The 276,184-nt window shown below is 34.5% G+C and overlaps 6 protein-coding genes across 10 annotated transcripts; 1 reads left to right on the top strand and 5 right to left on the bottom strand.

The window, feature by feature from the left end:
* The first annotated feature begins 2,390 nt into the window (after positions 1–2,390).
* On the top strand, positions 2,391–25,345 carry LOC120348708 (28S ribosomal protein S24, mitochondrial-like). 3 transcript variants are annotated; one of them, XM_039442599.1, is made up of 4 exons: positions 4,179–4,344; positions 6,331–6,505; positions 13,150–13,450; positions 24,647–25,345. In XM_039442599.1, exons 1-3 carry the CDS (start codon positions 4,288–4,290, stop codon positions 13,437–13,439), a joined length of 522 nt encoding a protein of 173 aa, XP_039298533.1. In that variant the 5' UTR covers positions 4,179–4,287; the 3' UTR covers positions 13,440–13,450; positions 24,647–25,345. The 3 variants fall into 3 exon arrangements, with proteins under 3 accessions (XP_039298542.1, XP_039298533.1, XP_039298522.1); XM_039442608.1 differs by lacking the exons at positions 4,179–4,344; positions 24,647–25,345 and adding an exon at positions 2,391–2,511 and having other exon boundaries at positions 13,150–13,497; XM_039442588.1 differs by lacking the exon at positions 24,647–25,345 and having other exon boundaries at positions 13,150–13,497.
* On the bottom strand, positions 14,397–24,639 carry LOC111051014 (transmembrane protein 135). The gene is made up of 9 exons (XM_022337420.2): positions 24,028–24,639; positions 22,511–22,641; positions 21,124–21,247; positions 18,874–19,016; positions 17,173–17,269; positions 16,554–16,715; positions 15,764–15,904; positions 15,166–15,329; positions 14,397–14,603 (listed from the first exon to the last, which is right to left on the bottom strand). Exons 1-9 carry the CDS (start codon positions 24,184–24,186, stop codon positions 14,528–14,530), a joined length of 1,197 nt encoding a protein of 398 aa, XP_022193112.1. The 5' UTR covers positions 24,187–24,639; the 3' UTR covers positions 14,397–14,527.
* A 627-nt stretch (positions 25,346–25,972) lies between the features above and the next one.
* Positions 25,973–30,927, bottom strand: LOC111051015. The gene is made up of 6 exons (XM_022337421.2): positions 30,772–30,927; positions 29,328–29,418; positions 28,566–28,733; positions 27,933–28,073; positions 26,904–27,067; positions 25,973–26,136 (listed from the first exon to the last, which is right to left on the bottom strand). Exons 1-6 carry the CDS (start codon positions 30,840–30,842, stop codon positions 26,073–26,075), a joined length of 699 nt encoding a protein of 232 aa, XP_022193113.2. The 5' UTR covers positions 30,843–30,927; the 3' UTR covers positions 25,973–26,072.
* Positions 30,928–32,669: 1,742 nt separating this feature from the next.
* LOC120353895 (transmembrane protein 135-like) lies at positions 32,670–35,990 on the bottom strand. The gene is made up of 4 exons (XM_039439392.1): positions 35,756–35,990; positions 34,836–34,966; positions 34,264–34,387; positions 32,670–32,990 (listed from the first exon to the last, which is right to left on the bottom strand). Exons 1-4 carry the CDS (start codon positions 35,909–35,911, stop codon positions 32,670–32,672), a joined length of 732 nt encoding a protein of 243 aa, XP_039295326.1. The 5' UTR covers positions 35,912–35,990.
* Positions 35,991–36,835: 845 nt separating this feature from the next.
* On the bottom strand, positions 36,836–66,806 carry LOC111051017 (heat shock protein 70 B2). Of its 2 annotated transcripts, none has more exons than XM_039442567.1 (7): positions 66,045–66,806; positions 57,252–57,491; positions 55,120–55,393; positions 46,752–47,119; positions 43,570–43,839; positions 42,493–42,762; positions 36,836–38,459 (listed from the first exon to the last, which is right to left on the bottom strand). In XM_039442567.1, exons 1-7 carry the CDS (start codon positions 66,219–66,221, stop codon positions 38,163–38,165), a joined length of 1,896 nt encoding a protein of 631 aa, XP_039298501.1. In that variant the 5' UTR covers positions 66,222–66,806; the 3' UTR covers positions 36,836–38,162. The 2 variants fall into 2 exon arrangements, with proteins under 2 accessions (XP_039298501.1, XP_022193118.2); XM_022337426.2 differs by lacking the exons at positions 42,493–42,762; positions 43,570–43,839 and adding exons at positions 44,435–44,704; positions 45,514–45,783 and having other exon boundaries at positions 66,045–66,612.
* A 3,203-nt stretch (positions 66,807–70,009) lies between these two features.
* LOC111051019 (zinc finger and BTB domain-containing protein 49) lies at positions 70,010–171,924 on the bottom strand. Of its 2 annotated transcripts, XM_039442555.1 has the most exons (10): positions 171,509–171,924; positions 143,936–143,996; positions 127,421–127,576; positions 121,015–121,246; positions 119,148–119,650; positions 105,000–105,089; positions 87,062–87,315; positions 84,749–85,066; positions 83,222–83,542; positions 70,010–81,902 (listed from the first exon to the last, which is right to left on the bottom strand). In XM_039442555.1, the coding sequence occupies exons 3-10, from the start codon at positions 127,559–127,561 to the stop codon at positions 81,557–81,559; spliced, it is 2,205 nt and encodes a 734-aa protein (XP_039298489.1). In that variant the 5' UTR covers positions 127,562–127,576; positions 143,936–143,996; positions 171,509–171,924; the 3' UTR covers positions 70,010–81,556. The 2 variants fall into 2 exon arrangements, with proteins under 2 accessions (XP_039298489.1, XP_039298494.1); XM_039442560.1 differs by lacking the exons at positions 143,936–143,996; positions 171,509–171,924 and adding an exon at positions 139,864–142,752 and having other exon boundaries at positions 80,669–81,902.
* Between the last annotated feature and the right edge of the window lie 104,260 nt (positions 171,925–276,184).

The following is a 276,184-nucleotide window of genomic DNA, read 5'->3' as shown; positions in this document are numbered from 1 at the left end:
GACAATTAGAAATACCCGGTCAATCACTTTTTATGCTGTCAATCACTTTTTATGCTGGTCCATAGGGTTTTTTACCCCTACCACCCATAAACACATTATATTTTGATGAAACTTTAACAGTAATGTGTTAATATGTGTATATCATCCTGTATGCCGAATTTGAAACGAATCGGACAATTAGAAATACCCGGTCAATCACTTTTTATGCTGGTCAATAGGGTTTTTTACCCCTAACCACCCCTAAACATTATATATTTTGATGAAACTTCAACAGTATGTTTGATGTGTATATCATCCTGTATGCCAAATTTGAAACGATCGGACATTAGAATACCCGTCATCACTTTTTATGCTGGTCAATAGGGTTTTTTACCCCTACCCCCTAAACATCATCATGTTTTAATGAAACTCAACAGTATGTTAATATGTGTATATCATCCTGTATGCCAATTTGAAACGAATCGGACAATTAGAAATACCCGGTCAATCACTTTTTATGCTGATCACTAGGGTTTTTTACCCCTACCACCCCTAAACTCATTATATTTTGATGAAACTTTAACAGTATGTTTTAATTGTGTATATCATCCTGTATGCCGAATTTGAAACGAATCGGACAATTAGAATACCCGGTCAATCACTTTTTATGCTGGTCATAGGTTTTTTACCCCTAACCCCCCTAACATTTATATTTTGATGAAACTTCAACAGTATGTTTGACATGTGTATATCATCCTGTATGCCAAATTTGAAACGAATCGGACAATTAGAAATACCCGGTCAATTCACTTTTTATGCTGGTCAATAGGTTTTTTACCCCTAACCACCCCTAAACATTATTATATTTGATGAAACTTCAACAGTATTTGTGACATGTGTATATCATCCTTATGCCAAATTGAAACGAATCGGACAATTAGAAATACCCGTTCATCACTTTTTAATGCTGGTCAATAGGGTTTTTTACCCCTACCACCCCTAAACATCATTAGGTTTTAATGAAACTTCAACAGTATGTTTAATATTGTATATCATCCTGTATGCCAATTTGAAACGAATCGGACAATTAGAAATACCCGGTCAATCACTTTTTATGCTGGTCAATCACTTTTTATGCTGGTCAATAGGGTTTTTTACTCCTACCACCCCTAAACATCATTATATTTTGATGAAACTTTACAGTATGTTAATATGTGTATATCATCCTGTATGCCAAATTTGAAACGAATCGGACAGTTAGAAATACCGGTCAATCACTTTTTATGCTGGTCAATAGGTTTTTTACCCCTAACCACCCCTAAACATTATTATATTTTGATGAAACTTTAACACTATGTTTAATATGTGTATATCATCCTGTATGCCAAATTTGAAACGAATCGGACAATTAGAAATACCCGGTCAATCACATTTTATGCTGGTCAATAGGGTTTTTTATCATCTGTATGCCGAATTTGAAACGAATCGGACAATTAGAAATACCCGGTCAATCACTTTTATGCTGGTCTCAAGGTTTTTTACCCCTAACACCCCTAAACTATTATATTTTGATGAAACTTCAACAGTATGTTTGACATGTGTAATCATTCTGTATGCCAAATTTGAAACGAATCGGACATTAGAATACCGGTCAATCACTTTTTATGCTGGTCAATAGGGTTTTTACCCCTAACCACCCCTAAACATCATTATATTTTGATGAAACTTCAACAGTATGTTTGAATGTGTATATCATTCTGTATGCCAAATTTGAAACAATCGGACAATTAGAAATACCCGGTCAATCACTTTTTATGCTGGTCAAGGTTTTAGACTTACCCTTAATCAAGGCAGACAAACGGCAACGCTGTTTTCCTATCTTTATCCACTGACATTATAACGTGGACCTTACTATATATTCCCCACAAAGTAGAAGAATTCTCTGTGCTCTTTCTCTCTGTGTCTACAGTGTCATGTCGCGGAATAAGCATTCAAAGTGTATGCTTACAAAGGTAGTGCTTCTTTCCTCTGTGGTCATGTTCAAGTTCTTACCTTAGACTAGTTATAGAGTAGACACGCCACATTTCTATTCTTACTGAAAGTAGATGGAGCCAACATCTACTGCCATATCGTCATATCGTGACGTCAACATCGGATAGAAAAACTTTTTTATAGAGTTTGTTTACATTGTTTTTCATAGCAGATTATGTCCCTTTTCATGAATAATAATCTACTTTCATCTGGAATAGATAAAATCTGCTATGGAAAACATTGTAACAAACTAAAGAAAAATTCCTATCGATGATGACGTCGCAATGTGGCAGTAGATGTTGGCTTCAGAGTCTAGACTCCCAGCGTGTCTATTCTATAATGGTCTAAGGTTCTCTCTCGCTCTACCCACTTCTTAGTTCTACGTCTCATGTTTTAGGTTATATTTTCCTCTGAAATAACTTACCTGATTTTGAAATATTATCACAATGTCTTATTGCTGGTTTTTCAACAGGCGCTGAATTAATGCCTTCTATTAGGAATGTGAGTTATTTTATAGAATTGATATTAGCAGCTAGGCTTTTTCTAGAGCTAAAGTCCAGGTCTAATGCCATCATATTTGTTATCAAACTTCTGATTGGAATTAATTGTTATTTAATCACAAAAATTAAACGGCGGCCACTCATCATAAATTTGAAAAAAAATAGTTTTACTAACCTCACTTGTTTAAGACTTTTCACACACCTCTAATTTCGCACACCTCTTTTTCACACACTTCTGGACCTAGAATTACGCCGGTTAGGGATCAGGTTGAGATGATGATTATCAGTGCCAGTTGCACAAAAGCAGGTTCAATTTTAGAAAAGGCGTTCTTGAAAAGACGGCTTCTTTGATTGGTTCTCGTGGAATTTATTACGATTAAAATTTAACCGGCTTTTGTGCAGGCGGGCTTAGTTTTAAAGGTAAAAGGATAGGTAAAGGGGTTAGGTTTTTGGTTGGGATTGCAATATGCTGGAAAGGGTTGGAGTCAGGTTGAGGTATGTTTATTTATTAATGGTTCAAAGGTAAAAGGGTAGGTTAGGAGGTTAGGTTTTTGCTTTTAAATGGCAATAATGTGCTGGAAGGGTTAGGATCAGGTCAGTACATCGATTAGTACTTTATCGACCTATCTATAGTCTAAAACAAAATCGCTGACGCGGTATACGGTAAAAGTTAAATGCATGCAAAATTGTGCTGCTTTTAACTTCATTATTTAGAAGAAACTTCAACAGTATGTTTAATATGTGTATATCATCTGTATGCCGAATTTGAAACGAATCGGACAATTAGAAATACCCGGTCAATCACTTTTTATGCTGGTCTCAAGGTTTTTTACCCCTAACACCCCTAAACTATTATATTTTGATGAAACTTCAACAGTATGTTTGACATGTGTAATCATTCTGTATGCCAAATTTGAAACGAATCGGACATTAGAATACCGGTCAATCACTTTTTATGCTGGTCAATAGGGTTTTTACCCCTAACCACCCCTAAACATCATTATATTTTGATGAAACTTCAACAGTATGTTTGAATGTGTATATCATTCTGTATGCCAAATTTGAAACAATCGGACAATTAGAAATACCCGGTCAATCACTTTTTATGCTGGTCAAGGTTTTAGACTTACCCTTAATCAAGGCAGACAAACGGCAACGCTGTTTTCCTATCTTTATCCACTGACATTATAACGTGGACCTTACTATATATTCCCCACAAAGTAGAAGGAATTCTCTGTGCTCTTTCTTCTCTGTGTCTACAGTGTCATGTCGCGGAATAAGCATTCAAAGTGTATGCTTACAAAGGTAGTGCTTCTTTCCTCTGTGGTCATGTTCAAGTTCTTACCTTAGACTAGTTATAGAGTAGACACGCCACATTCTATATTCTTACTGAAAGTAGATGGAGCCAACATCTACTGCCATATCGTCATATCGTGACGTCAACATCGGATAGAAAACTTTTTTATAGAGTTTGTTTACATTGTTTTTCATAGCAGATTATGTCCATTTTCATGAATAATAATCTACTTTCATCTGGAATAGATAAAATCTGCTATGGAAAACATTGTAACAAACTAAAGAAAAATTTCCTATCCGATGATGACGTCGCAATGTGGCAGTAGATGTTGGCTTCAGAGTCTAGACTCCCAGCGTGTCTATTCTATAACTGGTCTAAGGTTCTCTCTCGCTCACTACCCACTTCTTAGTTCTTACGTCTCATGTTTTTAGGTTATATTTTCCTCTGAAATAACTTACCTGATTTTGAAATATTATCACAATGTCTCTTATTGCTGGTTTTTCAACAGGCGCTGAATTAATGCCTTCTATTAGGAATGTGAGTTATTTTTATAGAATTGATATTAGCAGCTAGGCTTTTTCTAGAGCTAAAGTCCAGGTCTAATGCCATCATATTGTTATCAAACTTCTGATTGGAATTAATTATGTTATTTAATCACAAAAATTAAACGGCGGCCACTCATCATAAATTTGAAAAAAAATAGTTTTACTAACCTCACTTTGTTTAAGACTTTTCACACACCTCTAATTTCGCACACCTCTTTTTCACACACTTCTGGACCTAGAATTACGCCGGTTAGGGATCAGGTTGAGATGATGATTATCAGTGCCAGTTGCACAAAAGCAGGTTCAATTTTAGAAAAGGCGTTCTTGAAAAGACGGCTTCTTTGATTGGTTCTCGTGGAATTTATTACGATTAAAATTTAACCGGCTTTTGTGCAAGCGGGCCTTAGTGTTTTAAAGGTAAAGGGGTTAGGTTTTTTGGTTGGGATTGCAATATGCTGGAAAGGGTTGGAGTCCAGGTTGAGGTATGTTTATTTATTAATGTTTCAAAGGTAAAAGGGTAGGTTAGGAGGTTAGGTTTTTGCTTTTAAATGGCAATAATGTGCTGGAAGGGGTTAGGGATCAGGTCAGTACATCGATTAGTACTTTATCGACCTATCTATAGTCTAAAACAACATCGCTGACGCGGTATACGGTTAAAAGTTAAATGCATGCAAAATTGTGCTGCTTTTAACTTCATTTATTTAGAAGAGAATAGTAATCGTCGTTTAATTTTTTTGATCAAAATATCATACGGTACTAAAACGATCCGAATTAAAATTTTATGACAGGTGTAGTGGCACTGGACCTAGAGTTACGCCATTTCTAGCTTTAGATGTTATTCTATTGGAAATCACATTTTTCTTGTTGAAATTTTATTTTAATAAAGTGGATTTCACATCAAAAAAGTGGTTTTCAATACGCTACCGTACTGAAAAAGTTCTACAACATCAATCAATAGCCTACATAAATGTTATTTCTTATAATTATATACATATTTGAGGCCACCAGGATACACAGCATTGAATATAGATATTTTTTATTTCTTATGTATGGAAATATTAGAGTTAAAGTACTCTCGAGGAAAGTTTTCGTATTTTTCGACCGAATTTTACAATATTTCACAAGACCGATTTTGGCTGATGATTTTTTTTAAATACTTGAGTCGTTGCTAAGGACTGGGTTCTCCAGATAAGCAATGTCAAAAAACTTTTGTCACATACATTTAGGAAAACTGCAAAGATATTCATGTTGTGAAGGTGCAAGATCTGCAGAAAAGAGACTGCTCCCTTACTCCCCCGAGTAGAGTAGGTAGTCTTCCAATAAGTTTGTTTTCCACAATTGCGTAGAACCTGGAGTTTGGTTTGTTTGTATCTCCTGGGAAGACTGTTGAAAAAAAATTATAGCCTGTGTTGGGAAGCTGTTGGAAGTTTCAGCCAGTCTTCTGCGAGGTATCTCCTATGAGGCAGCATGTCTGGTATTGTAGGCCTATGCATGTATATCACCTCTTCTGTGAAAAACCTCCCCCATTGTTTGAAAAACCCGTGCACCTCTGATGTCTTCATATATTGAGGAGTTATTTCTGAGTAGCTGATCTACAGGAATGTGTCTTGTGAAATGGTTTCAAACTTGTCAAGTAGGCTACCCGTGCACTACTTTCTAAAACATAGGATTAGGAGTATCTTCTGATATTGTCAACTTGAGGGATTGTGTTGAGGTTGCTCACATGGTAGGGCCAACTCTTATTATTTTATTATTTCCGTTGAGTTTCAAATTATCCAACTTTTTAAACATGCTTCTGTTTTTTTCCTCATTTACTAACTCTTTATATATGTAGTAACTGAACTATTATTCTACTTATCATCTGCCTTGAATAATTCCAGGTTGACCTGGCTATTTTATAATTATCATATTTGTCGTTGGCATAATTATGTTCTAGTCAACTGAATAAAATCTATTTCTATTTTTTTACTCGATACAGGTTATACAATCAGCAACACTTCTTCACAGAGGCATTCACACAACTTCGGTGGTACATAGGATTCAAGCTGGTAGATATAAACGGACTCCGAGAAGAGAAAAACCATTGACTTACGAAATGGCTTGGCCTCCACAAGCAATTGGTCATTTCAAATCATGGAACTCATGGAATACAAGTAGGCCTAATCTCTTTATTTCTATTTTATGATGTGCATATATTATGGATTTGTATTATATTTGAGTTTATGCTCAAGTTCAAAGGTAGGCCTCTAATCAGTAAGTGTTATCACATTTAAATGGTGGTTTTCATTAATATTACATGATTCAACAGAGATATTGACTCATTCTAAAATATTCTCCATTGAATCTTCCATCTGTAATAACAATAATTCAAAAAATACAGAAAAATAGGGACTTAGTGAAATTGAGAGTATTTTGTTGGACTTTCAATTATTGGATATCAGGTCTCTGATCTCATAGTATTCTATAAGATTAGAGTCACCCATATATACCCTATCTTTATAGCCTTAGACATTCTTCTTTATACATACTTCATTACACTTACACTTGTGGGATCGATAGCGACATAACATAATAAACATTGAAAACGCTAACACCCGGTTGCACCGTAAAAGTTTGTTAAGTTTTAATCCCGATTAAATGCCACTAGCAGCAATCAGAGAAGTCTTCTTCTCAGAAAAACCTTCTATGATTGGTTCTCGTAGAGTTTAATCATGATTAACATTTAACAGGTTTTTGTGCAACTGGGCCTTATAGATTAAGATAGCACTTTGGATTTAAACCTCACGTTAATTCGCAATCAATTTACTCATTTGGATGCCTTGCTCTTAAACCCAACAACAAGTAAGCAGATGAAATTTGAGAAAAATCATTGCTAAAGAATTAATGTACATCTTGATTAATAAGACTTGGCATTCAAAATTACCCAGATCCAACTGCTTTACCCCAGCAGACCTAAAAACTCTGACACCAGACCTGTGCCAGCCAGGTCACTCGATATTATTACTATTATACCCCAGCATGCAACATGTTGAAGTCTTATTAAGCTGAACTGTAGCCTATCTCTTGAGGTGCACCCTTTGAATTTTAAACTGTTCTCGATAACTAGTATTTTGGCTATGATCATCAGTTAAAGTTGAGAAAATAAGAGTTTTAAAATTGAATTAAAATTTTTACTTTCCTTGCCCTATTACCATAGGTAAGGAAAGTATTGCTTTCCGAAAAATTAAGTACCTCAATTTCTATACGTTTCAAGGTCCCCTGAATCCAAAAACGTGGGGTTTGGGCGAAAATGTTGTCAAAAACAAGTTTTTTTGCGATTTTCTCAACTGCCACAAGTCCCACATTATCTGTAAAAATTCCATGAGCTCCGCCCCATCTATTCAAAGTTTGATTCTAGATTCTCAACTATCAAGCTTCAGATACAATTTAAACAAAACAAATTCAAGTGGAAAAGATTGAACATGAAAATCTCTATAATTAATGTTTAGTAACACTTTCACCTTAAATTGAAAATAAGCTCGAAATTCGAGAAAATGTGATTATTCAATTATTGCAAACTGTTGGCAATACTATTGATTCTATTATATCATTCACTAAGAAGAGATAGCAGACCTTGTGTGTTTCCAGTGTTATTGTCCTGTCACCAGCTGGTTCAGATCTTTGAATAGTGGACTTGAGATGCGCGTGAACACTAGCGTTAGGTGATTAGTTTTCTTAACTGCAAGGAAAGTTGTGTGAGTGTGCCATACCAGATTTTTGATTTAAGCAGGGAACCCACTATGCCGTCACCGTCAGGCGCCGTCCGGCACCGACCGTCACCGTCAGTCGCCGCCTTCACCGTCATTTTTCCGGCGATAACCCACTTGCCTGTCTGGTTAGCTCCATCAGAAACCGGAGCTAACCAGAAGAAATGCATCAGTTGCGATGGAGAGTTCATTAAATGAGGAATTGCTAGTAATAGCCGCTGCATGTACTGACTTTTAAGACAACTGCTAACTTTTCCCGATTCCCTGGAATCAAGACCTTTAATTTGAGCCCTTTCCCATCATCGTGTGATTGTCAAACGTCCAAAACTTTGATTTCATATTTCGCTTACAGAATAATATTTGTAAATAACTTACCTGACATGTTATCAAACTTTTCTGAGATTTCCTGCCAAGCATTATCTTTCTTCCTGTTGTCGTGATAACTATTATCACTAGTATTATACAGGAAGGGATACTCCCTAATAGCCTCTATCAACATTTCGTCCGTACTCATCGCTCACAGAACAAAGGCGCACTACAACAAAACACTGGCGATGTGACTTCACTGATATAGTGAAGTCCACGCTATAATGGCAGTGGAAAAGGATAGGAGAACAGAGTTGCTGATTCTCTGCCTTGCCAGATTATATATTACTTGCCAGATTATTCAATAAACTTTCTTCTGTTATTAAAAGTCCTGTTGTTTCGAATGGTCTGAGTACTGCACATAGACTACCATCTCGGGGAAAAGAGCAAATCAAGCCGATTGTCTTCAAATTCGTTCGAAGACAAGACAAAGAAAACTGGCTGGCCGATTTCAAACAAGCTGCTAGTGAAGATAATGGAGGTGTGGGGATTTCTACGAAGACGCTGTGTCGGTCTCTTGCTGAAGGTCGTGTGTGCGCTTATCAGCATCTCACCCCCACCACAATGGAACTGTTCAGAGAACGAAAAAACTTGCGACCCAGAAAGGATATCGGTTTGTTTGGATAAGAGATGGTAAGATTCTTGTAAGAAAGGAGGAAGGTGAGAAGCCTATACAAGTGAAAAATGAGATGGACCTCAAGAAAATCTAGGTTTAAAACAAAAACGGGTTTTTTCTATTCAGCTAATATTTCTATTTAATTTTCAATGGAAATTTGCGATTTAGTAGAGGATCTTGATCTTATAGACAGATGTGAAACAATTAATTTAAAAAATTTAAACGAGATAGCAACGTTTTTTCATTCAATATCGTTAAAAGTTTTTCATTTGAACATAAGAAGTATTAATAAGAACTTCGATGAATTGTGTTTATTTTTATCTAGTGTTGATGCGCAATATGATTTAATAGTTCTCACTGAGACGTGGCTATCACAAGCTGATGGTAGAGTAGTAAAATCCACTGAAAGTGAACAAATGGCTGAAGAGTTTAATAAATTTTTTCATTGATGTTGGACAGAAAATTTCGAATAGGGTCAAAGAGACATGTTCAAATTCAAATCATATCCAGTATAAGGTCGATAGATCATTTTGTAGGTCGTTTTTCTTTTATCCAGCTACGGCCTGTGAGGTGAGAAATAACATATTGGGGCTTAAAAAAGGTACTGCTCCGGGAGTAGATGGAATCTATTCAAAATGTCTGATAGAAAATTCTTCAGCAATATGTGACCCGTTGAAGCATATTATAAATCTTTGCTTCCAACAGGGGTATTTTCCAGATGAAATGAAAATAGCTACAGTTATTCCTCTCTATAAGGGTGGTAGTAGGACTGAACTTGGTAACTATCGTCCTATCTCCCTACTCTCAAGTATATCCAAAGTAATTGAAAAGTGTGTAAAATCGAGGCTGGTATCCTATTTGGAAAAACACAACATTTTATTCAGTAATCAATATGGATTTCGAAAAGGTATGAGTACATCCGATGCAATTTTTAGAGTAACAAGAGAATTTTGAGCAAATTAGATAATGGGGACAAATGCTTAGGAATATTTCTGGATTTACAAAAAGCATTTGACACAGTTGACCATAGAATTCTAATGGATAAAATGGAAGCAATAGGAATAAGAGGTATTGCATTGTCATTCTTTGAGTCATATTTAAATTGTAGAAGACAAAAAGTTAGGCTTGATAAAAAGACAAGTGGACTATTAAATGTGAATATTGGAGTTCCACAAGGAACAGTGCTTGGGCCAGTTTTGTTCTTAATATACATAAATGATTTATTAAATATAAATCTAGGGAATTGTTCCTTGTACTCTTTTGCGGATGACACAGTTGCTATAGTTTGGGGGGAAACTGGCCAATCACCTTCCAGAGAGCTAATAAATGCTTTGATGTTATCAAGTCCTGGTTAAAGAATAGTCTCCTACATTTGAATATTCAAAAAACTAGATTTCTTCCCTTTTCATTGTCGTCCTCTGGATTGCCTCCAGATAATACTGACTGTAAACTAGTATCACATAATATAAATTGTGCCAGTCCATACAACAGCTGTGGATGTCCTACATTAGAGAAAGAAAATGAAATAAAATATTTAGGTGTAGTATTGGATGTACATTTACGGTGGAGCTCGCTCATTTCATACATCTGTTCAAAACTTAGAAAATTAATTTATAAATTCGTTCAATTAAGGAATGTCCTTCCTATCTATCAATTAAGAATGGTATTCTTGGCACTGATACAGTCAATTATCTGCTATGGTATTGTATCCTGGGGAAGTTGTGGGAGTTCAATTTTGCAACCTCTCATAATCATTTATAAAAGAATAATAAAAATATGTTTAAAGAGACCCATAAGATATCCAACCGAAGTATTGTATAGAGAATTTAGCGTTTTTAGTGTTGATACCCTATTTGAAATAAATCTTTTGAAGTTTGTGTATTTAAGGCGTTCAGAGTTTCCAGTTATGGATGAACATGTATATTCCACTCGTCGAAATCTTGCTAATAAATTAAAAGAACCCTTCACAAGAAGTAGAGTGGCCTCCTTACATGCTTTTGCTAAGGGACCACGACTTTTCAATAAACTGCAATCAGATATATCAGATGCACCCAGTTACAATTTGTTTAAGAATAGACTTAATCGCTTCTATGAAGAAAAACGTTTAATAGAGGTGTAATATTATTTACATTTTTTTGCTGTCTTCATTCAAATGTAATTTATTGTTAAAGATTCGTAATCCCATCTTGTGAAAAGCACACTGATTATTGTATAAAATTTACTTTATTGTTTGATACCTCAAAATTGTTATTGTATTATAATTAAGTTGACTCAACTAGAGAGCGAGACATCCCTCATCGCAGGTTTAGCCTAAAGAGGGATGCACTGTGTTTTTTTCTGTTACATGCTTGATATTATTATCTATGTTCAATTATTATGCTTAAGGTATGTATTTGTATTACCAATTGTAATGTTCAACCATTATGTTTAATGTATGTATTTGTATTACCAATTATTGTAAAAATGCAGTGAAATAAACAAATTATTATTATTATTATTATTATTATATTTCTACATTGTTAAATAACGATCTGGTAGCTTTGCGGAGCTAGAAAAGTATAGCGCTATCTGCTTTGTCAAATGATAGACAAGGATAGCAAGTCCAATGTTGATCAAATACTGACATTATAACGTGGACCGCACTGTAGTTGAATGTCGACTGGAAAAATGATAAAAAAACGGACCGGCTATCCGGCAAGATTGCCCCAAACAGCAATTGTGACTGACGGACACGGTCGTGGCCGGTGACGGACGGGTATAGTGGGTTGCCGTTCGTTTAAAACGATGCAAAGCAATGTTTCCGGTACGCAACGGTGTGACGGTCGGTGCCGGACGGCGCCTGACGGTGACGGCATAGTGGGTTCCCTGCTTTAGGCTTCATAAGACAGAAGAAGTAAGTGACTGACAATCTATCAGAAAGGAGATGCAATGTGCGTGATAGAGAAGGTCAAGGCAAGTTCTGGTTGCCATAGAAGACCAATTATTTTTCAATCTTATGTAGAGTTAGACGAGAAATCCATGAAACTAGTTAGATGTTTGTAATTTAAGATAATCATAGCAGAGAAGGCCCATCGGACATTTTTATTCCCTTAAACTAGGGTTAATACCCATCGTATACTGTAGCATTAGAAGTTGATTGGAGGACCATGATGGCATTATCCGAATTCTGCATCAAATATACATAATTGGGAAAGAAGTCAGAGTAGACAGTAGATAACCGTGTGAATATGTTGACTCAGAGAGGCGAGACAGATGCATCGAATTCGTTTCAGAAATCGTTCATGTTTGAGTCCAGAGACTTTATATCCATCAAAACTATCTGCCATACTACTCGTCTAATCGCATGAGAATAAGAATTGAAGTTTTACAGTAGAAGATATTAGTTTATAATTTTATTTATGGTATTTGTGTTGCATAAATAAACATATCATAGTACACATTTTGAATTCTAGTTCATTTCAATATCTACCAATATGATATTGTTCAATTTCATATGGTTTGCTTTGTCTTCATCTAAATAATGTTAAATTAGCTCAAGTTGCATATTAGTTGCATATAGACTTTGCAAATTCATATGAGTAAAATTTTTCAATATGATTCTCAATCTTCTATCCTTTTTCTCTTTTATTTTACTTCTCACTTCTCATCCACCCCTAATTTTATTCTTCAGTTTTACCATATCTCTAAATTTTGATTTATTTTGTTCATCTACTGTTACTTTCCCTTCTATCTTCCATCCATCATCTCTTCTATCTGCTGCTTCCTCCTGATTCTATTGTTTGTCTTTATCTACCACTTTTCTTTTTCTTCCACTTGCTGGATACGTCTTTATCATCTCCTTTTTTCCACTTCAAACGCCAATATTCTTCATTTTCAGTTTTTTACTTTTTATTATCATTCGTTATATTTTTTCTTCTCCGATTTCATAAAGTATTTTCAATCGTATTCTCATTGCTATTCACGTTTTCCTTTTCTTTCCTCTTTTAACGACTATCTACTACATTCTCTTCTGCACCTTCTCTCTCTTCTGTTTCTTGTCGTTTGTTGATTTATATTTTTGTGGTTGCAGCCAACCTGATGGGCGGCCTGCGAGCGTCAGAAACAGCCATTGAGGACGAATTCATGAGACGATTCATGACTGGCACCTGGCACAATCTGTTTGTTTCGGAAATCATCATCAAAAGACAGCATAACATGATCAGGATTGCGGGAATACTGCGAAGAGCGATATCGGCTCAGAAAATGTACTTCTTGATTGGTTACACAGAAGAACTTCTATCCTATTGGCTGCAGTGTCCAATTAAACTGGAATTACAAACTGTGGAGGACAAAAAATCCGTCATCTTCAAATATGTTTAGTGACCGTACCTGTAAGTAGTCTGTTAATCTATTAAAAATATTGCTTAGTTTTAATGAATCGAGTTTTCTTTATTAAGGTACCAAACGAGTTTCTGGTTTTGAAAGTTATGTGGCAAATATCTATATTAAATGAGAACTACACTATATTGTCAAAACCACTGATCTATTGAAACAGTTTGATATTCTTACTGGTTTGTAGACTAAACTCTAGTTTCCTAGAGATTGATAATGGTTAACAACCGAAACTAGTGTCTCAAATCGTTTTTTTATCAGTGGTTTTGACATTGTCAAGTCGTTTCCATTTAGTATACCTGTTAAGATCTAGTTGATAGATTGCAAGTGAGCTGATTCCATTTCGGTTGAAGGAATAGTTAGTGTTCATGCACATATCAATCATTTCATTTCATTTTTATCATCCATTGACCGCCTATGGAAGGGGTATGTGGATTTTTCAATAGAGTTCTTGATTTATTTTATACATGTATTATGTAAAAGTTCACCTCCCCGCACGTAGTCCTTTACTGTACCTTTTAGTGAACAGTAATAGAGAACTGCAGTAGTTCTTAATCGTACAGCAGCAGAACTGTATCAGTCCTCAAACACTAATTCCATATGACTATCAATTCATTCATGCAAAATTTGACTCAAACTTATGATAATTACTAGAAAACAATTCCTCCTAATTATAGAAGAAACTGCTGTCAAATGGACTTTGAAGACCAGTACACCCAGATCTTTTACGGCATCTAGTACCCTTGCTTTAACATAGTATATTATTCTAAGTTTAAGTAATTCAAAAGTCAGTACTTCGAAGGATTCTTGTTCGATAAGGAAATAACCCAAGGAGTAGTCGCAGTAACTGGAATATCTTGTGCTTCCTTAGCAGAATGTCCGGTGTGTTTCTCAATTGAATTATGTTAGAGACAGGGAAGGAATCATTATTGAATAATTCAAAAGAAAAAATGTATAATATATATTTATCACATAATAATATACCGTTTTAATATGTAATCGTTTGTCGTTTGCAATGTACTTAACACTCGAAATAATGTTTCCAATATCCACACAGTTATATGACTCAGCTCCCTTCATAAGGATGCCAATTTTTTCAGCTCTTGGCTTTTTGCGATGTAGTCCCATAGTCTCTTATTGATCTCTGTGGACCTGGAAAATCAATAATCGAAGAGTTATTTATATAATTTATGTCGATATAAAATTTTAATTGTACGAAATCAAATATTTCATTATAAATTTATGTTTATCGATCAATGTCAATCAATAGAACTCCGGTGAGAAGAGTATTAAGAAAGGTGACGGCAGCGGCACAATTTTAACCACGGCGTAAAAATTCCCCGCACCAATGTGCGCAAAGCTTAATCTTCTTTCAATGCCAAATTCCATTAGCAGAGTCTCTAATGAGACGTCAGATCATAAGATCAAAGATCATATTATTATTAGAACTGAAATAATTTATTTGTAGAATTGAGTAGCGACTTGTTAATTGGGCCTAGTATAAACTTCAATCAAATAGGAGATTGGATAGGAATTCTTCATTCATTATAATAAGTACTGTGTTATTTGGTTTTCATGTAACTACATTAACAATATTATAATAAACAAATAAAAAATCGTACAGGTTCACACAGTACTAAAATATTGAATATCAATATTACATCGCAATAATAATTTCGATAAATCAATATTACAATAATTCAATATTACTTACTTTCCATAAGAAAATGAATGCATCAAGTTGACAAACTGCTTTGGTGTACAATTCGGAATTACCATTTGACTGTGGAACAGAATGCCAGAAGCAATTATGTAAGCCACCTCTGAAAAAGGCCATTTTGGAAGAAGTCCTTTATCTTTGAAATGATACTCGGATAACTGTAAACCAATCACGATACAATTTGAATAGCCATTATTGAAAAAAACGGTGGTCTTTATAAACTTCTGAAGAATTAATGAATAAATGGAAGAAGCGATTTGTCAAACTTATTCTACAATGATTATGAATTCCAATATACATAGATTTTGCGAAATGAAAATCCCTTTTAGAATTTATTAATTTCATTTGCGCACTATTATCATTGTAATAAAACTATTTAAGATATTATTATTTATATTTTTGTCGTTTTGGTGCATTCAAATAATAACATTAACAGTAATAGCAATAACATTTGCTGCTTTTATTACTGCAGTAAAGTATCTTTTAGTACACTGTACACATTTTTGAAGTATTTTATTTTTTAAATTTGAAAGCATTTTTCAAAAACTATGATTTATTTTATTAAAATTGATTTTTTCATTATTTTGCTCACCGTTAACAAGTTACAAATAGCTATAAGAATAACTGTCAGATCTGGACGGATGATGTAAGCTAATCCAGCTAATAGTCCACTGGGAATAGCATGTAGGGGCGAGTCTTCCTTTCTGTATCTACATAGAAAACAGCTTGTCATCTGAAATGAATAGATCAGTTTCAATTCGATTAATTACATTACAACACTCTGCTTTTTCGGTTCCCTTTTAAAAGTGGTAGAAGATTGTTATGATATTCTAAGAAGAGAAAGAAAAATGAAAAACAAGCAGTATGAATTACTGAATAAGTCATTATTTTCCAAGAAAATAGTGATTGATGTTGTATAATTTGTATAAAGAATCTCACATTGCAATACGATAAGCGTATTTAATGATATTCTTTAAATTATAGTTAGTAATAAATGCCAATAAAACTCAATAAATCCGATTAATCGATTTCATAGACTTGAACCAAGGCAAATAATAAATTTAAATCTTCTTAAAAATCTGCATATCTTTGAAATTCTAATATTTTGAAAATAGATGAAGAGCGTGAGTTTTGGATTAGTTGTATATTAATGATTACTTTTTGCTCTGAAAGGGCGAGCTACTGATTTCCCTTGAAAGTTGCTAGGATTTTTACAGTACAATAGCTGTCATATATAACATTTGAAAACATAAACGTCTTGAGAATTCAATCTGGTCCTTTGATGGAAAATAATTCTCTACTGTATTAAGGTAATTAGAAAACGAATATATTACTTCATACAGTACTACAATCATTACTGGTAATTTGTGGAGTAGACTTGCCTTATAAGTCATAACGTACAATCCAGTGAAGACACCTAGTTTCAGAGTTTTCAAATTGAAAGGATTTAGTAATGATGGCTCTTTGAGAATTTTTCGAAATTTCGGTACAGTGGCTCTGAGCCATTGAACTAGTACTCCAAATCCGAAGTATTTTGCGGTATTCTGGAACAATAATAACATTTTCATTCATCATACTTTGATTCAGATTGTAAGTTATCATTAAACATGGCTGGTACTAAATATACAAATAATCTTCATTGCTTGCCGATTTGGTTTCTGTAACTATTTTCTTCTCTTCTTTAGAAAATAAACTACAATTCTTCAACAAATTTAATTTTAAATTGGACTGGTACTCAATAACCTTTAGATTGGCCTTTTAGTAGTTTTTGGCATTAGCTAACCTTCGAAAATTTACATGATGGCAAATTTTTTATAAAATTCTAATAGGTCTGAATGAAAATAGGCTATTAGTAACGTGATACAATGTTATCTTCGCTGAAAAGTGAATTTATCAATAACAAGATATTACTGTAGTAGATTTTTTGCAATACTCAATCGATAGTAACATATATAATCCAAGAAAGAATATACATTATATCAAGTCTTTCCATTAACTCACATTGATTATATCATCCCAGCAACTCCCACGATGAGGACAATAATGGCGTTTATCATCAGTAATTTTACTTTTTCCGAACGATGGTGGTAAGAAAAACCTGTTGAATCAATAATCATTTGTTTTAGGCTGGGGTTAGACCAAACGGGCAAATGCTTGGACAATGATTTATAAAAATCTGGTTAAAGCCAGTTTAAAAGATCTAAAGCAATGAGAACTATCATTGGATTCATATACCTTTTGAGACATAATTGATTAAATTTGAAAATCGACTTTGTGAAAATATTTGAGTACTGAAAATTTTGTGAATTAAAGAACTACAAGACTCAACCTATTTCGGACTATGTGTTACGTTATCGAAATTTGGAAGAGGAATAGCACAAGGTTACCTTATTTTTCCTCTACCTATCATGTACTTATTGATACATGAATAAAGAATAATATTATTGCTCATGCTTCTCATATCTCGGGTTGTTTCTATGTGTTTTATGCTCCAGGATTTGTGCTGTAGATCTATTCTTGTTTGGTCCAACCTACCCTTGATGAGATGAGAAGATTACCGTAAGCTGGGGTGAAAAGGGACATTTTTCTTTTCATGACGCAAATGTTTCTTTTTCATAGTTTTTTTGTGGAAGGAATGAACCTGTCATCTAAAAATTTCCCTTCAACCTTTTCAATACATACTTTGGATCTGGTAGCCTATTATATTGAAATTTAACTTGCACCCAGTTTCCTCAACAACATTGAGTTCTTTCTTAGATTTTGCGTCATTCTTTTCCACAATGCCTCCTGCCTCAGTCTCTGAATCCTCCTCGTCATTGACTCCACATTGTAATAAATACTCATTATTTTAGTGTTTCTTATATTATTGAGCAAGTTAATTCTGAAAACGACTATGAAACCGGCAAATACTAGTTTTAGGCAGTGTTTTATTCACCCCACTTCGACATCAGTATTGTTGAAATTGAAAAAAAATCCAGTATACATTAAATTCCAGTCAAGGGTTGAAAAATCAGTAGAATTCATAGTAAAATAATCCCAGTTGGTAACTACAAGACCAACTACCACTTCAAATATCCATACAAAACTTAAGTTATATGTTCCACTTACAATAAGTAACAAGAAGCAGGACTACCAACAGTATGAAAATCAAGTTGAACACGTGTTTTTTACTTTCATGTGTTCAGAAAAATCTCTTCCATCAAAGTAAATTGAGTAGAACTATGTAGATTTAATAAATTAGAAGTTATTGTTAAATTTAAAATTTTTCCAGTTTTCGTCCCCTCTTACCCCTGCGTCCCTATTCTCATCGTTCTACGATAATTTAAATTCTATGACCCTAAAATCACAGACAATGATTTATTGTACATGAAATGCATTACTTGGTAAAGGTACACACCAAACAAATTTATTTGTGAGCTGATAAATTTATAATCAAAGTCAACAACCGAAAACAGTGCTGTTCAAGCCTGCATCAAGGGATCACTGAGCGTCTTGAATAAAAACATAATAAAATTTGGAAGTCAGTAGGCCTAAAAAATGAAGCTCTGGTTAGTGGGGATCGACTTTATCCAAGAGGGCTCATCAACTTGTTACGCTTTAGAAGTCATGCTTCATAAATAAGAAACCTGGAAATAGATGAAACTGTAGTGTAAAAATACTCAATTTTCGGGTAACTATGTGACAAACATAATATCAACTTACCAAAGATTCGATTTTTGATGTTTGACAATTCTCAATAGATAAAGCAGAGCCGCACTGCAGATCATGAACACAAATGTTTCAAAGCCTGTCGTTCGGTGGATGTAGTTAAACTCTTCCAAGTAACGGACAAACACTTCAAACATCTGTGAAAAAATTTATTGTTCAACAATATTGAAAAATAAAATTTTCTTTCTTGAAAGATTTGAACAAGATAGTATCAAACACTAGTGAAATAATAAATGGGGTTTCGACTGGATTGAACTACTCATTAATCGAATTACTGTATGCTTAATTATTGGTGTTTTTTCAATTATTTTAAATTATTATAAAAATATTGAAAATTAATCATTAAATATGAGTGATATTTCAGAAATTTCCACTCAGAAGAAATGAGTATAACAATCGGTGTGGCAGAGTTGAATCAAGTAAATGGTTGGACCAGTATTATTATGCTTAGAGAAAAAACTTCTCCCTATAGCCTACTTTGAATGAGATGTGCTGGTATTTTAAAATAAATTTTAGATCATTCCAATAGTATAAAACATCACCAATCAATAATTATGTTTTCTTCTTCAATGTTCAAAAATTCAAAATTATCAAAAAAATTTATGAAAATTGTCAAGAAAGTTTTTGAATTTGATGTCTACTGCAGAACATACATTTGAGAAAATTATATTTATGTACGGTTTTGATACCGTTCTAATAGAAACAGTTGATAAGAACATTGGTTGTCTTAACAAGTAATTTGTATGCCATACATTATTATCATAGAAGCACTTTGAAGGCTATCGTTAAAGTAATTCTTTTTATAATAAAGTTATAGTGTTGAAAGGAGAAAGTCACACTGCTGAGCAAATAAATCACGATCCTGCCGCTTTAAAAAGGTTTTATATTATTTTTGATAAAATATATGAGAAGATATATTGCAGTAGATATTGCTTGAAAAATCTTCAAAAGTAATTAATAAATACAGTACGATGTATTAATACCAGTAGGATGTATTAGATACCCTAATATGATGGATATACCAGTAGAAATTCAATTTTGTAATAGAAATTTCCAACTAATTTTTAAATGAATCAAGTTCTGTAACGCCGCCACCAAAAAATGCTACTTATTCTCCCTTCTGTGTCGTACTGATTGTTATCAACTGATTTTTTTTCATAAAGGACGGCAGAATACAATTACGCACAGATCAGATTTATCAGATTGAAACAGTTCCCACATACATATTCAACTAGTTCTTCGATTACTAATTGTATGGGAAAGCATCTATAGAAAATAGTACGGGTTCACATTGTAGGCATATTCCAAGTGATTGTAATGTAAAATGTTAACACATGTAGGTCTCATTAATAATTCTCATAAGATATAAAAACATAGGATAATTTGAGATATTCAGGGAAGGAAGGCTATATGAAGTTATGAACTCTGTTATAATATGGATTCATACTTGAGTATTGACTGGAAAATGGAAAACAATTCGAAAAATCCAGTTGAATAAAGACGGGTGATTTGTAAGAGTGTGATGGAACAAAAATAAATCATGAATATCTATAATTATTTTTATCGCCTTTCCAATGTTACTCCAGCTCTTACCGTACTTAACAATAATAATTACGTTCATACTGCTCATATCGATTTTCTAAATTGTCAGCTTTATCTGATAACTGGGAAAAACTTGTACCGAGGGATTTTAAAATGTCTAAGAAATGATAAAAAGTTGACATTTTTAATTATTTTCTTGGCGTTTCAAGTTCTATAAAAATGAACAGGATAAAAATGATCAAATAGATCAATCTGATTTTCAGATTCAGCTAAGTGTTACAAATGATGTTTCTTTCAAGAGGTAATGGAGATTATTCCGAAATCATTGCTTTTTTCTTTATTGCTTGATTTTAGTTCGGTAACTTGTATTAGACAAGGAAATGAATTATGACAAAATATATAATACGGTAAAAAATATTCAATTTCTCTTTTTAGTTTTCATTAGCCAGGAATTACTGCTATAGATAAAGAGTTGAGCGAGACTACTATTACTATATGACTACTGTATGGGTTCAGTATGTGACTGTGACTATGATGGCCTACTGGCATCATTACATAAATGTTGGTAACTGGTGTTTGAAAAAATAAATTTCATATCAAATGTAAGGGAACGTCAATCAGAAGTAGGGATGGGGAATTAAGATATAGGTATTCAACTTGGGCATGATGTTTATAAAGATGATGATGATGATGATGACTTACCAAGTACAGAAACGAAGTAACTGTCACACCTCTCTTTTTCGGATTTTCCAAAAATATACTAACAGCACTCAAAGCACTAGTAAGGCCAGGAAAAATGTAATAGTGGAATCTACCCATTGCATTCCTGTAAGATCAAAAGCTAGTACATATATTACATGAAATGAAACTATGATTTTTTTCTGAAAAAGCATAGGTATTTACAAACAATGGAGAAATGTATAAAATTATTGTATAATAATCCTTCTTACCTAAAAACAAGTAGGTCTATTTATTTATGCCAGAAAATAGTGTGCGATACTTTTCAGAATAAATGACATAATGATGAATAATAAGAGTTGAGAAATACTTTATGAAAAATGCCAAATTCATACTGTATAAATACTGATAATACTGGAATTGAACAATATGCATGATGAAAAATACTGGAAATTGATATTTCAATCATTTTGACTGATTTAGTTGAACTTGTAACTTAGCATAAAATCAATGTTTTTCCTATAGTAGCTATATTTTACCATATAAACTTTCTTCAAGGTGAGAATATTTGTTGAATTACTGAATAACACGAGAATGAGATGAATATAAGTTATATGAGAAAATGTATGCCTATACTAGCAGCCTACTTGAACAAACTAACAGTAGCCCACTAGAGGAGAAAGGCTGCATAAATCGTACCATTCACAGACCATCAAGTGACTGAAGTGATTTATTTCCAGAATTTAATATTCTACGAAACCCAAAAAGTCTAAAATATTTGTTGATCGACAAATGGCAAGCTAACATATTATCTTATAGCAAAAATTCCACTTTTTTAAATATGCCTATTTTAATAAATATTATTGAATTTTGTCAATATTTAAATTTTTTTCTATTTAATATGAAAATATAAAATATTTGCCACTTTTTAAACCAAGTTTTTAAAATTGACAATAATGTTATAGATATTTATAGGTACTGTATTTGAACTGGCCTTGGCTTAGGTGTTGATGATATATCCCGCGATCCATACAGATACAGGTGCCCGAGATGAAAGCTTGTTGATCTATCTACTCTTCATTGTTCCTTTTAAAATTATTTCAAACCTATATGATAGTATTGAGAGTAATAAAAGTCCAATGATTAGAGTTCTAAATCACCAGCTGCTCTTTAAAACAAGGAATCAGTCACAAAAACATGGAGATCAACTAAACGCTGTTTAGTATCCACCAATGCACTTAGAATACAAGGTATTCGAGATACCTTGGTATCCACTCTATTTAAGAACTGTTAAGATTTTAGTAACTCTCCTCTATATGGAAAAATTTTACAAAGATTTAGATGCTATAAGAATGTTTTTCATCATGAAAAGTTGAACTAGGTAATGTTAATTTTAGAAAAATCGTCTTACCTAAAGAAACAGTTTGATGCAACAAACGTAATAACAAATACTGAACCAAACAAAGTGGATTGCAATAATTGCAAAGATTGTTGCTTGATATCATCCAATCTTAACTTATTTCCTTTCACAAGAAGTTGGAGCTGCAATAGACATTCGAAAATTAATAGAGGATAATATAATATTATATAGATAGATATACAGTAGGTACATTATAGAGCTCACAATTGATGGTACTAAAAACAACACTCATTCTCTGGAATTTTTGGAATAATATATTTACTTTTTATTTTAAAGTCTAACGTTAATTTATTATTTGTAAAATTTACACAAAAGTAAATTTTCTGTATTTCGTCGAGATTAATAAGCTTAGCTTATACTGTATTAGCGTCGAGTAGCTTATGCTACCGTAATAACTTATTCTAGTTATGAATATGCTACCTATGAATTATAATAATTATTAATTATTAACTATGCTACCGACTGAATTCTAATTAAGATTGTAGGTCTATTCCGAAACGGGGCGGGGCGTAGCCGCAGTAAAACGACTAACGATTTTTAAATTAAATTTCGAGAAACTAGAAAATTGAACACAAAATATAATGGAGAATTATTTAGGAATGATTTATTCGTCAAGGAAATACGTTTCCAGTTATAGAAATGAAAAAATAAAGATTGTCATGAAAACTGCGACTTCGCCCCGTTTCGGAAAGCCAATTTTCTGACTCCAACTGTTTAAAGTCTACAACTTAGCTTAATCCCGAGCTCGGAAACCGGCCCTTAATCAATTTTCGGTACCTTGAAATCAATTTATTAATTTCCTGTTCATATGTTAATAAAAAAAATTATTGGAGTTGAAAAGTTATTTGAGTGTTTACATAATTTACTTAGTAAAGCTCTAGCTATTCCAGTATGAAAAAAGTGCTTAACGCTACAAGATTATGAATTCATTGGAAGCTTTAGACAATTGGTCATAAATTTACATAATTGAATGATTGATAATGGGAACTTCTGGAACTTCAATATTTTAAATCTCCCAGCAAATGAATTACTTTAAAAATACAGTTATTAAAGTATTCTATTCCAAAACTGTCATATTTTGAAAATGAAAAAATTGTTTATTAATATTTTTGAATTTAGGCCATTCATGGGAACAAATCATTCAAAATTGCCTTGTATTGCTTCATTTAATATATTTTATAAAAGTGGATATTAACTGAGAGAAAGAAATAATGTTGAAAATAGTATGAAGTATCTTCTCAAGGAATGTGAAGAAATGCTTTTTTTAGTAATGTACACGCGTTGACATACTCAATCAATTGGATATAAATAATTATTTTTCCATGAACATTTTTATTTTTTCTTCTATTGAGACCTATATTTGTATTTAATTTATCACGGGTGATTTCCACAGCTCTGAATGAAATGATAAATGGAATTAAGAAATGTGAGGGTATTGAAGTAATTAAAAAATAGAATAACATGTATTTAAGAATACGGAACATCAGTATAATTATAAGCACACTTACTATGTATATGATGAGATAGAATTTTCCTGTTCCCTTGATGGAATAAAATATATGCTGGAAAGATGATTTGTAACAGTTCGAAGTCCAAGGATGCATCATTTGTTCACAGTCAACACCTTTGACAGCATCATAGAAAATTTGTTTACTAATCACACTCATTATAACTAAAAACAACACTTAGTAGGATAAAACTTTTATTTGAAACTAAAAACTAGTATATCATTTAAACTACCACTTGACGCCAGCCTGAGAAAGTGTTGAATTTTAATGAGAATAGGAGTAAGTAACTGTTCAGTAGTTCAATACAGACTGGCTAAAATAACGGATGTGATTTCAATTGGTATTCAAGTTCAAGGTGAAATAAAAAGTCTTTAAGGTGTCTTCTAAGGTCTCCAATTACTGGGTAGGCCAAAGAAGGTTTTAATACAATTATAAATTATGTTACACCCTTGAGAAGGGACCTCATAGTGAAACACGACTGCATTACAACCAAACATGATTATTATATTTGTTCAAATAGAATCCAGACTGTAGACAATAACTTTTTGTTACACTTGAATGAAAATTTCAAAGAGTTACTAATTAGCGATGAATAACATTTTTTCTTTCTTATTGTGAGGCTCATCGTCGACGTATTGGAACGAGATTGTGCGATACTCTATTATTTTCAATCTCACACGGTGGAAAGAGAAGAAAAATTGTAATTAGCGAACATGTTTTATCATGTTGTGTTCTCATTGCTAGAACAATATGAAACTCATGGCCACAGGTGATTCCATATCAATGAAACAGTTGATCTCGGATACCCTTACTAACAGCATCTATTCATATTTTTTATTGTTATTTTCAACAAATAAAGAAATTATTGCGTCCCATGTTCCTCTCCTATTTTCCTATATATGGTTCCTATAGTTCTCGTATATGGAAAACTCTCAATATCTGTTTCAAAAAATAAAAAAGTTTCATTCTCGATTAATTAATTGATGTTTTTTTAGAAATTTTGATTTTCATAGAACAAACATAAAAAATAGTATGTTTGATTTTTTCGGTTAAAAAATTTCCATTTTCTTCAATATTTCGACTTTTGATTTGATTGTTTTAGATTTAATTCGTTTTAGATGTTCATTTCAACAATTCTTGAATTTAAAAATATATATTTTCTAGCGTAAATTGATTGATTCAATGTGAAACAAAATCTTGCTTCATTCGGACTTTATTGATCATATAAATTAGAGTAGAAACAAACAGTTTTGGGCTTAAGCCTGTTGTATCTAAATTTGTATGATTGTAGATTATTGAATAAATGCATCGCTCTACTCAACTCATGCTTAGGCAGTTTGTACAATGACCTTACTCATGCCAAATCAATAAAAATCTATGAAGAACATGCTAATTTGATTGATCTTTCAGGTTACCATTCGTTTATCTAGCATACATAGGAACTATTACCTATTTAATTTTTCACTCTCCCTCATTTGAATCATTCTGTGTTTTCTTTTGATTGTTGAGGTAGACTTATTCAAATATTTATGAGAATATAATTTGAATTGGATGAAACACTTGCATAAATTAGGGCTTTATCTGATGACTGGTGAAGCGTGTATCAATTTCATTCTTCTCTGATAAGGGATTCGTTGAAAGATCTTATTCAACTTTTGGCTCGGCACCCAACACCTTTCTCTTAATCTTTTATTAAAAAAAAAATTGATCCTTTTATTAATTAAATCATGATAAAGTCTAGAAAAGGACTATAAAAGATATTTAAAATTTACTAAAATTATAGGAGAAAATGGATTATGAAAACTGAGTATTGTTATCCTCTTACTAAATCATTACATTTTTTGACTATGCTTAGATACTATGTAATATATTCAAAAATGACATTCCTCATTAATATATATAATATAACGAGTTTATAGGGGTATTCTCAAGTAAGAGAATAGAGGACTCTTATTGACTATTTATTGTATCTCATAATAATAATAATGTTTGAGAAGAGACAATTATCGAAATAAGAGTTGGATAGTGTACTAAACAATAATAAACTACGGTGACAAAAACCGAACTATGTCAATGTTCTTCTTGAAAGCGGAGTAGATATCGTCAGCTCTGAAACAGAAAAATATAGATAAGAATTTCTGTGTGAGTAGGAAGGAATCGATAATAATGGAAACTGAACAATTGAACACTGCCGGTACCGTCATTGAAAAGCTATTTGAATCCAATCGAATAAACGTGCTCCAATTTTAATATAACTTGAACAATATAACTAGTATATATAACTACATGATAAAAGTTTCATCCACGTATTCTTTCAGAAAAAAATTGATATGGTACCTATATTATTTGCTAATATTTCTACCATAAAATGTTCAATGATTTCTTCCACACGTAATTCTCTCAGGAAAAATAATATGGTATAATTATACTAATTTCTACATAAAAATGTATTTGCCGTGCTGCCTATATAGCATTTGGAACCTAAGTTATATTTTGTGTAAGTTGAAACTGATATCTTGATATAGATTTGTATAATTTTAAATTGGACAGGGAAGATTCAAATCATTCAGGCCGATGAACAAAGAGAATTTCTCTGGCTCCTTTCTTTATTTTACATCACTTATGTCCCACTATACTCTTACATTACATCGTTATATGTATTATGCTAGTTGGTAACAATATGCCAATTTGGATTAGCGTTTTTCATATTATCAAAAACTAGGACAAGATCATTTTTGAAAATATGCCTTCAAGGAATAATGAATTAGGTAGCAGTTTTGTGAGCTGTTCAGGTTTCTAGATTGATAATGGTGTCTATAACCACCAAATCTAGTGTCAATTACAGTTACTATAATATATGTTACAAATATGTTCACCTGGTTCCAGTCATAGTGCTCATGAGCCGAATAGCTTGCTTCGGACAAATTTGAGGATGCATTGTTCTTATGTGGAATAGGAGGCCGCTGCACAACATGAAAGACAACTCTTCCCATGGATAATTGGGTATGACGCCAATAAATGTCAGGTATTGCGATGTTACCTATGGAAAATACAAAAATAAGTAGCCTACTTTGGGGAATAGCCTACTACTCGCAAAAACACTTTTTTCTTGTTTATTTCGTATAGAAATAATCAAATCTGTTTGACACACTCTTTCCAAAACCTTTCAAGTTCATAAGCATAAATTTTATAAATTTGAATCATTATTGCTCAACCCAACATATTCTATTATGCTTCTGTATTAAAAGTTATACTCTTCCACTCTATCTATCCTCTAAAGAGAAAAGAGAGAATGAATAGAGAGAAAACCTAAGACTTCAGAAAAAAATAAGCCAAATCTGCACAATAAAATGTTAATATTGTCCAGCATATTCGATAAATATGCTCTGGTATGAAAATATTCTTTTGTACTTAACTTACTGAATATCCAATTTAAAAAATGATGTTACTGTCATTATATAAAATGATATATTTAGCATAATAATGCAGGATATACATTATATCACATAACAATCTTTAGTAATGATGATTGTGAAAATAAATGGTACCGTACAGTAAAAAGGAGGCAATTTTATCATGCTACTATTCAAATACCATTTGCCGATATATTTTACAAACTTTTAAAATTATGTGTAAAGTTTGCTCTGGTTGGAGATCTCGGTTGAAGGTTGTCGAACTGTCATTCATTTATCTCATCTGAGATTAAAAAATTGTTTAAGACTATCTGTTTGGAACTTGATAATTAGTGAAGAATGGTTTGCAAGACAGTATAGGGTCTTTGGACCCAGGCAAAGGCCTAGGACCATATATATTTTAAATTAGCAAAAAAATTATGTGAAACATTCATGAAAGGACGAAATTGAAAATCAACAAATGGAAATGGAATGATTTGAGAGGTGATTCACCTTTAAAAGGTTTGCCAGCGCGATAAGAACAATAGGTAGATTTGGTTGTACAGCGTAGAAACTTCCTGCTAGAAACCCTGCAGGAATAGCGTAGAGTGGTGAGTCCTTCCCCAGCCATTGGCACAACCAACAGTTTATTAGCTGTAAACCAAAACAATGTATCAGAGGTTGGAGTACCAACACTTCGACTTCCTAGGTTGTTGATAAAGGCAGCGAATCAATCAATATGGATAAAAATGAACGGTAAATAGTTTTATGGATTAAAAGCACAGGTTTTAATTACATAAACATGAAATTCATTGACAGATCATTTTCAATAGATAAAAGCGATTCATTCTGAACATAGAAGTATGATCTGATTATATGCACATCACTCTGTAATGCACCCATATGAATTTATTGCCAAATAGAGTTATTATTTTTACAAATAAAAACAATAATCATCAAAATACAATGAGTTTTGGCGAGACTGGCATATCTAATAAGACATCAAAACATAGGTCCACCACTCACATGTATTCCTTCAGAAACCTTGTGATATAACTACAGTTCTCAGCACATTCCGTCAAGTAGCATTCACCTCATCGAATGAAATATTGTCATAGAATATCCTTAGTTTATGTGAGTAGGTACCTTATAAGACAGTGCATATCCTCCGGTGAATATACCCAGTAGATACGTCTCCAAAGACAGGAAACAGCTGAACAGATTGGTCGGGTGAAGAATGAGATGTCTTGGCTCTTTGATAATATTCCGAACCATCTGAAGTGTGAAGCCCAAGCCAAAGTATTTGAGACTACTCTGGGGAATACAAGAAAATTATTAGAAGCAATTCTAGGCTATATTAAAATTATAAGATATAGAAAACGCAAATTTGTGAGACTCTATAAAATTATGAAATACTAAAGACGAGTACCAATGATTACAACAGCAAAATTTCAAGTAACTGACCATTGCCTTCAATACTTTTCAATTGAATTTATTCCAATTGCTTAGGTATATGATAGATATCATAGTGTTATTTTTCCTTGATAGACTATAAAACAATGATATTAGAAGTAGCTCTTGTCAGTACATCGGTAATCTATTGATCTGCATACATATTAGAATAATGTGACGAATATTATATCTACCTATATATTAAACATATTAATATTCGAACCCTGTAGCTTTTCGATGATAGAAAATATAAATTCACTAGTGGAAAGACTCCTTTCTTTGGAAAAACTCTGTCAAAGAAGGGCGCTTTTTCTAATTATCAGAAATACTTGAAATTTACGACATTCATTGTGATTGGCAGTCTTTTATTAAAAAGCATCCCAAGTTGCATAAGCCACTCACAAGTTGAGAACTGACAGCACTATTATAATGTATGTTCGCATAATTGATACTAACCAAAATAATGTAGCTCCTACATTCTCCTTCGTGGGGACATGGGTTTGAGTCAGTTGCGGGTTGAAGTTTGACTTTTGGAGGTGTGAAGAACCTGTATTGTTAGAAACAATAAAATAAAAAAGTATATTCCATTAAAGATTAATTCACTGGATAGTGTTTTTCAGTTTAGTGGAATTTAAAAACGTTCTACCTCCACAAAATGTAATTAATAAGAGGATATGTTTCTATAGGCTCAAATAAGGAGCTGTAGGACTTTTATAACAGGGGTTGGGTCAACCCCCCCCCCCTCCCAGCCGGGTTGATAGAATTGGATAGAAAACTCGGAATTCGCTGACTCGCCATATGAATCAATACCATTATGACCAGAGCAGTTTTGATTCATACGGCAGTTTAACATTGAGTCAGTGAATTCCGAGTTAGCCAATTCCAAAGACCTTGAAGAGATATAGACCCACAATGCCTATGCCTTTCCAATGATAGCTCTTACTTGAAATTGAAGGCCGCCATTGGGGTATTTAGCACGAGATATTATATCTATATATTTGTAATATTATAGATTACAAAGGCATTCGTATGTAATAATCTTATAGGTTGCCCCCTCAATGGCCGATTTCAATTCCAAGCACGACGCTAGCGCTGCATATGAGTCTATGCCTCTTTAAGGTCTTTGGCCAATTCTATCAACACCCCCAGCTCATGGACGCACCCACTCCCATCTCCCATAAGTTATAACAAATCAGATTCATCCCCCCCCCCCCATTTGAATTAGAAACCCATAAAATGTCATCGATACTGATTTGATTATTTTTGAATAATTAATATAATAATATTATATAACTATTAACTATATTTTTAATTATTTTTTATTTGGCCCCCCAAAAAATTAAGGAGTTGAAAAAACACTCCTCTATCTCTTTTTTCAGAAATTATAGTATTATAGTGTAGTACTATATAGACTACTACTACTACTATAGTAGTCTATATAGTATTCACTGATCATCAGCTTCACACTTGTGTAGAGCTACCATATTCTCTTGAATTGTTTATTTTTCCTTAAAGAAATTAGAAAAGTTATTTTTTTGGTAACGACACCTATCATTGGCTAATTTATATTATAAATCTATAATTTATTTACCACAAAGGTAACTCAAAAAATAAAATTCTTGAATCACATTTGATTAGGGTATGATTAACGATCCTGCAAACAAAATTGATGTTTCTCCTCTCTGGTTGGTGCTTCTCAAATTTTATACTAAACAATTGGTTGATGGTTTAGTAAATGTTTAATGGTTTAACAACCATTAAAAATAAAATAACAATTTTTGATGGGAGATCGAACAAGACTCTTTTGCAATTACTATTTGAAATGTATAAGTATGCAAAATATGATGGTTGTTTCTCTGTTTTTTCATCAATGAATTGCAAATATGAATGAGTTGCTGACCACATCAATGTACGGAGGTTGTGGTGATGTCCGGCTCTCAACACATACAGCAGACACGAACTGCATGCCATAAATCCCAAGGTTTCTGTGAGAGATGAGTTGGTAACAACACCAATCCTCTGTAGATATTTGTAGATTGCTTCTAAAGCCTGAAATTACAAAATATGAACGACTTGTTTAAGAATTATGGCTTACAATTTATTGTATAATTTATGTGCAATTTTATATCGAGATAATTCCATGAATAGTGAGTAACGACATAGACACAGAGCTATGACATAAATTTTCAATAATTATTATTGGTGCTTATCATCAACCCAACATAATATCATAATGTAAAGAGATTCTAAAATATTTTTTAAATCGTGTAAAGATTGAAACTAGCTCTTACAATATCAACTTTCTTCAGCAATATGAGTGTGTGAGCTTCCATTTTCCAAGCTTGTAATCGAAAGAGAGACTTTATTGCACTCATAATAATGATCTAATATAATTTAAAACTATTGCGAGAGTTTTCTAAATATCTCATAAAGCTCAAAATAGCATATAAATGACTTTCATAAAAAATAAAATGAAAATGAATTCATCAGTAACTTCATGTAAATGCAATCATGCAATAATACTACAATATAATAACTTTTTGTGTAGTTGAGAAGTTGATATTGTGGTAATTATTCATATTGAATGAAAAAGACTAAGAAATTGTCAAAAATTGTCTGTGAAGTTCGAGTTACTCTTGTATATTCGTGGACCTTAATTTCTAAATTATTCATATTAATAATATCTCTAATATCCTCTGTCATTTTATCCTGCCTGGCAAAATCGGTATTGAAATCTCCTACTACTATAACATTTGTGAAACGAGCGGTTGTAATTTCCAAAAGTGTATGGAGCAGCTCACAAAATTTTTGCCAGTCTCCATTTGGTGACCTATAGATACCTAACACTGCTACTTGAAATTGAAGGCCGCCATTGGGGTATTTAGCACGAGATATTATATCTATATATTTGTAATATTATAGATTACAAAGGCATTCGTATGTAATAATCTTATAGGTTGCTCCCCCCCAATGGCCGATTTCAATTCCAAGTACAACACTAGCGCTGCATGTGAGTCTATGCCACTTTAAGGTATTTGGCCAATTCTATCAATACCCCCAGCCCATGGACGCACCCACTCCCATCTCCCATAAGTTATAAAAAATCAGATTCATCCCCCCCCCCATTTGAATTAGAAACCCATAAAATGTCATCGATACTGATTTGATTATTTTTGAATAATTAATATAATAATATTATATAACTATTAACTATATTTTTAATTATTTTTTATTTGGCCCCCCAAAAAATTAAGAAGTTGAAAAAACACTCCTCTATCTCTTTTTTCAGAAATTATAGTAGTCTATATAGTGTAGTACTATATAGACTACTACTGTAGTCTATATAGTGTAGTACTATATAGACTACTACTACTACTATAGTAGTCTATATAGTATTCACTGATCATCAGCTTCACACTTGTGTATATAGTAGTATATATAGTGTAGTACTATATAGTGTAGACTACTTCTACTATAGTGTTATATAGTATTCACTGATCATCAGCTTCACACTTGTGTAGAGCTACCATATTCTCTTGAATTGTTTATTTTTCCTTAAAGAAATTAGAAAAGTTATGTTTTTTGGTAACGACACCTATCATTGGCTAATTTATATTATACATCTATAATTTATTTACCACAAAGGTAACTCAAAAAATAAAATTCTTGAATCACATTTGATTAGTACCACATATGCATACACGTGGATAGGGTATGATTAACGATCCTGCAAACAAAATTGATGTTTTTCCTCTCTGGTTGGTGCTTCTCAAATTTTATACTAAACAATTGGTTGATTTAGTAAATATTTAATGGTTTAACAACCATTAAAAAAGAAATAACAATTTTTGATGGGAGATCGAACAAGACTCTTTTGCAATTACTATTTGAAATGTATAAGTATGCAAAATATGATGTTTGTTTCTCTGTTTTTTCATCAATGAATTGCAAATATGAATGAGTTGCTGACCACATCAATGTACGGAGGTTGTGGTGATGTCCGGCTCTCAACACATACAGCAGACACGAACTGCATGCCATAAATCCCAAGGTTTCTGTGAGAGATGAGTTGGTAACAACACCAATCCTCTGTAGATATTTGTAGATTGCTTCTAAAGCCTGAAATTACAAAATATGAACGACCTGTTATAGAATGGCTTATAATTTATGTGAAATTTTATATTGAGATATTCCATGAATAGTGAACTGACAACTGACATAGTAACTGAATAGTAACTGACATAGGCACAGAGTTATGACATAAATTTTCAATAATTGTTATTGGTGCTTATCATCAACCAACATAATATCATAATGTAACGAGATTCTAAACTATTTTTTAAATCGTGTAAAGATTGAAACTAGCTCTTACAATATCAACTTTCTTCAGCAATATGAGTATGTGAGCTTCAATTTTCCAAGCTTGTAATCGAAAGAGAGACTTTATTGCACTCATAATAATGATCTAATATAATTTAAATCTATTGTGAGAGTTTTGTAATAATTATCTCATAAAGCTCAAAATTAGTTCAAAATAGCAGCATATGCATTACTTACATAAAAATAAAATAAAAATGGATTCATCAGTAACTTCATGTAAATGCAATCATGCAATAATACTACAATATAATAACTTTTTGTGTAGTTGAGAAGTTGATATTGTGGTAATTATTCATATTGAATGAAAAAGACTAAGAAATTGTCAAAAAACCACTGATTTCAGTGGTAAATCAGTGTTTTTTTGACAATTTCTTAGTCTTTTTCATTCAACAATATAATAACCATGCATAATATTGAAGATTTTTAATAAAATTCGGATATTTGATACCTTTATACAATATAACAATTGAAATATGAATCGCAAATTATTTTTCGATTTAATGATCACAGTATATTGAAGGCACTTCAATCAAATAAAATTTATTTCCTCCAAAAATACAACAAAAATATCAGCATTTAAAAATGATACATTATTAATTTTAAACTTAATTTCATAAACTATATTAAAATAAAACAAACCCTGAAATCAATACCACTTGATAATATAGAACTTAAAACAATGCTAGTTTTATGAATTAATAATAAGTTACTGTAATAATAATGAGAAAGGGAAAAGCTTACATAGGCAACATATTGCCTGTGCGTAAGCTAGAGTTGAGACTTTTTTAGGAAAATTTAAAAAGGAAATGAAGTTTTTAAATATTAATTGGAGGAAAAGCTAAAAATAAATAAATTAAATACTTAGAAACAAAAACAATGTAAACATTGTAAACTATATATTTATAGTACTTGAAGTGTTGTGGAAATATTTTTATTATTACCCTGTCATTAGAAAGCACAGTCAAATACAGAAATGAATTACATTAATAATTATTGAGTTTAAATTGATTACCAAGTACTGAAATGTTGTTGTTGAGAATCCCCTTCTAGAAGAATCCACCAGGAAAATTGCTATTCCTCCCAGAGAAGCTGGCAACAGGGCCAATGTGTAGTAGTTGAATCTCTGGAGACTGTTCCTGACCTCAAAAATAGTTTATTAGAGAAAATCAGTTGAAAATTGAATTTTCCATCATTTTTATGAATGTAATGAAGATGAAGTAGATGAGAGATAGTGAAGATACCAATGAGTAGGAAAAGAAAATCAATTATTAAATCATTATAAATATAGTCTATTATAAAATGAACTATTATAAAATCAATATTTTGTAAAAATGAGAATAACATACACTATTCATCAGAATAAGTACTAAAACAGTTTTACATTTACATGACCAACGATAAAAGCTCTGAGACGATTAAAATGTTATCTTTTGTGAAATAAAATACAATTATCTGTCTGAAGTAGCCAAATTCCTGGTCCAACAGTAGGTACCGTACCGTAGCCTACATTATGGTTTGTAATGACTATGACTTGGAATATGATTTTGTTATTCACATGAAATAATAATAAAAAACTGAACTCACCTGAAGAAGCACATGGAGGTTACAAAGGTGGATCCCATGCATGCACCAAATAGTGATTCACGGAAATAATGTAACAGTGTTTCTCTGATTTGTTCTATTGTGAGTTTTTTCCTCTTCATTAGATATTGAGCCTGTAATCATACTCACATATAAACCATTATCCTCACTCAAGTGAACATATAATACTGTAATAAGCTAGCCTACTATATAAAAACAAGGTATATCACAGATATGATGAGATATATAATTACAGATTTACAGCTATGTTGCAGTATAAGGATTGATAAGTGAGTCCTATACTTTTTGGGATAATATCCATCAGTCTTGATAAAATAGACTTAATTGATACAGTTTCGAAATTGAAAAACAGTTTGGAATTTTAATGGAACTCAAACTCAATAAAAATATATTCGTATAATCTTGTTCATTTCTGTATTGAATTGCTGCGAACTTGACTAAATTAAACTGAAACTTAATATGAATACGGTAACTTAGGTACTATATTGGGATTATCTTGTTCATTTCGACCAGGGAAAACACCTCAAAGATAATCAATAGGAAGTGAAACCTATCGTTTGGAAACATCACTTTCCTAGATTTTCTAAAATAAAGCAAATGTTGATTGACTGTGCAGTGTGTGCCACACCACTTTTGCTTTAGCAAAGCTCTATTCTAAATTTTATAGTGATGACAGGCTGTCGTTTGTAAGTCAAGTCCATTGAAATGCATTCTAATTATCTTAATTTATTGGGTGAACTTTTTCAGTTTCTTATTGACATAAGATTGATAATAATCATAAACGTCCACCAAAAATTTAATCTCATTCATATAAAATTTCAACTTCAAGTAAGCTATTCAATATAAAGTGATCGAATAAAAAATCATCAATTCCACTTCACATTACGCAATTTTGAACTTACCACATAAATGATAAGAAGGAATTTCGCCGATCCCTTGAAAGAAGACCACCACATATAAAGAAATCCATTTCCACAATGATCACTCCACGGATGCGCTATTTTTGAGCAATCAACATGAGAAATTTTACCAAAAAGTGGCTTACTGACTGATGCCATGACTGTTTTAAAAGACTTCTATCATAGTGACATTGTATGATACCGTATTAGAGATACGGATATTCTCGACTTTCCTGAACGTATAAACGTCTCTGGCATATCATTAGCCTTTGCTCCCGTTCTGAATTTAATTAGCCAGCTATTCCCTCTCCTAATTAGGTAAGCTAACACAGTGTGCTCATTGTAAGTGTATTACCGTATTGCAGTAGGTACTACTTGTCTCCCATATACTGTAATTCTGTCAATAAAGTAACAACAAATTAAAATTTCAATACTTTTGGTGAGAGCCGGCCGATGTTTAGATATTGCCTGTGTATTGACATCTACACAATTTCAATACCAGAATAATATTTATGAAGAAAATAACTATTATTCCCACTCTCCTTTATTGGCTCATCATTATATAGACGTGTCATATTCCTAGACTTGTTAATTGTAGCGAGTTTTGAAAACAGCGTCTTAATGCCGTCACTTGCATCCCATATGCTATTTTTTCCTGTTAGTCCAATCTCCTATCTGATTTCTGTCTATCATTTCAGAATATACCTGCTTGGTCCAAAATTCGGGTGGTCTACCTCTTTTCCTCCGACCTGCTGGGTTCCAATTTTGTACTCTCTTTGGCTATCTCTCATTTGTCATCCGTTGTGAATGCCCTATAACCATACAAGGCGCTTTTTTCTATCAGTTCTAATTTGTAATTTCTATGAGTTTTTTAATTGTAATTGTCCAAATAGATCACCGTTTCACAGTACCATAGCTACATTATGAAAAATATAGTAAACTATAATAACATTTAAAAAATTGATTAATTTTGAAAAAAATGCAGTGAATAAATTGGGTCCAGGTCGCCCAGAGCGCAACTCAGACAGTAGGTAGGCCGAGACCCGGGAAGCTTTTGTGGATATGGAAAAAAGAGAGACAAAATTCATTCTCACCCATGTAATTAAACCTCTTACACAATCACAATCATATTTTTAAATATATAGCACTGTAATAGAAGAAATAATATAATTTTTCAACTTCTGTCGTTTACATTTTCAAAAAAATAACAATATGTATTTAATTTTTGTAAGTGAAAATTCCATAATATCTTAATAATGTATAATAATTGTTTCTCAAATTCACATCACATATTATTTCAAACCAGTTTCACTTTAATTGATTGAAAATTCCCAACAGCCATGACATGACTGAGAATAACGTATCAAATCACTTATGGGAATTGACAAATCTGGATTGTTATGTAAATCATATAACAATTCATAGGATAGAGATGTCATTCTTTTGACTGTTCATTAATAAAATTTCAAATTTAAACTACAATGGAATTTTAGCTGTTCCCGTAGTAATATCATTTTTCTCTGTCCTGAAATTTTCTAAAATGAATCAATATACTTTTAAGCTTTTAGTGATTTCATTAACATAGTTATCTTATTTTTTCACCCAATTAAAAGTTTCAAGTTTGGAGAATTAATTATATTTTTGAACTAAAAAGTTAACCCGAATTGTGTGAAGTGGCCACTTATCCAGTATTCTGTAGCAATTCTAATTCCAGATGAATTCAATGATATTCATCCAGGCTTGATACTGATTATCGTAGTTCATAGACACCTTATATTAGTTGAAAATGCATACAAAATTATTCAATAATAATTTGATATTATTATAATAATATTATTTAACATTATAAATTATTGAATATAGATAAGTGGATATTCACCTTTCTTTTTAGGGCAACTAATTTTATTGAAACACAATAAAAAAATATTAGCAAGTATTCTTTATTTTATTTTAATGTGCTAAAAAGAAATAAAAGGTACTTTATAATAATATTTCAACTGTGTTTATATAGATCGTTTTTGTTCATTAAGCCCTCTATAACTCAATCATATCTAACCATCTGTGGCATAAAAATTCATTCACAACAAAATATAATGAAGCCATGAAATAGGTGTTTTGAATAAATGCAGCCTATCCAAATCAGTATCAAATTGTTAAGTAAAACAAATCAATTCAAATTCAATCCGAATTTATTGGATACAAAATCAGCATCTATTTAAATCACCTACTTCATGTAATGAATATTGAATAAATCAACATGAATGTTGCCAGTCTGGCCTGATGTCCTTCAATTAATAATTCACAAAATATTCAATTGTTATTTCATTTTTGTTGAAGCACAATTCCCTGTGATAAAAATGTGTCTAGGGGAATGTCTGTATAGCGTCTCTGACTCGTAGCAGATTGACGTTTAGTCGACTTCCTCGACAGTGGGTCCCTTGGCATTGGCGCCTGCGCCGCCGCCGGCACCCTGATGGATCTTGGTCATGATCGGCGTGCACTCCTTCTGCAGCTCCTTCAGCTTGTCCTCGAACTCGTCCTTCTCGGCCTGCGTGTTTGTCTCGAGCCAGGCGAGCACCGCCGCACACTTGTCCTGCACTTGCTTCTTCTCTGCCTCGCTCAGCTTGGCGCCCGCGTCCTCCGCCGCCTGCTTCACGCTGAACGCGTAGCCCTCCAGCTGGTTCCTTGCCGCCACGCGTTCTCTCAACTGCAAAACAAGCGACAAAAGTTTCAATTTGATCAATCAATGAGTATGTAGCATCTATTTGTAATAAGTATGGAGTATATAACAAACGTGGAACCTTCTAACAATTGTAATGTATTAAAATCGGATGGGTAAACAAAATCCCTATTTGAAAGAATTTTATAGGTCTGAAGTGGAATAATAGTCTAGCATCGCCAAATGCGATAACGTTTTAGAAGATTAGATAATATCAGGTATCACGGCTAAAATTAGAACAGCCGAATATAAATAGAAAGTTATTTGCTACTTATATAATATTATATAAAGTATTGAAAATTTGAGGTTAGGCGTAAAATATCTATTGATCGGCGACATAATGATCGATCAAGTCGCATAACGTAAAATCTAGCCAGACACCTTGGCAGAAATTTATTGTAACTAAATGGTATGCAACTAGAGGAATTAAAAAAGCACATTGCTAATTGTTATAAAGTGAGAAACAACTTATAAACCTTATAAAAATACACTGCATGTAATAAATGTACTTAAACCCCCAAATAAAAATAAATTAGAGTATTAAGGAAGTAGGAGGTTCATAGGCGCATGTATACTGTAGTGGATTTGCATGAACCAATCAAATTGTAGTAATTGATGGGCGGCAATAGTGAGCCGATTCAAATGTATTTATAAATATTTCTATAAATGATAAGATTTTGTAAATTTTTACTGTTCAGTTCATGTATTGGATATGGCCTGAGAGAGTATAAAATATTAGACCTAGGATACAAGTAATAATTTAATAGATTGGCACGAACTATTTGAACCTTTAAATGGCATAGTAGCAAATTATTTAAATTTATGTAAATTTGCAAGTCGGAAATGAAAATTGTGGAAAGAAAAGTAGAACCTGCCCCACTTGCCTGCCAGACACTACCATGGAATTTCACCAAACTTTGTAGAGCACAAGACTCTTTATTATATTGTACCGTTTAAAGACTTAAAGTTTGAATCTAATTATCATATAAGACTTTGTGATGCTGCATTAAAGCAAAAGTCATTTAAATATTTATTTAATCCCTTGGAGGAGACGACTTCAGCCACCAACAATCCAGGACTACCAGGAATTTTGGATCACCGCCAGCAACTTATGAAAATTCAGCACGTGAGTGATAAATAATCGAAATAAAATTAGGGTGCCCTCAGTGCTTCGAGTGAAATAAAAATAAAAGCTAGCTCGTCGGAAAGGTTTTAAATATTAAGAAATTAATACAAAAAAACTTGCGCAAGTCTTAAGAGGGTATAAGAAATACTTTATTGAATAGGAATGAGTCAATTTATATATCCAAAAGTACACCAATTAAAGGAATATTAAATTCTAAGCTTGTAATACTAACGTTCACTCAATCATTGATTTTATATTATAATTTGTAATAATATAATGTAGCTCTGGTTCATTGGATAAATTGATTTATCTATTTCCATCAGGTGCCGAATCTTACACCCTGAGAAATATATATATTTATTATTGAGAAATTTACTGGAAATTATAGAAATTAATATATTTATAATTATTGATTTGTCAATTCATCATTCTCTGATTTATGAAATAATATATAAAGTGAGATTACCTAAATCGACAAGCAACAGCAAGTCGATACCAAAGCTGCATGCAAATAAATGCATATTATCAATGAATTGAAAAGCACAACATGGTAAAGTTTCGTGCTATTGAGCTGAAGAATAGTGTACTGATCTGTGATATTTTATCTTGATATATTTATTCTTGTTTTTATTGTATATTTTGTTGCTCTATATATTTTCTATATTGATCTGACTTTAAAATTATTCGTTCAATATATGTATCAATTTTTTTACGGTGTACCATTCATTTTACTCCCCAATACCATAGAGTACAAATCTCATATATATATTTGTTAATTATCAGTATTAAATTATTGCAAGAGCTCCTGAATGAGCATATTAAGATTTTAGCGAAATTGTATCCCAGAAAACCACGACCAGATTTTATAGAATTTAATTCTCATGCTCTACCGATTGCAGCCAAGCAGAGGCAAAGCGTTATTCATTAAAAAATAGCGTCAGAAATATAACAAAATATTACAATTTAAAGCTATACGTTTATTCTTGATCAATTATATTATCTATGGATGAGTAAACCGTGTATCAATTTGGATATGATATTATAGATGATAACGAGGAAATATCAAATTAATAATAAAATTACCATTATTCAACTTCACTCAGTCAACTATCAATCAGTCGAGAGATAATAGTACCATATTCATTATTGATTACTAGCAGGTAACCCATGCTCCGCAAGGGTCTAATTAAAACTTGACCTACTGAAATCTTGAAGAATCTAAAATAGGCCTATAACCATCCTCGGTATATTAAAAATCTATATGCAAATTTTCAAGATAATCAGTCGAATAGTTCAGACGTGATAGTGCATCATCATTCATGTATTTCCTATCTGGTATGTGTATAAGCCAATTCTTCACATTACTATATAATAGATAACTGAAGAAGACATAATACTTGAAAACCTAACAGTATCATATTGATTTTTTCAATACATCAATTTTAGTATTGATTAGATCCTATTCAATTTGAATAAGGCAGCCTTTTGTTTCCCCAATTCCAAAACAAAATACCTTCAATATTTGTTTCACTCCGAATTTGTGTCTGATCGTACATTATAATTGAAGAATATAAATTATTACTAATTTTATTGTGATCTATTCATGTTTTTCTTATGAATTCCAATGATACAGCGTGAAACCTGTGCCTATTTCATTTGTACTGGTTGCAAAATTTCACATTAAATAATTATGCGATGAAATCCAAGTTCAATCATAATGAAAACAACTTCCTTCAAAAAATAATTTGAAATAATACGTTTCGAGGGAAAAAATCAAGAACAAAAAAATTGGAAGAATCGGGATTCGATTCGATCCGAGAAACATTCGCTCCAAAGTCGAGTACTCTACCGCTAAACCAAGACTCCGCTCAAAATTAAATGTCTTAACAACGTTATAACCTCCTTATAAACAAACAAATTTTACAACAATGGAACAATGTATGCCGTATGAAACTTCATGTCTGAAATTTGGGCTTCGAGGTGCACGAGATTGATATTTTTAGAATCTATGTGCAAAATTTGGACATCTAAATCATTCCCGTTTTTCCGGTATGCAATCCACAAATTGACATGTTTTGATGCGAATAAACACAACCCTACTCTCTCTTATTATATAGATGGAGGTTGTATGGACTGGCAAGGTTGAAATAACAAATAAAAATAGAAGCTTCAAGTTGTAGGCTATGAGAGATTGATATAGGCTATTTATTAATCATAACTTATTCCGATACACTTGGATCATTATGAAATATATTGATGGGATATTAATGGTATTGGTGTTGATTTGGAGTTGTTCTCTGCCGTGATAAGCAGAGAAGAGAGTTTCTTTAAAGTTATCATTGAGAACCTAAATATGTTTGATTAGTGCAAACAAATATAAGATTCTATTCCGATCCTCTTTGGTGCAGGACTTTACTATGGAGATAACTCCCAGTTGATGAGATGACAATTGTTTGTCATGTGGAACCTCGTTTAATAGTGAGGTGTCTTAACAAAACCATACAACCCTTTCTATGCAAAGTCAAATGCACGTTAAGGGAAAATGAAAGAAAAGTATTTTAGTGGTAGGTTTATTATCGGAGGTGTTCCTTAACCCTACATCTCACCCTCATCTGAACAAACCCTTCATTAGCACTAATACAGACAAGCATGTTGTGCCTAATAATTTTACGATCCACTAAAAAATCGACTGTTAGAATTAATAAAATCCATTAATGCCAATTCTTAAATAATTGTGTAGTTTGTTAACTATCGTTCAATCTATATGTTGAAAATTGAAAGTTGTTTTTCTCCTAAAGTGACCTGCGCTCTATTCGATAAGGCAATACAAAAAGGTAGTTTTGTTTGGATGGGCTTATCTTCCAATATAGGAATCCAATATTTCTATTTTCTCACCTTGTCATCTTCTGCCTTGTATTTATCGGCTTCCTTGAGCATTCTGTCGATTTCCTCCTTGGACAGTCGACCCTTGTCGTTTTGGATGGTGATTTTCTCGGATTTGCCGGTGCTGCTGTCCTTGGCCGACACGTTGAGGATGCCGTTGGCGTCGAGGTCGAATGTGACTTCTATCTTGGGGATGCCGCGTGGCGCCGGCGGAATGCCTGTCAGGTTGAATGTGCCCAGCAGGTTGTTGTCTTTGGTCATCGCCCGTTCGCCCTCGAACACCTAAGCACAAATCCACCAATATTCAACTCTGTATTTCACCGTGATTCTACAAAGTTGAATGAAAGTATTTAAAGTTATCATGAAGTATAATATGATTACAAAAAATTAATATGAAGAATACTACCTGTTCTCTCCCTAGATTCAGAAAATGTTGCAGGTCAGACAACCGTTTTCTGAACTCAACACAAAATAAAGAAAAATAGCCCCTTAAGCCAGTTACACAAACATCGATTTTGGACGTTCGGTTTTTTGTCGTCCATATGAATTCTACAAGATTTAACGGAACTTGACAAATATCATCATCCGTTTAATCTGATGTAATTTATAGGGACGGCAAAAAATCGTACGTCCAAAAATCGATGTGTGTGTTACTGGCTTTACACAGTGCCGTTTTACATTAAAAGTCTGCGAGAGTAGAATATCTATAATTTTTCATCATCATGATCACGAAGTTATAGTACTATAGTGGAGGCGAGTTACAATCAGTGTATTTATTATTAGGTAAAATGAAATTGAAAAAAAATAATGCGGTTTCAAAAAAATATGTATGAATGGTCACTGAAACCTTGGGTTTCATTTTTTTGTAAATATAATACTGTGGTTAGATGTTTTAAAAACTTTAACTGAACCTGATAATAATCACCTACAAATAAGCTATTCAAGCATATTTTTCGAACCTGAATAGTAACAGCCGACTGGTTGTCGGAGTGATTAGATGTTTTATCATACTGTGATTATTTTTTTTTAATGTTATCTAAACCTGATTATAATCATCTACAAAAAATTATTGAAGCATATTTTTCGAACCTGAATAGTGACAGCCGACTGGTTGTCGGAGTAGGTGGTGAAGGTCTGCTGCTGCTTGCAGGGAATCCTGGAGTTGCGCTCGACCAGCTTGGTCATGACGCCACCGGCCGTCTCTATGCCGAGCGAGAGTGGAGCGACGTCAACCAAGAGCACATCCTGGATGGCTGAGCTAGTATCACCGCTCAAAATGGCCGCCTGCACCGCCGCGCCGTAAGCCACCGCCTCGTCCGGGTTGATCGACAGGTTCAGCGCCTTGCCGCAGAAAAAGTCCTGCAATATCAACATAACAATATATCTTGATTGAATAACCTGGAGCTTTCAATTTATATCAATCTCTGAATTAAATAGGTAGTGATTCAGCGCCTTGCCGCAGAAGAAGCACTGCAACTCCTTTATATCTTAACATTGATTATTTATTGTTGAATTGATTTATTTGTTGTGAGAAATCCATATTATCTGAATCTGAAAGGGTCCACCATACATGTCGAGGTTGGCCTCCAGTCTGATCTCAAGTTTTTTGTCTCATGTTTTTATTTAGCACAATCATTATCTTAATTATATAATTTTTAATTGTTTATTTTGTAACATGATTGTAGTCTTATTATTTTATTTATATTGAATAAAGGCATTTTCTATCTATCTATCTATCTATCTATCTATCTATCTATCTAATAAAATCCATTAATGCCAATTCTTAAATAATTGTGTAGTTTGTTAACTATTGTTCAATATATATGTTGAAAATTGAAAGTTGTTTTTCTCCTAAAGTGACCTGCGCTCTATTCGATAAGGCAATACAAAAAGGTAGTTTTGTTTGGATGGGATTATATTCCAATATAGGAATCCAATATTTCTATTTTCTCACCTTGTCATCTTCTGCCTTGTATTTATCGGCTTCCTTGAGCATTCTGTCGATTTCCTCCTTGGACAGTCGACCCTTGTCGTTTTGGATGGTGATTTTCTCGGATTTGCCGGTGCTGCTGTCCTTGGCCGACACGTTGAGGATGCCGTTGGCGTCGAGGTCGAATGTGACTTCTATCTTGGGGATGCCGCGTGGCGCCGGCGGAATGCCTGTCAGGTTGAATGTGCCCAGCAGGTTGTTGTCTTTGGTCATCGCCCGTTCGCCCTCGAACACCTAAGCACAAATCCACCAATATTCAACTCTGTATTTCACCGTGATTCTACAAAGTTGAATGAAAGTATTTAAAATTATCATGAAGTATAATATGATTACAAAAAATTAATATGAAGAATACTACCTGTTCTCTCCCTAGATTCAGAAAATGTTGCAGGTCAGACAACCGTTTTCTGAACTCAACACAAAATAAAGAAAAATAGCCCCTTAAGCCAGTTACACAAACATCGATTTTGGACGTTCGGATTTTTGTCGTCCATATGAATTCTACAAGATTTAACGGAACTTGACAAATATCATCATCCGTTTAATCTGATGTAATTTATAGGGACGGCAAAAAATCGTACGTCCAAAAATCGATGTGTGTGTTACTGGCTTTACACAGTGCCGTTTTACATTAAAAGTCTGCGAGAGTAGAATATCTATAATTTTTCATCATCATGATCACGAAGTTATAGTACTATAGTGGAGGCGAGTTACAATCAGTGTATTTATTATTAGGTAAAATGAAATTGAAAAAAATAATGCGGTTTCAAAAAAATATGTATGAATGGTCACTGAAACCTTGGGTTTCATTTTTTTGTAAATATAATACTGTGGTTAGATGTTTTAAAAACTTTAACTGAACCTGATAATAATCACCTACGAATAAGCTATTCAAGCATATCTCTCGAACCTGAATAGTGACAGCCGACTGGTTGTCGGTGTGATTAGATGTTTTATCATACTGTGATTAGATGTTTTAAAAACGTTATCTAAACCTGATAATAATCACCTACAAATAAGCTATTCAAGCATATTTCTCGAACCTGAATAGTGACAGCCGACTGGTTGTCGGAGTAGGTGGTGAAGGTCTGCTGCTGCTTGCAGGGAATCCTGGAGTTGCGCTCGACCAGCTTGGTCATGACGCCACCGGCCGTCTCTATGCCGAGCGAGAGTGGAGCGACGTCAACCAAGAGCACATCCTGGATGGCCGAGCTGGTGTCGCCGCTCAAAATGGCCGCCTGCACTGCCGCGCCGTAAGCCACCGCCTCGTCTGGGTTGATCGACAGGTTCAGCGCCTTGCCGCAGAAAAAGTCCTGCAATATCAACATAACAATATATCTTGATTGAATAACCTGGAGCTTTCAATTTATATCAATCTCTGAATTAAATAGGTAGTGATTCAGCGCCTTGCCGCAGAAGAAGCACTGCAACTCCTTTATATCTTAACATTGATTATTTATTGTTGAATTGATTTATTTGTTGTGAGAAATCCATATTATCTGAATCTGAAAGGGTCCACCATACACGTCGAGGTTGGCCTCCAGTCTGATCTCAAGTCGGATATCTGACGTGTGGACCAAACAAACTATGAGGCAGACGCAGAAAATTAGCCCAAAATAAACTATATAGTTCCATATTTTCGGTTCTAGATTAGGTTCCAGTCTGATTGGAGGCCAGAAATATGAAATGATGTGATAGTATTTATGTGCTATTTCTATGCTGGTCTCATGGCATGGTCCACACACAAAAGATTGGCCTTCAGTCCAGCTGTCAGATCAGACTAGAGGCCGAACTCTATGTATGGAGGACCCTCTGAGATACAGATTATGTGGATTTCTCACAAATAAACCAATTTGACAATAAATTTATTAGTTTAATGTTGAGAGAAATGATTTTAATGCTTCTTCGGGTTCCAGAAAACTTTTTCATTGTGTTTTTAAATACTTTTATACATTTCACTATTCCATCTATCACAGGCTTGATCAAATTAATGAATATCAGACTGAACCCCAGAACGACTAGAACGGCTCAAGGCCAAAAATATGTAACTAGATAGGCTACATACTTTTACACTTCGATTTTTGGACGTACTATTTTTGCCGTCCTTATGAATCTATTAAATTGAACAGATGATGTCAAATAGATTATGTTTGTCAAGTTTCGTCCAATCTAATAGAATTCATAAGTACGGTAAAAATCGATGAATGTGTAACTGGCTTATTTTTCTTAACGGGGCTATTTTTCTTTATTATGTGTTGAGTTGTGAAAACGTTTGTCTGACCTGCAACATCTTCTGAATCTTGGGTATGCGCGTCGACCCGCCAACGAGCACGACATCATGAATGGCGCCTTTGTCGAGTTTGGCGTCGGTGAGCGCGCGTTCGACGGGCGCCAGCGTCGACCGGAACATGTCCATGCACATCTCCTCGAATCGTGCGCGGGTGATCTTCGCATAGAAGTCGATTCCGTCGTGCAGCGCGTCTATCTCCAGGCTGGCTTCAGTACTCGACGAAAGAGTGCGCTTCGCTCGCTCGCACGCTGTGCGCAGTCGGCGCAGTGCTCGCACGTTTCTCGTCAGGTCCTTCTTGTTCTTGCGCTGGAACTCGTCGGCGAAATGCTTCACCAGCCTGTTGTCGAAGTCTTCGCCTCCTGTAATAAAAAAATACACATATAGTTATCAATAGTTGACTGACAGAGTATGAAACATTGACAATAACTTTCTAATCAGATTACATTGATAACATCAGCAATAAGTTGATTTGGTATGATAAGTATTCTCCAAAAATACATTGTTTGAATTGTTCTTATCTCTGTACCAGAATCTATACATCTTAGCAGTATTTTTTCCACATCCATTTCTTCACAAAATTTTCTTTCCATCTCTCAGGAATATTGAGGAGATCAATGTTTTCAGTTCTCATGTTCTTATTGAGTTAGTATAGTTCTTTAGTACAATATTAAAAAAACCTCCGCCTTGGAGGGATAAGCGGAGCCAAGGGATGGCGGGAGATGAAGAACCAGTTCAGCCAATTAAATAAATAAATAAAAATAAAATAAATAAATGTTTATTTCCCCAAAAAAAACTAAAACTACAACATCAATTACACAAAATATTAGATAAATTACAATATTACATACAATAGTTAGTTACAAAAATTCTTATAATGTGTCCTCTACTTGTTTAGTTTTTTCTGTGTGGAAATTGACCTACTCCACTATGGCGTACCATGTTCTAGAGTAGGTATTGTTGTTTTTTTGTGCGTATTATTAATTAGTTAGTGTTTAGTAAGTCATTAGGTGGTTAGTTGTTGTTTGAAATAATGTTTTCTATGTTCTGTCTTCCTTTGCTCATCAACCAATTGTGTACTATTGTTTTGAACTTTCTAGGATGATTAATCTGTTTAAAGTTTGCAGGAAGTAGATTATATAATTTTGGTGCTAAATGATTGAAATGTCTCTGGTATAGTGCCTTCCTTGCAACACTAGTGATGAGAAGATTCCTGTATCTGGTGTTGTGGTTGTGGTTTCTGGTTTGAAATGTTGTTGGGTTCTTGTGTAATCTGCATAGTATCTCCTTGGAGTAAAGCTGTCTTGGATCCATCACGTCAAACTCATTGAATAGCTGGTCTGATGAATAGCGTGGAGGCTTCTGGTTGATGACCCTCATGATCAGCTTCTGTACCCTGAGGAGCGGTTCGATGTGCAAGAAGCTTGCACCTCCCCATCCCACAATCCCATACAGCATGAGGGACTGAGCTAGAGAGAAGTAGATAACTCTTAGACATCCCTTGTCGACCAGTGTCCTCAGAATCCTGAATCTGCAGATAGTCTTCCTCAGTCTCCCGCATAATTCATTGAGATGATGATCCCAGCGCAGAAAAGAGTCCATTGTAACTCCCAGGTATTTCTGTGACTGTTTCCTGCGAACTGTATATGAAGTGTTATTCCGTTGATTCTTGATTACTATCTCATCTCCTGTTGGCTGTCCATGTTGAGTCGCCGAAAAGGTCAGAAAGAAGGTTTTCTCGTGGTTCAATGTTAGCAGATTTTCACTCAACCAGCGAGACACCCTCTGAAGTCCAGTCTCGGCTTCTCTCCAGGTCATCTCCCAGGTCGGTTCAGAGAACAGTAGAACAGTATCATCTGCAAAGGTGGTGATTGATCCATTATTTCCATGTTGCATAATGGGTTTATGTAGAGAAGAAAAAGAATTGGTCCTAGTACTGTTCCTTGTGGCACTCCAAACTTTACAGTCAGCTTGTTGCTTATACATCCATTGACTCTGACACATTGTGTTCGGTTTGATAGGTAGCTCTTGAAAAGATTCCATGCGACTCCTCTTATTCCATAGTTATCAAGCCTTGAAAGAAGAATGTCATGTGACACCGTATCAAAAGCCTTCTTTAAATCTAAGAATACTGCCAATGGTTTCTCTTCAGTGTTTATTTTATCGGCAATCTGAGTGGTCACATAGTGGATAGCATCATTTGTACTGCGACTAGATCTAAAACCATATTGGTTTGGCGATAGAAGATTATTTTTTTCAAGAAAGCTGATCAGTCTTGTTTTGATACTCTTTTCAAAAATTTTTGATAATGTACTTAGTAATGATATGCGTCTGTAGCAATTCATATCTTTCTTATCTCCTGTTTTGAAGATTGGACAAATGACAGCTTCCTTAAGACACTGTGGAAAAACACCTTCCTCAAAAATTCTGTTTGCAATATGTGTTAAAGGCTTGGCAAGTATCGTATTATTCTGTTTGAAAAAATCTGGTTTTAAATTATCGAGTCCAGGTGCACTATTATCTTTAAGACTATTAATGATTTTTATCATTTCGTCCTCACTGACAGGTGTAAAGAATAATGACCGGCAGACTATCTGATCAGCTGCCGCATGCTCATCTGCGCCATTACAATCGCTATTTAGAATGTCCTGGGCCAGTTTTGATCCAATACTAATAAAAAATTCATTGAAAGAATTTGCCATATCTTTATCATCATCTCCCAATTTCAATTCTCTCCCTTCCAAGCTGATTTGGTGGATTTGTGTTCTTGGCCGTTGCACTTCGGTTATTTCTCTTATTACTTCCCATGTTTGCTTGGAGTTGCTGGAAGTTTCAAATCGCCTTGAAAAGTATTGTTTCTTAGCATTTTCTATTACAGTTGTTAGTAGATTTCTGTACCTTCTATAATACTCTCTAAGCTGTAGATTCGCTGTATTATTCTTGCTTTGTCTGTGTAATTTATCTCTCTTCCTTATTGATGTAATTAATCCATTTGTAATCCAAGGCTTAATTTTTCTTTTTGTGTGCGATACTCTATTAATAACTTTACATTCTTCTGTGTATTTCTTCAGTATTTCTATCATTTTCTTCAAAGCACTATCAGCGCATTCCTGCAGGTACACGGAATTCCAGGTCTCATTTGTTAGTGCTAATGAAAGTTTATTATAATCAATACTTTCATAGTAGGGTTTTCTTCTGTTGTGATTGTGTTCCACCACATCATATTTAATTCCCAGAATAGTTATAAAATGATCTGTAATAGAATTTTGGAAAACTATTGGTATTATATCTTTTTTAAAGTTTATCAGAATATGATCTATACATGAAGCGCTATTATTTCCAATACGAGTTGCCTGCTTTATACAATGTAGGAATCCATATTCACTGAGTAGATTATCATAGTCTTCCAGTTGCCTGTGCTGATTTGGTTCTTTTGTGTTGATGTTCAAATCTCCTAGAACGATGTGAAAATACTTTCCATTATCATTCAAAATCTGCCTCAGATCAATGAGAAATTCTGTTAAGTCCAAGTGTGATGGAGATCTATATAACGCTGTTATAACAAAAGTATCTTTCCCAATTTTTAAATGCATAATCAAACAGTTGGCTTGCCTAACTGCAATTTCTTTTATTTCGACAAAATAGTCGGATTTGACATAAATTATTACTCCATCATTCTGTAGGATATTGTTTTCTGTTTTGTAGCAGGTATAATTATTAATTGATTTCAAGGAAACACCACCAGCAATCCAGCATTCCGTTAAGACTATCACGTCGAAATCCACGTTCAGGTCTTCCAGTTGAATAAGAAATTCTTCAAAATTTTTATTGTAGCTTCTGATGTTGAAATTGATGATTTTCAAGTTGAAAGGTTGGATTGTATTGTTGACATCTTGTGAATTTGGAATCGAAAAGTCCTCAATGTCTAATAAATCCAAATCCTCCATCAAATCAGCCATTTTTGTTTTTGTGTTTATAATTATTTGTGTGCCAATTGTAGATATCCTTGTCCTCAACTGATTGTATTTTTTGAGTTAATGACAGCATGAGATCTTGCTCCCCAACTGTTAAATATCTGAATGAGTTGGTATGCCTACTAAGTGCTACTATTATGTGCTGGATGCTATTGTAAATCTTGAGTGGTTTAGTATTCTTCCTCACCAGGATAACATCTCTAAACGTTAAACCCTGAGCTTCATGTATAGTTAGTATTGTTAATGAGCCAGCGGGAGCCTTGTTTTTAACAGCTTCCAGTACCATTTGTTTTTCTGATTGCGTGAATGTGAGGATTAAAGTTTGTGGTTGTAGGTTGTGAGGTTCTCCGTTAGTTATTGTTGGTTCAATTGATCGAATAATTTTATTTGTAGTGCAGATATCATTATAGTAGTTAGACAACAGACAGCACACATCCATTGGACACCTGTTGGTTACTGATTGGTAAGAATCCGGATCCGCGAAAACAGAAATATTTTTCCAGACTGCTGGTAAACCACTTCTCTCGATGTGAGATATTTGTTTTGAGTCTCCAACCAGTACTATCTCGTCTGCGCCTGTCAGCTCAGAGACGAATCCCACGAAGCCGGCGTGCATAAGGACAGCTTCATCGATGAATACGCGCTTATATTTTTTGTGGCAGCCATTAATTAGAAACGACGTCACGGTTCTGTAATTTGAATTGATGATTGAGTTGAATTCATTTCCGTGTTTCTCCTGTATAGTTGATCTTATTCCTTTGATTGCGGCTCTTGTTTGAGTTAGTATGAGGTCTTCCATTGGTCGATGTTTATCAACAATTAGATGTGTTTTTCCGCTCCCTGGAACTCCATCAATCCATCTGATTCTTGGTATCTTGCATCGAGATATATCAATTTTCGAAACAGCATCCAACAGTTCCTCATTAAGCATCACTTGAGTGTCTCGACTAACCATAATATATTTTTCATTGGTTCTAAATCTGCGAGAACTGTTGTCAAATGATATGTAAGCTCCGCCTCCCTCCATACTGAATCCCATTCTATATTTTGAAGTAGTTGGTAGAAGGAACATTTTTAATTCATTATCGTAAACATTCATACTCCTCAATTCAATTTCTCTGAAGACCGACGATGAAGCATGAAGATTTTCGGTTCGAAGTGTTGAAAGAGCTTCTTTGAAAATATCTGCGTTTATTTTATCATATTGCTGTAAAAGATTTTTCAATTCAATCATGCAATTTAGAAAGTTATGGTGCTTGCTATCTTCTGGTAGATAACCTCTTGGGCATACTTTTTCTTCTGGCCGATCTGGTTCTGGAATATTGAGAAAATTCATGCTGTTAGTGCCCCTATGATAAAATATATATTTCAAATGATTAGTTGATAAGATAAAACTGAGTAAATCAATTGAGGATAAATCTGCTAGCTGGCTGAATTCATCTATGCCTACGACAAGTGGATAATTCATTGATGCCCATTCATTTATTTCCAATAGCACTTTTTTTTTTTTAAATTAAATTGATGGATAGAGTCATAGGAAGAAGCGAGTTTGCCAAGTTGTAAAATAAGTTCATTCAATGCAGAGATTTCAGAAAGGTAACATCATGAGGTGTTGAACACTCACCAAAGACTGCAGAACTCTGTCCGCTTCAACACGGCAATATCGTGTTTGGGATAATATAATTTGTATGCTTCTTATGATGATAACTTTTCTATATATTATATTAGGAAAATATAAAAAATAACAAGATCAGTAAGTGAAAACAACGTGATAATAATACTTGCATAGACAGTAACAATGTTCTGTAACTTCCGATTATTACGTAGATATGGGAGTCTCAGTTCATGAGAAAGAAAAATGAATGGTCGTTAGTATTAGTGACTGGTTTAAAAAAAAAATATTCAAAAGTGAAGTGAACCAAGTCACTCAAAATAAGATAGTAATAACATGAAAAGCAATAGCATGAAACTAATATATTATTAGAGAATCAATAGACCTATGGCACAACGATACTCTCAACATGAGATCAACTTCAGCGCTGGAAATAAGTTGATATCTGTCAGTCTATATTGGAGAAAATACAATCTATTTCTGTATCGAATTATCTATCAACAAATCTGAAAATTTATCGAATCCATACAATAATTAAATTTGTTAGAGTGATGGATTGGATGAACGAAGCTCTTGGAGGAGTTGGAGGGATAGCATGTTTTGCTGGAGAGCGTACTAAGATCGAGTATCGTAATTTTTTCAGAAGTAGGCAGTGATTTTCACGATTCTCAAGCTTTTCCGATACTGACTTGGAAATAAATTTTCGAATTAAATTATCTACTATAGGCCTAATTTCATTCAACATGACTAAAACCCTAAGTATTTGGGCATTAGTGAATGCGTATGAAATCAAGAATATTTTGCCATTTCTAATGATTTCTTCCTGGGCCAAAATAAATTGAATATGATAAACCGATCAAGCAAAAGATAAATCGCATAAAAGCGTTGGATAGAAAAGTTTTGAAAACGTTAGAAGCAATGTCTTACAACGTTTTCGATGTATTCATTTAACAATCACATCCCACTATGATAGATTACATACCGTACGTATTTAAGCGTTACTTCGTACAAGTACCTGTATATTAGTTTCATTTGATATTGGGAATAAAATTTGAATATTGTAAATCCTAATAAAAATCCAATTGAAATTCCTTCCGTCAAGGGTGAGCTTGTAGAATCCTCTTCAGTTAATATTAGTCGTTAAACTTCAATTGTTATAATCCCTTTTACCGATACAAATACACTAGGATTTGGATTTGAATTTCCTTGAAATGTGTAATTTCTCATTTCAAAAACCATTCCTTTGAATTAGATCATATTGCTTTAAACCAGTTCCATCTTTTGGCAAGTGATGATCTCGTAACTTTAAAACACATTTGAAGTGTTAATGTCCTATTAATGTCAGCCACTCTGGTAGATACAATAATATATACTTACTACTGCCATCTTGTTATAAATTGGCATACGTTGGTGTTTTCTCTCAAACTTTTAATTTTAATCCTTCAGACCCAAAAATAGATCACACATATGAATCTATTCACGCAAAATTGTTGCATTATCTCTGGTCTTCTCTTGACAGCTCAAAGTATAACAATATCATCAACAGAATTGACATCTCAACCGAATTCAACACCATCAATATCACCAGAATGAGTGAATGGATAATTATGTTATATCTCTTGTCAAACTGAGCTTATCCTGAGAAAAGTGTATTTCTGAATCTCTATTCCACTCTATTATGCCAACTCATATTTATAAATGGAGGTGATAAAGAAATAGGTAGAAGCCATACACATATATATATAGGCTACTGAAGAGTGTGATTTTAGAGATTCATAAATATATAAAATGTTTTGTGGTTCGTAAGATGAAAATTTCACATTTATTGCTCATATAACATAAGACTTTTTATATAACATAAGAGCAAAAAAATTGTACAGAATTACAATCTTCATTGATATAAGTGAAGACGGAAATATATGTGTGGTGCGGAAACCGAGGAATGTAGGTAGTATTTAGGCAGAGTGGATCTCAAGAGATCATAGCAGATGGAAAGGCCGACCACATGCAAGATGAACCTATCCGGAGAGTGGGTCATACATGGGGCACTACACGGTACATAGTATATAGCATGTCTATGTCTATAACTTATACTTTTTACTATACTTAGTCTATTTACTATTCTATTCACTATATTTACTATTCTTGACACGGTACCTACCGCTAGAGGACGCGTTGGAGTAAAATAGTAATAAAACTATGATAATGCCAATTCTAATTTAGACTGCCTAAAGTAGACTAATTATACCAATAGAATTAATACTTTTTAACACAAAATTTTAAAACAATGAAATGAAAACTGTTAACCTCGTTGCCCACATATACATCTAGTTAAGAAATGATTTTATTCGAAAATAAACGTCGATAAAACTTTACCAAGGAGAAAAGATAGCACAAGAAGATATCCCTTGATACAGGGCGTTTATATTCCAATTTCCAATATTAACTCGAGCCGATAGTCCTATTAAAGTAGGTAGTTTTGTTTTCGTGAAGCAGGTAGACTCTCATACTGTTCCGTTCATACACTCTCACCCGGACAAAACTGTAAAAATAGACAGCAGTGAACAGTAATTGACTCAAGTTAACAAGAAAGCATAAACGACCAATACCGTGGAATATCTACTTATGCTATATCTTTACTATGGTTTTACTCATTCACCATATTACTACTTATCTACTGTACTTAGTTGTAGTCAGTTTACTTAGTTTCCTCTACAATAATTGATTAATTTATTCTTTCGTGCTATTATTTGTAACTATGAGCAGCAGAACTAACCAAGATGTGTGTCTCCAGCCGTGGACTTGACCTGGAAGAGGGATCCCTCGTCAATGGCCAGGATGGAGACATCAAAGGTGCCGCCACCCAGGTCGAAGATGAGCACATTCTTCTCTCCCTTGAGGTTCTTGTCGAGTCCGTAGGCGAGTGCAGCGGCGGTGGGTTCGTTGATGATTCGCAGCACGTTCAGGCCGGCAATGGCTCCCGCGTCTTTCGTCGCCTGCCGCTGTGAGTCGTTGAAGTAGGCCGGCACTGTGATCACTGCATCTTTCACCTACACCCAACAAACAATCATTCATTCATCAACCAATCGTATACAAATAGATTAGACTCTTCTTATCAATAAATTATTGAGAGAAACAGGAGAACTAAGACTATTTTTTTAATTTCCCGAAACTTGTCTATTATTTCTCGAATAACATAACCCGGAATGAGATCAAAGTCATTATTCACATTCGAACAAAATTCCTTGTTCATAGGACGTTTACACTGGAAATTCAGTATCCAAACTATAAACAGAAAAATATAAAGTTTATATGTTTGAAAATATAAATATGAGTTTCTGTTTGGCTTGAAAATGTGCAATATCAGCACGAAACGGACGTCGCCACATCAAAGAATGCGAGTGCTTTTTCACTTAAAAGTTTTATGAAATACGATAGTAATAATCATAGTGGAAACAAGATGGATAACCAACAACGAGAAAAATATAGAAAGTGATTATTGGTAGTTGGTAGAGAACTGAGTACGGTAGATCAGAAAGAAGAATCAGTAATAGAAATATACTATACCTATACAGAGTGTTCTGAAAAAGGTGCCCATACGCAAGCTTGAAAAAATAATCCTTAATTACATACAAAACGCATGAAAAATAGACGAAATCTGTTAAGCTCTTTATTTTTCATGCGTTTTGTATGTAATTGAGGATTATTTTTTCAAGTTTGCGTTTGTCTATTGTAGACTTATTTTACATCTTTCGCTTCGAAATTAAATTTTCTACAAGTTCTGTATATTTTGTGTTAATTGTACATTTATCATAGTAAAATCTGCTTCAAACCTTGAAGAAACTTGTTTTTCAGGTCCAAGTTTCGCGTATTTCGTCACATACCTTAAAAATTACTGTAGCTACAGGTCTGGAAACGGTTTTATTCAATTTCTCAGTTAATTTTACATAAATTACGCCAAATTTTACATCTTAATTATCAGCCAACAAATACCCGCAGGGCTCCGTTTCAGCAGGGGCACAGAAATTCAAACGAAATCTTCCACCCTGTATAACTTTGTAACCAAGCATTTTCGTACCTATGTTAATTAGAACTTTTTACTTCTTTTGATGTGAGGAATTGAACAGTAGCATTATGAGTCGGAACAATCTAAAAGATTATTCATTTCTTGAAAGAGAGCCTTGAAGAGCACTTTGGTTGTACTCTCAAGTTCTGTGATTGTTTTTGTTTCGCATGGAAAGAAGCTAACCAGTGCTCCTTTACTCCATTCTTAATTGAAATGTGATGTGAGAGTTTCTACTTTGTTAGATCACAAGAATAAGGAACACATATGACACAAAAATAAATTTTATCAAGAAGGTTCCCCACTCAACGGTAAATCCGATTCTCAGCCTCAAGGAAAATCTCAACGTTTGGAGGAAAACTCTGTGGAGACTTTCCCATCCACATAGTGCGATTTTCCTGAAGACGGACTACTCAAGTACTATCATTGCTCTCCATTGAGAAAACCCTGGTTATCTTGGTGGCTCCTAACGCTGCCAATTATTTACTGTTTTAACTGTGGTTCAAGGTTTCATCCGATTCACGAGATTAAATAAGGAAATATCAATTTATGAATAGGGAAGAAGCATCCATTCATATAATTTGTCTATCTTTATATTCCATCCATTTACTCAATTATGTAATAATGAGGGAAATGGATGGGAGTTTCCATTGCAAAACATGATATTTCAACCAGATATCATAATATCCATCTGTGATATTCAGGGTTATTATCAAATTCACGAGGTTGAACATAGATATTCATCCAATAATAGGAGATGCTATATTCTTTTTCATGGTATTTTAACCTTTCACCATTCATTTCCTTCCTTTATACTGGAATGCTCATAATAAATATAGGCTGACCTTTGTGCCGAGGTAGGTCTCTGATATCTCCTTCATCTTGGTGAGCACCATGGAGCTGATCTCCTCCGGCGCGAACGTCTTCTGCTCACCCTTGTACTCGACGCGGATCTTGGGCTTGCCCGAGTGGTCGACGACGGCAAACGGCCAGTGCTTCATGTCGTCCTGGATCTTCGGGTCGTCGAACTTACGGCCGATCAGCCGCTTCGCGTCGAACACTGTGTTCTTCGGGTTCATAGCCACCTGTAAATCACACCACAACAATGCAATCAGAAACATTCAAATCAAGTTTCATTCAATGACAATATTTACATAATCCAACGTTTCAAAAATCCTATTAAAATACTGAATCTGGCAACGAGAAGATTGGAGAGTCTGGAGAAGAATCTGACAAGGAGAGACTGGTATATGATGTGGCTGTTAAAGAGGATTTTGAGAGTTTTATGGATGAACCATGTGACTAAAAGGCAGAAGAGTCCATATAGGATCGTGACTAATATGCGAGGAGTCTAGTTTACTGAAAAACTTGAAAAGAAAGTGAAAAGAAGTGTGAAGTTGTAGAGGAAGTGTCAAGGGAATTGCTGAATATTATAAAAGCGAGGGAAATTAGAGGTTTAAATTAAAGCGGTCGTCACACCAACGTCTGGTAGTGGTAGCGAGCTCGCTCCCGCGGAGGTAGTTTTTCTGGAAGCAGTTCACACCAAAAAACGTCCGCCAGTGGTAGTTTGGTTTTGTTCTTGTTTTGATGAGGCTGGTTCTCTAGAAGTGGGGGAAGGCCGGCAACCAGAGCGCTACCGATGGCGAAGTTCTGGAGCTTTCCATGTTATTAGATTGGCCACGTCAGACCGAGCTCACTACCGCTAGCGGTACTCCCACTAGGAGACGTTTCAAAAGTTCGCCTGGCTCGCGAAGTGAAACTACCGCCGAGGTACTACCTCCGCGGTAGCGAGCTCGGTGTGACCTGCACAACTTAATAACATGGAAGGCGAGTTTTTGACGTGACAACGTCTTATAAATTGGTTTGCCGGGTGACACTTCAAGAAACTGCGTTACGTTCCCACGTTATGCGCTCACAATGAGAGCGAGTGAGAGCGTTCGTTTCGGTTCACGGTCGTCTGGAAAGAGCACGAATAGGAGCAGTGGCGAGCAACGCAACAGCAGCCCGAAGACATACACCTGGAGAAAGAGTGAAACGGAGCAATCTCCTGCGAATGCGCCACTACTTAGTGAATAGGTTATGTGAATAAGTATAAGTGAATAGGTATAAGTGTAAGTATAATAGGTATAAGTGAATAGGTTATGTTGTAGTAATCACAATGTTGTGGTAGTTTTCAATCACAAAAGTAGTATAAATCGTTTCTCAGCCAATAATAATTTGTTTAACTTGAAAAAATGAGCGCGACTTGCTATGTAAAAAATTGAATCGAGCACAGTTAGCCCGCCTAAGAGCGAGAGAGACAGAGTGATTTTGTTGAGGATGTGTGAAGGTAAAAATAAAATGTTGTTAATATGAAATTCAGTGCGAGATTCTTTGTATAAATTAATGTTTTAAATATAATTCTTTGTATAAATAAATGTTTTAAATTGTTACTATTATTTCATCCTTCTTCCAACTATAGGAATGAATATTCACTTTAAAATTATTTTACCACTCAAAGTCGTTGTCACGTAAAACTTTCGCCTGTATACCAACTTTACAGGCAACTATGCAATTTTTTGACTTCGCTACCGCCGCGGACGCGAGCTCGGTGGGACCTGCCCTTAAGATGTGGCTCTTTAGGAAATTTTTAGAGTTTCATGGAAAGATCATGTGAGGGACAGGTACCGAAAATCTTAACAAAAAGTGTGAAGGGAAGCTGTAAAGAAATTTTCGATAGAACTGCTGAATATATCATAAAAGCGAGAGAAATTAGAGGTGTTAAAGATGTGGCTGTTTAGGAAATTCTCAGAGTTCATGGATGGATCATGTGAATGATAGGCACGGTACTGAAATAATTCTGGAAAGAAAGTGTGAAGGGAAGCTGTAAAGAAACTGTCAAGGGAACTGCTGAATATCATAGAAGCGAGGAAGATTGGATGCGTATAAGATGTGGCTGTATAGAAGGATTTAGAGAGTTTCATGAATGGACTTTCATGTGACCAATAGGTACTGGAAATCTTGAAAGGAAGAGTATGAAGGAAAGCTGTGAAGGAAGAGTGTCAAGGAAACTTCTGAATATCACAAAAGCGAGTAAGATTGGAGGATTATAAGATGTGGCTGTAAAGGAGTATTTTGAGAGTTTCACGGGTGGATCATGTGACTAATAGGTAGGCCTACTGAATTTCCCGAAAGAATGTATGAAGATAAGCGGGAAAGAAAGTGTCAATGGAACTGCTGAATATCATAAAAGCGAGGAAGTTGCAGTAAACCAGTTGCTGAGAAACTTTGTCTCAAAACTTTGAGAGCCTGGTTCTTCATGAATACCGTGGACTTATTCCGTGCAATTGTGGATAAGTGAAGCTAGCCACCATAATGGTAGCCAATGTCTGGAGGTGGACAGACGCATCATGAAGAAGAAGATCTGACAAAGAACATAATCAGTATCATTATTTGAGGAAAACAAAAGAACAATCTGGAGTATTTTATGGCTATCATGTAATTTAATCACACTCGCACTTTCGATTACCGACACACAAGCAAAAAGGACATGTGAGCATTAAAAAAAATGTAGACCGCAAATTCAAACTTCATGAGCGGTTATTAATAATGAACTCTGTGTATAGAGGTATATTGCAAGCACATCCCCTTTTTCATATCTTTATTGACTGGACTAATAGGCCTACACTATGCAATTTACACTATTCTGTACTGTAGTTGTTGAGTGAATTTAATTTATATGTCTTAAAATTGAAGTAGTGGCTACACCTTTCATTTTCCGCATATTATAAAACACAAAAAGTATAATGGTCGACCGACAAACGTGGCATCGCGACACATATTTCTACTGTATACCGTACAGTGAGGGCGACATCATTCCAATTCAACAATTTGATATTGAAATTTAAATTTGATTCGAGACTTATGTACGTAAAAAGAAATTGATTGAATTTTCTCATCCATGACCGTTTTGTTTTTGATTAACATGAAGTTAACATTCTTGATATTTCTACTAATTTTATTCTTCTGTTGTTTTTTTTTTTTTTGCTTTGCAGTGGGGGTTTAGGGCTCGGCAACACAGAAAACGATCTGCGATCAAAGATATAAGCTATGTTCTAAGATGTAGCTATGGATACTTATGTATTTATATTTGCAGATAGCAGATCGCTCTCCAAGTAACCGGGCCCTCATAGTACAAATCTAGAAAAAGCGACTGAATCCTAGTATAATATTTTAAAACTATTTATTATATTAGCAGTATACATATATTTTCTGAATAGGGAGAGGGCAAATTTTCCTAAATTCAAGGGGAGGTACTTCCACGGGCTTGGGGGGAGGGGCAACCCAGAAATAAGACTTCATCAAATAATCATTCGAAATTTTTAAGCACCCAGAACTGGCAACCAGGGTTCCAAAGTCATAATTTTTTCTTGTTTTTTGTAAATGGATAATGGAAGAGATCAGTTCAGAAATGATCCTCCCGTTGCAGTAATCACCGTCATTAAATGGAATGAGAATCAGTCTAAAGCTGTGTGCTGTTAGAAGCAAAATGAGAAATCATGGAATTTCATAATCCAATGTTATATTTGATATGAGAGAATAAGATCAATTTATTTTATTGAAAACTTTAAGGGACTAGTTCTCTGTAGGTACTGATGATGATGATAGTTATTCAACTGTAATATTTTACTAGTTTGAATACTAAATTTTGTGAAATTAAGAGTTTCCAGCCCAATTGTACACTAAAGCAAAGAAGTTTACAACAGTCGTACGGTTTCTCTGGAGTGTTTCATTCTGAATGTTATTTTTGGTTCATTTCGATACAGAATTGCTTGTTACGTTGGAAACGGCCACTCGAATAATCACTGAATCCTGGATATTTTTAAACACTCTGAAAACTGAAGCATAGTCAAAAGAAAGAGGCGAAAACATCACATACACCACCCACTAGCAGCTAGCAGCTTTCTAGAGCAGACAAATATTTCAGTTGAGTTGACAGTGTATTTTCTAAACAGAAACCAGTGAAGATAACCTCCGAAATAAATTAAAACTGTAAATTACCCTTCCATCCATTTCATAGATAAATAACATGACGTTGCAAGCGAGTAAATAAAAAAATTGGGTTGCAAGATACAAGTTGATCATACCATTCAATAATAGTAATCTTATCTTGAATCAGCTATTATCAAAGTTACTAGACTGTCTACTAACGTTGAGCTATTATGGTTTCTGAATGCATTTTTAAAGCATATAATATATGAAGTAGCCAACCCACTATACAACAATAATCATTGCCCCAAATTAAATCTATGATATAATAAAGGTAAGAATTGGCTAATACACGTACGGGATGGGAAATTCAAGAATGAAGCATCATCACATCTGAACTACTGGACTGATAAACTTGAAATTTTGCATATTATATAGATTCTTATTTTACCGAGGATGATATAGGTTTCTTTTAAATATGGTACTTCAAGATTCCAGTAGGTCGAGTTTTCAGTTAGTCATGTTTTCAATTAGACTCTTGCGGAACACGGGTTACATCCTAGTTTTTGATAAACTTATCAGGGTTTCTCTTCATTTAATTTCACAATAAAATATTTTTCATCGTAAGGAAGATACTAACTCTATCAAATTTTCAAGGTTTAAACACATCGAACAATAAAGTTTAATGATTTCACTTTTCCCCCACTGAAAACCTAAAATAATGCTTGCCTACAAGCAATGCCAGCTAAGGAAAAAGTCAGTTGTGAAGTGGAGGCCAGAGTCGATCATAATTTCTACGATTGACAGTTGAAGGTATCATAGTACACTAGAGTAAAGTGTAGTAAGCGTATTGTATACAGTATTTAAAAGCTATTATAGTGGGCCTATAGTATAGACCCACCTATAGATATGTATAGTATGTACACTATGGCACATAAAGTGATAAATGAATCAGAAACTTGGCTGAGAGTATAGAGATGCTGGCAGTTCAACCAACTCCAATTAAGGCAGTAACACAGGACTCTGTCCAAGTAGAGTCATCAGCTAGAAACAACTCAGACGTCTGGATTGCTGTACTGCTTAAACCAAGGATTTCCCCTCCTCCTATTGGTTGATACCATCGCGATCGCCAAACATTACAATACTTCTCCAGCATGCTTCTCCACCTGATCACATTTTCCACTCAATACAGATTTTTGTTTATGCTTGCTTTCTCTCTCTGTGTCTCTCTCTCTCTCTCTCTCTCTCTCTCTCTCTGTCTCTCTCTCTCTCTCTCTGTGTCTCTCTCTCTGTCTCTTTCTCTCTCTGTGGATTGTGTGATAGCCCTAATAGAGACATTCATTCAATCAATCTTAATCTCTCTCTCTCTCTCTCTCTCTTTGTTTTTCATAAAGGCAGCGAATGAATCAATTTCTTTTTATTTCTTCGAGTCTCTCCAAAATATTCAATTTTCACAAGTGTCATTGTGAATATTGAAGAGATATGATAATCCAATAGAAAAGATATGCCTCCTCTAGTTGATGATAATTATTATAAAAATATCGCCAATAAAAAATGTCTCAAAATTTGTATGATACAGTAGCCTACTGTAGTACGATTAAACTTTGTTTGAGTTCAGTGCACGTTTGTTTACGTCCAGATTCAATTGAGATAGATTGATTTTAATTATTATTTTGATTTGTTTAGTACCAGATCTGTTTTTCACATAATTTCACTACGTTCACAGATTGTAGTGAGAATAATTACATATAGGTTCACATTAGACTTATATTTAAACTCCATCATTAACTCTCAGTGGTTGCTGGAAGAGTTATCGCAGTAGATTTTTTGTTTAAGACCCGTTTTTTGAAAGCATCCTAGCTGTCTGACTGTAAAAGTAATATATTTATACACTATGAAACTCAATTTTCTTTGTAATTCAACACTGAAAAATGATTTATTGTTCTTTTCTCTTACAACAATTCATACCTATTTTTATCGCTTCTTCATATTTTATAAGTATCGTTCATTTATGTCCTATGATTGCTTGTGTGACAAAACAACAAATCAGGATTTGATTTGAAAAATTTAATTCGATGATAAAGTCCGACTCCCTTTGATGAAGGCCACGCTATTTTCAATGCTCTTGACCAAGTAAGTCAGTAATGATAGTTTACGTACTGGTTACGCCCATTTAGTAGCGAGAAATAAATGATAATATTATTGCACCTGTACGCCATTATTTTCGCGATTGTAGGTGTATAACGACCTTCCGACCTTAAATTTCGAATCATCTTTTGTAGCTATTTGAAACTTCGAGCTGGTGCCAACAATCTCTAATGTTGAAATTCATGATTATTTTGTAAGTTCCATCACGAATCAAATCTGGATGAGTAATTCATTATATGTTCCATCTTTTGTCAACATGAATATGGCTATTCATAAAGAGGCAATACTTGAGTCTTGGAGCCATTTTCCTTCCTTGAACAATATTTATTCTATTTTTACTCCTTCACTTATCACTTAATAATATAAATTTTAATATTGATCATGGGCATCAATTCAAAAGTAGATGCGAAGAGAATAATAATTCAGGGAAGACATGTACATAGAACTATCCAATTAGTAGGCCTATAGAGCTACTATATCACATTATGATTTTACTGTTCCAATAAATAACAAAATGAAGTTAAAGAGCAATTGCCAGAAGTTGCGCGATCAAGAAATGAAATAAGCAATTGACAGAAGAGTTGCGCAACTTATCCCAATTTTCGACGTGTAGCATACAATACCCACAAACTATAAGGACATGGGGACAATGATCTCTGACAATTAAGGTGTCTCAGTCAGTTAGTGTGTGATTGTTGAGAGGGGGGGTGTCCTGACTGGCTGACGAGTCCTTGCCTTTATGGAGGCTGTGTCTGTCTATTTTTGGACAGCTTCTGGAAATCATTTACATATCAGCACGGCACTCGAATGCACGTTTCAGAGTATACACCCACGAAAATTACTCACTATATGCTTTCGCTCGCCCTCTCTCTCTTTTTCGCTCATTGACGCACACGCACTCTCCATTGATACTCACATTATAGTTATAAGATATAGTTAGTTATAGTTATATATAGTTATAAGAAAGCATACGAAAGACTTGATAGAGAGTAGTGATCTCTTGATGGACTGAAAAAATATTTCACGGATGACTCATAGATTCATGTTTCATGAAAGAGGAGATTCATCTCAATTCATATATAGTAAGCTACGTAACTATCATGCATTCACAATCATCTATTATAATGGGGATTCTACTGATTGAAGAAACCAATTCTGAAATCAATGATCGTTTTTGGGTGAATATTGGTAATAAACCTAAATTATTGTGTAAAAAGTTTATAGAGCTGATCTAATTCATGAAATTAATGAATCACGGAGAAATTTATAAAAACTCGCCCTAATTCAAATTCCACTCCCTGTTGAGAATGTTTGATGATTGATTCTCGAATGTTGACTACGTTGTGGAGTTTCTGTTTTTTGGGTTTTTTTATAGCCCCAGTATTAAATGTTATTAGTTCGGTTTGAGGTGGTACTTGTATTTGTATTCCAGTTGTAGTTGGTATTTGATCACTGAAAGTAGTCATATCCATGGAGAAACATCTTGTATGACACACATCTGGACAAACAAATCATTATAAGGTGTTAGCAAAGCTGTATTTATCAGTTCAAACAACTTGATGTTCCGAATACGGCAACAATTGTCAATTTGAAATCAGCACATTAATTTGTCATCCATGCGATGACTCTGTCTTATTGAATTGAGACATAACTTCTACCTTCAAAGAAAAAAGACCCCATATACAGCGGGGAACAAGTTCTCGAAGAGAATGGACATGGATTTAAAAGTCTATTGACAGAAAAAAAGGGATGTGTTGAAGTGCTGTGTTATTGCACGCCGTTCGAAGATACTCATCAGATTGCGAAAGAGAGGAATGAAAGAAGGGAAGATATGAAGAGAAAGAAAGAGGGAAGGAAAGATAAAATGAGAAGAGTACAGAAAGTCAAAAAAGAGATAAAAGGTGATGTGGGATGTAGGACTTCAAAGGAAAAAAGATTCATGGTTTTTATTTGTTGTTCCAGACTTCATAGTTCATTGATGCAACTGACTAAACATCTATTTTGAACTGCAATGTCATTTACGAGCTTCAAATTCAATGAAAAATTTTAAAATGAAAATCATCAACATAATATTATTTTATTGTTTTAATGAATAGTATTACGATATCTAGTAAATTTTGTTATACTAAATACCAAAATTAACCAAAAGGTTTAAAAGCCCGTCAATGGTGGTATTAAAAAAGTAAACGTACATTTTTTGATTGACGTTGAATATATTATATTCTGTTTCAAATAGCCCCAAATAGAAGTAATAAACTATTTTATAACTCAAAACTTCATTTTGATAAAACTTTTTTTTGTGGCGTTATCATATATATATATCACCCGGCTTTTGTATTCATCAACACCGTGGGAATATTTCTTTTTAGAAATTTACAATGAAATACACTTTAATACATAATACACAATACACATAATACACTGTGGATCATAAAATTGTTCTGCATTGAAGGAAAATAACTTTTTTCTCGAAAATGTAAGGATATCATATAAAAAATAATATTATAGAAAATCTCAATTACCTGACTTTTTGCCGCATCGCCGATAAGGCGTTCAGTATCAGTGAAGGCAACATAGGAGGGAGTGGTGCGATTTCCCTGGTCATTGGCGATAATTTCCACTTTTCCATGTTGCCAGACTCCAACACAGGAGTAGGTCGTGCCCAGGTCGATTCCAATCGCTGGTTGTGGTTTACCCATGGTTGCCGTTTACTCTATAAATAGGCCGAATAAAATTGTACACAGTTGATAATCACTGAGTTTTATCCAGGAAGTTGATGATAAAGTTAGAAATCTAGTGAAAGAATAATAATATAAGGATAAGAGAATGGCAGAGTGAGGTGAGGATTTAGAGTGATAATTTAAAGATAATTGTGAATATAAACAGATAAAGGGGTTGTAGGTGAGAAATATTTACAGTAATTCTAAGAAGAATGAAAAAATTTGAAGGATAATGTGAAGAGAAGAGTAAGGACCTAGAGAATAATGTTGAAGTGAACCACTGATGAATACTGGCACGATTTCGAGGTTGGTTGGAAAATAAGTGAATCAAGTAGTTTGAAACTACTCCCTCTCTCGAAATCACTTTCCTCTCTCACTCTCTCACTTCTCTCTCTAAGACAGTAGTCCCCCCTCTCACACAACATTTCCCAGTGTATTTCCAAAACGATGCACTACACGTCATCAACGCGGCGGGTGCTCTCTTTTGAAAACGTTTTTTAAAACACAACGTCGACAGCACCTTCGCCCACCCGTTCGCCTATTCCTAACCGTCCGATTCATCTACTGCTTACATTCTGCTTCCCAACTAATCTATCTAGCGTAGTTCATGCTCAAACCCACACACACACTCAATTCCGTCAACAAGATTTTGGAACCAAATTTGAGTTCCTATCTAATTTTTTCATAAAGAACTGGTACACTGTAGTGTAACTTACAAAATTAGATGTGTATTAATATGTATATATCAGATGTATAAATTAATGTAACTTGGAAAATTCAGAAATAATTAAAAATGAAATAACGATAGAAGTATGGAGTGTGAATTCAAACGATTATTTGAATAATAATTATGATCATAATTATTATAGCTTTTGAAGAAAATGAGCTTTAATCCATTAATAATGAACAAACTTAGCGCAAAATATATATTACTTTGGGGCAACACAAATATCTATTATCTATGATAATCAAACGTGTCAAATCTTGTATCTTGATCTGACTGCTAAGAAATTTTGAAACATGTACTATATTTTTTTATCAAGAACTAATCGTAGACATATTACTTCATTTTTATTTTCTTAAAATCAAGTAATTCAAACTTAAAATGTATGAATTCAGGGCTACTTTCTTGTAGCGAATAAAATAGAATTATAGTACCCTTTAAAATCAATAAAATGATAAAACAAGAATAAAAATTGTAACGTAACCAATATATATTACAACAATATATATATAACGTAACTAGTTACCGTACGTTAAAATTTTTATTCTTGTTTTATTATTTTATTGATTTTAAAGGGTAATCTAATTCTGTTTTATAAATATTCTCAACTTATATCTAGAACTACTGTAATCTTTTCAAATTGAATAAAATAATTAATTATCATTTAATGCTTTTAAAAAGTCCGACAAAAGCTTGAAACTCTCATAGAGCTCGGGCCGCACTTATCATTCAGTGTTTCGATCCTACTTATGTCCGATATTAATTTCTGTTGAATGGAGAAGTGGTGGTGAGACAGACATTCATGTATGTCATTCACCATTCCAGGCCGTTGTAATCAGTGATCATATTATGTGCTCGGATCGAAGTGGGATCGGAAAGCTGCATGATAAGCATGATATTTCATCGAATTATACAGTCGTTGAAAATTTTAGTTTTGGAAAGTATGCATCGTGAGCGAAGAAAAACCTTGCTGTGATTAATCATTTTTAAGACTTCCGCAACTAGCACATTACGAGTATTATTTTGGGAATATTGGAAACATGATGATGGGTGCAAAAACATAAAATTCCCAATAGTAGGCTACTTACGTGAATACCTATCATCAAACTAGATTTGTGGATTAATAATTAGTTCAGGATACTCGTGAGAGAGGTCAGAAGTTTATTTCTTATGAGAATCATATTTTTTTATTCTATCTTTTTGCACATCATGATTTTATAAAAAAGTAAAATATGAAATGATAAGATAAGGGGGGAAATGTTATACAGTAGCTGAGATACAATAACACTTTGAAGCTGACACTTTAAGCTTTAAAGCTTAAAGCTGCGTTTACACCAAATTTATTGACAAAATGTTTATTTCTCCGTCGTTATAGATTCTATTAGATTGAACATAACTTATCATATATATGATGAACGTATTTGTTTGTCAAGTTCCGTTCAATCTAATAGCATCTATAGGACGGAAAAATAAACATTTTGTTAATAACTTTGGTGTAAACGCAGCCTTTTTGTATAGAACTAACTAATTGGTAAATAAAAAGAGTGATAACCAATTACTTACCAATCAAAAGTATTGGAACTAAAACAAATATTTAGAAGTTAAAACGTAACACTTAAATCAAGTTAACTTAATAAAATACCGTAAAATTGAAATGGCGTAAATGGTTTACTTATTGTGAAGTTTCAGAGCAGCTGACAAAAATAAATATATGATGAATTTTGAGAGGATTCTCCCCTCACAAAAATGTTGATTTAATTTTCATCACATATTTTATATTCATAGAACGAATTAGTGATGAGGAGAGGTTAATTAAATTACAAGGACCTCAATAATCCTAAAAGCTGATCTGACTACTCAGCTTAGTATAGAAAAATGTTTAAAAATATATTAAGCAAATCCTAATTTAATCCTACCTACATTTAATCTTTCACACTCATCATAAATTATTGTACATATTTTATGTACTCTTATAGGCGTCAGGCTCCCACAAAATATGAGGCGTATAATGAACGTGTAATGAGGCGGTTTCATAAGGAGTTTTCACAATGGCGTATAATAAAGCTCTCACAGAATATGAGGTGAAAGGCGTATCGCATGTACGTGGCGCGGACTTCTGTCATTTATGTAATGAGTGAACAAATTCTGCGTCACGTCCATGTCATAGGCCTACACCACCCCTGTGTAAATTAGGCATAAGGGAGCTGCCACATTATGAGCAATCCGAGATCCCTTATAATTATCTACATCAATATCTTGCATACTATATTTTTTAAATATATATAACCTCCTAGTAAATTGTGATTGCAAAACGCTGTCTGTGTCACTGGACCCCTAACTTGAAAGATGATTCAGTTATAAACTTAGTTCATAAGAAAGTGAAGTTTTTCAAGCAATGATCTTGAGATAAAAGTCTACCGTTTTTATAAATTAAAAAAAATGTGCAAGATCAAAGTATTACTTTATCGAATTATAATAACTGAGAGACAACCTTTCATTTCTGCTGAAAAATACTTCTTTATAAACTTACAAGGTGGAGTTTTTGGACGAATCAAAATTCTCAAACTGGACTTCCACCTAGATGTCTTTTTTATAGTAGTATAATTTTATTTAAAGACTTTACACATACAGTACCACCAGAGTCGATCACAATAATATTGTAAATCTGCTCCTCTCCTCCTCACATGAAGTGTTTTTTTTTCAATTGAATGTTTTGATAACACTATAGCATGTACGAGATTGCCCCACATTAAGGGTCATATTTATACAACAAAATATTCAAAACCAAAACTATTTTCCATATCACGTTAAGCTGCATGGATTCCGCAGACATCAGTGACAGTGAACAGTGAACAGTGAACATATAATTCCAACAAGTTCTAATTGGACTATTCCCACTCAGTCCGGCAAAGTAGATTACTTGAAAACTATACCATTCGAACTTAATTATTATTGGAATTATATTTCAACTGTTCACTTTGACTTTTTTGTGCTAATCTAGCTTTATTTCTGATTCTAAGGATGGGGAGAGTAATCAAAACAATTTATTTCTTATCTTGTAATCAAATCACATTGGAACAAACAGTACATCAAATTTATTTCGATAATTTACTTTATAACACATATTGTTTTAACATAACTGTTTAGCCATAAAATCAACAACCTGCTGAATTAAGTTTTTCTATGCTTTGATCAGAAAGAACATGATAACAAAACAAAATACGAACTCAGTTTGATAGAATAATTAATATTGTAGCAACTGTCAATCCAGAGCATAACAAGCTGTGTATTTTCTGTCGAACAATCTTCACTATCTGGTATTGGGATCAATGATTGTTTAATAGAATAACTATTATAAATCGGAATAAAAGGAAAGAGACTCACTATCATTAATAGTAGACTTTAGGAGATTTCGCAATGTTCTATTATTGGAGTATCAAGTATATTTTTCAATACTTTTACATTTTTTCTTCTAATTTTGTTTTTAAATCCAGAAAAATCCTCGTGGAATATAATCGCGTAAAATCAACTTGTGGGATTTGTTGAAGATTTGGATCATTACTTTGTTGAATGCGTTTGGATTGCCAGATGTGCTTCAATTTTCATTTGAATGTATAGCTGTACAGATAATCAATATAAAAATAAATAATACATTTCAAATAAATAACTTTGCTACACTAAACAGTAAATAAGATCTTTGCTACATAAGATAAAGATAGTATTATCGTAATTGTAAAAATATTTTATAAGTTGAATAAATTATGTTATTAAAATGAGGTAGTAGAAACAATGAAAACAAGTTGTTTTACATGAAATTTTGTCGAGTCATTGAATGCGTACACTACCTTGGAGATCAATACCAATGTGAGCACAAACTATGGATTATAGGCTATGGTTTGTGTGCTTATTTTTTATAATCTATTATTGCATTTCCACTGTCAATGAGCGTTGAGATGAACGTCTCTTGTTCTCAGGATCGTGAGAGAAGACATGCAGGCTCTTATCTTACTCCAAGAATTATAATTTTTTTGGACTTAGAAATCTTTTCGTGAATATTTTTCCAATTTCCCATTTTATCGCTTCTGGCTACTCTATTCCGATTCCTAACCAGGCTAGTCTAACAATTCAGATCCAGCCTAAATTATTTAGGATAATTATATTCATTCTTAGACTCGAATTGATTTCTATCATCTCCGTTGGAGAAAATTTCAGCAATGTTAATAGCTCCTCAGATCTAAACTTGTGTGAGAGAGAAGTAAGTATAGTAGATGAATTAAGATTATACCTTTCATCATTCATCACACTCTCACATCACAAAATTGGATCTTGAAGAAGTCTATAAGCACGCCCTAGAAATTCACAATCAATCTTCAAAATCGTTGGAGGATAATTTGACTCAAAATTTCAACATTGGATCCTACTTCTGTAGAGTGTACACATTCAAAACTCAGCGAATTTTATTGCCTTCTTGACGCGACGTGTTACTTTATGCTTATCACACACTAGCCTAAAGTGCGACGTTTGCGCACTCAATCATTCTTTCTCTCGCTCGTCTCACTAAAATCTGGATTGTAAAAAATTGTTTTATCGCTAAACCTCCTTCCCCTACACAAGGCCAGGTAAATCACATCGTAGCTCATTTATTTCAGCAGAACAAAGTTGCAGGATATAGGGTATTTTGGTCTGCGAAATCGACTAACCCTGCAAAATTTGTCCCAGAGTCGGAAAAACAGATTGCAATAATAGAAATATTCTTCCATAATGACATAGATGATAATTTATGCATGATAAATGCATCATGCATGAAGGTAATCCGCAAAAATGTAATAGATTTTGATCAGTAAATGAACATCTAAGGTAAAGCAGACTACGTTACTGCATTTGCGATTTATTTATTAATTTATAATCAATTCAAAAGGAATGTGAAATAGAAAGAGTTCTAAAATGTTGTGCTACATTGTAAACTACCGAGGTATCCGTGTATTAAAAAACAAATATTAGACCAATAATTCTAATTTTATGAAACTGGAAACATAAGGATCAGGCAAGTTATCGGTTTTTTTTAAACATATACATTCCAACCTTGTTAAAGGTTAACATTTGTTGACCAATTATATAATAAAAAGACCAATTTAAAAGACTGAGAAATCGAAGTAAAAGTTCCTACTTGAATTAATTCCAATCATCTTTTTAACATATTTTATAGATAGGAAAATGCTATTTCTAAACATCTTATTTTGTGTTTAGCACATCCAAATATATAAAATTAATTACGGTACCTCACCTGTGGCTAGGCTATCAGTATGCACAGGTAAGTTGATGAAAGCTTAAGAAACTTTTCGGTCATATTTGCGCTGATTACAAAAACATTTGATGGCTTTTAACAATTTGAAAAAAACTATTTTATATTTCATTTCTATTCACATTTTATTTGTTTATTTAATAATTTATCTGCAAGAAAATAAAAAGGTGATCAAATTTGAAAATTTACGCTACTTATTATGCTTATGTATTTATTGAGATCCTCTATTGAGAGCTCTATTTGGAACATACTCTACATTATCCGCCTTTGAAGTGGGTTCTATTATGTGTTTCTTTATAAAAAATGTTATAGATGGTTCAGTCGGGAGAAAAAGTTCAACTACTCTTATGCGGCTGCATTTTCAGAAGTTTTATAGTGTTTGACCCAAGGAGGATACACATTTTTTATGGACTGACTTATTTTATTATAGAAGAATATTGCTATTAATGAATCTGTGGTCGGAAGCTGACCGACCTATCGACCAACATTTTGAAAGACTTATCGGTCGAACTGCCACACCGCGTGCCATCGATCACTCACTCTCTCTCTGTCTATCATCACGGTTTGTTGTATTTCTATCACTTATCCTATCGGCTCGGCTCAGCGTTTGACATGTCCGACTGTCAGCCTCGGCTGGATTATTATTAGAACAGCTTCAGCTTAATTCATTTATTAATCCTAAGTTATTGTTAATAGTAATAAAACTTTAAAACAGTTAATCGATCTATAACCTAGAACAAATTTGTTACCATTAAGCTAAACATGTCAATTCTCAATTACCGTATATTCAAATATCATTAATAATAAAATGGAGTTTCATTGAATATTTTTATCACTATTAAGATACACAGATATTAAAAGTTTCAACTGACATTTAAATTCAAATCTGATACTAACATCGATTATAATTATTAAATATTTATATTTAACATATTTATATCACAACAAATCGCAAGACAATGTGCACACTGTAGAGGATATTGTTACATTATTTTCAATAAGTTCATTGTCGATCAGAGTTGTAATCAATGATCATAATATCGATTGAAACAGAGACACAGAAACAATCGGAGCTCTCTATAGATGTGGTACAGTAGTTATAGATGATTCATTGCACAATCATTACCGTATTACAAGAATAGAAATTGCTATAACAATTAATGTCGCCATTACATTTAAATATTGCAAAAGGTTTGTAAGGTAGCGTGTTTTAAGAGACATATAGACCACTTAGAATATCAAGAGTTTTGTTAAAAATTACCCTTACTAAAAATTTCCACACATGCTCCATGAACTTTTCTTACATAACATATTCAATAGGAAACCAGAAAAAATTATTCTGCTTCCTGTTTTTGAACTTTCCTTATTGAAAAACATTTATTTATAACTTTTCCATCTACTGAGCGCACTCTCAACAGCCAACAAATTCCAATTGTGTTAATCATATTATTTATTATCAAGTATTGCACAAGTTCCAACGATAACAAGTATGAATGTATATTCAAGAGGACATTTTTTCGTTGTTATAAGAATTTTAATATTTTTAACCTTGAAAATAAATAAAATAAGAGACTTAAAAAATAAACAAATGTGATACAGTAGCCTACTTGACCGCAATGAAAATAATAAATTTTTATCAGACATCTAAAGTCATAATTATTTCATCTTCTCAAAAACCATCTACTCCCAATTGAAATTCAGTATTACTCAGTAAAGGATCAGGCAACAAGCTTGAATGAAAAGATTTCATGATCAATTCACCGGTAATATGCTTAATATAGAATCATTTACAAGTAACATATATAAATAAGATAGTGATGTTCGAAAAATCCTCTCAATATAAGGAAATAATATGTGTGATGTGAGGAGGCATCTTCAAATGAAAGTGCCATCTGGAAGAAGTAAAATAATAATTGAAAGGAATAAGAATAATCTTGGAATTTCCATGGAAACTTGTGGGTATAACAGGACTTTCTAATAGATAGGTCTATCTATATGATTATATATTATTGATTTGTGAATTAAAAAGATGACAGGATTGATTAATCAAATTTCAAGTTGCATCGCGATCGATGAAAAAAAATTTCTACCCTTTTCAAAATATTCTCATTATTAAATACAACAATAATTCTCATACAAATATGAATGAAAAACTATCTTAATTCAATTAGATGACTCTTATTTAAACCGAATTGAGATATATTATTTTTGGAACAGCTTTGGATTTCACCAAAGAGGAGGGTTATCCTCAACGTACGGTATTCGTTAGGTTTGAGGCTTATTGACGATAAAGTTCATAAGATTTTATAATTTAAATTGGTAGATCATACTGAATTGAAAAAAACTGATATGGCACTCATCAATTGGAAGTTCACCATTGAAAAAAGGCATGTGAACATAGAGTGGGAGAAGATTATTGGAAAGTCGTGTCCCAATCGATGATATTTCACAGTGCTCGATAATAGTGATTGGGTATATTCCAGTATTCACAATGCCTACAGAGGCACCATACTTGGTACAGCAAGACGTATAACAAGTTTGAAGAAGTGATATAGTACTTCCACATACACAGTGGAATACTAAAGCAAGCATAAAAAACAGAGATAAGTGATCAGTGATATTATCTTTGGACTGCAAGACTACTGACCTTTCCCTTTTGCTTTGACTGTGCATGAGTTTCAAATGACTACATGAAAATGAAACCTGTTAATGAATAGTGAAACATGAGTGAGAATAAGAGGAAGGAGTAAGAGGAACTCTCTGAAATTTTACAAATAAAAAATAATAACGTATTCCTACTTGTGAGGATCTTCAAGTACCAAACTCATAATATTCTTTCGAATTTATAATATTTATATTAAAAACTCATTTTTTCAAGCTTGAATCGCCAGTCCAAAAAAAGTTTTAAACTGAAAACTATTTTTCAGCTAGAATTGTTTCAAATAGAGCCTTGATGAATTATTATTAAGTAACTGTTCAAAACTATATAATTATCTCAATGTATCAATCGAGTCTTTCCATACAACAAAATAGGAGATGTACCACAACTCTACTTACATAAAAAACATTATTTTAATCCATAAAGATTCCTACATCACATAGCCTGATAAACAATTGTAACAAGTAGCTTACTACTTTACAGTATTTAAAAAAAGAACTTTAAGTTCCCTGTAATTATATAGCACCAATAGAACAGATGTGAATTATATACTTTCTTTACATAAACTGATTAAACAATAGGCTATATAAAAATTATCATGACGTACATATCTGCAAATTTTCTTATTATTATTTAGATGGTTATTAATCAAGGTATAGAAATAGAATATAAAAAATTCGTGAACTGAAACTTTGATTAGAAGAGCCAGCAAATTCAGTGGACATTCAATCCCAATATTATTACTTAGAGAAGAAGTGAGAAAAAGAATAGTGAGCATGAAGTTTATTCAAATGATCGAATCCCTCCAATACATGTTTTTACTGTATCGATTAGGATTTTGGAGATCAATAATAATAATAATAATAATAATTGATAATTATCATTGATAGGATAAATAATGTTTGTATCACTATGTCCATTTCTATCAGTCTTCAATTGCTTTCATTTTTCTGAATGTAGTAGACATTCCCAACACCATTGCTCAATATGATTAAGTCAGGGATCATCTTTTGAATATTCTTCATGAGTTTGTTCTTTTTTTTGTTTGTTAAAATATGGCAACATTAGTATATTATATGGCATTTATAAATTTACTTTATCACAAATGTTTTTAATCTATGTATATATATAACTATTAATTTATTTATAATTATTTTATACACATATGTATAAATATAGTATTTACAGCTTTATTTTTACAAATATTAGTGCTAGTGCAGTCATTGTAAACCCCTTCTCAAATGAATTTCTGCTTTCCATAACAAATATCACATATTATTTCTGAGTAGAACAACTCTACGTCGTATCACTCCCAATTACATAATTGATATCAAGGAAGCACTTGTCTAATGTCTAAGGTGCAGTGACTTTCACCACACCTCATTTCTAACACAATAATGTCCTATCACCGACGACGCATCCTATCCTAGCCTTACAAAAATATCACCCATTTCGATTTTCTCTACCTATCTCTAACTTATGGTCTCTCGAAAAACAAATCCATAAAAACGGAACCTTTTATTAAGCTATTGTTGAAGAGTGATTAGAAGTTATCAAAAATAAATTGTAAATACTCATAATATTTTGAAATAATCATTGAATCAACTAAGAGTTTTACAATATTGGTTCACTTTTTAGTTACATTAAACCCTTCCAATCTTTTTAGAAGCTTAGTGCATGAAAAATCGAGAAATATCATTACTACTTGAGGTATTAGAATAATGTAGATGTAAGAAAGTAGAACATATCACAGAAAAATATAGATGTCTTAGAAATCTATACAATTTAAGTCAACTCTGATTCAAAGTGTACAAAACATCAGAGTTTCAAGATACATATTATGCAATAGTATGCTTCTAATGATAGGAAATAATGGATATTCTATTATTTTATTGAGAAGTTAGGATGAAAATTTGTGTATACTAGCAAGCTAATGTTGCTTAAAAAATGTGCAGAAATAAATAACATAATAAATTAGCTATCTAACCCTAACGTGACCATAAAATCTCATACTTAATTGTCAAGCTTTCATCACAATCTAATCTTTATCACATTCGTTTTGTTCCTATGTGGATTATCCATACAAATTGAGTTCACAAGTTCTGTTTACATATAGATTCCCTCCAACAAGTACTTACTACATATTGATGCACTGACTGATGTAACATTTATTATTGTTTTTTAAGTTTCTGCTATTTCGAGGAGAGTATTATAGACATCAATATATTTAACACTCATAAAATCAAATGAAGATCAAACAAAAAAGTTTGTTTGGTAACTGTTCTTACATTCCTATTAAATACATTTGATCACATTACATTCCCATTCTAAGACTTTCTTGTCAGTACAAAATTTATATTCTATTCAATTAATCAATTGCATAATGTTGTTTGGACAAAAAAAGTTACTCTCCGAATTATATAGAAATAATTATCACAATGAGTGGGTAGTGAACATTATATAGTTTTTCATATTATTCATTAAGATCTAATTTATTTTATTAGTAAAAAAAAAACAAAAGTAGGCAATATGAAATCCATCAATCACAAATCTTAAAAAGATAAGAAATAATTTAAGACTACATTTCTTAACTTACTTTTGATGGAAATGAATTAAATCTGGATCAAAGTTCTTGTTACTACTTGGAAGTAACAAGTTTCTTGTTCTTGTTGCTTAAGATTACTCGGATGAGACCGTTCTTGCTTTTATTCAACAAAGAGTAAAAAAATCTTATTTATATTGCTAGAAAAATCTAATTCAATCGTCCAGGTAGCATATTTACCGTATTAACTATTAATAGAATTTAATTGATTATTATTCACTCAATTATTCTTTTAATGTCGAAAAAGGAAATAAATTGATTTTTAAGATTCACTATGCAATCATAAACAATCTTCGAATGATTGATGAAGTATATTAAAGGATAGAATTGTCGAGAATAGTAACAATTTTTCTGTCCATACAAGAAGCAATTGTATCATAAAAATCGCTACCGTACTAAATGGCGTATTATCGAATTTCAACCCAAAAATCACTTGTATTCCAAAATCAATTAATAATTGCATTCATATATATTCAAATACATTTTTTACAAAGAGTGTTCAATGTAAGAGGTAGGATTTTACCAAGTTGTACCACAATCAGTGTGGTTATGGCAGTAATAGGCAGTTGGTTCTACAGAAAAACCATTAGAATATTGATTAATATCAGAGCTGCCTCTGGTACGATAAATTAATAATATAATGAAAATATACTTCTTTGAATTCAGTGTCCTCATCAATAGATTATATTTCAAGAGAACTGGAATCAGACACAGGTACCTAATTCAATAAAAATGTATTCCATCCACAACGGCAATTTCGATGAAATAGAAAAGAAGATTATTATATTATTGATGAAATTACTAATTTTGTAAAGAGAAATACCAATATAGTAGTTGGGATGCCAACAATTCACTCAAATCATTTTACGATCAAAATTAACCCTGACTTTATAATATAAGAGTATTTTGAGGTATTCCTGAACAGCTCAATAATTACTGAGTTGTTATTACTAATGAGCTATTTGTAAAATCATATTTTCAATGGAATTCATTGCTGAATTCTATTCATGGATTCTCATATTCCTGGATTCAGTGACGTATTATAAAAAATGGAGGTATATCGAGTAAGTTATATTTATTTAAGTAGGCTATATAAATGAGGTGATATTGCAATGACCGTTCACTTGCTTCCAATCATCATCAACAATAATATATCATCGGAGATTAATAGTGAGGAATATTTTGACTTTTGGTAGTTATTAAATTCATCAGAGACTACCTAGATGACAAATATTCATAAACAAATACAAAATTCACTTCTTATTTTGGATAGATGATTTTACATCTGAAAATACAGTAAACAGTTGAGTTGAAAATTATAAGAAACAGATTGGTCATTGCACAATGCTATTCAATGTGCATCTTGCATAAATAAAGAATGCAACTTTCATTAGAGAAGTTAATTCTCATTTAGAATCGATTCATTATTGAAAGATCGATCTTCCATAATTAATAGACGCGTGAGTTGATTCTCGTCTTTCAACTACTCAATGGCTATTCATTCAGGAACATCATATATATTTGGCAAGAGAAATCAGTACAATAATTGAAAGCAAGTGAAAGTCTTTCTAAAATACATTTTCTATTGTTCATTAATAGTTTCAAAGCGTTTTAAAACAATTTTTGTACGGAGATTTCATTATCACATGTGATAAATCATTATCCTTGAATGTATGTATACAAAAATAAGAGCCTAAGTTTAGTCTGAAAGAGGTAATATTGTTATAATATAGTAACACCTAGATTTGTATGAATGTTTCGTTTAATTTGCACTTTGAATAAGTTTAATTTTGTAAACATTTTGCTTTGCATAGCTAAATACTGGACAGAAATTGGAAAAAATAGTATCTAATTTCTAAAGTTTTGTTTGTCAATCAATGAGGTTACTCTTGCATACTGTTTAGTATGACTTTTGTACTATTGAATTTACTTAGTTCACATTATTCGTCATTCAATAATAAGAAAATTTTTGAGTGGCATCAATTCTTCACAATAAATTATTGGTTGAGCCATGCGCTACTAGCCACTGATTTTGTGAACAAACTTTATAACTAATAACAAGAGGTAGAGCTGAATTTGTGTTAAACAGAGGTAGATATCAACGTTGCTTATCTTTAAAACTATTGTTGGAATCAAACAGCGCCGTTTTTCTATGAGGAGGAGTTCCAACTCACTGAAGATCTCACCACCCACAGATCACAATAATCCGAGTATTAAACTTATCCACCTTCCTTAAAAATTAGTTGAGAGTAATATTTTCGATCGCAATGTAATTGAGGTGACCGTTCAAGATGTAATACGCCACAAAGCTCTTCTTTAAAAAATCCTTTCTTGTCATAAAAATTAAAACGTTGTTCTCATTTACATCAAAAAATGATGAGCTAAACGTTCAGAGAGCAGTTTTCACCCTGAACAGACTTCTCGTTTCAAAAATTGCAGTTGAGCCATTTACTAAATAAATAACATGTTTCAATTTATTTAATACTCCTATCATATCACAATGCAATTAATTCTCGTACCAAAACCTTTTACTTAATACATATAAAAATGCAAAACATTCTATTACAGCACTGATTTGTTATTGAAAATCAGTACGTTTGAGTCCAAATACTATTATATACCACACTTTTCATGCATTTTTTATTATTTCGAATGAGGAGTTAGAACTCGACAGTTCCTTTTCTAAAATATGCTTCACGATAACATTACTTGTTCATCAATTTGATCCTCAATTTATTTATTCGTTTCTTCGCTAAATAATACACCTAAATTAGTAATAATTTATTAAAAAACACATCACCTTAACTATCGCAGTTATTAAGAAATTGGTTCATCTATAATGCTCCCATCAATATAATACGAATCAGTTAAACTCAGTTCAATCATTCAAGTTCTCGATTGATTGGTTGATTTCTCAAGCCGACGTTCTGTCATGGAGTATTTCAAAGTTCTACTTGATGAATCACAGTTAATAATGGAGCAGCACTTTCTTTAGTGACGGTATATGTTTTAATATATTTGTCTATCCATGTCAACCACAGATATTCAGTTCCCATCCTATAGAATTCAGCTAATCGATCCTATCATTTATAGGATAAAATTATACTCATTTTATAATGTGTTGTTATTAGAAATATAATTTTTTTCCAATTTTTAATGTTGTATATCTTCTCCACAATTACTCATTGCCCACTTATTTCACTCTTATCTTATTGAATAGAATGAACATGTTTATATAGTTCATTCATCTTAATTCCAACAAGAGACTAAATACCTCTATGCTTTGTTCAAACAGATTTACACTGGGTGTGAAAGTTAACTACATAAATTTTCGGAAAAGAGAATATTTAATATTTATTGGAAGCTGAGGTTCATTCCTTGGATTTATCAAATTTCCTTTCCTGTTAATGGAAAAACAGTACCGTACATTATTGACAAATAGTTTTCCCAGAAATGTTTCTTGAGTTACTTCTTATTTGAAGTTTTCAGAGTAATATTTCATCAATATTATTGTTGATCGTTTCCCAATTATTTTTTCAAATTGAAAAGGTTATAATTCAATCAATCAATGAATGAACAGAGGATACGTTACAATGGTTAGAAGATTCCAAACGGACTTTCACCTAAAACTGCTTTGATCCCAAAAGTGAATAATTGTCACCTGATCTTGATATTGACATGAAGAAGATACACAAAACATTCACCCAGAACTGTTCCAAATACAATTAAAACCTCAACCCCACATTGCAACTACTTCAACTGTCAACTACCGCATCATATCAATAGTACCTACAATGAAAACCCCACATTGCTTCAACTGTCAACTAATCTATAACATCAATAGTACAATGAAAGCCCCACATTGTAAATCATTCAATTGTCAACACTGTCGAAAGTATTCGAATAATTTGATGGGAGCACCACAAACGATTACATTAGACGACGACGACGGGAGTGAATTAGCTATCTAGACGTTAAGTAACGGTTAAGAATGGGAGGGAGGGAGATTGGCTAGCGGAGAGCGCAGTTAACGTTGGTGGTGCGCGTGCGAATGCGAGTTGTGTATGTGGGTGGTGAGATGCTTGGACAGATAGTCGGCGCGCGCGAAGCATTTGCCGCACATCTCGCAGTGGTAGGGCCGTTCGCCGGTGTGGATGCGCAGGTGACGCGTCAGGTCGCTCTTGCCGCCGAACGCGCGGCCACAGAACAGACAGCCGAACGGCCGTTCGCCGGTGTGCTTGCGAACGTGCAGCTTCAGGTTCTCCTTGGAGCGCACCACTTTGCCGCAGAACGGGCACGGGAACGAGCGCCGCTCCGGCTGCCGGTGACGCAGGTCCGACTCCACGCCCAGCCGCAGCAGGTTGATCAGCGACCTGTTCACAATAATATGCTCTTAGAAAAATGTCTCCTCTTTGTAAAATAAAAACGCGACAAATGATTTATTTTGCCTGCATACACTCTATAATATCTTTTGGTATAAGTCTTTATGGATCTACTTCAAATCAGAACATGGATTCAATTCTCAAAGCACAAAAACAAGCTATAAGAATAATTTTACACCTAGACCCCATAGCATCAGTTGAAGAACATTTCGCTCACTTAAATATAATGACAGTTTACAGCCTTTACATCTTTGAGACAATTATGTGTGTGAAAGAAAATCTTGGAAATATTTTGACGTTAGGACATAATCATAGGTACAGCACTAGAAACAGAGATAAACTTTTACATTTGCAAAGCCATAGGACTTGAGTTCTACAAGAAGAAACCCACATACATAGGAGCCAAGTTCTATAACAAGCTACCGACGCGAATCCAACAAGAATCCCAATAAATTCAAATTGGAATTAAAGAGATATTTAACTGAAAGAGCTCTTTATAATATAGAAGAATATCTGAATGAATGAGATCAGCTCCTATGAGTTGAATTGTATTGTTGTATTCTGTGGATGTTTTATTTGTTTTGTATTTTATTTGAAATTGTATCTAATCAAAGATATATATTTTTGTCACTATTCATCGTATACATTGTACAAATTTATGAATAAAGAAATTATGAAATGAAAATGAAATGCATTAGATAGGTACAGTATTCAATAATAATATATTTATTTCCACTAAACAAGAAAAACCTAAAAACTTGAGAACAGTTTGAAAGTAGTCTGAATATGAGTCATAAAATGACCTTGACCTTTTTGTCAATCATTTGATGGTACATAGAGCTCCACTTTCAAATCAGTACCATTTACATGGAATATGTCAGTAGTTACAAGGCTTACACCGCAAGTTATCAACGATATTACCTAGACCATTCATTCTTTCTTATCCATTCCGAATGGTCTACATAGTACATGCCTTATTAGAATTCAATTAATCCAAGTCCTGAATGAAATTATCTACAGAAGTGAGCCTACTCTAAGGTCAACCCCAAAACTTTATTTTGCATTAAAAAAATCAGTTGTGTGGACTTAGTGAGTTGAACACTAACCCCACAATATGGTGGCTCTTCATGGAGTTGTCTGTGAGACTCCATATGTAGCCCATTTAAAAAATGAACTAATTAATGAAAAAATTAATAAATAATGAAATGTAAATTACAGTTATATCTAAAGTTTTTTCAACTATAATTTTTTGAGATTGTATGAATAAGTTGATGGTTTTCAAAGTGGTTAGCAAAAAATAGTAGGTTGACCTCTCTGATCCATCCATATTCTCCATGGACAGAGCGAGCGAGTCGACGGTGTCATCCTGATCGGGTGGAGGCGGTGCGTAAGGGGACTGTCCCTCGCCACCCCGCCCTGCCCCCGTGGCCGTCTCGTTGGATGAGCTGCTGGTGACCTCGTCTGAGCGACTGCTGCCTCCGGCTGCCGCCCCCGACGCCTCCCTGCCGCTGCCTCCACGGCCTCCCGTTGTCATGCTGTAGTCGGAGGCCACTGCCGCCCCTCCAGCTCCCGCCCCCGCCGCCGCCGGTCTGTGGAACGGGTTGTGTAATCGTTCCAGCGCATGATTCAACCTGCAACCGGTTCAATTAAATTAGTGATAACATAACTGATTGGCTATCATGTTGTAGAAAGTTCGAATCAGAATGAAATAGAAATGACAGTTTCCCCACTTTTTCGCTATAGTGAGGTCCACGTTATAATGGCATTATTTGATTAGATTAACATTGGTGTAGCTATCCTTATATATATAATTTGACAAAGCAAATATAGCGCTATCCTTTCTAGCTTTGCAACGCTCCCAGATCGTTTTTTAATGTAGAATATAATAATATGACAAAATATTCAATCTCAAATATGAAAATTTATTAATCAGCCATTGAGAAATATTTCTTCTTGGCAAATAAAATAAAATTTTTGATTATTTTCAACAAGAATGAACAGTTGATATTACATCAGATAAACCGGTATCAGCTATCCTCTATATTAGAAGGCAGTGGCAACGCAAAGAATCGGCAACGCTGTTTTCTCATCTTTCTACACTACCATAATAACGTGGACCTTACTATAGAAACTTTTCTTATTAAGTAGGAAAATAAATACATCAGCCTTAATAACACAATTCTTGTGTTCTCTTTATGTTATAAGACTATGATAAGTTCGTTGCATTCTTGCTATTCAGCTTATACTTATAGCTTTCAGGATGTTCGTGACTAAATTTACGCCAGGATAATGCAATAAACAAATATAATCCGAATCAAATAAATTAGGCTTGAAGTAGCCTACTTATAATAATTTCCACCACCTTCTCCACCAACAGAAACTATTAGTTTCTATGTTCATGAGCTGAGTATGTCTTCATCCTCGGAGTGAGTAATCCAATATGGCGAATAGAAAGTGATGTGGTCGTAGATCAGAAGGAATCTGTTGACATAGGAAATACCACTGTATTAGGGCCAAGCCACTTTTTCACTGGCGGCGGACGAGTCAGTAGCAGGCTAGGAAGCACTCTGATTGGCTAATTGTCAGCTGATTAGGTTGGCGTTCTGGAATCAGCTGACGATAATCTGCCAATCAGGGAGCTTCCTGCCCTGCTAACTTGTCTGCCGCCAGTGCAAAATCGCCTGAAAAAACGCTCAATGTGACTTGACCCTTAGGAAATACCATGATTACCATCTTTCCCTCCTTCGCAAACCTAGTTCACTAAATGACTTTGTGCTATTGAACTTACTTCTCTAACACAGTTATTTATTCATCTCAAAACAGAGATATGTGGTTACCTGTGCTTCTTGAATGACTTGAGGTAGCGGAACTGCATTCCGCACACGTCACAGGTGAACAGTTTGTCGGCGGGCAGCCGCGCGCGGTGGTTCTGTTCGCGGTGCTTGAGATAGGATGAGCGGTAGCGGTAGCTCTGGCCGCACTGGTCGCAGCGGAAGGGCTTCTCGTCGCCGCCGGCCGTCGAGCCTGATTCGGAGGTGGACGCGGGACTGCCCAGCGCGGGAAGCACGCCTCGCGGGATTTGACCCGCGTGCTGCAGTGCTGTGTGTTGTTCTAGCAGCCACGGCGATGGGAAACCCGCCAGGCAGATTGGACATCTGCGTCAATCACAAAAAGTAGACGTTATAATTCCATCAATCAATTACAAATAATTTCTATAACCCTTATTATACATTTTTGAGTAAATAATTTTATTCATTTATTCATATACAAATACAAACCAGGTAAAAACAACAGGCATACGCCCGAAACTGCTCTAAACCTTAATTTGGAATACAGCAGAGTCTAGAGATTTTCATTCTTTTAGTAGCCCCATCAAAATAACACTTTATTGAATTGATCAATGTTTTGAAATATTATTAATGTCAAACTATATTAGGAAAACTATTTTATGTTTATTATTGCTTGATTGCTTGTTTGTATATTGATGAAAATAAAATTTTTTATTACTGTTATTGTGTTTTGTGTGTGTTTGTGAAACTATTATTATTTTTTACGTCTATAATATTAACGTTCTCTAGATTTCCTGAGAATGGAAAGAGATCGCCTAAATAGAAAACTATCAAAATTTTTGTTTTCATTGAACTCCATGTAGATTTTAAGAATGGAAATGATGGTTCTAAGTACAAAAGGTTATAATATTGACGAAGATGTTATGATGAAGATGTTTTCAATATGCGTGTAGGTACCTTCTTCCAATTTGAGAACATTATACATTATACTCTCTTATCAATACAGCTTATACTTTACAATGGAAATATGTATGTATTTTATGAGCTCAAAATTTTGTACTCCAATTACAATCTGAACTCCAATGATTACCACACTGCACTATAAAACAGAAGATAATACAAAATATTCAGGTGTTTTTAGAGTCAAATTTTCAGAATGAGACATATATTTTCACATAAAATTTATCAGAGAAGAATATCATACTTTTTTTTAAAATTCATAAGGAGTTTTGGACTCTTGTATTACATAAAAACTGTATGTACCGTTACTAATTTGCTTTATAATCCATAAGGTGGAACCACTTGAAGAGACTGTTGTAATTTTCATTTTAGAACCTTTCAAATAATAAAAAAAAAAATTCTATACATATTTCAACTTATTTTCTATTCATTTATTTATGCAACATAATATTCATAGAGAATATAATATTAAAAAACAATGAAAAAATTATCAAGTAAGTTACACTTTTTTTATTGCAACACTAGGTACTAGTTTCAACTCTTCAAGAGTCATTCTTAAGTAAATAGAATTGAATTTGGTTGCGTTGCAATAAAATAAAGAGTAATAGATAATATTTTCATTGTGTTCTAATAATCAGTAGCCCTAGAAAGAAGAGTGAATATTCATCAATATTGGATTTTTAATTTTTATATTATATGCCTACAGTTTCTTTCTTGAATAATATTATAATGTTATCAATATTTCACATAAAATATTCATAAATTCATGGATCCAATGCCATATAACAGAACGTTAATTATATTGCATCATTTGTGTAACTTTTTCAACTTCTTTTTATCACACTTTTTTATGTATTTAAACACGACATTTTAAGTAAATAGTTAAAAACTTTTACTTACTGACTGAAGTACTTTCGATCATTTTCAACAGTCATTCTTAAGTAAATAGAATTGAATCTGGTTGCGTTGCAATAAAATAAAGAATAGCCTACTTGATAATTTTTTCATTGTGTTCTAATAAAGATCTGTTGAAATAGGATCTATCGAAAAAGATCGCTGGACGATCGAAAGTACTTCAGTCAGTAAGTAAAAGTTTTTGATTATTTACTTAATAATTGACTGCATGACGTGTTTAAATACATAAAAAAGTGTGTTAATACATAGCAGCTCAGAATGGATCAAGAAACCATCACCTCCCTTTCATCACTTACGACATGTTTTGACGCATAATGCCATTTTCAATTTTTACATAAATACGAGAAGCCCTTACCAAAATAGTGAGTACTGCATTATTTGTGTTTGTGTCCTGGCTACATAGCTAACGTGAAGAGAAGAGACTTCTCGTTATCAGTATGACGTTCTCGTACAGTTTCAACATTGAAATAGTGTGAATCGACTTACCTTAGAGTGCCAGGCTCACTATCGCCGGCAGCGCCAGCGGACGGCAGTAGGTGTTCGATGAGCATGCCCTGGTGTTGCAGCAGACCGAATAGCGAGACAGGGTGGCCGGAGGGAGAGTCACCGCCCCCGGGGGGCAGCAGCGCCCCCCAAGGGGCCCCAAACGGGGTTGACGAGCGACTGCTGCTGCCGCTCAGCTGGTCGAACGGCATACAGCGAGAGTGAGGTGCATACACGCCTTCCACCAAGCACACCTCCTACCACAAACAAATCACAACTGAATCATACAAACCAAAATTAATTAAGTTTTTCTCCAGTAAGCAATAGATCACTTTATACTATAGTACTTCTGTGAACAGTAGACCTCGCGCAGTTATAAACCACAGCCTCCTCTTATACTGTCCATCAGAGTAAATTCTGTCTGTATGTCGTGTCGGCAAAATATCGGTGTGAAAAAAACGGCTTATTGCTGTTGGGGTTGGTGTATCAAAAATGCTAACATCAAAAGGTAATCTCCTTCAAGACATACTGGCAACAGGACAGCCCGAGATCAAAGCAGAGAAAGGTCGAGAGACAATACTATGTTATTTTAGTTATTATTGCATGCAATCAATAGTTCATTTAATAGTGCATAAAAATTGCATTCAATGAGACATGCAATTAATAGTCCACACAGCAGCTGGTTTTTCATCAAGTTACATTGAGATATTGAATTGCATGTGTCATGGCATGCAATTTATAATCCACTCGACAGCCAATTTATGATGAATAGTTCTATAGTCTGATTTTTACTCTAATATTGGCATATGAAGGAGGCTCCTTTTCCTTTTATATTATCCTTGAAATTCAAAATTTCCAAAAACCTTGTATATACGTCGACGCGCAATTTAAAAAGGAACAACCCTGTCAAATTTCATGGAAATCTATTGCTGCGTTTCGCCGTAAATGCGCAACATATAAACATTTAAACAGTCATATAAACATAAAGAGAAATGAAAAACCGTCGACTTGAATCTTAGACCTCACTTCGCTCGATCAAAAAACATAACAAGGTACAGTACTGGTTTTTCTCTAACATTAAACATTTAAGTAGCCCTATTAAAATACTTCATTAGGTCACTAAATAAATATGTAATAAATGCAAAAAGTGAAGGTGATGATTACTTCATTAAATCACACAGTAAATGATCAATGTGTGGTTTTAGCCATTCATTTCCTCTTGGAACACTGTATCGAAATCATGTATCACAAGACCACCTTCTCATTAAAAAAATGAATCTGGATTCATATGAGGGACACGATGTTTAAGCGATACAGTAATTTTTCATTTCAAATGGGATCCCCAATGAAACCTAATGTCGAATTATTCTTGTAAGATAAATATTTAGCTGTTTCCATATTTTCACCAACTCTGTATAATTAAAAGCTGCGGGTCTCAAAGGTTACAATACCGTACAACAGTTCATGAGCCACTTCTCCAACCTAGGAAGTCACTAGTCTATTGAAGGCATACATATAGCCTACCTCCAAACATTCAAAACACAAAAAAGAGATATTGTTTTCGTTAAACAGGTGGTATAGGTTACAGTTACTATATCTCTGATATAGTTATAATATTTATTGTCTTTTTTCTTTAGGGCTATTTTTAATATGAATAAAAATACTATTAGTTCTGTGAACAGTAGACCTCGCGCTCAGTAAGTTACAGTGACCTGTCATGTTTTCTTAAAAATTAAGAAATAATTTAAAATGTCTAGAAAAAATCCTAAATAAACATAGGGCTTTCTATCCTATCGTACCGTGACGTGTCGTCCCGGAATGTGAGTGTGAGCGCTGTTATAAGGTCTGGCTGCCGTCGACATGCCAATCAAATCAACACATCAGAGAGCATTCTGTGTTGTCGTGTTGGCGAAAAATCGGTGTGTTGAAATTAACAAAATAAACTACCATAATGCTGATTTCCTACAAACTTCATTTCTCACTTTTCATGATTTTAGAAATCAATTTCTTTTCAATAATTGACCAGTGAGGAGTGAGGTCTAAGATTCAAGTCGACGGTTTGGCATTTCTCTTAATGTTTAAATGTTTATAAGTTATGCATTTACGGCGAAACGCGGTAATAGATTTCCATGAAAATTGACAGGTATGTTCCTTTTTAAATTGCGCGTCGACGTATATACAAGGTTTTCGGAAATTTTGCATTTCAAGGATAGTATAAAAGGAAGAAGGAGCCTCCTTCATATGCCAATATTAGAGTAAAAATCAGACTATAGATAGAATTATTCATCATAAATCAGCTGTTGAGTGAACTATAAATCGCATGTCATGACGCATGCAATTCAATATCTCAATGTAACTTGGTAAAAAATCAGCAGCTGTGTAGACTATATAAATTGAATGCCTCATTGAATGCAATTCTTATGCACTATCAAATAGGATGCAAAGAACTTATAACCGCTTGTCTGGGCGCCTAGATGTCTTCTGGTTTTCTCGCGCTAAATTCCGGAAAATGTTATATGATAACTAGTAGTTCTGTGAACCTCACTCAGTATTTTCATCCACAAGTACCTGATTGAAACTATAGACCTTATGGAAATACAGCAATAGACTGGCTTCTCCACACATCTGTGTAATCACTTGTCAGCTGATTTATGATGAATAATTCTATAGTCTGATTTTTACTCTAATAATGGCGTATGAAGGAGGCTCCTTTTTCCTTTTATATTATCCTTGAAATGCAAAATTTCCAAAAACCTTGTATATACGTCGACGCGCAATTAAAAAGGAACATACCTGTCAAATTTCATGAAAATCTATTACCGCGTTTCGCCGTAAATGCGCAACATATATAAACATTTAAAAATTTAAAAACTGAAACATTTAAAAATTTAAAAACTAAAACATTTAAAAACTAAAACATTTAAAAATTTAAATACTAAAACATTTAAAAATTTATATGCAGAGTGAGTCATATGTATGGGAACCCTTCAATGAGTTGAAGACTGTTGTAGATATACTGTAGCTTTCAGGATAAGTTATTGGCATTAGTGTAGGCTATATTGTTCATGACAAATTGAACAACAGTTTTATAATTACATGTTACTGTTGATTGGTCGATTTGGAAATTAGCATTGCTTAGGTAAGGATTTCACTAGTAGCTTACATATTACACTTGGGAGTTGTTCCAGTATTAAATCATATGTATACAGTACCCTGATGCATCATCTCTAGAAGTGAGAATCGATTCTTCTGAAATTATTGAGACATTTTCTATAATTCCATTCCAAGTGAATCTCCATTTATTATGTGAATTATAATTTAAAAATTCGTATTGCAATACATTTAAACTTTCAAGGAGGCCTGCAGTCTCAGTCTTGATGAGCATTTGAGGTACTCTATCTCTCTCTCTCTCTCACACTATATAGTTCATATTCATGGAGTTTCCAGTTCATAAAGTTTTTCTTGAGTAACCTCAAACCCAGGTTTTTTATCTTTAAACATTCTGGTACTCACACTCATCCCTTCGACTCACTGTCAATAAAAAAATATTCTTTCAATATACCGTATGTTACTAAAATGTGAAAAATTTTATGATGAATTGCTTTTTATCCATCATATTGCAATAAATATAATAGAAGGATTTCAGCCCCTGAAAACCCACACACAGCTCTAGAGTATTCGAGAGTTTCATCAATCTGACGACAGATTTCCATTGACAAAAGAAATTGTACCTTTGTAATGCTCAATGTGTACACAAATGCTAATATCCCATGACTGTGTTTATGCAGAAAATGCAATGCGAGTACAACATACTTTGCTCTCAACTAAGCTTTGCACACCAACTGAAGTTGTAGACAGATTCTATACAGTGATTTAAAACCTCTGGTAGAATATTTTTTAACAAATTCATTTCAGTTTAGATGATAATTAGGAGACTCACCCTGAGCTCATGGACGCACCCCAATTACAAACATACCCCCCCATAAATTATAAGGAATAAACCAAAAAAAGGTTGTCAGTAGTAATTTCAAACACTTCTCACTCTCAACTTTTTCTGATACCCCAGAGCATCACAAGTCATAGAATAGAGAAAAATCTATATGCTGAAAAACACACTCTTCTTCCCAAAATGGTTTGTTAGTTTATACTGTACTGGTAAACAGTATAGTATTTTTAGTTTTATTAATCGAATGTTTGAATCGTGAACACATAATAAATTAGTCAAGTGAGGATGAAACTTCTTAAAACTTAACTCCTTACAATCCAAAACTTTATATGTTTTTTTTTTTGGTTTTCAAGATATTAACTGTAGGTACCTAATTCAAGCAAATATTATGCCACACTTGTACTAATCAACAAACTATATTGATGACTTCAAGTATTAAGCTTAGATCAGATTATAATTATCGTTTTTGATGGAATTTCGAACATCAAGTCAATAATTGAAAAATGCTTTTTTGATTACTATTGAATTCCTCAACATATTTTCACCAAGTAGGTACTATGAAGATGAAAGGATAAAAAAATAAAGAGGAAACGAAATGACGCTCGTAGAATATAATATTCTATTGTCTAAGAATAACACAGGTTATAAAAGAGGCGACTCAATTGACTTTTGAAGCATTTTATTTTCCAAAAAATTGCTTTACAACTATGATATGCATTTTTCATATAGTAGTAATATAACTTGAAAAAGCATTAAAACTGGCTGAGGGAAATTCAAAGAGTCTTTCTATTAATGCGAAAATAACTTTTATCACTGTACAAAATATGGAGGATAACTTCTATAAATTTTCTCTTTCAAAGAGTGGTATCACATATCTAGTTTTAATCAATTGGAAATCAACATACACAGACAAATCACTTGCATGGTAGAAAGCATACAAATAATAATTTCTAGAATACATATAACAAACCTAAAGTTTTTAAAACTATTCAATTTGGGCAAACAAAACAAGTGCGGATGGAACATTAATACTAAATTCAATTGATTTTTAGATGATCACATCAAAGAATTCTAGCTGAAGGAACATCATGATTGTGCCCCCATTACAGCCGATTGGGAGTTCACGAAAACTATAATAAACCATCATGAACTAAAACACTGTCTTGGACAGGGATTTCAGGAACTTGATTCACTATTAGAAATATTACGTTCATTTGTGAACATAGCTGTACTGGGTTAGGCTATTTCTATAGTAGATGGCAACAAAATGTGTTAATTTATATAATTATCAGTTTATAATATTTTAAAAATCAGTAATGAATAATTTATTACAAAATCTCTGACAACATACCGCTAATTATTGATTATGTTGGGGAGTAACCTACTAAACATGTCTCAACAAGCATGTATATATTTCATTTTGATAATCAGTAGATTTTCAAACCAAAATATTTTCTAATGGAAATCTTACGTAGGTAACCACTAGAATCTGGTTTGGTTCAAATATATTTTTAGGACTAAAAACGTTGTAACATACCCTTCAGTTGATTGTGCTTTTAAAAAGATTATAATACATCTATATAAAAATTATTGTTCTATTGTAGAAAAACCAACTTTGGTGTTATTTTGATTTGTCGAATTACCAGTTCACCATAGAAATGAAGTGAATCTGGCAATGGGCACTCCTTTATTGCGATAATTACTAGAATCAAACTCCCTTAACTCTTACATTACAATCTCAGAATACGTTGCAAAAGTTACACCGTATTTGTGTAGCCTATAAACAATTACACATAATTACCGAATGGATTGAACTGCTTCAAATGAACCACTATCCTGAGTGTAACATGGAATGCTAGTAATGATATGCCAAACCAATAGAAGGTGCCTGATTGATACCAATAATTGAAAATGCGATAAATTGGAGGGCAGATATTAGAATTTATTCAATCTTTTTGGAGTTATTTAAATATAGTATGATTGTTTTATCAGTATGATTTTTCAGCTTCCCAAGATAAAATATACCCCCTGGTCGACACCGATTTTGATTTTTCCATTCAATGGACAAATATTATTTTCCAATACACTGGATGATCAGTCTTTTCAAAAATCCCATCTTTTGATTGTCCGTATTCTCCGGCCATAATAATTTCATTTCCGAAACATATCTTCAACAAAGAGTCTGTCATAAAATTCTCAAGACACATACTAATGATTTTTAATTTTGGTTTGTCTCATGAATTCTCAGCGCTATAGTAGGCTATATTATACTATAAACATTTTTTAATTATCTTATTTTTCTTGTATCTTTCTACTAAATCAAACAAGATAAAGTATACTATATATGAGAAGTGAACAGTTTGCGATTCCCAACAAATTGGAATATTGGAATTTGATTGGTTCAATATGATTTTATGAATGAAACAACGTAATTGATGTTATAGGTGCACTTGCTGTCCTTGTACCGGGGTACAGCGGTCTGTCTCCTTCATTCATCACAAACTCTTTGCTCTCTGAAGATGATTTTTTATGGGGTATGAAACCAATGAAAGTTATGTTCGTCTAAGATGGTATTCACATCAACCATCTTGAGATCAATTGAATATTAAGAAACTAAACAGTTGATGAATTTTCAAATAATTTATAATGTGAAATACGTGCCTTCACAATTTTATACAATAGGCCTAACAATACAATTGTAGTTCACCACCATAATTAAATCGACCAATTAGTTTATCATCTGTAAATTAGAATCATCAACATCACAGGCTATCACAGACTTACTGCATACATTGCTACTATTTTAACAATATAACATCAACAATATTATAACAATCCAGAGCTTTTTAAACCTGCCATGGTTCCAAACCCATCCATATATTTATTATAATTCTCCTTACCATTGCATCACACTTGGTTTACAAAAATACAAAATCTCACTTGTCAGCTTCAAATTTACTGTTTATATGGAACAAATAAAAGAAGGCAAACCACAGCCGAACTACGCTTATCACTAACAAGAATCAATCAATCAATCTAACTTTATCAGTGAACTCGAATAAAGTGAGTGCAGTGCATACCACTTATTCACGCCTCTATTCACCAACTCAATGCATCTTACATATTAGTATTGGAATTTAATATATTTATTATTCAAGGTAGTAGGTATTGCTGTGCATTTTTAATTGAACAGTTCACTCACTGTTTTCAATGTGTATACAAAATTTGATCTGAATAGTGCTTTGCGATTTTGGTGGAAGAACAAAAGTGTACGGTACAAAATAATTATTATACCCAAGTACTCTGCAGAATTTATGTTATAAACAGCAGGATATCTGATATAATATAAATCAGATTACTCAAGAATCAAATCTCGAGAGGTGTTTCAGAGATTAAAATTATGCACATTCTGAGCATATTTCAAAACTGCGATAATTAATACTTTTTCATCGTATTTTTAATTAATTGACAGAGAATCATCTAATTTCTCGAACAATTTATAACCTACTTCAGACAATTTTTAAAATAGAATTTCATAAATATTTTTTATTCTTGAAAGTAATTTCAATAGGATAGTTCTAAAGTTTTTATCAGAGATTTCAAAAAAAGGAAAGTGGAAAAATACATTATTTGAAACGGGCTTTACTTTTTGTAGTTCTGGTATAAATCTTGAAAAGGAAAAAAAACAAAAATCTGATAGTTGTATACTAATTAAATTGTTGGATAATAGTTTGAAAATTGGATTAAACATGACAAATTTATGCCTGAGACATTAAAAAAAACTTTTTAAATAAAGGGAGTAGAAGTGATTTCTTCATTGCAATGAAAAGATCCTGAGGATAAAAAGTGTCAGAAGAGCCGAAGAATCTTGAAGAGAATTTTAGAATGAGATTGGTTGAAGTGTTTTAGTGAAATAATGCACGGACCAAATAATAAGAAAAATACCAAATTTGATGAACAAAAAGTCACAGAATAGTTTTGGTGAGACTGTGTGAAATTATTCAGCTTAGAATTCATGAATAGAACATGCTGAAACAATCCATTTAAAATATTGAAAGATTTTTTCTCACACAAGAAATACATTATTAACTTTTAAATGGATTATTTCTCGTTACTGATGTGATAAGAGGGTATTTTAATCACAGGAAAATCATTTATAAAAATTGCTAATTTTTTTCACCAGTAGCCTGATGAAATTTCAAAAGCATAACCTTGCATCATTAAAATCACATAGCACATTCAGATCGTATAATGAATATTGTATAATAATCTTATCAGATTTGGACCCTTCTGTCAGTACTCAAGAATTTTATCTGTACATACATTATTGCATAAAATCTAGCCATGTTCTGAAAAATATAACTGGTATTAATCAATATAAATATGAGAGGCATGACAACAGACACATTATAATCATCTTTAGATAATTTATCGATGATGTCAATGTCAGGAACAAGCGGATAGAGAATCTCAACTTTCATTTGCTTAATCACAACCTTTCCATCAATCACCTTATCAATTCAATCACAATCTCAATCACGTAAATCACATCTTTTATAATCGATAGATTGCTCACCGAACTTACAATCTGATATCTTACAAAACAATCGTCAATAAATAATTAATTTACATATTTACATAGATACACTCTTTCAAAATAGACGAAACTCATTTGAAAATTATTTTTTCGAGTTAGTAGTGATCATTAATCATAACTATTGATGTAACAAAACGTTTGCGATAAAATTTCCATAGCTGATGAACAACACTGTTTTCCTTGTGCACCCGAGATCTCTGAGTTTTCAGGAATAGAATATAGACTACTCTTCGAAATACACCTATTTCCAGTTTGCTGGACTATTTCGCAGAAAAAACATTTGTCATAAGTTTATAATAAAGTAAAAATCTAATTTTCTAAGAATGATAATTTTTGATAAGTTTTAGAACTTTGATCCTCAATGTAATGTCTCATTTGGTTATTACCATCTGAAATGAGTAGGTAATCACTTTACTGTACCTATTAAGGAACAGTATTATAAAAAAAATGAATGAATTGAAAAACTTTATTACAAATTACTAGTCACGGTATAAGTTATCACACTCAAAATCAACTTTTATATTGAACTAATAATATAAACTCAACTTATCACAAATAAATGGAAAGATGTTACTAACATGTCTGCAATTTCCATCAATACAGTTCAGAATAGAAATTGCCAAGCTGACAAAGTACTAACAGTGTTGATCATACTATTTTCGAGATATGTAAGATTATAGCTTCTGAGAAATAAGAAAATTATGAATTATCTTATTCGGAGAATGGATTGTGCTTTCATAGTAAAAAATATTATTTTTTGTGCTTGACACAATTTAAATTCATGTAGAAAGGGGATAATGTGTGAATAATCAATTAGATTCTGTTATTTAGGTAGAACCGATATGTGCCCAACATAAGAAAAAACTGGGTAACTTCATTTCAGTCTTTAAACTACATTTTTCAGAACATTATTCCGACCTCATCTCCAAACACATCCTCCATAAGGCTATGGATTTAAATTTGCTCATTAATTTAAACCTAGCAATCACGGAAAACTGGATTAATATATTTGATAAGCTACCGCAATCTAGAAAGTAAAGGAGTAAAATGTTTCCACAATATAAATATAGTAACAACTAAGAAAGTTTTATTTGTATTTTTATTAGTAGTAATTCGTTTGCTGAAGTAATTTCTAATCTATAGCATTCTGCTATTTTTTCAATAACCTTTTTCAGGTTCAAAGTTATTTACTAAAATATCTGCCATGACATGGAAGCTATAAACCATGCATGTTCTGTAACTTACTTATCTAACTATGTCGTAAATTAGTAATCAAATTTCTGAGTGACACATTGTTCAAGAATTACTATTCTAGGATTTTCTAATGTACCATATTCATTATAATGGTGATGCTTGATTTAGTTTCACGAAATGGAAACTTTAGAATTTTTCTTTATATAATTATGCAATAACTTTAAATTCCTAGAGATTTTAAGTTCTTTTCGAGAACTAGGTACTAAATTGGATGTGCATGAGAATTGATTTCTCTGTTAAGTTAAAATACGTTTCCTGTAATAAGGTAGGTAATATCTTGCTTTACTGAGAAGATTGTGAATTTTTGCATGATAATAAAATAGATTATTGTTTCTATTGAGAAAGAAATACTATAAACTTCAAGCTGTACTGAAATGATTTCAATCACTGAATGTACATAGATATAGTGGGAAATTTTCATTCATGACGAAAAATATTTTATGAATTATTAATTTCGATATTTGCCGCTACGCTATTGGAAAAAAATGAACTAAGCTTACTCAGATTTTTATAAATTCGTTCAACAATATAAATACCGTACGGGAACATTTAACAATAATAGTATCATCTCCACACGAATAGAGGTGAGTAACAATATAATTCACATTGAACGTTTTATGTAATTGATAAAAAAATACATTAATTTTATGTTGTTAAATTGTGTCATGATGCATAATTATTTTATATTTTCAGTGATTTCATGAATTAAAATAATACTTTGACCTAACACTATTCTATTTCACTAACCATAATGAACTGTTCGTTGGTAACTCTTTTTGAACTATTTTGACTACACCACCGTCTAATAGACTAAATTAAACTGTAGTGTTGTCAAAAAAGTTCAAGAAGAATTTGACATAACTGTTCTTGAACATTATCTCATCACAGCTTGAAGTTTCAGTTTCCATACAAGGGGGAATAGTTAAATTTTGCTATAAACTAATTACAATATTCCACGAGGGAACCGAATTTCTCATGGTGAAAGAAACGATTTATGAGATGATTGAATTCCATTATAAAAGATTTTAAAAAAAATTCAATTCACTCTTACAAAAAAATGATAACAGCCTCTGGTATCTCAAACCATATCAAGACAAGTGTTGAAAGTAGTTTCAAGTCTATTTTTGAAATATATATTATAGTACCCTTTTTTAAATTAATAAAATAATAGGTAGTTTTTTAGAAAAAATATTTTTAAAACCTGAAGATGGTGTGGATCACTGAAGCTAGTTGTTATAATTTGTATTTCTAATCTATTATTTTATTAATTTCAAAAAAGGTAGCCTACTATAATAATCTATTTCATAAATAAAAATTAGTAGCCTGTTTTCATACATTTCAAGAAGATAGTTTCAAGTCTTACATGATCAAGAATCAACTGAAAAATTAAGTTTATTGTTTTCCAATAATATGAGTTAACTTATTTTAAATCATCAGTCAGATAATATTTGAAAACTGAACTTGAAGAAAGAAAGCTACTATGAGAGCAAAATAATTCTGCTGTTAAATGATATGCACTGGGAAACATTTTCGAACCTATCTGGAATATGAGTTTGAGTATGATGGGCTCAATCGGTCAGTAAGATTTTGGTAGAATTCAGTCAAACTAGTGTAAGCTAATTCAATAGCAATAGGTATCATCCTAGAACTGATTAGTCAATTATTAATTTAAAATTTATATTCTAAACTAACGATTGTGATCATTGCTACCTATCTTTCGTGACATCTTAAGTTATATTGTGGAATTATTACAAAAAGTTCCCTAACTTAACATACATCATCATTTCACATTTTCTGCAATATTTATTTATTACAGTTTTATAAAACCATATTACTCTGGTAAAAGTATCTTTTACATTTTATCAGCCTATTTATCAACTATATACATTTTCTATACATTAAATTTAACGTGATCTATATACAAGTTATTCATAATAATTGTTTATAAACTATGTAATAATTCTCTAAACTCCATTAAACATTAAATAATTTCCTAGTAATTTTCATCTAATGTGTAAATATATCACTTTAAGCACTTTTATGACAGATTTCCTCTCTGTATTCAACTCTTTATAAAGTTAATACTTTGAAAGAGTTAATGGAAGTGAAATAATATAAGATTCTCATTGGTGAAAAGTCCTTCTTTTTAGTCAATCTTGAGTAACTACTATCTTTAGAACATTCTGAGCAACGAATTTCACAATGAATGAATCGACTACGTGTTCTGAAGCTCATGATTATTATTATTATTCTATAAATAGATACATATTTAAGCGATCACCTATTTTATAATAGTCACATTGATAGAGACTTATTCAGAACGTTTTTGAAACGTATCATGATCTAAATAAATTCAATAACTATTGTTACACATCATCTTTTTGATTAATAAGTGAAATACATAATTTAATTTTACGTACATGAATTTTGCATCTATTTGATGAGAGTTATTAATTTTTGGTATACAAATTTAAAGTTAAGCTACTGAATCAGAGTATTTTCATTGTTTATTATGCTTTGAAAAATTATATTCAAACAAACATGAAATTCATGAATTTATTCGAAAAAAATATTGATATTTTGTTCAGTTTTCTCGCATTTACAAGGGAGTACTGGCTAATGGAAAACTTGTACAACTGAAAAGCTGTAGATCAGCAATCTGTTTCCTTGAAGGGTGAACAATAAAACTTTTCAAGGTTAGGCTAATAGATAAACTAGATTCCTCTAAAACTAATAATTTTATTTGCCAACAATTCACATACATCATGACTCATCGATTCAACAACGTTTAAAAATATAAATATCACACTTTCAATCACAAAATATTAAATCAAAAATTATTTTGCCCTCAAGCTAGGCAAATCTAGTAACGTATGCAACTATTGATCATAGACTAGAAAAAAATAGTTAAAAAAATAATTTTTAATGATACATTCTCCAAGAAAACGGAGCATCAAATTAAATGTTTAAATATTTATAACAGATAATTTATAATTATCTCATCAACTAGAACAAAAGCATAGCTTAATTTTTCAGCACCAGAAAAATCATCATTTTTTCAAGCGAATCTTATAATTTATTGAACTAATATTAAAAGTCTGTGCGATGTGTAACAATGCACGATAATATCATATTCATACGAATCACAAAGTAATTGGTATTTCGAGAGAATTCATGTGATGTTTCTATAAATAAGGATTTGATACATTTCAAAGTAGTTCTTCTTGCATCTTCATGAAAACAATATTCCTTCCCATCACTTAGTTAAACTGACCAACAGCCAGAATAATATCCAACATTGGAAAGCATAATTCAAAGTTTTCGTCATTCTGGCGGTAACAAAATCCCAGTATGTACATGCTGAACCGATGAAATTTATGGAAACTTTTTTTAGTTATATCGGACATATTTTCAATAGTTTTAAAAATTTATTGCTCTTTTAAATTTGGTTCTCTTTGATAATTTTTTCACCACGACGTTCTTGCAAGACCTTCAAGTTTCACTCTAGATGATTGAACAGTTTTCTCAGTCAGTTTCTGCTTTAAACCTCCAACTGTAAATTTCAATATCAAGGCACTGTGTTTTTGTTGCTCTTATAGAGAGATTCTCATAAGAGATCATCAGTAACAACTTTTCAATAACTGAAATGAGTCTGATAGAGAATTTTTGTTTCAATCAAACATTAGATTCGGCTCTTCGATTTGATTCTCTTTATTAGGAGTTATAATCGAAAGAATTTATCAATTTGAAGATCAATGCAGAACATTAGAATGTATTTAGTGAATCTTTTGAACCACATGCAGGATTCAACATTCAACATACACCTATTGAATAGGTGATATAATATTGTAAAGTGTTTTTAATTGCAATGACTTTTCTGGCCTAGGTTGTCAGATAGCATCCTCAAGGAACATGTAGTGCACTTCAAATTCTTGAATGATCTTGAGTATTATACTTGAAAGAAGCCTATCTTGATCCTTCCATTTGTCTCCGTCAGGGTTGCCCGTTCCCCAGGCCCAATGACACATCCTACCAAATCAATTTACCCCCGTTCAACCTTTCCATGAAAACCCCCACCCATCCGTTATAGGGCCCCCTGTCTTTGTCCATTCTTAGCAATTGAATACCCTTCTACATCAACTTCAGCAACTATGATATAATTTGGTAATAGTTCTCTCATATTAATTTATCATTGTTATTCAAGGGAGAACGACAGATACTATTTTATTTTGGGAGAAACATTTTTGGGCAAAAGACTTACTTCTTATTTTCATGAATTGAACTCGATGTAAGTTTGAAATGACTCATAAAATGTCAAACCCAAAAATCAGAATGTAATGGAAATGGACGAATCTTCAAAAATCTTAAGTAATATTCAACCATCAGGAACAGAAGAATAATATTATGTCAAAATTTGATTTGATTAATTTTATCAATAATTATTAGGCTATTTACGGAGTCTATATATCATTTTGTAACTAATCTACACGGTAGGTACGGGTTTCAATAATGTATTTATATGGGAAAAGCTCAGTCCTCTTATACATAAAGCTTTATCAAGTTTATTGAAACTTTTAAAAATTATGTGGCAACCCTGACTTTGAAGACTCGTAATCAGAAAGGTCATTTCGGATATCATTTGCAGATTTGATGAAATTTGGAGTTCACAATCAACTCTCTCAATCATTTCTTCGATTCAGCATACAAACACACACTAACGAACTCTAGAAGTAGTTATAGTAGTAATAGTGGTGCTGATAGTAGTCGATTACAGCTAGTTGTGAAGAAGACTTGAGTAGATCAGCAGTCTGCAGTTGTTGTCAGATGAACGAGTGAAGAGGAGGCCTGGAGTGAGAGCGAGGGGGGAGAGCCGAACTGCCGAGGAAGGGGGGTAGCTGTTAAGGCGAGGGGGGCCGTGGCAGGTAGAGGGGGGTGCTGCGGTCGCCATCAGTGGTGGACAGATCGCAGGGCAGGCTCAAGTCAGGCGGACCGCCTCGACGTTCGTCCTCGGGGGATGGTGAAGATAGGAATTTCCTTACGTACTTAGGATAGTGAGTTTTCTCGTGTGCTTTCAAAATCGTCGACCGGGAAAACGTTTTTCCACACAATTGGCAACGGAAAGGCCGCTCGCCCGTGTGCACGCGGCAGTGATCCTTCATGTGATGCCGAAGTTTGAACGCTTTGCCACAAAACTCGCACTTGAAGGGCCGATCGCCCGTGTGGGCCGGAAGGTGTCCAATCAGCGATCCGACGTCAGGGAACGACTTGCCGCAGAACTTACACAAGGCGGCCGCGCTGGGGTCGCCCCCTGTGTCCTGTATCATGTGATCGGCACCTGGGGGCGGCACCTGAGGCGGCAGCTGTGGTGGTGCCGCCCCCACCCCCAGGTGCCCCAAGGCGTGCACCTGCGATTGCAACTGAGCCTGCACCTGTTCCCTGTACTTGAGCGTCTCGAGACTGTGCGACAGAATATGCCTGGTCAGCTTGCTCTGGTGCGGAAACACGGCGCCGCAGTACATACACGAGTACATGCATCCTCCCTCCAACACACTCTCCCTCTCCTGCAAACCAAACAAAATTACGTCACCAACTTCTTGACTTGAAACCATCTACTGACAGATCGTCTGTTCGTTTGTTCGAACGTCTATCTCTCAACAAAACCATCATTACCAAAATCATCATAATCAACTAAACAAATCAGTTACTCGAATCATCATTGTCATTATCAAACAAAAAATTTACATTATTATAATCATTATTATATTTTCGATAGAAAACTAAATTTTAATGTAATAAAATTCGCACAAGAAGTTGACGCTCATTTTGTTTGGCTGCAGATTAAGGAAGAGGAGTTAGTGTGTGTTTTGCAATAGAAGACAATTAGAACTAACAAATACTTAAATACCTGGCGCACAATGTAGAGCCACTGACACTCAAAAATAAACTATCGTTCCACAGAGAAAAATATAGATAAATAAAATATATATAGAGAGCGAAACATTTAAATGAAAAATAGTAGTAATAATCGACTAGACGAGAACAAAGTAGTTGTCATCATCATAATCATAATCAACAACACCAAACCCGATCGATCAAAGAAAGAATGACCCATGCGCGCGCATGGAACACATCTGAGATCCAATGTTGCCCGCCCCTGATCCGTTTAGTATTGTGATTATTTTTGTTTTATTTTATTAATAGAATAATTATTTAAACATCAAGAGTAGAGGGAGATATATAAATATTGTTTAATGAGAAAAAAACGCACAATCAAAATTGGCCAAAAAATGAAGGTCAACTTCTCGACAGCAAGACAATATAAAAATGTAATACAGTTGAAAACATACATGCAATAATAGACAAATACAATATAGCTAGTGGAGCAGGGAATGGTGCTGGCTATTTGGTGAATGAAGCTGTCTTTGGGTTATCGATAACAACACTATTCAGTATTTAAAAGGACCGTTTTCTTTTACTAAGGATTCCTAGCAAGAGCAAAAGCTCCAGAACTCATCCACTGTTTCTATTCTTGAACGTAAAAGTTGATAGTGTGGTGTTTAATAACAAATTTGATTTATTCGAAACCGGCTTTGATGAAATCGATTGGAAATCTGTATCAAACTAGGGATTCCCGGATAAAAATCTGACATGAATACTGGAAATCAATACTACTAAAAGTATTTTCCTATCATAAAAAATATTATAAGAAATGTGTAACTCAATTCTCAGACAATCCTCATTTATTCACAAACAAAAAATACAAAGCTTCGTTATCTGAAGAATGAGCTTTTTGAAGGGTGGATGTAGTATGAACTGATTTCTTTCAATAATATTGCCAATTTCAACAGAGATTCAGTTGAAGTCTGAATGTTCAGATCAGAGCTTCATCTACAATTTTGATAAGATAATGAAATCAGTTCGTCCTTAACCGAACTGAACTGCTGAGCTCGCTAAATATAGCTGAGTTCATACATGACTTGATATTAATCTATAGTATGATAAGTCAAACTACGACTATTTTAAAAAATGAAGCTTGATTCATATTAATGTGGAAGAGAAAGAGTATATTCTAGGTAATAACAATTACGAGTCACATTTCATAATATAAGACTGGTCCATACCTCTTTGTATTCATTTTAGAGATTTTGTCTAGTTATTCACTACGCAATTTTTCATAATTTTTAGCTCTACTATATCTTTCATTGAGTTATACGTTGAATTCAAAGTTAGAGATTTGGTTATCTTGTTAGTTATCAAACCTGCGAAATTTGAACCTACAATGGCTTAAGTGTTCCTGAACAACGACATGTAGATGAATGGGAAGCATGCAACTAAAAATAATTGAGAATGTTAAAAATAATAATGATAACAGTAAACACACAAGATTAGAACAAGCAAGACATGCATTGATTTGGAGTCCACCAAAACATTACCTTCAACATTCAAACACACATAGCCTACAAGCACACCTAGAAAACGTCATCTAGTGACGCAAAATTCGATTCACTACTACTCCATTTATAGATATATCATTGATCATTCTCGGTTACAAATAACTAGACTTCTTCAAAAAAACGATAAATATCACAAGTTAATTTTAACCAATTCAAGAAAATCCATTCAGACAGAGCCCTTAGGAAATCAACTGACCAACTCAATTTCATCTATTGAATATTGGATAGAGTCGTGAAAAGTAATGGAGGGATTCTATTTGAACGCTGTGGAATTCTCCAGGATGTTTGGTTCCAGATATTCAAATAAATATTATACATTGTACTATTAGTTTTGAAGTACTCCCATGCGTGCTATTCAGTTTTCGAATTGCTCTACTGTTGAGTATTATGTTCCAAATGTGGAGTATTTCAAGTATGTTTCGCATGTGAGAAATATGATTTTCAATGATCCTAACAATATTGAGGATCAATGTGAGGTATTTCAAGTACTATCTAACTTTCATCAAACTACTTTATCCTCTTATTCAATTTACATTGAGATTTTCATCGTTAACTCTTTCAAGGTTTACAGCCACGGCGAATAGTGACGATTGATATGAACACCATTGGAAGGAGCCTAGGTATACTATTCAACTAGTGAAGAATCATGCATTCGACAGTTAGAGAAATGGAAAATGTAATTGTACTGACTGGATCGTGAGGGTGCCTGTAGTCTGATGAACTCTCCCCGGTCGTGCTTTTGTCGTCGTTCCTATCCCAGTCCACTTCTTTTTTGAGCGACTAGAACAGAAAACATACATGACATTGTGACATTGTGGAAAAACACAGACGAAATCAACTTCGACAATAATGAGTGACATAACAGCATGAGAGTGATTTATGTGTGAGAGTCACACATCAGTGATAATGAAAATGTAGAAAAGAAATTGGTCTATCACTTTTAAGAGTTAAATGATTGGAACACTGGAAACTATCATTGCACTAACGATTTCCTAGATTAGGTATATATATATTCATATCAGATTATATATTCAGATTTTCATATCTGATGAATACAGTAGTAAGGGTATGAAAATATACATAATTTGATGGTTGAATACAGTGGAGATGAATTAATTAAAGTTAAAGATTATATACGTAAAATAAAGACAGGACTGCCAATTCGTAGTTATTATTACATTGTCTTTTCTTTACTTTCCTTGCCCTATTACCATAGGTAAGGAAAGTATTGCTTTCCAAAAAAAATCAAGGTACCGTAATTTCAAGTTTTCTATACGTTTCAAGGTCCCCCGAGTCCAAAAACATGATTTTTGGGTGTTGGTCTGTGTGTGTCTGTGTGTGTGTATGTCTGTGAACACGATAACTACATTCCTAATTAACCGATTGACTTGAAATTTTAAACTTAAGGTCCTTATACCATGAGGATCCGACAACAAGAAATTCAATTCAAAATGGCGGAAAATGACTAAAAACCATGTTTTTCACGGTTTTCTCGAAAACGGCTCTAACGATTTTTTCAAATTTATACCCAGGATAGCTATTAATAAACTCTATCAACTGACATATAAGTCTCATCTCTGAGAAAATTGTAGGAGCTCCGTAATATTATTGAGAAAAATGGCGGATAATTACTAAAAAACCATGTTTTTCACGATTTTCTCAAAAATGACTTGACCGATTTTTTTCAAATTCATATCCTGTATAGTTATTTATCAGCTCTATTAACTGGCATGGGTCTCCTTTCTGGGAAACTAATGGGGGGTCCACCCCATCCTTGAGAAATGGACTTTGTAACCTCCTTCTCGTGCATGAGGTAGGTAGGTAGAGCAGTTCATAAAAAAAAGAACACAGTCGAGATATTTAATCTGTAGAACAGCTGTTTTGACGACTTTTAAGAAATATCGAATTTCACAATTTACACAAAGGATAAAGTACTCTGAAAACAATTATATTTACACATATACATGTCTGATCGTAGTTTCAAATATGTTGCTGCCAATCGTCATTATGTTATTCCCCTAAATTATTATTCTTCTTTAAGAATGGGGCTTACAGTTCAATGAGCAAGGAAAGTTGTGTGAGTGCGCCACACCCGATTTTTCTTTAGGGTAACTTTCAATATAAATCTGAAAATCAATTGGAAATGGCATTAGTAGCCGAAACATGTTGTGCAAAATAATTTAAAAGAATATTCAGATTTGTAACTTATTTATTATTACATGTATGTACTTTAATCCTCCAGCGAAAGCTACAGTTATTCAAAAATGCTGATGAGTCATAGTGACATGAGAATTTCACATTAATAATGGGCACATCAACTTATTTTCAAGACATTTTTATTTTGAAAAGCTGAATACTTTGATGCTTTCTACAGCTTATCCTGTTCATCCTAGAGTTTGGGCAGCTCTGTTGATATCAAAGGGTCAAATTCTGTTTCTAGGATGAAACTAAATTCTTTAGTTTTTAGGATGATTGTAGAATTTCTCACAAATATATAAAGCTTTGACATTTTTTATGTATCCTTCCTCTTTTCCCCCTTCTTCTTCCCTCAACTTCCTATTCACCTCATTCTCATTTATTTTTTCTCCCGCTTCTCGTTCCCTTCCCCCTGTCCTCCCCGTACTTCCTTTAGCGTCTTGTAAAAAATTTGTGCTTTGTGGTCACAGACCTCAATTTAGTGACGTTCATCGAGAATGCCGGTGAGGGGAGGGGGAGTAGAGTATTGATTGCTTTGCTGCCTATGTAACCTACATTCAGTATAGAAGAGGCCTGCAGCAATTCTAGCACAAAGTAGGGTGACCCTGCCCACAGAAATCCTAGTTTAGCCCAAACTAGCTTCCAGCATGCGAACACTTTGTAACGACTTTTATTCTATTCCATGTAATGAGTACTGATTTCCAAAATTTCAACAATACTCCACAATCCAATTAATCGATTGATAGCAAACATACCCGAAAACAACTTCAAGGCGGTTTCTTGAAATACAGAGTTCAATGGTTATATATAATCCTCCCCCATTGAAAAATAATTATGATCAAGATTATGTCTCACCCATGAATATGTATTCTCATGATTTTCAGATATTTCTCTCCAGTATGAAGTGATTATTTTTCGCAACTTATTCCATCCACATTATCCATTTCACAGGTCTGCTCCAATTTAGAAATGAAATAACCCTTTAATTGTCACTCAAAACAATCACTGCAGCAACAGTGAGCCACAGCTGTTCATTTGATTTTAAAAATGTAATTTTTATTGTATTACTTTAATTTCACTATTCTCTTCAAAATTGAGTCGTCCTGATGATATTAGTAAATCACCTTGCATAGATTTTCTTCAAAAATATGTAGTTCTTGTGATATTCAAATTGAATTGAAGCGATTTCCAACATGAATCAGAGCTACCTCAACAATGATAATAACAGAATCAACTCGCTTATTTGCCCATGAATTCATTCATCCTGGAAGCGATTTGTGCAGCCAATGCTTCTAATTGAATAATGATGAGTTAATTTCAATTTTCATCAATCGCCCTATAATTAGCATACCGTTGAATATTCATTGTTTCGACCTCTAACACGATTCGAAGCGCAAAACTGCACGACTTTGTGGCATCCAAAAACAGTTCGAGAGCAAAATATTAATGCTATGCACTTTGAAATAAAACCCTTTTCGCCAATTAACGGTTCATTGGTCACGATTCAGCTCTGATAGAAACGATCAAGTTTTTTTTCATTTTATGTTTCAAAGAATAGCCAGTTTTATAATTTTATTCCACACAGACTTTTAGCATTCATCTCTATTCCACATTGTTTATGGCAACTGCATTGCTGTATTTTCATACAATTCTAGCACATCCTTGTATCATTTGAAAACTGACTTGAATTTGATTTAAATATCATCAGAATGGAATATGAAATTAATGTAATTTAGTGATAGTGTCAAAAAATCACTTCATATCAAAAGCTTTTACATGGAAAGAAGAGATTGTTTCCGTTTCAATAACATGCTTCTTGATTCCAATGATACCATAATTATATGATTAGGAAACAGCTAAGAGACTACAATTAGGTAGCCTATTATAATAATATATATAAATAAACTCTGGCGTATAATAGTAGTTGTAGACAGAAATTCGTTTATGGAATGATTTATAACTGTTACTGAGAATTGAATAATATGCAGGATCAAATTTTCATTCTCCAATGATTAAGATGATTTATACTGGGTTTACTAAAAGTTTCTGTTTCTTTTCTTATAGTCTTTCAGTAGGCTCCATCCCACAAAAAGGGAAAAATTATTCAAATGTATTGTATGTTATCAGTTATCCATTTTTTGTACAATTTGAATACAACGTGGTGAGTCTTGTTGCATTTGGAAAAACGTGTTTTTAATAGTCGAATGAAGTATAATGAATCCGTTTTCTTTAAGTCGTCGTCCACCCTCCTTTCTATGTATAAAGAATTTCAAAATTGACAGTGAAAACTAGGGAAATTTTAGAATATTTAGGTGGATAGTTGAGTTTATTCATTGAATATAGTCGCTGAATACAAGAGATGTTGAGTTCAACTCATGATGTGAATGAAAAAGTCAACTAGACCGATCGGAAAACTGGATAAGAAACAGAATAAAAAGAAGAAGGAATTTTGTGAGCAAGTGTGACGTGATGAAGATGTTGTTGCAGCAAATGACACGACAGTTTCGGTAGAGAACAGAAATTCGGAAACGCTTTTTCGGAATTCGCTTTTGTCTGACGGCAACGCGCAGATTTTGCGGTGTCTTTCCAGCGTCTGGTGGACAATTCGTTACACTCTCTCACTTTTCTTCCTTTGTCACTCTCTCTCACTCTCTGTCTTCATTCATCTTTCTTTCTCTATTTCTCTTCCAGTCTCTTCCTTGCATCTCTGTCTTCGAGTGGAAATTCCTGTGAAAACGGCTGAATGATCGTCGAGGTCAATCAGGAAAAACACTGGAAATCTATTAGAACAAAACTGCCGTAGCGTTGGATGAATCCAGATATAACTGGATGAATTGCTTACTTCGAAAACAGGAGGATTAGAAATTTGTGTTGATTGAGGTAGGGATGAACATAAATAACTACATGCAACTATTTGGACATTTTTTTTGACAAGACTATTAATTAATTGAGAAGTTAAATTTACCGGAATAGGTTAATTAATAAACCTAATCCCTGAAGTGAAGAAGTTGGATTAAATTTCCTTGTGGTGATAGATAGCACTATGTATGACAATCTGGCTTCTTGCAAAGATTTCATTTTATTTTTGAACATCTGAATTCTGGATCACACCACTCGTTTTCACATGCATTACAACTTCATATACATACAAAGATGGCACAGTTAATAGACCAAGCTTTTTAAATAAAGGCCTACAAGAGTCTAACCTATTCACTTTCTCTATACATCTGAGTGCCTTCTTTTGAATCTTAAACACCCTGTCCATATTTTGTTGAGATGAATTACCCCATACTAAAATAGCATACCTAATATGAGATAGTATAAGTCCATGGTAAGCAGTTAACAGTAGTTTTTTATCATTCAGCCTAGCAAGCTGCCGCAGGACAAATACCCCAGATGATATCTTATTACATATCCTCTCAATGTAAGGATGCCATGTTAATTTCCTGTCCAATAAAATTCCCAAGAATGCTACTTTCTCTTCTTGGTCTAATTCATTTTCCTCTACAAACACATTTATTTCTCTATCCTCTACTGAATTATATTTACTTTTGAATTGTAGGAATTGACATTTCTTACTATTTATTGTTAATTGCCTTTGCTTCAAGAATTGGACAATTGACTGTACTCCAGTAAAAGCATTTATTTCTAGACTATCTAATAAATAATTGTTAAAGATAAGCGATGTGTCATCAGCAAACAACAGAGCTCTGTGATCTTTTAACTCTTTTGGTAATTGGTTCACATACAACAGAAACAGTAAGGGACCCAGAATTGAGCCTTGAGGTACTCCAGCCTGGACCTCCAGTTTTTGAGATTTAATTTTTACTATTTCATTCCCATCCACCTTGGTAAGCTCAACACACTGGTTTCTACCTATGAGATATGATTCAAACCATTTTAGTTCTATACCATTCACACCTACAGTTTTTAGTATTTCCAATAATATTCTATGGTTCACACAATCAAAAGCTTTGGATAAATCAAGAAATATTGCGGCTGCCTTCTCACCTGAATCTATTATATCTATTAGTCTTTCAACAAGGGATACTATTGCAGTCTTAGTAGATTTCCCTTTCTGGAACCCATGCTGTTCATCACATATGAAATTAATTTCTTCCAGGTGCATCAATAACCTATTTAAAATACTCTTTCAAAAATTTTACTTATTACATTTAGAATACTAATGGGTCTATAATTTTCAACTCTTTCAGAATCACCGCTCTTGAAAATAGGCAAAATTTTTCCTTGTTTCAGATCATCAGGGAAAATACCCTGCTCTAGTGAAGTATTAAGGAGATGCAATAAAGGGTCCAGTAATTCATTTTCACATTCTTTTAAAATTTTGCTTGAGACCCCATCCAATCGATTATCCTAGGGACATTAGTAACTGTATCTTTTTGAGCTGCTCTCCTATTTCTATTAATTACCTCCCAAACAGCAGAGTTAAAATTGGTACTAATTGTTAATATTTCAGCTGTTTTCTTACACTTAGCTTTCCTCACTTCTTTTGCATAGTTTTTCTTTAGACATTTGTATTTGACCTCACTCGGAACATCCCTCACTATTTAAATTCCTCATAAGCTTCCCTAACAATATTTCTTTGAGTAAGAATATCTTCAGTTATCCATTCATCTACTTTGTTTAATTTACTTTTTACTTTGACTTTTTTTATCGGACAGCATACACTAATGTGAAATCTTAGAGTATCAATGAATTGCTTATATTTGTAATTTAGGTTACAACTTTTATAAACACTACTCCAATTTTCTTGAAGCAGTTCCTGCTTCAAACAATTTATATTTCCTAGCTCATATTGCTGAATTTCTTTCACAAAAGTTTTTTTTTCTTTTCTTATAGTCTTTCAGTAGGCTCCATCCCACAAAAGGGGAAAAATTATTCAAATGTATTGTATGTTATCAGTTATCCATTTTTTGTACAATTTGAATACAACGTGGTGATTCTTGTTGCATTTGGAAAAACGTGTTTTTAATAGTCGAATGAAGTATAATGAGTCCGTTTTCTTTAAGTCGTCGTCCACCCTCCTTTCTATGTATAAAGAATTTCAAAATTGACAGTGAAAACTCGGGAAATTTTAGAATATTTAGGTGGATAGTTGAGTTTATTCATTGAATATAGTCGCTGAATACAAGAGATGTTGAGTTCAACTCATGATGTGAATGAAAAAGTCAACTAGACCGATCGGAAAACTGGATAAGAAACAGAATAAAAAGAAGAAGGAATTTTGTGAGCAAGTGTGACGTGATGAAGATGTTGTTGCAGCAAATGACACGACAGTTTCGGTAGAGAACAGAAATTCGGAAACGCTTTTTCGGAATTCGCTTTTGTCTGACGGCAACGCGCAGATTTTGCGGTGTCTTTCCAGCGTCTGGTGGACAATTCGTTACACTCTCTCACTTTTCTTCCTTTGTCACTCTCTCTCACTCTCTGTCTTCATTTATCTTTCTTTCTCTATTTCTCTTCCAGTCTCTTCCTTGCATCTCTGTCTTCGAGTGGAAATTCCTGTGAAAACGGCTGAATGATCGTCGAGGTCAATCAGGAAAAAGACTGGAAATCTATTAGAACAAAACTGCCGTAGCGTTGGATGAATCCAGATATAACTGGATGAATTGCTTACTTCGAAAACAGGAGGATTAGAAATTTGTGTTGATTGTGGTAGGGATGAACATAAATAACTACATGCAACTATATGGACATTTTTTTTGACAAGACTATTAATTATTTGAGAAGTTAAATTTACCGGAATAGGTTGATTAATAAACCTAATCCCTGAAGTGAAGAAGTTGGATTAAATTTCCTTGTGGTGATAGATAGCACTATGTATGACAATCTGGCTTCTTGCAAAGATTTCATTTTATTTTTGAATTAATTGGAATGTTCAGAGAAGTCGATTCTATTTGATAAATTAATTTTTAATTAAATCATGTGGAAATATTGACAATCTCCACATTTTCATACGTCTCACTTCTCCAATTACACTAGTAAAAGTGGAACTTTCAAAATGTTGGAAAAAGAGAATTCTGCTGTCATATCCAATTCTCTTCTTGAGAGTCGATTGGTTAGAAATGTTCAATATTATTGTTGTGGAGATATTGAATTGGCTTAGAAAGGTTATGTGGACTGGATTAAAGAGTGGAAAAATCATTTAAGGATATTGAGAATGTCCCGTTGAGTTATTGTTTCAGAATACAGCTAGATGTTGTTGATGTCTCAACAAAATATTCGAGAAATATTTCTGTAAGCACTTCACCAAAATGAATTTGCAAAAACTTAATTTTCTTTTTGAGAGTCTAGATTATACAATTTCAATAAACATGCTTTTCTATTTTAGTAAGCTGGTCGAATAATTCATCGTCAAATTTCAATGAATGCACTTAACACTTTAGGACAGTACCGTTTAAATTAGACAAAACTACCTACCTAACACACATGGGCCTATTCCAAAGTTCTAAGGGGATTGAATTTATTTAATGGAAAACCGATAACATTCACAATTAACATAGCTCGTGAAGATTAACATATCGTAAAAATTAGAGAAAACATATTCACTCAACATTTTATATAAATATAGAGGTTCTCCAAGCTGAGTTTACTTCCGGGTAAAATTGCAGGCATTGCAATTGATTGTTTTTTGATCAAATACTCCAAGACTGCAATGAATCGCAATGATACAGAGATTTGATCACGAAAGTGAGTCTATTTCAAGAATGTCCTTGAAAATATATTCGGATATAAGAGGGCTGATATACCATCGGATCAATTCACTAGCCTAGCCACAGGACACATTCATGATAGACTGGTTACAACATTCGAAAGTAAAATGCACAACAAAACAAAGCCAAATAATGGAGTAGACACAGAATCGTTATAATAGAAGGACATCGAAACGGACTTGGCACGTGTTGTGTTAATAGTGGATAAAAAAACGATAGTTTTAGAGTGAGTGCGGCAAATTTAGTGCTTTGGGTAATTCCAAAGCTTTTTTCTTTCATTTGTCTCTCGTTACACTTACGAGTGAGAGAACAGGGAGGGGGGACTGAGGGGGAGGAGAGGGAGGAGGGGTATAACACAAAACAATCATTTTCCTCTCACGACACGTGTGGACAAGTTGAGCGGAAAAATAGAAAGGCGAATGAGTGTGCAAGTAAAGTGTCGGACGAATGAGAATGCTAGGCTTTGTTGGCTCAGTTCCAAGTCACACCGCTTGAAGCTTGGAGGGCGCAGGATCGGCAACCTGTGTAGCACACTTACAATGCAGTAGCTAGCTCCTTTGCTTCAGTATTTGGATAAGCTCTCGAATCTATAGAAACTTCTCAAGTTTATAAGCAAATAATACTATACTGATAATGCATTGAATTTAAAATTTATTATTCAAGTAATTATTAAAATTGATTTATTTATTATTCATATTATTGGAGTCTACCGTACAAGAGAAATATAACAGGATGGAAACGCTAAATGAGGCATTAGCTATTCGATTGTTCAAGGCTAGGAACTGGAGCACAAATTCTTCTCTGTCAAATTATAAATGAATAGGACATTCGAGGAACAACCTTAGTTCAAAATTTTATATTTTTCAGTAGAGGGGAATTAAGTTTGAGGACTTGTGTTGCTTTAATATGGAATGCGTTCTCAAAGAGCCCTAAACTGGCAAAGGAAGCTCTGGTTTATGTTATTTCTGTTGGTAATCGATGTGATAATTAGAGCCAGACCATAAAAGGCGTTTTTTCAAGCATTTTTTTAGGCGCCAAATCAATCGGAGAGCTTCATACCGACTCTAAAAACACCGTCTGAAAACGCCTGAAAAGACGCTTGATATGATCTGGCCCTTATTTATATAGAATTACTCATATAAATTGCACTTTGCACACTGCTTTATTCACATTAAATTCGCCATATTACTATAAATCTATTATCTCTATAAATTATTACCATAATATACCATTGAATATGCCATACACTTCATCCACAGCCAATCTAATTTTAATTGTTTTAAAAGTATTACTAAAGAGGATATAATAGATATGGATGAAGTGTGTGGCATATTCAATGGTATAATTATGGTAATAATTTATAGAGATAATAGATTTATAGTGATATGGCGAATTTAATGTGAATAAAGCAGTGTGCAAAGTGACAATGTAGGCGTTTGATTCCATACCACACAAAATACTATTGCAAAAATTATATAATTTTGGAGTTAGGGGCATAGCAAACGATCTGTTTGCGAGTTATCTAACGGATCGCTCTCAATATTTGACAATTGATGGTAGAACAAGTTTGAAACATCTTCCTGCATCTGGTCTTCCTCAAGGCACAGTCCTTTCACCATTGCTCTTTTTGATTTATTATGTTAATGACCTTTTGAAGCTGAAAATACTTAACTGCAGAGTAATTTCATTTGCTGATGACACGGCTCTTGTTTTTTATGGCGTATCATGGGGTGATGTATAAAACAATGCAAATGAGGGCTTGAGAATTGTAAAATCATGGTTTGATAGACATGTACTCACCATGAACCTCAAGAAGACTAAATTTATGACTTTTTCTCCTACTGAAATAGGTCGACCAGTACAAACCTTTTCTTTACAAATGCATTCTTACGCTTTGTTAAATAATCAGGATTGTGATTGCCCTTGTATTGAAAAGATGAAATCCTTAAAATATTTGGGTATAATGATGGATGATCTTATAAAATGGGATACTCATATGGAATATATGTGCAGACGGCTTAAATATCTAATTTATGAGTTTTATAAACTATATCAAATAGCTGAAAAAGATTTATTATGCTTATGTGGAATCACTTCTCCAATATGGAATTGAGATATCTGCTTATGATATCCATATGAACAAACTATTCACATTACAGAAACACCTTATCAGAGTTGCATTATGCAGGCCATGATTGTACCCAAGTAGACTTCTTTCTCAAGAATTCCAGGTGCTTACAGTGAAGCAAACATTTGTTAAAAGAATCATATTATTCATTAATAAGAATAGTGATACATTCAACTTAAGGAATAATCCATAATATCGGGGCATCGAGCTTTGCTCGTTATTTATTTACTGACTTTTGATAAACCGAACACAATAAATATTCTTTAAAATGATTGGGGAAGTACTAACAGGCACAGCCCAAAACTGTTTCTTTCCCGAATTTTGATTTATACACTATAAATAGTCCAGAAAGTAGGTTATGTTCCATACACTTGAATTCAGGTTTAGTTTTCTGTTCAAACATTTGAAAACAAAAAAATTATAATTTAGATTATATAATACAAACCAAATTGAATGACAAAATAACACTAATCACTTAAAATTGTCAAATAACGAACAACTTTGAAAATTATGATTATACTCTAGTTTAGGAGGATTATCATGTCATGTCAACAAATCAGATTATGTTGATCAAGTCGATTAAAATTGTCTAACTAGATAAAATTTCTCGCTGATTGATTATGATTACACAGCTGAAAAAATAATTTTGTCTTTCTCCCACACAGGCACACGCATCTTCTGTTATCGAGAGATGACGAAATTATCATCTGTTTTCCAAGGATGAATTATCCTTTTAATGTCGTTCAGTGAGTTTTCCAAAGAATCAGACCTAGTGCATTCGAATTTTTATATCATAAACCAACTATGTTCCAAATTCCGTGAAAATCGTTAGAGCCGTTTCCGAGATTCCTTGAACATAAATAACCAGATATAAAAATAGCCAGATATAAAAATAACCAGATATAAAAATAACCAGATATAAATATACTGAAATTGCTCACTTAATATCCTATTATATTAAGCGAGAAATTTCTGTATTTATATATCTGGTTATTTTTATATCTGGCTATTTCTATACCTGGTTATTTATGTTTTACGGATCTCGAAAGCGGGTCTAACGATTTTCACGAAATTTGGAACATAGTAGGTTTATGATATAAAGATTCGATTGCTCTAGGTCTCATCCTTGGAAAAACTCGCTGAACGACATTAAAAGGATAATTCATCCTTGGCTGAAACAGCTGTGGATAGTAAAAAAGTGAGTATGTGAAAAATCAAAATATCGCATCCCCGAAATTCATAAGATGACGTATAGCCAGCTGTGAAATATAAACACGATTATTTTAGAGAATTGTGTCCTGTTTATCGATAAATGAAAAATATCGGGGACCGAGCTTCGCTCTGGAGTACAAAAGCATAAAAACTTTATTACGAAAGAAGAAATTATGATAAAAAATTATACACAGTAAATTGAGACTAATTCCCAGAGGAATGCAAAAATTTCTCTCACAAAGGCCCAGTTGTACAAAAGCCGGTTAAATTTCAATCCTGATTAGCTTCACGTGAACCAAATCAGAGAAGACCATTTCAAAAAAGATGGATCTACTGGAATTAATCAGGATTGAAAATAACCCGGCTTTCACAAAAGTTCAACAGCTGTCATAATTTTGACACAGTCCCACACACATGAAGTCGCTCACTTACTTCCATCACCAACAGACGACGAAATAATTATTATCAGTTGCTTTTCCAAGGATGAATAATAATTATCCATTTAATGTCCTTCAACGAGTTTTCCCAGGGATGGGACCTAGTGCAATCGAATCTTTATATTATAAACCTACTATGTTCTGAATCTCGTGAGAATCGTTAGAGCTGTTTTCGAGATCCGGTGAAATACAAACATATAAACATCCAAATATCTTAAAATCTAAACATCCAAACATCTAAACATATAAACAGAAGTTGCTCGTTTAATAGTATAGGATAACGAGCGAAGCTCGGTGCCCCGATATTAATAGGTTAATTTGCGTCCCTCCAATCCATTACAATTTGATATTGACTTTACCAGCTTAAGTGTATGAAGACGTCAGTTTGAATATCAGTGTTACTTGTTTATAAATAAAGTCCCAACTGAATTCATTATTAATAGAATTACAAAATCCATAATGAATCTTATACTGGATTGGATTAGGATAAATGTTTATTTTAAAATATCTATATCCATTATGTAGTGTTTCATTCTTGTGTTATAAATTTAAAAAATCTGGTGTGGTACACTCACACAACTTACCCTGCTCATTGAACTATAAGCCTCATTCTTAAACGAGAATGATTTAGGGGAATAACATAATGACGATTGCCGTCAACATTGAAACTACGATCAGACTTCTGTACATGTGTATATATAATTGTTTTAAGAGTACTTTTCCCTTTGTGTAAATATTGTGAAATTCGATATTTTTTAAAAGTCGTCAAAACAGCTGTTCTATAGATGTAATATCTCGACTATGTGTGTTCTTTTTATGAACTGCTCTACCTACTTACCTCATGCACGAGAAGGAGGCTACAAAGTCCATTTCTCAAGGATGGGGGACCCCCATTAGTTTCCCAGAAAGGAGACTCATTCCAGTAAATAGAGCCGATAAATAACTATACAGGGTATGAATTTGAAAAAAATCGGTCAAGTCATTTTTGAGAAAATCGTGAAAAGCATGGTTTTTTAGTGATTATCCGCTATTTTTCTCAATAATATTAGGAAGCTCCTGAAATTTTCCTAGAAATGAGACTCATGTCAGTTGATAGGACTTACGAATAGCTATCCATGGTATGAATTTGAAGAAAATCGTTAGAGCCGTTTTCGAGAAAACCGTGAAAAACATGGTTTTTTAGTGATTATCTGCATTTTTCTCAATAATATTACGGAGCTCCTGAAATTTTCCCAAAAATGAGACTCATGTCAGTTGATAGGGCTTATAAATAGCTATCCATGGTATGGATTTGAAGAAAATCGTTAGAGCCGTTTTCGAGAAAACCGTGAAAAACATGGTTTTTTAGTGATTATCCGCCATTTTTCTCAATAATATTACGGAGCTCCTGCAATTTTCCCAGAAATGAGACTCATGTCAGTTGATAGGGCTTATAAATAGCTATCCCTGGTATGAATTTGAGGAAAATCTTTAGAGCCGTTTTCGAGAAAACCGTGAAAACATGGTTTTTTAGTGATTATCCGCCATTTTTTCCGCCATCTTGAATTAAATTTTATTGAATCCCTCATTGTCGGATCCGTATGGTATGGACCTTAAGTTTAAAATTTCAAGTCAATCGGTTAATTAGGAATGGAGTTATCGTGTTCACAGACATACACACAACACACACACACACACACACACACACACACACACCCAAAAATGATGTTTTTGGACTCAGGGGACCTTGAAACGTATAGAAAACTTGAAATTAGGGTACCTCATTTTTTTTTGGAAAGCGATACTTTCCTTACCTATGGTAATAGGACAAGGAAAGTAAAAAATATTTGTCATGGCTTCCTTGTTTTGGTCCTTTTGAGTTTGTCATTTGCTTCTAATTTTGTTACTTTGTCCTATCGTTTGTAAGTATTGCGATGCGACCTAGTTTTCGAAATTTTATTTATTCTAGTGGTTTAAATAAGCTCTTTTTCTTCCTATTGACATGTTTGCTGTACCTAGTTGTTCGAAATCACTGCCGGCGCACAAGTTTTCTTTGCCGGTAGTTCCATTTTGTAAGTTAGAATATTTTATTTTATCAATCTGTATTATTTATGGCAAATAAATGAATTTGAATTGAGTCGGTCGTACTCACAAGGGGCACTTGCTGAACGGGCGGCATTCCAGACGGGCCGGCGAGCGGCGAGTGTGGGGGCAGTGGAGGCAGAGGGGCGGAGCGGTAGGTCATGTCACTGGGGCCGCTGCTCTGCATGGACGAGCGGCTGTCATCATCGTCGCAGCGCGGCTCAGGTGAGCGACTCTGGTCGGGCGTCATGGTCTCGTCCATTGTGTTGTTGTCCATGTCGGCGGCGGTTACGTTGAGCTGCGGCGAAGGCGGTTGTCGTGGGGGCGGTGGCGATTCCGAGTCGGCGGGCGGTGGCCGCTTCAGTGACAGTGCGGTCACGGCTGGAGGCGGTTGCGGTGGAGCGGTAGCGGTCGCGGAGGCAGTAGTGCTGCTCGGAGGCGGTGACGGTGACATCTGTTGCGGGGGAGGTCGTACGTCGTCGGCGGCGGAAATCGTCGTTCGCGTGTCGGCACCTCCGCCACCGCCACCGCTACGTTCGTCGCGTGAGCGTGCGTCTGTTGAGTCGTCTGCATCTGTGAAAAGAATGCAAATAATTTTTCATCTTACATGCTGGATTGTACGAGTTCCTATATTGTGAGTTCTAAATGGTTCTCCGATGGGGAAGCCCATATAAGATTCACACTCAATATTATTATAATTTTTATTGTAATGGATATTCTAAACTTAAAAAAATCATTAACGAAGGTTCATAAAAGCTCCCGCTAAGATAAGCTTGAGACGTTTTCGTCTCGCGGGAGCCATATTATTCCAAATCTCTAGGAAAATCGTGTATTCTTCTGTGTTATGGTTGTGATCTGTTGAACATCTGGTGAATCGCTTCCATTTGAGTTCAATTCATTTCATGAACTGAATACCACATCAAACTTAGAACTCACTCTTGTTTTATCTTGTGTTTTGAACTAAAAAATTAATTGATGAAAACTGTGGTTGAAACTGATTCTTGATGATTTTTTTACGATTTTTCATTAAATGTAATGAATTACCTAGTATTTGAATTGGAGGGAACACAACTCGTCTACAAGGACAAATAGCGTCATTCAAGGTGTTTTCAAAAGCTTGATAATAATTGATAATAATAAGCTTGATAATAATTGTTGAATATGGCTACATTGACTCCACAGAGTTCGATCGTACTGGAGTGCAGACACTTTCAGAAGACAATCACAATCATGCCATCGCTAAAAAAATGCTTTCGATATCAAACAGTTTAGTTGGTTCGAGAAATACATCTTTTATCCACTGAATAGGGAAATTTGAGGATAGAAACATTTCATCTATCAAAAATTTAACTTGCAATCCATTATTAGATGAATATTTAACATTATTCAAGTGATGATCGTTTAAAAAAGAAGTCGGATCGTATTGGTTTTGCGATAGATACAAGATTTACTCTTCTTTTGAATAGGAGTTAATCACTTGTCTTTTGTATTGACTGGTAAATGAGTGATATAGTATTTAATATTTTAATATTGTCTGATACAATAATAAGTGCATATTATTGATCTGAGATGTATAATTTATAAATTAAACCCAGCTTGATGAGTAACAGTGTAATGATTATTTATTCAAGATCAATTATTATAATGATAATTAATCAAGATCAATTCAACGCAGGTTTGTGATAACAGAATTGAATTCTGAAATATAATGTTCCTCCCAATCCCTCAATAGAATGAATAGAATAAATTTGAGGATAAATATTATAGCCTAATGTTATCTCCAGATGGGTTGAATGGTAGAGAGGATTTCAATGAAGGTTACGAGTGAATTTTTACCAATTGAATGAATTAATAAATATGAGTTTTTCTCAAATGGTTTAGATTACGAATATAATTTCGCCCCGAATGAAAAGAAGATTTGGTATCTTGTAACTGACCAGCTGATCTAAGATGCGTCATCTCGGCGAGTCCTTTGACCTTGAGACTTTCAGCGGTTTTGAGGAGGGCTGACAGTTGGCAGTACTCGATGTTGACCTCGCCTCTGTACATGAACTCGACGAGGGTGCGCAGCTCGGCGAAGCACACGTCCTTCAGGATCACGATCGGGTGGCGGTTCGGATGGTCTACGAACAGCGACCGGAAGTACGACGAACACGCCGACAGCACTACCTGAGACAGGCAAACACACAACAAACGTCAAATCATAATCATTAATTTAGCTGGACGATGAGTGCGGTTTATAGGCTCGAAATTGTCTGGTTTGTTTGAAGTTTTTACTATTATAGTCCAGTCAACGAAGATTTACAGAATAATTATTATTAAACGAAAATCACAACTAATTCCATCTAGATTTTTACCCTGTTGTCAATATTTGCAGTAGCATAAGTCTTCAGGGTGATTTACAGCATTTAATTGGGATTTTCGTTTAATAATAATTATTCATTAATTAGCATGTGAACGAATGCAACTTCCAATTTATTTCCATCTGAAGATTCATAGAGGTGAAAGTTTGGAAGACAATTTTTGACCCCGCAGTTATGTTAAGGTTAGTAGGCCTAAACATAGTGAGGAGATACATATCAGAAAGTTCCCCCACTGTGCTAAGGGGGTGGGGTGGTTCAAAGGAACCATTTTTTTGGTTTCTCGCATGTAACTCGAAAACTATGCATATTACGGAAATGACTATTCTATACAAGATGGAAGCTTACACAGATCATTTTAAAACTATTCTGGGAATTTAATATGATGCGGTGGAACACAATCACAACAGGAGAAAACCCTACTATGAAAGTATTGATTATAATAAACTTTCATTGGCACTAACGAATGAGACCTGGAATTCCGTGTACCTGCAGGAATGCAGAGAGTGCTTTGGAAAGAATGATAGAAATACTGAAGAAATACACAGAAGAATGTAAAGTTATTAATAGAGTATCGCACACAAAATCAAAATTAAGCCTTCGATTACAAATGGATTAATTACATCAATAAGAGAGAGAGATAAATTACACAGACAAAGCAAGAATAATACAGCGAATCAACAGCTTAGAGAGTATAATAGAAGGTACAGAAATCTACTAACAACTGTGATAGAAAATGCTAACAATACTTTTCAACGCGATTTGAAACTTCCAGCAACTCTAAGCAAACATGGGAAGTAATAAGAGAAATAACTGAAGTGCAACGGTCAACAACACAAATCCACCAAATCAACTTGGAAGGGAGAGAATTGAAATTGGGAGATGATGGTAAAGATATGGCAAATTCTTTCAATGAATTTTTTATTAGTATTGGATCAAAACTGGCCCAGTACATTCTAAATAGCGATTGTAATGGCGCAGATGAGCATGCGGCAGCTGATCAGATAGTCTGCCGGTCATTATTCTTTACACCTGTCAGTGAGGACGAAATGATAAAAACCATAAATAGTCTTAGAGCTAATAGTGCAAATGGACTCGATAACTTAAAACCAGATTTTTTCAAACAGAATAATACTATAATTGCCAAGCCTTTAACACATATTGCAAACATAATTTTTGAGGAAGGTGTTTTTCCACAGTGTCTTCAGTGTCTTAAGGAAGCTGTCATTTATCCAATCTTCAAAACAGGAGATAAGAAAGAAATGGATTGCTACAAACCCATATCATTACTCAGTACATTATTAAAATTTTTTGAAAAGTGTATCAAAAAAGACTGATCAGCTTTCTTGAAAAAAAAAAAAATCTTCTATCGCCAAACTAATATGGTTTTAGATCTAGTCGCAGTACAAATGATGCTATCCACCATGTGACCACTCAGATTGCGGATGAAATAAACACTGAAGAGAAACCATTAGCAGTATTCTTAGATTTAAAGAAGGCTTTTGATACGGTGTCGCATTCTTCTTTCAAGGCTTGAGAATAAGAGGAGTCGCACGGAATCTGTTCAAGAGCTACCTATCAAACCGAACACAATGTGTTAGAGTCAATAGATGCATAAGCAACAAGCTGACTGTAAAGTTTGGAGTGCCAGAAGGAACAGTACTAGGACCAATTCTTTTTCTTCTCTACATAAATCCATTATGCAACATGGAAATTAATGGATCAATCACCACTTTTGCAGGTGACACTGTTCTACTGTTCTCTGAATCGACCTGGGAGATGACCTGGAGAGAAGCTGAGACTGGACTTCAGAGGGTGTCTCGCTGGTTGAGTGAAAGTCTGCTAACATTGAACCATGAGAAAACCTTCTTTCTGACCTTTTCGGCGACTCAACATGGACAGCCAACAGGAGATGAGATAGTAATCAAGAATCAACAGAATAACACTTCATACACAGTTCATAAGAAACAGTCACAGAAAAACCTGGGAATTACAATGGACTCTTTTCTGCGCTGGGATCATCATATCAATGAATTATGTGGGAGACTGAGAAAGACCATCTACAGATTCAGGATTCTGAGGACACTGGTCGACAAGGGATGTCTAAGAGTTATCTACTTCTCTCTAGCACAGTCCCTCATGCTGTATGGGATTGTAGGATGGGGAGGTACAAGCTTCTTGCACATCGAACCGCTCCTCAGGGTACAGAAGCTGATCATGAGGGTCATCAACCAGGAGCCTTCACGCTATTCATCGGACCAGCTAGTCAATGAGTTTGATGTGATGGATCCAAGACAGCTTTACTCCAAGGAGATACTATGCAGATTACACAAGAACCCAAAAACATTTCAAACCAGAAACCACAACCACAACACCAGATACAGGAATCTTCTCATCACCAGTGTTGTAAGGAAGGCATTATACCAGAGACATTTCAATCATTTAGCACCAACATTATATAATCTACTTCCTGCAAACTTTAAACAGATTAATCATCCTAGAAAGTTCAAAACACAATTGGTTGATGAGCAAAGGAAGACAGAACATAGAAAACATTATTTCAAACAACAACTAACCACCTAATGACTCACTAAACACTAACTAATCAATAATACGCACAAAAAAAACCTACTCTAAAACATGGTACGCCATAGTGGAGTAGGTCAATTTCCACACAGAAAAAACTAAACAAGTAGAGGACACATTATAAGAATTTTTCGTAACTAACTATTGTATGTAATTTTGTAATTTATCTAATATTTTGTGTAATTGATGTTATAGTTTTGGAAAATAAAAATTTTATTTATTCATAGTTTCATACAATATTAAATTTGTAAATGTGTCCATATATTTTCTAGTTTTCGAGATATCCGCTCTTGAAGGTGTGTCATTGTTAAATAAACACGTTCGCTTCAAAATTTCTGCTATTTTTGCTTGTATAATTCTGAAAAAAATCTATGGAAAAAATCCATGCTGATTATGAGCTTATAGAACATTAATTTATTTTCAATTTAATGTATAATTTCACAAGTTTACAAATTTCCCCATGACTGTCGCGGGTCGCAGCAGCTACTTGTGCTAACGGGATGAGGGTGGTTCAAAAGTTGCATTTTTGCTTACAAAAGTTGCTAAATTGTCTTCCAAACTTTTCCTTCTGTAGGTACCCTTTTCTTAAAATTCATTACCTGGACTTTTATGATGTTTCTCATTTTGTCAATCTGAGATAATTATATAATTACAGTTTTCAACTTGAAATATTGTTCGTTTTTCTAGTTGACTGAGCATAGTGAGGCCTATGTTTGAACTCGACCGGAATCGCTTTTGTTTGTATGTATGTGAAGCATTCTCGGCCAAACCCATTAATCGATTTTCAGGATATTTGTGAATTGTGATGATAGTTCGTTTCGAAGTTTCACGTCGTCATATGTGTAATTGTTTCTTTAAAACCTTGTGCTTCTCATAAAAATGGCCAATCTTTGAGCCTGACTTGGGAGAACCTCCACTCAATTGTTCCGGATCGCAACTAACGAAGTCATCATAGCCAATATGATCGCCAACGTTCAAAACTGACAGGCACCCTAAGAAGAAGATCCTTCGATAAAAGTTTGTACCAAAAACGTAATTTAAAGGAAATAATACAGGGCTTAACGATTTTAGCAGTGCATATTCTGGGGACTAACATGTGTGGCAATCAAGAAACTAATTGATAAATCGATTAGAGATTGAGAGTTCTTAGCCAAATAGGGTTTTGTTACCTAGCACCCCTCTACTAGCATCTCTATAGACTATGAAAATTCAAACTTATTCAATACCCTTCAGCGAACCAACCAACCAACCAACTTTTTAATTTTGAATTCTGAAATGTTCTAACAATTCTTGATATTGTTCTAATATTCTTGAAATTAATTCTAGCCTATTGCCATTCATTTATTTGGATACAAAGGATGAATTATTAAAATGATTGGGGAAGGACAAACAGGCACAGCCCAAAACAGTTCCTTCTCCAAATTTTTGATTAATATACTATTCCAAAAATATGTTTTCATTCACTTGTGAATTTGGGTCCAATTTTAAAGCTAAACCCTAACCCCTAACCAAAACCTCCAAGTGAGTTCTCCCTAACCCTAGCCATATCAATATCTCGTCCCCGTTTGTATTTCTGCCGATTAGGTACTATTGTATTGAATATTCCGTATTTATAGACTTCAGGATATGCAATTAATGCATTATAGCTTATTCAATCTATCAGCTTTATGCGCTACACCCTGAGCGTGGTTATCGGTCACTTATTCATTTAATAAGTACAAGTTCCTAGAATCAGAAGGTTACGTCCGATGAGCGATCTCCCATGAGCGATTTTGGGGTTTAGCAGTTCACTGGGCGATCCATGGTTCAGAATAACAATAAGGATAGGCAGACGCTATGACTAGGAGGACTTGGGAAATTTACATTTCCAGCAAGTTCTATCAATCATCTGCATTTCAAGTGAAAGATTAACACTAATGCAAATAGATAAGTATAAAGTATCTCACAGATATCAAGAAGATTCAAGATCAACTTCACATCTGTAGCATTCTACATCTAGAACAATCATAAATTTCAAGTTTATGCCAATCTACAATCGTTATAGTTAGTATATAAAAGCGAAATGGCTCCCACATTTTATTCACATAACAGATTCCATCAACAGAGCTCAATATCTACACTTAAACTTTAGGCGCTTAAATCCCAAAAATCAATAATTAGAGAAAAAATTTCCTGAGATTTTTTCATTTTGACGATTGGCGGCTACACATTTAAAACTATTTGATCAAACTTTTGTACATACTATATTGTTTCCAGAAAGATTTTCTTATGTGTAAATTGTGAAATTTGATGATTTTTAAAAAGTCGTCAAAACAGCTGTTCTACAGGTGAATAATATCTTGAATATGTGTTCTTTTGAATAAACTGCTCTACCTACCTACCTCATGCACGAAAAGGAGGTTACATAGTCAATTTCTCAAGGATGGGGTGGACCCCCTGTTAGTTTCCCAGGAAGGAGATTCATGCCAGTTGATAGAGCTGATAAATAACTTTACAGGGTGTGAATTTTAAAAAATCGGTTTTAAAAAATCGAAAAAGTCATTTTCGAGAAAATCGTGATAGAAATTCAACAAAATCCATTTTTCTCAAGAATATTACTGAGCTCCAGCAATTTTCCCAGAGATGAGACTTATGTTAGTTGATAGAGTTTATTAATAGCTTTAGGGTATAAATTATCCAGGATATATTATTATATTATTATCCAGGGTATAAATTTGAAGAAAATCGTTAGAACCGTTTTCGAGAAAACCATGAAAAAGATGTTCTTTAGTCATTTTCCGCCATTTTAAATGTAATTTTATTGAATTTCTTCATGTCGGATCCTCATGGTATAAGGGCCTTAAGTTTAAAATTCCAAGTCAATCGGTTAATTAGGAATAAAGTTATCGTGTTCACAGACATACACACCACACACACATAGACACATACACACAAACTGGTCTAAGTATTGTCGTCTTGTCGAACGATTTATGCTCACCCAATTTATTTCATAAAAGTTTTCATATTTTTTTTATTCTCTTGTAAGTTATAACAAACTATGTACACACACACACACACACACACACACACACACACACACACACACACACACACACACACACACACACACACACACACAACACCCAAAAATCATGTTCTTGGAATCAGGGGACCTTGAAACGTATAGTAAACTATAAATCAGGGTACCTTAATTTTTTTCGGAAAGCAATACTTTCCTTACCCATGGTGATAGGACAAGGAAAGTAAAAAACGGGATCAATATAGAAATATAAAAGAACGCAATGTTTTGGTTGTTTTTCTGAATGAAATCCACATTCAAATCAGAATTCTAGCGATTGATGGATTGATTATTGACAAAATGAGATAGTGAATGAATGAGTGGCTGAATTAGGCCTACCTTGTGGGCGCGTATGGAAAGCCCTTCCGAGCAGGCCAAAGTGACGTCGACCAAACTCTCGTCCTGCAGCAGCTGACTGAACACACCTAACAGATTGCTTTGATGATTGTTCCACCTCAGGCAGTAATGCTCACTTCCCATGTCTGTGATCCTGCCCTGTCAACACACAACACCACACACTCACATCACTCACTTTGCTGCTATGCTATGCTATTCTCACGCTTATCTTGATATACGAGTAGATTAACGAAATTGCATTTGTACGGTAATCAATTACAACTTCGAACATACTGTATTCCAATAATGGGAGATAATTTTAAATACACTGTATTTACAAAAATATTGATGGATCAAAACATTCAAGTTAGAGTTGTCTGTTATAGGAATGAAATGGATGGATACCAAAAAAATGAGATACCATAGAAATTGACATGAGTTCTATCCGTTCGTAATGACATAGTGAAAGATCAAGGAATTGCATAATATCCTAAACCATCCATGATGTAGCATATATTGTCCATGACTGAACATGGTTCAATTATTATGGTTTTGTCCTTGATTTTGAGATTTGATTAATTGTTTTGTCCTTGATTGATCACATTATCACCTGGCAATCCATGTTTCTGTTTCTCGAGAAAAAATAGAAAGAAGGACTGCAGAATCCAGTTTGGAATCTTATTCGATTGCAAAGCTGCAATCACGTTTCAGACAACCAAGGTTTTTCTAGACAATCTAGAATAAGATGGATGAGTTAGTCACAAGGATGTGAAAGCCGGGCGAAGAAAAATAATTCGAATTATTGAAAAAAATGTTATTTTGTTTATAGTGATATGATCCACAGGCTTATAGTGATAGGCTTTGTTTACAGGCTTTGTTTACAGTTATACAGGCTTTGTTTATAGTGATAGGATCCACGTGATTGATGGAATGGATGGAAGACGATATTGTGAAAGTGAAGATTTTATTCATATTTAGTGATGTTCATGCACCTAAACCCTACTGATATTCAAATGTGAAAGATTCATAGATTTAATGTACAGATTTATTTATTCTTTTAACCTTCCAGAGCTCATACATTTTGTTTTCTGGCAAGGCTGTTTAAATGAGAAATTATAGTGTTACTAAACGATGTTATCTTATTAATAATAATAATCAGTTTTATATAATATTTTTTATTAAAATTTCATATTAGAAATTCTCAAATTTTTGATCATTAAAAATTAGTTATTAGTATTAGTGAATAGTTGGTCGATTAGCAAAAAGGTATATATTTTACAAAACAATGATTAAGCATAAGTCAATTCAGTTGAATGAAGCAGTGAATAATTTATATTATCAAAATACATTTACATTCCAAATATGATATATTATGATTGATTTTCTCACTTGAATCATGTAAAATACCAGTAATAAGTTTTTTTTTTAATTTTCATAAATCTTTATTTACTATCATTGATTTAATGCTGATTTTTAAATTATGTTGGCAATAGAATATATGTTGTGATGGACAAAGCATTGATACAAAGAAAGGATCCTACTCAATTATTTTAAACTGGTACCGGTATTTCAAAACTCCTTCCATTTTATTCGTTATATATCACAGTGAATAGAAAAAAATGATTTGAATATGACAAGTATAGTGGATTGAAAAATAATTACAACAGATTAAACAATTTGACAGGACATAAAGAAGAATGTTTTTCTGTGAGAGCTTTTTTAGTTGAGAGTGACATAATTTGTTTAAATATTTTTTATCATTGACAGTACAAATGGGATGAACTCTATTCAAAGATAAAAAAGACAACCTCTCAACAAATTATCAATAATTCAAGAAATTGATTTAAATAATATACGAGTTTGTCACTAAGAGAAAAATAGGGATTCAAGTATCACTAATTTTCCTGTATGACTATAGACGAAATATGTATTAAATACTTGAGAAACTAGATTATGGGAGATTTCAAAAACAAACGAAGAAAGTTATAAGCTCTCGAGTAAAAGATCCAACTGTAAACGCCTAGATTATTTATTCTGCAAATAGGTTTCTATCGCTGCGGAAAAATACGCAAAAGTGTGAGCTACAACGCCGGTTTTCGTAAGGTGTGGGAAGGTTCGCGAAATAAGGGGCCTCATTCTAAAAATAAACCAGTCAGTCCCAATTTCGGAGGCGCACCACGCAATTCTGCTGCCAGAGTTTTTGAAATGGTCCGCGAATAATAGACCAGTTTGCGATAACTTTGCATTCACAGGCATTTCTTTTGAGCCTCGAAGAATTGGCATTAGGAATAATGCGAGTTATTCGTGTTTGGTTGAAGCTCTTATAACATGATGAATACCATAACACAGTAAACAATAATTTACTCGTCATTATTCAGAACTCAGATATGAGTGTATCAGAATACACATGAGTAGTGTACGAAACACTTGCTTTGTTATTCAGCTTGTTCACCCCAATGAAACGGTAAGTAGCCTATATCGAACGTTTTTCTTCAACGGTGCTATATGAATTTTGGGGATTGAACTCTGATACGAAATGTTCGGAACCGTTGCTTAATAACCAATAGCAATATTGTAAACTATGCAGAACATTGAACACCAACTTGCAATAACTGAAGAATGAGCTTGTGGTTCGTCAGCCTTAGAACTGGGAGTTGACTAAAAAAAGTACTATTATCCAAAAAAAGTTCAATCCACTTGCTAACATTGACTTTTGAAACTCAGACGAGCGTCTAAGAGTTGATATGAGTGTACTGACTGGATTATGTAGTTCTGGAAGTGTTACATTGATCATTTCAATGTTTTGTTCTCCAGTCAAGTTCAGATCTTTTCATAAAAGGTTGGGTGGATAATAAATAGAATTCGTAAACAGTTGTTGGAGTCCAATTAATTTTCTGACCTCTTTACTTCCTAAGTCAACAATTATTCATCGGTTTCTTGATTATATCGTTAACGTCTCTTCATTCTTATTATGCGCTATTTTATGATTTCACCAAATGAGAGCAACTAGCAACATCTTTGAAGGATCTGTGAAGGGTGAATCTTACAACTTGATCGCTTTTGAAGAAGAGTTTCTTTCAAATCTATCAATCGAGAGGAAATACAATTGAACAAAGCGATGAAGCATAATGAAATTGCCAACATAAAAAACGAATCTGCCCACCTGAACAGTTGAAACAAATCAGTTATATCCTGGAGAATCGTTCTTATCCGGTGATAGAATAGAGCTATTTTGTAACTGTTTGGAACTGCAATGTTACAGTCAATTAATGTTATCATTTATAAATTCCTTACCTCTTTGCTTCGATCCAATACGAGTACAAAGAGCAGCAATTTTGAAGTTGAATCTATTCTTATGGGATTCAGTTAGTAATTCAGGATAATAGAGCAAACATATTCATTTAAAGACATATTGTATCAGAGGTAATTAGATATATACTTGAATTTTTGAACTATTAAGTTCAATTTTACTATTAAATTTTATATAAAAAATTTGATCTATTTTAGAATCTCAGTCACTGTACTTTTTATAAATAGCACAAGTCAATACAAGAACATTTAAATTGAATTTGGATCTCATTAGGATTAGAATAGAAATCATCTATGATACATAACGGCCTTCTTTGGCATTTTGAAAATATTGATAAAGCCCAGTTTTCATTAGTAGAGTTAGTGGTAGAGTTCCCTGGGCAAGTACATCTTGTGAAAACTCCCAATGAAAACGTTCATGGTAGAGTAGAGTCATGGTAGAGTACTAGTTTTTAGTAGAGTAGAGTGGGATAGTACTCTACCACTAGCCTTCCCGTCTCGAGCTAGTAGAGTAGAGTTCCGTATCACATTTTAAGGTTAGTTCTGTTCACTGGACAACACACTTTACCTACTATTCTCAATTGTAGTGAAAACAGTTACTCGACCAAGTAAGTAGAGTAGAGTTAGCTTGGAAGAGTTAGTATGCCAGTTACTCGACCACTAACTCTACTAGTGAAAAGCAGGCTTAACGGTAAATTATACAACTTTTTGAAGACTGATGTGATGACAGACTGAATTTTTTTAGACTGTGCATAATATCCAAACATCAAAATACTATTAATGGATTTCAGTATTGTATTAGCGATGGTATGTAAATATATATCAGCTATATAAAAAATTGAGATAAAACGAATTGTCGAATAAACCCCGTATGTTATATCATCAAAATCTAGTTATACATAATATTAAATGACATTCTATTGGAAATAGAACTACACATTCCCATAATCTATAACATAAACACAATTTCCGCAATCTATGCAGTTCATTATTCTGTCAATCGCATACATTTTTTTAGATTTTCATCTCAACCTGCATGAATTTATTTATCTCTCTCAAGAAATACTATATTGCTATTATTCATGAAATTGCAATTCATTAGTGTTCTAGAGTTTCCCAAGAACGATTAAATTATACAGCAAAAGGAACATAACTCGAAAAACAACCAAATTTTTCATTACTTCTCAATTTAAAACACTTTTCTTCATCACTATAAGATAATAATTCATCACTTCAGTTCAGACATGCTCACTTCTTTTGATAAACTCAACACCACATTCAGAAATAATAGTTAACTGAGCCCACACACCTGGAAAAGTAAAAGTTGACATTAGCTGGGTCACTTCGACACAGAACTGACCCATCTCTGTCGATTTGCCATGGCAGAAAAAGCCTTATTGACGTTGAACTTGCGTTTGGCGCGTTTTAAGCAATCTATACACAATCATACTGCGATGCCAATATAATCAGTAACCTTGGCAATAATGGATTTTAACTCACATATAATTACTAGTATAGATATACAGTGCTAACTATTTAAAGTAGTCAACAGTAGATGTAATTGATTTTGGGGATTCTCTGTGCTTCACTAATAATCGCTGACTACAGTAAGAGCTGAATAATAGTATTAGACGTATTTTTCAAACTTTCCACTCCCTTCTTTTATTTCTTGTCTTTCTCCTATCAAATTCTCAAATTTTCTTCCATTCTACATTCAATCAAAACATGCGATTCCTGCATTCTATGATTTTATTCTTCAAATCACACATTTCTCTTTCTCCTCTTTCTTCCTTCTCATAATTCTATTTTTTTCTCTTCCAATAACTCTACGATTTATCTCTTCTTCAATTCTCCCTCCATTATCCCGTCTCACATCCACTTTCCACCGATCATTTCCTCATTCTCACATCTATTTTTCTCATTGTCTCATTTTTCCAGCTAACTTCCTTTGTATCTCCTTATATCCTCTTCATCTCCTCTCTCCTTTATCATCATCTTCCTCTCACTTCCCAAATACCTACCTCAACCTGCCAAAATTCCTCTGACTGACTCTCTTTCACCCCTGTACTTGCTTCTCTTTCTTCTACTCCTTTAACTTTTCACTCTCTTCCTCTAGTCCATCCACGTCTGCTTCATTTATTTAATTTATCTTGTTACTCCACTCTCTCACCCCCTTTATGTTTCATCCTCTATTTCCCTCTTTCTTCTCTTCCACAAATTTGTCTCTCATTTTTCCTTTATTTCCACGGATTTCTTGTTCTTTATGTAAGCTTTACTTTTCCTTCTCACTCTCAACTCTCTCTTGCGATTTACAAAACTTATTAGTATTTATTACTTATTACACTCTCTCTCACTCTCTGTCGTTCTCTCTCACTGCCTCCCAGTCACTTTCTTCCTTTCTCTCCCTCACTCTCTTCATTTCTCTCCCTGAATACTATTCGAACACGGGCGCGATCAAGATTCACACGGAAGCTTTTAAAAATTCGGCCCAGTTGCCAAAATTCGGCTGGCTCGCTATACGCCTACGGGCGACAGGCCTACAGGTGCGTCAACCGCTAAAGACGTCAGGCTTTGGCTCAGGCACTGACCACTGACGTTTGTCGCTGTTTTAGTTCAACATCCAATCCAACCTCAACACTAGCGAAACTCAAAACGGCCACTTGGCGCGGACGCAACATAACTGTAACAACGCTAAAACATCTTTAACATTCTCAAAACATATGGAATCATGATTTTTTTATTGGAAAATTTTAATGAACATTAATTCTAGCAACTTAGTTCTGATTGAACGTAGAAATTCATGATTTCAAATCCAAAACTGTGAAGTTATAGAATTATTCATTCAAATCCAAACTGGTTACCTTTTCAGCAAATTATCTAGTAATCACGTTGGTCGGATGACCCCGTGAAACCAAATCTGTTAATATATATCAGGGCACTTCTAGCTGGTTCATAACCCACCTAATGGCTTGATACAAAGACAGGATTCAGGATTTTTTCATCAGGACTCTCCATGTAGCTTTACTCATAGCTTCACAATTGATGCTTTATGATATTTACAATATTTTCAAATAAATTTGGTAAAAACCATAAATTTTCGTTATTATTGATATTTCATGAAATAAGCTATGATAGGCTAAAGTCTGATTTTATTCTATAAGATATAAGTTATAACTTCATCAACTACTGCGATTGTACGAGTTGGATATTTTCGGATTAGTAAAGATAATGTTCAACGTTATAATTGATGAAAATAATGAATTCATAACATGATAATCTTATAAATTTTCTTCTGCAATTCAACTATTGGAATGGTTGAATATCGTGAATATTCGACTATTGAACAGAAGGAATCAGATATTTGAAGTGAGTTCTATTGATAAGTCCAAAATTTTAAAAATACTTTCAACGCATATAGTGATCATAATCTCATCAATTGCTTATAGCTTGGAAATCCTAATGGAAACAGAATGGTTGGGGAAAACTGGAAGAGGTTGTAGAAAATCAAAATGATTGAAGCCACCTACTCAACTTAAGGTAATTTAATTTTTTTTAGAGCATCTTCCCGAGATAAATGATTAATCATTTGAAAGCTTTATTTCATAGGCTACGAAATCAATTGTTATTGTTAGTACTGTAGTTTATTTTTTCAAATCTCATAATTGAGATATATGTATGCAATGTATATCATTATAATACTATACCTTTGCTCCTATACTCGCTTCCAACATTTATCAAAACATATTTTTGTAGATGTTTTACAAATACGGTTTATATATTTCAGTTTATGCTCTTAACTGTAAACTAGCATTATCATTTCATGAAGCTACTATCTTCTTCAGTAGGCCGTCTACTTTTTGTTGCACATAGTCGATAACATAAATCTAGCAAAAACTACAAACAACAATGTTGCATCAGTAATTTTCTGAGGCACATCCAACAATTACTACAGCCAATAACCAATAATAAATGAGCCGTCATTAAAATTTTAACAAGCGTGTTTTTTGCGAGTGGCAACAGAGTACATAGGGTAATTGTGTAATTGTATTTTTTTAAATTGTTTTCTTATCGCATCGGGCCTTCGTTGGGCGTCTAATTACGGATAAAAAGAATCCCAGTTACGGAGAGTCAGAGCATCGCTCGTCAAGACTCAAGTAATTATAGTTTAGTTTTAGTGCTTTCAGGTGAGGCTCAAGACGTTATTGCTGTTTCGGAATAGTAAACAACGTTCATTTCAGTTACTTGAGTATCCCAAACGATCGTGAATGAGAACATGCACAGATATGAATTTGTTGAGAATGCAATTTTCACATGTACAATGAACCTTACATAGCGAAGAAATTAGTTTTCAGTAATCCAGCAGGTGATTGATGCTTTATTCTTAGCAAATTTCAAGATTTCTGAAATAGTTTGAAACTTCTATGCGAACGTTGAAGTTTACATGGATCATGCGTGGGTAATAAGACAATGGACTCGACGTTTTCGTTCTTGACAACCGAAAACCGCTCATCCTCACGTGAGACTCAAGTATCCTATGTAATATGATTGATGACCTACAGTGGAAGATTATCTACAAATGCGAGACTACACGAAGAATATCTATGTCAATCCGTGATCAGTTAAATTTGAGTAGGAATGATCAGTTTATCCCAAATGGTTGGAGCTGCCCAGAGTGAGAGTTCAAAGAAAGAGAGTAAATATTCATTCAAGAAAGTGTATGATTTTTATAATGGTTTCAGCCGTAATCTCTGAGAATTGGAGTGGGTGATATTGCGGTTATTGGTTTGCTATATTGAATAATCTGGCTTGATATTCACACGTTCACTTATAGAAAATCCATTCACGAATCTGGTTCAGGAGTCTTGGTTATCACGAAGCCAAACATTCTTCTAGTATATTGAACAGTGGTGTAGAGGTGCGGGAAAAAAGTTTTTCACAGTTTACACAGTAAACAAATTGAAAATTTATCGATGAGTAGACCTACTCATCATGTCATATTAATTTATTGTTATAAGCTATATCATAAAACAATACATGAGCAGCACTAACCACAAAAAAATACGAACCTCTTTATGATTTGACAAATATATTATTGGAAGTCTCATACTGGAACATTTGCCACTACACCACTGCAATAATAATCAACTTTTTGTACTGCTAGTTCTCGACAATAAATTGATTGTGAGTCTCTTCATTCAAATCAAACCATAATATAAGTTCATTTCGTATCCTGGTGTAAAAGAAAGAAAAATATTGAAGCAAAGGTGTTAAATTGGATAGGATAACGTTAGTCATGTCAAAAGTACGTATTATTAGAGTTCGACGACTCTTCGCTGACCCTGCTCTGCTGCCACGGCTAGGACGAGGCACATTGCCAACTATTCGCAACTTATAACTTCACTTGCCGAATTCCTACACCACTCTTTTTTCCAACACAAAACTAGTCGTTCAATGTCCCAAACATGCATTAATCACGGTTTCCGATAAAATGCAGTTAGCTATGATAAGAACTTAAAATCTGATTGGAAACAAACCACAAGCTGTTAACGTCACAGAATTGTGTTCATCATCGTACTGAATGGGATATGGAAACTAATCACTTACTGCTATTGCAATCAAACTAAAGAAAGCTTCTGTGCTATCTACCAATTCCATTGGAATCCACCTCCAAATTACATTATACCAGGAGATTCACTGGCATTATTGAACTGAATACTTTAGGGTTGAAAGGAACGGTCACATTTTGAACTAAGCATGTGGACGTCGTAATAGAATATTACACTAATTCCCACTCCTGCATCTTGCAATGTGATTATGATGAATTATTTAGATGTTTTACAAATAGAATACAATCCTGGAGGATACGTGAAGTATAATTCAAGAATCACACACATTAAATATACTTCTTTTATTGGAATTAATCATTCCCCGAAAGATTACTGATTCTCTAATAATAATAATATTGGAAATATAATAGAATATAATCGATAACATAAAAATCGCTAATACTCTTTTGATTGATTGCATTGGATGACAAACCCAATTGGAAATTCCGTATTTATTGGTGAGAAAGATTTTTTAGCTGTCATAAATTGTTATTTCGATCTGTAGCTAAACTAATGCACAATATTTTTCAACGATATTTTGTTGACTATGTGACAGAAATTTCATTGAATAACTAAACCTGATAGAAGTGACAAGTGTTTGTAGGCTATTCATGAGCCATAAAAATGTTATCAATTTAAATGGACTTTTTAAAAAATATCGAAAATTGTGAAATTGCTTTTGAGAATTGTTAGTAACAATCAATTTCCTTAATAGTAACAGCTCCATAATAATTACAAAGCTTGGTAATTCCAAGAATAATGAATGACTACGGAACTTAGGAAATATCTTTTCTACGCGTGTCATGCATTAGTGTATGAGCTGCTTGTAATTATTCAATTATTCATCGCTCACATTCAATAATTTATCTTATCTTCAAAATGATTTTGCAATTCCGAAGTAGAAGTTTTTGAAAATTACCACTATTTAAAAAATGTTCATCAAACAATCAGGTTGCCTTGATATATTTCATAATAATCTTAAACAAATAACACTTGGAGCTCATCAACTCGATAAATTTGGACCAAGATAGAAAAAGATCAAACCATAAGCAATGCCTATGCAGTTTCTTAAAAGTTATCACATATTACAGTATGTAAATGTATTGTTCTTAATATAGTAAGAGAATATTAATATCAGGCTTATAGATACTCTATCACAGAACTGGTAGAACTGGAACCAGTCGTGGGTCTAATCATCAATCAAATTTGCAAGACTACTGGAGAGATGAATTATTGACAAAAGGGATAAGAATTAATTCTAGAATAAGTACGAAGCTGTCTTTCCAAACATGAAAATTTATCATGCTTATGAGCAGCAAACCCTTCTTCCATCCAGAATAGTAATTTACTTATTTATGTACTTTCTTGGAGACTTACGTGAATCCAATGCAAGATTTATGTCTCGTAGAGGTTGGAAGTGAATATGGATAAGTCAAATCCAGTTGAAAAACATAACGGGAGATGAAAGCCATTTTAAATAAGAAGCTTGAAAGGAATCGATTCTTATTCTTAGGCTTACCCTTGTATTAAACTCTTATATAATGATATTTATCGATTTCTCATGTTCATTATAAGAATGTTTAAGTTGTTATTAGCTTGCGGAAGTTCGGCTACCGCTACTCCAAGCTCGAGCTTGCTCTTTTGGAGAATTAGTTCCATTTATTCGTTTTGGGACTGGGTGGGCATCAGAATAAATATTACGATTAGAAAATATTAATACTATCAGAAAATATTAATAGCATCAGAAAATATTAATAGAAGCATACATCGCATTATATAAATTAAAAAAAAAAACATTTTGCCTGGATTTTACCCTTTTTCAATCGAGCTGTTTCCAGAATATTTAAAATAATACAAAATCACGACGTTCCACCATGAAAGTCAAAAACAATACTACGGAACACAAAGTCATCACGGAGCACACACTACAATAATTGCTATTGAGAGCATTCTTCTTAGAATCAAAACGTTTATTTCCAGGAAAATAAATGGTGAAGCCAACCAAAAACCAATCAATCCTCTCTGATAAGTTGTTTTTCTCAACACGATTCATTCTGCAATATATGTCGTCAGTTGGATTTATTTATTGGCGTATAAGTAGAACACAGCAATGATCGATTGAGGTTGGCTATTTTTTACTAAATCCACTTGCACGCCGAATGGTCGCTGACTTCCAACTTATCCGCAACGACCAATAGGCACGCACATTGTGGGTCCGCCCTTTGCGCGACCGCAAGCGCACCTTTCACTCTTTTTACTTCTATACATTTTTCCACTCTCAGAGTCGACTCTCTCCTTCTACTACTTCATCCTGGTTCATCCCTATTTCACCCCTCATCCATCAATACTTGCCTGCCACAATATAGTAAAGGCATCGTATTCAGGCCTTCTCAATCACTTTTACATTCACTGCTTTTTATCTCTCTCTTACCTTAACCCTTTCGCCTTCCTTCATCCTTCATTTTTCCTTCCTTTGCTTCAACAGTTCGGTAGCATGAAGAACGCGGAATGTCGTGACCACGTCAATAATATCCCCTCAAAAATAACCCCTCAGGGTTTTGACTCCCTAAGGGGTCAAAATAACCCCTTAAATCAATCTTATTCCTTACAAAAACTCTTATTATATTATAGAAAATGTCGATGCAGAAGTAAAAAGCGGTTTAAACCAAAGAGGCTGAATTGAAAAGTTAAAGTGTTTAAAAGTGTTACGTTTACAATCAATTCCTGTTGGATACCATTTTTGGGACTGTACTAAGAATAATTATTACTAATATTGATGAATAATAATGAACTTGAAGTGGAGATAGAATAATTGCAATGGATTGTTAGGCTACATGTTCAAATTCATTTTGAATATTTTGGAATCTGTTTTTGTACCGAGGTTTTATATTTATGATAAAATTTCAATTGACTTGTTTTCTTGTTCAAATAGTAAGTTCCATGCTGTCGACATCAGTTTTTCGTTTTTTCTGTATAATATTACCATAGTATGTCCTATTGTTAATAACCTATAATTTGCTATATAACCAACTTTTGTATAGAGAAAACATCCGAAACATCTAAAACATTAAATCAGTATTGCAATGACCTGAATACTCATTATTTGAGTAAATGATCTACAATTCCATTATAAACAAGGGTTTATTCAAAACATAATATGGAAATGAATAATTTATTATTATTGATGAAAAATCACCCATCTTAATCAATATTGATAATCATTGATAGTAAAAGTGGAGCTATAATCAAGTTGTAGATGAAACAAAGTACAATATTATATTAGAGGTAATGTAAAATGAAAGAATTAACGTTTGCTATGATCCAATGATGCTCAGAATCAGTCAGTCTTATCAAAGCATTGTCTAGCCATACCCAAGTTCTATCTAGTCTCTGTGAGAGGGCTACTAGAGAAATTGCTGTAAGGTACATCAGTAGTACACGAAGTATTTCTATAGTTCTTGGAATACCTGAAATGGTTTCCATAAATAGAAATTATACATTATAAATGAAGAACAGAAGGGACATACCTAGTCTGCACTTTCACGTATCACGGTTATTACTACAACGCCGAGTGTCAAAAAAGAAGATTGTCACCTTCCAAAAAAGCGAGCACCTGAACAGTGAAGAAGCGACGCAACTCTGTCCACGACCTAATCCATTCACAGCACTGCAATGTAGATGAGATGCACAAGAGAGAAAAATGCATACAGGCGTAATCTATATGTTTGCGAGAGAATGGTTCATTTCAGACAGAATCCGAGAGAGGAAAGAAGCATGACAAATCCCAATTAAAAAAGCACGCTTGTTGGGTACTAAAAGATGGCACACAAAAAGAGATAGAGTGTAAGAGAGAGACGATAAAAGTGAGCGAAAGAATGACATGGACCAGAGAAAAGCCAAGTTTAGCAATAATTAAGAGTACTGTGAGGCAAAACATCTGCGAATAATATTCACTTGATGACATACATTTATTTTTACAAATACCAACAAATGATCGCACCAATGTTTAAAACAGTAAAAAAGATTAAATAGTCAAGGAACGAGGTATTGGGAGATTAGACAGTGATAGAAATGGAGAACGACAACGCGAACAAGTGGATAAAAAAGAAAGTGGACGTTGAAGAATAATAACAATCTAAACATGCTGAAAGCCTACACGTGTATTATTGCATGTGTGATATAAATTGTAATGTCATGCTAAATGAACGTGCGATACGTTTTTCGTGATTTTAGTGTAAACTTGTAGCCCAGCACTGAACTGTTTGAAGTGTTGGACGTGACATTTTTGATTTCATGTGATTCTTCTCACTTAGCTACTCAATTCCAATGATGTATGTGGAAAAGGTTTCCACCTTTTATTATGAACTATTCTTATTTCAGATCCCCCATTCCCAAATACTCTCTGGATTTGACAGTTAGAGAAGTGAGCACATTCTTGCACAATAACTGAGAATCTTATTACGTATTATATTCTTTCATTCAAACTTGGAATAGGAATTTGGGTTGAGCAGGTTGTTGTTCTGAAATATTTTCCCCTCTTATCATATTATCATGATTTTTTAACTGAATTCACTTTGAACTGTTGAGCTATACTGAAGAGAAGATCAACAGATGGTACTCATATACACGAATGAAACTAGAAGGATCTTTAATACCTTCAATTTCGAACTGATTCAGTTTGGGACATTATCATGTGTACACCCACACACACTCACATAAACACACAAGCGCACTCGTGATAAATAATTGACAAGGGCAGTGCAGGGCGAACATGAACGCCAAAACGGAAACAGTGAAATTGAGGCAGTTTCCGCGACAAAAAGTAAAAAAAGAAAAAAGGCGCAAAACGTGAGTGGCGGCCGCTCAGAGCAGGGCGTAGTCCCCTTGCCCCCTTCGGGGGGCCCCATCGCATTGTTGCCGATCGATCCATCGATCATGATCACGATGATGATGATGATAAATAATGAGTGCGCACTTCTTTCATGCTCCGCTGATCAACTAGTATCGACTTTGGGGCCTTGGGATGCTTTTTAATCCAATGAGATCGCCCGATCAAAGGATCAAATCATACGCTACAATAGAGATTAGTGGATACTGGGATGGATAGTAGAATCATTATATAGCAAAAATTGCAACTAAGAATATTGTTCGAAGCTGGGTATTTGGTACATATGTATTATTTAATCAAGTTGGACCAAGTGCCGGACCACATTAAGCGTTTTTCAACCCAATCAGCAAATCGGAGAGCTCTCTGCCCTGCCAACTTGGTTGAATGCATTTCGGGCTATAAAACAAATTATAGATATCATTGCGATTTTTATAGATTGTCAGAATGTTAGCAGCCTATTTGCCTACCATTTATTTGCCATACAATAAATACATATTCAAAACAAATAAAAGAAAATACATAATTTTATAATCACTATTTGCTACGACATATTCTTCAGAGATATAGCGACTGTCTATCAAGTTAGCGATACCTGCAAATTTTTAACAAGCACTATATTCGTATCCCTACAATAGTAAATTTACGCCATTTGATGCCGTTTCCAAACTGTCAATTATTCTACTCTGAATAGGATGTATTTGCAATGTTAAAATGTTATTTTTTAAACGCGAAAAAGAAAGAAGACGCAGTCATTTATAGAGGATGGTATATACAGAAGGAGGAGAAGGATTTGTGACCGAGCATTGCTATCTGAAGTTGTCAACTTTGTCTGGAAATATCTAATCGGTGGCATGACGTCATCAAGCAATACGCTCAGTGCGTTTTGGAAATAAACACTTGCAAGCCGCCAACACAAGAAAAAAGCCGCCTCCTTCATCCGCGAAAAGGTGCACCTACTCCTTACGGTACTCAACGCACACCACTTTTCTTCTTCTTTTTCTTCTCCTTCTTCCTCTTCTTCTCCTTCTTCTTCCTCTTCCTCTCCTTCATTCTACTTGTTGAGGTAGAAGCAAGTGGTCTTCGAATACGCCAACCTGCATAACGTCACTACTAATAAAAACCTAATAGGCTGCATTGGAAAGCTGTGTTTGATTTAAAGGATCAATACAATCCGTACTATTTCTGGGAGTGAGTCAGAATAGTTCATTTAAGTATTTGCACCGACAACTAGGAGAATGTTCGAAACACTGAATGTACTGAATATACTTTGTAAATTACAAAAGAATAATATTCAATTTGAATATTCATAACATTAGTTGCATTAATGTTGTATTCTAATCTTCTACTCAATGTTAGAGTTGGTGTTCATTTCGTCATGTACATTTCAGAATTCACACATCAGCTTCGAAATCACAAAGATTATAATTTCAAGTTGACAGTAATAACAAAATTGCCCATTTTTCTTCGTTTGTAATGTTTTTTGGAAATAAATTTCATTTCATTTCAAATCAAATTTGTATTTTTTACCATACTATAAATACAAATTTGGAATTAAAATGTAAACTTGATTTGCGTAATATATAACCTGATACGGTACCTAATATAAATATTAATATCGGGGACCGAGCTTCGCTCTGGAGTACAAAAGCATAAAACATTTATTACTAAAGAAGAAATTATAATAAAATTCATACATAAATGTTCTATCTAGTCACAGTAAATTGAGATTAATTCCCAGAGGAATACAAAAATTTCCCTCACAAAGGCCCAGTTGCACAAAAGCCGGTTGAATTTTAATCCTGATTTACTTCACGTGAACCAAATCAGAGAAGACCATTTCAAAAAGATGAATCTACTGGAATTAATCAGGATTGAGAATAACCCGGCTTTTTTGCAACCGGCACTAATACCTGATTGAATGATTACAAAAGTTCAACAGCTGAGTCATAATTTTGACACAGTCCCACACAGATGAACTCGCTCACTCACTTCCATCACCAATAGACGACGAAATAATTATTATCAGCTGTTTTCCCAAGGATGAATAATAATTATCCTTTTAATGTACTTCAGCGAGTTTTCTCAGGAATGAGACCTACTGCAATCGAATCTTTATATTATAAGCCTACTATGTTCTGAATTTCGTGAGAATCGTTAGAGTTGTTTTCGAGATCCGGTGAAATACAAACATATAAACATCTTAACATCCAAACATCTAAACAGAAGTTGCTCGTTTAATAGTATAGGATTATCATGAATGTAATGTTTATCAATCATGCATGTATGTAATAAAATGTATTAATACATCATTTATCCTTAACAACTGATTCTGAATTAAAAAATTCTGATCATTCAGTTAATTGACAGAGATATTATGTTTCATTGTTGATTTATCTACAGACTGGAAAAGCTTTTGAAACGAGAAATTGAAATGATTTAAGCTATAATAGTCATAGCTGAAGTCAAAGTAGGATTTTATCTAATTTTTTTCATCTTTAGTGTTCAACTTTATAATTTTTTATCATCACAGTTATCTTGTTATTCTCAAAACCTAAAATAAAAAATTCAATGAAATTTCATGAAATATGAAATGTGAAATGTTGAAATATGAAATGTGAACTTCGACAGCGAGAATATGGATTATGAATATGCTTGAAAGTATTCCAGAGAAAGAAAAATGGATAAATAAAAATGATATTGCTTTGAGGTACTCACAATAACTGCGATGAAATTTAAAGTCTTGTTTCATTCTTTATGCAGTAATCATGGCGCGGATCTGAAACAGTGAACAAAGAAATTATTGGCAACAATTCAACAAAGCTTATCTGTAATAGGCTGATGATATTTTTCACATAGGTCTCAATAATTTAGGAGAGTGAATGAGAGGAAGACTGATCCAGCAGAGTTACATGCAGTAAGGAATCAGTCAAGCTTCAATATTGCATCAGTCAATCAAACTTATCAAACAAACAAGTTAGGAATCAGATGAGGTTTCTAATAGAGTGAATCTAGACTAATGACTAAATTCTAAAATTGTCCAGGGTACTTCAGATACACAACAATTGAAAAATGAGCCTTGAATAAGCGGAATACCGGAATATATTCTCCAGATGGACAATTGCGGAATAACATGCTTAGTACGCAATGGATTCCTCAACTAGTATAAAGTTGAGTATTTTTCCATAATCAATTCCTATTTGAATCATTAAATATCCCTCTTGTCCTTGTTCTTATTCATTCAATACGATTAAAAGAAAAATATTTTAAATAATAAATATCATTTAGATCAATGATAACTATCGATGATAATTATCATGGGAGCCACAAGAGATGATTTCTATTGGTGAAGCGCTCAAATTCCTCCCCATCTTCAGAACAAGAATGTAAGAAAAGTACAGGGATGAATGGTGTTTGTAAAGGAAGGAATGAGGAGGAGCAGCAGCACAATGAACCGAGGCGTTGGCACAAAATCGCCTTCAAACTGCTGCCTAATTGGATAATCTGTCTGCTAGCAGATCATGCAAGAGTTGCACTGCCCTCTGCCTCTTCCACCAGTGCTATTCAAAAGGCTTCAGAGCGCTTATTGGGATGCGAAACTGCGCAGAATAGAGCATCAAACATGGAACAACACTTATTTTGCGTGCCAATGACGTATGAAGACTCGATTTTTGAATTGCTTAGAACTCGCTAAATAAACGCATTCAAAAACAGAAACTCTTGAAAATCTTAAATTTCGGATGAGACACTAGCAAGTCATGAGCTGAATACGTGTACCAAAAAAATAACATTTTTTGTGTGCGAATTTAGGGTAATCCAAGAGCTGGTAATCCCTAAAACTAGGTTGATCAGATATCCGGATTTCAACCGAACAGTACGGATTTGGAACATATGTCCTGGAAATTTTATGCCGCCTGATGAGGTCTTCCTGGACAGCTGAAAGATGATGAATCTCTGTCAATTGCCTTCTCTACATCAAAGCGAATTCTGTTTTGACATGCTAAGAATTTCACGACCACATAAAAATTAGTATCCCTTTTGAAGAAAGTCAGTTCATCTTGAAAGAATAAATCAAGGAAGATCCACGAACAGGATCTGTCCCTGGATCCAGCATATTGTAGTCAAATGTTAGAGAATTGAAGCAAGTACTTGAGAAGCTCTGAATAATATATTATACTGTGGTTGTCTATTATTGATATGTAATGTAATTTGAATTCGTAGGGTTGTATACTAGAGAGGTTTGATTCTGATGAATTCATCATGATTTTTCAATCCCATAACCATAATTTTTAATATAGAAAAATTGATGTGAGCTTGATGACATTTCCATGCATAAAACTAGCTGAAAAAGCATATTTCAGAGCTTGATTTTCCAAAATTTTCACGGACCCCCCGTTTCACTGAGTTGGGAAATCCATACTATCATAAAGAAATGGCATAAAAAAATATGATAGCCCCATCTAAAACTCAAATTTAAAATATTGTTTACATTTTTCTCGTGACTCCTTGTGATTCAACAAATGTTTCCCACTGTGATTTTTAATTTCAAGTCGTTATTCAAAGTTCAAAGACTTTGGTTGGATTCGGGCTGGGAACCGTCAAACATAGTTAATGGCTTTTGTCGAAATTCAATCAAAATACAATATTTGTTCTATTTTTCTGTTCAAAAAGTGCAAATATCTTATGTAACTGATATGTCGTATTTTGTGTGTGGATTAATTATAACTAGAATAACTGATCTCATGAATAATTATATTCCTATTCACACCTTTCTTCAAAAAGACTACTAGATTAAACTTATCTACAGAATATCTCCTTGAACCTTTAAAAAAATCTTTTCAATTATTGTTCTATGTATGAAACATATAATGATGCTGAACGGCTACTATTTATGCCCTACACAAATTGTTACACGTGCATTAATGCATTGGAATTTGCAGCCAGTAATTGTACAAAAAGTACAGTGATGATTGCATTCTGATGCACTTAATACGGCAAAAAATGAATGAAGAAAAATCAAGACTTGTAATGAATCACGGGAGAAGTTTCCCACTATAATTAGTATTCAAATCCTGAATGACAGCAGCTAGTATGAGTCCATTATAATAATGCAGGTATTCTGATTGGCATCAGATAGTAGGCAAAGGCATTCATCAAGAATTACACAAACCACTACATTCGACAACAAAGTTGACAGTAGAGACTCCGCAGTCCCCATACAGGGCTTAGGTTTCTAGTTTATAGTGGCATAGTTTTATAGTTTCCTGAGGCAGAGTTTCTAGTAGGCTTCAGCTCTGATTTGAACTGATTTTCGACCAAGCGATTCTCAGTTCTAAAACAGTTTAATTCAAATCAAAGACTAGCTTCTTCTGCTACTAAAGGCATTCTTTCAGGGCACAGTAGAAGCATATAGTAAAGATACCGTTTAATGTAGTAATCATTTGTTACTTGTAGTAATCATTTGTTACTTATAGTAATCATTTGTTTCTGATAGAAGATAGCACAGCAGAAGTATGTGAAATATTATGAATTTTTTGGAATTCGATTCAAGCTTTGCTCAGAGAGATGATATCATGTGTTGTTTTCATGGGTCGAAAGTGTGATATGTGGAATGGTGTATATTGTAAGAATGGTATTGATGTCGTAGATCGTTTTGATAATTTTGATTATTGATATTTACTTTAAGTATTTAGTTTAAAGCTTTCTAGTTTTCGAAATTCAAGTTTGTTAAGAGAGACTATGAACTTTCTATAGCAGTCTGAACTGCGTAAACATATTAAATTGTGGTACTGTATATTTAATTTGTGGTAGGGACAAACATCAAAATTATGTTGTCCAAAAGTGCTCTGAAGCAAAATATTGAAATCAAATTGCTTTGAAGATCATGGCTCATGCTCTACTTTGCACAAAATGAAACCAACAATAAAGGTGTAAAAATAACTGCGTTATTGACAATTGTTATTTGAAATTTTCTCGACGGCAGTATTTTTTCGGCCATAATAGCATTATTTACAAAACTAAATGGTGGAGAAATCAATACTTTCTCAAATTATTATGGTCGACTTGATGAGTTACGAATAATATGGCGGATGACATTTAAAGCATTTCAGCATCTGCAACACGCTTAATGTAGGAAAAGCGGCGAAAATTACCTTTGCAAAAAGCACGAACCCAGAGATTAGGACGGTTTTATACGAAACACGTGCTTAAATCTTATCGGCAGAAGAAAGCCTGTACTGCACGGATATCTCACATACGAGTACAGTATTACGTGTTATGCCAGCTGAATGACACGTAGCCTATATGGATGGTAACGGCCTACCTTGAATTTGTCAAGGTCACACAACATTATCATCATCGTCATCATCAAACTCAGTGGAAAGTAGAAAAGAATAGATATAAAATAAAATCGGAACTGTAATGAATAAAAAAACTTGAAAATGTAATGATTTATGGTAAGTTTTTTGGAAAATTGTTTGAGATTAATAAAGGGCTCAGTAGTGAAACATACAACTTTACCATTATCACATCATCATTACATTAAATTCCAGCTACTTAATAACTCATAACCATGATAATCAGAACAATGCAATATTTTCCAGACAGTTAATAGAATACTCATTGATAGACTACTTGATTCAGAGCAATAACATCTCTGATTATTAAGACTGTGTTTAAACATCTCTCAATAAGACTCTGATTCAGGAAATATACATCAATACTCCAGAGCAGATTTAAAATCGGTTATTGCTTGGTAGTATTTCATTGAAACTTTTTGACAAGAACAGCGACATAAAGTTAAACCCCAAAAATATAATTTTCTAATTCCGTCAACCGATTGGTTATTTTCAGTGCTGATGAGAAAATGAAAATGCTCGCTAGCCTAGAAATAGAGAAGGATGAAAATAGTTTGCTATTTTTTCTCAATATCCAATCGCCTTGCTCCGAGGCTTCAACTCTTTAAAAGTCTGTTGATTCTTTACCATTCATTGCAACCCAATATCCAATTAGTATTCATAATGATGAATAATCAATCAAGAAGGAATATTTTCAAACAACACTTTATATTTACAATACCTTCCATGAATTTGCAGGATGAGAAAGTTGAAATGGAAGAGCCGTCAATTTTAATGAAGAATTTTGAGAAGTAATTCTAGTTTGAGACTTTCGGTGAACTCATAATAGAGCATTGATGAATTCGAATCTCCCAGCGGCTTCAATTTCCACTACCTACAAGTAATTGTTATAATGTCCATAGTTTTCCATGATCTTGATCTAGTACACAGAGATGCTACGTTTTCCATTTGGAATTCTGTAACCTCTGAGTGCTGAAATTGAGAATCTGTGTTGTTTGATATCCATATCGAATGTGGACGACTTGGTACTGTCAAAACCACTAATTCGTTGGAACGATTTGATATACTAGTTTCCGTTGTTATATCATGATCAATCTCTTTACTAGTAAGGAGTTAGTGCTGAACGTAGTTCAATAGTTAACTCTTTACAATAAAATGATAATGCTGTGACATTCAGTAAACTTTTCACTAAAGATTACTGTTGTGAGGTCCACGTTTTAATGGCAGAGAAGAAAGATAGAAGAACAGCGTCGCCGATACTTTGCCTTGCCACTGCCTTCTACAGAGGAAAGCTGATACCGGTATATCTGATGTAATATTAACCGTTCATTATTGTTTGAAGTAGTGTAATCAATTATATTTCATTCAAGTAAATATATTTTTCAATGATTGAATATTCTATTAATTGAATATATTTTTCATTGTTAGAAACGATCTGGCAACATTGCGGAGCTGGAGAAGGACAGCGCTACCTGCCTCTGTCGAATGTTAGGCAAGTGTAGCAAAACCATTGTTAATCGAATGATGCCATTATAACGTGGACCTCACCATAGAGATCAAATCAATTTCATTCGAAATTCAGTATTTATCTCTTATCATAATATAAATATCGGGGCACCCAGCTTCGCTCGTTATTTATTTATTGACGTTTTTATAAACCGAACACAATTCTTTAAATGATTGGGGAAGTACTAACAGGTACAGCACAAAACTGTTTTTTCCCGAATTTTGATTTATACACTATAAATAGTCCAGAAAGTAGGTTATGTTCCATACACTTGAATTCAGGTTCAATTATCTGTTCAAACATTTGAAAACAAAAATTTATAATTTAGATTATATACAAACCAAATTGAATGACAAAATAACACTCACTAATCACTTGAAATTGTCAAATAATGATCAACTTTGAAAATTATGATATACTCTAGTTTAGGAGGATTATCATGTCATGTCAACAAATCAGATTATGTTGATCAAATCGATTAAAAATTGTCTACCTAGATAAAATTTCTCGCTGATTGATTATGATTACACAGCTGGAAATAATTCTGTCTCTCTCCCACGCATCTTCTGTTATCGAAAGACGACGAAATTATCATCTGTTTTCCAAGGATGAATTATCCTTTTAATGTCGTTCAGTGAGTTTTCCAAAGAATGAGACCTAGTGCAATCGAATCTTTATATCATAAACCTACTATGTTCCAAATTTCGTGAAAATCGTTAGAGCAGTTTTCGAGATCCGTAAAACATAAATAACCAGATATAAAAATAGCCAGATATAAAAATAGCCAGATATAAACAGAAATTGCTCTCGCTTAATATAATAGGATTACCAAATGCTGATTTAGTGGAATAATACAAAGATTATGGATCAGTACTTATAACTAATAACAAAAACAAAACAGTCCTACAAACGCTAATAAACTTAGATAGTGAATGAGAATCTATGAAACATATTACTTTGATAGAAATTCAAACCAAATAAAAAATAAATTGAAAACAATCCAATTTCGAGCAAGATAGTACACAATTTAAACTGCCAAAAACCAAATTCAATGAACTTTATCGTTTATCAAACACTCTAACTACCAATAAATTATTAGATAATTTTCAAAAGTATAAGCAGATATGACTCAATTGATAAAAAGGTTTACACAAGATACACTATTAATCCCATTTTTAGCAATTGATAAAAATGTATCGTTGCTAAACGTAGGCCTATCATCACCCGACCAAAGTAATAAGTCAAAGTTCGACTTAATACAATCAAATTCCTGAGGAGCAAATTTAACAAGTGAGTGATAGAGGCCTCCCATTGATAATAATGTCACTCGTGTCAGAAAAAATCAAATTCCAAACTGTATTCATGCAATCAATAAATAGTGTAGGCTTTGATTCAAAAATATGATCTGCTGTATCATTATTTTGGCAGTCCAATAAATTGCAAGTACCTTGGCCAATATTTTGTATCTTGCGAATAAGTTGATAGAGTTTTTCAATCAATGCTACGGCCAAGTAGGCCTATAGCATGGTCATGCAAATGATTGGAAACGAGATTTCATGAATAAGTAGTAATCTTTCATGCAGATAAATCCCCCCACAACTCAGTTTGGATATTTTCATATTACATATATTTTTCGGTACCAACATTTTCTCTATGCACTCACTTCCATATTGAAATTATTCAGAATGGAGGAACTCTGTGCCTGATTCAGTCAGGAGTCAGTGGCACATTTCTGTACCACCGATGAGCTGAGTATTTATTCTTGATTGATTTATTTGTGTATTTTGATTGTATTGATTGATTTATCTGTCTATTTTGATTGTATTGATTGATTTATTCATATATTTTGAGTGAACACGTTAACTGAAGGTCCCATTTTTTCTATAAAGTCACTTCTTCGTTCCTTGAAAGTCTACTTTATTGTTTGAAATTTCACTTGTAGTTTTGATTGAAACAAATTTCAGAATTTTGTTTGAAGATTTTTTTTCTTCAATCTGTACGAGTGCGAACGTCATACGTTGTAATTGATATTGGGATTTTCTGCAATAACTCTAGAAATAACAATTAAAACTTATATAGAAATACAACAGGTTGCTGTCAACCAGTCAAATTTACGATAAGGTACTAGACTTCTTTATGGCAGATCTCATGTTTCTCCTCTTGTAAATTATTCAAGTACCACACCACTGCCTTCTTATTCAGTTTCCATCAACATCCTTTCCAAAATAATAAGACAGTACAGTGAATTCAAAACAAATCTAATTCTTTATTTACCATAATACCATTCAAGATACAATTTTCAAAAACAAAAATTTTGAACATGAGAGCCATGAGTGAAAGAAAATGAAGATGGAGAAGATGGATGCTATTTGCTGGAGATGATGTTCACTTTACATCTATCTTTGAGTATCTCTCAAAGCAGCGAGCTGACAGTTGAAATCGTATTTTGTTGTATCTTGCATACAAAAGTATTGAAACAGCCTCAAAAAATATAGGTCTTCTATCAGCTGCTCCAATGCAATAGTAAAGTAAGTACCTATCATTACTTGTTTTGAGTAAAGTAGTACTGATTAAAAAGCAGAGTCGGTTACCCATCCAACGGTAGTACTCAGCGCTCGTCACTGATCTGATAGTGAAATAACAACTTTTTATTAATTCAATCAAAAATTCTTTTGAAATTGAGTGACTTCCATTCCAGAATTCGAAGACCTTAAAACTTTTTGAATCAATTTACCCGTTGGTAGTTCATGCATCATTCATTTCCTGCGATTAGAACACCGTTCTAGTCTGGGAGGAGTTCAGATAAGTTCGATAAAGGAGGAGGAGTTCGATAAAGATTTGGGTTTTGTTGGCGGAAACCGGAGCAATGCAAGCAAAGGGCAACGGAAAGAACATTGTGACCCGGATAGCAACCAAATGAATTCCCATTTGTCCTTGGCATGGTCGTAGACCCAGCAGACAGGAACGCCGCACTTCTCAGCTGTTACGTAGCCAAGCAATATTGTTAACAGGAAGCTCCGTTTGCAACAGCTCATTTGAAAACGTATCATTATCAACTTATTCTGCTGAATAACTTCCAGTAAATACAGTAAAATTCACATTATTATTAGTAGTGGGCCCAGGTACACGGTGCATAGGTTCTATTATCAAAGAGATCTGAGCAATCGTAGGAAATTTCTAATTGGGAAGTTGGATTTATCTGATAAATATTATTTGACGAATGGAGGAAATTTTCAGAATATTGAAATTTATAAATAAATAAGTTCAAATTGTTTTGTTTCACTTGGTAATTTTTGTAGCTCTGATATTCCTAAGGGTTTACAAATATTGTCAAATCTGGCACGATTCCTTTACATTGTTGTTTATCATTACATTCTTCATAATAAAATAGAGGATTTTCCCCAAGTTTCATGTGTATCTATATACGATACATTTTCGCTAGATGAGATTCCAATCAATTTATGAGAAAACAGTTGTTTCGTGAGAAGTACAGGCTAATTTTGATCCAATCGGGTTTGGAATTGTCAATAGACAAATCTGATTGGTCGATGCTTGGCGTAATTTACAAAACTGACCAATCGCAGGTCGCGTCTGTCAATCAGCAGTTCATGACGTAGGCTTCAACCTACATTATACTTATATAGGTGAAACCATTCTATGTGTCCTATGCCGCAGAGAATATACAATGCGGATACATAGTAGATGAGCCAAATTTTCAAACACGCAATCCAATCCCTCCAGCGATGGATTTCGTTGCACGCACAGGAAAACTGCAAAACCCCTGACAGATATTCAGCATTTCGCGCATGGAAGACCTGCTTTGAAAAATTCCCAAAAAATATTATTGCTTTAAGAACTCGACACTCCCAGATTCCGCACAAGTGGGAAAATGATATGAAATTCTACTATTGGGCTACAATAAATTATTTTTGAATTATAGGATTAGTTAGAATGAATAAGCTGGATTGTTCGAGTATTGTGATGTTAAAAAAGACACTCATAGATTCCTGAAATGTGAAGAAGACTACTTACAGTACAGGATGGTTTCTTTAAATTCAATCATATGGATTGGGTAGCAGCAGTAGAATGAAGAGGATGCAGAAGCTACTAAGATTAATATTTTATTCTAGATCGTGAAATAAGTATTTACAAGAATTCACCTATAAAGAAACTCAACGACCAATCCTAATAGAAGCTGCATAATCAAACTATTCAAAAACGTCAACTCCAGATGTCCCTTCATGAAGCTGACATGGACACTTAACAAATGCGTAGAAACGAATTTGATCTGATAATTGGCGTACCGAACACGAAATAGTACTAGAAAATGAGTTGTTTGCCAAGCAATTTTGTGTATAGGATGCGCAAATCACCCCCAACCAAACACGGTTCGTCTTGAAAAGAATCTTTGTAGGTCACGATTTTCCACCACAGTACCCCTCCCCTCGCCGCATCTAGTCGGTCAATCAGGGCGATCTTCAATCCCCGCACCATCCAACTCCCAACTACCCTTGCGTAAGGGTGTTCCACTATTTATGGTGGAAATAGCCTTCCGCCTACGGAGCTACCTCAACTCAACCCAAGCAACTGTGCTGGGTCATTTTCTTGCTCTATTTTATTACGCTTTCTCTCTCTCTCTCTCTCTCTCTCTCTCTCTCTCTCTCTCTCTCTACTCCTCACTATTTCCCTCACACTTTTCCACCCACTTCCTCTCTGAATTTGTATTCATCTATCTCTCTACTTTTCACTGCATCTCACTTCCCCCCACTGCGCCCATTTGCTGCAACCTAAACCATGACGCTACTCTTGAAACTTTACTCACTTGAATATTGAATGCGTCACTCCTTTTTGAACAGCACTGCTCTTGCACTTGCACCAATTTTTTATTGAACCTTCCACCAGCCTATGAATCTTTCTAGTCTCATTTTGGAATTGTACTTATAGTAATTCATTTTAGGACTCATTCATGGAAGCACTTAATTAATTAAATAAGCACTTATTTATCACTCATTTAATTATTGACTACATACTTCTGAGACGAAACTGGTTGAGTGAAAGACAATCAGAATAGCCATTTTGTAGACTTCTATCTACGGATAAAACTGTTTAGAAACTTCCAAAATCAAAATTTAAAAATAGATTCCTTTCAAGGATTATTGTGATGTCACTTTTAGTGCACACATGCCTAGCTAACTGAAATCGGTAGAGAGATGAGATCCAAGAATTTTTACGTTCACTCCTGCTGAAATGAAAATACCTGGTTCTTACCAGCTCTTCAAGGAGCTTATATAAAATTCTGCTATCAATCGCTGCAAACTGCTGCCGGTTTATCAGTCTGCAGTTCTTACGGCTACTCTGGATGACTCCGCAATCAACCAACTTGTTACCATCTGACAAAGTGGGTCAGCAGTGTGAGATCATATCGAGGTGATACAAATTTAGAACTCCTTATAATATCTATAAATCTATGCTGCTGCTTCAACTTAATACTATGACCCTGTGCTTCGATAATGATTCTGGATAACTTAGATAAATCTTAAGAACGTAATATTTCTGAAGATTTGGTGATCAATGCAGTATACTGCCGATTTGTCCAACACTCGATTTTCAAATATAACCTTCGACGAGCTAGCTTTATTAATTTTCATAAATTTGTAGCACTGAGGGCCCTCTGAAATATTTTATAACTCACGTGTGAAGATTTTCGAATTTAGCAAAGTAGCATTGTTTCCGCCTCGTGTGTCCAATGCCTTTGGTCTGGTGGGCTGGCGTCATCTTCTCCAGTGGGAATAATTAATTTAATAATAATTCTTGTCATACAGCGACTTCACTGAGTTATAGCCATTGCTTAATAGGAACATTTTAATTTAAACTTTGGCAAAAAATTAATATTTTAATAAGGGGTTCAGTCTAATGCTCTCATATTTGGTTGGTGTCTCGGTCGATCTCTGGCAAGCAGGTGGGCAGGTGATCCTCCCTTATTCTTTCTCGACGATTCTTCCTTTTTCCAAATTTGCATAAATTTGACTATGGGCTATGATTGGTGGATTTTCACCAAATACCCATGACGTAATTTGGCTCTAGCAAATAGTTCGCAATACAAAGATTAATTATACTACATTAAATAAATATTTTTTACATTCGACTCTGGCTTCATGCAAATCACACTTATACATAAATTTTACAAGGATAACATATTTTTATAACGTTTTATTGAAGACTATGTGATAGTTTTGAAATATATACTTTTAGCGCCTACCAAATAGTAGACTCTGATTGGTACATTCCACAAATTTCTGTATTACTGCGCTCATCAAAACTAAATCCCATTTCCCTTTATTTTCTATTATAATGTTTGTACTTGAATGTTTTGTTTATTGAAATGAATATAAAAAATATATTTTTTAAACGTTTTACATCTTTTATTAGTCATGCTGTACCTTACAAAACCCCTCTGGTCCTTGTTTCAAGGATACTATTCAGGTACAAATTTTTGCTCAAAAGTGGCTGATGGAATTCTATGTATCCAGCTTGAACGTTGTTGATATGGCCGACAGGAAGTAATACTTGTGTTCCTAACATCAATTCTTGTTATTATTAGTAAATAGTTAAAAAAGTAAATTATACTTTCATACCGTTGCCAATAATCATAGTATTTAGAGTCTTCGCTATCTTATCTATCTAGTTGGTTGATAGTACAGCTGATTGATAATATTTGGTTTCCTTCCATGAGACCCAGTTAATCCTCTTTGTCAATAATATTGAAGGTGTATCAAAATGCACCATTACAGGATCTATTTAAATTCTTTTTAATCCTCAGATATCATTTTTCAATCTCTTTTAATGAGCTTCTGGTATCAAAGATAATAATTTATCTATGGAAAGATTTTTCTCTAGATTTATTATGATTTAATCTTGAAACGTATGGAAACTCTTATTTATGTACAAGAACTGAATGAGAGTCACTCTCAAGTCTCAGGAAACTATACATGCGAAGCCTTGAAAACTCAAGTCTTATCCTTTACTTTAAAACCAAAACTTGAAAAAATTATTAATTCTATCAGTAACTCATCAATTTTGTATATCAAGTCGACCACCAACCTACTCCAGCTAACGATCAGAAACATTTTTCCACTCAGCACAAATGAAGAGTACGCAACGACAAAAACGTCACCCACCCTTCTGGGCTTCCACCTCCTATTGGAAAAACATACTTTGCTCTGGCACGCAAGCGCACACACAAACCCAAGTATACTATTTTTCACACAATGCCCCAGCCACGCACGCACAGGCCCACACAAGGACATCGATTAGTTCTGTACATGGCCTATGGAGAAAGGCCGGGATCAGGTGTCTCACTCACACACTTTCCTACTCACTCTCTCTCTAAAAGCCACCTCCAAAACCCTGGAGCCCCATTCCACTAGTATTGGTCCTAGTTTACAGGCCTATCGGTTCCAAAAGGCTGCATAGTCGTTCCCATGGGTGCCTAGAACCCCCACCACACCTTAGAGACCCCTCTCGAACCCCTCCCAAAACCCTTTCAAGTTTTTCTGCGTTGGCGAAGGCGAAGACAGTAGGTCAAGTAGGTCACCAGCTACCAGCTACCGATATCACACTGCAGCTGAATTGCGTTTTGTCTTCGGGGTTTCCTCTCCAAGTCGTCGAACTACAGACCCAACAATATTTAATCGATAACTCATCGATACCGTGATGACGTTAGAATACATAACTTATATTATTCTGTGTGTAGAGTATACTTCAGTATTTATGTGCAGTGAATGCAGTATTTGTGAACAAATTTCAACAATGTTACAATAAAATTTGAATTTCACATTTTATTCAATATATTTTTTTTAAAGAAGAAAAGTTGTAGGAACAATATATAATTGTCCCTATTATATAATATATACAATAATTGTTAAGAGTATTTACACAAGTTTTACAGCCAGAAGAAGTTAAATGAGAATTTCTGGAGAAACCGTACTCGTTCATAGAAAATTTACTTCATGATACAAACATTACTTCTTGCAAGGATTTCTTACTTATTGCAAGAAATAATTACATAGTAGTCCTCCTGATTTGTCTTTTATTCTGAAAGAGTCAGCTGCAGAAATGTAAGGCATTTATTTATTAACTTGAAACCAATGTATTCTCCTCTAAACAAGTTCATGGCCAATCCAGCCGAACTGGGCAAAACCATTGAAAAGTTCAGCATCGTTTAACACTTGACTCATTTCTATCAATTATTCATAATCAATTCAGAAACTCATAACTAGATCCAACCAACCAGTTTTCCGAAATTCAGCCTACAATTAACTTTTCATACAGCCATGTAGAATGTCGTTGATTTTACTTGGATTAGGCTTTGCTCGCAGAAAGAAACTTGGAAAAACTGCACCACGTGGAAGGTGTTCTAGAGCATTTTATGTGTAATTTAGACAATCGTGAAAAAGAAACAAATTTCACATGGCGTGTGTGGTGTGGAGCTTCGTACTAATGTAACCACACATTCGCTGTATCAATTTCGACCCGATTTGGAAATGGCAAGAAAATGACCATTTTCGAGGAGCTCTGTTCTGTTTGGAAGAACCGGATTGGAAAAACAAACAAATAATGTTTGGATTAAAATATTACGCTAATAATAAACATGTTTCGACTTGGCAAAATAAATGGATCTAAGGTGTTTTTTATGTCACTTGATTATCCAGCGCAATATTGCCATGTAATAGACTACTATTCAGTTTTAACTTGACAGTGAAGCTATGGATTATTTGATACGGGGTGAAGATGCGAGAGACTCATTATTTGAATAAAAATGCAAAGAATAAGCAGCGACATTTTTTGAAACTATATTGGAGCATGTCTTGCCGAATCTCTTGAATCTCATGTAGAACGGAATGTGATTGATTTCATACAACGGATAAGCAATATAAATATTGAAGATACATACTTTTACAGGTTATGCTAAGCTAAGCTAAGGATGATTAAAATAAAGTTTCAAAGGTAACAATAAGTAGAGTAGTGAACCACCGAAATAGTAACAATAAAGAAATATTGAAATTATTTATTGTATGTTATTATGTGGGTGCGAAGGTGGTGACGGAGAAGAGCGTAGAAGAGAGAGTGAGAGAGTATGAGATAGTGGGAGAGAATGAAACAACGGGGACTAGGACCAGTATAGTTCATCGCGCAAATTCAATAAATTACAATCAATGGGGTCCTTGAGCTTGGCCTTCGTCAAGTTCGTTCGGGTTCGGCCTGTTCATGCAGATTACAGACAGAGCGCTCCTACACACCAAACATGTGTTCATCTTTGATACGCCACTTTCGCTACTACAGTACTTGTTATCTTTCAACACTTTTATTACTAGTTCTTATCAATTTTTGTTAACTGATGATGCATCATATCATCATAATGTAAGACTACTATGTTGAATGGGAACATAATTTCAAAACTTCAATCCAAGCTTGAAGCATAATTTCATACTGCAAAGATTGAAATCTCTTGTAAAATCCTTTGAATTGCTGGAAGTAATGCACTTTGAAGGGCATTTTCGTTTTACGCAATATTATCGGTGATTCAGCACTACATCATTTATCAATTCTAGCCTTGCAATTGGAAATTGACTGTCAATTGTTTTTCTCGAAGAACTGTTTCAGGTTACATGACTTGGCTGCCATAAAATTGAGAGATTTGGAGTTGTGGAGGTAATCTTTTTTTCTAAACGATTTAATTTTGAAGCATCCAATGATCATAGAACAGGACCATAGGAGAACGTTTCGACCTACATTCGCCCACTCACAGATAGAATCTGATTCAGAAATATTGCAAGTTCAATCAAAGAGTTAATAATCACTGATAAAGTTACAATAATCTTTGTTGTAACAATGTGAGAGCAGCAAACTCAGAGTATCACATTACGTATACAGAAAACAAATAAAATTTCCGACTTTTTTCGGTATTAAATTTTTACTGCAATACTGCATTGTGAGAAATTCGCTGCAGTGAACGCATACCGGAACTGAATGCAGTATGGAAGCGGCTTATCTGCTATAAACGTCAAGACGTCTGCTGTGATCATGTTTTCCATTCCAATCCAAAGTAATCTACAGCTCTTCTACTTTACATCCTCCCCATCTTCAGTTTTCAAATTAAATATCAACTGTCATTTATTGCTTTTATTTTTAGTCCCTTCTCCATCCATTCATCTCTCGTCTTTCCTTTTCTTCCCCTCCATCGTTCTTCCTCGTTTCTCACCACCATCTACGTATTCTTAACTCCTTCTACTCTTCACAGTCTCTTACTCCTCACTCTCTCTGTCTCTCACACACATTCTCCAACTCTTCCTCTTCCTCATCCTCTTTCCTTTATCAAGTCTTCTCTATCATGTTTTTCTTCCATACTTCCTCGGTTATCGTCTTACTCTCTTCAGGATTTTATTTCTCCTTCTTCTTGCTCAGATACATTTCCTTCTTTGTTTTTTTCAATTTCTGCTTTTAATGGTTTCTCATCACTTTTATCATGATTCCTTCTTCTTTAAAACTTCCTTCTATCGCGTGTTCCTTATTCACCTCATTATTATCGTCTTTCATACAGGTATTTATTAAAATTTGCAATCTTTCCTTAAACAATTCTCAACATCAATTCCAAAAAATCAAACATGATAATAATATGATTTCTATTCCCAGTTATCTTCCTTCTTATTCCACAGTGTGATGCTCTTCCTCAGTCCATGCCTTCTTTTCCTCCTATCTAATTATTTCTTTTTTCCGTTGCTTTATTTATTCTTCCTCATCACCTCATTCTCCCAGTGTGCCTCCATCATGTATTTCTCTCTGTTCATCATCTCTACAACTAGACACCGACAAGAAGAAAGACAGAAACGGAGTAGTGTGGAGGGGGGGGGGTTTTGTGCGGCAAGGCCTATTACATCGCTTTAATGCGTGTCACGATGATACTGCCTGCCTGCTGTGTTGCTAGGCTATGCAATGCACTCAGCCAGACAGCACTCAGAGGCACAAAATGGGATAAAACTAGACGAACGTGCCGAATTTTCGATCACGCATATCCATCCAGCTCGTCTGCTATCTTGAATTTAGTAGACGCCACGCCGCCCCCGCCTCTGCCATCTTCTATGCGAATAGAAGCAACATTCACTAAATAGCAACAATTCACAATATAGCAGCATTCACTATAAATCCTACATATCCCACAACCGTTTACCATACCTGACACAAATTAGCAACAAGTACTGAGAATTAATTCTACTATAAAATTCTAATTTTATAATGTATTGTGACGTAATTATGATTTGATTATGTATTGTAATCTTATAAAATGCTTTGTGACGTAGCCTTATATACGATTGTATTTTCAGGCTGAATAAATTGATTGATTGATTAATATAGGTTGGATGACTATCAGGCTTCCGCAAAACTGATTACAGCCCATGTAGCCTTAACATTTGGGTTAATTTTGATGCAATTCTTGTCAAAAAATGTTTAGCGTTCCTTTAAGTGCATCTTTTATTTGCTTCATTCTCAAAACTTTAATCAATTCCATCGAAATAGATAAATAAAGTCGAATAATAGTATGTGCGTTGAGCACAGTGTCTGAACAAAGTTATCATCTCCGGCTTTTAAACAAAACAGTTGAGCTGTGTATTATCATCTTCTCAAAATCGAAATCAATAAAATAGTCCTTTACAATAATAATCTCAACGAATACCAAATAGGTCAATGGTAATCAATCAGAGAGAATACATCAGTCTTCTTCATTACTCATTGTACAATAAATTAACTAGCTTGTCAGTGTTTTTCGGTATTATACGGGGTATTTCATAGTTTACATTGATGAATGTAATTCATAATTCTCTATCTTTATAATGATAAAGTAGTCTTTACAATCAAGAGTAGCCTGATTTAATTCAGAATAAAAAAGTGGTTGAGAACACTGATTACTTTTTAAATTATTTGAATCCACTTCCATACACGGTAGGCTATAAATCTAACAGTCAATAATATGTAATTCTCGTTCAAATCAATAAAAATGTCTGTGGACTTTTCCAATTAATACACATTCGAATGAGTCCTTGAATAAATATTTGGAGCAAATTTCAAGCTCAAACTACTTTAAATAAGCTTGGTCACCAATCTTGAAAACAGTAGAAGCAAAAATAATTTAATGGATAAGATTGGAGAAAATCCTATGCAGCGTCCAATGCCAGAGTAGCGAAAATCTGCTTTCGGAAGCCATCCGTTTGGCCACCACAGATTTTAATAAGGTAGGCCGAAGATTTAAACGAATGGATTAAACAGAGTGAGTGAGCGAGAGAGAGCGTGGCTGTGAGAGAGCTTCCTGAAAAGCGCCGAAACCGGCCAACTGACATGCGCGCTTCATTACACGTCCTCTACCAACTCAGAGCGTGTTGTCCGAACATTTTATTTTATTTTTCTCTCAATCTCTTGCTTTTTTTGGCGGCTAGAAGAATATCAGCCTGCGTATTAAAACCGAAAACTCGCAGCTGTGGGCGCGCTCGGCTTGGGCCTAGCATACAATATAGGTATATACCGCTGTTCTACTGAAGAAATATAGATAGTTGTTTAGCGTCCTCGTCATCATACTACTACATACCAAAAGCTACTCGATTCGCCAGAGTGGCTTATTTCAGTTGCAGCCTCTTCATCACTTCTCTTTCTTCCGCCTTCTTTTGGTCTTCTCAACATTTTACTTCCTCTACTCAACTTCAATTTCTCTCTTCTTCATTATTTCTCTTTTTCATGTAATCTTTTCAATTATTATTTCACTTCTCTACCTAGTTTTCATCTTCTCTTAATCTAAAATGTATCAATAAAAGCAATTTAATTTTTCAATTCCTTCAAGTTATTCAATAATTCGATTCAACTGATTCTTTTTTAATTCTGATTCATCTACTTATTCCACTTTCTCAGCATTTTACTTCCTCTCCTTCAGTTAAATTTTCTCTTCTCCATTTCTCTTTTCCATGTAATCTTTTCAATTATTATTTCTCTTCTCTACCTAGTTTTCCGCTTCTCTTGATCTAAATTGTATCAATAAGAGAAATTCAATTTTTCAATTTCTTGGAGAAGCCTAATTCATTAATTTCATTGAACTAATCCTTTTTAATTCTAATTTCATCCACTTCCTCTTCTTGATTCCTACATTTCTTCTCCATACTATTATTATAATCTCAATTTCCATTCTCCAAGACTCAAATTACTACATTTAGTAATTTCAACTTAAACATACCCTCAATGATTATTAAATTTCATGGATTGTTTCTTCCTCTCTCCTCCTTATTCATCCAATATCTATTTCGACCTTTCTTGTACTCATCTCCCATGTCCATACTCGCATTCCTCTACTGTTTTTGATTCATGTCCACATCCGTTCCAAGTATCCTTCTCCTCTCTCTTTCACTTTTCTCACTCTCTCCATTCTTTCTCCGCCCACAAGTTATCGTTATTGATGCAACTGGTTCCACTCCAATCTCATGCTACTAGCAATTGCGAACTCTATATAAATACTGAAGAAAGACGTAGACTGCACTACAGGCCTCCATGTCATACATGCAGATAATCTTGTATACATTGTGGGTTTGCTCGTTCGCAGGAGCGCTTTTTGATCAACAAGAACGAACAATGGACGTTGTATAGTAATTCCTATATTAAAATATTGCATTGAATTTTGGATTCTGTATTTCATACTAAGGAAATAGAGAAGGCGTTTACCCAGCGATGGGAGAGGGATTTTGTACAGGATTCTAATAACTAGCTACTTGTATTCAACACCAAAATAAAATTACAATATCAACTTGTATGGTTGACAGAATAGAATTGAATTGAATTGAGACTCTGTGGGTTGAGAGGCCACTTCCAAACAGAGGTCTACGTATAAAATGACTTTTGATAGGACACTTATTGTTCAACAATCTTAGGCTCACAACATCATCATCACCAACGGAGCAGAGCTTATTGGTTTGATGGTTTCCTATCCCTTATCGAATACATTATTGAATAGTACAGAGAGTCTTTCAATACAGCTAAAATGTCTAACAATACACTTCTGAATATATTATGCCCAGTAGGGGAGACTACTTCCATAGTAGAAGAGCCAGACTTCTTTCATTCAATACGCAATTCTGCTATTCCGCATTCGTACTCCACATTGGAAATCCATATAAGCAAGATTCAACGCTGATTTAAATGTTTAATGTACATTTTTTTGAAACTCATTCATTCTTGACAAACAATTTTAAAGAACAAGTCAAATAACATGATTATCTTCATGTTATAAAAAAAATAAATGTGGTGAATGAATAAAACATTTCAAAAGGGTACTTGAGAATTTTTATCTCATTCTATCAACATTGCAATATCTTGAAAAACTTTAACGTCACTCCACTGAGCTTATTACTGTATAAATTATAATTTAATATACACTATACTTGAATATAATGTTAGAGGGTTCTAGTTATATGAGAATAACCGTATTCGGTATATGATGAGTTTTAGTATAGGACTACTTTTATTTATTTATTTATTTATTTATTTATTTACAATGCAAATAACACTAATGTAATAACATTGAAAGATAAAATAATAAGGTACTTGATCTACTATAAGTACAATCGCAAGTATTGCTGTGTTTCAAGTGAACCATTTCTATTCCACTATCGATAGCAAGGATCTTCAGGTGAAAATTGATGACTGATCAAAGTTTTCATTGAGTAAGTTCAGAATTTTGATATCATACAGAAATGTGGAGTAATGATGGAAATTAACTCTGAATCTTGTTGTCATACCTGTAAAATAACTATGAGGATTATCGAGAATGCCATTCTTGATACTTGATAAGATTTGGTTTTCGAAAGCCATGAAATGAATGGGAAGATGACAATAAGGAAAAGACGGGAATTCGGAAATAGTGCGTCACTCATTCTTCAACACGCTTTGCCATTCACCAAACTGAAAAAAGCAGCGATGACCTTCATAGCCTTCACAACCGCATTAAGGTGAGGATTCACAATGGCCTAACAATCCAACATTAGCACGGAATTTAGCGATATTCTAAAGAAGTGGATTATTTCGATTGTGAGCGTTTAATTCAAAACACTAATATTGTCACCAGTCTAATCGATTTATCAATTAAGTTATTGGTGTATTTGATGAAATAGATAGTTTCATGAAAAAAGGTTGATTCAATATTGAAATAAACGTAAAAGTAAGTACAGTATTAAAAATCATTGTATTTGAGTGTGGATTGACAGTTTAAATGGAATAAAGAAGTTACTGGAATATTACGTTAATTATTATTCCACAACACTATAAACAACAGTAACAACAAAATTGGTTCTCCACTACGAGCTAGTAGGCGAGGACGTCCAACGAAAAGATTAGGTTAGAAACAGGGAGAGATGCCTAAACCCTGAAAGGTAGAAGAAGAAGAAGAAGAAGAAGAAGAAGAAGAAGAAGAAGAAGAGAAGAAGAAGAAGAAGAAGAAGAGAAGAAGAAGAAGAAGAAGAAGAAGAAGAAGAAGAAGAAGAAGAAGAAGAAGAAGAAAGAAGAAGAAGAAGAAGAAGAAGAAGAAGAAGAAGAAGAAGAGAAGAAGAGAAGAAGAGAAGAAGAAGAAGAAGAAGAAGAAGAAGAAGAAGAAGAAGAAGAAGAAGAAGAAGAAAGAAGAAGAAGAAGAAAGAAGAAGAAGAAAGAAGAAGAAGAAGAAGAAGAAGAAGAGAAGAAGAAGAAGAAAGAAGAAGAAGAAGAAGAAGAAGAAGAGAAGAAGAAGAAGAAGAAGAAGAAGAAGAAGAAGAAGAAGAAGAAGAAGAAGAAGAAGAGAAGAAGAAGAAAAGAAGAAGAAGAGAGAAGAAGAAGAAAAGAAGAAGAAGAAGAAGAAGAAGAAGAAGAAGAAGAAGAAGAAGAAGAAGAAGAAGAAGAAGAAGAAGAAGAAGAAGAAGAAGAAGAAGAAGAAGAAGAAGAAGTTCATCTCCATACACGAGATTCAAGGAGAGAAGTTGAGAAGTTTTAGCATGATTCAAGCTATTCTAGTTTTTCGATTAGAGGTACCTATAGAGTTCACAAAAATTCTATCATTTGCAATAAGTGTCTAGTTCTGATAAGTTCTCAAGGAATGAGTTTCGTTTTGTATTGAAGTTAATTACAAAATCAACCATTGAGTTGTCTCCACTGTGCGCTGCAGCTTCAGTTTCAGTATGACCAGTTAGCAGACTAGGCCTAGTCCAAACTAGGCTCAAGACAACACAATTGTAGTGAACAACACCTGGTCAACACCATTTGTAGTAAATATTCATCTGTGGGATTCCCATGAAATCTCTTATAGTATTCTTCAATTTGCCAGTCAAATTTTAATTGTATAAAAATTCACCTGTACAAGCCGACAGTAATCAACAAATAATCTCTAGGTATAGTTTAATAATTTTGTGGTAATACTTGGGGATTTCCAGCCTTCAATCGTGTTAGATAATAATAGCTGCTAATGATTACTGAATTGAAGATGACATTTTCTTGGTGATTATCACTTTTTCCTTACTATTGCGGTTTCAAGTGGAAAAGGAAAATTTCTTTGCATATCAGTACGTATCAGTGAGGAATTGGATGGAGCGCAGGACATGAGGAATTATCAAACTCACATTTCAACACACTTATGAAGTAAAGAAAGCACTTACTCACTATTGGCAATGACCTGGTGTTTTGACCTGGTATAGGTCAACATAAGACTGAAGTTTTGCATTCTCTACTTCATAAGTGTTTTAAAGTTTGAAGTTTGAAATTAATAGTAGTGATTCAAGTTTGAAATTAATAGTGGAAAAGTGTGGATATACAACACAGACACAGTATCCAAGTTGATGTTATTTTGGTGATTACCATATTTCTATATAACTGCTGAAACAGCGATATTGTAGTATTCATCACGACAAGTGGAAGAAAAGCTACTTCTAAATACTGTGGTACTGATCCACCACCTTCAAAACTTGATTGTATTGATGAGAGGAGTCGATTGAGTGACTCATATTACCGTATCCAGTATACGGTGGAATGGTAATAATAAGATCCAACCTACACGAGGCGTTTTACAGTCGGCACATCAAGACAGCTCTTCGATTGGCTGATTGGGTTGGCGTATCGAGGGAGCTTCCTGTCCAGCCAATCGGAGAGCTTCCTGTACTTTCGTTCCTACTGAAAAACAACGCCTCGTGTGGCTTGGCCTTCAGAAAATTTGGGATGGAAGAGTTGAAAAAATTGATAAAAAGGGAAATCTCCAGAGATTCAAAAAAGGCAGTGGATCTAGATGCATTATGGTACCAAGAACCAAGGCCATATTCACCGATTAATGAAATCTTCATTAATTTTCCACTCCAATGTTAATTGTTGGGTAAGCATTCATATTCAATGAAATAAACTTTAGAAAATGTGCATGAAGCAAACAAACTTGAAAAATATCAGCTGTGATTTTACTCACGCAAACCAAACTCCACGTTTTTGTAAATAACGGAGAACATTACAAAACGTACGCGAAGTTGACAATTTACTGCCATAACCTATAACTCTATTATCATCAAAATTGCGAGAAGGGGAACGACATAACATGCGTGTCACTGGTGACTACGAGTCGAACAGCTGATTCGACCGGCGAAAACATATGATCGCAGTTGTTGCAAGTGCCAAACTCACTCACTCATTTTCTTTCGCGTTTTCCACTCAGAAACGCGTGCGCACACTTGCATACCCACACACTTTACACTATCGTTCTCTCTATTGTTTCACTTTCCAGTGCTATCGTTCCACATAACTTCTTCCTCTTTTGAACTAAAATTCATTCTCTCACACTCGCTATAGACTATCTTTTATTCACTTCCTCACTGACACTTCTCCGCTCTCTTTCGATCTCTTTTACTCTTTATTCTGTTTAATTTCTCTTATTCTCTTTTTGATCTATCATTCTATACTTCCTCACCTATCACAATCGCATTTTCCATTATAGATCATTCTATTCCATTTTTTCAACTATCCTCTCTCTCTCACTCTCTACCTTCAAAATCATCTTTCTCTCAAATACTCTATTAACCTCTCTCTTTCATCTCTCACACACTCTCTAACCCTTAATAATTGTCTCTCTCACACTGTCCACTCCTCAATTGATTTCTCCAAACCCTTACTTCATCAGTATTATCTCATTGTCTCTCTCTCACGCACTCACCATTTATCAATCATTTGCTCTCTCTCTCTCTATCAATCGCTCTCTCTCTCTCTATCTCACTCTTTCTATATCACTCTCTCTTTGTATATCTCTCTCCCACTCTTTATCAATCTTCCTCTTTCTTGTTCACATTCTATCTCTTTCTCCACACTCTCTCTCGCTCTCTCTCTATTTCGCACTCTGTTTCTCTCACTCCGCATACGTGTAAGTTTAAAAATAAGAGCGTTAAGGTCATTACGCAACGCAACACGAGGAGTCTGCTCACAACCACAGTTCAGCCTAAGCACCATGTTGGTGTGTGAGTGTGTGCGAATAGTTTTTGGCAGCCGCTGCTCGCAAAATGCCAACAAAAGTTTATCAACACAAGTAATAATTTTTTGCTGCTTTCGCTTTACTTCACTTCACTTGCACTGTGTGTTTTGGGCTGATCATAAATCAAAGTTCTAAAAGTGGCTTTAATAGTGGATACATAATGTGAGTTTGAAGCGAAAAACTGACAGTAATTGAAACGTTCACTCAAGTAAGAAGACAATGTCAAGATTGGAAATGAATTTGAGATGTAGGAATCAAAAAAGTATAAAATCCAGGATGTATAATTCAGAAGGCAGTGCAAGGCATTCACTGCTGTTCGTGATTGGAAAAGAGTAAAATAAATTACAGAAATATAGTATCTCGGCTCCAGATTGGAAGAATGTACAGACGCCTCACTTTTGATTCTCATCCATTGAATATTTTTTATCCTCATCAGTAATGAGGTTAAAATAATGATAGTGAATAATGAGGTAAAGCAGTAATGAGAGTAAATAGATAGGAATACAGGAATTCACGGATAGAGAACGCATATACTATTCATAACCGTAGTAGTTTAGGCTACGCTGAAACCTGGTAACTTTATCCAAACCCATCTGAAATCGAGAATGAATGGAGAAGAATAATATGAGAATTATATCTACCTCGCTCCTTGCTAAGCGTGGAACGAGCCCTGCCAAGTCATTCTCAGTCAGAATCGGCCGTCATATCTTCATACAAAAAATAATTATAAGATGTTAATACTGATTTGTCATAAAAATTATAAATTTGAAATGTAAATTTTTTGTACGTGCTCAGCTAGGTGAGTCGAGTTGATTTTTATAATATTGAATAGTAAAAATCATAAAATGATTGTTTAATTTCGATAACTAGCTCCTTGAAAAGAATATTCACATTCATTACTGTACATCTTAAAAATATCACAATAGTTATTCAGGTAGGCCTAGTTGTGGAAGTTAAGAGTCCTTTAGTTGTACTCCCTGCTGTATAACATGCAATACAGTACATTTCTACTGTGAACTAATATCTGTAATTCACATTCTATACTCTGGTTTCGACTATTTGATTTATTGACAAAATTGATAGATATTCAAACACAAGCTGAACTGGTCAACGTTAGTATAAATCTTAAAAATCACCAATAAAAAGAGATCTCACATTTATTGTAATAAATCACTATTTCTCATAATATAGTGGAACATTAATTATTTAATGTTATTTCTGATAATATAATAATATACTGAAACAAATTATTTATCTCAAATTGTATATAAATATATGGGTTTTGTGGGAATGAACTAATTATACTGGGTATTTTATTATACTTGGTAATAAAGTAGATAAGGGAGAAGATCGAATGTAATAAATTAGCAGATCAATGAGGAAGAGCAATAAATAGTCATTATTTTTGGTGTTTACACAATTGGAGTGAATGATTCCAGCTTGTTAAGCAGTACTATACCAACAAATCACCAATTTTTAACTACCGTATTTGAGAAAGGAGTATAACATATTTTTATTATCGTTTAAAATATACTAAAGTGACAATATTGATAATCAGTAAATAGGCTTAATCAAGTGGAGTTTATTAATACATTTTCTCAAAGCTGTTCTTTCCTCTTCCAGACACTATTATCTGTATTCTATTAAGAACAGAAAAAGATGAATATAGAAAAGCAAACATAAATAAGTATAGTGATTGGATTAATTTTTAACAATACTGTAAAGTGATTTTTTGAACTTCCATTCCTGAATTTTATTTGAAACTGAGTTCAGAAAATTTCATGAAAGAGAAGAACTCTAATGAATTCACAATTACATAAATCTAAGTACAGTAGATTGATATTTCCCAAGTAGTAATATTTATTAAAAAAGTAATTCACAAATATTTTTATGAATATATTCCCTTGATCAATGTTGATCTAAAAATAATTAGTCCATCCCATAGACATTGAAGCTAGAATAATTTTTGATTCTAGTTTATAAGTATACAGATTTTCTGATACAGGATTTTCCAACTGGTCCATTTTTGATGAGTTCGGGAATCTGTATGTTTCAATAATTTATTATCAAATAATAAATAATAATCAATAATATATATTGCGAGATGATTCACATCAGGTAATCAAAATAAGAGTATTTAGCGTATAATAAAAATAAGTGAAGAAAATTACAGGTCTACTGATGGAAATTACAGGTATATTGCAATTATTCAAAAAATTAATTAATAATTATTATTCAACCCTGTTGTCAATATTTGCAGTAGCAGAAGTCTTCGGGGTGAATTACAGCATTTAATTTGGATTTTTGTTTAATAATGATTATTAAAATTACAGATTTTTAAATAATCTCAGTTCACATATCAATATTATCAAATTTCTTTTAAACTTTTGTGGAAAAGAGAGTTGAATTGGAATAGCTATAATAGTTTGTTTATTATACTGTAGGTGAATGAAGCTTCATGCAAATAAATTTATAGTATGCTACTGTACTAATCTCCAAGAAAATTTTTTAAATACTAAATCAAAATTCATAAACATAATATTGATCTGAGATAAGTTAGTTGTTTCGATAGTAAGATTCCATTAATTGTGATAAATAAATCAAATCTAATCAAATAAAGGTTACAACAATACAGATACAACAAATTTAATGTAAACTGTTGTGAGTTCTCTAGTCATTTTGAAAAATAATAGGATCAACCCGTCAACTATGAGGTCCCTGTAAGTATTTTAAAATGAGACATGAAAGTATTTTTATGTGAGTATTGTAAGAGAAAATGAGACATCCATAATCGTAATGTGACGTGAAGCGAAGACACGCGGCGTCGTGCAAATTAGCCGGCATCTAAACTTTTCAACCGGCATTCCAGGCTTGCGACATTATTGCGCGCGTCTGTCATTCTATGCTGCTTACACATTACGGCCGGCTCGGTTGCACTTGAAATAATCAGACTATAAAAATCGGAATAAATAATCGACTCTTAAATCGGAATCAGCATCACAAAGTATATTTCAACAATGTGCTGAACATTACTCTGAAATGGGTTCTCAAATCTTCTAATCAATAAATATTGTTTCAAGATTGATGCGTACATGCATGAATAGGTTGTGCGTGGGAGCGTGAATAATGAGAGGATTGATCGTTGATAAGAAATTGATTGACCTTAAGTTTTAGGTGAGTTATCAATGATTAGGAAATGGTTTTGACTGTATGATACTTTGTATTAAGCTAGCATGTAATTATTTTAAAATTCATATACTAATAATATTAAACTGTAGTGTCGTCATAATAGTTCAAAAACGAATTTAAGATTCACTTTAAAATTTACTTTGTAAATATAATTGTTCTCTTGTTTCTATTTGTTTCTGTGATTATAACTTAACAGCTATCAAATGATCACACAATTATTAAAGAAACAATTTTTTATTTTCCAGTAAAATATAATGATCAATCAAAGAGAAGGAAATGACTGATCAATAAGATTCGAACATGTTTTATTGAATAAAAAAATTGAATTTTTGTCAACAGATTCGACAGATTTCCAATAAAATACTTCTCTATAGATTATTTATTCTATTATTACCATATGTGTTAATATACTATACCTTGAAATGTCTAAGACAGTTTGACAAATTACTGATCAAAAATACTGAACCGGTGAAACAATGACCGGCGGTTTCTCTATTTTCTACATTGTGAACCAACTACAGTCACACTATATCAAGTACCCAACGATGTTGAGCTGTATTTGATACAGTACTTCCAATATTTTAACAAAACATTATTGTAACATAACAAGATATTAATTATAGCAATAGAGAAACCGATACCGGATAGAATTAATAATTTCACACTGTAATTGAGTTGAATGATCTCACCTTGCTACATGTAAGGAACACTGTTCTGCCGTGTTGGTGTGAGTGAGTCGTGCTCTACTCGTGCTGAGGTTGGCACAGCACAGCACAGCACGCCACCCGTCTGAGGAGTACTGAGGAGTTGGCTGAGGAGGCGGCTGAGCAACGACTGCGGAGTACTAAAGTAGTTCTAGTCCTGTTCACCAGCTCTCTGTCAGTGTGTATAATCGATTTTGCGAGCGCGGCGCCACTTTGAAATTTTTAATAAACAGTTCACATTTTAAATGATCAGTTTGTTGTTGTCTCACGTCACTGCTGGGTAGTATGTGTGTGCGCGCTCGCTTCGCTCGCCAGCTGCTGCCGACGCGACGACCACGAACGAGTACGGCTCGATTGGCACTGAGGAGCTGATTCTCCTCACAGCTCTACTCAACTCTGCGCGGCCTAGGTCCGGCACAACGCGTGCGCGTGCGCGCACTCTCCTGGTGGGGATAGACACTAATCAGGGGGGCACACTCACACACACGCACAACCGCATTGCAACCGATACCCCCCTTACCAACACGAAAATCATCACTAGTCGCCCTGTCGCCGAAAATCAAACAAGGCTAAAGACCTTTCCCAACGCCCGCGGCCCTGCTCCTCTGTTTGCTGCTGCGTTTCTGAATTAATATCATCATAATAATTCAGCTGCAGTAGGGGGCACCAGCCCCTCGTTCAAGATGTACGCGGCTGTCCTGTGTCATAGAAAAAAGATAGCATAGAAGATAGCCCATGGTACAGGCTGTTCACGTTCCAAATTACAAGCCAATTTTTTGTTAACTCAAGATGATTACTGTCGACTACTGTCTATTATTACGGTTCTTTTGGGGTGAGAGTGTAAGAACGGCACTATATGAGAGACTACCAGCGTCACATAACTTCACAAAAAAATGTCGGATTATCGGCTTGAGTTAACAGTGAAATTTGGAACATAAACGTCCTATACCATGAAATATCTTTTTTATGCTATATTTTTTCTATGTCTGTGTCCTGCCCTCCTATCCACCACATAACATATCACAAATTGCAGTCGAGAGTCGACATCATTCCATAATAATTATCATTGTCATTGCTATGAGTGAGACTTGTGTTGTTACTGATTTCAATATCAGGTCTTGAAGATTAGACATAGAGTCGAAAGGTTTCCTGTATCATAATATTTACAGACTTGACTTGAAAACTTGTGCAGAATTAACTGATGCCTAATTTTGGTTCATAGGCTCAAGCAGTTTGAAATTTACTGATAGGAATCATTGAACTCTTGTTCAACCATCAATGCGTCGAAGAATGGAGAAGTCTTGTAAGGATAATTTCATGGAAGTAAGTTCGATTATTAAGCACATCAAACCGTGAAATAGATTTTGCTACAGGGAATTGGGAGTGAGTGGGAACACATCATCACCTGATCTCTGAAAATTGCACTGCAGCCTCTATCCTCAATATTTCCCAAAATTTTTTGGGAAAAATTATCTATTTTCCCAAACTAGATATTGCATGACTGAATTTATATTGACAATCTGATTTGAGGAAATTCATACTAAAGGGTTAGATTTTGTTGAATCATAGTCTCCAGATAAGAAATTCTTGACGATTATTAATTTAAACAAAATCTTATTTATGGAGCTCTTTCGACAATCTGTAGACTCATTTGATACATTAATATTATGAACAAAACGAGCATAGCTATCAAGTTCGTTAATAACTCACGTTATTAATAGTTCACAATCATAAACTATTCAACCATTGAATCAAGTTTGTATTCGATTCCGATGACAGTTGTCGTGCTTGAGACATTAACAATACTAACACAAGCTGGTCTCACTCCACCATAAGTAATAATAATATAACGTTTTTTGAAAATATCAATAGCAATAATTCAGACATAAATTTGTACACAAGTAGTGTTTGTAATCAGTTAAATTTTAATATTTGTGATGAAAGCCACCGTACAAAAAAGGATACCTACATCCATTTATTGCATATGGATGTAGAATCACTAAAATTTTTGTAAATTAAAGAATTCCATCCCTGAATTATTCCAAATCCATTTGGATTTATTTCATTTTCTCTATCAATTATTGAGGATTGATTACACAGCTCCCAGAAGAGTACTACAGGCTTAATCTCAAAACGGTTCCAATTTATTCAAAAAGTCCAAATGTAGCTAGGCTACATTTTTCGATTAGCCTACACACTCCAATTTACAACTCAAAAAAAAAAAGAGTTGTAAAATACTTCTGAAATGAATGGTATTGATTACAAACAATTGAAAAAAATCAAACTCTGGATAAACTTTAAATTTTGAGACCAAAAAGACAAACGATGAAGAAGTATTATCTTTCCACAATCCTTATTCAGTGAATTGATACAGTAGTTTTGAATTCGCATGAATTCTAAACTTGATCTTTGCTGTGTTACTTTCCGAAATTAATTGATACTCGTAAATTCGACTATTTTTATTGTGCGATTGATGGATTCTAGGACTTGAAAATTGAAATTATGTGCAGGTATGAGGTATCTATCAGAATTTGAGTGAATTGCAAAGTTATCAATTACCAAAAAGCCGTTATCAACCACCAATGAGTATTAAATTAAGACATGAAAAATCCAGTGTCATGGGTTCCACATAGAAGAGGAATCTCGAATCTCCTTTTAAAGGTTATTCCACTTTTTTCATGTAGTAATCTCATTTCGAGAGCTCACCGCACGATACGCCAGGCATTTTCACGCCAAGCATTTGAATTTGTTATAAGTTTCTCTCTTCCAGTAGCTACAATATAAGAATTTTCTTCCATATATATTATTATTCCGACTGTATTTCCAGCGTTGAAGCATGAAATATTAATGAGCTTTCCGCAATTTGTGGGTGACTTATGTAGTAAATAACTATAAATAGACAGAAAATGTTGAGGAATTACTTCTCTCTGGCAGATTGGATTATTGTTTTGTTCGAGGAGTGAATTATTGAAGGAAACACGATTGATCACGAAATAAGTGTAGTAACCTCGGAACGTGTTAGGCTAAACAGTACAATCTACTTTTAGCCTATATGTTCAACATGGAATATAGAAATCAAAAGAAGTTAATAATCTAACTCAAGGCAATTTCTGTCTCATCCTACAAACTCAAAAGAATAAGTACTGCTGAAGCTGTTTCAGTATATATATATCATCTTTCGTGGATAGATGACGGAGTTAATGAAACTACCTGTGGAACTTGAAAAAGTGACGCATGTCACTGAAAAGGTGTTACCAAGACTTCTCAGGATAGCAATGATTGTACGTACCCTTGAGTTTGATTATCATGCCACTTAGAAGAAGCTTTCAAATTTCTTGGAAGATGTGATAATGTAACGTCTTTAAAATCCGAATTCAATCAATTAATTAGACCTATGACCGAAAAATTCTACAAAATAGCCTACCCTTCTGTGATACCCTGAAAACGAAACTATCTAGTTGAAGTGGCTTGATTTAACTACAGTGTTTGAGTTGCATGAACAAGCTATTTCAAGGGATGAAACAAATAGAGAATCCATTTCCGAAGATGCAATGTTCGACAGCATTTAAAACCATTTAAGAGGTTTGTATCTATAATTAAAGAGTAAACTGTAGGCTTAACTCATAAAATCTTGATTTTGTTTGTTTTATCTCCTATGCTGATTTAAAGTCTAGGTGATTCTAAATATATTCCATCTCGATTTTTAGATCCTTCACATACTACATGAATGAAAATCACCGGCTTATGGATTAGCTATCGTATATGGAAAATGTTTTCAAGAACCAAAGGAAACATATATTGTGATTATTGTGATCATGAAGAGAAAGAAGAAAAGAATAGAAAATTCATGCAGACAAGCAAAGGTAGAGGAGTGAAGATTGTTGGCACTGTGGTTTGTTTGCACATTATTGGTTCAGTCGGCTGGATCGATGTTTTCCGTGATCGGTAATAGGCGGGTGCACCAGAGGGAAGAAGACGGCAACACCGAAATAGCGACGCTGTCGTCCCGACGCTGCCAGCATTGCGTGGCACAGCGTCGCCCACGACTGCGGCGCTAGGGACCACGAATCTCCACCCACAAATAGATTTCAACGTCCAAGGTAGTTTCCATCGACCCATCCAATCATGTCTTCAATGTACATTTCTTGAGTTGAGTAAAATAATTTGATTTTAAGGTATATAAGATTAAAAGGTATAATATAACATAGTAATAGCATAGAGAAATAATAGCATAAGTAGATATCCCATTTATGTCGCAACTTTTACTGTTATCTCAAGCTGATTACTGTCGATTATTGCCAATTTTTACTGTTTTGTTGGGGTGATAGTGTATGAATGGTACAATTTGAGAGACTACCAGCGTCACACAGCTGCATAGGGAAGAACTATGTGAACTATCAGCTTGAGATAACAGTAAAACTTGCGACATAAACGCCCTATACCATGGGATATCTATGCTATCGTTTCTGTATGGTAATAGAACCTATGAATCTGATGACTTTTATGTAGTTCTTGATATGAATAAAGTGATATGTTTCTTACCTAAACCTCCAGTGGTTTATAGAGCGAATGTACAGCTTTTTAGACAGACTATTAGAGAACACTCTGCCACTTGGGGAAAAATATTCTTTTTTCCAAGTGATCTATAAACATTTGTCAACTTGTAATCAGTCTAGAACAAATTTGAACTAGAATTAAAACTGGGTTAGAATCATCGAAAATCATGATTGTGATGATCAATTCAGATCAACAATCCCTATATAAACGAAAATGAAAAGTATTTTCATAAACTTTACACTGTCACTCCATTACTAAATGTGTCTAGGATTCTGATGTGAGGAATAATTTATTCATCCACTCCAATAAATGTTGAATGTATCTCAAACGAAATGATTTGAATGTATCATATTGTTATTGCTTTTTGAATAGAATTATTGTAAAGTTACCTACTTACTCATGAAAAGGTTGAAGGGCCTGCTAGAGTTATTTGTCAACTGAACAAAGAGTTGTCTTTGACTCTATTTTCTCTCTTCCGACATTATTTTCTCATAAATTAGTAACGGACTATTGAATACATCTATCATGTATATCTTTTAATCGTGATTGATGGAAGAAGCTACAAGCCATTTGTCAGAATGCATTCTTTAATGTATCATTACTATTATTAAATTACAGATCTATTCCATCAAAAAAAAAAAAAAATTATCACCTATATTCTATCAGTTCGGCACTTGCACGATCTTCATAGTTAGGAGACATGGATAAGGGAATCAGTCGTTTAAAATGCGATTCCTGAGACATGCGAACAAAAGAGGATCAAATTAGAAATGCAGTGATAAGAATGGATTTCTCATCCAACTAGGGTCATATCAGTCAAACTAGTGTTTAATATGACAAGAGCATTTACAAATAATAAGTAGTTGAGTTTGTGGTTCGAACGCTACAAAATCACACCTCTCCAAAATAAAGTTCAACGACTATGTTCTATGATTATATTTCTTTATATGGTCTATGATCTATGCCATAAACTGATAAGTAGATCATAATTGGTGTACCTGTAGAAATATTGACGCAAAAAAGGCTTGAATAGTCAAATCTCTAATGATGAAGTTTTTCGGAGAATAATTGAAATTATGATAGATAAATATATTGATAAATGATGAACAATAATTGATAAGAAAATTTCTTATCAATGACAAAAACCACTTCTCAATGAGTGGGAAGCCACTAATTTGAAGCCCTCAAAGATCGAGCAACTGAGGTATCGTCGCAATCTATTGCGGGCAAAGAATAAGTAGTAGCAGCAGTTTAGACCCTCGTGGCGGTCAAAGCGGTAAGCAGCACGCGTTCAAATATTCAACCAGGGTTGAAGCAGCCGAGCTGGTACGGCTCGATAACGCCAAGGTTGCCAAAATATTTTTACCGCTAAACGTGCGTGTGCTGAATGGTACTTTAGTGCCTTCATCTTTTTCTCCACCTTTCTCTTCTTCTTCTTCTTCTCTTCTTCTTCTTCTTCTTCTTCTTCTTCTTCTTCTTCTTCTCTTCTTCTTCTTCAAGGCCCCAAAAAACCCAGTGAAAGGGGTTAGAGGTCGTTGGGGAAGAAGAAATACCGACGTAAGTTTAGCTGTGTGGTTTGCAGCTCAACTGAGACTCACAGAGGTGTCAGTGTGTGGTGACTGTAGCGTTTTTATTCCTACCACAGAAACTATTCCACTTTCCGTTGAAATTGCCGGGATACTCACAGTACTAGCTGTCTATACAAGGAAGAGTAATTGCAAGAATAGATTAGTCAGGGGAAGTTCACGTTTAGGGAAATTAATATGTTGTAGAGAATAATTGATGAAAAGTTTACTTAGGAGCTACAGCATGAACAGTTTTCAAACGTTTCAAAGTGTGAATATAAGCGGAATAAATATTATGATTGAGAACAATATAGAATTATGATGGAATAAGATTTCAATCGGAATAAAATAATGAAAGCTGGAGGGGAGTCCTAGAAGAGAATGATATGATAACAATTCAGTAAAACCATACATCCAAGTGATTGAGTAAATTCATTTGTCTCAATACATTCTTCTGTAGATTTGAGATTCAACCATTCATCAACGTACTCTAATAAGAACAATGTAGGCTATTCAATCGCATTTCCATTCAACAATGTGTCAATCACACTATAATTGGTAAATATTACGAATCAATCGAGTCAATGTATCAATCAATTGATTCACATCTACAAATCTAGAATCAATCACGGTACGGTATTGATATTGAAAAGAGCCGTAGGCTCATATAATCTTATAGTTCATATTTCAACCAATAATTGAAATCATTCAAAGTCAATAATAATAATAATAATAATAATAATAATAATAATAATAATAAGCAGTTGTTCCCAGCACAGCATCCATTGTGAGATCATTTTTGAACATTTCAGTTTAGTAATGCACCAAAGTCTTGCCAAAGGCCGACTTTGACTGCAATAAACACTCACTTGTCATGTGATGAATGAAATGATGATAATTATAATAATAATAATAATAATAATAATAATAATAATAATAATATAATAATAATAATAATAATAATAATAATAATAATAATAATAATAATAGGCATAAGTGACAGATGCAGGTTGTGTGCTGCTGCTGTGGAAAGTATTCAGCATATCACCTCAGGGTGCTCAATATTGGCCCCCAGAGAGTACTTGAGGCGGCACAATAATGTTGCAAGAATAGTATAATAATTTAGAATTGCAACTGAAGAATGGCATGGTAATGAAACTCCACCGTACTATTCATATACGCCAGCTGCATTTGCTGAGAAAAACCATGTCAAGATCTATTGGGATGCTCAGATGATCACTGATAGGCAGGTCCTACATAATAAGCCTGATATCCTCTTGATGGAGATGTTGAGAAAGGAGGCTATCATAATTAATGCTGCGGTGCCAGCTGATGAGAATGCTCAAAAAACCCGTGGAGAGAAACTCAGGAAATATCAGGAACTCGCATTCGAACTCAAAGATATGTATGGCTTGCACAAGGTAAAGATATTGCCAATTACTATAACTGTGGGTGGGCTGATACCAAAAACAACAGTGGAATGCTGCAAAATTATTGACGTTTCAGACAATCTAGTAGAAAAATGCAAAAATCAGTTCTACTAGATACGGCACGTATAGTACGTCAAACACTGCAATGTACCTGGTAGTTGAAATGTAGAACAATAGTGAAGAATTGGAGGTTGCATGTAAATGCCCCTCTTATTTGTATAATCCGCAAAAGCGTGAATAATAATAATCAAGCACATATTTATCAGATAGAAATTTTCCATATTGTATTTGAAAAATACCATGCACATTATTCGATGACTTGTGAGTACAAACAAATCGAGTGAATGACTGCACGTCTAGGTGATCAGTTAATTAGTGTGTTAACAGAATGCTGTATGAATTTAATTGAATCTGAACTGCAGACTAGTCTTGCCAGCGGTCTCTTTGGGAATTAATTATTATCATTCTCACATGCACACATACTGCTGTTTACATTCGTCTCAGGCTTCAGCGAACATACTTCACTCATTACATATTCATGAGGTCACATGTGTGAATGCAACATATTTCACGGTTCTTCACCAATCTGAGAGTGTGCATACTATTTGTTTATTTCGAATTCTTCTATGTTTGTTGACTCATAAGGCACTGAGCTTTATCTGAAAATTAAATGTGGATTTATTAATAAAGTTGTGACATAGTGTAATTGATTGATGTTATGGTTGAAGGAGTATTATACTCTGGAACAGATGTAAGCGTATCTTTTGCAGAGCATCTGTTTTCTTTAAGGACTCTCACTCTATAAGCTTTAATGGAAATTATAATCAGTCGAGGATAATGAGGTGAGCGATCCTGATTCGATGAGGATTGATTCAATACAGGACCGGAATATGGATTAAGGATTGAAGAATGATGTAATGCTTTAGATTCTTCGAGCTGCACCACCATCTATCGATCAATCAGAAAATAGTCTACCAGTCTAATCAAAAATCCACTGAAGATGTTGCATTGAAACTTAAGTTTGGCTCAAATAAATTATGTGGAACTGACAATATCGTTTTTATTTCACCTTAATATGGATAAATTTCACAACATCACTCACTGTTCATAGTGTAAATTCTATCATAAAATAATTATTATAGAGAAGTGATAAAACAGGACAATGTCAATAGTGAACTTCACTAGGTAAAGTATGAAAATAAATATCTGTTATTTAGTAACCTGTTATTCATTCTAGGAGTTTTGAGAGGCCTCAGTCCGCCAATACCGTGATGATTATTTGGGTACAGAAGTGATTTATTATTAGCCCAGTCAATAAAGGTTTTTTCGATCCGAAAATTAAATAAAAGCTGAATCTTTTACCATCGATGGAACCCTCCCAGAGGGTCATTCTCCCAAAAGTCCCAAGAAATCCCCTTGGAGCTTTCACCCCTAGCCCTCCTCAAAGTTGAAAAATGCAGGTAATCACGGAAAATCAATTATCTCTGTACCCATTGATCGGAAACAGTTATATTATATGCCATTCGATTTGTTACCTTATGGACTAAGATATTAGATATATTCATTTTTTCAATAAAATCAACAGTTTTCTTGATAAAATAATATATATGTGAAAATTTAGGGGGTTTGCGATTTGATTTTTTTGTTTTCTTCGGTTAACTTCAAAGCAAGTAGTTTTAAAGAAAAATGAGACTAATAATTAATGTAGCCACTCTCATTGCAAATTCATTGATGTATATTGTTATGTATTTGCGATTCGATTTGACGCTGTGGAAGGGGAAACAGCCGACGCGGCTGACTCCCTTCACCATAGTAAACAGAATAATACTGCTGTCTACATTGCATCTCATTTACACTATGGCGCTCGAAACAATTAATTTTGTCTATTGTTTTGACATGCGCTGTATACGGATTTTCACTTTTCAATACTCTAAAAAAATATTACAATTTTCTTGATTCAACCATGCTCATGATAAAAATTAGGATTTCGTTGTTTGCTCACAGAATTTATTATATTAATTTGAAGTGTGCCTTCTCCATACGAGTCAGAGGTAACACAATTTGATAACTCTAGTCTCAGATATTGATGTTTTTCAACGAAGTTTCATGATATATTATGTGTCCAACTCCTTCATCTTATCCTTATTTTGTAAAAAATGAAGATTCAAAATTTCTTTTCATAGCTTTTCTTGTGTTTTCTCTTCTTTCATCACTCTTTATAATTCAAACACTTAATAATGGGATGAATATCATCAGATCACGTGAACAAGAAAAATAAAAGGGTAGGCCTACCTGAGATACAATATGAAACACTGTACTCCTGATAAATTGGAAATTTTCAAGCTGAAAGTAGATTAATTTGTTGCATATTCGGTTCAAATATCAACAAATGTTACCAAATATTACCAATATTATCACATATAGTGAGAACGAATTACTCTGAAGCTTTCTATTCTCACTGAACATGAAGAGGCAATACCAAGCCAGAATATTGCAGTTCCGTTCACAATCATTATCAGAGCTTTCAAATTGATGCTATGTAAATTTAACTATAGATGCTATTCCCCTCTCACAATTTCCCTGTTCATCCTTATCGTGATTCAGAATGAAGTAGAATGGAATAAAAACCATGAAATTGATAATCAGGTACATTTTTCAAATAGCTTCACCCAACTAAATCTGTGAATGCTAAGTCATAAGAAATCATGTTCAATAGATTTAATTTGAATGCTTCAAATAGAAAATGATCTATTCTTTTGGTGCCCTAATGAAAATCAATTTCAATCAACATTAATCGACATAAAGAAAAGCTTCTGCCAACCTTGTGTAATGAATGACAAGATGCGAGTGGAGGTGAAAAATCGATATGTTAACAAAAATAATAGAAGATTATGTATCATCTTTCAATTAATCTTATACGGTAGGGTACTTTGCGGTTAAATGTGAAACACTTTCATGATTTTCCTACCTTTTATGCATGCTTACTCTTCCTTGAATTGTATGTTTGCATGGCTTTCATCTTTAGAATCTACTGAATTTTCATATTGGACTGTCTAAATAATGTAGATTCAACTAGTAAGAACGGAAGATAAGCTACTTTACAGAGAGAACCATAGAAAGTTTCAACTCAACAAGCCTAATGTATAAATTTTTTATGCCTCAGCCGTCATATATATTTGGCTCAACTGAAGGTATATTATCAACCTGGCTTGGAGAATATTAACTGTAGAAAACAGCAAACACTGCACGCTATGATTTTTCAGGAAATTGCCACTGTTAACACTATTGTAATCTATGATTTATCTCAGTTTTTGACATTCATAACTTATGATAAATTTTAGCATAGAATTATGATCATACACACATAATTTAAATATGTATTATATTATGTAATAGTATGAATATTTTATCGGTTGCAAACAATATCTTTGTCTGTCATAGAATGCATGATTTAGCACATATATAACAACAAAATGATTTTAGAGAATTAAGAGAATTAAAATGTGAAAAATTAGTTTCATCGCATGTCAAAACAATAGACAAAATTGATTGATTCGAGCGGCATAGTGTGAATAAGATGCAACTTAGACAGCAGTAGGCCTACTACTGTATTCAACTGTTTACTATGGTGAAGAGATTCAGCCAGGCCGTACCGCGTCGACTGTTTCCCCTTCCACAGCGTCAAATCGAATCACAAATAAATAACAATATACACCAATGGATTCGCAATGAATGTGGCTACATTAAATATTTGCCTAATTTACTTTAGATTATTTGCTTCGAAGTTAATCGGAGAAAACAAAAATCAAATCGAAAAACCCCTAAATTTTCACATATATATTATTTTATCAAGGAAACTGTTTGATTTATTGAGGAAATGAATAGAAATAATATTGTAGTCCTCAATTTAATGAATCGAATGACATATGATAGATTTTTTTCCGATTAATGGTTACAGAGATAATTGATTTCCAGTTGCTGATACTATGGCTAAGAGAGTCAGCCACGCCGTACCCCGTCGACTGTTTCCCCTTCCACAGCGTCAAATCGAATCGCAAATACATAACAATATACATCAATGGATTTGCAATGAAAGTGGCTACATTAATTGTTTTTCTCATTTTCCTTTAAAACTACTTGTTTCGGAGTTATTCGAAGAAAACAAAAAAATCAAATTACAAACCCTTTAAATTTTCACATATATATTATTTTATCAAAAAAACTCTCAATTTTATTGAAAGAATGAATATAACTAATATTGTAGTCCATAATGTAACGAATCGAATGGCATATAATAGAACTGTTTTCGATCAATGGTTACAGAGATAATTGATTTCCCGTGTTTACCTGCATTTTTCATGTTTTAGGGGGCTGGGGCGGAAAGCTCCAAGGGGATTTCTTGGGACTTTTGGGAGAATGACCCTCTGGGAGGGTTCTATCGATGGTGGGAAATTCAGCTTTTATTTAATTTTCGGATCGAAACTGCTTTTTTGGACCTTCATTGACTGGGCTATATACCTTTCATACCCTATCACTTGTAAAACAATTTTTTCTAGTGAGAAAAAGTATTCAGTAATTGAATATGTTGAGAATCCAGAAACTTCAATCAATTACGAATTGGTATTAATATTCCAAATATTATTCTTAATCGACATGATTTCTTCATACGCTATTGATCAATTTAAATTATCGACAGCTCCTGATAGCCTACATTCCTAGTAGTACTGGAAACATTTTCTATCAATACATTACTGTTTTACTAGAAAACGTAGCTGAAGATTGTTTTAATAATACAGTAAGTAGCTCATTGTGAATTGTGATATGTTAAAACTTGTTAATTATTAGAATGGAACGAAATGAGAGTAGCAGGGAGAGAGAAATTAGATTAGATTAGATTAGATTTCTTTATTTATGTATGTTACAATGTATGTCAGAGAGAGAGAGAGATTGATTGATTGATTGAGTACTTTATTTATGTAGATTACAATATATACTAACTTATACACTCATACAATAGCTTACAATACAGCAAAAATACAGAGAGAGAGAGAGAGAGAGTAATCGAAGAATGTAGTGAGGAGGGTGAAAATGACAGTCCACTTTGGAGTTTACAGAGAGAAACACACAAGGAGAGAGAGGAAGAAGTTGGACCAAGATCCGATCCGATTACCAACGTCCGGCTGATGTTGGGTGACAGAGGGCAGGGAGCAGGATGGTTCGGGGGAACCTGCTCCAAATTCAAAGTCGGATTACAGGGAACTGTCTTTTCGTTCCCCCGAAGAGGAACAACCCCTACCAAAACCCTCCCCCTCCTCCCGGTCAATCTGTGTTTTCGATTACTACACTATCTCTAACTCTAAGGAGAAAATTAGCTAGACCAAACTAGAATGAATAGAATGCGTGAGGAAGAGAAACGAGGAGGAGGAGCCAGTTAGACAGAGAGAGTGTGTGAGAAGAGAGACAGAGAGATAAAATGATTAAATATAGAGAGGAGCATGAGGAAGATCTGCGATAGAAGTATTGAGGCTAGATTAAGACACTTGGGAACCAATATAAATTGACTAATAATGGAAACTGTGGGCAAGAATCGAACTATTGACTAATAAATCTGAGGGATGGAAGATTATTAGCAATGAATAGGATAATCTGTTGATCTGTTTAGAAATGGACAGCTAGACATTTCCCATCAAATTTTAATCTAGTTGATATTCTCATTGAACTAAGAATGTCAATTCTCTAATCACACCATGTTCGATTAACACTTGAAGCTGAAGTTGACACAGTCTTGGTGTCTTGATGAGTATTCTGCTTAATAGAGCATTCTCCATTATTTGGCATTATTATTCTATAAAAATTAGACCGAATTAGTGATGAAGCTCTTATCGCTATAGTGAGGTCCACGTTGCATAATGGCAGTATTTGATCAACTTTGGTTTTGATATCCTTGTCTATCATCCGACAAAGCCGGTGGTACTATCCATTTCTAGGTCCACAACGATGCCAATTATGTTTTTGACAGTGTAGAAAATATAATAAATTAATTCAGAGAATCGGCATCGCTATTTTTCTATCTTTATACACTGTCATTATAACGTGGACCTTACTATAGTATTTAAACCCTCCTTGCTCTAGCCTGGTGTGTATATTATCTCATTAAATCGTATAGTATGTGATAGTCATCACGCATTCTATTTCTCATCAGAGAAAAACTATTTCAAACCATTGTACATCTACTCGAATCATGGAACATTTATTTAAACCGATTTCTATCTACCTCCAATGATTGAATTCATGTTATTGAATTTTATTTCAAATTTGATTCTCTTATAATAAAATTGAACTACAACTGGAAACATATTTTACACAAGGAAAAAATCTTCCGAATGACTTCGTAGTAAAACTTCATTAGTCAAGGTGGAATGGAATTGGATTTATGCTTAGAACTACTGAACAGTTGACTGCAGTTATTAAGGTGCAATATCCACTTGCAGATGCCATTAAGAAAACTCATTTGACTTGCATTGCCATTATTCATTTCATTTCATTCCATGAGCTGGAAGATTAGAGCCAATTTTAATGAAGTTTCTGTGGCGAGTAAATAAGTTTCTAACGGTCAGTGGATGAATCCACAATAGAATTCTCTACCAGAGATATTGAACATTCCTCAGTCGATGAAATTTTTTGTACATAAATACAACGAACTTGATAATCTGAGAATTGAATACTAAATTTATTGAAGAACAAAATTGTTAAATAATATAAATGAAATGTTATATTTTGATTAATATACTGCTCAAGTGATTGAGATGAAGATTCACCCTTGACGCTAGATCTATGTGCAGTATTGTATTAAAGATTCGGAATCGGTTGCACAAAAGCCGGTCAAAATTTAATAGTGATTAATGCCATGAAAACCAATCAGAGATGCTGTCTTATCGAAAAGGCCTTCTCTGATTGGTTCTCCTGAAATTAATCACGGTTAAGATTTAACCGGCTTCTCTGCAACCGGGCCTCGGTGTCCATGATTGAAATTTCAGAAAACTAATTTTTCATGATAAATGCATTCGATATTCCACTATTTTACAATTGATCAAGCTGTTACAGTGTACAGACATTTGAGACTAGAATAAACTTTGCATTTATTTGGATGAAAGTTTTCCTATCAATCAATCATTTTGCAGTTATCGTCCTTTTTGAGGAAGATCAATAATATGGAACTAAGATTCAGTTATGGTTGAAACAGTCAAGAAAAGTCTCTTTATGGATGGTACAGTTGCAGTGGCCTGATTGGAAAACAATCAATCTCAAGTGTATTCGAGGATATTATTTCGCTGAGTGATAAAGGTATATACCAAGAAAACATGGGATGATGACTAATATACTGTCATAATAAAAACTTGCACCAATCATTGTACATCTTATCAGTATTTATATCAACATCCAATTGTAAGATCCCCAATTAATTCTACAACCATGAATAATTTATTATAATTAATTTATCTATTCCTATTTTTGATAATTCGTGAATATTGATAGTAAATAGATAGCTTGTTAAGAAATGACCTGGAATAAGACAAACCATTCCATATTTATTTTTGGGTTAACAGTATAAATGCTACGTAAATCCTCCCATCATATTCTTAAACTTCATAATATTCTAACCTAAGAGCTCAAAGGCAAATTGAAACTTCTTTTATATTTCGATAGTACACTTAATGACTGTGAAAGAAGAAATTTTGAAAAATACAGTACAGCTGCTTCTTATCCGTTTCCATCCACACATAATGTAAAAAGTAAAGTTTTCAGAATGCATTCACTGTAAATGTGAAGAAAGTTCAAACTAAACTACTGTCCTATATTTTGTACATGGGATGAAATTCATTATTTGGGTCAGCAGCTAATTTACGGGTCTTACTTCTGGGAATTCCTCCTTTCCCTTCCCTTCTTGCCAACTATCTTCTTTTTCCCCTCCTTATACTGATCCTCCTCCTTGTGGAGGTGGATTAGTGCTGAGCGAGCATTGCAGCTTTCGTCTGATGCACAAAAGACATTCAAAGTTTTCCAGTTCACCACATGCGCAAGGAATGGTTCTGTGGGGTGATGAGAGGGTAGTGTGTGTAGGGGAGGGGCTGTTGGTCACGTTGACGACCTCCTAGGAAGTTAGCCGCGAACCCTTTGTTCCTTGCGAGGGTTTTGAAGGAAGGGGGGTGGCTCAGTGCTCCCTCCATTCCCTTAAGACCATTTCAAAAAGCTCCTAGGATGCGGACGATGCTTTGAAGACGGGACCATGAGCCTCTCCCCCTCCCCGCACGATCCACCCTGAATTTTCCAGTGACAAGACAAAACCAAGAGGAAGTGTTCCCAATTTCCCGACGCTTCGCTCTCCGTCTGCCAAGCAGTTTCACAGAAAGAGCGCCGACCATGCATGCACACACGCACACCCACACACAAAATGAGTTTCACAGAGACTCAGCTCTCTTGTTAGCTCCATCTCCTATTGTGCCAACAACAAAATGCCTGAAAAGTTCTTATGTGCAGCATGCATCTCTGCTTTCTTCTAACTCATCTATATAGTTCGAGTACAAAAAAGGTTGATCTACGATCATAACTCTTCAACAGAAAACCATTCTCAATTGAAAATATAAGAATTATTTTACAAGAATTCCTATTGATTCAATAACTCTAAAAATATAAGATTCTTGAAACAATAATATACGAAAAATGTTCAATGGCATATTTTTTATCGAATATTTATCATCAATGAGCGGTCTACTGATAGGATTCAGTGTATTGGTAACGATAACAAAGAGTGGTATTTGAAGTGGAGAGATTGAAATAACAATTTTGCCAGACAATGATAGGGCTGACTGTCATTTCCACAGAGAATAAAGCGTTGCCAAAGATCAGAGAATCCGCTTGGCGAATGTAGGAAGCCTCTTGACAATTTCCGCTTGACTGGAGAGTGATAAATTTCCTCCGATTGCCAGACACAAGAAAAAAGGACAAGATGGAGGAAAACAGAGGGTGATGATGAGAAAATGGCAACAGGGAAGTAGGAAAGAGATGAAAAATAAGAAGAGAAGGAATATAAAGGGGACAATGATGAAAACAGAAAACAAGGATTTGATGAAAAGGAAAGTAAGAGAAGTATTGAGAGAATTGGGATGAGAAAATTGGTTATGGAAGAAGATTTAAGGAGAGTAAACAGAACAAACGAGATAAATGTTTTAGACAAACGAGATAAATGGATAAAGATAGGTGAAGAAAATAGACGTGATAGTACGGGAGAGAAGGAAAGTTTGAGAAGGAAAACATAATACCACGTGAATGAATGAAGCAGAAGCTTGATGTGAGTAAGATGATGAATAGTCAGGGAAAGAAGATGAAAATAGGACAGTAAAAGGAATGAACAAAAAGAACATGAAAAGAGGAAGACAAAGAAGAAAACCAGTAGTGAAAAACAACAAGTGTATGATGATAGAGCAAGAATAAGGGAAAACAAATAATAGGAGAGAGAATCCAAGAAGAAGGAGATAAATTTGGTCCGATTGTCAGAGTCACCCCTGGGCCTCAGAAAGGAAGCAATCGGCACTAGTCACTCGCTCATGGGAGGCACACATCTTTCATTCGCCCTGATTGCTCACTCCAGTCTTATACAAACGGAGACGTCTTGGAGAACAAATCCTAGACGTCTAGACTCCAACACTCACAAATTTGTCACTCGAGTCACTGGAGTACAAACAAAAGTGGACAATATGAGAACACTTATGTTCGAACAACCAGCGATTTTGAAAGATTGACAAAGAACAACATTTCCAATGTAAGATATGTAGAGGAATTGGAGAGAACTTACCGTGATTCGAAATAGGTCTAGTGTGATGTTGGATATTTTTTTGAATTTCATTCTATTAAAGTGTTCAATTCATTTTGTTCATTCATACTTCTGCGTCTTCTAATCTATTGAAAACTATAAATACTTCCCTCAACTAACCAGGATTTCTAGTAGAGAGAAATGGAATGAAATGAAAAAAGCACTTAAAAATTTAATGGAAGATTGTCAATGTAGAAAACTATCCGCGTTGAGAGGTGGAATTTATATTCTATCATTATAGTAATTCTACATTACAAAGGCCCTAGAAGGTATTAAGATGAGAATTAAGTTTTTCTCGTTCTCTAGTTCATTTTTGATAGAAAGAAGAGACATATGGATTGAGGACTCCAAGCATGAACTATGAGCAAGAAACACTATTAAGATTTTTACAATAATATATGAAAGTAAGAGATCTTGTAGGACTAATTGATTAGATATAAAGAAAAATAAAAATCTCAGTACCCTTTTTGAAATATTTTATCAAAACATGTTTTGGACATTGATGCAATTTTCAAGTAATTGATTAGGTAATGATGGAATAGCATATTCGATAACACAATTGTAATGCAATATTGTAATTAAATTGATCTTTTATCCACCTGACTGAAGTGAATGAATACCCGTAGCCTCATATTAAAAACTGATATCAAGTCAACAAACGTGAAGCTTGAATCTCAATTAGTATAAAATGGCTGAACGATTTATTCCGATTAGAGTTATATTATGAGGTGTTGAGTGAATATTACTATTTATATCAAATATATCGATAAGAAATGGATGTGAACCTCATCTCTCTGAACTTAATAATTTGGAGGAAGATTGTTGGTTCCCTAGATTTTTGACTAAATTAATGTGAGTGGGATGAATAATTTAATCAATATGCAATATTATTCTTGAAAAAAATATGAAATACATCACTACAAAATCTGGAATTGTTGCGAATAAAAAATAAGAGAATAATGTCTGAATCATATTTTCCCAACCCTCTATAACCAGTAATCTGACTCAGTAGAGAAATATAACAAGCTGCTGTGTGAACCCAACTAATATTAAAAGCTTTTCACGACTCAATAGATAATCATATACAACATTCAATGAACCAGAATCAGTGAAATCAATAATCACAGTATGTACTATAATATGAGACTTTCAGGTCAAACTAACACATTAATTAATAATTATAATGCATCTTGTATGATTATTATTGTACCATGTAATGCAATCAGTTAGCATGACGTTTAGAACACTGTACAAGTAATGGAGTCAATCTTGATGGTTTTAGTTGGAATGTCTGATTGAAGTGAACAAATATGACGTCCTACACATTGCACATGTGCTCTAAACAAACACACTTATTCCCAGAATCGCAATCAATTAGCAATTAGCGAGTTGAGTGCAGCTCATTCGAAACTGAACTGTAGAACTGTCTGAAAATCATAGTATCTGTCATAGTAACAAGCTGGGGCCTTTAAATTCGTTGAATTCATTTTCCTGATGATGTTAACAGTTAAATTTTGAAGTGCATGGTGAACAAATTTCATGATGAAATAGGATACAGAATACAGTGTTTTTTCCATCTACAGGAAGTGACTCGAGTGAGTAGGCTAATATAATGGAGTGACAAATAATTTCACTAGAATAAAGCTGGAGAAAACTTCTGAATACAGCAGATAATGACTTTGTAGAATTACTTTGAGCTGTGTTTAGAAATGAGCAAAATGAGAGGAGCATGGGCTAAAAAAAATTCTAGAAAATGAGAGAAAATTATAAGTTATCAATGAAATACTACGAATCAGAGAAAATTTTCTTGAAGAACAGTCCAAACCGCAACACTATCAGCACTCTGGGTCATGAACAATTCAACAGAAAATACAAATTTCGACAATCTTTCCCAGTTTAAAGTTAACAAACTTTAGACCACGAATAAAATGAAAGCCTTAGTAGGACTATGGGAATCGTCGAACCAACTTTTGCCTTGTCTCTAGTTACATGTAAGTTCTATCACTAGTCTTTGAAAAGTGCAATGCTCACAATGCTCACATTGCAAATATTGCAATTTACTCATTTGCTCAGGCCTACTAAATCAACTGCCCCAGTAGGACTTTGAAAATCGTCGAACCGACTTTTGTCTTGTATTTTCTCTTGATACTTTCATCATTAGCCTTTGAAAAGTGCATTACGCATCTCATTGCAATCATACAAGTATTAAGACATGTACGAGAGGGTAGATCACAAATCAATTACTGATTGACAGTTAATTATTCAAATGTGTCTGAGTTTCCGGTCAGCAGGGGGTTGAAAGGGTGTTGGGTGAGCTTGGCAGACAGGTGCGGGGAGGGGGTGACTTGCGTCTGGGCGCTGATTGGCAGAGACGTCGTGGGTGGGGGTAGGGGTTTCTGATTTATGGTGGTATGGGGTGGGGTCATGAGGGGGGTTGGTTGGCCTAGTTTTCGTGTCGGGGGCCTCTCTCAGAAGTGGGGCTAGGCCAGCAGACACTGCAATGCCGGCAGATCAATACATGGGGCCAGCCGGCTGTCTGACCGCCCCCTGTCACCCCCTGCAAAAACCCCAACCCCCCACTTCACTCATTCCCTTGTTATGTGTCTGAGACTTCCTGATGACGGCACTTGACACCTGGGTAATATGTAGACTTGCTTACATAGATGTAGACATAGATAGACATGTCTACAAGCAGCAGCCACGTTCAAACACTAGTCTCATACAGACAGACAGACCTCAGCTGGTCGCACGAACCTTCAGCCATGACATACTAGACAAATGGCCACTACAAGCCAAGTCAAATGAGAGCCTAATGAGTAATGAACGAGCCTTGCTGAACATTATGGGCAAATCTGTTATGTAAAATAACCAACTAGCAAATAACCAAATAACCAAATAGTGTCTCAAGAATTCTTAAAAGGACATTACAAATCAACTTCCGACAAACACAATGAAGAACAAACGAGCAAAGAATGAGACAGATGAACAGAACTCTATGAATTAGTTGTAACTCAACCACTCTGAATCTATATCGACTATCAGACTGTATGAATTGACAATCATCTAAATAAGGTTTTAAAGATAGGGAAAGCGCCAGAAAATGAAAAACTCAAACCAGAGGTTTAACTGTCTCGGAAAGTTTAACTGTAAGTTACCATAATGATGTTCATTATCATTGGTTTTGTTGATTTTTCAAAGATCAATCCTGTTAGCATGGTAGATGCTAGAAGGCTTCATACTATTTTAAGCGCTCAAACGCAGTATGATGAAAAGCAGGGGTTTTAAATTATTGCACCAATAAAAAATTGACCATTTTCCCATAAAGATTCAATCATATCATGATAATATAGATAGAATCTACATAGTCTACTTCAATGCTTGAAAACTACAGTATCACTATTCGCCTTTTTGAATATGATTTTCTTCCACTGTAGTTCGATCTCTCAAAATGGACCATGGTTACATGATTTGTATGTTTGCCAGTCTTGTCTGGAGATCTATCCGGAAAGAGAAGTTCACGGGCAATGGTAGTCTAAATTGCATTGAATGAACTAAAGCAGTGATTGATTACCAAAGCAAATGTCACTGGATGCCACGTGCAATTTTCATTGGCGTCTTGACAAACTCTTGTGAGTTGAAAAGAGGATGCTCCATTTCTATGTGTTCTATAACAATATAATTATGGGAGTGAAAATTACTTGTTTGTGGCATTGGAAAAATTCTCATGAACAGTCATCATTATGTGATCGCTATTTCAAAATACTTGTCTTGTTAAATACAGCAACTTCAGAATTCTATTAGTTCATTTATTCAACTTCCAACAGTACAACCAATACCTACTATTACTTGAAGTAATAGTAGGTATTGGTACAACACCTTTTCCACAGAGAATAGAAACAGTAGAAATACATATTATTCCATGTGCAATAGTTCAAAAAACCAGATTATAGTGCGGTAACAGAGAATGAATTGCTTCTATGATTTATATAATACATTTTTTGCACATATAATGCATAGCATGATATGAAATACACTGCATTCCATGAAATAATATTTCTCTGCACTTCCCAGATATTACAATGTTTTCTACCCTTCTTCAAAGTTCCAAATGAAAGAGCTTTCCTCTCATGTAAATGTCTTTAGGCTCAAAAAGTGATAGTCTAGTTGATCTGATCTGAGTTATGTCCACGCAATACGCAATTGGATTTTCAAAAGTCGATAAAAAAGTGAAGGCAATAAGAATGTTCACAAGCTAGACGTGGTAATAGGAGACCTTGACTTGACGCACGAGTGATATTTGCGGCACCAAATTCTGCTATGCTTCGCCGCCACAAATGCATTTTTATTTTATGGCGCGGAACGATTTGTGCACTCTTCATTCTTCATACGTTCGTCTGTTCTGGATTAACACTCCACTCCAAATACGCCTCCAAAATGTGCTCTCAAACCACTGACATACGTTTTAAGATTGAGATTATGGAGCTTTCCTCTTTCTAATCATTGGGAAGGGTTGAGAGAATCTTCTCAACTCAATGGCCCATATGAATAAAACCAGAGCAAATGCTCATGAGCAAGAGCATGGAGCATAAGGTTTTGCTCATGAGCAGAAGGTAGAAGCAAAAGCATTTGCTCATTTTATATGAATAAGCTTTACCTTATACTCTTACCTTATGCTCCTGAACTCTGGAGCAAATGCTCACGTATTTTAAAGATTTTTCATCAACTGATTCGCTTTTGTAGCCTTACTTTGTTTTTATAGCTCACGGAAGCGCTAAATATGCAAGTAAGGTGCACCGCTTGTGTTTGCGTCGTCTGCTCTGTTTTCTATTTATGAATAGAGTTTTAGGTTAGTTAAGTTTATAATTTTGAAATAATAGCGTGAAAAAATGTCATCCCTATAATGATCTTCAGCATATTCTTATAATATCAAAAGCCTTCTTATAATCGTCTACACTCTCATCTTCTTAAATGCCTATTTCCTATTTTGTGATGGCTATCTTTATATCAGGTATCTTTATATATTTTGTATTCATTCTTATGTAGGGATAATGGTGATATATATCATGGTTGAATCTAAAAAGAGTTTTATAGTTCTCAACTATTGATTGTGATCGTATCTGGTATAGTTTCCTCTTCATCATACGAATTAGTTGAGCCATTGTACTATGAGCAAAAGGTGATAAGCTGCTCTAGACTCACCTTTTTTGAAGCATTTGCTTCAAAAGTTGAGCAAATGCTCTAGTTTATTCATAAAATTTTGAGCAAAAGCTTTTACTTTTGAGCAAATGCTCAAACTATTTTCTTGATGAGCATGAGCAAAAGGTTTTGCTCACGTTTATTCATAGAAAATGAAGCAAATGCTCCATATTTTGAAAGTATAAGCAAATGCTCAACTTTATTCATATGGGCCATTGATTCTCCTTCACAAGGTTCATTATTAAAGGTACTTTGAAAATTCTATTGTGATGTGAAAAACGTTAAACATCAAGCTTGGTGATTCAATTTTGTTTTGTAATGGTGTATAAAGCTTGTATTCGTGATATTCAATGGGAGAATCGATTCTATTTAATGAAATTCAGGAAGAATCTGAGTATTAAAAAACTGGAAGGAGAAAACAAGCTTATGAGCGGGGGAGTCAGAGAAGCTGAATTAGTTGCTCAAGGTACTTTTAACCCATTTTTGTAGAAATGTTTCTACATTCTCAATCTTGAAAATAAATAATACACTTGGCTAAACAGTTCATAAGATAATTGTAATAAGAGAATAGAATTCATAATGTATCAAATGAACTGATAATTCACAACAGGATCAAATGCGATTCAAATGAAGCAGTGAATGTCAAAGATGTGAAAATGTTAGCAGAAAAGAATCTATCATATGGACTATCGTATTTTCCCTAAATAAGCTTTAAAAGCTAAGTAGTTCTCAGACCGTGAAACTGTGGGAATTCTGAGGATTTGTGTCAAATAAAATGATAAGCGAAGTGCAAGTGGGCAAATAACAAATGAATACAAAATGATGGATGGAATTAAATCAAGGTAGACTGCAGTTACCAGTGAGTGGAGAATACACTGAAATTAAACTTCGTGGGCACATTGAAAACGCTTATTGTGCTGCAGTTAGTTGTTCACTCGGTTTCAAGTGCTCTTGGTTGAAATAGTAATAATAATTGCCTCGGAACTATGATGGTATGATGGCACCGCTATCGTATGGAGCGCCGCCATTTTACTAATACAGTTACAACCTCTATATAACAGCAGTACACAGAATAGATATGATGGTCATATTTCTATTACTCACTAGAGCTTCCAGTACTTTGATCCTCGAGACCTGCACATTATCAGCGTAGGGTTTCTGGAGCTGATGATGATAAGGGGATTGAAGGGAAGTTCATAGCAAATTCAGAATGGATAGGGAAATGAGAGAGACCAGTAAGAGAGAATTGGAATGTGAGGAGAGAGAAAAAGGATGTGGGAAATGTTTGAAAAGAGTTGAGGTGAAAGATGATGAAGGGAGGAATGAGGCAGAGATGGAATACTTATGAAATCAGAAGACTCGACAAGATTGAAGGTGATCATGTAGAGAAAAGATGTGGCCTTCTATTAAAGTGAGAAAAAAATATTGAAGGATTGATAACCAGGATCAGAAACTACCATAGAGCGCGAAGATGAGGCGCAACTGTGCCTTCCTCCTACTGAACCGTTCCTTTAAAGTTAAAACTCCAACTTCAACTACTGATAAAAGTGTAAAATCTAGAAAAAGTAAACGACTAATATAAAAACATATAGTGTGGAAGACAGAGGGAAGTGTTTCATAGAAAATGGAGAGGTGAAAGATATTTGAATTTGGAAGTTGATAAAGATAGTGAATCAGAAAAAAACGGAGAGTGGATGGAAATTGGATTGAAAAGATTAGCAGGAATTGGGACAGAAAGATCAGGAAAGAAAAGGGAAATAAAGTAGTTGTGGGAAGTATAATCTAAGATAGCATATATCAAGAGGTGAAGAGGAAGAAGAGAGGTGGAATAATAAGAAAATGTAGCCCATGAAAGAAAATGTTGGGATTCAATTGTGAGAGAAGGAAAAATATTTATGTTATGGAAGGAGATTTGATGAAATGAAGATGTGATCATTTTGGGGAACTAAGACAGAATAGGAAACACTATGAGGAGAGAGGGGAGAAAACTAAAAAGGAACTGAACGAGGAAAAGATGAGAACCCAGAGTTTTGTGAGTAGAAGGAAAATGAAGAAGAATGATTGTGCTGCTGCAATTCAATTTCGAGACTTGGTTGTGCAATTTGGCGAATAATTAAAAAAAATGCGCGTTGCACTTGAATGCGCTGACTGTCACCCCGCCATGATGCAAGGAAGATGCTCCCAGCTCCCAGCTCCTAGCTGCTTGCTGCTGCTAATGAAAAACGTGATCTGAAGCCGGACTAGGAGGCCGGAAGTAGTAGCAAAACCGAGACCCATCAACCACATTCCTCGAGTTGACTCTGAGCAAGCACACTCCTCTACTTGATGAGTTTTAAATTAATTAGTTGCACCGACACATATTAATGTACTTGTACTCCTCAAGTTATTCACAAATCATGCTCTTGAATCTCTCCATCTTTTCTATTTCTCACAAATGTAGGACAAAGTAATAATTAAAAAGGTCCTATCTTCATTCGATGCTAAGTTTTTGAGAACAAGTCCAATTTCAATTATTATGAGTGTGGTATACAACAAACGTTCGTTATCAACTATTAATGTATATCTACAGTAGCCTAATATCCTATTATATTAAGCAATTTCTGTATATCTGTATTTATTTTTATATTTGGTTATTTAGATTTATTTATGGTTATTTATGTCCTACGGATCTCGAAAACGGCTCTAACTATTTTCACGAAATTTGAAACATGGTAGGTTTTTGATATAAAAATTCGATTGCACTAGGTCTCATCCCTGGGAAAACTCGCTGAACGACATCGAAAGGATAATTCATCCTTGGAAAACAGCTGAGACTTTAATCGTATGTGGATGACAAAAAAGTGAGTGAGGGAGTGCGTCTGTGGAAAATCAAAATATCTCATACCCGATATTCATAAGCTGATGTATAGCCAGCTGTAAAATATAAAAGATAAATGAACCCTAAGGGTTTGAAAGGTAAAATTATTCTTAACTGATCAAAAATAATAATCATATTTTGAAATAAAAATATATTTTTGCGACGTTTCCGAATTCATCAAAAAAGTTTATTTTTCTTTTAATCCTTCAACCATAAATTTTTTTTAGAAGATACCCTCAGGAGCTGGGTGGCTCTTGATCAATCAGCTTATTTTACGATAAAAATTATTTGGAAGTTTTAATCAACTTGATCAAAATAACTTATTTGTTGACATGAGAGGTTTATCATTCAAAATTAAAGCATATCAGAATTTTCAAAGTTAGTAATTATTTTACAGTGTTAAGTTTTCAAAAATTTTTGGACTGAAAATTGGACCTGAGTTCAAGTGTATGGAACATAACCTACTTTTTGACTATTTATAGTGTATAAATCAAAATTCGGGAAAGAAAAAGTTTTGGGCTTTGCCATGGCTTACTTTAGATAAAGGCTGGAACACACAATTTGGCAACGTCGAAGTCAAGCTCAGCTTCAGGCCAAGCAAATTGAATTCACTTGGGTAGACTCCCGATTAACTACCAGCTTTATGACCTATTTATCAAATACCAATACTGAGGAATTCAATTCAATGATAGTAGAAAAATATATAATATTAACTGATAGACTAATTTTAACTTTAGCTCTAGGAGTTTCAAGTATAATGCCTAGCTTGGCAATATATTTCACTGTACTTACTTTCTGTGACTGTATTTCCTACGAGCAATTTTAATGATCAAACGTATTTCATTAATAGATGAAAGTATTGAATAGTACCTCCTAAATGTAAAATAAGAATATGAAAGTCGAATATTGTATTCTTATTAAGAAACTTCTGAATTTAATGCATTCGTTTTTTGTGCATCTATAACTAACTATACACCAAAATGATAATCGATAGTTCAATAATATCTATCAAAGGGAATATTTTCTACTACCATTTAGTTTTTGTTCGTAATAATATCTATCAATTTATATTAAAACACATCATTAAGTACCCTACACTTTATTATTCTTTTTTCTTTTAAAACAAGACTTGTTTCAACTCATCTTTTTCATTTAGGATAAATGGCTTTAGATGGAACTAGACGTGTTTTGGAGGAAAAAATACAAAGAGTACGGTACTTGAAGATTTATATCATGTTTTAATAATTTTAAAGTAGCCTTATAAAGAGAAGTGATAATTCATATTAATAATGAATTAATAGGTTATTGAAAGAATAAATTGCTGGAATAATGATAATTCACTCAACTTTGTTCATTAACTCAATTATAATTATCTAGGCATAATAGTATATAACAAAATCACAGAAGAATTGATATCCAATAGCAATAGTTTGATCTATCTTCACATATGTTTGTGGGTTTATAATCATTATTGACATAAATCAAATACTTACTATCCCTACTAACAAATACAAATAATTCCACAATATACAATAAAACAAATGATTCTACAAAATAAAATTTTTCTAATGATGTAATGAATATCAAATAAAGCATGGTCAGCCTGAACCACACGTTGCCATATTGAACATGTTCCGGTCTTCTATCTATAGTAGGCTGTGGCTTTGCCTGTTAGTCCTTCCCCAATCATTTTAAAGAATTGTGTTCTGTTTATCAATAAATAAATAACGAGCGAAGCTCAGTTCCCCGATATTCACTATTAATGTATGTAGTTCGATATCGTTCAACCTCATAATCTATATAGAAATCGAACATAAAATTTTTGACATTCAATAACTTTTTATGTATGCACTGAATTTGATTTTTTTTTTGTTATATTCAGGACCAGGTTTATGGCCTATCAAATTATTATAATCCGACTTCAGGACTCTTTCCTACGGTCCTTCAAAGTTTACATATAATCCTTATGAGAGAAGATTTGTGAGCTGGCCACACACAGAAAAAGAAATTGGGTGTTATAATCATTGCGTCATCCAACAGCCGTCGGTAGATCTGTTTTTCTATTTCATTTCTACTGATTCACAAAATTTTAATTCTAATAATAATGCCGCGGTACGAACGACGTCCAAACTTGGGTCGTAGAGCTCGAAATGCTGTAAATTTAGAATATGCACGGGAAAATCAGCAGCAAGGAGATATACCATTCAATTTCCCAGCAAGCTGCATTCAACTATATCTAAAAATACAAACTCCTGCACAACTAACTAAGCACATTGGAAGTCCATATTGAGATATAAATGTAAATACTGATTGTTGGGTAATTTCCATAAAAATATAGTGCATTAAGGCTAAGCACACCTGAGGAGGCGCGGCTTGGTGATACAAAGTGTTGATCTTATGGAGATTGTCTTATCACACCTTTCCACGACTTGCTCGATTCAGTGTGTGTGAGCTCTTCCATTCAAACCAAAAAGCAAGAAGCACCTGGATGCAAAATGCCGCATCGCGGCTCCTCAGGTGTGCTTCCAGCTAAAGTTTGTGATGAGATGCATTAACTATTTGGCGGTACGAAGTTCGTCGGGCCAGCTAGTGATGATAATAAAAAACGTCTGCAATCCACTCTCAAGTATTAATTATTAATGATAATTATTATTCAATTATCAATAATAATAATTATTATTATTCGTACCGCCAAATAGTTAATGCATATCATCACAAACTTTAGCTGGATGCACACCTGAGGTTTGAATTATTCAAATGTCTTAGATTAACGATAATAATACCTGGAATAATGAACATATTATAAGAGATTATTGCGATTTTCCTTATTCAAAACGAGAATAAGTGAACAAATATCGTGAATTTTTCCGTTGCACATAAAAAAGAGGATATTTTTCAAAGAACATGCCTATGCCCCCTTTTAACTAAGAACCAACATCATATAACGTGAATTTGAACAAATTTCTTGCAAAATAGCTCCATCAATAACAAAACGCTCAACATCCTTCCAATATATTTGCTAATATACAACACAATTATCAAACACGACTCAGGAACAACCATGGATATTTAACACCTAGATTAATGCATGGAATAGAACTCAAATTACCACACTACCTAGTTCAAATTATCTGTAGGAATTTGCCGGACGTCATCAGGGAGGCTGAGGATTGCAGCGACGTGGTGTATAAAAGTATGTTGGTCGGGTGGCTTTTTGGCATAGGCTGGATTGGAACTGAGGAGCTGCTCCATTCACTGTACATCTAGTATAACTTACCAGCTCAATTTAATTAAAATATATCATTGCTGGTCTTAGGTTCCCTTGCTCTCCCACTTGTAAATCTATAATCAACTCTGCTCTGCTATTGATAACGAACTTTTTGAATAAACTATAAACAACAGTCAAATTTACTTTTATAGATTGTATAAAACATAAATTTAATAGTACATAGCAAAGATAAAGATACATGTTACTCTATTTTCATGCAAGAACTCTCCCCCATTCACAGACGTATTTTCTTCTTGGGGGAATTCCACGCCATCTGTATACTAATATTAATGTAATAATGTATAATTTTCTATTTGAATTGATGTATTTTATTTATAATTGAATTCATGAAATTTTACATTTTTTTGTAATGCAATGTGGAAAATAAATAGATTTGATTTGAATCTGATCATGACTTTCCAAAGCTGTGCAAAATCTGAAGTTTTCACAGTTTATCTCATATCTCCACCTAATACAGATTATTCTCCAATAACTAATGATCGATAATTATTGTGTTAAAAGAGAACCACTTGAAAATACATTCAATATACATACATTATTTTTTGTTGATTATGCATTCAAACATTTTTGTAAACTTGCATCAGTTATTAAACTGAAAAGGTTAAGTCTGTTTACCTCCCACTCAACCATTCAAAATTCATTTTCCATTACAAATCTAGAAATATTTACAATAATAATCTTACTCATGACAAGAAGCCTTCTGAGATGAGCGAATTTAACTATATTTGGGTTCTCGGTATTGACATAAAATAAAATGGATGAGAATGTATGATACCGTGAAGATCTTTAAAAAGGGAGATTGATGGTGATAGTCAATGTAAAGTCAGAAAGTTTAAAGGTTCTTCAGTATCGATTATCAAGAGCTCATGCTAATATTATTTCTCTAGTACTCTAGTAATTGAATGAAATAGATGAGCACCAGTCAAGCTATACTGTTTCAAGAGATTGGATGGTACCGTATAAAAAATAGAATGGTGTATCCTGCTAAAGTAGAGTGAACGCCAGACACAAGTCAAGGGAAACTAGCTCACTATTATAATAACGCTGTAATCAAACTTTCCTGGTCAAACTATCGTGACGCTTCTTTAAAGATGATTCTGACAGAATTTCGACAATGAACGATACTTTTAAAACAGGTGAGAAGAAATTCGTATAGTTTATGATGGAAAGGGGCAGCAAATTAAATTACACTTTAAAAAAAATAGAAGGTCAATCAGAGGTCGAATAGTCTGCTCTGCTAGTCCGACCTTTGACCTGGAAACGTCATCGTAGCAAAATTTGAAACGGCAAAATAGCAAATTTCATGACTATTTTCGTGTCGGCTTCGATCGACTGAATGTTATCTAGCCTAGGACGGTTGAGTCTAGGAGGCTAGACAAGGAAGACACCACTCTCCGCTGACGATAGTTTATTGTAGAATTCCCTTACAGCCAACAATGAGAATCTATTCACACGATATTACAATATTTATTTTCACTAGAAATATGAAAAATAACCAGACGTTTTCCTGAGTGGAGTGAGGGGAGGGGGTAGAGTGGAGAAGCAGGCGGCAAGTGAGGACATAGTTTGTCTACTGCTCCAAGCAGGCAGGGCAATACGTTATAGTTGAAGTTAGATACATCCTTGGAGAGAGAGAGGGAGAACATGTTGGGGAGAAGAAGAAAAATGATGATATGAGAAGGAAAAATAGAAAAGATGAAGTACAAAAAGGAAGAAGAAGGAGGACTGCAGAACATCTCAGGGACATTAAGTAGTACAAATACTGAGAAGAAGGAGAAAAATAACAGACAAAATAGGAGCACGGGAATGAAGGAGAAAACTAACAGAAAACATGGAAGAAAGGAGCAGAGGAGAGAAATTGTAATAGAACTGTGATAGAATAAGCAGATCTATTCATTGAATGATTGATTAATTAAGAATGAAGACTGAATCTGATGAGATTGGTTGAAGAATATGGGAAAGTGGTTGAAGAGGACTAACTTCAATATAAGGAATAGATAAAGATATACATGAAGAATATGAAGAAGAAAAAGAGGGAAGTAAACAAGGAAAAAGAGAAAAAAATGTGGGGGAAGAAGGTGAAAATAGTAGATAGGAGAAGAAACGAAAATAAGGGTAAATGGGATGACTAGATGAGGCATGTATATAAAGATGAGGAATAAGAAAAGACACACTACTAAAAAGAATAATGAGAGATCTTCAGGAAGTATAGTAGGACAAGTACAAAGAAGATGTTAGAAAACAGAGGAAAAGGATGAGAAGATAAGGAAGGTAAGTGCAAAAAGAAGTTGGTAGGATGGTGGAGGCGCAGTCACGAATCATTGTGGACGTGCATCCAGCTATTTGTCCACCCGTCCGATAAAACAGTCACCCCTCACTCACTCTCTCTCCCTCACCACTCGCTCTCTCTCTTATGCTCCATAAATTCAACTGCTCTCTTATCCATCCTCTGTTCTTCTTCTTATCTGGCCTCTTTCCATTTCCTCATCAAGTTCTTCCTCATTGTTATCTCTGAGTAAATTTATCGATATCTTTTCTTGCTCAAGTCACTATCAACAAATACTGGCTCTCCTCACTTTGGCAGTTCCACTTCTAATTTGCAAAAGTATTTTTCTTGTTAAGTCCGTACTATTTCCCTCCAGCTCTGAATTTTCTTGCTCTCTCAATCTTCTTACCCCTCTGTTCCCTTATCTGTCTTAATTTATCAAAATTGTGTTTCTTTTGTTGTTTTCAGCTGGACTAGTTAGATGAAATCTAGTCACTGGTTGAATACAAGTACTGCACTTCATATGGTTTTGAACAGACAATCCCATCATAAAAGTGAATTGGGTCGACCGATTTCAAATTCTAATACTTTTATCAGTGTGGTTACGTGATAGTTTTATGGTAGTAGGGTTGCAAGTAGATAATGCACTCTTGATAATGTATAGATAATGTGAATAGTGGATAGTGGAATGAACAAAATGGGGTATAGATACTAGATTTCAGCATGATACTCACAAATTTAATTGGTAACATACATTCTCATCAGTTCCAGATTAATACAAAAATTGTAGTCCCCAAGTTATTTTTGATATCGAGTATTTTCCATAAATTTCATTCCTGTTGACCTGTTTCCAATACAATTGAATCATGATTCATCAGATTTATTAGTCCACTTATTTATAGTATTAAATCTGCAGCTAAATTGTACAACTTCTTCAGTCTCTGAAATAGATTACTGAACAAACACCCTACCAAAATAGTAAACATCAAACTGAGTGGACCAAATGTAACAGGAGTTACTAGTTTAACAAGAGGCTTGAGAAAGTTCCTTTCATAAAAACCTTTCAGAAAAACAATATAATAATATTGTTTGAAAACAATATACTTCTATAATAATAATAATAATAATAATAATAATAATAATAATAATAATAATAATAATAATAATAATAATAATAATAATAACAATTTTTATTTGTTCAATACAGTACAGTCATTATGAATCACAACTATACAATTGAACATTGTCATGTACAAAGAAAATCTTTTCAATATTTAACAAAAAAAAATTAACATAATAAATATATATATATAGCCTATATGATATTACACATAATTGTCACATAAGAATTCATTCACATTATAAAAACTTTTTTCAACAAGCAACTTATGAAGATCTTTTTTGAAATTCATGCTCTTAAAATCTATATTACCAGGCAACTTGTTTAGAAATTTTGTCCCTATGTAGCTAGTTTTTTCTCAAAAAGAGTTAGCCTGTGAGGCTGAACAATAGAGTTGTCCTGTTTCTTGTGAAGTGTGAATGTACCTGTGCATTGGTCGTTAAACTGCCCATATTCTTAATCACATATAATAAATTTTTAAAAATGAAAATACAAGGTACAGTGAGTATGCACAGCCTTTTAAAATAATCTCGACAAGGATGATTGAACCCCAATCCAACTAAACACCTAATAGCCCGCTTTTGCAGAATGAATATCTTATTTATGTTCTGCAGAGACGTGTTACCCCAGAGCTCAATTCCATATGCAATATGTGAATGAATGAGTGCAAAATATAACGTTTTTCCTGTCTCAGGGGGCACACACTTGACTATGTTTCGCAGAACAAATAAACTGCTACTGATTCTGTTCGCCAGTCTGTCAGTATGGGCATTCCATGAGAGATCCTTATCCACAATCAGTCCCAACAGACTCGCCTCTGTCACATTCTCCACAATAGAGTCACCAATGCTAATTACTGGTTCAAATACATAATGTTTGAAACAAAATTGAAGGCACTTACTTTTTTTAGGGTTCACTGACAATAATGATTTATTATAATATTGTACAACAGAATTTGTCTGTAGATTTGCTTCCACCTCCAGTTCATTGAGGCTGTTGTTGTTGAACATTATTGTTGTATCATCAGCGTATAATGTGATACCCACCTCTACTGGGACTGACAATTGCAAATCATTTGTATAAAGAATAAAAAGCAATGGACCCAGAATGGATCCTTGCGGCACACCTCTTGTAACACTCAGTCGCATTGATTCAGCTACCTGGGATTGAGAGTCAATAGCAACAAATTGAAATCGATTTGTCGAATAGGACTTGATTAAACTACAACCGATTCCTCTAATTCCTACCTCTGAGATCCTACTGATAAATATATCAACATCAACACTGTCAAACGCTTTGGACAAATCCAAAAGTGTACCAATAACAAAGTTGCCATTATCAACCTGATCAATAACACTCTCATAAGGTTATAGCCGCAGTTATTGTTGATTTGCCTCTCACAAAACCATTTTGACAGGACGAGATTAAGTCAAATCGCTCTAGATAATCCATTATTCTGTTATAAATTAGTTTCTCAAACACTTTGGATAGAGCTGGCAAAACAGAAATGGGCCTATAGTTATTCACATCTGTTTTCACACCCTGCTTGAACAATGGTTTAACCTTGGCAATTTTTAGTAGATCTGGAAATATTCCAGTTTCTAAGGCATTATTTATTACGAAAACTAGTGGATCAACTATTTCATTACTACATTCCTTAATTACATCCACCGGGATATTATCAAATCCAAAGCTATTTTTTGATTTGAGACTTCTTATTATTTCGAGTACCTCTCTACTACATGTTGGAAAGAAGAATAGGCTATTTCTACAATTTGATTTATTTATAGAGGGGGCGTCATTAATTATTGGTAGATTTGATTTTGGAACATTGATAGTGGGTGTCATTGATATGAAGAAATTATTAAATGCATCAGCTACCTGCTTAGAATCTGTTATAACTTTTCCATCTTCTTCTAGTTCTATATTTGGCCGTAAAGGTTTTTTCCTACCTCTTAATTCATTTATGATCTTCCAGCTTGTTTTTGATTTATTTGAAGATTTCAAAATTAAATTACTTATATATTGCTTTTTTGATTGAAAAACTTTATTATCATACATTTTTTGAAAACGTTTTAATGGCTCCTCTTTTATACTTACACCATTATTAATATTGTGTTTAGCTAGTTTTAGAAGATTTCTTATTTGCACAATTTCATCCGTGATCCATTCACCTCTAAATTTCTTTTTCTTCTGAGTCTTTTTACGTTGACGTTTTAAAGGGCAGTTTATTTTCTAGTGATTGAGTAAAGTTTCATGGAAGCGCGCAAATTGGTTGTTTACATCTGATGCATTATAAACTAATGTCCATGATTCATCACCGAGAGATTTTCTAAGTTTTATTACATTCCCTTGTGAGAAATTATGGATTGGAGTGTTAAATAGTATCTGATTAGTCTGGGATCTCTTGAAAATATGAGCGTATTGCGTATGAAAAACCTGTGCAGTATGATCTGATAACAGTGTGTGAAGAATATGTACAGCATAAGATTCTACTCCAATATTAGTAATAATATTGTCAATGGCTGTCCTACTTACTCCAGAAATTCTTGTGGGCTCTTTAATGGTATAATCCAAATCAAATTGGTTTAGAATATTAATCAAGTTCCTATGTTCAGGAGAACTATTTAGTACATTTATATTATAATCGCCAGCAACAATAACTTTATCATGAGCATGACTACATATCCGATCAAATAACATTTCAAGCCCTTTAAAAAATACACTAATGTCACCGCTTGGGGATCTATACAAGCCAACAATAGTATATGAATGTCCACCAATCCTAAAACCAAAGCCATACATTTCAATATCTCGAATATTACATAAATCAGCAGTATTCACAATTGTAAACTTGCAATTAATGACATCTAAAAATTCAAGACTTGCATATATCGCTACACCTCCTTTCCTCATATTAACTCTGTTATAACTACATACTAAAACATATCATTTATTGTCAGAGAACTAATTTCAAAGTCTTTCAAACCATGCTCAGTCAAAATAGAATATCAGTTGTTCATCTTCCACTAGCGTGTCCAAAAGGTTCACCTTACTAATAATTCCATCAATATTCTGATAATTATTTTCAAATTACATGAGTCTTTTAAATATTTTTTATCACTACTTTCAACTCTCGGTGAATCTTTCATTCAGATATTTTATTTTTATTTACACCCCTAGCATAGCCAATTAGTTTTCCTCTTTCTTTATTAATTTGAAAACCTTATCACACATTTCACTTATTTTATTTGAGCCTAATCTATTTAAATGTACACCATCTTTGCCTAGACATTCCTTGATGTTGATGAAACTGTTGGGGTTTACAATAATACACCTAATTTGTCGCACTCAGTTCTGATGGAATCATTAATCCTATTGATGTATGAGTCACTCACTGAACGTCTTAGTATTATGCCGCTAATATTATTTGTGATGAACTGAAACATTGTTTAGCTGTTCTTATCAAGTTTCCATTTCATTCACCAAAGATTCTTCAGTATCTCTTCGAATTGAATTAGTACCAACATGGACTATTACACTGTTATATAGTTCTGTTTTGAAGATGTTTTATACTTATTTGTATCACCCGGGCTAACTGATCAATTCGTATTCCTGGTCGAACATCAACGGTACAGTTTTGAGGAGTCACGTTTTTCACCATTGAATCACCTAACACAAGATACTTGTTTCCAGAATTATTGTGTTTTTCCTTCTGGTATTTTGTAGATTCCCATTTGAAGCGGTTGGATTGAGCGCTTATTGTTTGAGATTTATCACCATTAACATTTGAGACGCTTAATCGTCTTGACTGAACTATTGTTTCAATCCCTACCCGCTTGTCACAATCCTCGTTCGATCTGAATTTCAGCACCTCTTCGTACTTATTTTTCCACTTATTAGCATTATTCCTAGACAAATTAGTTTCAATCCTTAAAGCATTGTTATCAGCAGCCTCCAAATTTCAATTGTCACAGTCATGCGCTTAAGTTGATCTTCAACTGCGAAATTCTTCTCATCAAATTTCAGTGTCATCAACCTGATATATTCCTTCTGAGAATCTACTTGTTTCTGGAGCGATTCAATTTGCGTTTTCAAATCCTGAGAGTGAGCAATCAAATCATCACGCTGTTGGAGAAGCTCTACTGCGCGCAAGCTAGGTGGTGTATTAGCTGATGAGACTGTTATTGATGTTGGAGTGTTTACACCCATATCACATGTCACAGGGAGAGATAATGCACTTGTTTTGCAATTTCGAGGAGTAGTCGGAGATTTATCAATGTATATCGAAGTTGATTCACCTATAGAGTTGTCACTGCTCATATCATCATTTGCAAGATCCAAATCCAGAGCCGGATGAGCCGGAGCCAAGGTATTTTCCATACCTTGGATGAGATTAAGTGCTTACAAAACGAAGCTGATCATCCCGTTCTTGAGAAAAGGCAAAGGAATTGTAGTGCTTTAAGCTGTGACTGAATCAAGTCCTCAATGTACTATTTTAAAAATCTTCATACTATTATACAAGCTGTTATGCACTCAATTCGCATATCATACCGTACGTGAAATGAAATTAAACTGCAACTTCACTAACCACAGGTTGAAAGTTTAATTAAACGGGGATAACTAAGTGCTGATTATTGCGGATCTGCTCAGCATCGAAATTAATTTGATCATGACTGGTATGGATGTGATGTGAAAGGTAGTGCTTGGCCTCCACAGATAGGCTCCGAAGTGAAGGTTTCAATCTTTTTATTACTCGCAAAAAATGAAGGAACGTACATTCAGAGAGAATGAAATACTGCGTGTGTAAGAGTGAGAAAATTTGAGAGAATCGAAATGGATAACTCACAAACTATCTTCCTTTTATTCTTCGTTATAACTCTTGAATTCTCCTACCGTATTTCTTCCTCCTCACACCTCTTTCCTTTACTCTCCTCGCTTTCTTCTCCCATTTTTTTCTGATTCCCTTTTATATTGTCTTCGTTATCTTCGTTTCCCATATTTTCTCTTTTATTTTATTCTTCTCTCAATTTTTTACCCACTTCTCGTACTCTCTTCTTTCTCGTTTTTGTCTCTTTGGTCTTCTCTTCCTCATTCTCTTCTACTTCTATGCTCTCTTTCCCCACCTACTTCCTCTTTTTCTTACCAGGTCATCCAATTTTCTCATTAACGTTTGCTCATGAATCATATTCCATTCTCTCAATTTTCCTTCCTCTTTTTCTTTCAATAATTTATATTTTCTCATTTCCAAACGTCTTTGGTCATCTTCTTCTCCAAGCTAGAAAACATTATTTTTAAGAGAATGGAAGATAGAACAGAGAGATAGATTGATCTATAGCGAAATAGAGAGTCTGTGAGAGAGTTTGAGTAGGAGAGAGAGAGAGAGAATGAGTGAGAGGGAGGGGAGTGAGAGAGTGTGAATGAGCAAGAGAAAGAAAAAAGGCATTGGCGAAATGATGCAAAACAGGACTGACAACCAGTTAACCAGTTGCTGGATCACGGATGCGCGGCTCGAGGCAGCAGATGCGTGAGTGGGCCTACAACACAGACAAAACTTTTTATAGAGGATGCCTAAATTGGGAGAGTATAAAAGAGCAGAGCAGAAAGATAAAACAGGGCAAAAATTATTGAGGAAAGAAGAAAACCAACGAAAATGTTCTTTTTTGAAATGGGAGAAAGAGCGGAGAGAAGAAGCAGATAACAGAGGGAAAAAGAATGGGTGATAAAAGAAAATGAGGGAAATAGAAAAAAGATGGGAAAGAGAAGGATAGAAAAGGTGAGAAAATTATCGTTAAGAATGATACGAATTGATAGAGGAAGAATAATCTATGGAAATGGGAGGAGACTAATGATAAATGATCAAAAATGAAGAATATAATCTGGGAGGTAGAGGAGAACAAAAACGGAGAAATAGGATCAAAAGATCAGAGTAGAAACTTGAATGAGAATTCGATAAATGAAGAAGATAGAGAGAGTTTGAGAAGCAGTTAGATTGAGTGTGGTATGAGTGCAAAGAACACGATATAAAAAGAAGATGAAAAAAGAGGGAATGTAATATGTAGGAAGAGGAAGAGGAGAAAACATAATGTTTAATAATAATATTATGTAATATATTGTATTAGAAGGTCAAGAAAACTAGAAAAGGGATTTGAAGAAGAAATGGAAGATTCAAAGGGAAATTGAAAGGGCAAGAATGGAACTATGTGAAATGATAAAAGAAATTAGATGAAAAATAATATAGAGGAGTGGACGAAACATTGTTATACAATATAGAAGCATATACATAAGAGGAGAGTATAGAGACAAACTAGAACGAGAAAAGAGAAGATGATCAAGAAGAGGGAGGAGAAGAATATGAATTGGCAAAGGAGGAGATGGGAATAAGGGAAAAATAATGTAATAAAGAAGTCGTAGAAGACGAGAGACTGAAGAAGAACAGATTGAAAAAATATTGAGATGCGTGAGCGGGCCTAGTGACTAGTGAGAGATGGAGAAGGCCTAAATTGGGCGTCTGCCTTGGCCGATTACAGGTTTGGAGCGCGAGGGAGACAGAGAAACACATCCAAGCTAAAAAGATTCGCACACACACAACAACCGGAATCTCTCTTGAGATTGGAGTCATTGACACGCACTCATAAGGGACGGGGTGGGCAGGGGGGCAGGGGCCCACCCACTACATCTCTGATCTGCTGCCCATACTCGAATTATTGTTGTGCGAGGCCTATGATGGGGTAGAGGACAAGGCAACGACATCTAAAAAGTTTCATCACTCACCGCCACCACCACTCTACTCAAAGGAAGCTCATTCTGATACGAATCTTTCTAAACATTGAATAATGATGCATAGAAAGAATTTTGTTTATTCTCTACCGTGGGTACTACCAATACCTACTATTACTTACTAATAGTAGACATTGGTACTACCACGTAGTTAGAATTATTATACAAAAAGAATTTTCAGTAGAGTACAGTGAAAAACATTTTTTTTCTCCTAATTTTTTCCCTCCGTCCGTCTTTGACCGACTCCCCATAAGTTAATTCTACAGAAAAACGAAAGGACGGAAGAATATTTCAAGTTTTTGTGTTTTTAATATATTATTTAGCTACTAGTAGTTCTGTGAACAGTAGACCTCGCATAAACCACAGCCTTCTCTTATACTGTCCATCAGAGTAAATCCTGTTTGTATGTCGTGTCGGCGAGATATCGATGTGAAAACGGCTAATGGCTGTTGGGGTTGGTGTATCAAAAATGCTAACATCAAAAGCTAATCTCCTTCAAGAAATACTGGCAACAGGACAGCCCGAGTTCAAAGCAGAGAAAAGTCGAGAGACAATACTATGTTATTTTAATTATTAATTGCATGCGTTATTGAATGAAATCAATAGTTCATTTAATAGTGCATAAAAATTGTTTTCAATGAGGGATGCAATTTATTGTCCACACAGCAGCTGATTTCTCACCAAGTTACTTTGAGATATTGAATTGCATGCGTCATGGCATGCAATTTATAATCCACTCGACTGCTGATTCAAGATGAATAATTTTATAGTCTGATCTTTACTCTAATATTGGCGTTTGAAGGAGGCTTCTTTTCCTTTAAATTATCCTTGAAATTCAAAATTCCCAAAAACCTTGTATATACGTCGACGCGCAATTTAAGAAGGAACATACCTTTCATATTTCATGAAAATCTATTGCTGCGTTTCGCCGTAAATGAGCACATATAAACATTTAAACATAGAGAGGAATCCAAACCGTTGACTTAAATTTTAGACCTCACTTCGCTCGGTCAATTATATCAATCAGCTATTGATTTTTGAAGTGAAAATGGTTGTGTTCTGAACTTAACCATATTTTGGATATTTTATTGAACTAAATTTAGGAACAGAAGTTTTGGGCTGGTGTCGGTTTTTTATTCTGTTATTGTAATTTTTGTCCAATGGAAAAATGAAATCGGTTTCTAGGTACTCGTAGGTCCAGCCATACCCTTCTATGTTTCACAAACTACCGACGGACTCAACCCCATGAAATGTAGAGAACTATAATATTTGCATCACAATCTAATTGCGCAACTAGGCCAGATACGATATATTGAAAAGCATATTGCCGGGGAAGATAGAAGTAAACAAATTGGGATTCATTACTCTACGGAGAAGAATACTCCTGGTTGGTCAACCTGAGAACAAAGAGCCTTTTTTGTGATACCTCCACTCATTTTGTTCTTAAGCGCAACCCATATCCGATATGAAAACCAAACTACTTCGTAGTGGGCAAGTAATCCAAGAAGACACTAATCAACTGATCTATGAACCGACTTGCTATCCAACAACTAAAAACAACTTTTTCAAATCTGTAAGTCTGATTCGTGCGCACTGACATAATATCTGACATAATAATATATTCATTGACCGAGCGAAGTGAGGTCAAAGATTCAAGTCGACGGTTTGGCATTTCTCTTAATGTTTATATGTTTATATATTGCGCATTTAGGGCGAAACGCGCTAATAGATTCACATGAAATTCGACAGATATGTTCCTTTTTTAATTGCGCGTCGACGTATATACAAGGTTTTTGGAAATTTTGCATTTCAAGGATAATATAAAAGGAAAAAGGAGCCTCCTTCATACGCCAATATTAGATTTAAAATCAGACTATAGAATTATTCATCATAAATCAGCTGACAAGTGATTACACAGATGTGTGGAGAAGCCAGTCTATTGCTGTATTTCCATAAGGTCTATAGTTTCAATCAGGTACTTGTGGATGAGAATACTGAGTGAGGTCTACTGTTCACAGAACTACTAGTTAATCAATTTCAAATTTTATCCTCACAATATGTAGCTTAGATCTTATGACATGAGAAGGGAACATTTTCAAAAATGTTCATTGATAATGAATAAAATCTGTTAGAAAGCGGCTACTTTCATTTAAACACGGATGATGTAACGTTTTCCTACAGACGTTACGGAAAGTTGTCCATATTCATCTGAAAAGTTCACATCTACACGAGTCACGTATACTTGGAAGTTTGTGTAAATCTATATATAGCACGAGAAATTTGAGTGTTTCCAAGTGAAATCTTCAGGTTAACTCGTCAGAGCATTCACAGGTGTTCATGGATGAGAAAGGCCATCATTTAATTATTCAATTCATGCCTTCCCATAACCCATGTTTCTAGAAATTATTGTTGTCTGTATTTGATATGACAAAATTTATGTTACCTATTGTTGAATAATTATTATGTAATCGGAACCTTGCTCTCAAGACTAGAATCTGTTTGTTGAAATGCTACATCATTCCAGTGTTGTTGTATTGGCACGAGGGATAGACATTAACAAAGACAATCAATGGAGGGGAAGCTGCAGGCGTTTGAATTGTAATTATATCGTTGCATTTTTCGTTTTTCATGAGGTGAAAGGGTGAGGAACTCTGAGGTATTAGAACGATTTGGGACGACAGTGGAGGTTGTATACTGTATTAAGAGCCAGGAACTTCATTCAGTATTTGACATGTGATGCAAAATGAAAAGTACAGATTCCGGCAGTTGATCAAGGAGGGGAAAATTCAAGAAAGACTCTAGCCTGGAAGAAAAAGAAGCGTCCTGGTTAAAGAACCCGAGGGAGTGCTTCAACATCCCTGTTCCAAGCTGCATTCAGAGTAATCCAGATTGCATTGATGATCACCAATCTCCATCGCGGATATAGAAGAAGAAGAAGATTGTTGGAATAGAACTCGAGTATTAATAAGCCTGTGACAGTTTCATTCAAATTATACATATTTTATTCCTAACCCTGTGCATTATATTTATCACTACGAGAAAAAAGGAAATAATATATGATATTATAGTATAGATTCAGGGCCATTGGAGCAATAGTCCAGTCACTATATACATTGGTGCATGCAATTTATATTGTAGTTCTGATATTTTAATATATTATTTGGGTGCATAAGAGAAGTCCAGAACCAATTTCTTCATGAAAAATTTCCACTGGGAAATACTGAAATGAAGTGCATCTAACGGGTGATTCCTATGGAACATAATCTCATGGACTTATGTCATTGTGCGAAATATCAGTGTGAGGACAATGTAGTTGATGATGATGATGGTTGAAGCCGGAAATGAGGTGTTTTTCACAATACAAGGAGCATTGTTGTCGGGTGTACCTGGAAATCTATATTTATGAGATAGAGCGCTCTACCCGATCTCAGATTGTAGAGCACAAAAATACGCCCAGAGGGGTTTCAAATTATACATCAGAATGGTAACAGTCGGAAGATATTGTTGATCAAAAACTAAAATTCATCAAAATTGATTTTTTCTTCAAATTTCAATCATTTCTGAAAAAATATAACTCAGTTCTCATTGGAGATAGAGAGTTCCGAATGATTTCATTTTATTCAGAATTTTATAATCTAAACAGAAGGCGAGAACAAATTTTTCTGTCCGATCACGAGATTTGGCAAAAATAGCTGAAAGCTGGAAAATGAGCCGAAAATACGAGGTTTTTGGGCCACTCTGTATTTAGCACAAGGAGACTTTGCATGAAGAAATTGGTTCTGGACTTCTCTTATGTACCCAAATAATATATTAAAAAATCTTAACTACAATATAAGTTGCAAGCACACCTCCTTTTTTATGTCTATATTGACTGGACTACAATAACATCTAAAGGTGCGTACAGTTTTACGCGCCGCGAACATGAGTAATTCACATTTAATCAGCTGATGCCAAGCTTTTTATATCTGTAAAAATACAGATACAGCCAGCTGATTAAAATTGAATTGCTCATGTTCGCGGCGCGTATATCTGTACACACCTTAAGACTATTCGTAGAAAAATAATTGAGGTCATTAGCTATAAAAATGTATTAATTTCACCAAATGTACCTTTTCCCTTTACCTTTTCGAGAAATTATGTTGTCGCTATTTTGGGAACTGGAACCGCATCTTAATTTTACCATCCTTCTTTTTCTGATTATGAAGGCCTATTGTAATTGACTGTCATGATTTTGCAACAGACTGTATGCTGATCGTCACGCTTTATTTACGCCTCGGTATCTCTAATTTTCATGAACTATAATATATTTTCTTTTTATACAGTTTCATACTCATATAAAAAATCACCATCCTATAAGCTTGGCAATTAGTAGCATGGGAGTTCAAGACTATCAGATTCTTCGTCCCTAGGATTCACAATCGAATATATTTTTTTTTTGTAATTTTTCTAGTACTGTATCTGTATTAGGTACATTACAAACTACAAAATACAAGAAACTGGATGGACAGCTTCAATTGACAATCCACACAGATTTTTCAATCGGTTAAGCTCAATTGTAATTTTTTTGTGGTACCAATTTATAGTGCAATGTAATGACGCCTCATTATGTGGATTAATAAGTGGCGAAAATGAATTTCCACTGCATATCAATGAATGAGCTAGAGCCAACCTGTCCAACCAGAGAGAATCCATGAGTACCTCCTTGATCATGACCATGATGCTCATATTATGAAGTCGTCAAAGTTTGACGAGCCGCACCGCTCGACATAATGGTGAAATACTGTGAAACGATAATTGGAAACAAAGCGGTCTTGACTGTTGAAGTTATGCTTGCTAATGGGCGTCCATTACAAGGGGCAAGCGGCGTGGGGCGTAAATCAGTGCGTGACGACTGTGCGTGAACGCCGATCGTGCCCCCACCCCGCGACGCTCACACCGCTCGCCAATAACTCACACAGTTATTACTAACCCCTCTCTTTCCTCTCTTTTTCCTTCTATCCTGCTCATTTCTTACCTGGACGATATACTTGAATATAGTACACTCATGTCATACAGTCCAGGGTATAGTCTAAGCTCAAAGGAGGCTATCTTTTAGAAGAGGCCATCTTCTTCTGTTTCTAGATACATTCTTCTTTCCAACTCCTTCCTTTTCCTTTAATTTCCCACCATTTTATCTTCTACTATCTACTTTATCGCCTTTTTCATTTTGTTCTTTACCTTCTCATTTTTCTGCTTCATTTCCTTCTCTTTCTTTTCCTCCTAATTTTTTATTTCATCCATTTTCCTCATATTTCTACTTTATTCAACTCAATGATTCTCCTTTTCTTGTTTTATTCTCCAGTCGTTCCATCTTTTCCGTTATTTCTCCTTCCTCTACTTTTCTTTCTTCTCCTCCTCCTACTAAACCTCTTCCTTCTCCTCCTCCTTCTCCTCCTCCTCCTCCTCCTCCTCCTCCTTCTCCTCATTCGCTACCCTGATCGATTTTCTCTCTCTTCTCATCATCCACTACTTATACTTATCTTCCTCCTTTTTCATCCTTTTATTTCACTTCCCTTCTTACAACTCATTTTCAATAGAGATTTTTTTCATTCCATTTCATTGATTTCAATCCTCTATCAATATAATTTTTTCTTGCCTTCCTTGTCATAAAACGTCTCCTCTTTCCAATTTTTGTTCTAATTATTTTGCTCTAACTATTAGTTTAATATTATTTTGCAATATACTATCCCTTTCTATCTTCTTACTATCCTTATATTTGTCATACATATGCTCCTCTTTATCTCCTTCGATGTCTCATTCTTCTCCTCCATCTCCTTCTCCATTTTCCCTCTTCTAGAGCTTGTCTTCTGCTGCATGCTACCCTGACTCGTTTACAGCTTCTTAGTCGCGGCCGGAGGCTGTTTCAGAGATGAGACAAGATCACCGCTGCAAATAAATAAGCCGGCCTATACCACCAGCGTTATAGATATAAACATGAATAACGATACACTAGTGTATATAGACATAGAAGGAAGTGGTGTTCATCTTGCGCGGTTTGTGTAAACAGAATCTCGACCGTTTAATAATCGTGAGCGCACTCGTGATCGGAAAATGGCAGAAAGGCCTCTTGCTTCCCTCCGCTTCCTCACATCTCTCTCATTCTTGTTATTCTCTTCTTGCTTGCTCTTCGTGTGTTTTATGGTGTCCGTGCGCGTTGCTGGCGGAAATAATGGCGGCGGGATTAAATCGCGGACAAAAAATGCGCCCAATACTCATCATGACGACGATAAGCTACAGCTTCAGCCGTGAGAATCGACCAAGACCAGAGTTCGTTGTAGGCTATCTGCTCTGCTGACTGGGCTTTGGTGCCTAGTGGTGATCTACCTCTGTGATTTGTGCTGCATTTAATCTGATTGATTGGTATGCTTCAAAGTTATGAATCTTTCACAGATAACACTTGAATACATAGATAAAATAACAGAACAATATGAAGTTCAGCCATGCAGAGAAGCAGAAAAGTGAAAATTAGCCTACTACACTGAGATTTTGTTCTCCATCGGTCACAGAAACACTTGAGAAGACAAATTGTTGTTTGAAAGATTTATCATGTCCACACAAGTGTGTCTTATTTCAATACAATACAGGCTATTGAGATTCTTGTTTATGTGAAAATCCTGATTAGATTCTTCGATTTACTGATAAATAATGACTCTTTCGACCTCAAGATTCATAGGTTGTAAGGCGAAGCATGATCCAGAATAATTTTACATGATGTAAGAAACGACACAAACATGACAGTATCAAAACAGAGATCCTAGTTTGCCTTCTTAAGAGCACTCTGATTTATAGAATGTTTGATTGAAAGACGAATGCTGAGTTCCATGAAATATTTTATGTGAAGTAAACGATCAATCATAATTTTCATCTAATCTGTTGATAGTTAGTCCCAATAATACGAGTTAATCGAGTTAATACATAGTTAATCTAGAACCAATATGAACTAATCTAAAACAAATATAGAACCGATATCATCTATTCTAGTCCATACAGAGTTACTTTTCACTTGAAGGAATATGCGGTGCAGAGAAATGGGGGAGATCAGCCAATTACAGTGATGAATACAGTCATAGGTGGAAGCGCAGTTGCCAATTTGTCGATTAGACTGAGTCGACTCAGTGCTTTCAGAGAGGAAACTTCTTATGTGTGTCATGGGCACTTGAAGACTCACTAGAAATAGGAAAACGCTGGTCTCTTTAGAACGGCACCCTCACCGTCACTGTATCTATGCTGCGCTTATCCCTTCAAGTCAAAAGTAATTTTGTACGGACTATAGGAGCCCTGTCATGATATCAACGCTGAGATCCTGAAATTGATCAGTAGCGACCTGAAAACTATGACACTAGACCTGAGGCAGCAGTGTCACTCGATATCATTATTATCATAATCTACGTACCCAATGAGTATTGAGAGACATTTTGATATCCACTAATTTAGTTACCCGGAAAAAACTGTTTGTTTAACACAAATGAAAAACACAATTCTTGACTTGGTTGTAGTTCAACGTTGGGAGCATATGACCCGTCCTAGACACAAAGTATCGGTGGAAACTAGATTGCTCGTCTTGGGAGAGCGTGGCCGTAAAAAACGTCGGACGATTTGACTCTTTGTTAGCGTGATGACCGTTTTGTCGGCCAAATAAAATAGCGCAAAACAAGGAGTATGTGCGTGTTGCTGGAACTATATCGTGCGTCCGACTGCTGACTGCTGACTTCCAAGGCCGCGCCAATGAATCACTTATCACGCACGCACACATCCCTGATGGCGAATAATTGAAATTGAGACGGCGATGGCGACGTTTGTAGAACAGGTGAATTGATCGGTTGACTATGGTTGATTGCAACAATCAACGCGATCTTTTGCCAACTTCCAACATCAATGAAAGTTTGATTTGATTGGCTCCGAAGGCTTGAAAATTAGCAATGAAAGATTTCGTTCTTTTGAAATTTACAAACAATAAGAACTCTAAAAGCTGATCCAGCTCATACTTGATTCCAGATAAGTTTTGGATGAGTATAATGGTTTTGGAAGTCATTGGTGGGAAGATGTGAAAATATTTATTGTTTTTACTGTTTCTTTTTGATACACATACGTTTCTTCTCTATTATTCATGCAAATTCTATTGTAACCACGATATTCATTTGTTATTTTGAAAAAATCTACTTTTTTTAACAAGAAATGATTGCCTATGGAGGTTCAAAGTGCGTTTACATCTCTATACGATCATAGTTGATTTAATGTGATTGGATTTCAAAATCTAGTCAAGAGATATGGGAAGACTGACATATATGATGTGGAGTAGATAAGGATCATACCACAATACTCAAAACTCATACAGGGCGATTATAAAAGTACCTACTTTAGAACTTTTTTTTTTCAAATCAAATCAAATGGTTCTTCATTTTGACATCAATAGGCTACAATAATTTTGAACAAAACAATTTTTCAATCATGAACAGTAAATAACTATTACAGCATCGCATAATTTTTTACATTGTAATATAAATAATAACATTATTCAAAATTGCAAACTGATCTAACAAGATGTCAAAAAAGGAATACTACTTGCTTAATTATTAAAATTGTGTGCAAGTAGGAGTAACTTACATGAAAAAAAGTTTTTCAATTGCTGCATTCATGCACAGATTCACACACCACTCACGCATTATAATAATATTTTTTCATGTGTTACTAAAATCACAGTTAGCCAATGACAGTGAACAAACTCTCAATATTTTCAGGAGGAGAAGAAAGAAGCCACTCGAAAATTTGTTTTTTAAATGAATGAATATTATTAAAACGTTTTATATAATCAGGCACATTATTGAACTATTTAGGACTAAGAAAGACAAAATATTTTTGGAAAAAGGTGTTGTAAGCTTTAGGAGGCCTTAGAAGATTATTTGCTGCACTTCTTTTGCTATATAAATGATTGCCCTCGTACAGTTGCCCTCCACGATCTCCTGATTGGATAAAGAATGAAGATAAACTTAAAAAACATAAATATAGCGCAATGGTAAAAAATTAAACATTTGGAAAATTGGGAATGAGTGCTCGGTTCTCCTCACACCTTTCATAACAGGTAAAATAGATTTTTGGATGGTGATTTAGTGGGTTTTATATGTGGAGCCCCAACAAGTTATTCCATAGTTCAACTTGGAATCCACAAGAGCCCAATAAAGTTGTCGTAAAACAGGTTGAGGCAGAATTTTTCTAAGGAAATAAAATTTTCTTAAAAGTATTAATAGATGAATTTTCGAATAATGGATATGGCAAGACCAAGTGAGCTTCTCATCTACTAATACACCAAGATATTTTATAGTCAGATTGCGTAACTACTTCACAATCACAATTAGTTTGATTGCACAAATAATTATGAAATTTTAGTGCTGATTGGAATTGCAAAGTTGTAGTGAGAGTGAAAAGCAAGTATTTTGTTTTGGATACATTGAGGAAGAGACCATTACAGTTAAACCAAATTAATAATTTATGTAAATCTTCCTGCATCTTATTAAATAAACTCTCACTGTTTGCACCACAATATGATAAAGCAGTATCACCTGCAAATGAGACAGGCGATTCATCAAAGTTACCCCAGAAAATATCATTTATAAAGATCAGGAATAGCACAGGGCCCAAAACCGAGCCCTGTTTGAACTTTGAAAGTACATACATATTTGATGAAATTAATAACTGAATTTAGAAAGGTGTCATTTTGTTAAAAAGTAGTTTAAGTTTCAGGTGTGGGTGCTATTTTGGTTGAATGTGACAGTACGAGTATGTATAAGTATGTGTTGTATAAGTACTGTGGAAAGATCCTTGTGTACTCCACATCATAGTCAGTCTTCCCATATCTCTTTACTAGATTTTGAAATCCAATTAGATTAAATCAACTATGATCGTTGATACTGAACTAGAGGGCACCGCTGTATGCAATACTTGTTTATGCTAGGGTTGGCCGTAACCCAAGACTGTGTCGTTGGTGGCAACAAAGTCTATCTGGAAGGCAGGTCGGGCCTAACCAACGGTGAAGATCAGAGAGCTGACCTGACCGGGATCGACCCTCAGGGATGGTTTCTAAGGGCTGCGCTTACTCTTGCACAAGGGCTAGCCCTGATCCTAGCAGCCCTCAGTCAGCTATTAACCTAATTAGCTGGCGTCTTGCTACAAATCTCAGAGGACTCAATCTCGGAGATTGGAGGTGGGCTTATGCCCATCCTGAGCCGGCGGGCTTAGGCCTGCGGGCTTCCCTTGTCCAAATAACCTTGTTAGCCTGACCGACGACCAACTGTCTTGCAAACTTGGTCAGCCTTGTCATACCAATAAGTGGTGAATCTAACTTTGTGTCGGCGTTCATCTCGTTTACATGCTTCCACATCGTTGGCCTTACTCACATCTTAATACTACGACCGACGGTAAAGAGCGACCGTAATAAAGGCTTGGAGAGTCTACTTACAGGTCTTCAAGATTGGTCATTAAAAAGGCATGAGAATTTTGAGTTGGTTTTGAAAGCTCCATGAAAATAGATTGTGAGTTAGATTGAATTGTAAATTGTAATATTGATTTACAAAACTAATGACATTTTTATATTGCAACATCTCTTAAGTGATTTGTACACATGAAAATTCATAAAGTTTGTCAACTATTGAACAAGGATATTAAAAGTTATTCAAGTGCATCTCATGGTTTTTCATTGCTACAAATCTCGAAAATACCAAAGACTTTTGTACAGGATACACATTTACGAATAACATTACTTAAATAAGTATTTTTTGGCCGAAAATGTGCAAATCTTATTTTAAAACTTTCAACCCAAAATCCAGTCAATTATAATTTTATGAATACTATTTACGTTATATTATTTAAGATAGAATGAAATCCAATTTTGAACTGTTAGGCCAAGTGTGGTGTTTTTTGATATCCTTTTTATGTAATACTCATTATCTATTTATTAATCCGAATTGATTTGTGTAGATACAATCGACACAGTTCAGAATTCATTACCGAATTGAATAAAACTCTAATTCCCACTTTGACATTCAATTAATAACTCTTGTCATCATACTTCAAAGCTGGAGTTGAAGAAGACGCTTTTGTGATACGAGTTTAGTGTAATCTCACCTTTTCCTCAGACTAACGAGAGTTCACAGTGCGCTCTACCTCAAGATTATTTCAAACGTAAAATGTTCAAAAAACAGGTAGAACTGTCCCAACTCAAAGATGAATACAAGGCTTTTAGGACTGGAAAAGCATTCCATTGGGAGTGAAATAAATGTGGAGGCCCACTTGAGTGTCACATTAATTGCGTCACAGTTTGCAAGTGCGCCAAGCAGCAAGCAAGCACCTCTCTGCAAGTGGCAGCGGCATAGCTGACTGGATTAGCCAGCCGGTGCGTGAACTTGGCCTAAGCACGTGGCCCAGGCTGATGTGGCCTTGGCGGTGACTAGTTGGTGAAGGGCGGGGAGGGGGACGGTGACAGTGACCAGGCAGTTGTTTTGGCGCGCCCGTGACCTCTCCCAAACGCACCGCGTGTTGGTGACGCACGAAAAAGAAGCTAACCCAACGCAAATAAAACCTAGCGCCTGCACACATTTCTCACAACAAAATTCGCCTGGAACTGAATTTGAATTTAAGTTGACTGCCTGCATAGCCGATTAGGCCTTCATACACTTTGAATGTTCGGTTCACACGGCTTTCAAGCGTTTATTAATTTATTTATACATTGCTACATAAAATATCATTCTCAATTATGAATGATTGGGAAAGGAACAACAGACTTGAAGCCCAAAACTGTTCCTTTCCCAAATTTAGATATGTGAACCTTGTCATAACTGCAAGTGTAATGTTGCTCTACCTCACTTAAAACCGTATAAGGCTGATATTCAGTTGAGTCTATTTTTGTAGTAAACGTATTTACTTATACTCGTATACATGAAGTAATTGCAAATCTATTCACTCAAAAAATGCTGTCATTTTTAAGGTGAAAATATATTATGCCCACCACTGCGTTCTTGAAATTCTTTGGGGGGGTGAGGTTGGGGCTCAAAAATCAAATCTTTGGTGTGTGTCAGAAAACAGAAAGGCAGTGTGGGAATGACAATGAAAGTGGTCTCAAATGTGTATTAAGTGGTGATGCAATTTTTTGTGAAGATCGATAATGATTGGACCTTCCAACGATAATATTATTCAAGAAATCAGGTGGAGGGGGCAGCAAACTCTCGTGGATCCTCTCATGATCATGAACAACGTTTCCACGAAAAACTAGAAAAACAAATCTCTACTCGAAATGATAGCTAATTATTGCAGCCAAGTAGGTGAGAGCTGACAAATGATATAATTTGTCAGGATGCTGTCTGTGACCTCTGAACTCAATTGGAATTGGACAGTTGTCTGTGATCTGTGTTCAACTGCTCTCAATACATCACTGCTAAACAAACACAACCAATGGTAATTAACTCGATTGCATTTTGCTTCTCTCAATTTTCTAATGGCCACTTCAGTACAGACGAGCAATCTCAACCATCAAATGAGTGTTCATATGTTTCATAGCCTATGTATGGCTTGAGATTTGTGTATTCAATTTACTCAACATCACCGCGCACGTATTCAACTCCATTCCAGTTTGTTCTAGTTTCACTAGAGAATAATAAAACTAATAAATGAAGGTGGAAAAGTTATATTTGTCTATAGTATACACATATAAAAAATATATACGGGATTGAGGTATACAGCAATACAGTGATTATTTTTTATTTCTGTACATGATTTCAAAAGACATAAGTAACCTTCCTTGGAAGGGTGACCGCTTGGAGCAAGCTTAACTGATGGGCTTGAAAATCTCTTCTTGGTGTCTGAATCAAAGTTTACATTTATAAAACTACACCACCGACCTGTACAAGGCAAGGAATTCTGTGGCATCATCCACAGCAAAAGAACACATTTGAATGAACAAGTCTATAATTCATTTTACTTTTGAATGTAAATAATGTTATTCCCTTCCCGTTGATATATTCCATTGATATTATAATAAATTATGGCATTTCTATCGCGATAGATATAAGTCTATCATTATTGATATTATATTCAGCTATATATTCTTATAATATCGTCTGATAAACTCCAATATTCCAAGCTTCATGCAATGATAATGCATCCTGACACTAACTAGACATTTATTTTCACTTTGCTTCATTAGATTTAGGTCAGATACGTCATGATGATCGGCTCATCAAAGTTGATCGTGGCCAAACTAAAACCTGATCGACAACATGATCAATGATTTATTGTTATGCAAGATACCAATTCCATCAGTCACGACATTTTTCTCTGCAATGCAGAATTTTGAAATTCGTAGTCATTCTCCTGAGAAAAATATGATAAACAATATACTGGAAAAGCAAAGGCCAATGTGATGAACTATAATATGAAAAAATGCTTTTTTTTGAACTCACTGAAATTGAGTGAAATTTTTATACTGCATAAGTGAATGCAACTTGTCTGTCTTGATTCATTCTACGCCAGTCATCTGGAATCAAGCTGACAGGCACAGTTGAAGATTTACATGCCTACTAAAAATTGGTTTCAAAATGTTTCAACAAGTGCAAGTGGAATCAACTTTGGCAAATTCCAATGACAAAGCATTGAAAAACCCACGAATTGATTGAGGTGAGCAATCAGCTCAGTTTTGATATTTTTTGTGTTGATTTTATTAAACTTGTTTTTTTTTAATTTTAGATTTATTACAATATGAACCCTGATGGGATGGTAGGGCCAATGAAGAAATCCACCCAGCTACTATAATCAAATCAACGGAATTGGATTCTATCAAATAGCTATTGCTTAAATCACAAGCTGAAATCCGGCTTTTCCACAATCAACTTGTCAACTGCTCTAGTTTGCACGATATACTCCCTGAAATGCTGCTCTCAAAATAGCTTTGAGAAAAAAGTTGACTTTACTGGCTACTGAACACGTCTCACCTTAGCTTTCAAACTTATTCGATTGTTGACTAGCCTATAGCGTACTCACAGAAGCTTGTGCATGTGCTTGCCTCAAATTTGAAAATGAAGACTATAATCCATAATGCTAGATTTTTGCTGGCACAATATTTTCCATTTTCCTTAGTTCCACCAATAGTAATTGAAAACAATTCGATTTACGTATGAAAAGAAATACAGGAAAAGAGGAAAGTGGGTGTGAGAAAATAGAAGAACCAATCCCAATGTTGTATAAAATAGCCTGCTAATCTGAGAGAGCTGAAGTTTAAACGAACAGAGCTATATTTTATTGGATTATATTGAGAGCCTCAGTTGAACAGTCTATTGAACCTTTGGAAAACTGAGAACGAAATGTAGGAGATGGATGGTGAATAGTCTACAACATAATACAGACAGTAAGACTAGGCAGTAATAATCCAAGCAAAAACGCTTTATCAATCGGAGTGCAGTTCCTAAAGTGCTTCATAGAAGTGCATCCCCCATTCTGCTGGTAATTAGAGAAAATTGGACACATCAGAATATTATTCCGTTGAACTGCAATTTACTTTTGTTGCAAAATACAGGACTGTATTGCTATAGGGAAAACATGAAGAATGTAACAAATTTCCATTCTAAAAAATAAGACATTCCCAACAGCTTTTAAGCTTCTGAGCGGTTGAGCGAAGTTCAAACTTGATAAGAAGCTCATACTTACTGACTCGCCGTCTTTTTATAAGTTTTGGGTGGAAATTTTTAATGCAAAGACCGATATTTGTTTCAAAAACACTTATTAAGTAATGAAAAATGAAAAAAAAGCACTTACTATTACCATCAGATCCTGAAGATGACCCACATCTAAGATCCCTAGAGACCTCTTATTTTACAGACTTTTACCTACACCAGGGTCGTCACTGCTAGTAGTAAGTGCATTTTTCACATCAAAAGTGTTCTTCTATAAATTCAATGTTAAATTAATAGTGGAAAAAATGAATAGTGGAAAGAATGAGCTCTAGATTTGGGCGTGAATAATAAGATGAATGGACCTACAGTTTTAGACCTAAGAATGGACCGTGATAATAAGAGATGAATGGACCTACAGTTTTAGGTGCGTTCCGAACCACCAGGACCGATTTAACAACTTATGAATCATATTCAGAGGAATTGGCTCAAGCGTCACCCTTCCAACGGGATTAGCCGGCGCATGACTCTAAACTTATCTAAACGATAGCTTATCAGCGCGACCACAGAGCCAAACCGCTCCCTATATTATGGAATATGCATTTGAATCTGTTCATGAAGAACTCAATTGTCTATTGCTGTACATTGGTAGGCCTACTCGGCTCACAATAGTTTCGCTAGTTACAGCCAACCGATCTCTACAAGGCCGTTTGAGAAAACTGGCTGGCTTTTCATGGCAGACGCATTTTTTTCAGCTACGCAAGAAAACTATTGACTGTTCTTTCTCTGATCCACCTACTCCTCTACCTCGACCTCCTTCTCTTCCTCCTCCTTCTTATCCGCCACCTCCTCCCCCACCTCCTCCATCTCCTCCACATCCTGCTTCTCCTTTTCTTTCTCTCCTATTCCTATAGTTCCTCCTCCACCACTTCTTTCTCTACTCGACTCCTCTACTTCCTTTTTTCCTTGGGGCTCCGTGACCAACGACATTGACTCGGCAAGAACTGAAGAGCTGTAGACACAGACAGACGTTCTGCTCCAATTTCCACGGGCAGTGGTAGAATGGCAAGCCAACTACAGTGCTGTGACATCACAAAAACAACAATGGCACAGTCAGATTCACTTCAGACTGTCGGCGTCGGTTGAATGCGGAGATTTGATGTTATATTAATGCTGACAGTTTGTTGTGAATCTCAGTTAGGCAGCAGTGGGGTGGAGAGTCGACGCATCGCTGCTCTTTGTCGCCGCAGTCAATCGCCGCAGGCCGAATCACAGCACAACGCAATCGTCTGCCAACGCATCCAAATGCACACAGTTGAACTCTGAACTGCAGTCGAATGATCGCTGTGTTGGTTCAAAGCTGGTGTGTGTTTCATTTAACCAAGCATATCATCTAGGGTTAGGTTACATAATATTGGTTTAGAATTCCCTCCTCGTGAATGCTGAGTTCTAAACTTTTGTGTCTCTGGACAGGGAGAAGCCATTCTCCATAGATTGAAAATGTATGAATCTTGATTCCAAAAACGGCACAAATAATGGATTGAAGGTCAACCATTCTGATATATAGTAGCTCATTTATAATCTTCAAAATAAAAATAATGTAAAATGGTATTTTGGTTGAACTATTGATGGTTGTTATAATGATGCAGGATGTAGATCGGTAAAGGCACAGATTCACAACAAGAGCACCTTATTATAACTCTTGTGAAAACTCTGGTGACACCTAATAGCTCCAAATGATAGTTTCATCGGGAACTTTTGATTTACGTCTTATTAATTTCAACAGGGAGTTATATATATCACAGACAGTTTTAGCATATATATAAAATTAGACGACTCATTCCGATTTATTTTCTATGATACAGGTGACAAATTTCCAATCCAGTTCTATTGAACTTTTTTCATGAGTTAAAAATAATATTTAGACTAGTCACAAATTCGTCTCCCTCCAGACGTGTTAACCATCTCAGTTATGAGAGGGATATTTTATTAAATGAGTTACATTTGAGGCTCCTGTATTCAATCTTGTAGCAATGTCATTTTTAGATTCAATCCGAGAAAAGAAAATCCTATTGTCAAAGATATCGCAGGTGAATTCACGTGAATGACGAATGTAGTAATGAAGAAAAAAATGTAGATGAGGAAGCAAAGTCGGTTGTCAGTTGCCGTAGTAAATGATTCTAGGAAAGAATGAGTTTAAGAAGAAAACGATAACGATGACATGAATGTAAAAGAAGAAGAACAAATTAAGACGACAAGAAGAAAAAAGAATTGGTGAGAAAATTGAAAGAGTATAATAGAGGGAGAAGAGAAAGATCACGTTTAAGAAGACACAGAAAATCACTTGGGAAATGAAAGAATGAATTTGCAGTGAAGCAGGGAATGGAGAAGATAGAGAGAAATTGAACCAAATAGGGAAAACAGAGGAGAAAAGAGATTGAGGATTGGAGAGTTGACTAAAGATTGTATAACAGAAGCGAGAAAAAATGAATATAATGTAGATGAGGCAGGAGAATACATTCAAGAAATTAGAGATAAAAGTAAATTTGTATGGCTTTTGTTGGTGGGGTGTCCCTTGCGGGAAGGACCTGACCCACCGCCTGAATATATCATTGAAGCTGTCAATGGGCCTTACGACTGTCATACTTCAGCCAGGACCGACAGTTTAACGTGACATATTAGAGATGAAGAATGAGTAACAAGGAGGATAAAACTGGATACAACTGTTATAAGGGTAGAATGCGGCAGAAACCAGAGTTCAAGAGTAGAATGACGAGCGACAATATAAGAAGGAGCAGAATAGGAAAAGGAAAAGAAGAGGAAGAGGAAGTGGAAGTGGAAAATGATGAAGAAGAAGCTTTACTTGGGGAAGTGAAGGGATCACGACTGTTGGCCAATTATTGCAGCAGACAAAAGCCCGCTATTATGTGCATGAACGCACTCGTTGGGCCGCGGGTGGATGAGTGTTGGTTCGGTGGGGGGGGGGGGAAGTAAAGCAAGTAAAGCGCGGATTGAGCTGATGTACTTGAACTAGGTACTTGTGCTCATCGCACCAGTATTGCACTATTGCACTCGGCTATGCCTGTCAAGTCTACCGAGCCGTGAAGACGACCAGCCGATATATGCACTTTTGCATAGTTTTAGAAAAAGAGGAGCATAGAGAAGGAGAAGCAAGGAACAGCGGGGGTAAAGAAGCGATCAATGAGTGAACTCTTCAAATCACGACAAACATATGCCCAAAACTGGCGTTTTCCAGCGGTTTTCTTTTTATCGAAAACTAATCGACATAGATATAAAAAAATAGTAATAAATAAACATAGTAATAAATAGTAAATAAATAAACGACATAGTAATAAATAAACAAATAAAAAACTAATAATCACAAATAATGTGATTCTATCCACGAATACTTTTCATAAATACTGTTCTGTTGAATAAATACTGTTCAATACTGTTCTGGTACACAGCTCCATCTAAATATAGAAATATTGGGCTGAGAGAACTTAAGGTGCGTACAGATATACGCGCCGCGAACATGAGCAATTCACTTTTAATCAGCTGACTCTATCTGTATTTTTACAGAAACGGTAAGATACAGATATAAGAAGCTTGGCATCAGCTGATTAAAAGTGAATTGCTCATGTTCGCGGCGCGTATATCGTCTGTACGCACCTTTAGAATTACGCCGCTGATACACCCAACATCAACATTTCTTCAGTGTATTTTTTCGTTTTATCAGCATTTTCATAAAACAAGAGAAGAGGTTCAAATTCGATCATACAGGTTCAAAGGAAAAAAAAGACCAGTGTTGTATTGTATTAGAATGGTTTTGAAGTCATAAACAATATGCCTGAATTACAGCGTTACGTTCTAGTGTTTGTGATTGCATCATAGTATATGAATTGGCTTTGAATCATATGAATATGTTTTCTGTTTCCTGTTTCATGAATATCAATGTTCCTTAAGGATGGACGTATTTACTATATTGAGTTTTATTTCACGCCTTCAATTGATTAATCAAGCGATAGCCAACGTTGGATTAGGACCTGGAAGCGTCAAATCAGAAGTGTGCGGTCGTCGCAATCAAATTGCAAATTGTTTTATTGATTTGTTGGCTTTGTCAATAACTACTACTATGATTTGACGACAAAACTCATCAATACTTGTTATTATCCTGAATTTGTTACAAATTTATTTTTCATTTAATATAGTACTCGTATTCTCTACTAGTATTATTCCTTTTTAAGTCGAGGTGCGTTCGGGGACAGTTATACTGAGGCAGAATTAGAATTGTGAAAAAATTTTCTCTTAGAAAAATTTATGTTGTTAACACAACAGAACAAGAATAGAGCAAGTAGTATATCTAAGTTTTCTGTATAATGTAACTAATATGATATGGTGTGGTATGGCGAAAAAACGGCTAGGTCGATGTTCATCTTTCATTCTATGTCGCGCTTGCGATCAACCTTCATGTAATGCAAACACATTGTAAAGCATGGGATGAAAGCATGGGTCAAAGATGAAAAAAGAAGAAAGAAAGAAGAATGAAAGAAGAAAGAAAGAAGAAAGAAAGAAAAAAGACAGAAGAAAGAAAGAAGAAAGATAAAGAAAGAAGAAAGGAAGAAAGAAGAAAGGAAGAAAGAAGAAAGAAAGAAGAAAGAAAGAAGAAAGAAAGAAGAAAGAAAGAAGAAAGAAAAAAGAAATAAGAAAGAAAGAAGAAAGATAGAAGAAAAAAAGAAGAAAGAAAGAAGATAGATTGAAGAAAGAAGTAAGAAAAAATAAAGAAAAAGTCTTGATGGAGTTGAAGCAAGATGACATCTAAACGTTTTTATCATTGCCAGTTGATTAGTGACATCAATCAAAACCGAAAGATAAATCATGACCCACTCGTTTTGTTTGCACCTTCATCTTGAACGATATTCAAACTTGAGTCCTTTATGTTTTAAGGTGCGTACAGATTGTCACGTTATTCTTTATATTTAAATAACGATTAGCCTCCTGCTTGGCATCAGTCGGTAAAGCATGAGATTTGATATAATTATATAATTAGGTCGTGGTTTTCTAATAGTATTCAGTCTTAAAAATCTTGATAGGCTTAGGTATGAGCTTCTCCTATAACTCTTGTAATTCAATAAAAATAAATATATATATAAATATGATACTTATACAATAGTGTTGAGGAATAATAAATAAATTGCACACCATAAACGTTTCATACATATATTACACAAATAATGCAAAGAATAAATCGAGGCAAAAAATATATAAAGAGCGATAGAAAAATATAATATAAAAATAGAACAATAATTGAAATTAGTAAAATATCACAGGCTAAACTTTATATTCTAGATTTATGGCACGAATCATTACCATGTGCCTTTATCTTAAAATCATATGCATTCTTTTGCATGCAGCTGCGATATGCGCTTGCTAATACTTGTCGACTTGGACAATTCAATTAAAAATATGTGCTCTAAGATCAACTTGATAAATTAGCCACTAATAATCCAAATATATATATATAATTAAATCTCTAATACTGAGCAGATTTCTTTGTATTGAAATATAAATTTTTATCTCAGGGTGCAAGATTCGGCACCTGACGGAATAGGTAGAGCCATTCATCTAGTGAATTAGAGCTAAAATAAATTACCGCAAATTATATTGCAAAAATTAAATATCATATGCATATGTTTTAATAGCCTAGATTTTGTACTTCTTTGATTTAATAGAAATTTCTGAAATATTGATCTATCTTTTTCTTTCAATAAAATACCTTTAATACTAATTTTTACTTGCGCAAGTATTACTCTTATTAATTTCTTAATTTATAATGAAAACCCTTTCGGCGAGCTAGCTTTGATTTTTAGATTAATTCGAAGCACTAGGGCGCCCATCACTAATTCAAATTTATCACTCACGTGTCGAAAATCTTCTTGTAAGCCGCCCGATGTCGATCCAACTCCATGTGGTCCGGGAATATGGTAGCCGGAATCGTCTCCTCCAAGGGGTTATAAATTTATTTGAAAATGAAAATGACTTCTGCTTCACAATAGCATCACGAAGTCTTTTAAGAAATTTAATAATTTAATTTAACTTTAACTTTTACAAAATCATTATCAAGGTACTACGCTCTACAATATTTGGGGTCCTCTTATGGTGGCATTTGGCTGGCGAGTGCTGGTTCTTCTTTCTCAATTTTACCAATCTTATTTCCGACTTTCAAATTAACATAAAATTTGAATATCTTAGTCCTCCGCCATTTAGGTTCAAATAGATCTTACAAAAAATACCAAAATATTGCTTAGATTGTATGATTAATAATTTCTTTGCATTCGAGCCATATCGATAACATAGATTATACAACAATTCAACATAGATTCTGAACATTTATAGAAATATATATAAATATTTTTGAATTGGCCTACAATTGCCGCCTATTAACTGCCGTTTTACTATTGGTGCATGCAAATTTTATTCGGTATTCATGCGCCTGGTACCTCTTATTTCCTGAATACATTAAATTATTTTTATTTGGTTTATTTGTTATGCTCTTTACATGCTAGCTAATATTCTATACATTAATATTAATTTCATGCTACCTAATAATTAGCCACGTGAACAGGTGTTTTTTCACATTGCATACCGTTTGATTGCAATAGAGCTCTGCCAAGGGGTTTTGGTCAGATTCTACGTTTCTCGATTTGATCGATCTCTAGGTCACCGATCCGTGAATACATGTACCTAACCTCAATCTTCAAATATTTTATATAATAATCTATTTATTAGCAACAAAATTCCTTCAAATCCTTTTTAGGTTTTTGTATCATTTAGCCAGAACAAGCTGATGCTATCTAATCTTAGTTATATCTATTTGGCGATATTAGCCAGTTACTTTATTTCAGACCTATTACTATTTCGGTTAGGGATTTTTATCTACCCAAATTCGATACTTTACAAGATATACGCGCCGCGAACATGAGCAATTCACTTTTAATCAGCTGATTATATCTGTATTTTTACAGAAACGGTAAAATACAGATATAAAAAACTTGGCATCAGCTGATTAGAAATGAATTGCTCATGTTCGCGGAGCGTAAATCTGTACGCACCTTTAGAATGCTATAAAAAACAAAAAGAGGTCAAATCTTCACAAGTTTTGTACTTCCCCGAATAACTCAACTTTTTGCAATTCATGATAAGCCTGCTTGAATATTATTAACTATTATTTCAGTTTAACTGTGCTAAACCACCAATTAGTTGTTCTTCACAGTTTTTCACTCTATGTGTAATCCTGATTGGAGAATGAAAAGCAATAAATGGAGTAATAATTTGATTGGACATTCTGAACTTGTTAACAGGCAATGCTAACTATACAATACATTTCCGTTCAGCTTTCGCCATTGGTTCTACTCTCCTGCGTGCTCCTATATATTCTCTGGAGTTCTCTGTTTCTCTCGTTCTTCTATCTGTTCAGCTCATACTTTGCTCATCATTTAGCTCGTCCATCTGTCCTAGGATCGTAGCTGTCGTCTTCGTGATCGTCATTATCATTTTTATCGCCCTTCTCAGCTATTATCAGCAATAACCAGGCACGTTTAATCTCTTTTCTCATGAGTCTCTCCCGAAGCTGTTTTCAGAGTGCACCTCACGGCTCACTAACGAATAAGAAAAGGAAGCAGTGACAGTGAAAAGGGAAGAGAAGATCAAAAGGCATGGATGAATAAGAATGAAAGACAAGAAGAAGAAGGTTGAGGAGGGAGAGAGGAATAGGAGGGGAAAAATACTGATGAATATGAATAGGACAAATAGATAATGATTGAGGAAAACGGAGAACAAATACGAGAATAAATTGAGAATTATTGAGGAAAACGGAGAAAAACGATACATTCGAAGGGAGTGAAAGCAGAAGGTGGTGGAAGGGGAAGATGGACAATGATAGGAAGATAAAACAAGATACAGAAGATTGAAAAATACAATGCTGGAAAAAATTTATAACAGACGGTACTGTTTTTGGAAGATATATAATCAACTGTGAAGTTCTATGTGGAAAGAATAGACAAAGAGGAAATCGAATGCATGCATCGACTCACATATTTTCTTGGATTTTTAACAGGTTTATTTGGAATTAATTCGGAATCACCCTGAATGATTCTGTTCATCTGTGTCTCCACATACTTGTTCCAGTAACTTGCAGGGAACGACTGTTCTTCCATTTGAATTAATACAAAAAAAGCCTATAGTAAGTTTCAACCGATGTTAAAAATATCAAAGTCGTTTTCCCATCAACTAAATAACTATATCAAATATACTCCTACTCCAGCTTAAGTGTATGTAGACGTCAGTTTGAATATCAGTGTTACTTGTTTATAAATAAAGTCCCAACTGAATTCATTATTAATAGAATTACAGAATCCACAATAAATCTTATACTGGATTGTATTAGGATAAATGTTTATTTTAAATTATCTATATCCATTACGTGATGTTTCATTCTTGTGTTATAAATTTAAAATAATATTTGTCATGGCTTCCTCGTATGGGTCATTCTGAGTTTTGTCATTTGCTTGTAATTTTGTTACTTTGTCTTATCGTTTGTAAGCATTGAGATGTGACCAGGTTTTCGTAATTTTATTTATTCTAGTGGTTTGAATGATCCCTTTTTCTTTCTATTGAGATGTTTGCTGTAACTAGTTGTTCGAACTCACTGCCGGCGCACAAGTTTTCTTTGTCGGTAGTGCCCAGGGGCGCCATTTAGGGGGGGCAGGTATCAGATGAATAATGAAAATGCGGGTCTATCTACACGAATCCTTAAGGTGCGTACAGACTTTCGCTTTGCTCCGCAACCGAACGTCACTCCAGCAGAGCGATTGATGATCGACCGGCGAGCAACAGTGGTTCGACCGGGGAACGCGAGAAGATCTACCATCTTCCGTAACGTTCATGATGGGTGCGTGGGCGGGGCGACTGTGGTTCGATGGTGGTACGAGGGCGGTACGAGGGCGGCATGAGGGAGGAGCGTGCTCGGTGCGGGTTGGAAGCGCGAATATGTGTACGCAGCTTAAGAATCTCATACTGATTTAATACTTTTTTCAAACAGCAGAAGTATAATTCCTTCTACAGTATCAACAAGGTAGCAACATTGCCTTGAAAGTATGGGTACGGAGTAATAAGGAATATATTTTTCTCTGTGGTATAGTTGAAGCTTAAATATAGAATGGGTACAATTATTGATGAGGGCACAATAAGTGAGTTATTGCATAAATTTCAACGTGAGAATTAACAAGTTGCAAGATGTCACAGTGAAAGCAAAAGAAAGGGCACAATCAAACGATCAATAATGTATGTACAGAGTTGGTGAGAATTATGGGAACAGCTCAATGTTTCTTTAGCTTTCTAACTGAAAGTTATTTTCCAATTAGAATATGATCCTTAATGAGAAATTGTCATTGTAAAAGAAAAATTTATCTTTTTCCATGATTTTTAAGAAATCAGTTTCAGTGTATTCCTACTTTAGGGCCTCTCTGTAAGCCTATATTTCTAATAAATTAGAAAAATTTATCTTTTTCCATGATTTTTAAGAAATCATGGTTAACTAATAATGTAGGCCTATATGCTTGTATTGATACTTCAACCACATTTGTTCAAAACTGGAGAAAATGAAGCATATAATAACATCTTGTAACATTTATGGGGAAACCCAGGACCCTCTATCCTTTGGGCGTATTTCATACCCCCCCTCTCACCTCTTGGTTTTTGCCCCCCCTCCCCTAGCAGTTTGGTGAAACTGGCCACTGGAGTGCCATTTTGTGAGTTAGAATATTTATTTTATCAATCTGTATTATTTTATGGTAAATAAATGAATTTGAAAATTTAACTCAAAATTGTTGAGAGGTTCATCTGTTTTTGGAGAGAAAATATCAGCTAAATTGCAATCAGAGACATACAGATCGCCCATTAACGGATTTAGTGCTCACGTGAAAGCTTATCACATCTCACTCAACGTGTATTGATGAAGTGCACTACAAACTTGGCGCATGGCTTGATGCTGTCTGTGTTCACTTGACATGGGGGTGTCGAGAGTGGCGCGCTTTAGTGAGTAGCTCCTCACTGAAGGAGTTCAATGGATCGACTAATTCGTCACCTAGAAGCGTCAAGCATTCATCTATTATCGAAACGACAGTTGCTAAACTAATAATCAGCAAGACTATGTGTGGAGTCTGAAGTGCAGCAGTCGACTGATGCATTCATAAACGAAAAGCGGGCTGAATAGATGAATGGATGAGTATGAATAGCATTAGAATCATTCCGAGTTACGCAGAGATCGGGCGACCATCACTTGGCTGAGGTGAGTCAGTGCCGAGTTTCACAGCTCCGATCCAGCCTTTATTGCACTCCATTGTATTCAGCGTAACTCATTAAACTCAGTCTACACTTGTTGCGTTCGATACTCGGCAAAGCGCCATAATTGTTTTATGAGGTTTGCTAAGCTGTAATTGTGTGAAAGTATGGAAGATATTGTCGTTATTGGAGGAGGTGCTATAGACTCTCGAGGAAATTAGACATTGGTTTGAGAACTTTGAGTAAGTTGGAGATCATAATCATTAATTAATATTCAAATACCGCGATATATACTGTTGATAATTCATAATCAATGACCAACTGATTGTTTAAACGGAACTAATACAGTAGGTTAATGCCGTTGCTATGATTTGTCACCATAAAGGTGCGTACAGATATACGGTCCTCCAACACGCACCGTACTCGTTCCGCAGTCGCTCCGCGCACGCACCGTACTCGTTCCGCAGTCGCTCCACGCACGCTCCGCACTCGCTCTGCAATCGCTCCGATCATGAACGTTACGGGAGATGTTAGCTCTTCTCGCGTTCCACTCTTGCTCCCCTGTCGATCATCAATCGATCTGCTCGAGTGACGTTCGATTGCGGAGCAGAGCGAAAGTCTGTACGCACCTTAATATGTATAAATGCAAGTATAAGACCCAAGAGCAAATTCAAATTCAAACTTTCAAATTTTTCAATTGAGCAGATTGAGAATGGCAAGCTGTATCGTTTAGAGCGTTTAGATGACTTGAGACAGATATCTGATAGCTTATTTCATGCAGAAGTATAGAATATAATAATCCCTGATTTCACGCCACTACTGATCCACTTATTTGTCTCGCCAAAAATTAAAAAAAATTGCCTCTTAAAGTAAGGTACGGAATTAGAAATTGTTCATCCTTCTGAATACCCTCATAAGAGTTCTGAGCTCGTACTTATGAATAATGTGACATTTTGAATTTGTTGAAACCATGGAATGGAATAAATTGAAGAAATAGAAGATATTATTATTGTCAAACGTTAGAAAGAATATCAAATGTACTGTTACCTGATAAGCAATAAAGCTTACTTATCAACAGCTGAGACTGAGATAAGAGCACAGTTTTGTTCTATATGGCTTATTTTGAAAGAATTATTTATTGAGAATTGTAATTTATTGCGAATAATTTGTAAATTGCTTGTAGTCAATCATCAAATTTAGAGGTTACAACTTTGTTTACATTATTGAACAGCTGTTTTGAATGCAGTCAAGGAATTAGTTATCCTAAGATGATTCTGTGTACTACTGACTTCCAAAATTTACGTTTGAGATAAAACGAAGATATAATTACTTCCAAAATTAATAACTATTGTAAAAAGGATGAGAGTTTCAAAATAAAAAATATTTATTATTGTTAAAATTATTAATTAATGGAAATGTACAACATGTTGAACATTATAAAAGCGAGTAAGATGATACTAGCATTATCATTGATAAGGACAGTAATATTCAATTTTTGTTATTTATGATTGTAATACGAATCTTTTGTATGAAATGTTAATATTATATGATTATTATAAAATCAACCGAATGGATTGATGTAAGAATCTCTGTGATCCGCTCAGGCCAATCATAGGTCAGAAAAATAACACCAAAAAGGGATGACATTCAAACATGGTATTCTAATTTGTTATCAGCGACTAGAATGGTCTTATCATATGTGGTAACACATTGTACGTTGTATAAGGGGAAATATGATGAAAATTTATTTACTCATAAAGACAGATAATAATTTAAGTTTATTTATTGTAAAACAAGAACTATTTTCTTACTCATCTCTGATGTAATGTATACGTCATACTAATTCTACCAATAGCAGAATTTCAATGCAAATTAAGTAAGATGGAACTGTTCAGCCAAAAGTTTTGAGAAGAGAGACACTACTTCCCTTTTAATGCCTTCACCGTAAAGACCTTTATTTTAATAAAAAGTTACCATTTTCCAGTGAGATTCTTGTTCGTTCAATTTATGTAGGCTATTTTAATTGTAAGCCAATACTCGAGGCGATATTATTTGTTACATTTTGAATGATTTTTGTCAATTGATTACTTCTGTAAATTTGAATTCTAATTGTTCTTAATTTTTAATTGGTGAAGGAAATCATTAATTCCGATAAAATCCCCATGTGCGGGAGATCGAAGTTTGGACAAGTCACCGATTATAAATTAATTTAAAGAAACCACTACACCAGGAAGGATCACGTGAATTCTCTTTTTATTGCAGAAAAAGTGCAGAAATTATTTCAAATTTTACTTTGTTGAATAATTTGGTCACGTCGACAAGCGCTTATTATAAGAATCATACTGAATCAAAAGTGGAACTTTTGTGGTCGTTTAAATGTCCTCATCTGTCTGAACCACGAACTTGATTGAGTCTCTAATATTGTAACATCTTGGTTAAATCATTTTAGAATTTTAATTTGTCTATAAGAATTTTAAAACTTTGTAGAAAACGTGTATGATAGCAAAGCATCATAGCACAAACTCAATTAAGTCTGTCGACATTAAATTATTCAAAACCTGTTTATCAAATTCTGAAACTGCACTGTTTGTAAATTATTATTATTGCTCATTATATTTCAAATTTAATATTCTGCTTCCTGAGTTCGATTATTTCTTAAGCCCTTCAGATTTTGTGCCTGGCTTGAAATAATTGATCCAAATCTGGTTAAAGGAACAGATCTAAGTGAAAATATTGAGTGGGGTCAGATCGAGATCATATATTCTCTGTCCTTACTTGCTAATATATCAGCTTTTATCTGTACCCAACCTCAACTTAGGAGTAAATCTCCTACTACAGAGCTGCAGTAATAATTTCACACATTAGAGCATAAAGTTCGAAAAGATTCTGCTCTCGAAATATTTTCTGAACGGTATTTGGTCTAACGAACCTATCCTAGTCCTTCAGAATTTATTAGAGGCACAGTCCCACAAATTATATGCATCGAGGTTTTTGCTCGACCTGTTTGATTTCATATACTGCTTTCAACACAGGTAATAGTTTAAGGTCACCGAGTCTAGTGTCTAGCAATTGCTACACTACACTACAACCTACACTTGCAAAAGAACATTATTCTCACACAATCAGTCATTGGACGAATCAAGGGTGTGCAAGAATTTATGCCTCCTGCGATTTGGACGATTGTACTAAATCTTGTAGTGACTCACTCAATCTGGTGTTTTATAGTGTTCATTCACACACTTACAAGTTTGAGGTTATAACACCGAGGACCCGGTATAAGATTTTGCACATTTGTGACGTTTCCATCTGGCACATTGCTCAAATATTATCAGAACCCCCCAAGGAGCATTACAATAATCATCCTCGGGAAAATATATACACTTGCAAAAATGTCTTGATCATACCAGAGTTTTGATAACTTCTTCAACTCAATCAATTCCATAATTTTACAAATCTTCCATACTTCCATAAAGAGCTTCCAGAGTTTTACCGTTAGATTTCATCAATGTTTCTCCTAGTCCAATCGATTCACCTAATCGATAACAAATCAAATAATTTCATTTCGAACGTGTGCTCTACCGAACACGTGCGATCTTAATCACAGAAATTTCCAATTTCCAAAAATCAAACCTCAATAACCACAATCCTATCTCCTACAGACTGCAAATTATTTTTCTTTGAAGCTCACCAAAGATTATTCCATTTTTTTCTCCACTCATAGACAGACAAGTTATGTAGTAAGCGGGATATTATTCGGTAGTTCGATCAATCATTATTCGGCCCGTGCGCCAATATTACCAATTACAGACGCATCGGACCAGCGGTCGCGGCTGGAGGTTGCGGTTAGCAAACAGGTAAACAGGTGAAGAGAGGGCGAGAGAAAGAGAGAACAACCAGTAGCTGCGAGCTGTAATTGTGATATGCGGTGAGCATAATTCACCTCTCCGCTCAAACTCCAGTAAACCTTTGCATTACACTAATGGTTAGCGAAAAATTGCATCGCGAATGAAGGAAAATCGCCTCCGAAAATATCAAGCGACGTTTATGCCAACATCCGTCTAAAACCGCAGAACTGCTGGGTAGATGCATCCATCAACAAGCAGCTTATAGGTAAAATTGAGTCTTGCAATGCTCAATTACTGATCCAACTACCGTATAATGGATATACACGCAGGGTAAATACTACAACACTGTTTTCTGCCTCGACCGATGACCTCAAACAACCTTTTAATGAATGTCTGCACACACTAGGCTCGGAGTTATAAGGCTAGCAAGTATTTGCTTACCTCATACAGTCGTACCTCATACCACTCATTGATTTGATCAGCATCATACATTGCGGCGTCCTCTTCCTGTATTGGCCTGCTCCTTTCTCCTCTTATTTTCAGTAATCCCATTTCTTCGTCTATTTATGCCATTTTATTCCATTATTTCTTCATTTATCCCATTTCTCCATTCTTCGTTCAACTATTTCGGTTTCTTCCCTTGCATTAATTATATTATCTTCCACACCTTTTTCCGTTGTTCTGGAATTTCACTTCTATTCTGCTTTATATTTATCTCATTCTCTTCATCATCTCCTTCTCCACCCTCTTCTTCTTCTTCTTTAACTTCTGTTTCATTTGTATTCGTCTTTCTATTCGGCAACTTCGTCCTTCTATCAATACCCTTCTTTTTCATCGACTCCCTTCTGATTTTCTCATTCTATCTGATTTTTTCTCTTACTTATTGAAGTATTCACTTATTCTATCATTACTCTCCTGTCTTTCATCTCCTCGCTTCTCTTTTCCATGTCTTCTTCGTCAACTTTCTAATCCACTCAATCTTCCTTGTGCAATATTAACTTGTTCTCCTCTTTCTTGTCCTACTGCATGAAGCTATGTGTGGGAATCAGTATGTAACCACAACACAGATGCTTACCTGTAGCTTGGAAATATTGAAATTGATAACATGTTCATGTTGTATCACACACCACATACATATTACATCAATTTACTGTTTATGTACTCTTTCAGCAAATTTCAATTTTCCTTACAAGGTAAATGTTATTACTTTGAGCTAATACTGGACTTTACTGATGCTAGAACAATTTCTTGAGTGGTTTTAGTAGATTGGGATAGGGAAACAAATTTTCCACTCGATTGATGATTATGTGAGTGGTCTTTACATGTTATGCTACCAGTTATAAAATTTTCAATATCATTTATTGTGATTGAGTTTCATATCCACTAACGGCTGTTCACACAGACATCAATGGAAATAGATCATCATCATTCACTCAAAGCCGTGGATCATGTTTGTGTGATTGTCCGAGCATACCACTTCATTCTTGAATATGTGGGATGAGTAAGTTATGTGGTTTAGAAGATTGCGTAAACTACCAATAGTCCAGGCGCTGGCTTACATTGACAAACATGAGAGAGGCAGAGAATTTGACTTCGGATTAGGATTAGGGGGTCTTCAGTGTATATGAAACTCGATGTCGTCACGTCCCAGAGTGGTCGACAGATTGGTCGACCGAGAGTCCCGGTCTACCGGATGGAGGGGGTTGAGTTGTAAAGAACGCGCGCTAATAAAATCGCCTGTCCTGCAGTCACTATTCATAGTACAACTTAATACAACTGATCGTTACATTCAAATATTAAGATACGAGATTTTTTCAAATTTCTTTTGCCCATGGAAAGGACATATCTATAGCATAGTATACAAGTGAATACTAATCAAGTGAGTGTTGTCCATTAGATCCTTTGATGTCCAAGAAACCGGGCCTGGGAACCTAATTCTTGCACATTTCTTGCACTGAACATCTCCAAGATTGAGATTCCTTGATCGGAGCAACCTTGCATCTCACACCCTTCTTTTCCATAGCTATGCTATGCTCATCTAGCATGAAATTCCATATATTTTTTATATATCTTCACTTTATATATATATATATATATATATATATATATATATATATATATATATATATATATATACTTCACCTCTTCAATTAATGTGAGACATAACTTAACCCTTATAACTAAGGGTTATACTATTGTTGTGTAGGCCAGCGTATACTAGTCAAGCTAAAATTACGTTTCTATCCAGTATGAATTGAATGTTACAACATCAAATTTGTTATAAATTCTACATATCATAGTGATACCAATCAATGCACATTGCGATTATGCCAAGTACTGTTATTCCACTTGACTAAAGCTACCCTTTTCTATTTACTGATTGAACGTTCCAAATCACAGGCTGTTCTGTTGTGTACAGTGCGAGTCGCTTTTGTATGTGACGTTATCGGTCAATAAGTCTAAATCAAATGCAGAGTGCAGCTCAACTAGATGAGCGCCAACTCCCCTGAGCTGTTAGTGAGTGAGATGCTGTTGATAGGGGGTTGCCTGGGCAGAGATGCACCCCCACCAAACCTCCGTCTCACACATCTCTCACAGTCATGTCTGATGTTAACGAGTCCGCTGTCTCCGCTGAGTGGAGAAGAGCACGAGGCTCTTGGGACAAGTGTGGTGGGGGGGGAGGTACCCAGGCGCCCCTAGTTCGTGGAATTTGATTTCTGCGGAGAGTGACTCACGACTTGTTGGTCACGTCCCCGGGGGCGCCGGGGGGGCACTGGGAAGGGGGCCCATTTCATTAAATTCTCGCCTCTTCTGTTGAGAGCGTGCAGTGAGTGCAATACCTACGACGTGACCCAATTGAAATCAATGCAAAACTATGCCCTGACTCCTACTCCGGGAGCAGCCTCATACGTTGTTGTTGTTTGCTGTTTCTTAGTTTGTTTTGCATACCCATCGCTCTTTCCAGTTCTTCTGCTGCTATCAGATATCAACGTACCTCCCACAAAGGTAGACCACAGGTAACGACATCCTATAAAATTCGATGATCATCATGGGGTGTGAGGCAGATTACAAACCATCAAAAGGCTTAATAAAGCGTGGTACTATGAACTTCGAGCCGTAATCACATCACTTTATAGTTGGCTAGGTATTTTTACTCCTTTCTTTATTTTCAGCACACCCCACCATGAAGCCTGTTTCTGTATTTAATTAGTAATTTGTGTTTTCATTGTATTGTTTTTGTATTTCAATTTCGTCTATGTATTTTTGTGTTGATTTTATTAGAGTTATTGATCTATTGATAATCCATTAGGTAACCTCATCTGCTATTTTTTTTATTCTGACATCGAAATCCGATGATGTTCTCAAATGGATTTGTTTGGGATTTATTGGAAATGTGTGGTCTTATGATAACTAATACTTGAAACCATTACTAGTTCTTGGAACTTATCATTTTGTTTTGCTAATGATAAAGCTAAACTGAGCTCCAGGTTTTTGAGCGGGAGATGAGACGGATGATGATGAGAGATGAGTGAACCTACATCTTTCAATGAACTGAATCTACTCTATTTTCCAGTGAAAAATAAATTGGTGTGGATAAATCTTTCTATCGTTCATGCAGGATGTAAGTTGGAAACGAAGTTCCAAAGTGCTAGTTGCTGATTCTGAGTGCTAGATGCTTCTTAAGCACCACTTTTGAAATACTGGATCAAATGAATGAGGTAATGAATAGAGTAGTTAGAAGAAAGAGGAAATATGTTCTACATATCTAATAGAATACTAATCACTAGTCTTTCAAATAAAAGCAAATAAGAGCTTTCTATATTTTGCATACACTTGAAGACTGCTGCTTTTCAAGTATCAAGTTCATTGAACATGTGGATTTGTTTAATGAAGCTTTATCTGTTTAGCGCATTCAATTTAAAATAGTTTGCATTTTTGAAATGTATCTGTCAAGAAATCCAAGCAATTTTCAATCGGAAGTATAATACAAGCTTATTAGAAACTCTTTCTACATACGATTATGGTAATATTCATATAATGTGAGTTGCTACCCAGAATCTTGGTTTTACATCCAATACCAGACAATCAACCTTCCTTAAATAAGTCAATTATTGTTTTTTAAGCACAATAGTCATGGTGCGTGTTGTGTCGTGACATTCAAGAGTGAGTACTGTCTAGGTCTAGGTGTGCTTTTAAAAATAATGACAAGGTCAGTGTGGAAGTGAACTGCCGCCTTTAGGCTGCCTCTCGACCACCGCCAAAACAAAGAGCTGTCTGTCACTCTGCAGCCAACTTCCAGTTGCCTAGGTCCGGTTACAACGAACCTTAATCTTCTGTGTTGTGTGAAATTCTTCCTTCTCATCATCATTCCTCTTCATTCGCATCTTCTTACCATCATGATATTATAATTCTTCTTCTCTTTATCAACATCCCTGATCTTTCTCAATCTCCTTATCCTTCGTCATTTATCATCCCACTTATCTACTCATCTTCTCAATTTAATTTATCTAAACCCTTATCTCCTTGACAACTCACCTCCTTTATCCAGTTCCTTAATTCCAATTTCTAATAGAATAGAATAGAATAGAATAGAATAGAATAGAATAGAATAGATTTTTATTCCTTTAAGTATAAAAACTATACAATCGGAAACGTCATAATCTTATAAGCATTATAATGATTATCTTACAATGATAATAAATCTAACAGACTAATAAAAAATCTTCAGTTCTTTTTTCATTCGGTTACCCTCCACACCTTTCAAATTATCACTCTTAATAAAATTATTCATTTTACCTTCTACTCCCATTGTGTTATTCTTTCTTCATTGATACATCACTCCAGTTCCCTCCACCTTTGAACATTTTTCCAATTCTGTTTCTTCGCTCTAATCGTATTTAATTATCATATTTAATATGATATTATCATATATATAAATATATGAATATTATCATATTCAATAAATATGATATTTTATCATAATTAATCGTATTTAATTATCAATGACATGTCTCTAGCTTCTTCATGGAAAAGATTTATCATTATCTGCTACTTTTCAATTTTTCCAATTATTAAATTTTTGCTTTCTATCTCTTTGCGATTATTCTCCATCATCACCATCATCTCATGAAAGCTATTCTGCGTTTTATTCTCACTAAACATTTCTTGCAACTCCTAAATTCATTCTCCTCATGTGATTCATTACTCCATTCTGGTTGTTTTTTCTCTCCATCATCATTTCTCCCGTTTCAATCCAACCTTGTTGGTTTTCTACTTTTCATCCTTCCCACCAATTATTTTTTCTTGAGTTAGCCTTCCTCTTTCCAATCTATTTCATCTTCCCATTTTACTTACTTTTTCTTTCCTCCTTAGTTCACATTTTCCTATTTTTCTTTTCTTTATTTTTCTTTTTCTTCTTGTCTCCTTGTTTCTTCTTCTTCTTCCTTTTCTTCTTTTTCTACATGTTCATTCACTCTTCATTGCTCTCCTCTCCTCCTCTTCACCCTTCATTTTTTCCTTTTCGCTGATGTCTCTTCTTTGGCATCACAAACACTTCTTCGGCACAATTACCTTTCCCTTCCTCTCCTTTTCTTCCACAATATTCACAACCCATTCGAGACGCACCTCAAGCTGCGTAGTCACTCACAATTCGCGCATTGCGTGCGGCTAATCGCTGCCTCAAGCACCTGCAGCCCCGATTCGGCTTGCAAAATTGCTCCACTTGCCCGAGTCACACACGTATGCGCAATTTCCCACTGAAAACGTTGACCGAGCCTCTCCCTCACACCTAAAACATTTCAAGAGACAAGTCCAAGGCAGCACAACAATTTCGTTCCAATGCCTTCCTTACTCACAACATGCACAGATGCCGGACAGTATAGGCTACCTTGATTTTGTAAATTGTAGCATAGTCACTGAAGATTGACTTCACTCTCTTGTATATCTACGTCCTTCACCATTAATTAATGTTAAACTCTTGAATAAATTTCTATTATATTTTGTATTTAATGAATTTATGGTACAATAAAGTAACTATATAGAGAGTGGCGCAAGGAACCGAGGAGGAATTTTGAATGTTATATTTCGCAGCTCTTGAGAATCGGTGGATGCTCAAAATTTTGCAAAATTCATCTGAATACATCGCCATTCAGTGATCAAGGGCCATTTGGCTGGTTTTGGAACGTTCAATAATGGTCAGAACTTTCTATAAAGAATGTGATGAATTGCTGTACAAGGAGTATTTTGACGGTGTTATCACATTTGACGCCATGAGCTCAGGGTCGAGCTATTGTAGGAGATACTAAGGAGGTACTATTGTAAGTTACTTACACAGTGCACGTCCTACAACAATACATGAATTAAAGGAAAACATTTCAAACCCAAATAAATCATTGACATTGTCCAAGATTTGCAACACTGTCATTCCAGAGTTACCATAACTGGCACAACAGACTGCAATCACCGAATCTTAATTTTATAGACCACATCAATCTTACATCATTTAAAAAATGGAGTCAGTTTTGGAATTCTAAGACTAGCTACACACACATCGATTTTTGGTCGTACGATTTTTTGCCGTCCTCATAAATTCTATAAGATTGAACGGAACTTGACAAACATAATCTGTTTAACATCATCTGTTTGATCTAATAGAATTTATAAGGACGGCAAAAATCGTACGACCAAAAATCGATGTGTGTGTAACTGGCTTTATTGTAGGAACATGATCAGCGTATTCATCGAATGCAATTTCATTGTTAATTTAATAGTTTTATGAATCTATTGATGGAAAATATAGTAATTCAAAATTTCACATTTTCTCACTTATGAAGTGAATGCCAATTGTGTGCACATCTTCCCGATGTCGTCTTTTAAGACGACATCGCAATTCATTCGTAATTCACCAGTTTTATACATTTAGTGGTGAAAATGACATTATTTCAAAATTTGGTGCTTTTTTGCACCACCCATAAGGGCCAAGCCACACGTGGCATTTCCCAGACGAGTTGACAGGACAAGAAGCTCTCTGATTGACTTATTGGGTTGACGTTCGGGAGTCAGCTGATTTTGGAAGCTGGCTGATTAAGAATCAATCAATCGAAGAACTTCGTGTTCTGCCGACTTGTCTCGAAAACGCCTCGTGTGACTTGGCTCCCACAGGCTGTGCACGCCGAAAGCGAGCACATCCTTCCGATGTCATCTCTAAAAAACTAAAATTCACTTTCTATCTCTAAAAGTGAAGAGTAAAGAGATTTTGACTGTATAAACATAAATGACATACCATTTGACATAACATATGTACAGCGAGTACATACCATTCCATTCATATTCAACTAGCTTTATGGATATTTTCGTGAAAATGACACAGTTTCATAATTTCTTATTACCCCGCGCCATCCTGTATTCATCCACTTTATTTTAATGATTGTTCTAACTCCAGTTACTGGAGTATAGGCTACAGTTATTATAGACATATTACTGTAGGCCTAATTCTAATATGAATATTTTCATACATTGTACCATTTTTACTTACATTCCATGGAAATTATATAGCCAATAAAACTATATAGTTACAGCGGCTTGCCAATTATGGTCACAGTAAACCTACTAAATGGTCGGTGCTGTGATGCTGCAAGTGTCTGCCCTTCACTAGTGTTGATGAACTCTGCCAACGTGTTTTGGTGTTCTGTTGCCAGAATATGACATCAGCCACGCACACACATGCATGCACGCACGCACACCTAGGAACTAAACTTGGCACACACCTATTCAGGAGTAGACTGCGACAGATCCGGTTGTTGTGCATGCAGGTTTAATGCAACTACACATCTATATGTGTACGTTTTAACACATCATGATTTATTGGAGGACTATTTTCGATGGAAATCTGATATATGCATCATTGAAATTATTCTAGTACTCAATGAATAGAAGAATGTGCTACTTGATTAAATTTTTCTGATGAAGCATCTCCTAGTTCCGATATTTTCACATAGTTTCATATACCTACTATATGAGCTAATACGCTTCGCTCACAATCTTTTATAATCACATTTTTTATTCCTGAAGTGCGTAAGGCCTTATGCGTCACCAACACGTGCATTCCTCTTTCCATCAGGTGAAGCTTCTGTGCAAATACTGCTTCTGTACAAATACGGATATAGTAAGCTGAACGTCAGCTGATGAGAAGTGATCGTGTGAAGTGTACGTGTTCGTGGCGAGTCACCTTGTACGCACCTTGAGGTACGTGATAAATCAATTCAAAAACGCGATAGTAGAAGTAAAAAATCCCCATCGATCATCTTCTGCATTGTCAACCAAAAATGATTTATATTTTAGTCACAGGTATCACACAAGAACAAGCTCAATAATAATTAGAATTGAGGAACACTGATTGTATTGAATCATCAATAACTAGAATGATATTGTTTAAGGAAGCCTTATATTGACCGCCACTTAAGCTTTACCCAGAAATACCATTACCAGTATCGAACACTTATTCTTGTTTCCATGGAATGGTATATCACATTACCAATTCACTGTATGTCAGTATTCCATTGAGGCTTGATTTCATTGTATTTAGGTGACCTTCCAATTGGATAATCATTACAGCCGATAATAAGTCCTTTCCAGGTTTACTGAGCAGTTGTATCATATTGGTGATCTTGAGAAGTTGATTAGATCGGTTAAAAAGCGAGCAGATCGATCATCATTATTGATGTAGCATAATTGCAACATTAAAGAGCCTAGTTTTCTCCATCTCCACCCTCCTTTTGATATACCAATCTTGTTAATTATCTTATCTTCGTCTTCTCCTTTTTCTTCTTCTCCTTTTTCTATATTTCCTCTTTCTCTTTTTTTCTTGTTCTTCTTATCCTTTTTCTTCTTCCTCCTCTTTTCAATTTACTAGATCCATTTCCACCTCTCCATCACTTAGATTTCTTCTATTGTTCTCTTTTTCTCCTTCAATTTCTTTCCGGAGTCATTATTTCTTCATTACTTTTTTCTCTACTCTCCTTAGTGCGTAGTATTCCTACTATTACTCTTATCAACTTTCATCGATTTTTTCAACTTCTACTTCTGATGATTTATCCTCCTCTCCATTCTTTATAATTGTTCCGTTCCATCTTCCTCTCGCTATAGGTCATTGTCTGTGATGATTGGAACAATAAAGACCGCCATGATGATGAGGAGGAGTAGGAGAAGGGCGGAGGGTGGCAGGGGAGCAGGTCGGATAAAGTACCCGAAGCCATAACTTTGGATGTATAGGCATTTGAGGCCGCGCCAATAATTATTATTGCAGGTGAGCAAGCAGCATGTGAATCTGAGTCGCGGATCATTGGCTTCCAACTATTTCAGGCCATCATAATACCTCCCTCCCACAACTACAAGCCACATCATTTGTATCGCTCATTTTATAAACTGGATCTAGCATTTTTATTCCCTCTTTTCAACGTGTTCTCTCGGTTTCCTATTTTCTTATCTCCTCCTTCCAATTCGTAAATTTCTTCTTCTTCTGATTCCAGACTAATTTTGTTTCTCGACTACTCCCTTCCTATTGATCTTCTCACTTTCTCTTTGTTGCTCATCTTCTCCCACTTATTATTTTTGTTTTTTTTTGTCATTACGTTTATAATCATTTTTCAAAACAGTTTGAATTCAACCATCTTCCTTCTCCTCTCGATTAAACAATCTATTATTAGTTTTTGCATCTCATTCCATCAATTTTTATCTCTCCTTTCAGCTTCTCCATATCTCACATAATCGTCTCTTCTTGAATTTGTGTTATAATCTTCGTCTCTATCTCTTTCATCTGATTGATGAAGAGTAGGATTCTTCTTCATCCTTTTTCCTTTCCGCTTAAGTCTGGTTCTTCTTATTCTTCTTTCCTTATTTTCTCATATCCTCACTTTTTTTTCTTCTTCGTCTACCTTGTTATATTCTCTCATCTTACATTGTATTCTTCTTCTTGTTATCCCAAACGATTCCCTATTCTCTTCTTTTTCTTATATACCAACTCAATCCACATGTTCCTAATTTTCTTCTTTCTTCACCGTCTTTCCATCCTTATTTGAATTCCTTCTCCTTCTTCATCACCACTTTTAACTGTTTTTACTTCCACCTTTTTTCTCTCACTTCATCATCTATTTTCCCTCATCTTTTACCATTCTCTTCTTGTACTAACTTTCTCTCCACCGCCTTCAATAACTTCTTCACTTTTTCTCTTTCAAGCTTATTCCTTCCTTCTCTCTTTCTCACATTTTCTACCTCTCACTCTTCTTCACCATCATAATAACAACATTTATTTACACCGCTTTAAACACGACTGGTTACAGCTATTTCTTTTTAAACTGACCATAACTCGTCAGTAATACCGTATTTTCAGTTTTAGCTATTAGCCGCACTATTTTTCACATTGAATATTGTTGTATTGTGTGGCTGGCGGCAGAAAAGCTCAAAATCGTGGCTAATATTCTGTACCTTCTATCTCCACCTTGTTATATCACGTTTCAAAATCGAGATGTTTCAGTTAAGCCGTTAAATATGATGCTATCTTGTGAAAACTATGGGATAAACTCATCTTTGCAAGCAAATAATAATGTATTTGCCATTATCCTATAAGACTTGCTCTCCGTAGAAATGTACAGTATTAGCTCGCGCACTTTTTTTCAACCAAATGCGTATTTTTTGTTGGTGCGAGTATACGCGGGGTTGTTCATAATATGAAGACACGATACCGGTATGAACAGATTGTCGAAGATGCTCTCCAACATGTTTACAACGATGCCCAACCACGTGGGTATGTATATTGCTCATACTGTCGATGTTGTTTATTTTACTCCTTAATACGGTAATTCATTCATTAATTGAATATTTTGTAGATGAGTAATCATTAAACCGAGTTTTTGATAAAATATTTGAAATGGCCTTTTATATATTTTGTTAGAAAAAAACCCACTTTCGTTTTTTGGATGCGCGAATACATGAGGGGGCTTGGTACGCGAGAAAATACGGTATATTATATTGATGAGTGTTATTCCATTATTATTTACTAGCAGGTAACCCGTGCTCTGCAAGGGTCTATTTTAAAACTTCACAAACTGAAAACATGACGTAATGGAATCTAGAAGAATTAAAAATAGGCATATAAGAATCCTCGATTTATCAAGAAATGATTTGCAAAATTTGGAGTTTATATTCAAGTCCAGTAGTTTAGACGTGATGATGCGTCAAACTTAATTCTCCTATCCCGTACGTGTATAAGCCAGTTATTTTCTTTATTACAGTATAGATAATTTCTTCAACTTGGTGCTAACATAATAAAGTAACAGAACTCAAATCTTTTTTAGCTTCCTCAACTTAAAGCTAACCTGACAAAATTGGACTGGTTATTAATGTAGTGACCAATTTTAACCATTTTGTTTCGAAGAGGTGGTCTCTCTAGATTAAAGTTCCATATTAACATAAATATGGTTTGTAGATTCCAATTATAATGTCCCATGAATGAAATTTAAACATTAATTCTGGAAAATCTAGAAGGAAAATTAAAATTTGGGCTTCGAAGTGCACGAGATTGACATTTTTATAATCTATGTGCAAGGTTTGGAGATTTAAATCATTCCTGTTTCTCCGGTATGCAATCCACAAGTAGTTGACATGTTTTGATGCGAACAAACACAACCCTACTCTCTCTTTATTATATGGATTATTTTGCGTATGGCAGATACACAACACATAATATAGCTAATGAGTCTCAAATGCCTAGATATACACTGTATATTTCCAAATTCTTTGAGATGTTGTGTAGTTTTCGGTCAGGAGAACATAAGTTTGTCTGACCGCCATAATTTGCTATAGAACATTTAGCGTTAACCAATGTATCATGGAGGCAAACTAGCATTACACATATTCAGGTTAAAAATCTGATTGCTGAAACAATTTTGAGGTTAAAGAAGGTTGAAACTCAATTCTAAATTTCATAGAAAAAAAATTTCAAATCCACCATTACAAATGTCCAAAATTGCTTGAAATTGTAATTTATCACATAAAACCAAACCAAATATAGAATTTCTGTTTGAAATTTGCACAAAAAAAAGGTTCAGCTATGTTGCTAAGCTGGATGCTAAGATACCATAACCAATATTCCCATAAACTCCCTAATTCCATTCCTTATATTCCCATTCAGACCAGCCGGCCGACCGAGTATGGATAATCCCATTAGAACATGTGGAAATCAGTCGAATCACAAAACAATTTATACAATTCCAACTGTTCGCTGTCACTGTTGTGTGCGATTCAAGCTTTACATATCACTGGAATTCAGTATCTCTTCACACTGGACTTCAATTTCATCATTTGTCAATTCGTCATAACCTAACGTCATTATGACTCCAGCATCTGACTTTTTATATCGCTTGAATCAAGTTATCCTAATGGATTATCTAGTGATAAGTTTTCGCTGATTGAGGATTGGAATGACATGAATGAATATAGTATAATTCATTATTGTTGTAGGATTGGAACTGGGTGGCAAGGATCCAATGTATATAAACAACCAGATCATCAGGCCACCGGGAGAGACCGAAGTTCCTTTACTACTGCAATGGATCCCATATGTATACCTCGAATCTATCAAGACTTTGATTGCCAGTCACGGTAATAATGATTTTTAATATTCCGTGATCCTAATAATATAGAATCTATCAAGACTTAGATTGTCAGTCACGGAAATAATGATTTTTTAAATTCAGTGATTTGATATTGATCCAATCGAACATCTTGCTCGAACATATTCCATTTGTAAAATACAAAAATGGATGGATGAATTCACTTCTAAGCATTAATGTCTTAATATGTTCTAAAATGTTATGTCAATTCGTACACACATTTGAATAAACTGTGAACATATTGGATAAAATAGGTAGTATTTTTGTGTAACGAATCAATCTTCATGAAAAAATGACAAAGTGATGTGTTCTAAAATATCAACGACTTTACAGAGAAATCTGAATTATTTGAAATTGTTTGCCCAATATCAGAATAGATGATAATATTAACTAATCAGGATTGTGAAGAATCTGGACAGCCATCATTTCATTATCGAAGCCAATCAGAAACTAGCAATTGAGGAATATTGGAGAGTATTGTCACCGCGTTGGCCTAGCCTAATGAACAAGTGCTCCAAACTTTAGAAATTTTCGTTGCATTACCGTTCATTGATTATAGTTTTGGATCTGTTCTGACACCCTCCACAGCTACTCTTCTACTGTAATTGTATCTAATGAGAATTTTTAATTTAGTATATAAACTTGTTTTATAAAATTGAGTGAATTTATTTATTTACATTTTACTTGACTCTCTGAATGGGATAATCATTACAGCTCCAAAAGTTTATGATAGCTCTAAAATTTGAAACTTCTCTAGGAGAAAATCTGTTTTGCAGACAAAATACAAATGAAAATTTCCCCTGGAGTTTCGTTGAAACATACTGGTATTTGATCCCTCTAAAAACTGTTATAATCGATACATTTTGATAAATAGTTGGAAGTGTAGCCGACTCAAGACATTGCAAAAATAAGCATACGCTTGGTGCATTTAAGTCCTTCCGAGCCGAAGAAGTAAGTCATTTGTGCATTGTTTAGCCGCCATCATTACTCCTCATAGTTTCTAGTAATGATCGGCAAGTGGCTATCTTATTACAAGTAGTTATAGACTAGGGCTAGGCTGGATAGAAGAACCGGGCGGCGTTTTACTACACCAGTGGGGCGAATTGAACTGGCAAACCAAATTGAAGAAGAAGGGCGACTGTAAAAACGCTCTAAAAGTTCTGCGCGAGTTGTAACGCACTATATATAGTACCATATAGTCATAGAAAACGGTATCTTAGGATATTCTCTGAAGCACAGTATAGTAAAGTACTGGAGTGTTGCACTTAAATGAAGAACAACTTAATCATGAGCAGTGCCGAGTGCCGAGCCACTAATAACAGGAGGAAATAGAATGCACTCTAGAACAGAGAAAAACGTTAATTTGAGAAACTAGTTGAATTAACGACGATTTTCAATGATTAAACTGTTTTTCCTTCTCAGTCGGGTCAGTTGTATTCTATTCATTGCATTCTATATACCGACTGAGGGTGGAACATTTTTGATGAACTAAGAGGATTTGATCAGAAATTAGTGGAACGGCTTTCACAACAGAAAATTAGTTCTTCATTGTCACCAGTGTCTGGATTTGGAAAAAACTGGAATATTTTTGAAATACAACTGCAGAAACTCATTCGGTATCTATCTAATCTAATGCGCTTATTATATTATCCTCTAATGTGGGATCAATTCAGTAGGGTTAAGATTTAGGTTAAGCTCATTCCATACTCGCACTCTATTATGAACACTGTAACATTGTTCTGAATTAGATCTGATTACCTCTGTTTCCAGCATGTTCGAGAGCTTCTATGTAATCTATCTAGCTTTTAAATAATAGTTAAATTTTCTCGGTATCTCGTTCATCTTCAGAACTCCAATACGATCAACTCTATTTGGACCATTCATATCACGAGTATCTCTACATTTTTATCAGGCCATTCTATAACTCAACAATATTAATAAGATGTACAATAATCAATTGATATTTTTAACAGCGCAAGAAAATTAGGCGGATGAGTCCACCTGAATTGGATTGTTACAATATCATAACAATCAGTGTATTAAAAACACATTTGAATGAGTTGCAGGTTGCATCAACCAAGATCAACTACAATCTTGATTCTGCTGCACAACTATAATGAAGCCCACGATTGAAATCGATTCAACCCATCATCAACGTTAATGGTTCAACCTGTTCATCAACTAGTTACTCCTGATCCGAAAACAGATTGGTTCAGTTGACGTTAAAATTGACTCGACTTGCATTGTTCAATACACGAAAGAAAACGGGCTCAGTTCAAGTAAGGCATTCAATGGATAAAACAGACTGCGTTTTTATGTTGATGGTGACTTTACAGAAGCAAGCGGTCGCAATTAAGCCCAAGAAAATCATGTCTGATGCTGCTGCAGCGTCCAAAGAAGGATTTCCAGGATGAGGAGCGGTGGTATTTAAATGTCTTATTCTCACCTTCCATATCCACTAACTGACGCCAGCTAAAGTAGGTTCTCTGCCTCTCTCAACTTTATTGCAAAATACGTTGTTGTTGTATGGACGCCTATAACAATTAGGCTGTGGCTCTAAGAAGTTGATGACAGCGCGGCCGTTGACTTAGAAGCCGGGTACAAGAGCAAATTAGTGTCCATTCAACGCGGAATGCATATGGCTAGTTTAAATATCTTTTAGTTCATTCGGAAATATGAGAACGCTAAAAATGCTCTGTGTCGTCGGTTTGCTTTTTCAGTGAAGTTGTCTAATTTTATTGTTTCTGATTTTATGTGAACAAATTTACAATGCGTGTCTTAATTATTTCATTATTTCTGGCTTTTCCCTTATTTAGGCAGAAAAAAGAGTTTTAGTACGGGACCGGTATTACGGTAAGTGGCTCACATAGAGCATTTAAGTAGTTTTCAAGAATAAATTGTCTCATAGAAATCTCTTATTAGATACACATGGTTTGCTTATGTTAGTTTTGGTTTGAATACATTATTATTGGTTTTGGAAAGGTGTATGAAGGGATGTATGAATGTAGAGTGAGAATCTACAATGATTAGAACAATTTCACAATATTTTCTCCAATATGTGATTTGGATTGTGAATGGATAGACTAATTACAACTTCCATGACTAATGACAGACATACTTATTACCGTATTATAAATGTATTATCATCTCAACTGTAATCTACTTATAATTGACCCATTCTAATACATACTGTAATAAAAATGACTTTCAAGAATTCAATTGGATTGAAGAAATATGATTTTCGTGATAGAAGATTCATTGAAATAACGTCTTGAATGAGTTATTGATTGAATTACTCTTTATTATTATTCTTCTATCGAAGAGATCTTTGTTTCCTAATTTTTTGAAAGATTCAGTGACATTCATACACAACACAATAATATTCAATTCTCGGCTATAACACTTAAGGTCAAGCCACATAAGGTGTATCTCAGACTAGTCGTCAGGGCAAGACGCCATCTCTCCGATTGCCTGATTTATCAGCTGATTCCCGATAGCCGACCCAATAAGCCAATCTGACATCTTTCTGCCCTGTCGACTCCCTTGAAAAACACCTCATGTGGCTTGGTCCTCATACTATGATCTTGGATGTCAATCCAAAAAAATTATCTGAAATTAAATTTTTCATCTGCATTGCTCAAATGAAAGATTAAGTCATAAGAATTTGAAAGATGATGAAGTAATAAATATCAATCATGAACGAGCTTCAAAGTCAACAACCTTATAAATTTTCTAGAATTTTTAATCAGTTATTGGATTTTGTGTATCTGCTTGAAAGCTGCTCTCTGCTTAAAAAAGTCTTGTCTGATATACCTTTTTTTATAAACCCTGGAGGCAGAATTTTAGTAATGACTGTAACAAGAAAAACTCTCCTTTGAGATTAACATCGGCTTGGGGAATTCAACTTTGTTCGAGAGCCTGACTTTTGTTTACACGGGGGAATTGAGAAATGGAGAAATCTCCTTATTAAAAAGCAATAATTCCAAAAATCCGATAAGCTTTCAGAGGTGGCCCAAGGTCTTCCTCTCTAACAAAGTCGTTTTAAAAAATCAGCAAAGTATTAAACCATCAGAAGGAATTCGGTAACAAAATCAAAATCAATAAACGCTATTCGACGCAGTGTAATTGGCTGGAGGTTCCATGCAGATGCCAAACAGATCAAAAGAAGAATGAGCTGCGTTCCTGAAAAGAGATTGAAAATCAGATGCTGATCTGCTTTGAAAATGAGAGAAATCTTGATTTTCAATTTGTTTCTGCAGAAATCTCTAAACCATATTTGATATTTCATTCATCAACCAACTCTCCATGGCTGTAAACTCTCATGCAATACTAGCAGGTAGCCTAAGCTCCGCAAGGGTCTATTTCAAAACTTAACGATTGAAAACTGGACTTAATGAAATCTTGAAGTATTGCAAATAGGCTGCTAATCATCCTCGGTTGATTAAAAATGTATATGCAAAAAAGTTAATCAATCCGTACGTGTATAAGTCAGTTCTTTCCTTTATTATAGTACTAGCCGTCAGGCTCGCTTCGCTCGCCATATCCGTCTAGCGAGGGGGCTACGCCCCCTGGACCCCCGACTGGATCGTCCAAAAATGAGATCACCGGCTCGCTTGCCTGCATGTAGACCTCAGCGGAACCTCTGTACCGGAATTTAACTTATTACGTCAATTTGATCTCAAAAAACACCTGTTACTATATCGGCGTATCTTTGGCGAACAAAATTCTTCCACCTCAGCTAAACCTGTGTACTGAATTTTTTTTAATATATTTCCGTCAATTATTGAAAAAGGTGAGGAAACGCAGAAAAGCTGAGAAAACGCTAATTTTGGCTAATTGGATAAATTGTTATTTGGGAGGTCCTGGATAAATGCATTTCAATCTTCAACTTGGTGCCAACCTAACAAAGTCAACTCAACTTAATGCCAACCTGACAAAATTTTTAATTTAGTTACCAAAAGAACTGTTTCGAAGAGGTACTCTCTCTCTAGATTATAGTTCTATATTAACATATGGTATGGACATTTCAATTATAATTTTAAGATATTGGAATAAGAAGAATATACATTCTAAAATAACTTTAAACCCACCCTTAGAGTTAAAATATCGCCAAAAGATTTCTTAGTGCGCCTCTAAAGGGCCAACTGAACATACCTACCAAATTTGAACGTTTTTGGTCCGGTAGATTTTTAGTTCTGCGAGTGAGTGAGTGAGTCAGTCAGTCAGTCAGTGAGTGCCATTTCGCTTTTATATATATAGAAGAAGATAGAAGATAGATAGATAAGTAGCTAGTGTAATACGAAATACACAAAACGAGCAATGAAGTCTTTCGCTCACGCATTGTTCTTTTCAATGAGGATTAGGCTATGTTCTTTGTGACTCACAATCGAATATGAAAAGCTTAGCTATCACAATGTTTTCATTGTCACTTCATACACGTAAGTCTCTTTTTCCTGCTAACAATTCAGAGAATCTCTCCTTTTAGTAAGAATCTCTCTCCCTCTTCTGATATTATTTTCATATTTCATCTTCATTAATCTCAACATTTGATGTGCTCATATAATTCTCTCTATAACAATAATTTAGTTGCTACCCATGAGTAGTGATGGAACTGCCATCACGATGTATTCAACCAGTTCACTTCTCGAAAGTTTTGCTTAGAAAGACCCGATTAGAATATTAGACTACTTATTTCTCTTCAAGACTGAAATCTGTCTCCTTTAGATCCTATTATGCAAGCTGAATAGTGGATTGCGAACCATGTTCTTACATTATTAGGCTAGGCGCACACCAGTTAGTCAAGACAAAACAAGACATGATCAGACACGTTAGTTACAACACTTCACATAGTTGCTTATGACGCAACTCACACTGATTAGTCATTGCAATTAGACATGTCTTCATAAGCAACTGTGGGAAGTATTGTGTCTGATCATGTCTTGTCTTGTCTTGACTAACTGGTGTGCGCCTATAGCCTAAACATTTGCACATGCACAATCAAAATGTATTGAACTAGTGAACCAGTTAATGAAGGAAACCTACAGATCTAAGTAGACCAACAGCTCATGCCAGAACGTCGCGTTCTTTAGAAGAATCATACACACGAACAAGAACAATATTATGTGTTTGGAGTATTTTAAAATACTGTTTCCAAATAACTTCAAATCTTATTTCACTCTCGCTTTTCGAAAAGGCTCTTCATTTTACACATCCGATTGTGTAAGGCCTAATCGCTTTAGTGCTACAAGAAGACCTACATGTATCATGACGATGCGAAAAGGAGTTTGGGGAGAGGTCTTTTGTAAAAGGTAGTGGCGAGGGGTAGTTAAAGCATGTGAAAGCTCACAAACAAAATTCATTATGTTCTACAAGTCGTCGACTTACAAATCCTATTAATTCTGTTAAGTGAGTTACAACAGCTTTTCCACGTGTTGCCTACCGGCTGTCTGTTACTGTTTTGTGGCAATCATCACAATCAACGTCATCATCATTTTCCCTTTCGCTAGAACTTCATAGCTCTCATGATAATTATTTATTTCTCTGCTCGTCGAAAATTCTCGAATACGTTTCCTCGATCCGTGATGTTGCAGTTTTCTTTGTTTCTCATTCCAGCCTTTGCTAAATGAATCACGACAACTTGTAGAACTTGCACCCATTTTCCTCTCCTTAAAATGCTTTCAAAAACTGTTCTGATGTATTACACATAAACCTTGTTTTGAAAACAATACATACTGTGATACATCAATCACTGTAGAGTTTGTTCACTGTGATACTTGAAGTATTAAAATCAGAAACCGAGTTGGAGTTCAAAGCATAAATGAATTTTCGACGTTGAGTCTCAATCACTTTGTTTACAATGTTTTGAATAACAAAAATAGCAGGATAGTACATGCATGTATTCTTGGTTCTTTGAGGTTCATCTTTGATTCTGAAGCTTGAAGTCTTTCTTCAAATTATTTCTGTGAGATTGCAGATATCATTGAATCAGAGCCAATAGTGGTAGAGCTATAATGTGGTAAAGTTAGGGAAACAGCACATCTGGGAAGCAGATTGTTTATGAATGCATTAACTCAATAAAGAAATTAGAAAACTTGATCTTATTGTGATGATATCAAATCAGGTAAACACAATTTGAAATGCTGTGCATTAAATTATTCATTCATAATTACACTTCTTACAGAAAATTACCACAGGCTCAAGCCCAAATCGGTTCTAATTCTAATTTATAGTTTTATACAACAGTTCAAAAGTATCTAGGTCACTAGACCTATGTGTCACCTCACATGTATGTTTTGTGATGAATTTTTTAAATAGACCTCATGAGAAGAGAGAAAAATTGTGATTACCTTTTAAAATGAAAGAATTTGCTAAAGGAATGGTTAGCGACCGAGCGATAAAGCTTACTTATCAGTAACTGTATATTAGATAAGAGTACCGTTCTGTACTGCATATTTTCTAGAAAATTATTTAATAAAATTATAATTATTCTGCAAATAAAGCACGAACCATTTATGAATTGCTCATTGAATTTTGAGGTTACACTTTGTTTACTACCGATCAGATGTTTTAAAGCAGCTCAAACACAGCTGACTGATTCAACGTATTGTAAAATGTCATGCCAGATTCATGCAAGCTATAATATTATTTCTAAAAAAGTAAAAACTATCAATAGAGGACCAAGAATTTCGAATAAAAAATAAAATGTATGCATTATTGTTGAAATTATTTATTACTTAAAAAAATTATATTATAATGTCAAGTATTATTGTAACTAACTAGGTCATAACATGAACATTAATTATTGATAAAGACGGCAGAAATTAATTATAACAGTCTCAGACATAATAAAAATTGTATAAGAATATTCATTTATTAATTATTATTTCAACTGAACCACATGGTGATTAAACCTCTTTGGCAAGTCTAAGCCAATCATAGTGCATAGAAATAGCACCAAAAAGGTGATTGTTTGAAAACAACATATGTTAATCTGCTATCAGACAACAAACCTGCCCTATCATATATGCTAGCACATGTACATTGTATAAGAGGAACTATGTCTAGGAGATTAAGCAGTTTTAAGAATTATATAAATTGAATTATTATCATAATTAAAGGAATTATATTCTATTGCTTGCCACTGACGTCACGTCTACGTCACAATCGTAGTCTACGCCTACCAATGGCAAATTTTCATGCAAATTTATTACACCGAGATTCTCAGAAAAAAGGTTCTAGCCAAGAAGCTAAATTAAATTAAAATTCCCCACGTGCTGAGACCGAAGCTTGGCCGCCGCCGATCAAACGATTTTGATCTAAAGAAGAAAACCACGACCGCCAAGGAATTTCACGTGAGTTATAAGTTTAAAGGGGCCCCAATCTACGCTTCGAAAAATATTACAGTGCAGAAAGATATAAAATTTTCTTCTTTAAATTATTGGCCACGCCGACAAGCGCTTATTAGTTATTAAGAGCCTAGAATTTATTCATATAGAATTCATAAGAACTTGTAGTTGATTAACTATCCTCCGCTGCCAGAACCACGACCCCGAAAAATTTTAAAAACATTTTTTATTCATTTTTTCACTATTTTTTCAAAACTGTTAAATTTTATCAATTGTAAAATTCTGTCGAATCATGCATGGTATCATGCAGTACAAGAAAATTGCTAATCATTTTTGTTAATGTTAAACCACTTTCAATCTGTAAATCATATTCTGAATCTGCACTGTGAGATCATATATTTTATTATAATATATTTCAATTTTGTTAATTCGTTTTCTGAGTTCGATTATTTCTTAAGCCTGTCAATTATTGTGTCTGATACGTTCTATATCATCAAGAACCGATCGAATACGATCATTGAAATAATGGAAGTGAGCTGGATATTGGAACAGGCCTAAGTGGATGTAGTGAGTGGGGTCAGATCGAGATATTTCTTCTCTGTCCTTACCTGCTCATATATCAGCTTTTATCTGTTACCAACCTCGACTTAGGAGCGAATACATCAATTGTATAGCAGATGCAGCCGGAGATCATATAATTTCCTACAATAGAGCTTAAAACCCGGCAAGACTCTGTTCTCGAAATATATTCTGAACGATATTTGGTCCAAGTACCGTATTTTAATCCTTCAGAACTTATTAGAGACGCAGTCCTGTAAATTATCTACATCGGGATTTTTGCTCGACCTGTATGATTTTGTATGCTCATTCTTCACAGGTAATAATTTTAAGGTATCCGTATTCAGTGTTTAGCGTCCGCTACACTACTTATAAAAATTTCATCACCATACAATCTGTCATAAGAAGAATCAAGGGTGAGCGAGCGTTTAGGCCTCCTGCGATTCCGACAATTGTATTGAATCTTGTAGTGAACCAATCAGTCTGGTGTACACTTAGCGTCCACGCACGCAGTTACAAAATTTATAACCTCAACACCATTGATTCAGTGCAAGATTCACCCTACGTGTATCGACTTATCCTTGGAGGTGAGAGTGACTCCCCCAGGAAAAGCTTTACATGATTTGCCGGCCCAACGTGTGGCATTTAGATAAAACACTATATGATTTGGCTTGCAACGTGAGGCGTGTAAAAAACAGCTTTACAGTATGTTACTATTTTATACTATAAATCTATGTATGTGTCACTTCAACATTCTTCAGTTACACACTCAATTTACAATTGGAAACACAAAAAATAATTTTAAATTAAAAAAGACATAAGTATACATCAGAGTGCATCAGTATACACTCGACAAGACCTTTTTAATTCTAATGATGGAGATGCTACAACACTAAATCATTACGGACCTTTCCTGTTGTATACCGAAAGACCTCTCTACTAACAACCAGTGCCTATCCAATTACCAAAATCCTACCAATGAACGTCTCTGACAATACTTACATTACTACTGTCATTATTTTCCTCAATCAATATGTATCAAACAAGTTGAATTTAAAAGGTTCTCCTTTAAAAGGAGAGATTCGGCTATTATCACCCCTTGAATAGAAAAGCAGTTCCATGTCCTCAGCAGACATTCTCAACACTGCTAACCTTTTTTGAGACCCCTCCCCAAGATATGGTTTTAAGCAAGAAGAAAAAATTCGAAGGATATTTGGTGTCATAACCAAAAGATGACATAACCGGCACGGAAGAATAAATTTATGATAATGTGAAGAACAAAATTCACATGGCAGCCCTGGATTCATTAGCTCCAAAAGGAAAAAAGAAACACAATAATTATTGGATGACTGACGATCTAATAGATCTGGTGGAGAAAAATAAGAAGCTGTACCATAAATTTTTAGTATGTAATAATGTCGAAGACAGGAAAATTTATAATTGAATTGAATACACTGTGCCTAAGAAGATAATTTTGTATAAAATTTAGAATTTAGAAATAGGCCGACACATCTAGAAAATACCTGAGTCTATACCTAATTCATGCAGGTGAACGGGCTAGAGTCAAGAAAACTTCAATTAATCTTGCCATGCCTGATTTAATAGGTTTATACTATAAACTACACTACACTTTGAAATAATTAAAAATACAAACAGCTTCAATAACATTGGCAGCTAAAATCGAACAACAGAAACAACAATATCATGTTACTTTGTTGACATTCTTCATCTGATTCGGGGGCGCATTACTATCCCCGTTTAGATAGCAATACGTCACAAAACCAAACAAGATCAGTCATAAAATAACCAATCAATTTCAACATGAAATTACTCAAGAAAGAAAAAAAAAACGTTGAACCCAAATTTCGTCGATAGTAACCCATATAACCCATTTCATAATAATTTTGAATCCCCACTTTTTATTGACATTCTCGAATGAACCTTTGTTTCACTACACTGCACTTTCGTTGGTTTGTACGTTGCTTTATCGTCGGGGTTACAGTACCTTGTTTTTGGCGGTGAGCTTTTACCGGTTGAATTTGGCTTGACGGCGACGTCCTCTTACGTCCCTAGACCTGTCGTCTGAACGGGTGTCTTGAAGCGGTTTTACATAAAGTTGCGGAACCAAAGGGGTGGTAGTACAAGAAGTTGGTTTGGGGACACACATGAACCGCTTAGCGGTTATTTGAAGAAACATTATTCGTACATGATGAAGAAACACAATTAAACCTTTCAGGACATGGCACTACTAGAAAATTTAAACTTTAATAAAAATAAAACTAACTAATGATATAAACTTGTAAACTTGCCCAAAAGGGCGAAACATAATGACTACATCTTTACTCTCGTAGTGCTCCTAGCAAAGTGTCCTCCGGAACGTAATCTGGTTTCTTGACTGGGGAATCCCCACTACTGTATTTAGAAACAGGTCTCCTATTGGGCGAATGGAATCAATTTGACCAATCGTCGCGTGGCTTCTACAGCCTTTGGACCAAATAGTAACTGCAGAATCGGTAGTTTGTTATAATTTCAATGCTTGCTGTTTTCCAACTTATCGCATTTTATGTCGCGACAAGAAGGCTAAGTTTTAGAGATAATTCCATAATCTACATTCCTCGACGACTCGGAGCCACAATTTTTAAATATCTATCATGGGAAACTCGAAGTCATGGCCGTTCATAATAGAGAGAGAAAATAATTTATTTCGCTAACTCACTTACAATAATGGCTCTAGTCTATTGCGTATTAAATTACTATTATAACTTGGAAAAGGCCTGAATTAAAGACAGTGCCCGGCACACTCCCCTTCCTTCCGGTGTGAAACACGCAAAAAGAAATCTAATCAGGATATGTTACCATAGAGGCATTCTGTATGATTTGGAGAGTCGAATTTCTGGATTGATAGTAGGATCCAATTTGAAGCGGGCCCTCTTCAAAAGAAATCTCTTTAATCATTCCGAAATTCAGCAAAATGTATAACTAATTGAGATTTGTGGCAAGAGTCTTTAAAACTGTGGCAAGAGTCAGGACAAAACAATATGGACGTGTCCCTCTTTTTAGTAGGTACTAAAGACGGACCGAGTATAATAATCTTGAATACTTCAATCACTTTATTGAGTCCCTGGTTATTTTCTTGGCAAACTCTAACAAGGGAAAACGTTTAAAAGACATCATAGTTTTAATTGGTTCTATGTTACTCTGCTGTTGTAAAATATGAAGTACGTTTGATCATAATAGTAAAGGATGAAACTTTTTCACTCAGCTGAATGTATTGAAATCTAACTATCATTACTATAGAGTTGAGAGTGCAATATATTTTAACAATATAAAGCAATTCAGTAGGCAATACTATTCTACATAGACTACGATTCAAAGATAATAATGGTTGAAACTGCAACGCTAGCGAGTCATCGGAGAGCAATGACACACGCTTGATGTACATTCCGTAGCTATGAAACTTTTCTATCCATTATTGTATTCCAGCCGGAAATCTCTACCACTGAATTATATTAGTGAACTAAAACGGAAGCAGTTAAACTGAATACACCTATGATAAGATTATAATTGTATAAATCTTGGAAGGTAAACTAATAAAGAATAGGGATATCAACAAAATAATATGAAATATAAAGCGAATAGAATATAAAATATGAGCCTTAGACATTATTCTTATTATTTTATGAATGGGAATATATTTTATCTATATGTACTAACTCCTAACTATGTGAATGTATAATTCTTAACTATGAATGGATGAGTATTAAGCTATTGAAAATGGGTATAGTATAGAATATTATGATAAATCGTCTTATGCTAAATAACTTATTATTATTATTATTATTAGAGACATCATTTACATACATAGTATTATGACTGTTGATGACTTCAAAAATTGATCATCACCCGATTTACCAAACAATCAATTATCTACTACCGTGGGAAAACTGTACAATCATTTACCACGAGTATGCAGCGATCAATGAAATAAAATTAAACCTAATTCACCTACCTAAATATATTTAATATTACGAAGTTAATAACATAATTTAATGACTAATCTAGTTGCGCAAGTTATTTACATTCCGGATTTCTTCTATATACATTATATTGTCACGTAACAAAATCTTTGACTATAACCCTTCATGAACCCGTAATGAATCCTTATAACAATACGGTAAATATCTTTATCATAACTCTTTTTCTCCTTTCTCCTTCTCATTCATTAGGAATCATCTCGTTGAGTGTATAGGGACAAGGCTACAGAGTGGCGCCATACTCACAAAAACTTATCCAATTTATAACTCACGACAAAAAATTTTGTCTTCAATAGACTGATCTGTTTCCTATTTTTTTTTTTGATCTGTTTCGGATATTTTTCAACATAACTCAAGTAGTCATCTTGCATTCTACAATCATGAGAAAAACACTTTTCATTATAATATTCTAGTAGGAAACCTCTACCACAGAAAGCTAGTCCAAACAAAACTATGATATCGGGTGACAGACTTTAATCTACAATAATAATTCTGTATTCCGCTTCTCACTAGAGTACGTGACATTTTCTCTAAACACTGGAAGCATACTTTTCATCGCATGATTTAATAATATGAAAATTCAGCTGGAACAACTATCTTAGCATTGGACTGCTACTGCTTGACTTCTGAATATCAACATTATTGAATTTACCAACACATTGACAGACTACTATTACACTATTACTGATTTACAAGTGCACTGACATTTCCAACCTTACTGGAGCCTCACATAATTACTTCTCAACAATAAACTTCATATCCAACTAGTTTCAATTACTCTACTAGATCTCAAAATATCTCAACTTATTCACATGGAAAACTTGATTGCAATTTTACTATTCATCATTAAAAATTTATCATTTCATTAAAGATTTTTCCAATTTTACTTGTGTTTTTGCGGCTGACTTTCTACCAAACATTAAACGAACCTTTTGACTGGGCTCCCCTAAACTGCCTTAGTCTGATGCTTTCCTTACAATCACTACGAAGACTCACTAAATATTCTAGATTTCGGTTTACGTTATTCTACTGACGAGCCCCATAACTCTCGAATAAACCAGACCGTTTACTAGATCAAAAAAATCTTAGCTCACACCATCTTCGGTGCCTTTCGCTAAAATTATACAATTCCACCGTACAAATTTGCAAGGTTAGTCACAGCTAGATTCCTTGATTTGTTACATGGACCACTTTCGGGCAGTGCTCCGTTCTCTCTGGACACGGCTACACTCGCGCCGATCACCTAATTCAACACAACCCAAAAACACACAGGCGGACATCCCCTTGTCCTCCTCTAAATCTTGAGTCTCAACTTAAAACAAAAAAATTCCCACAGCCTACAGGAAACGTCATCAACACAACGGATTTTACCCTATCACTACGCATGCCTACCGCAAAATCACACCTAAAAAAAAATATTTCCATAATAAAACTGATTCACCTTTTCGAGAATAAACATTACTGATAAAGGGACTTAACACCTCATCTGAATCACTTATTTTCATACAATTCCAAGGATTTGATTATGTTTCAACTTTAATCTACAATATCGAATTATTTAGTTTGAACATCTCCAGGCCAAAACTATCGTCAACTTTTCAAAATACATATCAACAAACTAATAAAACAGTTTCTATTTATTCTCTGATTTACCTTCGATCTACCTAAACTTATCAAAAAAAAATTTCCTATTTTCCTCAAACATTCTCCCATAATAATTTCCGAATTTTCCTAGTTTACTGGGTTGACTTTAAATCGCAATATTCACTTTCACTACTACTATAATGATATTCAACTACCAGACGTGAGACAAGGACTACGTACGTTGACATTACAATAATTTCTATCATCATTCACGGAATTACAGAATACAAAAAATTTATTCAGCACTTAGAAACAGTTGTTTTTCACCTATGCTAGTTTCTTCTACCAATTTTTATCCTACCGTTAAACCTTTAATTTCTCAATTATCAATTTCAATATGAAGTTTCAGAATACTTTCAACTTAAGCGTCAATGATACCTAACTTTATCTTTAAGCACTTCAAAATATTTTCACTTTAAGGATTTATGAACTGAATAACATTCCTATTTCATCTACATTATTTAAACTTCAGAAAAAAATTGGAGTAGTAACAATAAATTATTCCATTCAACTCCAAACCCCAATATTGACAGTTAACCACGTTCACAGAATGAATTATTAAGATAGACTCAGAAAATTGATCTAGTATTATTAGAGTAAGTTAGAAAAAATTTAATTTTTTAGAAAATTTGAATTCCAGAGATTTAAATATCTCTAGACAGCAGAGTCGGCGCAGTTGTGTGCCTAAGAAGATAATTTTGTATAAAATTTAGAATTTAGAAATAGGCCGACACATCTAGAAAATACCTGAGTCTATACCTATTCATGCAGGTGAACGGGCTAGAGTCAAGAAAACTTCAATTAATCTTGCCATGCCTGATTTAATAGGTTTATACTATAAACTAACAACACTTTGAAATAATTAAAAAATACAAAAACAGTTCAATAAACATTGGCAGCTAAAATCGAACAACAGAACACAATATCATGTTACTTTGTTGACATTCTTCATCTGATTCGGGGCGCGCTTACTATCCCCGTTTAGAGATAGCAAGACGTCACAAACCAAACAAGATCAGTCATAAAAATAACCAATCAATTTCAACATTGAAATTACTCAAGAAAGAAAAAAACCCGTTGAACCCAATTTTCGTCGATAGTAACCCATATAACCCATTTCATAATAATTTTGAATCCCCACTTTTTATTGACATTCTCGAATGAACCTTTGTTTCACTACACGGCACTTTCGTTGGTTGGTACGTTGCTTTATCGTCGGGGTTACAGTACCTTGTTTTTGGCGGTGAGCTCTTTACCGGTTGAATTTGGCTTGACGGCGACGTCCTCTTACGTCCCTAGACCTATGTGTCACTTCACATGTATTTATGTTACTATTCTATACTATAAATGTATGTATGTGTCACTTCAACATTCTTCAGTTACACACTCAATTTACAATTGGAAACACAAAAAATCAATTTTAAATTAAAAAAGACATAAGTATACATCAGAGTGCATCAGTATACACTCGACAAGACCTTTTTAATTCTAATGATCGAGATGCTACAACACTAAATCATTACGGACCTTTCCTGTTGTATACCGAAAGACCTCTCTACTAACAACCAGTGCCTATCCAATTACCAAAATCCTACCAATGAACGTCTCTGACATACTTACATTACTACTGTCATTATTTTCCTCAATCAATATGTATCAAACAAGTTGCATTTAATATCAATTTACCAACCATTCAAACCTGAATAACTCCATCAATGTGTGAAGATTGTGTTGAGATCATTGGTTTACATTTATGGATTTTGATCTCCTAGGCGCCAAATCTGCAATCCCCGTAGAAATCAAACAACTTCGGCTTAGCCAACTAATCTTATACTGGAATCTTCTAAAACAATAAATATGTGAGAGAAAGTTTTTTAGCTCATAAGATTTGTTGGATTGTGTAGATTATTATAATTGTAGTCTATAATCAGGGGATCACTACCCCTCCCCAATCAAAAGGTCGCACCGGGTGTGGGGGGGGGGCGTCTCCTTTAAAAGGAGAGATTCGGCTACTATCACCCCTTGAATAGAAAAGCAGTTCCATGTCCTCAGCAGACATTCTCAACACTGCTAACCATTTTTGGGACCCCTCCCCAAGATATGGTTTTAAGCAAGAAGAACAAATTCGAAGGATATTTGGTGCCATAACCAAAAGATGACATAACCGGCACGGAAGAATAAATTTATGATAATGTGAAGAACAAAATTCACATGGCAGCCCTGGATTCATTAGCTCCAAAAGGAAAAACGAAACACAAGAATTATTGGTGGACTGACGATCTAATAGATCTGGTGGAGAAAAAGGAGAAGCTGTACCATACATTTTTAGTATCCAATGATGTCGAAGACAGGAAAATTTATAATAGAATTAAATACACAGTGGAAAAAGAAATAATTAAAGCAAAAAACCAAACTTGGGATGGAAAATGTGCAGAAATGAGCTCAATTGTAGGAGGATGTAAGTCTATGAAAGCTTGGGCCACTATTGACAATCTAAAAAAAATATGAATGGAAAAAGAAAAATTAATCCTATAAAAATGGAAAAATTGAAGGAAAATTATAATAATTTTTTGATAGAGAGCAACGTACTGAATATCTACAGGGATAGATGTGGAGGAAATTGAAATAAGAGAAGCAGAGCCAATTGAAATAGAAGAAATAAAAACAGCACTGCTTAAAATGAAGAATAATGAAGCCCCAGGACCAGATGATTCGCTAATCGAGCCAATTAAAACGCCACCATGAGAGTGCTGGAACTGCTGTGTGAAATTTTCAATAGGTGTTTGAAAGAAGATCCGATTCCTAAAGACTGGAAGATTTCATATATACATTCCATATACAAAAAGGGAAATCGAAGGGATTGTAATAATTATTGAGGTATTAGTGTAGCATCATCCATTGGAAAGCTTTATAAAAGAGGTTCCAAAAATAGAATAGAACAGGAGATACTAGAAATTGAGGAGCAAAGTGGATTCATACCAGGCCGTTCCTGTGTGGACAATTTATTCACCCTGAGACATCTAATAGAAAAGCGACTAGAGGTATGGAATTGAATGCTACTTTTATAGTTCTGTGTAGAGCGCATTTGATTCAGTTCCATTACAGAAATTATGGCTCACAATGCCGGTCATGACGTATGGGTCAGGGTCAGAAGTGTGGTGTGTGGACAAACTGACATCTCAAAAACTTTTTTCAGCGGAAATGATGTACTGGAGGAGGAGTTTAGGATTAACGTTGTTGGAATGAAATCATAAGAGAGAGAATGAGCGCAAAAACACAATAATGGATGTCATAGGAGAGAAACAATTAGAATAGTATGGACACCTGCGCAGTATGAATGAAGGAAGACTACCTTTAAAAGTATAAAATTGGGTACCAGCGACCAGAAATAGGCGTGCAAGACCGCGAAAGAAATGGGTAACCAATGTCCACATTAAAATGGAGAGTAGAGGTCTCTTTGAAGGAGACCGGATAAACAAGGAAAGATGACGATTGGGGTGCGAGAAGCGACATAATTGAAGTTGCAAAAACTCGCTATATATATTTGGTGCCACAGCTAAAAAAATCAGTTAGAAGGAATGGATTCTGCACAGACGTGGTCTTTTTTATCCATATTGCACTAGTTCGTTGAATGAATGAATATTGGGATCCTGTAATTCAATAGTGTGATTTAATTGGCGATTCTTTTAGACTCTTGTCTTTTGATATATCCAGTATTGGACAGTACACTCATTTGAAGTTGTTTAGTTCCAAACTTTCATACAATAATATTTAGTCCGGGCGCAAATGTCATGAATAAGGCACTCAGTGGTAATTTTTGGGTAACAGCCGTGGAAGATGTCTCAATTTCTTCGTTAGGTCTAGCATAATAAGGATCGTGGTAATGATAAGTCGAAATCACAGGCAAACACCTCGGAAACAAGATGACCGCTAAAATTTTCAGGGTTTTGCTATATCGCTTGTATTTCAATAACCGTTCAAAATATTCAACCGTTTTTCGAGACAAAAATATTTTTAAAATCGTCCTCTACAATTTATGTTTTATAAAATTCTCCTCTAAAACGCATATTTTTCTAGTTATAACCTTCAAAAGCCCAGAAAAACGTTTTTTCTATTTTTTTTTCAAATTTCATTCCATTTTATGATGTTTTTTGTGCAAGAGATACAGGGAAATTAAAAATCTATGATCACGATCCTTATTAAGCTAGACCTAACAAAGAAATTCAGACATCTTCCACGGTTGTTACTCAAAAATGACCACGGAATGACATTTGCGCCCAGACTAATATTGTAAAGACAAGTGAAACTTTTCTTCTCTATGAAAAAGACCTAGTTCTAGTCTATTCGTACGTTTCTCCTCAATCTTTCTTGGACTCTTTCTCCCCCTTCCCTCTTCTGATCACGCTCTTCGCACAATCTTTCCCAACTATTATATTGGTTGGCTGTAGTCCGTTCGTGCTGTGCTGTATTTGTAAACGCGCAATCTGGATGCAACCTATGCAATGTTTGCTCGTTATCAGATCGAGTATCGATATTGTTCCCATGACTCGGACAAGTTGAGCATCGAGAAAACGAGGATGGAAAATGAACACACGAAGAAAACCGATGTGATAAAGAGAGAGAAATAAACTTGTGAGAGAAGATTGCGGAGTGCGAACCGTTTTTAAGATCGTGGGATCCAATAATTTACACACTCCGTTTTATTTTTCATCCATATTATAATATTTATAGAGCGAATAACAATAGTAATTTGGGCCAGCTGATGGAATGATCTAGAATTTACAAGACGAGAGTGGGTGATGAGATTGGTGATGGTCAGTTCCTTCCCATAATTCAATAGATTGAAGGGAAATTGTGTAATACTTTATAATCCGTATCAGGATGAATGAGTATTATTTTAAACAATACATTCCAAAGTCGAGTGGACGCTATTTAAAAAGCAAACCAACAATACGATAAATCAATGATATCAACTCCTGTGATCTGTAAAAAACCGTCGGTTCTGTTGAATAATGAAATTATGTATTCACTGAAATTCATTTCGAATATTCTGTATTACAGTGTGAATAAACGTAAAAAATTTCGAATCAAGTTTTGTGTATAGTTTCAGCAGATGTCAACCCTGGGAAACGACTTTCTTCAAGAGACAAAGAAATGCATGAGCTCCGCTACTAATTAAATTAGAGTTTGTGGCCGGAATCACTAATTCCGCTTGAGAATCCATCTGTTTACAGCGTGAATATACTTCAAATTCCGAAAAAAATCACAGAAAAATGTGGAAAACAATATTGATTAAGCTATTGATAATTCGATTCATTTATCACCGATACTTATTAGAAAAATTCTTTAATCTTCCATTCATGATATTTCTTCATGATTTATACTTCTCCATAAAAACTATATTCATGTAGCAAATTTCTCCTCTAGAGACCTAAATTGTTGAATTCGAGTCGTGCGAATTGCTTCATGATTATTCATGCCATCATTGTGAGAACTCTGCCTGTGTAGCGAGCAATGTTCTAGCGCACAAGTCGCACCTTACTGGCTGTGTCAAAGATTTATTATAATTTACATTTGTCTTATGTATCTTGTATTTTGGCGAAATAAATGAATAGAAGTGAATTCGTCTCTACAATTCGACCAAACACAGCTGTTAGAACAGAGTTTCCACAGGTAAATCTATATATAAAAGAAAAATGGCACTCACTCACTCACTGACTGACTGACTGACTGACTCACTCACTCACTCACTCACTCGCAGAACTAGAAATCTACCGGACCAAAAACGTTCAAATTTGGTAGGTATGTTTAGTTGGCCCTTTAGAGGCACACTAAGAGATCTTTTGGCGATATTTTAACTCTAAGGGTGGTTTTTATTCCTATTCCTGGGAATATTAAATTACTAGCCGTCAGACTCCTTCGCTCGCCATATCCGTTTAGCCAGACGTTTAGTCTGGACCCCCGACTGGATCGTCCTAACATATGATAAAAATATGACATAACATTTCAAATTTGGTAGATGTGTTCAGTTGGCCATTTAGAGGCGCAATAAGAACGGATTTGGAAAAATTTCCAAAGATACGCCCAAAATCTGCGTTTTTTAGCGTTTTCTCAGCTTTATCGAGAACAAATAAACAGAAAATGTTCAATTTACTACAGAAGCTCAGCTGGGGTACAATAATGTTGTGTTAGAAGGAATTTGAAATAACGCCAAAGATACGCCCAAAATAGCGTTTTTCAGCTTTTCTGCGTTTCCTCACCTTTTTCAATAATTGATGGAAATATATAAAAAAAAATTCAGTACACAGGTTTAGCTGAGGTGGAAGAATTTTGTTCGCCAAAGATACGCCGATATAGTAACAGGTGTTTTTCGAGATCAAATTGACATAATACGTTCAAATTCGGTACAGAGGTTCCGCTGAGGTCCACATGCAGGCGAGCGAAGCGAGCCCGCTGATCTCATTTTTGGACAATCCATTCGGGGGTCCAGGGGGCGGAGCCCCCGGCTCGACGTATATGGCGAGCGAAGCGAGCCTGACGGCTAGTTACAGAATATGTATAAAAAGAATATTATATTTATCCTTTTCAGTAGATTTTGAGAGACGAAATTCTCAAAAAACTAAAATGTAGCAATACGATCATACTTGAGTAAGTCCACAATGTTTGAAATGCTTCAGCTTTTGATACTGATTTGTCCCAAACCTGAGCTCTTAAATGTATTCCAATCTGCAACTAATGCATACATTGTTGGATATGAATCTTTTTCAAGATTGATTTAACAGTTTTCTGCTTTAAATCAAGTTTCACTTCCACAGAGTATAAATGCCCATGTATCGAGTACACATAAAGGGATATAATGTAACAAATAAAGCTTCTTTACGCGCAATATTGTTGGAAATGAATATTTTTCAAAACTGAATTTACAGTTTTCAGCTTTTACTCAAGTTTTACTTCCACAGAGTATAAATACTAATGTATCGAGAACACGTAAAAAGATATATGTATCGAAAAATCTTAAATAAGAGTAAGCTAGTATGAAACTTTTTCCAATAGGTTCTTTTATATTTTTCACATTTTAGCCAAGTTTCATCATCTATAAATTGACTTGGTAGTTGATCACCGATCGTTGGTGATGAAAAGGTAGAACAAAGATCTTGTGTTGGACCTGAGTGTCGTTTATCCAGTGCTGAGCGGCAAAGCTACATAGCGTGCGTCTCATCGATTCGTGGCAAAATAGAGCAGATGGATTATTAACGGCTAGTGAGTATGGGATGGGTGTTGCGGGTAGAGGGTTCAGGAGTTGGAGAAGGAGTAGGAGTAGGAGGAGGATGTAGAAGAGGAGGTGGAGTAAATTTTTCGTGTTGTCCGCGTCGTGAGCGAATCGGACACGAAAACGCGCGCGCAAGATGCGATGCGTGCAATTGCCGCCGGCCGAGCCGCAAAATATTAATGACTTGGCCGCCATTTTTCTATTTATAGACACACTTATGACTTATAGTCATGGGCGGCTCAATATATATAACTAGGCGCAGCTATCTCATAGCTATATCTATGGAGAATTATTCTCTCTTTCGTACAATAAAATATTATCTACTCGGTGTGTAGCGAACGCCTATAAGAAATTATTTCCATAAAAGAATCAATTTATTTGTTGGGCATTTACAGTAAGAAATCTATGATATATTACAAAATGTACACGATGTACTCAAATGTACTAATGGTGTATTCAGAGGTATGATGGATACAATAGGTATAATATGGCCCGGTTGCACAGAAGCCGGTTAAATTTCAACAGTGATTAATTCTACGAGAACCAATCAACTAGAGAAGGCCTTTTTGATAATACGGCTTCTTTGATTGGTTCTCGTGGAATTAATCATGATTGAAATTTAACCGGCTTTTGTGCAATATCTATCTATGATAGTGCTTTTGTGCAATATCTATCTATGATAGTGCTTTTGGGCACTATCTATGTCTGACGTAAAATGTAATGTGCCAATCATGCTCGAAAAAGTCATCAAAAACTGAATGAGTCGTCATTAATAATAATCATTAAGACTGTATAAGACTCCCCTAAAAATATGTTAGTGAGCTAGTGAGAAAATATAACGTTACGTCAACTATAATAACTAATAATGAGTGGGAAATAGAGATTTTCAAGTGAGTGATAGTTAAAAGGATAATTAAAATCTTCAGAGAATATTAATAGAAGTATGGATCGTTTACAAATGGAGATAGCATACACAGAGGTTGCATTTATTTGGATATGTCATGTATAGAAACGAAATTCAAAAGTCATCCATCCTCACTACCAGAATATCAGTGATTTCTAGTTTTGAATATTCCAATCTAAAATATTTTGTAGATAATGGCAGGAATATCATCTGTATCAGTGCCGGTTGCACAAAAGCCGGTTAAGTTTTCATCGTGATTAATTAATTCCACGAGAACCAATCAGAGAAGCCGTCTTTTCAGAACAGCCTTCTCTAATTGGTTCTCGAGAAATTAATCACGATTGAAATTTAACCGGCTTTTGTGTAAGCGGTCTTAGAATTTCACTCAACGGAGAATCGTTGAGAATTGTGAAATCTTAACGTAAATTCCTCTATATTTTGTTGAAAGAATAATATTTCTGAATAAATCCTATTATTGAAAAGATGTTGATGAATCCTAGCGGCAGAAGTCAAAGAAAAGGAAAATTTAGACGCTGGCAACTAACATTATGCCAAGATAATATCATAAGATAAACTCTATATTATAAAAAAAATCATCATTCAAAGGCAAAAGATAAAAATCCCAACCAACCGAAGATTTTATTTGAATAAAGCGGTGTTATTTCAAAGACAAGAATCATGATTGTGAGCTTTACAGGTACTGGAGCACATCCTTATGTTGACGTGGGATTTTGCACTTACAGATCATGCTGTATCATCGTTGTTGAAATACTATATTTAAAAACTTCATTTGCCCAACTTTGAATTTTATCTGTGTATGTGCACTGACACAGCTTGCGGCTCTCTTGTACAGAATATCAACTGCTATTAAAACAATTGTGTCAGACACACATTTGCAGTTGCACTGCAGGCACAAGTTATCAAAGCTTTGTATGATGGAATTATTGTCAACGTCATTTTGCACATACGTCCGCTGAGAGATCTAGTGCTCTTGGTCATTCAACAAAATCCCAGGTTCTTCGGGGCTTCACGGCATGAAAAAATCCAGTTTGCTCGTCTGAAACAATTTCAAAATGATACATCACTTGTTATTCTTCCATTAAACCAACGATACCTTCCAGCGAAGTATAGAAATTGCTACAAAAAATTGTACGCATAGCAGTACTTTAATTCAATTTTTGGCAGATACTTCATGGAAAATGTTAGCAATATGCTACACTATCGATCTATTCTATCCACCGCTTCTCGAAATTGCAAATTCTTTTCTAGTCTTCTCACTGTTCTGCCTTTTAATTGCATAATCAAGCAAAGTTGTAACAACTATAATTAAAAATCTACTGCTCGTAATTGAAGCCAATTTGAAGTTTGATAGAAAAACTGTAATTAAAATTACAGTTCAGGGCCGTGGATGGGGTGGGCATTTACAGGGTG

The sequence above is a fragment of the Nilaparvata lugens genome, chromosome 1, assembly GCF_014356525.2.
Source record: "Nilaparvata lugens isolate BPH chromosome 1, ASM1435652v1, whole genome shotgun sequence".
NCBI classification, from domain to species: domain Eukaryota; kingdom Metazoa; phylum Arthropoda; class Insecta; order Hemiptera; family Delphacidae; genus Nilaparvata; species Nilaparvata lugens.
The sequence above is the reverse complement of the archived record's forward strand: the minus strand, read 5'-3'. Positions and strand labels throughout refer to the sequence as shown.

Coding starts and splice junctions, on each gene's coding strand:
- LOC120353895 (XM_039439392.1), bottom strand. CDS start 35,911: ATGGCATCAGTCAGTAAGCCACTTTTTGGTAAAATTTCTCATGTTGAT. Junction 34,967..35,755: donor TCCTTCTTATCATTTATGTG/GTAAGTTCAAAA, acceptor GTATGATTACAG/GCTCAATATCTAATGAAGAG. Junction 32,991..34,263: donor CAACAACATTTCAGTACTTG/GTAATCAATTTA, acceptor TTGTAATTTCAG/GCTTTAGAAGCAATCTACAA.
- LOC111051017 (XM_039442567.1), bottom strand. CDS start 66,221: ATGGGTAAACCACAACCAGCGATTGGAATCGACCTGGGCACGACCTAC. Junction 47,120..55,119: donor GGCTGGAGACACACATCTTG/GTTAGTTCTGCT, acceptor TTTTTATTACAG/GAGGCGAAGACTTCGACAAC. Junction 43,840..46,751: donor AGATTCAGAAGATGTTGCAG/GTCAGACAAACG, acceptor TTGATATTGCAG/GACTTTTTCTGCGGCAAGGC.
- LOC111051019 (XM_039442555.1), bottom strand. CDS start 127,561: ATGGGAAGTGAGCATTACTGCCTGAGGTGGAACAATCATCAAAGCAAT. Junction 85,067..87,061: donor AGTGAGCCTGGCACTCTAAG/GTAAGTCGATTC, acceptor TGATTGACGCAG/ATGTCCAATCTGCCTGGCGG. Junction 81,903..83,221: donor AATATGGATGGATCAGAGAG/GTCAACCTACTA, acceptor TATTGTGAACAG/GTCGCTGATCAACCTGCTGC.
- LOC111051015 (XM_022337421.2), bottom strand. CDS start 30,842: ATGGCATGCAGTTCGTGTCTGCTGTATGTGTTGAGAGCCGGACATCAC. Junction 28,074..28,565: donor GATATGCACTGTCTTATAAG/GTACCTACTCAC, acceptor TTTGGTTTACAG/CTAATAAACTGTTGGTTGTG. Junction 27,068..27,932: donor CGCTGGCAAACCTTTTAAAG/GTGAATCACCTC, acceptor TATTTTCCATAG/GTAACATCGCAATACCTGAC.
- LOC120348708 (XM_039442599.1), top strand. CDS start 4,288: ATGTCTCTTATTGCTGGTTTTTCAACAGGCGCTGAATTAATGCCTTCT. Junction 4,345..6,330: donor TAATGCCTTCTATTAGGAAT/GTGAGTTATTTT, acceptor TACTCGATACAG/GTTATACAATCAGCAACACT. Junction 6,506..13,149: donor ATGGAACTCATGGAATACAA/GTAGGCCTAATC, acceptor TTGTGGTTGCAG/CCAACCTGATGGGCGGCCTG.
- LOC111051014 (XM_022337420.2), bottom strand. CDS start 24,186: ATGAGTGTGATTAGTAAACAAATTTTCTATGATGCTGTCAAAGGTGTT. Junction 15,330..15,763: donor CTATTTGTAACTTGTTAACG/GTGAGCAAAATA, acceptor ATTGGTTTACAG/TTATCCGAGTATCATTTCAA. Junction 14,604..15,165: donor CATTCATTTTCTTATGGAAA/GTAAGTAATATT, acceptor TTGATTTTCCAG/GTCCACAGAGATCAATAAGA.